This window comes from Muscardinus avellanarius (assembly GCF_963383645.1).
Source record: "Muscardinus avellanarius genome assembly, chromosome: 2".
NCBI classification, from domain to species: Eukaryota; Metazoa; Chordata; class Mammalia; order Rodentia; family Gliridae; genus Muscardinus; species Muscardinus avellanarius.
Window position 1 is genome coordinate 142,921,984 of NC_137787.1, and position 288,358 is coordinate 143,210,341.

The window sequence follows — 288,358 nt, forward strand, 5'->3', positions numbered from 1 at the left end:
CAGTGGTGCACACTTGTAATCCTATTTGGGAGGCTAAGATAAGAGGATCACAGGTTCAAGGCCAGCCTCAGCAGTAGTGAGATCCTATTTCAAAATAAAAAGTAAAAAGTGTTGGGGATGTGGATTCTCCTGTCTCAGCCTCCCAAGTATTGAGTTTACAGGTGTGCATCAACCACACATGTCGTATAGTTATTCTTTATATCAACTTTATTGATCAACTTTATTGATCAATTGACTTGATCAATAAAGTTGACTGATCAATAAAATTGCTGTCCTTTGGTTTGATACTGACTAATAGACTATGACAGTCTTACCTTCATATGGGAAAGAATAAGTTTGATAAACTCTTTCTTAGAGAACATGGCATCCCAAGATAATTTATACAAGTTATATACTTAGAATGAAAGCCTAAGCAATACTTAAAAAAGATTAGTCAGTCACAAAAAATAAGAAATCAGATGCTTTCCCTAATATGTGAGAGTTAGGGAGAAATGGGTCATAGGAGGAACTCTTGAAAGAGGGAATCCTATAGAGGAGCAAACAAGACAACCTAAAGGAGGAGAAAGGAGGGGGGAAGAGGAAAATCTCTAAAACACATAAAGTACTTAAACATATCAAAGTCAATCACTAAGCCAAGCAAGGGAGGGAGGGACGGGGAGGGAGAGAAACAAGATTTCCATCCAAAAGACAACTAAGATTAGTTATCTCTGGAGATTCATTATTTATGTTAGTCTTTTACCTATCTAAATTGTATTGTTTGCTTTTATTGTTGTTAATTTTTAGGATTTCTAGTTGGAATATTAATATACCTTCAGATATAGCATTTGGAAATATTTTATCCCATTCTATCAGTAACTTTTAACTCTGTTTACATTGTCTTTGGATATACAATATTTTATTTTTTAGGGAGTTTGTATATTCTTCTGTTGCCTGTGCCATTGAAATTATATCCAAGAAATCACTGCCAGTTTCAATGATGTGAGGTTTATGACCCAGATTTTCTTCTAAAAGTTTATAGTCTTAAGCTTTATATTTAGGTCTTTTATGTATTTTGAGTTAATATTTGTATATGGGATTAGGTAAGGGTCCAATTTTATTCTTTTTCATGTAATTTTAATTTGTCAACAATATTTAGTTAAAAGATTATTATTTCCTCCACCAAATGTTCGTAGAAACCTTGTCAAATATAACTTGACAATATATGGAAGAATTTAGCTTGAGGCTTTTATTTAGCTCCAATAGTTTATATATCTGCCTTTAGAACAGTACTACACTGTTTCAATTATTGTAGCTTTATATGGCTTGAAATCAGAAAATATACATCTTCTAACTTTGTTCTTTTTCGAGATCGTTTTGGGTATCTAGAGTCCATATTCCATATTAGGATAGATTTTTTTTTCTGAAAAATAAATATATAAATATATGATAGTTTCACCTAAAAAAAGATTATATATATATATATATATGTATATATATATATATATATATATATATATATATATTCTCTGTAAGAAAGAAAGCAAAAAGAAATATTGAAATGCTATCTTTAAGTTATCAAAAGCTTGGTATCAGACAAATGAAACTGTTATGTGAGATTATCATTTTTAATTTTGGATAAATTGCTATAATACTACATGTCAACCACTAAGCCAAGCGTGGGAAGGAGGGATGGGAAGGGAATAGGGTGGGGATCGGGTGGGGGTTGACTGGCGATGTGTGCATGTATGTCTACAAAAGTTTTTTTTGTATCCCACTATGATGTATGAATACAGTGCACCAATAAAAAATAAAAAAAACAAAAAAACCCCAAACAAAAAAAAATAAAAATCACACACACACACACACACACACACAAAAAAAAAAAAAAAAAAAAACTGACAATAGTTTGTGACCATAATCTAACTCTAATAGTACTATTAGAGAGTAAAATCCATTGCTCATTGTTCCAAATAAAAAATTAAGAGCTATAATTGAATGATAATTTTTAAATTATTTAGGTATGAAAGAGGAAAGAGGTCATCTCTCCCTCAAGGGAAAGTACAAAGAGGTTGCTAGCAGAGGAGACCCCTTTTCCTTATTTCATCAAAGGCAGGGGAGTTCTCACTCACTAAAGACATTTTGAAATTTGTTTTTTCTTTTTGAAACTGAGTATTGAACTCAGGGATATTCTATCTTCGAGCTATAGTCCAGACATTTTTATTTTTTATTTTGAAACAGTGTCTTGTTAAGTTGCTGAGGACCTCACTAAGTTGCTGAGGCTGGCCTTTAACCTGTGATCTTCCTGTCTCAGCCTCCCAAATACTGGAATTACAAGCATGTATCATCATGCCTGGATAGCTGAAGACTTCTGAAATCTTTTAAGAATGGAAACTCAACTCATTGAACATAAAAGGCTTAGTGTAAAATATTTTCTGTTTGATGTCCACCTCCTGGTGTTCAGAATTTTTCCTTCACAATATTAAAATTTTTTTTTTCTTTAAACCAGGACTTAAAGCTGGGCATGGCGGTGCACACTTGTAACCTCAGTACTGGGAGGCTGAGACAGGGGGATCGCAGTTCGCGGACAGCCTCAGCTACTTAGTGAGGGCCTCTGCAACTTAGTGAGACCCTGTTTCAAAATGAAGAATAAAAAATAGGGCTGGGAGCATAGCTTGGAGGTACAGAGGTACAATGCTTCTGGGTTCAAGCCCCAATACTGCAAAACACAAAACAACAACAACAACAACAACAACAACAACAACAACAAAAACAGGACTTGGCCAGGAAAAGAGAACATCTCTCATTCTTGTCTGAGAACTCCCCTCATATAGAATTTTCATTACCTACTTCCTTCTGTTAGTGCTTCAATGATTACAATTTAAAGCTGGCAATTGTTGGGCCAGTTCCTCAGCTCAGCCTTTTTCATTTACATCATCTTTAACCTTTACAAAAACTTCACTGGACTAGTGGATAAATTAAAGCTAAGAGAAGTTGGGTAACCTCCCCAAGGCCACACAGCTGGGGCAGAGCTGCATTCTGAACCCAAGTTACTAAATGCCACCCACCCTGCCACTAGTGTAGCTGTGCATTGAAAAAATTGTTTTTAATTTTGCTATTTCTTTTGGATACAAAAAGTACTGACTGAAGTCAAGGAACAGAGAAAGCCTTTGGGAACTGATACTAAAGATAGATGGAAGAGTTTGGGGTGGAGGCAGTATGTTAAGGAAGGAGCTTTGGAAAGACATGGAGGACTAAGGGATTGCTATGGTTTAGATAATTGTTTCCCAGAGGCCCAAGTGTTAAAACTCTGCCCCTGGTCCATAAAATTATTGGGAGGTAGTGGAGCCTTTAAGAGGTGGAGCCTCATGAGGGGTCTTCTAGTCCTTGGGGAGGTGCCCTTAAAGGAGTATTAGGACCCCAGCCCCTTCTTTCTCTCTCTTGTTTCTGGGCCATGAGTTGAGTAGTTTCCTCAGCTTCTCATCATGTTATGCTAGGCTCCAAAGCAGTGTGGCCAACTGCCAATGTGCTGAGACCTGAAACTGTGTGAAAAATTAACCTTTTCACTTCATAAGTTGACCTCAGGCATTTTGTTACAATATCAGAAAGCTGACTAACACAGGAATAAACAAATTGGAACTTCCCAAGGGCTGAAGGGTTATGCGTGTTCACAAGACCAGTAGAACTCCCACTTGGAGGAGGGTACTGACCTGGGAGTGGGGAGGGTGCAGGGAAGCATACACATGAGAGTTGGGAGCAGAAAGGCACTTATGGGTCTCCTCAGAGGTGATGACAACTCAGGGGTAACAGGCATTATTCTTAAATCTATAACTGACTTTATGCCAATTTGTAGTAAACCAGAACTGTATACTTAGGATAGTAAATGGTTTAGTTTCAAAGTATAGCATCAGAGCAAATTATCATGGGGACTCACTGGCTCACATTTTCCACATGTCGGATTAGGAGTGTAAAAACTTAAAAAAAGGAGCAGAAATTATCGCAATCAATTTCCTGGGGAGCCTCCTATGTTACTGGATACCAGGAACAGCTGGGAATGGAGTAAAGAGAAATCCTATTCTGGATGGCTCCAGGGCTGTACTTTCCAAAGGACTAGTGTTCTTGACTGGCAGATGATTGTTCATATTTCAGTAAGCAGAATCATCCCTCTAGAGAACTCATAAAAGCTGGAAGAGTTACCTAGGTCTGTGTTGCTGTTTTTTTCTCAGTGGTCTTTTATCTACTTGTGGAAACCTTCTCCTGCTAGAGTGAGGAGAACTTATTCATTTTATAAGCCTTGATTCTTTAACTGCCCTGACCCCTTCCCCCAAATTTATAAATTAGGCCAGGAAGTATTGTGGCTAAAGGGACCTGTAATAAAAAAAATAATAACAAAGGGGCTGGGAGTATGTTTCTGGATTCAACCATCAGAACTGCTACCACAAAAAAGGGGGAAACTTGGTTAAAATAGAAGGTAGGAAAAAGTAGAAATAGGAGAAGGAATCTGGGTTTTGTGCCTCCAACTTGCTACTTAATTCCTTCCTATAGGGTGATTATATTAAACTGTTATCCTCTCTAAAAGCAATATTGTAAATTAGGATTAAAAGCAATATTGTAAATTAGGATTTTATTCCTAGAAACTCAGTTAATAATTAAAAACACTCAGAATATTGATTACTAAAATAAAGAAAAATATTGCAATAGGGATAATATTTTGTAAATAGTAATGGGATGTATTTGAATATTTCTTTTCAACAAAATTCTCCCTGCATGATTCCATTGTTGAGGTACGAGCAAGAGGTTTTGTAAATAGGCCCAGGTAAGAGAGTTTCCCAGATTCATGTAGTGGGTCAAGAACTGAAGTTGGAGGATGTAGGTGCAGGGCCACTCTTCTGTCTAGAGATCTAGAGTTCTGCTTTCTCATGGAAGAGAAAGAACATGAGACAGAAAAAATAAAAGGCAGACCTCACTCTTGTGGTTGCAGAGAGCAACATGTGGAAGGACCATTTGTCTCCTGCTGTTTGTGTGAACAAGAAACAGGCAGAGTATTTGTTTTTATCAAACGCTAGTGCAAATGCTTTTTAATAACTATCGAGTGAAAGCAACATGAGCAGAATTTCTGATGAGCAGAAAGTTAGTGAGTGCCATAGTGATTTTCAAGTTATTATGGAAAGATTAGAATTATTCTTTCCACATTTCATTTTTAATATATTTTTACATTATGAGAACATACACTTTTTCTAAAAGGAACTTTAATCTCATCATCTGGAGAATCATTATACTCTAGCGCATTTCTTCCTGCAATTTCTTTAGCGGAAATCCTGAAGAGTCTCTGAAGTTTCTGGGAAATATGAATCAGAATTTTAGAAAAAAATCTAAGAAAATAAAATAGGAGGCAAGAGAGTAGCAAATGCACATAACACCCAGCTAAATCACACACAGAATATCAAAACCAGTTTGGAATAAATCTAAAGAGTGTTTTAGTATGTTCTGTCATCTTAATTTTATAATAGGGAACGGGGTGTGTGTGACTTCAGAGTCCTCACTGTCTCCTGCTCTTTTAAGACTGCTATAAAAATTATGTATTAGAGGGAGAATTAATGAATGAGAACTAATGCAATAGAAATAGGGCTAAGTAAATAGGACTTTAAATATATAAATACCTTTTGGATATGACTGTTTTATGAATCATATTAAAGAAGCACTCAGTAAATTACTTTTTACTTAAGGTATCTAATGGTCTCTGTCTAAAATTAATTTAATTGTTACTGTTTCATTACATGTCTTCCATATCCCAATGACCTAGAAACTCCTCAGAGAGTTGCAGGTTTGAATAAATTAAATTTTGGCTTAACAAATGTCAACTTGAGTAAGCTTTTGAGTTTTGTTTTGCATAAAATTGTTAATAGCAGAATGAGGAAATAAAGCATAGTCCCAAGGTTCCCAACCTTTCACAAGAAAGGGGTCTCTACATAAAGAGATAACATAAAATAATGTTATAGATTCTCCCATTCAATGAAGCTCTTATTTACTTAATCTATAGTAATCAAGCCTGCATATTAGTGGATTCTCTGAAATAATTACTCCACCCCAGTCTACATCTTGGGTTTCAGCCACTTAATTACCAGAGAAGGAGCCACTTGTAAAGAAGAGTCCTCCTGTTGTGTATGGTGGAGCAATCCATAATCCTGATACTTGGGAGGCTGAGACAGGAGGATCGAAGGTTCTAAGATAGTCCCAGCAATGTAGCAAGACTCTCAGCAACCTAGCAAGACCCTGTTTCAAATAAAAAATATAAAAAAGAGCTTGGGCTGTAGTTCAGGGTAGACTGCCTCTCGGTTCAATTCCCACTACCACAAAACAGCAAAGAAAAATCTCAAAAAACAAAAACAAAGGTTCTTCCTATGGGAAATAGAAATACACAGGGATTGTCTTCCTTCTGAAAATGTCTTCACATATGGCTATTTCAGGAACTGTTCTGGTCTTCCTGTGAAACCATCTTACATGTCATTCATGTTAGCCCACATGGGAAATCATCCTCACAGTGTGCTTTTTCCTTTGCTCTGTCCTAAATACTCATTTTGTTCCAGAAGGATGAAGCCAAATGAATGATATGGACAAGAGCCCTGTGGCCAGCTATTGTGTGGTGTGCATTTCATTATTACATGTGATCCAAGTACCTCAGAGATGTCCTCAGTCCAGTCAGCAACTCACCTGGGTTGGCACTGGAGTGCAGTAATTCTACTTCACCAGGATCCTGCTGATATTCCTCCAGAGTGGGAGGAGAAACAGAGTCTCCTTTTGAGAGAATAGTACATTGCTGACATGCCTTTGGATTTCTTTCAGGGCACATAACCTAAGTTTTCTGCTCTGTTTTAGCTTTGGTTATTACTAATTCAGAAAAGGGAGAGACGTTTTGTTGATTCATCCCATTCAGGGAAGGCCATGGAACAATCACAATGCACCTGGAGAAACAGTCTGTTGCTTTTATTGAAAGGATGATCATCTTCTGGCAAGAACAAAGCCCCATAGTCTCAGCTCTAGATAAGCTGGAAAGTACTTATGTAGTCAAGAAGACAGTCACTTTTAGCTTTTAAAAAATATACCCATGGAGACCTGTTTTTGTCATGCAAATTTGGTGACTAAGCTACTTTGAAGAGCAGCAGTGGAAGGCTGCTTGGCAGAAGCCTCAAGCCCTCCAGTATATTCTGAAGAGATGCTGAAGTTCTTACCTTCCTTGATTTTTAAGGTTGCTTCTCTCACATAGACTGTAATATCTTTATCAAGAAAGTTTAGAAATATAGTACTTTAAAATTTAACTCCTTCTGAAAGTAAGCAACTAAGAGGGAGGTCAGTATCCTGTCTAGGTTTGAAGCTGGTCCCACCATTTATTATCTGTGAGAAGGTGAGCAAGTTACTTCATTAAGTCTTGGTTTTCCCATTTGTAAAGTGGGGGAAGATGATAGAATGTACCTTATAATGTTATGGAGATTCAGTGAGGTCTGGCACAGTGCTTGGCATGGTGGAGATTCTAGCAATTATTATTACTTTTATCAATAAAAACCCTAACCATAGCTGATATTCTATAACCATTCTAAGTTTTAACATTTTTCTGTCTCAGGTGCACATGTGTATAATACTCCATGTCTTTGTTAGCATTCTCACCACTATAATCCAAAATGACTGACCACAAAACTTGAAGAAAAGTCTATTCTCTCAATGTTTTGGAGATTCTGGATTCAGAGGGAGGGAAGGAGAGAGAGAGAGAGAGAGAGAGAGAGAGAGAGAGAGAGAGAGAGAGAGAGAGAGAGAGAGAGAGAGGAAGAAGAAGAAGAAGAAGAAGAAGAAGAAGAAGAAGAAGGAAGAAGAAGAAGGAGGAGGAGGAGGAGGAGGAGGAGGAGGAGGAGAAGGAGAAGGATGAGGAGAATGAGGAGGAGAGAGGAGATGAAGGAGAGGAGAGGAAGGAGAGGAGATGAAGGAGAGGAGTGGAGAGGAGAAGAGAGGAGAGGAGAGAGACCTCTGCTCTTGCATCTTGGAGGCTGGAGACAAGAGAGAACAATCAAGCAAGAGTATTCAAAGATACAAGCACAGTCACTAAGCCATATACCAGAGATCCACATTCTCCATCCATATTCACTGGCCTAGGTTACCACCCAGATAAATCTATTAAATTGATTTATCAACTAATGAGATTACAACCCTAATGATTTAACTATATCAACTCTAAGCTCTTCAGGGAACATTCTATATTCGACCCTAACACCCAATTAATGCTGTCCAACCAAATACCCCTAGAAATACTCCTGTAGTTGAACAAATTTGGTGTGTTTCTCATTGTGGTGAGAGAGTTCACATACCATGGGGATCATGGGAAAGAAACTTTATAGGATTTGAGCTTTGGTTGGGTGGTTTGAGAAAGGGTCTGAGAAAACTGCAATTCATCTAGATTGGATGCTGTTAGACAGCAGGATAATTTATGATTGGGATCTCAATGACTCATTTATAGTGAGGGGACATTAGCATGAGGATACAGCTGTAATTGGTGAGGAGGTAGCAGTCTCCATTTTGGCCAAGAGAGTATTTTGTGGGTGGCTCAGTGGCCTTGTTTTCATCTGTGCTTAGACACAATTATGAATTGAACTTGCTTGGTCTTATTTTATCATGGCCTCAGAGTTCCCTTGTCAGAGGTGAATATTCTGAGATGATCTGTGTTTAATGAGAAAAACACTGTGTCTACCCATGAGGGTGAGAGCTAGGCAAGCTTTTGATGTCAGGGGTAACTCTTTCCTTCACTGTTTGCAGGTAGATCCTGAGAAAGTATTCCAATGATTTAAATGAAGCTCCTTCTTTCCTCAAGGGAGCTTCAGGGGATACTAGCTGTGTTTTAGGAAAATGTCACTATTCAGGTATTCATTTCACACATATTTACCATTATTGGACATTATTCTATATGCTGTTACTGGGCATTGGTCTATATGCTGGGGCTCTGACCATGAACAAGAGTGACAATATGTGTATGTGTATGCTCATAATGGTTTGGCTATAGAATGTCCCTCAGAGGCCCGTGTTTAAAGGCTGGATTCTTAGATTGGTGGTATTGGAAAGTGGCAGAACATTTAAGAGGTGGGCTGTAAAGGGAAGTATCAGGTAATTGTAATGTATTATTAAAGGAAATTGTAGGTCATGTCCTCTTTCACTTCTAGGCTCCATGCAGTGAGCATCTTGTCCCACCATGTGCTTCCTGCTCTCTGATGCTGTGCTTTGTAACAGGCCCCAAAGAAATAGAACCTACTGATCATGGACTAAAATTTCTGAAATCATAAGCCCAAATGAGCCTTTCCTCTTTTAAGTTGACTTATCTCAGATATTTGTTATAGTAACAGATAGTGGACTAGCACAACACTTAATGATCTTACATTCTAATTGGGGAAGATAGATAAAAATAGAAAATAGAAAACTAAAGAAGAAACTTAGTATTTCCAGTTTTGTACAAGTGCTCTGAAGAAAATAAACAGTACTATGACAAAGAATAAGGAAGGAGGAGTGGTTAATAAGAGTTAGGACAAATATTATAGAAAGATTTTTGTTAACTGACTGAACTAAAATTCAGATTTCCTCAGTCCTACTCTTGAATTATCTAAGTTGAGTTTCTTATTTTATACACACACACACACACACACACACACACACACACACACACATATGTGTATATATATATATATATATATATATACATACACAATTGTATTTTTCTACAGGTGATACTAAGTTTACTTATATATGTGAAATAGAAGATTTTGTTGTCATTTAATAATATTTAATGAACCCATATCTGCTAAGGGAAAGAAAAGAGTTAGGATGAGTCATTTGAAAAGTAACATTTGTAGATTGTGGGGTTTGCAGTATGCTCATATATCTCAGAATGGTGGCATAAGGAATAAGTCAAATATGGAAGATATTTTGGAAAGGAAACTAACTTTTAAAGTTTCTATAATTATTTGCATTGCAATGTACTAGCAAATCTGTTTTTTACTGCCTTCTTGCAAATTAAATAACTTGAACCAAACTTTTCAGTTTCTGCTTCTATATTTTTCTTTAAATATTTATCATTTAAAATTAGAGGATTTAGAGCCAGGTATGGTGGTGCGTGCTTGTAATACCAGTATTCGGGAGGTTGAGACAGGAGGATTGCAAGTTCAAAGCCAGCTTCAAGAATTTAGAGAGGCTCTCAGCAACCTAGTAAGACCCTGTTTTCAAATAAAAAATAAAATTGAACTGGGGATGTAGCTTGGAAGAAGAATGCCTCTGTAGTCAATCTCCAGTTACACACACACACACACACACACACACCAAAAAAAACAAAACAAAAACAAATGAATGAGAAGAGAAAGAACGAGAGTGAGAGAGATAAAGAATGAATTTAGTCAGGCATGGTAAATGCTTATAATTCCAGTCTTGGGAGGCTGAGACAGGAGAATCTTTCATGAGCAGCTAAGAATGTGTATTCAGCTGTTGTTGGATAGAATATAGAATTTTTTTTTTTTTTGTGGTACTGGGGATGGAACCTAGGGGCATTCTACCTACAAGCTACAGCCCCTACTTTTTTATTCTTTATTTTGAAAACAGGTCTGAGTTGCAAAGGGCCTCACTAAGTAGCTGAGGCTGTCCTTGAACCACGATCCTCCAGTTTCAGCTTCCCAAATGCTGGGATTACAAGCGTGCACCAACATGCCTGGATTGATGGAATATTCTGAGTATATCAGTTAGGCCCAATTGTTTATAGTGTTCTTTAGATCTGAGATATGTTTACTTATCTTTTGACTAGATAGCCAGTATAATAGTGATATTAGACTTCAACATGTGTTGAAGACTCCCAGGATTATTGTATTGGAATCTGAGTTTTCATGTCAAGAATAGTTTGCTTTATATAGTTTGGTATACTAATATTAGGGGCATACATATTTAATAGGTTTATGTCTTTCTTTTTTTCTTTTCTTTTCTTTTTTAAAAAATTTTTATTGGTGTATTGTAGTTATACATCTTAATGGGCTACAAGATGTTAGAGACATACATGCACATATCACCCAATTAGCCCTTACCCAATTCCTGCCCCATTCTCTTCCCCTCCATTCTTCACATTCTTGGCTTAGCGATTGACTTTGATATGTTTGTTAAAGTACATCATGTGCTTTAGAGAATTTACCTCTTCCCCTATCCCATCACCTCAGGTTGTCTTATTTGCTTTTTTATAGAATCTCTTTCTTTATCTAGAGTTCCTCCTATGACTTTTTTCTCTCTAGCTTTCGCATATTATGGAGAGTATCTGATTTCTTATTTTTTGTGACTGACTTATCTCATGTAGCATAGTGTCCTCCAATTCCATCCATTTCCCTGAAAATGATGTAATTGTGTTGTTCATTATAACTGAGTAAAATTTAATTGTGTTCATATACCACAGTTTTGTAATCCATTCATCTGCTGATGGACATCTTGGCTGGTTCCATAGTTTGGCAATGTTAAATTGTGCAGCTATGAACATAGATATGCATGCATTAGTTTGGTAGTTTGGTTTCCATTTTTTTTTTGTGGATACCCAGAAGTGGTATTGCTGGATCATATGGTAGGTTCATTCCCACTTTTCTGAGGATCCTCTGTACTGTTTTCCAAAGTGGTTACACTAATTTGCAATCCCACCAACAATGTCTTAGAGGTTCCACTTCTCCACATCCTCGCCAGCATTTGTTGTTGTTTGTGTTTTGAATGATTGCCATTCTAGTTGGAGTTAGGTGAAATCTTAGGGTAGTTTTGATATGTATCTTTCAGATTGCTAATGATGTTGAACATTTTTTCATGCATTTATTGGCCATTTGAATTTCTTCCTTCGTGAAGTATCTATTTAGTTTTCTTGCCCATTTTTTGATTGGGTGATTTGTTTTCTTAGTGGTGAGTTTCTTGAGTTCTCTGTATGTTCTATATATTTGTTCTCTATCAGAGGAGTAGGTGGCAAAAAACTTCTCTCATTCTTTTGGCTCTTGGTTGAGGTTTTTAATAGTTTCCTTTTCTGTACAGAAGGTCTTCAGTTTCATGAAATCCCACATATTGATTTGTCTTTTAGTTTCTTGTGCCTTTGGGGTCTTGTTGAGAAAGTTTTATCTGTGCCTATGTGTTGCAGTGATGGACCTATGCCCTCTTAAAGGAGCCTTAAGGTCTCTGGTCTAATTTCCAAGTCTTCGATCCATCCTAAATTGACTCTTGTGCAGTGTGAGAAAGTGAAATTTATTTTAATTTTTCTGCATATGGTTAACCAGTTTTGCCAACACCATTTGTTGAACAGGCTACCTTTTCTCCAGTGTATGTTTTTGGCCCCTTTGTCAAAAATCAGTTGGCTGTAAGTGTGCAGATTTTTTTCTGAGTCTTCTATTCTGCTCCACTTTTCGATGTATCTGTATTTGTGCCAGTAACATGCTGTTTTTATTATTATGGCTTTGTAGTATAGTTTAAAGCAGGTATTGTGATGCCTCCTGTATGGTGTTTGTTGCTGAGAATTACTTTGGCTATTGGTTTTTTTCCCCTTTGGAATATAGTTTAAAGCCAGGTATTGTGATGCCTCCTGCATGTTTTTTGTTGCTGAGAATTACTTTGGCTATTCTTTTTTTGGACTTAAATACATTTGAGACAAAATGTACATTGTCTTAAATGTCTTAAATACTTTTATAAATGTAGAGCTGATTTTTCTATGTTGTGAAGAATGACTTGGTAACTTAATGGGTATTGTGTTGAATCTGATGCTATTTATTCTGCTTATCCATGAACATGGAAGATCTTTCCATCTTCTAAGATTTTCTTCAATTTCTTTTTTCAGTGTTTTATAATTTTCTCTATAGAGGTATTTTACCTCCTTGGTTAAGTTTACTACTAAGTATTTTATTTTTTTGGAGAAATCCTATGTGGACATGTTTTCTGGACTTATTTTTCAGTGGATTTATGGTTGGTGTACAGATATGCTTCTGATTTTTTAAGATTGATTTTGTATCCAGATACTTTGTTGAATTTGTTGGTCAATTCTAGAAGCCTTTTAGTTGAGTATGTTGGGTCTTCTAAGTATAATATAATGCTATCTGCAAATAGTGTAAGTTTGGGTTCTTCTTTTCCTATTTGTCCTCCTTTGATTTCCTTTTCTTGACTTATTGCTTTGGTTAGATTCTCAAGTACTATATTGAAGAGAAGTGGTGATAATGAACATCCTTATCTAGTTCCTGTTTTTAGGGGAGATTCTTAAAGTTTTTCCCCATTTAATATGATATTGGCTGTGTGCCTCTTGTAGATTGCTTTTATGATGTTGAGGTATGTTTCTTCTGTTTCTCTGCAGTGCTTTTAGCATAAATGGATGTTGGATTTAATCAAATGTTTTTCAGCATCTATTGAAATGATCATATGATAAGTCTTTGGTTCTGTTTATATGATTCAGCAGTGTGGTGTTCAGTCTTCACATATTTATGTGCTTTTTCTGGTTCCTCTTATAGTAGATTTCTAGTTTCATTCCATTATGGTCTGAAAAGACACAGGGAAGAATCTCACATTTTTTGAATTTGCTAATTCTCACTTTGTGGCACAAGATGTGATCTATTTTAGAGAAGGGCCCATGAGTAGCTGAGAAAAATGGGAACTCTGCTATAGTTGGGTGGAATATTTTACATGTCTCTAACAGGTCATTTTGATTAATGGTGTTCTTTAGATCTGAGGCATCTTTATTGACCTTTTATCTAGATCAGTCTAATGGTGTGAAAGGGGTGTTGAAGTCTCCCAGTATTATTGTATTGGGATTTATGGTTGACTTAATGTCACAAAGAGTTTGTTTTATGAAAGTAGCTGTACCTATGTTTGGGGGCATAAATGTTGATTATCATTATTTCCTATTTTTGGATTGTTCCTTTTACCAGTAAAAAATGACCTGCTTTGTCTCTTACAAGCTTTCGCTTGAATTCTAACTTGTCTGATATCATAGTTGTTACTCCTGCTTGTCTTTGAGTTCCATTGGCATGCATTACCTTGCTCCAGCCTTTTAGCTTAAGTTTGTTACTATCTTTACTTGTAATGTGTCTTTTTTGCAGGGAGCAGATAGATGTATTCTGGTTTTTAATTTATTTCACCACTTTATGTCTTTTTACTGGAGAGTTGAGGCCATTTACATTTAGTGTGATTATTGAGAGATGATTTTTAATTCCTAACGTGTTGAGATTTAACTTCTGTTTGAAGTAGTGTTTGTTATTCTTTGCTTAGTTGTTTGCTGGATGGAAATTTTTGTTTCTCTGGTTCTGGTGTATTCTTTGCAGTTAATCTGTTTGAGTATTTTCTATAGTGCTGGTTTTGAAGACATAACTTCTGTCAGCTTCTGTTTGTTGTGGAAGACTTTTATTTCCCTGTCTAATTTGGGTGATAGTTTTGCTGGGTATGAAATTTTTGGCTGCAAGTTGTTTTCTTTCGGAGATTGGAATATGCTACTCCAGGCCCTTCTTGCTTTCATGACTTGGTTTGGGAAGTCTGGAGGGATTTTAATTTGTTTGCTTCTGAATGTCACTTGGCCTTTTGTTTTTCTTGCCTTTAAGATTCCCTCCTTGGTTTCTACATTGGTTAGTTTGACTATTATGTGGCTTGGGGAACATTTTCTCTGATCCTGTCTAAAGGGGGTTCTATAAGTTTCCTTACCTGTGTATTGACTTCTTGTTGTATGTTTGAAAATTTTTCTATTACTTCTTTGAAAAGATTCCTGATCCCTTTGGTTTCACCCTCTTTTTCCCTCCTATGCCAATCATTCTTAGGTTAGCGCTTTTAAAATGGACCCATATTTCTTTTTTATTTGGTTAAATAAATTTTTATTGGTGTATTATAGACATACATCTTAATGGGATAAAAAACTTGTGGAGATATACATGCACACATCACCCCATCGACCCCTACTCAATCACTAACCCTTCCCTCCCCCTTTCTCCTTCCCATGCTTGGTTTCCTGATTAACTTTGATATGTTTTTTTCTTCTTCCATATATGGTCAAGTTATTTTTGACAAGGTTTCCAAGAACATTTGGTGAAAGAAACAATAATCTTTTCACTAAATATTGTTGAAAAATAATACTTACATGAAAAAGAATAAAATTGGACCCTTACCTAACACCATATACAAATATTAACTCAAAATAGGTAAAAGATCTAAATATAAATCTTAAGACTATAAACTTTTAGAAGAAAACCTGGGTCATAAAACTTCACAGCACTGAAATTGGCAGTGATTTCTTGTATATGATTCCAAAGGCACAGGCAACAAAAGAATAAACAACCAAAATTACTACAAAATAAAAAATATTGTATATCCAAAGATAATGTAAACAGAATTAAAAGTTACTGATAGAATGGGATAAAATATTTCCAAATGCTATATCTGAAGGTATATTAATATTCCAAATAGAAATCCTAAAAGTTAGCAACAATAAAAGCAAACAATACAATTTAGAAATAGGTAAAAGAGCTGGGCATGGTGGCGCATGCTTGTAATCCCTGAGCTTGGGAGGCAGAGACAGGAGGATCATGCAGGTTCGAAGCCAGCCGCGAGCGCTGGTTTAGGAGACCCTGTTTCCAAATAAAAATGTAAAAATAGGTCTGGGATTGTAGCCTGGAGGTGAAGGGCTTCCAGGAACCCCAGTACCACCAAAAGAAAAAAAAAAAAGAAATAGTAAACCACTAAAATAGATAATGAATCTCCAAAGATTTTTATATGACTAATTAACACATGAATATCACTCATCATTATCATAATATAACTAATCATTAAGAAACTACAAATAAAAACTATAGTGATATACTACTTCACATTGCTACTTAACATGAATTACCTTGCTCCAGCTCTTCACCTTGAGTTTGTTACTATCTTTACTTGTAAAGTGTGTTTCTTGTAAGCAGCAGATGGATGGATTCTGGTTTTTAATCCATTTTGCCACTTTATGTCTTTTTATTGGGGAATTGAGGCCATTTACATTCAGCGTGATTATTGAGAGATAACTTTTAATTCCTAACATGTTAAGATTTTACTTTTGTGTTAAGTACTGTTTATTATTCTTTGCTTAGCTGTCTGCTGGATGGAAAATCTTGTTTCTCTGATTCTGGTGTGTATTATCTATTTTTTCTTTGTAGTTAATCTCTTCGAGTATTTTCTCTAGCGCTGGGTTTGAGGACATAAATTCCTTCAGTTTCTGTTTGTCATGGAAGCTTCTTATTTCCCCGTCTAATTTGATAGAAAGTTTTGATGGGTAGAAAATTTTTGGTTGGAATTTGTTTTCTTTCAGAGTTTGGAATATGTTACTCCAAGCCCTTCTGGCTCTCATGACTTGGTTTGGGAAGTCTGGAGTGATTCTAATTGGTTTGCTTCTGAATGTCACTTGGCCTTTTGTTTTTGTTACCTTTAAGATTCTCTGCTTGGCTTCTACATTGGTCATTTTGACAATTATGTGGCATGGGGATCCTCTTCTCTGATCCTGTCTAAAGGGAGTTCTATAAGTTTCCTGGACCTGTGTATTAACTTCTTGCTCTATGTTTGGAAAAATTTCTGCTATTACTTTGAAGAGATTATTGATCCCTTTGGTTTCACCTTCTTTTCCCTCCTTTATTCTGATTATTCTTAGGTTAGCTCTCTTAAAATCGGCCCATATTTCTTCAATGCCAAATTCCTGCTGTCTGAACTTTTTTTCTAAGTTATAAACTATGCATTCGTTTTTGGAGTGATTATCTTCTAGGAGTGAGATTCTATTCTCCATGTGGTCTAATAGAGTGTTCATAGTTTGAATTGATGTCTTTACTTCAATGATTGCATTCTTTATTTTTTTAGACTCTCTCTAAATTATTTTCAAAAGTCCTGTATTATTTCTACAGTTATATTCTTGATCATCTGGAGATCTCTGAATTTCTGTGTTACCAGGTTCTGATATTATGGGGTTGTGTGTGTTCATTGCTCTATTGTTGTTCCTCTCTCCCATGATTTCAGAAGTTTGTATCTTCTCTGGGTTCTTCCCTGGGTCACCACAACTTCACTTTGGGTGCTCTGGATCTCAAGTTTGTGGTAATCTCAGCCGCCACTACTCCTTTACTGGGTTGTACTGCAAAGTCTCAGACCCAAGGAGTTAATCGAGGCTGCGTGAGACTGTGGGGGTGCCGAGCTGGGTGTTTTCCCATGGGGAGCTGTGACTAGGGTGTGGTATCTTTGCCACCACTACTCCTTCACTGGGTTGGACTGCAGAATCTCAGACCTAGGGAGATTATCAAAGCTGTGCAGGTCCCTGGTGGTGCAGTGCTGGGATTTCTCCTATAGGGGCTGCAATTTCACTTATGGTTATTTTACATGCTGATCTGGAGCTGTTGTGGGCATGATGAACTCACCACTGCTGCTGGCAATATGGTGCCACTGCCACGCCCTCAGCTGTGAGGCTGGCATATTTCTTTTCTGGTTTTGAGCTCTGTTCTGAGTCCCTGAAAAGCATGATGAGCTTGGCCACTGGGAGTTTTGGATGTTCTTTGTGCTGAAAGAATTGCTGAATTACACCCAAAGAATCAGCAGCTGCTCACTTCAGCTCCTTGTTTCCCTTTCCTCTCTGGAGCCTGGTGCTATGAGGCATGATGGCGCTGGTGCAGCTCCACAGTGCGGGCTTGTTTCTTTTCCAGTCTCTGGTTGTTCTTCTAGTCTTCTTTTTCTCTGTCCCTTGTGTTTACATTTTTCCTTTCTCCACTGATAGTGTTTTCTGGCTATGAAAAGCTCTGATTTTGTGGCAATAGAGGTTGAATTTAGCAGGACTTGTAAAAGCTGCTTTTCTCAGTTGCCATCTTCCTGGAAGTCCCCCATATTTCTTCAATGTCAAATTCATTTTGTCAAATTGTTTTTTTTCTAAGTAGTATACTATGTATTCATTTTTGAATGATCATCTTCTAGAAGCAAGACCATTCTTCATATGGTCTAATTGATTGTTGATAATTTGATTTGATGCCTTTACTTCAATGATTACATCCTTATTTCTTTCAGACTCTCTCTAAAAATTTTCCAGTAGTTCTATTTTATTTCTACAGTTACATTCTTGAATAGACCTTCTGGAGTTCTCTGCAGTTCTGTGTTGTCAGGTTCTGTTATTATGATGTTGTGGGAGCTCATTGCTTCCTTGTTATTCCTCATTCTCATGACTTCAGAAGTTTGTATCTGTTGCTTTTGATAGATTTCTCTCAGCCTCTAGGTGTCAGGTGGTATATCCAAGGGCAATTTGTATTGTATTCAGCAGTGAAGGTTGAGTGAGGAGGGAAGTAAAGTAATAAATGGAAGAATAAAGCCTCAGATAGGGTCAAATACAATGAGATTATGAGTTTGGTAAGGTAGTGAAAATGTAGAAACAAATGTAGAGTTTCTAGTATAGTGATATGAAGTGGATTTAATAGAAGACAAGGGAGAGAGAAAAAGAAAAATTATAGAAAATGGATAGAGAGAAGACAGTAAGTATGTGCAAGGGAAGAAGCTTGGGAGAGGGCTTGTGAAGAGTGTAAAAAAGAACAGGAATATGCATTCACACACAAAAACAACAAAACAAAACAACCCCCAAAACAAATTAATAGAGCTCTACAAATAAATGAGTATTCAGCAGACAGGACCTCTGGAGTCTCTCTGTGTGTGGATACTGTGTGCCGCTGCCATCTTTCCTGCTTATAAGCCTGGTTCTCTGAGTCTTTCTCTGTCTATGCAGATGGTCAGTATCAATGGCACTGGATCTAGTGTTAAGCACAGGTCACTTTCCAAGCTTTCCACAGATTTGAATTCTCAGTCTGTCACTGCCTCTGTAGGTGGTGTATGCCTCTGAGACCAAACTCAATGTAAGAGTGTCTGTATTCCACAGCTAGGCCTGGGATGGTAAGGTCAGCTGCCACTGTTGCAAGTTGTAGACACTATCTTTTCCTTTGCTGTGTTGAACTGTAAAGTCTTAGACCTAGGGTGTTTATTGTGGCTTTGTAAATTCCTGGTTCTCTGTGCTGGGCATTGGGGGACTGAGGGCTCACTTACAGTTTTGGTGCTTGCCAGTCTGGATCTCTGGAGAGCATGGTGGGCTTGGCTGCCTCTGCTGTAATTGTAGCTGGTATATGCACAGGAGGAATTGATGACTTACCATTTCAATGAGCTGGAGCTGCTTACTTCAGATCCCTGGATGTTTTCCTGATCATTCCTGGATTTGGGTACAGTTAGGGACGATGGCGCTGCCATGGTGCCCTCAGCTGCCAGGTGGATGGGTTTCTTTTCTGGTGTTAAGCTCTGCTCTGGATCTCTGGAGAGCATGGTGAGCTTGGCCTCCACTGTTGGAAGTTGTAGCTGGTGTTTGCAAAGGAAAAATTGATGGATTACAACCCTGATGGTCTGTAGCTGATCACTGCAGGTCCTTGTTTGTTTTCTTTTTCATCTCTGGAGTAAGGGGCTGTGAGGCAAGATGGTGCTGCCTCAGTTCCTACCGCTGCAAGGTGGGCGGGTTTTCTTTTTTGCTCTCTGACCGGTCTTCTAAACTTCTTTTAATCTGTCCCTTGTATCTGTCATTTTTATTCCTCTACTGATACTATATATATATTTTTTTTTTGGTGGTACTGGGGTTCCTGGAAGCCCTCCTTCCTCCGGGCTACACTCCCAGACCTATTTTATATTTTTGAAACAGGGTCTCTTACACCAGCACGGCTGGCTTCGAACCTGCGCGATCCTCCTGTCTCCGCCTCCCAAGCGCGGGGATTACAAGCGTGCGCCACCACGCCCGGCTCTACTGATACTATTTTTTGGCTTTGTAGAATACTATTATTGAGGCAATGGAGATTGGGCGTCAGCAGGACTGGTATGTGTTGCTTTCTTCAGTTGCCATCCTGGAAGTCAGATTATATCTTTCTTTTGGATAGTTCTTTTTATCAGTAAGAAATGATCATCTTTGTTTCTTCAGATAAGTTTTGGCTTAAAGTCTGCTGTGTCAGATATAAGAGTATCCATTCCTGGTTGTCTTCTGTCTCATTAAAAAAATTTTTTTTATTGGTGCATTGTAGATCTTAATGGGATAAAAGATGGTGTCTCATTTTGCATGGAAATTTTTTTCATTCTTTCACCCTCAGTTTATGAATCTCTTTCCCTTAAAGGCATTTCTTGCATGAAGCATATAGTGGGATTATTAGTTTTAATCTAATTTATTAGTTAATGTATTTTAACCATGGAGTTGAGGCCATTGATGATCCGTGTTATTATGGAGAGATGATTTTTGTTTCTGGTCATTTTTTTCGGTGGGGCTGGGATGGAACCCAGGGGCATTTGACATCTGAGCGACACCCCAAGCCCTACTTTAAAAAAAAAAAATTCTTCTTCTTCTTCTTCTTCTTCTTCTTCTTCTTCTTCTTCTTCTTCTTCTTCTTCTTCTTCTTCTTCTTCTTCTTCTTCTTCTTTTTCTTCTTCTTCTTCTTCTTTTTGGTGGTACTGGGGTTCCTGGAAACCCTTCTACCTCCGGGCTACACTTCCAGACCTATTTTATACTTTTTTATTTGGAAACAGGGTCTCTTAAGTCAGCACAGCTGGCTTCAAACCTGTGCGATCTTCCTGTCTCTGCCTCCCAAATGTGGGGATTACAAGTGTGCGCTACCACACCCGGCTAATTCTTTATTTTGAAACATGGCCATTTAAATTTCTTTTTTCGTGAGATGTCTATTTAGTTTGCTTGCCCATTTTTTGATTGGATGATTTGTTTTTTTTGTGTGTGTGCATGTGTTGGGTTTCTTGAGTTCTCTGTATATGCAGAAAATTGGAAATTAATCCCATCTTCTCACCCTGCACAAGAGTCAATTCAAGATGGATCAAAGACTTGGAAATTAAACCAGAGACCTTAAACCTCCTTGAAGAAGGCATAGGTCCAACACTGCAACACATAGGCACAGATAAACACTTTCTCAACAAGACCCCAAAGGCACAACAAATTAAAAGGCGAATCAATACGCGGGATTTCATGAAACTGAAGAGCTTCTGTTTAGCAAAGGAAACTGTCAAGAACCTCAATCGGGAGCCAACAGAATGGGAGAAGATTTTTGGTTTAGTTTAAGGTTTGTGAAGTCTTAGTTTGTAAAGCTCCAGGCAGCTTTAATGTTATCTTGTGTGGGGGGAAGAGCTTCGCCTTGCCAATAGACCCAGTGACCCTGTTTGTTTGACCTAAGAGCAGCTTGGGGTCTGTGTTTTATGACGGGTTCCTCTTCTTTTTTGTTGTGTTTAGGAGGAGTGTGTTAGAAATAGCCTGGAGACACTACACAGACTGCACGGACTGTGCGTCACAGCGTCTGTGGTGGGGCGGGCCTTTCAGTGCAATGATTCTCAGTTTCTTGACAACCTGGGATGTCCTTTTTGTAGGTTGGGCTCCTGCTGCCGCCCCTGAGTCATATCAGAAGCTGTACTGTTTTGCAAGGACCGCCTGCTGGCAGTTCTTGGTAGAAGATGCCCCTGGCTCTGGGGTACTGCTGGTGCTTCTCCCCGGGTTACCTCTTGAGGGCACTTTCTGGCCTAAGACAGACCTTTGACTCTGACTTGGTGGTTTTGGTTTGGCAGTGCCAGTGGTGATGTTTGTTAGCATCAGCTTCATGCTGCAATTTGGGATCTAGACTGGATGGACTGTTCTCCAGTACTGTGTAGTTTGGGTGAGTAGGCTTTTCTCAGCACCACTCAAGGCAGATAAACACTGGTGCTGGGGTGGGGGAGGAAGGAGTCTCTGGTTTGGCCTCAGGAACATACCTGGAGGCCGGGGAGCTCCTCAATGCTCCTCTCAGCCCTGCTTATGCTGGGACCTGGTGGGCAGGAGAAATCGGGCGCCTAGTTTTGGGAGGGAGAATGAACCAGGGAGTTCCACTGCTTCTGTGGAACCAAAGGAGAAGGCTAGGGTGCGGGTAGCCCTAATCAGGACACAGGCCTGTGCTACATTTGCCGCCAGAATGATTTGGAGCCATACTGTCCCCTGACTCCAGCGCGGGCTGAAGCTCCTTCTTGGGGTGGGTCTTCTCTGTGCCGGCAGCATAGATTCCAGGGAGCGCTGGCGTCAGGCTCAGGCGCTTCTGGGGAAGCCGCTTTTGTGGAGGTGTTGGGGGGATCCCCACACTGGGAATGTGAGTCCCTCTGGTGTTGTTTAGGAGCTGGCTGGGTTGTGTGTGGCCTTTGTCTGCCTGCCATCTCCACAGCGCACTAGTTTAGGTTGTGATTGCAGCGCTCAATAATCCAGAAAATAGTTTGGGGAAAAGTTCTGTAAGAGCCTGGCCAGGCTGCTCCATCTATCCAATATCCTTTTTCTTTTTCTTTTTCAGTCTTTTCCTTTTCCTTTTTTCCCTTTTCATGTTTTTGGGGGAGTACTGAGGATTGAATCCAGAGGCTTCCTACCTCTGAGCTACACCTCCCCAGCCCTATTTTTTAATTCTTTATTTTGAAACAAGGTCTCACTTAAGTTGTGGAAGGCCTCACTAAATAGCTGAGGCTGGCTGCGAACATGTGATCCTCCTGTCTCAGCCTCCCAAGTACTGGTATTACTATGCCTGGTCCAAATACCCTTTTCTATGCCTCAGAGACTGTTAGCTCTGTTATAGAGGATAGAAGTTGTTCCAGCTTTTCTCGCTGATCTCAGAAAGGCTAAGGGAGGATTCCTTCCCTCGATTTTCTTTTTTTCTGTGGTACCACAGATTGAACCCAGGGGCATTCTACCTCTGAGCTATACCTCCCAGCCCTTTTTTTTTTATTGTTTATTTTGAAACAGGATCTCACCAAGTTGTGGAGAGCCTCAGTAAGTTGCCCTGAACCTGCCATCCTCCTATCTCAACCGCCCAAGTACTGGGATTACCAGCGTGCACCACCACGCAGACTCTTCCCTCAATTTTCTTCGGAGCCCCAGGCTTTGTGTCCACCCTCCCTGCCATCTTCAGCCCTCCCTGATGAGAATTCTGCCTTCTGATTATGGTAACAACAGGAAAACAAAAATAAAGCTCTGTCTTAATACTGTATTATCTGTTGTGTATATGTGTTCTGGGTATTGAGCTCAGGGAAGTTCTACCCCTTAGCTATGCCCCCAGCTATTTTTATTTTGAAACAGGGTCTCACTGAGGTGCTGAGGCCTGCTGTGAATCTGTGATCCTGCTGTTTCAGCCTCCCAAACATTAGGATCACAGGTATATACTACCACTCCTGGCACCATATTAATACTTTTAAAATTATAGATTTAAATAAAAAATTAACAATATTTTACGTTTTAAACACATTAATTCCACATTCTGAAGGACAGACACTTTAACAGTATTGGTTAAAATGGGTATAATATAAAAAATTTAGTAATATGATTATCTGTCACTTTTGTCCCTAGCAGGCCAAATCCTTATCCTTCAGCAAGTTTTATTGGTTTTACCAACTTGAACATTTTGTTTCATTATTTATATTTCCTCTGTTAATTCTCTATTATTGCTCACTTGATGGCCCTTCGTGTCTGATCATTTTAGTTGGTCACACTTAAACAGAATCGTACAGTACCCTTGGGTAGCAAGAAGGGCAACAGAAAGACAAAGGCTTAAAAATTCAGTCATTCTTTATCCATGAAAGTTTGCTCTGAAGGCTGCTGGGATATGTAGTTATTCATCTGAGGATAAATGTTTCATTAGCATATTAAGAGATTGCCTTTTGTCTTTCTGATTCTAGCTTTAAATGACAATTTATGTACCATTGTATGGAAGTCTTAGGGCATAAAGTGGTATTTATTAAGCAAAGCATGCACTGACCACTTAAGTAATAGAGGGGTTGGAGTATGGTTAGTACTGAAAGAAGAGTCAGGCTTCAGCAGTCAGTAAAGACAGGAAAAGATGATACCACAGAAGCATTAAATTTATAAGCTGGAAGAGTATTGGATTTGAAGTTTAATATATATTTTCCTCTTGGAGAAAAGTCTACCTAAGGAGAAATGTCTGTACTGGTTTATTTTTTCCTCTTTTCTCTCTAAAACAGTGTTCTATTTTGGATCATGAATGTAAACTTAGTTTCTTTTCGGTCATTTCTATACCTTATTATTTTTATATATGGATATTACTGTTTGTGTTTTTTCCCCACCATATAGATTTTTAAAAAAAATCTAGGGACAATAAATTTCACTGCTTATTACAGAGTTATTCTTTCATACTACCAACAATTACATTAAATTGACAGGACAATGGATCTATTAAGAAAAGGGACCATTACATCTTCTGAATCCTTTATAACTTCTAAACAAACAATATAGGAAGCTCTCTGTACTGTAAATCTTTATTATGAGAGATGGCCCTCTTTTGTTCCTTCATTTGATGCCCCTTGAATAGGAAGTGGCAATATTATGAGGTATAAGCATCAATACCATACACAACTATGGATTTTCCCCCTGGTGTTCTTGGACAGAACATGAAATAACAAAGGTTTAGAGAGATGAGGATGGTATTGGAAAAGACTGCCAGTCCAAAACATAGACAACAAGTGAAAGATGATGATTTCCATTTTGATTTGTTAATAGAAAAAATTCTTTAATTATTTCCCTAGATTCCTGTACTATTCTAGTGAGTAGGTTGCTCTTTGAGATAAGGGAATTTGCAAAAAAAATCAGGTTTTATTTTATATTTTTGTTGTCCATGCCAAGTGGTACTTTGTGAGCAACTTTTGCTTTGGTCAAGATTCTCTTTCTTATCTTTCTATGTTGGATATTTGTCCTTCATTTCTCCTCCTTGGTTAGCAAGCCCTCTGCTAAGCATGTGTCAGGTGTTGGGTGCCTATCTATAAGCTGGTTTGGGACTTCCCACCTGTAATCAACTGTCAACTGTGTGCCTATTCTCTGGCTCCCCAAGCAACAACTACCTTCTTTATGTTCATCCTATGGCCACCTGGATGCAGGTCTAGCACTTTCTTATCATCTGCTAGATAATCTTTTTACTCAGAAATCCAGTTGACTGAACCAGTTTCACTGAGGGTTTTACAGTGGACACAAAGGAGATGTTCTCACACCAAACAACTGTAACATTTCCACTCCATAAGTCTGTTTCTTAAAAATCATGTTTTATTTTTATATATTTTTATTGGTGCAGCATAATGTAGTTCAGAGTGTTAAGGACGTACATGCATACAACATTTGATGAACTTCCTCTCACCCCTTGTTCCCTCCTTGCTCCTCTTCCCCTTACATGATACTGAGATTGGCATTTATACTCTCACACATGTACATAAGATCAATGGAGGTGCTTCATTTATTAATTCTCCTTCTCCTTTCCCTAAACCACCTTCAATGGTCCACTGGGATATCTCCTCCATTATCTGAAGTCCCTCTGGTAACCTGATTACTACTTAGTTTCTGGATATGAGAGAACATATAACCTTTAGCTTTCTGTGAATGACTAATCTCACTAAACAATGTTCTTCAGGTCCATCCATTTTCCTGCAAATGACCTTTTTTTATTCTTCTTTATTGCTGAGTAGAATTCCATTGTGTGGATATGCCATAATTTTGTAATCCATTCATCTGCTAATGGATACCTAGGTTGCTTCCATAATTTGGCTATTGTGAAATGTGCTGCTATGAACATGGGTATGCATGTGTCACAATGATATTCACAAGTTTATTTTATCTTCATCTGGATAGCAACCAAGGCTCTTGGCCTCCTTCCTTTCCTTCTCTCTATTTCCTGGATTTTCTTTGGGGCAATTAAACAATTTTACCTTCTATCCCAGAAAGCAATGAAAATTACCATACAAGAATTCTTTTTACTAGCTGTGATGGTTAATCTTATGTATTAATTGAGCTAAAGGATGCCCAGATAGCAGGCAAACACTGTTTCTAGCTGCATTTCTGAGGTGCTTCTGGAAGAAATGAGCATTTGAATCAGTGGGATTAGTAAAGAAAATTGTCCTCACCAATCTTTGTTGGTGTATGGGTATCATCCAGTTGATTGAAGGCTTGAAGAAAAGGTGAAGGGAAAGGGAGTTTGCTTTCTTTTTGAGCGGGACATTTATCTTTTCCTGCCCTTGGACATTTGGGTTTCTTGTTTTCAAGTGTTTGGACTTCAACTAAGTTTTACCACCAGTTTTCTAGTTTGTAGAGAGCATATCATATCATGGTTTTTTTTTGCTTTTGTAATCCGGTGGGCCATAATAAATCTGTATTACATTGCACCCTACTGGTTTTGTTTCTCTGGCGAATACTGAGATACCAGCTATTACCAAGATAGTAACTGTCTATCAGCTTCATCCTAATGCCATTCTCTTGACAGATTGTGCCCTTTGCTCTCCAGCTGTCTACTTCCCTTATTTGAGAAAAAATGTGGGAAGTAAAATGGGAAAAGTACATAAGTAAATATGGTTTCTGTTTCCACAAATGATTGCACAGTTCTAGGACATCAGAATATTTCAGTACATTCTAAATATTAATTTTAGAAGAGAGACAAAAAAATTCAAAGAACAAATTTTCTTTTAGTTTTTGGACTTGGATCTTCTCTCCTACTGTGTTCTTTGGGCTTATATAATTTCTTGGCCACCTTTGTCATTTTTACAGATCTTGTCAATATTCTAACTTTTTGACTATTCTTTGCTGAAGCTGGGAGTTGCAAGAAAAACTGCAATTCCTAGAAAAATTACATTTAAATAAGTTTATTTTTTAAGTCTTTTCAAAGAAGCTGAAATAAAAACCTCAAAAAGTTTTGATTCAGTTGCTTTGAATGAAATTACTCAGTTGCTTCTCCTTTTTGTGTTGGGCCATTTGGAGTTGATCTATTTATTCTGGAAATTGAGTTCTCTGCTCAAAATTGTGTGTGTGTGTGTGTGTGTGTGTGTGTGTGTGTGTGTGTGCACGCGCTCGCGTGCGCGCGCGTGTGCACGCTCATTTGTAAGTTGAGGAATATAGGGATGTTAGTTCTTTTTTTTTATCTCTACTGTTATGGTTTCAGAATTATTTTGAGTTTCTTGGTCACTTAAAACATCACCAAAACCTGGTGAGATAGAACCTGCCACCACCTTTAGTAGTCCTCATGATTTGCTGTGAGGCTTGCCCACATCTGCATTTTCCTAAGGACTCAGGCTGGAATTCTGATGCCCAGGTACCTAAAATTTTTCTCCATCCTCAGTGTGAACTTTTGAAGTCCATTCATCCCCAAATTTTAAGAAATACTTTTCCTGGATTTGAATTGAATTCTTTGAAATGACTAATAAAAAATTGGGCTGGAGGTATAGCTGAGAGGTAGAATGCCCCTGTGTTCAATCCACAGCAACACACACACACACACACACACACACACACACACACACACACAAGCATACACCTTGGGCCATACTCTGGAGACCAATGGAAACCCTTGGAAGAACAGAAAAATCTTATAATCAACAACCTGAGACCTACTTCACATACCTTGACATCACCAGCCAAAGAATCACACAGCCTCATGACCAGAAGAACAAGCACATCCACATCCTCATACCTCCCAACACCCACTCCCCTGGGTGCATAGTGGTAGAGGAGAGTGAATGAAACTCAGCAAGGTGACTGGTGAGTCCTCACAGGTTAACTGAAAAAAAATAAAAAAAATGGGTGGGTGGAGGGCACACAGACTGTGACTACACACTGCTCAGGAAACTCTGAAAAATATACCAAGTCTGAAAGCTATAGACCAACCTAGTCGGCTCTGTAGAGAGCTTGGAGTCCACGTTTGCTTTGGTATAGGCCCTAGTGGCACTCGGTGCCCACGCAGGCAGAGAGAGAGAGAGATACTGGGCCAGGGTCCCAATCACTGCAGGAGACCAAATAATTGGGGCTGCAAACTAACATCATTGTTATGGGTTATCGAGCAAGCGAGAATGCTTGGATCATGTTCAAAAGCCTACTGTAATAAGTGGATCTTAAAACAGCTGAAAGTATCCACACAGAACCAAGAGGGAAGCACAGTCTTTTTTTTCTTATTGTTTTTTAAATATACATATTTTTCTCTTCACTTTTTTGTTCTGTCATTTCTTCGTTTTTTATTTTTGCAACTGCTTTGTACTTGTGTATTTGTAGTTTTTTTCAATTCCTTTTGGAAAAATTTCTTTTCTGTTTTCTATTTCCTTCTTTCTCTCTTTCCTCTTTTTTTTTTGTGATATTGGGGATTGAATGTAGGGGCATTCTACCTCTGAGCTTCACTCCTGGCACTATTTTATCTTTTATTTTGAAACAGGGTCTTACTAGGTTTCAGAAGGCCTCACTAAGTAGCTGAGGCTGGCTGCAAACCTGCAATCTTCTTGTCTCAGCCTCCCAAGTCCAAGGATTATTAGCATTTTCCACCACACCCAGCTCTTCTACCTTTCCCCCCCTCTCTTTTGCAGTGCAGAGGATTGAGACTAGAACCCTGTTGAAGGCTGGGTAAGTGCCTTGGCCCAAACTCTCAACCCCCAGTGTAGAAATGCCTTCTCCCAACAACCAGCAGGGGCCAGCCTCGCCCTGCACCTCTTCCCTGGTGCAGCCACTTTGGAAAACAGTATGGAGGAACCTCAGAAGAATAAGAATAAGCCTATTATATGATCCAGCTATACCACTTCTGGGTATCTACCAAAAGAATGGAAATAAAACTACCAGAGTAGTGCGTGTATATCTATGTTTATATCTGCACAATCACAGTAGACAAACTATGGAACCAACTGAGATGTCCATCAACAGATGAATGGATTATAAAACGATGGGATATGTACACAATGGAATTTTACTCAGTCATAAAGCAGAACAAAATTATATCATTTGCAAGGAAATGGATGGAACTGGAGAACATTATGTTGAGTGAGAAGAGCCAGTCACAAAAAGTGAAAAGTTGGATATTTTCCCTAATACGTAGAAGCTGGGGAGAAATTGGAACACACGAGGGACTGCAAGCCAACAAGTATCCATTGTAAGCTTTGTAAGGAGCATGATTGTTAGATTATATGGTAAGAATATATTTATTTTATAAGAAACTACCAATTTCTTCCAAAGCTGTTATAAAAATTTTTCATTTTACTAGTAGTGAATAAGAGTTCCTGTTGCTCCACATCCTTGCCAACATTTGGTGTTATTAGTATTTTTTTGCTACTCTAGTAAGTTCATAGTTGTGTCTCGTTGCTTTCTTTGCCCTTCCTTCTTGATATATTATGTTGAAAATCTCTTCACATGAGTATTTGCCTAAAAGACATACATTTATTATTCTGTTTGGTTTTTAAAAAATATTTCATTATACTGGAAATCTAAACCTTAAAAATAGCCCATGGCCATCTTGAACTCAGACTCTTCTCTAAGTTCAAGAAAGATAGAAAAAGTAGAGGGAATATGAGATGTTTGTAAAGAAATTAGATTGTCAGATATAAAATATAGTAAAGTTAGAGAGGATTGCTGCTGAAAATGAAATGTTAGATAATAGACAATAGTTTTTCCTTTCATAAAATTTCTTATTTATGCTTGGTTGAAGAGTGAACTAGTGCCTTCTGAATGTGTTCTTCTGGTTGTGATGAAATGGAGTTTTATGTGTCATAGCTCCCTGGTGACTTCAGGCCTTAGGTTTTGAGGGGAGTGGTCTTCCTCAATATACAGAAAAGAGCCTTTGTATGCTTTCTCTTTGACTCACTCTACAGAGGGAGTTTGAAAAGCTTCTTGGTCTGTTATCAAATCCCACTTCCACTCTGGTTTCTGAACAATGAGCATCTCTTTATCATAGAGATGTTATTAAGATAAAATGTGATAATTATGTGAAGGTGTTTTAAAAATAAAAAGTGTATTACAAATGAACCAGTTTGCAGGATTGATTTTCTACTTTGGCTTTTCCTTGATTCATATTCACCTAGTTTTGGGGACCTGTAGGGTACAATAGTCATCTAAAGATAACCGGAAGATTTATTTTGTTTCCCAAACTAATCTTATCTTTAAACACCTCATCACTTTATTTTGAGGTCAAATGTACCTCTGGCTACTCAATAGTTTCTTAACAATGAAGAAATCAAGAAATGAAGATATCACTTAACCACAGCTTATTACTTTCTTTGAGAACTTTCAGTTGGTAATGACTTTTAATTTTATTTTTTGAATTTCCTTTCAAATTAAAGGTGTTCTTTGATACTCATCTTTAAATACTTCATTTGAGTTTTTTTTAAAAAGTGTGTTTTCACTTCCACTGACATTATGTACATGTGTGAGGATACCAATGTCCATCTCAATACCCTGTATGGGTAAGGGTGGAGTGGGGAGGGGGCCAGGGAAAGCCCACCAAGTGCTGTGTGCATGGATGTCACTGTCAACATGATTTACATTATGCTATGATACTATAATGCACCTATAAAAGCATATTAAAAATAAAAAAAAACCAAGTCAGAAAGGAACAGGGGTGTAGCTCAGAGGTAGAAAGCCCCTGGGCTCAATCCTCAATAAATAAATAAATATCAAAATAAAAAAGCATTAAAAAGTATGTTTCTGTTTTAATAAGGAAAGAAAAGACATCACAACAACAACAACAACAAGAAGCCCTCAGGTATTATCTTTAAATATTTGTTTTCTATTTATTATCCTTTTAATTTTGGCAAGAAGGTTTCTTCTAAGTTCCTTAGAGTAGGTCTAAAGAATGATTATAATTTAGGATAAAATGCCTTAGAAAGTGACTAGAATAGAAATTCTGTGCTATACATTTTTATTAAACATTTATGATGGCTACTATTTAAGAGAGGAGGCAGCAGCAACAATCTTGTTTTTACTGAATCAATAAAGCTCAATGATTGAAAACATTTCAAGATTGTGTAAAGAAAGTTAGGCCAAATTAATCAGACTTCTGATTACTGTTTAAATAAGCCAATGGGTATTGGCATTTCATGTTGGGCGATTGATCGCTGCAAAACAGCTCCCAATTTGAACTTCCATAACTTTAAAAAATCCTCACTCATCATCAGTTGACTGTTATGAAGGTTTTAGAAGTCTACAATGTCTCTAGATTTTTTTTTTACTTTTGAACAATATTGTGTCTTCGGTAGTTGTGGTTTCAGTTCCAGGGTAGAACTTTTCCTTCCTGGATTGAAAATTTAAGCAGATTATTTACCTAAGATTAGTGACTCATTCTGAGGGCTTCTGGAAACTCTGGATTTTCTCTATCTCAGTGGGAGGTTCCAGCAAGTGGAATTGAGGAAATAAAATTGAACTTGCTTTGAAGTTTCAAGAATACTTTAAAAATTCAATTTTTATGGCTCTTGGAAACCTAATACTTGCCGGGTGTGGTGGCACACACTTGTAATCCCCGCACTTGGGAGGCTGAGACAGGAGGATCATGCAGGTTCGAAGCCAGCTGTGCTGGCTTAAGAAACCCTGTTTCCAAAAATAAAATAGGTCTGGGAGTGCAGAGGTAGAAGAGCTTCCAGGAACCCCAGTACTACCAAAAAAAAAAAAAAAAAAAAAAAAAAAAGAAAGAAGGAAAGGAAGAAAGAAAAAAAGAAAAAAAAGAAACCTAATACTTTAATAATTATTAAATAAACACATTATAATTTTTAATACTTCAATTGTACTGTAGCTACCAGACATGTAGTGATATGAAGGGTCATAAAATGGGCTGTTCCACTAGTAAAAAAATCTTAAGGGGAGGAAGTTAGAAGAAGATGTGGAATTTACATTATTCTGTGCTAGGCCACTGAATGCTATGAAACGTATGGAATGTAGACGGGAATAGAATAATAAATGAATTTGGAAAATATTGGCAATTCCAATCTATATTAAACGGAGTTAGCAAGCCAATGACATATTGGTGCAAACTAAACTAAAATATCTGTAAAAATGTGCACACTCAGGCATATCCAAGAACCAAGCTCAACATCTTCTTTATCTTGCACCATCCTTCGACCAGCTTCTTTTCTTGATTCTTTTTTTTCCAGTTGTAAAATAAGCCAGGCATATAACCTGAGTCCATGAAGTCATCTATATTCCTTCTTTGTTAACTTCACATCTGGCACATATGAGGAAAGGTATCTGCCCCTTCACTTTTTGTGACTGACCACTCTCACAGCATAATATTATCTAGTTCTATCCACTTTCCTGCAAATGACATAGTTTTGTTCTGCTTTATAGCTGAGTAAAATTCTATTGTGTACATATCCCATAGTTTTATAATCCATTCATCTGTTGATGGACATCTCAGTTGGTTCCATAGTTTGGCTGTTGTGCATTATTCTGCTATAAACATAGATATACATGCATACTATAGTAGTCTTTCAGTCCCTTTGGGAAGATACCCAGGAGTGGCCGCACTAATTTGCAGTCTCAGCAATAATGTATCAGAGTTCCTATTTCCTCACATCTCCACTAGCATTTGTTATTGTTTGTATTTTGATGGTTTTTTTAAATTGAAAATTAAAGATACACTTGGCAACTTTTAAAACTTTTCAATATTGACATTAGAGGATAAATTTATGTGTTCTATGGATTTAAATTTTCTTAAGCAAGGTTTTCTATATCAGGAAGTTCTTGTGCATCAAAGACCTTGGTTGTAACAAGCAGAAATATCAGTGGTCCTGAGTGTTTGAAATTTCTATTTGTGGCTGCCTTTTCTAGCATCCTTGTTGCTTTGGGTATTTGACTTTAAACCCATGTTTTCCTCCTTGTTTTAAAGTTTAAAGTTATTCTTCTACTCCATGAGGAATGAAGTATAAGATTGATTATACTGGCTGTACTACTGAGAAATGATGACCTTGTCCCATATACTAAAGGACCTGTGACTGAGAGAACCACTCAACACATCTATTTCCAGGCTGAACAGCAGTGACAGCGATAGGCAGAGGAGATAGGTCAACCAAGAATTCTCTTCCATAGTGGTGGGTGGGAAAAGTGGCTGCTTGCATGGGACCACTGCATGGAAGTCCAGCTGAGAGGGGGCATGGGGTGAACTGCATCCATCATGGTCGTGTGATGAAAATTGTTATTCCTACTCTGTCTTCAGAGTAACTTTGTCTCTGGTCCAGTACATCAAGAGACAAGAAATATGAGGACAGTTTTCCCTAGGTAGAACATTTCTTGCCATTTGTCAATGCTTGTTCAGGGCTTTCTAGAACTAAATATTACAGAATCCTCAAATAAGATCAGATTGCAAACATCTAGTTCTGGCCTTCATAATCTTCAGGAAGTTCAAGTGGTGGAAGTGTTCAGGACTGGAAAAGAATGAGTTCATGATTAGGCACATTATTTACTTGTTTTCTAACTCCTTCAATTTAGCGACCTAGTGATTATTTGAGCCAAGGATTTTTGTCCTTGCAGGTTGGCCTTCCTTGAATGTCCAGGGCCTTGGGGTTGTGCCACTAACAAATGGAAGAGAAAGCTGGAGTGTAGTAGTACATGCCTGTAATTCCAGTACGTGGAAAGCTGAAACAGCAGTATTGCAAGATTGAGGCCAGCCTCAGCAACTTAGTGAGACCCTGTTGCATAACAAAAATGAAAAGAGTTTTGGGGGTAGAATGCCCCTAGAATCAGTTAAATTCAACATACCTATTAGGCACCAATCATAACCTAAACAATGGAGCTGGAGAAGAAAGACACATTAAAAAAAATAGAGGCTCATAGCCCTTTAGTCACATTTCTGAAATCCAAAAAAACACATAACACTGAATTATTTTTTCCATAACTCATCTGGCAGCAAAATTTGAGCTGATGTGAGTCTATTTATATGTATCCTTTATTTATCCCTTTTAGTGTGAATCTTCATATATTTTGCCTAAGGGAGATGAATGGGGTGTTGCCCTAGATCCCACTGGGGATGTTATATAATGTCATTGGTTATGCAGTACATTTCTTTTCTAAGATCCTTAAAAAAAAAAATCACATCTGATCCTAAAGCAAGTTGGGCTTCAGCTTTTTAGAACTGTATTTGTTCAAAACCTGTTTTTCTTGGGAACACCCTGCTTTGAGGGCCGCATTACCCTCCAGGACTAGGACTTCAGCTTCCCTGCCTCTGGTGATTACAAAGAACTTTACAAGTAGTAGCATCCACCTGGATGTCCCTAGAGCAGAGCTCAGGTCTTCCTCTTTCCAGTTATGACCCCATAATTTCCTTAGGCTCTATGAATAACTTTCTTCCTGCACTGAAAATGTTGCTTGACCAAGGACTTACCCCTTTCTCTGTCAGAGAAATGCATCCCTCCCAAGTTTCTCTTTATAGGCATTGTTTAATTTTGGTGTGCTTTGGTTGTTTCTTTCAGTGCTGTAATTAGTCTGTATCCTCCTTAAGTTGCAGGGGACCCATTGAAAATCTTAGGAAAGGAGGCACCCAGGAGTTTTCCACCAGCTCTGGGAGCTTCTCATCTTCAGATAGAGGAGCCTCCTGCAGCCTTAATATAAACATTTCTCAATTTCATTCCCATGGCTCCCTCCTTTCCATATATTCCATGTGGACTAATATTGGCTTGTTTAAAGTTTTGCTTTAACAGACACCACATTCCTTTGCTTCTTTTCTCCCTCCCTTTCCCTTCTCTCCTTCCTTCTGATTGAACCCAGGGCCATTCAACCTCCAAGTTACCTCTCCAGATCTTTTTTATTTTTTGTTTGAAACACATTGCTAAGAGACTTGTGACATTGCTGAGGCTGTCCTTGAACCTGCATTTCTCCTGTTTCATCCACCCAAGTACAGGGATCAGGTTTGTGCCAACCACACCTGGCTTACCTTTCTTTGGTAAAACAAAGCAAGTTCACATCAGAAAAATCTGTGTATAGCCACAGGAGCCAGCCGACAATAGTATGGGTTCCTAAGAGAGGAGTGAGGATGAAAAGAATTCAATTCTGAGAATTTTGTTAGAATATTTAATTCTATCATGGAAGGATTGCCAGTACACTCCTGGGTCAATATCTCTACTGACTGATCCCGGGTTTATCACTCTCGTCCTATTTATACAGCTCCAGGTCAATCAACACTCCTGCCTGTTACCACTTGTGCGTGTAACGGTCAAATCAATCAACCCTCGTGCCATCACCACCTGTGCGCTTAACGGTCAAGTCAGTCAATTACACCTGAGCTTCTCTTAGACCTTGAATTGTCCATGACCCCAAACCTTATTGGCTCTGGGCAAAGGACAATCAGAAGTATTCTTAAAGGGGAAAACCTTAATGGCTCCCCACATATAGTCAGTTCTCTCATGTGAGTGGGATAGATGACTTAGATACCATCATTGCCCTGAAATTTGAGGAGCTATAGCAGAGGCAGTCCCCTTCAGTGTTCTGGCATTTGAAATGAAGTTATTCACTGGAGGGGGGGGGGCTCTCTGAGAGGCTCAAGAAGACTTTTTTTTTTCAGTCCTGGGGATGGAACTCAGAGGCATTCTACCTCTGAGCTACACCCCCAGCCCTATTTTTTATTCATTATTATTATTATTATTTTTGGTGGTACTGGGGTTCCTGGAAGCCCTCCTCCCTCCTGGCTACACTCCCAGACCTATTTTATATTTTTTGAAACAGAGTCTCTTACGTCAGCACGGCTGGCTTCGAACCTGCGCGATCCTCCTGTCTCTGCCTCCCAAGCGCGGGGATTACAAGCGTGCGCCACCACGCCCGGCTTATTCATTATTTTGAAACAGAGTCTCAGTGAGTTGCAAAGGGCCTCACTAAGTAGCTGAGGCTGTCCACAAACCTGCAATCCTCCCGTCTCAGACTCCCAAATGCTGGGATTACAAGCGTGCGCCACCATGCCTGGCAAGACATTTTATATATAGCATGGAGTCGCATGGAGTCCTGTCATGGAAAGTACAATAGCTTTTGTAGGGTTCTTGGCTTCCTTTTGAGAAAAGAACTTCAACATGTACCAGTTAGAGATAAAGGCAGGCCTTTATCTTAGAAAAACTTAGGGAGGGCAAGTCAAGCCATCTTAAAGGGTGGAGAGTGTCCAAACAAGAGCAAGAGGCAAAAAAAAAAAAAAAAAAAAAAAAAAAAAAAAAAAAAAAAGGTCTTTGTGGCTTTTTCAGTTCTTTTATATATAACTTCCATGAGCTGGTGGGTGGGGCCATACAGTGGAGGTGTGGAGTTCCTCTTAATTCTCAGTTTCCCAAATGGGGAGGGATAGTGGGTGGCTGGTGTCCTGACCTTTGTCCTCCTTCTCCTGGACCCTTTGTTTACTAAGTATCTCAGGAATCCCAGGTGGGGAAAGGGGCCCTTGTTACTGAAAGTGTGGGCAACCTACCGGAGTAAAGGGGCCGTTATGATTAAGAGGCCCATTGAGGCTTCTGCCTAAGACACACCCTATAGAAGTTAGAGAGTATGATCTTTTCATATTTTAGAACTATTTTCTCCTGTCCTTCCCAATTTATCTCCTTTTAACCTAAAGTTTTATTTCTTCTATTCTACCTTATCAGTCCCAGATACACTTCTTTTTTTTTTTTTTTTTTTGGTCTGGATGTACATTTTATTTATCCATCAACATTTGAGTTCATGCATTTTCATTTATTTATTTTTATTAGTGCATTGTAATGGGGTAAAAAACTTGTGTAGGCATAAATGTGCACATTACCCAGCCAGCCCCCACCCAGTCCCCACCCCACTCCCTCCCCATCCCTCCCTCCCATGCTTGGTTCAGTGGTTGACTTAGGTATGAATAAGTGCATCATGCCCTTTAAAGCGTTTCCCTCTCCCCACCTCCCATCCCCACAGTTAGGTTGTCTTATTTGCTCCTCTATAGGATCTACTTTTTCACCTGAAGTTCCTCCTATGACCCCATTCACCCTAGCTTTCATATATTAGGGAAAGCAAATATGTTTGTTAGATTTCTGTTATTCTGACAAAAACTTGATATAAACATCTTAAAAGGAGAAAATTTATTTTAGCTCATGGCTTCAAGGGCTCTGGGTCCACAGTCAGTTGGCCTTGTTGCTTTGAGCCAGTGGTGGCACCATTCCTTGAGGACAAAGTGTTGAGCAGGGGGTCTTGCCCCCCTATGGCAGCCAAGAAGCAAAGGCAGAGGAAGGAGCCAGGGCCACAGTGTCCCCCTCACAGGCCCACCCCTGCAATGACCTAAATTCCTTCCCCCAGGCTCTGCCTCCTCATGGTCCTCCCCCCTCAGTAGTGCCACGGGCTTAGGACCAAGTTTTCAACACATAGGTATTAGGGGGATGTTCAAAATCTAAACTAGAATAGCAAATGAGATTTCCTTTTATTATTTAAATTCTCTCTCTCCTTTCCACTTACAAATTTAAACCCACAATCTAATTTCTAATAGAACATTTGGCAAATACTGCTCAGTCATAGAAGAAAAGAAAAGTCCTCTGGTATCTTGTGGCATAGAGATAACCACTTTTTTCCCCTTTTTATTTTGGCCTAGATGCTTACAGTTTTTAATGCTTATTTTTAAAGTGCTCTGGTGTTTAGAGGCCTAGAAACTGTTCATTTCTTTTTCTTTTTTCTTTCCTTCCCAAATTTGCTCAGAAAAGAACCTCTCTCTGATCTGAGCTTGTCCTAAAAAATGTTTCAGTCAATTGATATCAAAGTTGTAGAAGAAAGAATCTCGAATAGTTAACAATCTGATACCCTTTGCTGCTTGGGATCTCTTAGCAGAAACAGCAAGGGCAGCCTGGGGATGTGTGTGCAGCAGGAAGTCATTGTGGGAAGTGGTGACCACCTTGTAGTCAGTGTAGGAAGGAAGGTGGTGGGCACAGAGGGAACTGAGCTCTCTCTTCAAAGACCCTCAAGGTAGGATGTTGGCCAAACTTGCTAATGAACAACTCTGGCATCCCCACCTGTCCCTTGAGCACTTCCAGAGGAGGCAGACACCAATTATTGCCTACTTGAGAGTCTAGTCAAATTTTCTGTGTATTGTATGAGTGTGAGCACCTCGGTTTTGTTGTCTCAGAGAGGAGCTCATTAAAAATGTTATATAACCGAGTGGTATGTGTCTTTTGAGCATTTGTGGCAGGTATGAGAGCAACTTCCACTTAGAAATAAAATACTCTAACCTGGGTGTGGTGGAGCACACTTGTAATTCCAGTACTTGGGAGGCTGAAACAGGAGGTTCAAACCCAGACTCCACAACTTAGTGGGGCTCTTTGCAACTTAGTGAGACCTTGTTTTAAACTAAAAAATAAAATAGTGCTGGGGGTATAGTTCAGAGGTTAAATACCTAGTACAAATAAAATAATGAAAAGTAATAATTCCCTATTAAGATTCTCAAACTTCTTTCTTTTAGCAAAATCACTGCTTAGGCAAAATTGCCAATATGAAATTATAAAGAGATGACTCTGTGACTGGTTTGACTTTTTCCCTTTCTTTATCATTTACTTTGCATCCCAGATAACTAATGAGCATGTGGTGATAAAAATGCTGCTGTGTCTTTTCTTTCCTGTCTACCATGGAGGGTGTTAAGTGAGGAACTGACATGAGGGTGTCCGAGAAGTTTTCAAAGGAGTAGGATGTGCTAACTTGTAGGGTGGAAAGCTTTTATGTTATGGATTTTTCCTCACTGAAGATTTACTTAGGGTGTGCTAATGTATTTTTGTATATATCTATAAGTATGTATCAAGCACCTGTAATATATATGATAAATATAATAAATGTGTCAAAATGCTCATGTCATAGAATGACTTATGACTAATTGTTGTACTGTAAATTTTTCTCCATAATGTTATTGGTGGTAGCTGGCAGATATATGTGTATAAATATTTATATAAATTATAAACAAATTAAAATGTATGAATAAAATATATGTGAAAATTTTATAAGTATATAAAACATATATGACCGGCGGCAGCAGCAGCGAATTCACCGAGTCCAGTACAGCTACATCTGCGAACTCAAGAACAGTGAGTCAAATTGCGGGCCACAGAGGAGAAATCCCAGCACTGTACTCCCTGGGACTTGACCCAGTGGGGGAGGGGCGGTGGCAGAGATATCATACCATAGGAGAACGCCCAACCTGGTACCCCCCATAGTTTAAAGCAGCCTCTATCGACTCCCTGGGTCGGAGACTCTGTGATACAACCCAGTAAAGGAGTAGTGGGGTCTGAGATACTACAGATTCGAGATCCAGAGCACCTTAAGTGAAGTCATAGTGACCCAAGGGAAGAACCCAGAGAAGGCACAAACTTCCAAAATCATGGGAAAGAGGAATAACACTGGAGCAATGAATGCCCACAACCCCACAACATCAGAACCCGATAAAACAGAAATTCAGAGCTTTCTAGAAGATCAGATTAGGAAAATAACTGTAGAAATAATAGAGGTGCTTCGAAAAGAACTTACAGAGAGCCAAAAAGAGATAAAGGATGCAATTAATGAAGTAAAGGCCTCAATTCAAAGTACAAACAACCGATTAGACCACATGGAGAATAGAATCTCGCTCTTAGAAGATGATCATTCCAAAAATGAACGCATAGTTTCTAATCTAGAAAAAAATATCCGACAGCAGGAATCTGACATTGAAGAAATATGGGCCCATTTTAAGAGAGCTAACCTAAGAATAATTGGAATAGAGGAGGGAAAAGAAGGTGAAACCAAAGGGATCAACAATCTCTTCAAGGAAGTAATAGCAGAAAATTTTCCAAACAGAGCAAGAGGTCAATACACAGATCCAGGAAACTTACAGATTTCCCTTTAGACAGGATCGGAGAAGAGGATCCCCATGCCACATAATTGTCAAAATGACCAATGTGGAAGCCAAGCAGAAAATCTTAAAGGCAACAAAAACAAAGTGCCAAGTGACATTCAGAGGCAAACCAATTAGAATCACTCCAGACTTCCCAAACCAAGTCATGAGAGCCAGAAGGGCTTGAAGTATATTCCAAACTCTGAAAGAAAACAACTTCCAGCCCCAAATTTTCTACCCAGCAAAACTTTCTATCAAATTAGATGGAAAAATAAGAAGCTTCCATGACAAACAGAAACTGTAGGAATTTATGTCTTCAAAACCAGCGCTAGAGAAAATACTCAAAGAGATTAACTACAAAGAAGAAATAGGTAACACACACCAGAACCAGAGAAACAAGATTTTCCATCCAACAGACAACTAAAATTGGTTATCTGTGGAGATTCATTATTTATGTTAGTCTTTTACCTATCTCTAAATTGTATTGTTTGCCTTTATTGTTAATTTTTAGGATTTCTAGTTGGAATATTAATATACTTTCAGATATAGCATTTGGAAATATTTTATCCAATTCTATTAGTAACTTTTAACTCTGTTTACATTGTCTTTGGATATACAATATTTTTTTTATTTTTTAGGGAGTTTGTATACTCCTCTGTTGCCTGTGCCATTGAAATCATATCCAAGAAATCACTGCCAATTTCAATCTTGTGAGGTTTTATGACCCAGATTTTCTTCTAAAAGTTTATAGTCTTAAGATTTATATTTAGGTCTTTTATCTATTTTGAGTTAATATTTGTTATGGGATTAGGTAAGGGTCCAATTTTATTCTTTTCCATGTAATTATTATTTTTTAACAATATTTAGTTAAAAGATTAATATTTCCACCACCAAATGTTCGTGGAAACCTTGTCAAAAATAACTTGACAATATAGGGAAGAATTTAGCTCTAGGCTTGTATTTAACTCCAATGGTTTATATATCTGCCTTTAGAACAGTACTACACTGTTTCAATTATTGTAGCTTTATATGGTTTGAAATCAGAAAATATATATCTTCTAGCTTTGTTCTTTTTCAAGATTGTTTTGGGTATCTAGAATCCATATTCCATATTAGGATAGATTTTTTCTGAAAAATAAATATATAAATATATGATAGTTTCACCTAAAAAAAGAAAGAAAAAATATTCTCTGGTAAGAAAGAAAGCAAAAAGAAATATTGAAATGTTATCTTTAAGTCATCAAAAGCTTGGTATCAGACAAATGAAACTGTTATTCATTTTTAATTTTAGATAAATTGCTATAATACTACATGTCAACCACTAAGCCAAGCATGGGAAGGAGGAATGGGGAGAGAATGGGGTGGGGATCGGGTGGGGGCTGACTGGGTGATGTGTGCATGTATGTCTACAAAAGTTTGTATCCCACTATGATGTATGAATACAGTGCACCAATAAAAAAACATATAAATTATGTTATATAAAATATATATTTTTTTGTGAACATAGACCTATATATATATATATGTGTGTGTGTGTGTGTGTGTGTGTGTGTGTGTGTGTGTGTGTGTGTGTATAGATAAAATTGAAGCCTTTGGCAATTATCCCCCAAAGATCCAGAAGGGTGCTAATTTGTAGATGGTTACTGATTCATTCAGGGTAATTCTCCAAACCTGCTTACAATTTGGCATGTACATTCCCCTTCTTGATTTCCAGCAGGTGTTTGTTAAGGAAGAAATGCTTCTACCTGACAACTTGCCTTGCACAAATTTGAGTCTCATGGCCTGATCTTGAATTGCTCTAGCGAGTTAAATAACATGTTGTCACCCAGTGGAATGGTCAGTATCTCTGGGAGATGGTCCAGGTGTTCTTTGAATAGATATGGATGGAATGTTTTCATCTTATTACAAGAATGAGAAGCAGTGTCACAGTCTCATCTTACAAGGTGATCTGTCTCAACTAAGGATTCTTTTTCCCCCTGAGATAATAGACAAAAGCTAAAATTTTAGGAGCTTCTTAAAATGGATTATTTTTAGCCTTTCTGAAACAAAGAATGTGCAATGATTTAAAAAAATTATTTGTTCATCTGAACAGGGAGCCATTTTATTCTGTTTGGAAACATTCTCTGGCAAGCCATTTGTGTTTTGTATTCTCTCAGGATTGCTGTAGATTATGATCATAGGCTTATGCTGATGAACCTTTACAAAACACAGCCAAGGGCTTAGCAATTAAGATTTTAATTTTAGCCAACTTGATTGTTCTCCTTCACTTAAAACTTTGAAGAAGTGCCTCTAGTGAAGAGAAAATGTTATTAACTTTTCCTCCTTTTTTATTCACCAATAGCATGCATCAAACTACTCATGTCACAGAATGACTTTTTATTGTTATAGTATGAATGTCTCCATAATTTTATTGCTGGTGGTTTGTATACAGCAGGTGTTCATTGTTTCTTATCAACTGATTACACTATCTAACAATATTTGTTTCCTTTTTCTCTTATTACAATATCACTCTGATCTTCTATTTAAAAATTTAAATATATCTACTGAGATGTAATTTACATATAAAACAATCTACTCATTTAAACTGTGCAGTTTAGTTATTTTTAGTATATTCACAGTTGTGCAAACATTACTACTATCTATTTGGGGAACATTTGCATCATCCTTGTGCACATTAGCAATCACCTCTTATTTCCACCCCCCCACCCCCCCAAGCCCTAGGAAATCTCTGATGTACTTTCTGTTTCTGTAGATTTGCCTATTATGAATATTTCATAATGAATAGGCTCATATAACATGTGATTATTTGTGACTGACTTCTTTCACTTAGCATAGTAATGTCTATAAGGTTCATTCATATTGGGGTGAATGACAAGATCTCCTTTCAAAGCCAAGTAGTATTTTATATGGTATTTTCTTTACTTATACATCTGCTGATGAACATTTAGATGGATTCTTACCTTTGCTATGTGGACTGCTGCAATGAACTGATTTCATTCTTTGGACATGCTCACAGAAGTGTAGCCGCAGAATCGTCTGCTAGTTCTATTTTTAGTCTTTCAAGGACTCTCCATACTGTTTTCCATATTGGCTGCACTAACTTACATTCCCATCACAGTGTGTAAGTGCTTTCTCTTCTCTACACACTCTCTTTACTAATAGCTAACCTAACATGTCTGAAGCAATATTTCATTGTGATGTTAATTTATATTTATGTTATGAACAGTGATTTTGAAAGTTTTTATATACCTGTTGGCTATTTATATGGTTTTTAAAATCTGTTTAAGTCCTTTGTCTGTTATTAAAATTGGGTTGTTTTCTTACCATTGAGTTTCTTAAGTTCCAAATGTCTTATCAGGTGTATATTTTGCAAATTCTTTCTCCCATTCTGTAGGTTGCTTTTTACTTTGTTTACTACTTTCTTTGTTATCAAGAAGGTATGTGTGTGTAACTGGGGAGTGAACCCAGGAGCATTCTACCTTCAAGCTATGCCCTGAGCTTTTAAAAATTTTTTTGTTTTGAAACAGGGTCTTACTAGGTTGCTGAGAGTTTCATTTTGCTGCTGAGGCTGGCCTCAAATCTGCTACTTTCCGGTCTCAGCCTCCCAATTACTGGGATTACAGGTCTGTTACTACCAAGCCCAGGCAGCTTTTTTTTTGTTTTGGTGTATTCCCACTTGTCTGTGTTTGCATTTGTTGCCTGTTTTAGGAGGATAATATTTTAAAAAAATGTTGCCTAGACAAATTTGTAGCACTTTCCCTTTGTGTTTTCTTACAGGAGTATTATAGTTTCAGGTCTTAACTTTTAAGTATTTCATCCATTCCGAGTTGATTTTTATATTTGGCATGAGGGAGGATCCTGTACTTTTCTTTTGCATGTAGGTGCTGAGTTTTACTAACACTGTTTGTTGAAGAGACAGCATTTTTTCCATTGTGTTTTCTTGGCTCCTTTGTTGACCAATTGACAAGAAGTTTGTAGATTTATTTTTGGGTTCTTTGTTCCATTCCATTGGTTTGTATTTCTATTTTTGTGCAAGTTACATGCTGCTTTGATTATGATAGTCTTATAATATATTTTGAAATCAGTGTGATACTTCCAGCTTTGTTTTATTTGCTGACAATTGCTTTGTTATTTATATTTTGTGCATCCTTACAAATTTCAGATTTGTCTTCCCATTTCTGTGAAAAATGTTCTTGGTATTTTGATAGGAATCACATTGAATCTGTAGACAACTGTGGGTAGTATAAATATTTCACTTTAAAACATGAATTCTTATGGTTCATGAATATAAGGCATCTTTCCATTTATTTGTGCCTTCAATTTCTTTTATCAGTACTTGATAGTTTTCAGTATAAAGGGATTCTGTCTTTGTGGTTAAATTTATTTATTTTTTGAAGCTATTATAAGTGAGATTCTTTCATTGAGTTATCTTTTGGATGGCTTGTTATTAGTATATAGAAACACTATTCACTTTTTGTATGCTGATTTTCTTATCCTACCATTTTACTAAATTCATTTATTAGTTCTAAAAGGTTCTCTGAGTATATATGTATGTGTTTATATGGAGGTTTTTTAATATAAGATATGCCATCTGCAAACATAGACATTTTTACCTATTCCTTTCTGATTTAGATACTATATATTTAGCTTATTTATTGCCTCGTTTCTCCAGATAAGACTTCCAGTACTATGTTGAACAGCAGTGGCAAGAGTAAGCGTCCTTGTTCCTTAAGTCGCTAGACATTTGATTTATTTTCATTTTCTGGCTGTTATCATTAACATTGCTGTGAGCTTCAATTGTAGCTCAGTTTTTTGTTTGTTTCTTTGTTTTTTGCAGTACTGGGGATGGAACCCAGGGGAATTCTACCTCCAAGCTATTCCCCCAGCCCTATTTATTATTCTTTATTTTGAAACAGGGTCTCACTAAGTCACAAAGGGCCTCACTAAGTAGCTGAGGCTGTTTGTGAATTGCGATCCTCTTATCTCAGCCTCCCAAGTACTGGGATTACAAGTGTGCACCACCATACCTGGCTCAATTATAGCTCAGTTTTAATGAGAATCTACACTTTCCTTTCTCTTAGGTGGATACCTAGGAGTGGAGTATCTGGTCATATGGCAGCTCTGGCAGCTCTGTGTTTAACTATTTGAAGAAATACCACAATGTTTTCCATAGTGACTTGCACCATCTTACAGTCTCCCCAGCAATGCACACAGGTTCTGGTTTTTTCACATGCTCACAATGCTTGTAATTATCTGCCTTTTTGATTATATCCTTCCAAATGGTTGTGAAATATGATCTCATTTTGGTTTTGATTTGCATTTCCTTGATGGCTAATGATGCTGAGCATTTTCTAATGCATTGCATTGTCTATTTTTACAGCTTCTTTGGAAAAGTGTATATTTAGATTCTTTGCTCAGTTATTAATTGGACCATTTGCCTTTTTTTAATTGCAAGGGTTCTTTAATGCATTTTATATTTAAACCTCTGACCAGATATATGATTTTCAAATATGTTCTTTCATTCAGTGAGTTGTATTTTCACTTTCTTGATCACCTCCTTTAGAACACAAAAGATTGATATTTGATAAAGCCTACTTTATCTTTTGTTGCTTTTGTTTCTGGTATTTTATTTTGACATAATTATAGAGCTCATGCTGTGGCTGAGCCATATCAAAAGAAAGACTTCTCAATTGTTTAATCATTAAAACCTATTTGAGTGGGATTGAGAATAGATTTAACTGTAAGTAACATTCTGATTCAGATGAGGCTTTTTTTTCCAGAAATCCTCCCTCTTTCTGTACCTGCTTTTGAGTGCTCTGGTTGCATCTCCTTGTTCACTTCTGATTCTAGCTGTGATAGTTCCATGTGAAGTTTTGGGGCCCCTAGAATAGGCAGCATCCCAATCAAAGAGAGGGGCCCCAGAAAACCCACAAATACAGGTGGAAGAGCAGAGGATTCTCACTCTAGGAAAGCCATCAGCCAGCAGGGAATGGGAGCCTGTGGAGATATCTTCAACCTCTCTGCCTTTATGCAAACCCAGTTCTGGAGGTGAACAGTTACCTGTGTATCCTGTCTCATGGCTCCCTTGCTTCCTTATTTCTGTCCCCTGGAGAGCTTTTGAATACATCACTTGTTCTTCTTTCCTTATGCCAGAAAATGACACCTACATGATGGCTTCCTTTTGGATACATATGTGAATTGATTCTTTGTTGAATTCTTTTGAGCTTCCCCAGTTTCCTGATTCTTCTATATACAGTTTCCACCCCAAAGAGAGTCTACTCCACAGGCTTAGGGTTAGGACCTTCTCCTTGTTAGGGGGATATTGAAGGGACACTACAAAATGTCTCCAGTCCAGCTTCCTTCAGCCATGTCCACTCTTCCTCCAGCACAGTCTTCCTATTAATTGCTGTTCCTTCCATTTAAGACTGCCAGATTTTGTACACAGAGACAGGACATTCAGATAAATCTGAATTTTAGATAAACAATGAGTTCTTTTTTGATATAAGTAAATCCCATGTATTTTATATGGAAATCCCATCCTTATGTTTTTGTGTTTCTCTCCAATAGCACACCAAGGACAGATCAGCAAGGAGCCCACCCAGTGAGAGAATCAAATGCAATTACCCTTTGCAGTGGGCAAGCAGAATGCTTCTCTTGGCTGGCTCCTTGCTTAACTTGGGATGAGAAACATGGGGAGGGTTGTAATTATAAGAAAGGATGGGCAGTTTATTACCCAGCTTTTTGTCACTGTAACCAAAATATCTGAAAAGAACAACTTAGATGAGGAGGGGTTCACTTTGTCTTACTCTTTCAAAAATTTTAATTTATAGTCGGCCGGCTCCATCGCTGTGGTTCTGAGGTGAGGTAGAACATCGTGGTAGAAATGCATGGTGGAGGAAAGCTGGTCAGCTCATGGCAACAGGGAAGGAAAAGATGGGGCCTTCAGGAATAGACCCTTCCAAGGAACATCACCATCTACTTTCTCCATATAGGTCCCATGGCCCAAGGGTGCATTCATCTATAAGTGGATTAATCCACTGATAAGGCAGAGCCCTAATGACCCAAACACTTCCCCAAAGCCCACCTCTGAACACATGAGGCTTTGGGGGACATTTTAGACCAAAACCATAGCATGTAGTGAATTTTGTGGGCAGTCCTATGAATGTGTTCTGCCCCTATTGTGCATTCTGAGATGTGTTCTTGGCCTCAGGTTGGGATGGCAGCCTCAAATCTGGGGAAAGGAGGAAAATTCCCTTCTACATCTGATACAAGTTTTTTGTCCACTGGAGCAAATAGATTACTTAAGTCTTGCAGTTTTTATTTGTTGTTAAAAATATGTTTCATACTAAAAAATTTTCATAACTAACTTGGAAAACATATCAGAATTAAATTCCAAGTGTTCCTATTTTAAATGTTTTTTTTTTTCTGGATTTTTTCTCTTCAAAACTGACTTGAAAACATGACATTCATTATAGTATGCTTAAATTTCCTGTTTATTTAAAAGTACAGTTTTCCTACCAAATTTATAAATGAAAGTTGCTTAGAAACTTTGTTTAATCTTTATCCCAGCACATATTTTCTGTTAATAATCTTTTATTAGATTTTCCTTAAGAATTATCTAGAAAACAAAGTTTTTCATAACATGTAAGTCCCTGACTTTTTGATATAATTTGAATGAAAAAAATTATATATTTTTTGGTGGTACTGGGGTTCCTGGTAGCCCTTCTACCTCCGGGCTACACTCCCAGACCTATTTTATACTTTTTATTTGTAAACAGGGTCTCTTAAGCCAGCGAGGCTGACGTCTAAAGTGCGCGATCCTCCTGTCTCCGCCTCCAAAGCGCGGGGATTACAAGCATGCACCATCATGCCAGCTTCAACCCAGCTTTTAAAAATTATTTTTATTCACCAGGCATGGTGGCGCACGCTTGTAATCCCCGCGCTTGGGAGGCAGAGACAGGAGGATTGCACTGGTTCAAAGTCAGCCTTGCTGTCTTAAGAGACCCTGTTTAAAATAAAAAGTATAAAATAGGTCTGAGAGTGTAGCCCGGAGGTAGAAGGGCTTCCAGGAACCCCGTACCACAAAAAAAAAAAAAAAAAAAAAAAAAAAAAAAGCTGGATTGGAGGGGAAAATCTGTTAGAAAACAATCTTTTTAACAGGAAAAAAAAAACCCATTTAATTAAAGGATGTGTCTTCCGGAAAGATGGCGACTGAGAAAAGCGTGGCTTAAGAGCCCTGCTAACAACCAATCTCCATTACCACAAAATCAGTGCCTTTCATAGCCAGAAAACACCATCACCAGAGAAACAAAAAAATCACCAGGCTACAGAGAGGAGGGGGATGCAGAACGGAGCTCAGAGCCACAGAGGAGATACATCGGCCTCACGTCCGAGGACGCGGCAGGAGCACCTTACTGCTGGCGGCAGCAGCGAGCTCACTGGATGGTTACGGCTCCAGACCAATACACTCAACAGCCCACCTGGCTTCAGAGAGAAGCGGTGGGCAGCGAGCCGAGGTGAGCCGCTGCGGAACAGCTGGCATTCGGCAGATTTTTTCACCGTTGGGAGCATCTAAAGTTCCCAGTGGCTGAGCTCAGCACACGCTTCAGGGACTCAGAGCGGAGCTCAAAACCAGAGAAGAAATACGCCAGCCCCATGGCCGAGGGCGTGGCAGCGGTGCCATATTGCCACCGGCAGCAGCAGCAGGGAATTCACCAAGTCCACGACAGCTCCATCTGCGTGCTCAACAAGAGTGAGTCAAATTGTGGGCCAAGAGGAGAAATCCCAGTACTGCACTCCCAGGGACTTGACCCAGTGGGGGAGTGACGGTGGCAGAGATATCATACCATAGGAGAACGCCCAACCTGGCACCCCCCCATAGTCTAAAGCAGCCTCTATCGACTCCCTGGGTCTGAAACTCTGTGATACAACCCAGTAAAGGAGTAGTGGGGTCTGAGATACCACAGACTCGAGATCCAGAGCACCTTAAGTGAAGTCATAGTGACCAAGGGAAGAACCCAGAGAAGGCACAAACTTCCGAAATCATGGGAAAGAGGAATAACACTGGAGCAATGAATGCCCACAACCCCTCAACATCAGAACCCGAAAAAACAGAAATTCAGAGATTTCTAGAATATCAAATCAGGAAAATAACTGTAGAAATATTAGAGGTGTTTCGAAAAGAATTCAGAGAGAGCCAAAAAGAGATACAGGATGCAATTAATGAAATAAAGCCCTCAATTCAGAGTACAAACAACCGATTAGACCACATGGAGAATAGAATCTCGCTCTTAGAAGATGATCACTCCAAAAATGAACGCATAGTTTTTAATCTAGAAAAAAGTATCCAACAGCAGGAATCTGATATTGAAGAAATATGGGTCCACTTTAAGAGAGCTAACCTAAGAATAATTGGAATAGAGGAGGGAAAAGAAGGTGAAACCAAAGGGATCAACAATATCTTCAAAGAAGTAATAGCAGAAAATTTTCCAAACATAGAGCAAGAGGTTGATACACAGGTCCAGGAAACTTATAGATCTCCCTTTAGACAGGATCAGAGAAGAGGATCCCCATGCCACATAATTGTCAAAATTACCAATGTGGAAGCCAAGCAGAGAATCTTAAAGGCAACAAAAACAAAGGGCCAAGTGACATTCAGAGGCAAACCAATTAGAATCACTCCAGACTTCCCAAACTAAGTCATGAGAGCCAGAAGGGCTTGGAGTAACATATTCCAAACTCTGAAAGAAAACAAATTCCAACCAAAAATTTCCTACCCAGCAAAACTTTCTATCAAATTAGATGGGGAAATAAGAAGCTTCCATGACAAACAGAAACTGAAGGAATTTATGTCTTCAAAACCAGCGCTAGAGAAAATACTCAAAGAGATTAACTACAAAGAAGAAATAGGTAACACACACCAGAACCAGAGAAACAAGATTTTCCATCCAACAGACAACTAAGATTAGTTATCTGTGGAGATTTATTACTTATGTTATTCTTTTACCTATCTCTAAATTGTATTGTTTGCCTTTATTGTTGTTATTTTTTAGGATTTCTAGTTGGAATATTAATATACCTTCAGATATAGCATTTAGAAATATTTTATCCCATTCAATCAGTAACTTTTAACTCTGTTTACATTGTCTTTGGATATACAATATTTTTTTATTTTTTAGGGAGTTTGTATACTCTTCTGTTGCCTGTGCCATTGAAATCATATTCAAGAAATCACTGCCAATTTCAATGTTGTGAGGTTTTATGACCCAGATTTTCTTCTAAAAGTTTATAGTCTTAAGATTTTATATTTAGGTCTTTTATCTACTTTGAGGTCCAATTTTATTCTTTTTCATGTAATTATTATTTTTCAACAATATTTAGTTATAAGATTATTATTTCCCCCACCAAATGTTCGTGGAAACCTTGTCAAAAATAACTTGACAATATAGGGAAGAATTTAGCTCTAGGCTTTTATTTAACTCCAATGGTTTATATATCTGCCTTTAGAACAGTACCACACTGTTTCAATTATTGTAGCTTTATATGGTTTGAAATCAGAAAATATATATCTTTTAGCTTTGTTCTTTTCCGAGATCGTTTTGGGTATCTAGAGTCCATATTTCATATTAGGATAGATTTTTTTCTAAAAAATAAATATATAAATATATGATAGTTTCACCTAAAAAATAGAAAAAAATATTCTCTGGTAAGAAAGAAAGCAAAAAGAAATATTGAAATGTCATCTTTAAGTTATCAAAAGCTTGGTATCATACAAATGAAACTGTTATGTGAGATTATCATTTTTAATTTTGGATAAATTGCTATAATACTAGATGTCAACCACTAAGCCAAGCATGGGAAGGAGGGATGGGGAGGGAATGGGGTGGGGATTGGGTGGGGGCTGACTGGGCGATGTGTGCATGTATGTCTACAAAAGTTTATATCCCACTATGATGTATGAATACAGTGCACCAATAAAAAATTTAAAAAAATTAATTAAAGGATGTTATGCTGATAAACGTATTTCCCAGGTAGCCAGAGATTCATCCTTTCTTACTATAGTTGAGAGGTTGTTTATCTTCCCAAGGTAGGGTTTTGATAAGGATTTACAAATAGATTTTATTTTTTTAATTTTTTTTTTTTTTTGCAGTACTGGGGATAGAACCCAGGGGAATTCTACCTCCCAGCTACACCCCAGCCCTATTTTTTATTCTTTTTTTTGAAATAGTTTCTCACTGAGTTGCAAAGGGTCTCCCTAAGTAGGAGCTGAGGCTGTCTTCGAAATGTGATCCACCTGTCTCAGCCTCCCAAATGCTGGGATTACAAGCGTACGCCACTACACCTGGCCTACAAATAGATTTTAAATGTAAAAATAGATTCAGTTCAGCCTGTTTTGTGTTGCTGTCTAGCTTTACCCATCATTATGTCTGTCAAGGTTTATCTGTCCTTCGGTGAGGCTCTCAGAGAGCAGCTGTCTTGTTCCCAGTCCTGCAATATCCTCCACAAACCCTTAAAAATGTCGTCTGCCTTCCCCCCATGATCTGATGGTGTCATCCTCTCAGTTAAATTTTTCATGGAATTTTCATAATCAAGAAATCGGGTTTTAAAGTATGTTCTTCAGGGTTCTTGGGTTCTGTGGAGGCTACTGTTGAGGACTGGGATAGTGTATGAGTCTGAGTCAGAGGGCCTCTGGGCTCCTCAACTTCCACATCAGTCAAAACAGCTAGGGTAGCTTCTGGTTTATCCAGTGTCAGACTTTTCTTATACATTTTCCTTTATAAAAATATTCCAGAGATTTTATTTTTTTAAGCCAGAAATATTTTTTTCCCAGTTAGAATTGTTACATATGCCAAGGGACATTTTTGGCCACACCCTTTTTATTTTTTCATTAAAAACATATTAAATTGAACCTGATTAGGTGGAAGTTTAGCCTCTTCCTTTTAGGCTGCCCTGATGCTTTATGAACTCTAGGTGCTTATGTTTGTAGTTGAGGTTAGTTATGGGAACACAGAGATGAGTCATGTGTGTCATGCCTTCTCACAGCCACATGGGGTCACTGTGGCTAGCTGGACATTTGGAGTGATGCTGCCCTGGGCAGCTGGCTGTGGTCTGTGGGGGCCACCTGGGATCTTTGCAGAACAGTTGCTAGTAGTGGGTAGCACACTGTCTTGTTATGCTTACTCAAGATGTCCCACACCAGATTCCAAGCTCTTAATACACAGCTTTTTCTGGCACATATGGAGCTATCTCCTAAGGTAGCAAAAGCCCCATGAATACTGCTAATGGACTGCTTTGGAGTTTGCTCCTTGCAAAATAACTTCTCCTTCTCAGATAATTTAGGTTGCTAAAGATTGGGCATTTTTCACCTTTCTAACTCTTGAACTACAAAGGGTCTCTTTGCACTGAATTTCTTGGAGGTTGGGACAATATGTACCTTGTACTTAATGGTGGCTCCCTTGAGACCTCCAGGGACCACAATAACTTCTATAAAAGTCTCAGCTTCCATAATAACTTCCCTCTCATGGGTAATCAAGAGGAGTTTCTAGAAGCTATTCTAGGGAAGAAAATGTCTTCTCTTCCCTCCCTCTAGTTTCACTCTTTATCAGAATATTCCCCACATGATCACTGTCACTTCTTTTGAGAAGTTAACAACTGGTGAGAGAGTAAAGATATAAGCCTATAATTATTTTTACATGTTGATACATACAATAAAAGAGGGAAGGTGTATGTAAGAGTAAATGCTGGAGATGTTGGGACCAATTGTAAAAAGTTTGATATGTCTAGAATGCTTCTGGATTTTATTCTGCAAGCAATGGAAAATCAAAAGGAGGCTTTAACACAATTCATAATAGCCAAGTTATGGAATTGGCCTCGATGCCCATCAACAGATGAATGGATAAAGACAATGTAGAATATATACACAATGGAGTACTAGTTACTCATAAAGAAGGGTGTAAAATTTCTGATCAAATTAAAGATATTGGTACTGGTGATCTTTCCCTTCATCACCATGCACCTGCTCTAGTGCTTTGTGCCTTTCTCCATCTTTTACATATTTCTGTGGAGTGAAAAGTCTGGCATTGGAAACAAGGTATTTCAGGCAATGCTCTGAACTCAAGTATGTTGTGAAGTATGGTAGCAAGAGTGAAGAAATTTATCTTATTTTTTCTCCTTGTTGTTCATGAATCCAGTGCTTCCCAGGGCTGATCCATGACCGGAAAGCAGAAAATATTCCTCCTGCTGTCTCCATGTCAGAATCTGGTCACAGCTGAGCCTATGAGCATATGACTGGACTCTAGGCAAGAGGAGAAGAGGGACTCAGTTCAATGTTGCTATTCTTGCTGATTAAGCATGGAAGTATCTAAGGTAGCCAAGCCTTATTTTGTCTGGTTAACAGCCTTGTGGGAAAGTTCTGTTCCAGAACTTGGGTCTATGTTGTGATTCATAAATGAGATGCTTGTAATTGAGTTTTTTTTTTGATGGCTGAGTAAAATTCCATTGTGTACATATCCCACAGTTTTGTAATCCATTCATCTGTTGATGGACATCTTGGCTGGTTCCATAGTTTGGCTATGGTGAATTGTGCAGCTATGAACATAGATACACATGCATTAGTGTGGTAGTTTGGTTTCTTTTCTTTTGGATACATACCCAACAGTGGTATTGCTGGTCATAGGGACACATGCTAACACTGTCATTTGAATTTAAAAATGAAACCAGACTTTTTCTGACAGAAAAATCTTATCTAGTTTACCTGTTTGGTAATGACAGCTGGCTTTGGCAACCAGGTTTCATGGAAGGAAACCTCCACAAATTGATGGAGATAAGTATAAGGTTATGAGGTTTAGGTGAATATATTTATTAGAGAAAAGTTGTTTTATTTCACCTAAAAATTGTGTTGGCAAAGAAGTACTGTAATTAACAATATTTTGATTTTCTAAATCTCTCCTGTATTGGGTTATACAAAATCCTTCCATGTGAATGAGTAACATATAATTAACAGATAAAATTAACATATTCCTAGTAAGCCTTGGTAAAGACTTAAAATATTTCTTAGAAATTGAGAGAACCCAGTGATTGGATAATGAATAACCATACAAATAGGTGAGTTCCTTTTTCTTTTTGTGGTACTGGGAATTGAACCTAGGGGCATTGTACCTCTGAGCTACACCCCCAGCCCTCTTTAAAAATTTTTTTTAAAGTTTTTGAAAAAAAAGTTTTTGAAACAGATCTTGCTAGGTGTATGAGAGTCTTGCTAAGTTGCTGAAGCTGGCCTTGAACTATTCATCGTCCTGTCTTAGCGTCACAAGTATTGGAATTACAGACATGTGCTACCACATATGACTACTCAGTTCTTTGTTTCTGAAAAAATTAAAGAAGAACTTGAGTTGTTAGCTAATAGAACATTAAATAATTTTATTGGTCTATTATAATTTTATTTGGAGCTTTTAATTCAGAAACAAAGATCATCCCACTGTAATTTATAAAAATACATGAATAATTTTTATTGATTATATCTATAAAAATGCAAAAAAGTAATGAATTTAATTATGAAGCCTATCTATTTCTGAAAATACATGATATCCATTCAAAGTTACATAAACTAATTGAAAAATAACTATTCATATAATTTGCCATCACAGGCTACACTTTCTATTTAATTTTATTACACATGTATTTATTAAAATATGTATTTGAAAATTATTATATATTTTATTCCATGTTCTAGCTACTAATAATTGTAATTATAATTTAATCCAAGAGAGAATTTCACTTTTGAGGCCTTTTGATAAAGGGAACCAAAAAGTAAAATGAAAGAATATGCAATTATATAATTTTTTCCTCCAAAGTATGAAAAGATGACTAATAAAATCAGTATTCAACTTTGTGAGTAAACTAAAATGAAAATATAAGTGAAGGAAAAATAGGAATTTTTAAATTTCCAACTGTAGAGAAAACATTGTGTATAGTTTTAAAAATAGATGATGGCGTATCTTATAATAGTGTATTTTGTCCAATTATGTAATTTGAAAGAGTGGTGAAATTGTTTTGTTTAAATAAATAATATCCTGTAAATCACACCTTTTGATTATTTTTAGACATGAGATGGAAAATTTTAGTTATCAGCTTAAACAATTTAGAGTAGATCTATAGTTTGCCTGGTTGCTTCAGTCAACTACAGGCTAAGGAATGCTGGGTTAAGACTTGGCAAATCTCAGAGGGTGGTTGAGGACACAAAGGAAGTTTTCTGCTTGTATTGCCAGTATACCTGCTCCATGTTCTCCCCTCTCCAGGACCCAGGAAGGCTGCTCCCACCTGGACACCTTTGCTCTTGGCAGAGGGAGAAGAGAGACATAGTGGTCACATGTAGTTACTTTTAAACTCGAATCTTGGAAATGGTGTCATGACTTTCAGCACATTTTATGGATTAAAACAAGGAATATGGCCAGACCTTACAGTCTAGGGACAGAACACAAGGATTCTAGAAGAACTGGAAAATATTTGGAAACAGTATTAAAATTCACCAGAATAGTTTACAGAATGACAGACACTTATGAATAATGGGGGAAAATGCAAAAGGAAGTTCCCAGTGAAGAAGGCCCTGGGAAATGTAGAAAAACACAGGTGTGCTTCCATGTGAAAAGAGAGTTGCCTGGGCATGATTTAGAGTTTATTTATTTATTTATTTATTTTATTTTATTTTTTTGGTGGTACTGGGGTTCCTGGAAGCCCTTCTACCTCTGAGCTACACTCCCAGACCTATTTTATTTTTGGAAACAGGGTCTCATAAGCCAGCACGGCTGACTTTGAACCTGTGCGATCCTCCTTTCTCTGCCTCCCAAGTGCGGGGATTACAAGCGTGCGCCACCATGCCCAGCTAGTTTATTTATTTATTAAGAAAACAGAGCCTTGCTTATTTGAAGCAACCAACTTTCTGACTCCTTTTAAATTATTTCAGGTGAAGTCATTTATTTTTATTTTTATTTATTTAATTATTTTCTGTGATACTGGGGATTGTACCCAGGGACATTCTACTTCCAAGCTACACCCTCAGCTCTATTTTATTATTTTATTTTGGAAGTAGGTCTCACTAAGTTGAAGAGGGCCTTACTAAGTAGCTGAGGTTGGCCCCGAACCTGTGATCCCCCTGTCTCAGCCTCCTAAAAACTGGGATTACAGGTTCTCAGTTGGAGTCATTTATTAAATGCTTCATGGACTAGAGCTCTTAGGCTGTGACACATATGTGAATCAAATCCAATCAATAGCAAATTCCTTATCAAACTCTTGGAAAATTTGATGTTTAAATTTACAGGTCTGTTTCATTTTTATCTTTCCAATAAGTGCAAGTTCACCATTTGCCATTTGTGAAATGATTTATTCATCCCTCTGGAAATAGCCTGTTAAAAGATGGTTAGGGGCATGGAAGAGACAACAAAACCTGTTTTAAAATCTTAAAAAACTTCCCAGTGTAAGAAACTTTGCAGAAGCCTTCTGGAGCTCTCAGATGAGAGTTTTGAGAATCGCTCAGTCATTTACATTTTTGTGCCAGTCTGAAGCATAAGTGCTTCCAATATTCAAAGCTGTTCTGTCACTCGGTGTATTTTAATGTGTAATCTCACCTCCTACAACTGTATCGGGAGTTGTTGCCACATGAAAATTTCACGTGAAGTTCCCAGAATTATTATGTATTTAACATATTTAAACTTTTTTCCCCTTTAATTTCAATCTAAAGTCACAGAAAGATTGATAAATTATCGTTTATAGAGAGAACAGGGAAAATTTTATCACTAACCTTTATCTCATTGTTCTTAATTCTCAATAAACATCCATAGTCACAGTATATCATAAGGTTCTGCATTCTACATTGAATATGAATGGCACTTCCTCCTTTGAAACACGGCATGCAAAATACTAAGCATTTTGTCAGGTATAGAGGAAGCACTCGGCTAGTAACAATTCTAACAGTTTGAGGGAATGGAGGAGAATGGTTAGCCAACTGAGAGCCAGAGGGAAAAATATTAAGTCTTTTTCTTTCTTTTTTTATAAAGGAATTTGGATAATCTTTATTTTTAAAAAATGACAAATGAAGTTGTATATATTAATCATATATGTCATGATTTGCATACACCCTTACACATAGTAGAATGGCTAAATCAAGCTAGTTAATATCTGTATCACCTTACATAGTTATTGTTTTTTATTGTGAGTTATTGTTTTTAAAGTTTTTTTCTTAGCATTTTCCAAGAAATAATATATTGCTATTGATTACAGTCACCCTGTTGTACAATAAATTTCTTATAAACCTTATTTTTAAAAGTTAAGTTCTAAGTTAGCAGTTCGGGTTGTTTTAGTCAGTGATTCTAACCAGAAAGAAGATGTTAGCAGCAGGATTCTGAGGGCCAATTGTGTGTATGAGTCCTCTTTTTTTCTTTTCTTTCTTTCTTTTTCTTTTCTTTTTTTTTTTTTTGGTGCTGAGGCAGTCTACCTCCGAGCTATACCTCCAGCCCTATTTTGTTTATTTCTTATTTTGAAACAGGGTCTCACTGAGTTTCAGAGGGCCTCACGAAGTTGCTGAGGATGGCTGCAAACCTGTGATCATCCTGTCTCAGTCTCCCAAGTACTGGGATTACAAACAGGCACAACCACACTCAGCTAGTATGTGATTCTTTTTTTCTTTTTTTAATTTTTAAAAACTTTTTATTGAGGCCGGGCGGGCGTAGTGGCGCACACTTGTAATCCCCGCGCTTGGGAGGCAGAGACAGGAGGATCACGCTGGTTTGGAGCCAGCCTCGCTGGCTTAAGAGACACTGTTTCCAAATAAAAAATATAAAATAGGTCTGGAAGTGTAGCCCAGAGATAGAAGGGCTTCCAGGAACCCCAGTACCGCCAAAAACAAACAAACAAACAAACAAACAAACAAACAAACAAACAAAAAAACAAAAACAAAAAACCTTTTTATTGGTGCATTGTAGTCGTACATCTTAATGAAGTACAAGATGATGGAGGCATACATGCACACATCACCCAATTAGCCCTTACCCAATTCCTGCCCCATTTCCTCCCCTTCCCTCCTTCTCAGGTTTGGCATAGTGATTGACTTTGATAGTTTTGTTAATATACATCATGAACATTAGAGAATTTCCCTCTTCCCTGCTCACATCCTCTCAATTAGGTCGCCTTATTTGCTCATCTATAGTATCCACTTCTTCGTCTAGAGTTCCTCCTATGATTCATTTTATCCCTAGCTTTCACATACTAGGGAGAGCATCCAATTTCTTATTTTTTTTGTGACTGACTAATCATACTTAGCATAATATTCTCCAGTTTCATTAATTTTCCTGTAAATGATGTAATTGTGTTCTTCTTTATGGCTGAGTAAAATTCCACTGTGAACATATCCCATAGTTTTGTAATCCATTCATCTGTTGATGGACATCTTGGCTGGTTCCATAGTTTGGCAATTGTGAATTGTGCAGCTATGAACATAGATATGCATACATTAGTTTGGTAGTTTTGTTTCCATTCTTTTGGGTAGATAGCCAGAAGTGGTATTGCTGGATCATATGGTAAGTTCATTCCCATTTTTCTGAGGATCCTCCATACATTTTTCCAAAGTGGTTGCACTAATTTGCAATCCCATCAACAATGTATTAGAGTTCCAACTTCTCTACATCCTTGCCAGCATTTGTTGTTGTTTATGTTTTGAATGATTGCCGTTCTAGTTGGAATTAGGTGAAATCTCAGGGTAGTTTTGATTTGCATCTCTCTAATTGCTAATGATGTTGAGCATTTTTTCATGCATTTATTGACCATTTGAATTTCTTCTTTCATGAAGTGTCTATTTAGTTCCCTTGCCCATTTTCATTGGGTTATTTGTTTTCTTAGCATTGAGTTTTTTGAGTTCTCTATATAGTCATATATTAGTCCTCTTTCGGAGGAATAGTTGGCAAAAAACTTCTTCCATTCTGTTGGCTCTTGGTTGAGGTTCTTGATAGTTCCCTTTGCTTATAGAAGCTCTTCAATTTAATGCAAGCCCATGTATTGATCAGCCTTTTAATTTCTTGTGCCTTTGGGGTCTTGTTGAGAAAGTTTATACTTGTGCGTATGTATTGCAGTATTGGACCTATGCCCTCTTCAAGGAGCCTCAAGGTCGCTGGTCTAATTTCCAAGTATTTAATCCATCCTGAATTGACTCTTGTGCAGGGTGAAAATATGGGGTTTATTTCCATTTTTCTGTATACAGTTAACCAGTTTTGCCAACACCATTTGTTGAATAGTGTATGTTTTTGGCCCCTTTGTAAAAAATCAGTTGGCTCTAAGTGTCTGGATTTGTTTCTGAGTCTTCTATCTGCTCCATTGGTCTATGTATCTGTTTTTGTGCTGACACATTATTAAGGCTTTGTAGTATAGTTTATAGTCAGGTATTGTGAAGTATCCTGAATAGTTTTTGTTGCTGAGAACTACTTTGGCTATTCTGTTCTTTTTTTTTGTTGTTCCAAATGAATTTAAGGATTGATTTTTCATGGTTTTTTTTGCTGAGAACTAATTTGGCTATTCTGTTTATTTTTGTTGATGCTCCAAATGAATTTAAGGACTAATTTTTCTATGTCTGTAAGGAATGACCCTGGTAATTCCATGGGTATTGTGCTGAATCTGTAGATCATTTGGAAATATGGCCATTTTGATATTTATTCTGCTTATCCATGAACATGGAAGATCTTTCCATCTTCTAAGGTCTTCTTCAATTTCCTTTTTTCAATGTTTTTTACTTTTCTTTGTAGAGGTCTTTTACCTTCCTGGTTAAGGTTTTTCTAAGTATTTTATTTTTTGGTGGGATATCCCGAGTGCAAGTGTTTTCTGGATTTCCTTTTCAGTGGACTTATGGTTGGTAAAAGAGAAATGCTTCTGATTTTTTTAAGATTGATTTTGTATCCAGGCACCATGCTGAATTTTTTGATTAGTTCTATAAGCCTTTTGGTTGAGTTTATTGGAACTTCTAAGTATAGTGTCATGTCATCTGCAAATAGTGAAAGTTTGAGTTCTTCTTTTTCTGCTTGTACTCCTTTGATTTCCTTTTCTTGCCTTATTGCTCTGGCTAGAGTCTCAAGTACTATATTGAAAAGAAGGGGTAATAATGGACATCCTTGTCTTGTTCCTGTTTTAGGGGAAATTCTCACAGTTTTCCCCCATTTAATATGTTGGTTGTGGCCCTAATGTAGATTGCCCTTATGATGTTGAGGTATGTTCCTTATCTTCCAATTCTCTGCAGTGCTTTTAGCATAAATGGGTATTGGATTTTGTCAAATGCTCTTTCAGCATCTATTGAAATTATCATGTGATTTTTCTTTGGTTCTGTTTATGTGATGAATTATATGAATTGATTTTTATATGTTGAACCAGCCTTGCATCCCTGGGGTGAATCCTACCTGGTCATGGTAAATGATTTTCTTGATGTGGTTTGAATTATTGCTAGTATTTTGTTTAGCAATTTTGCATCCAAGTTAATCAAAATATAGCCCTGTAGTTTTCCTTCCTTGAGCTGCCTTTATTTGGTTTTTGTATTAACATAATGTTGGCTTCATAGAAGGTATTTGGGAGTGTACCATTTATTTATGTTTTATGAAATAGATTGAGGAGTATCAGGATTAGCTCTTCTACAAAGGTTTTATAAAATTCACTTGGAAAACCATCTGGTACTGGGCTTTTATTTGATGGTAGGCTTTTTATTGCTGTTTCAATCTCTTTGGCTGCTATTGGTTGGTTTAAATTTTCTATATCTTCTTCACTCAGTTTAAGAATGTTGTATTTATTTAGAAAATTGTCAGTTTCCTCCACATTTTCCATTTTGTTAGAGTATAGTTTTTCAAAGTAGTTTCTAATAATGCTCTGGATTTCTACACTGTCAGCATAATTTGAGTTGGTTCTCTCTTTTTTATGTTGATAGTGATTTATCTATCTTGTTAATTTTTTTTTAGAAACCAGCTTTTGGTCTTGTTGTTTTTTGTATTTTTCTCCACTTTCTTAATTTCTGCTCTGTTTTTCATAATTTTTTTTCTTCTTCTGGCTTTGGGGTTAGACTATCCATTTGGTTGATGGTGCTCTTTAGGTCTGAGGGATCTTTACTGACCTTTTGTCTAGAAGATCAGTCTAACAGTGTAAGAGAGGTGTTGAAGTCTCCCAGTATTATTGTATTGGGACTTATGTGTGACTTAATGTCACAAAGAGTTTGTTTTATGAAAGTAGCTGCACCTCTGTTTGGGACATAAATGTTGACTATCATTATTTCCTCTTGCTGTATTGTTCCTTTTACCAGTAAAAAAAAAAGACCTTTTTTGTTTCTTCTAATAAGCATGCACTTGAATTATAACTTGTCTGATATCATAGTTGCTACTTTTGCTTGTCTTTGAGTTCTGTTGGTCTGGATTACCATGCTCCAGTCCTTTATCTTAAGTTTGTGACTATCTTTATTTGTAAGGTGTATTTCTTGTAGGCAGCAGATAGATGAATTCGGGTTTTAAATCCATTTTACCACCTTATGTCTTTTATTTAGGAGCTGAGGCCATTTATGTTCATTGTGATTATTGAGACATGGCTTTTAGTTCCTAACATATTGAGATTTAAACTTCTGTTTGAGGTAGTGTTCTTCTTTGCCTCGTTGTTTGCTGCATAGAAATTTTTGTTTCCCTGGTTCTGGCCTGTATTATTGTCTTCTTTTTTGCAGTTAATCTCTTTGAGTATTTTCTCTAGTGCTGATTTGGAAGACATAAATTCCTTCAGCTTCTGTTTGTTGTGGAAAATTTTTATTTCTCCATTTAATTTGAGAGATAGTTTTCCAGGATAGGAAATTTTTGGCTACACGTATTCTTAGGTTAGCTCTTTGAAAATGGGCCCAGATTTCTTCAATGTCCAATTCATGCTTTTGAATTATTTTTTTAAGTTATATATTATGCATTCAATTTTAGGGTGATCATCTTCTAGGAACGTGATTCTATTCTTCATGTGTTATAGTTGATTGTTTATTGTTTGAATTGATGCCTTCACTTCAATGATTGCATCCTTTATTTCTTTTCAGACTCTCCCTGTATTATTTCTACAGTTACATTCTTCATTTGACCTTCTGGAGATCTCTGCAATTCTGTGTTGTAAGGTTCTGTTATTGTGGGGTTGTGGGAACTCATTGCTTCCTTGTTTTTCCTCCTTTTCATAATTTCAGAAACATACCTGTTGCTTTTGGTAGATTTCTCTCAGTCTTTAGGTGTCAGCTGGTATATCCAAGGACAAGTTGTTTTGTACTCAACAGAGGAGGTTGAGTGGGGAGGGAAGTGAATTCATAAGTTCAGAAATAGAGTAAAGCCATAGGTAGGATCAAATAGAATGAGAATATGGCCATCACTGCTGCATGTTGTAGCTGGTTAGCACAGGAGGAACTAATGACTTACAATTCCAGCAATCTACAACTGCTTACTACAAGTCCTTGGTTATTTCCTGTTTGTCTTTGGAGTCAGGTGCAGTGATGTAAGATGACACTGCCACAATTCCCATGGCTGCAAGGCAGGCAAATTTATTTTCTGGTGTTTCTGAGTATGGCTCTGGATCTCTGGAGGGCATGGTGAGCTTGGCTGCCACTGCTGGAAGCTGTAGCCAGTGGTTGCACAGGAGGAGCTGATGTCTTATAATTCTGATGATCTGTAGCCACTTACTTTAGGTCCTTGGTTGTTTTTCTGACCATCCCTAGAGTTGGGTACAGTGAGGCAAAAACTAATATGTGATTCTTCTCAGAAGTTTTTTTTTTTTACCTTTTTTCTCATGACTTTAGTGTGATCTCAATATTTTTGCATGTTAACTTAGAAATTTTTCACATGGAACTAAGGTCAGGAACATTTTGCTTATTTTGATTTATAGTACTAGTCAAATAATTGTGCCCATTAAGTATTTTCTAAAAATTCCCCCTTTGAACTTTAGAGAAATACAGTGATTATTTCAAAACCATTCAACAGAAAGTGATAGAACTGAATCAAGAAGCCAGGTCTGATTACCTATCTGACCTTTATTGGTTCATTATAGTCTCACATCATAATGTAGTTCACAGTAATAGTGGGACACAGCACTTGGGTTTCTCTGCCTCCTGCTCCTCCCTTCTCCATACATGGTATTGACATTGGCATTGGTATTCTCATTTATGTATGTAATGACAATGTAAGTGATTCCTTCTTGATTCTCCCACCCCTTACCCTAGACCATCTTCCTGGTTCTACTGGAGTTTCTCCTTCATATTTGGAGTCCTTCTGGTGTTCCAATGACTCCCTAGCTTTCATCCATGAAAGGAAACATATGACCCTTCACTTTCTGTGACTGGGTAATGTCACTTAATATAATATTCTCCAGGTACATTAATTTTCCTACAAATGTCATTATTTTGATCTTTAATGCAGAGTATAATTCCATTGTGTGTATATTCCATAATTTTGTAATCCATTCCTCTGTTGATGGACATATGGGTTGGTTCCATAATTTGGCTTTGTAAATTTTGCTGCTATAAATATGGAAATGTATTACTACAACATTCTAATTTCAGTCCCTTTGGAAAAATACTCAGAAGTGGTATAGCTGGATCATATGATTTACCCATTTTATTTTCTGAGGAATTTTCACACTGATCTTCATAGCAGCTGCACTAATTTGCAATCCCACCACATTGTAGAAGAATTTCTCTTTTCCACATCTTTGACAGCATTTATTGTTGTTTGACTTCTTGGTGATTGCCATTCTGATTGGGACTAGGTAGATTTTCAGTGTAGGTTTGATTTGCATCTGCCTGCTTCCTAATGATGTTGAACATTTTTCATGTATTTATTGGCCATTTATATTTCTTCTTTTATAAAGTATTTAGTTCATATTCGCATTTCTTGATTGAATTATTATTTTTTATGTGAAGTCTTAAAGTACTTTGTATATTCTAGATATTAGTACTCCATCAGAGATATAGCTGATAAATTTTTCTCCTATTCTATAGGCTCTTTCTTTTGACTCTTGATGGTTTCCTTTGGTGAGAAGAAACTTCTTAGCCTAATACCATCCAGTTTATTAATCCTTCTTTTAATATCTTGAGCTTTGGGGTCTTATTGTGGAAGTTTCTACCTGTGCTTATATGTTAGAGCATTAGACCTATACCGTCTTCTAGTAATATCAAAGTCTGTGGTCTAACTTTCAGGTCTTTGATCCATCTTGAGTTGATTCATGAGAGGTAAGGATTTAATTATATTTTCCTACAAATGGATAACTAGTTTTCCCAACACTATTTGTTGAAAAGGATGTCTTTTCTCCAACATAAGTATTTGTCTAAAACCAATTAGCTTTAAGTGTGTGGTTTTGTTTTCTGTATCTTCTACTCTGTTCCATTAGTCTATATGTTTGTCTTTGTGCTGATACCATGCTGTTTTTTTATTACTATGGCTCTGTATTATAATTTGAAATTAAGAATTATGATGCCTCCTACATGTTTTTTATTGCTGAGAATTGCTTTGACTATTCTGGATCTTTTGTTTCTTCATATAAAACTTATTATTGACTTTTTTTTAAGTCTGTGAAGAATAACATTGGTAGTTGATAGGGATTGCATTGACCTTGTAGATCACTTTTGGCTGTCTGGGTCCAAACTCAACAGGGCCTGAGATTATGATGTTCTGTTCAGAGCCTATGGCCTGCTGGCTAGGATTTAATGACCACTTCTGCTCTGCTGGTTGCAAATCCATGAGACCATGCAGGACACTGACTTCTGGCTTCTGTGGCCACTGGGCCTAAGCTCAGCAGGGACAGAGGTTACTATATTCTGAACTTGTGGCCCAGTTGGTTGAGCTTTGATGGCCAAGGGACACCACTGATGATCTGTTGGCTACAATCACATGGAGCAGATGGTCATGGGCATATGTGATCACCAGCCACAAGCCCTGCTAGTGAAGGGAGTGCTACACTCCTAACCTGTAACTGCAATTATGTGAACCCTTTCAGGCCCTGAACTATCTGGTTTCAAGGCACAAACTCTGGCAAGAAGAAATGGTACCATTCTGAGCCTGTGGCTTGGGTGGCTTAATTATTTAGCTCCAGGACACCACTGCTGCTCTAGGCAGCTGCAATCATGTTGTTGGCCTCCAGCCTCATTGTAGCACCCAAACACCTTCAAGCATGACTTTATAGCCTTCCAACCTGTGGCATTGTTGACTAAGTTATTTTACCTTACAAACTTCACTGCTTGGTGGTCCTGTGGTGATTGCCAGAGATCCTGTAGGGACATGCTGAACTGCTAATCCTAAATTCTGTTCACCTGAGTATCCCTAGGGACTGTCAGCTAATTCATGTGTCTGCCATGTTGACTGTTGCCCCCACCCCAACCTCTGCAGGAATGATTTGCAACTCACAGTCCCTGTGGTTCTCTTTGTTGCCATGCAGTTTTGTGCAGCCACACAGGCTCCTGCTGGGATGGTTTGTAAACTCATGTTCTTGATGAGCACTGCTTAGGTCCCTTCATAAAGGGACAAATTCAGCTGCAGCCACAGGAGTTTGCTGAGTAGTCTGGCAAGTTGTTATGTAGTTTTACAGTGGTCTTGATGAGGTTGGTTGTAGCCACTGGGGGTCTTGTAGGAAGGTCCTGACATTTCTCAGTCTGAGTTCATCTGCAGCCATAGGAGTTTCCTGGGTGATTTGGATAGGTGGTTTGGGGGTTTGGCTGGGTGGTCAGGGAGGTAATTAAGCATAGAAAGGAGAATGTGATTGCTTTTGGTGTTGGTTCTATGCTATTATTGGCTTGAAAGATTTAGCTTCTTCTTTGCTAGAGTTGGTATTTGAGAACCACTGGGTTATGAAAAGCCACCAGTCCCAGCACAGGCTCACCAAGATAGCATTGCTTCTCTTCTCTGCTCACCAGATGAGACATGTAGAGCTCTTTTCAGCCCTCTGTTCTGTGTTGTGTTCAGTTCTCCCACATTTTGACTTTCTTTTGTTGAGTTTTGGCTGTTTGTCCTCTCTTTTTAAGTAGCAGTCACCCTGTTGGTTGAGTTCAGAGTCTCAGAGCAACCGAAATGCTCCATCTTTCTCTATTCTGTCATCTTTAGTCTCCCCTATATAATTTTAAAGTGAAAATGAAACTATGATGTTGTCTTAACAAAAGATCAATCCCTACTTCTTAAATGTTGTTACAGTATTTAAAATATAACTGCTATAATTTGGGGTTATATCTTAAGATGTTCCCAACAGATTTTAATTTTTTATTTAGTATTCCTTTTTTATTTTATTTATTTTATTTTTATTTAAGTTATTTTTATGTTGATCATATTGAAAATGGCATACATTCACACAATGCTTGGTGCCCCCCTTTCCCATTCTCCCAACAATGAGTGTCCAGGTTGACCATGCTATATTCACAGTTATACACATATTCAAACGTAGCTCTTCCAGTTAATCAACTTCAGCCTTCTTTCTCTCCTACCCTTCCTTTCTAGCTTTGCTGAGGCTTCTCCTCCATTATCTGGAGTCCCTCTGGTATCCCTAATACTCCCTAGTTGGGCATATTAGAGATAACGTATGTTCCTTCTCATTCTGTGCTTGGCTGATTTAACTTAACAGTGAGATAAGTTCTCCAGGTCTTTCCACCTTCTTGTGAAGGACATGATTTTGTTCTTTTTTGCTGAGTAGAATTCCATTGTGTGTATTTTCCATAATATTGTAATCCATTCGTCTGTTCTTGAAGACTTAGGTTGGTTCCATAGTTTGACTATTACAAATTATGCTGCTATGAACATGGGTATGCATATGTTTCTGTAGTTCTCTGATTTCAAACCCTTTGGAAAGATATCCAGTAGTGGTATAGCTGGATCATATGGTGGATCCATTCCCAGTTTTCTAAGGAATTGCTGCATGATCTCTATAGAGGCTGAACTAGTTTACACTCCTACCAAAAGTGTAAAAGAGTTCCTCTTTCCCCACATCCTTGCCAGCATTTGTTGTTATTTGACTTCTTTATGCTTGCCACTCTGATTTGGGTTAGATGGAATCTCAGCGTAGTTTTGATTTACATCCCCCAATGTCTAATGATGTTGAACATTTTCTCATATATCTATTGACCATTCGTATCTCTTCCTTTGTGAAGTCTCTATTCAATTCAGTTGCCCATTTCTTGATTGGATTATTTGTCTTACTAGTGTAGAGTATCTTGAGCTATTTGTATATTCCGGATATTAGCACTAGCACTCTATAAGAGTGGTGGCTGGTAAAGATCTTTCCCCATTCTATAGGCTTTCTCTTTAGTTTCTGATGGTTTCCTTTGATGAGCAGAAACTTTTTAGTTTGATGTCATCCCACTTGTTAATTCTTGCTTTAATTTCTTGTGCTTTGGAGGTCTTGTTGAGAAAGTTGCTGCCTGTGCCTATATGTCGGAGTGTTGTGTCTCTGCCCTCCTCTAATAGCTTCACAGTCCCTGGTCTAACTTCCAAGTCTTTGATCCATCTTGAGTTGATTCCTGTCCATGGTAAGAGGTAAGGATTTAGTTTCATCTTTCTACAAATGGATAGCCAGTTCTCCCAGCACCATTTGTGGAAAAGGCTTCCTTTGCTCCAGCATATGAGTTTGGCTCCTTTGTCAAAGATCAATTGACTATAAGTATGTGGGTTTGTTTCTGTATCTTATATTCTGTTCCACTGGTCTGTATGCCTGTTGTTGTGCCAGTACCATGCTGTTTTTTTTTTTTTTACTACTATTGCTCTGTATATATAATTTGTAATCAGGAATTGTGATAGCTCAGGCATGGTTCTTATTGCTGAGAATTGCTTTGGCTATTCTGGGTCTTTTCTTTCTTCATATAAAATTCACGACTGTTTTTTCTAGGTCTATGAAGAATGTAGTTGGTATTTTGATGGGAATTGCATTGAATCTGTAGATCACTTTTGGCAGAATGGCCATTTTGATAATATCTATCATGCCTATCCATGAGCACAGGAGATCTTTCCATCTTCCAATGTCTTCTTTAATTTCTTTCTTTAATGTTTTATAGTTTTCATCCTAGAGGCCTTTTACCAAGTTTATTCCTAGGTATTTTATTGGTTTTGAGGTTATTGTGTATGGAATTGTTTTCTTCATTTTTTTCATTGTGGATTCATTGTTAGCATAAAGAAAAGCAACTGATTTCTTTAGGTTCATTTTGTATCCTGCAACTTTGCAAATTGGTTAATCAGCTCCAGTAGCTTTTTGTTGACCTCTTTGGGTCTTCTAGATAAAAAAAATTATGTCATATAAAAACAAGAATACTTTTAATTTCTCTTTTCCTATTTGATTTCCTTTGATATCCTTTTCTTGTCTTAATTCTGTGGAAAGAGTCCTGAGGACCATATTGAAAAGAAGTGGTGATAGTGGGCATCTCTGTCTTGTTCTTGAATTTAGAAGAAATTCTTTCCCATTAAATATGATGTTGGCTTTGGGTTTGTTGAATATTGCCTTAATGACATTGAAATACATTTTTTCTATTTCAATTTTCTGTAGTAATTTTAACATAAATGGTTGTTGGATTTTGTCAAATGTTTTTTAAACATCTATTGATATGATCACGTGGTTTTTGTTCTCAGTTCTATTTATGTGGTGAATAATGTGTGTTGATTTGTGTATGTTGAACCAGCCTTGGTTTTCTGGGATGAAACCAACTTGGTCATGGTTTACAATTCTCTTGATATGGTTTTGAATATGTATAGCTAGTATTTTGTTTAGAATTTTTGCATCTATGTTCATCAAGGATATTGGTCTTAATTTTATTTTCTTGAGGTATCTTTATTTAGTTTTGGTATTAATGTGATACTGTCCTTATAGAAGGAGTTTGGGAGAATTCTATCTCTCTCAATTTCTTGGAACAAATTGTGAAGTATTGGGATTAGTTCTTCACTGAAGGTTTTTTAGAATTCATCTGGAAACCCATCAGGACCTGGGCTTTTCTTTGATGACAGAATTTTTATTGCTGTTTCTTTGCTTGCTATTGGATGGTTTATGCTTGCTATGTCCTCTTGGTTCAATTGAGGTAGGTTATCTGTGCTTAGAAATCCATCAATTTCTTCCATGTTTTCCAGTCTGTTGCAATATAAATTTTCAAAATAGTTTCTGATAATCCTTTGAATTTCCCCTCTGTCTGTGGTGATGTCTCCTTTTTCATTTCTTATTTTAATGACTTGAATTCTCTCTCTTTTTTTTTTTTTTGGTGTGTGGATCTGGGGATGGAACCCAGAGGCATTTGACCTCTGAGCTACACTCCCTGCCCTATTTTTAATTCTTTATTTTGAAACAGGGTCTCACTAAGTTGCAGAGGGCCTCACTAAGTAGCTTCTGCAAACCACAATCCTCAGGCCTCAGCCTCCAGAATGCTGGAATTACAAGTGTGCACCACCACGGCTGGCTTTGATTCTATCTTTTGGTTAGGTTGTTCAGGGGTCTGTTAATCTTATTAATTTTTTCAAAGAACCAGCTTTTTGTTTTGTTGATTCTTTGAATTATTTTTGTTCTCTATTTCCTTTATTTCTGCTCTGATTTTAATTATTTCCTTCTTATTATATCTTTTATAAAGAAACAAAGGTCTAAATTTGTAGGTGTGCCTCACAACCATGAAGAAACTCCTCTTTTTTGTAGCCATCTTCTGATGCAAGTCATATTTGTTTCTATCTATATACCTATATAATTTTCTCCCCTTAAATGTTTATATCCCAAGTACAAAAATGGAACTGCAAAGGTTTTATAAAGATAAATTATCTTCTTAACCTTGTAGTACAAACTTTTGAGATGACTAAAGAAACACAAGTAACAAGGGAAAAAAATCACCTAATGAAGAAATGGAGTATCTGTTAATCTATAACAAGTAGCGGTCATCATTTGTTGTACTGGCACCTCCAAGACAGACTCTGTCTAGAATACAGGCACATGAATCAGTGTGACACACCAGGGCTGGGTGATTGCTTTTACTTGCTTCCACTAGGTTCATGTGTTCTGCACCCTTTCTTAGTAACTAAAGACAAACCACTTGAGAATCCAATACTTCGATTTTGCCCTTTCTGAGGTATTAATGTATAAGGAAAAAGATTAGTTATATCCAAGTAGCATGCAATAAAAATGTTTTTAAACAAACATGGTTAAATGTTAAGATTTTTGTAGAAATAAATATATTTATTCACATGATTTTTTAACAATAAGCACTTTTATTTTTGTTGTTGTTAAATATGCACACATAGAATGGTACACAGTAATCTCACATTACAATGTAATTCAGAGCGACCAGGACACACATGCATGTAGCACCAAGAACTTCTTGAGTGCTTACGTTGTGTCAGGCACTGCTATTAGCATTTTTACATCCACTGTCTGACCGAATACTTGCAACAACCTAAGGTGGGGTCTACCTTTATCACCATTTTATATCTGGGAAAACTGAGGCTGAGGATTTTCAAAATCATACAGAGTTAGAATTGGAACCCAGAAAATCAGTCACCCGGATCTATACTCATTACTAGGCAGTACTAACTTCATCTCATCTCTTTCCTAATCTCTTACTTGTCTCTTTCTCTCTCTCTCTCTCTCTCTCTCTCTCTCTCTCTCTCTCTCTCTCTCTTTCTCTCTCTCTTTTTGTTTTTTGTTTTTGTTTTTTCACATGGTTTTAAACTGAAATAGAAAAAAATCATCTCCTGTGGAAATTATTTAAATGCAAGTTATGCTGGCTTTCACATTTTACCTCCTTTACCCGAAGGAAAGGCAGATCAGTTGCTCTTGAACAAGTCAATGTAGCTCTGCAAGAGGGAGACATTATTTCTGGTATGCTTTATTTCCAGTTTAGACATCTCAATTAGAGTCTTCCCAAAAGCCGCCCTCTCTTTCTTTAAAACTTACAAGTTCTTCTTTTGCGATTCAGAAAGCTACTCAAATCTCTGGCAGCATTCCTGCTGGTGTGCCTCTTCTACCTTGCCATCCTTTATATCTTTGCTTTTCAACTGGGCCTTATCCAGAGCTTTGTTTGAATTTTCATAGTAAATGAGGGATTTGATGCATCCGTATAAGTGGTCCTTTGCAGCCTCTATGTTGAGCACTGAAGGAGCTCTCTCTGTCAGCTTTAAATCTTTATCTGATGAGATTTGATCCTCTACTTTCCTAAGTTTCTCAAATAGTTCAGCAGCCTTTGATAGGTACTGAAAATATATACAAGGTTGTGCTTATGGTCTTCTAAGACATGAATAGGTAAACTCAGGTGTCTTAGCCTTTGGCACTTTATGATTAATTTACTAAAGTGTTTTCATTATAACTGTCCCCCAAAATTCCTGTTTTATTCATTTTAGCCAACTTGCTTTCTGTCCAGAATGGTCTTTATCAATGTGAAGTCAATGAATGTTGGGTTTTTTCTTTTTCTTTCCCTTTTTTTGTGGTACTGGTACTGGGGATTGAACCCAGGGGCATTATATCTCCAAATTACACCCCTAGACCTATTTTTTATTCTTTATTTTGAAACAGGATCTTGCTTAAGTTGTGGAGGGCCTCACTACGTAGCTGAGGCTGGTTGCACACCTGCAATTCTCCTGTTTCAGCCTCCCCAATACTGGGATTACAGGTGTGCATCTAGCTGATGGTCATGTTCTAAAGGGCTACCAACATTGCTTTGTGCTACCATAAAGCAATAAGTTATGTTGATTTTTCAACTTCAAGGAAGAAGCAGTATCCCCCGTTATTGCCAGAGGTGGATTAGAAAAAATGCTATTTTGCACAAGAAATGTGCAAGATGGAGAAGCCATAGAAAACATATATAAAAGTATAATATTAGACTTGTGTCATTGTATTATTCTCAAACCAAATCTTTTCAAGAATGTCCAGGGCATCACTAGGTAAGAACAAACTTCCAGAATTTGTCTAAGAGCCCTCTGAGCCTATAGGCATCGTAGAAGTGCTTAGTATAGCATAGGGTTCTGGAAAATATACTCTGTGATCTTGTGCTTCAGAAGAGAACAGAAGCTCCAATCATTACTCAGTGATTTTTTTAATTACATCACTCAGTGGTCTTCAATTGCGAGGCCAGGAAAATGCTTTTTCAACATTAGTTTACCACCAGAAGGTGTTTAGAGATGGCCAATTCTATTATTTTACCCATTGGTATGCACAATTGAATTGTACATAATTTTTTAATCTAAATGAAACCTCAAAACATTTTAACTACTTATGTAATTTAGGATTAGTGGATTGAAGTTAGTTATTCTGAAAGCAAATTGGACTCTTTCTCTTTTTCTGAAAGGTGATAAATCTAATTAATACAAGGTTAATTCCTTCATGAAATAGTAACCTCGAATGCAATGTTAGTTTCCAAGCATTTGTCTTAAAGTGCCGACATAGCACCATTAAAAGGGAATAGTATACACTTAAAATGTTGGAAGAAAATACCTAATTTTTTTTGTAATCTTTTTGACAACTACCATCATAATTTTACTGGTTGAACTTACTATTGTGTTCTCTTCCAGCATTCCCAGTTTTGGAGAGAAGGGAAGACTCAATGTTCAATGAAGGCAGAATTCTTTGGAACCTCAGTCTTTTCCCTAAGGGCTTTCAAATAATTGAATGAGGCCCACTAGATTATGGAGGTCATTTGTTTACTCAATGTCAACTGACTTATATGATGATCTCACCTCAAAAAATATCTTCACAGCAGCATCTAGGCTGGTCTTGGCCAGACAGCTTAACATCACAGCCTAGCCAGGTGAAAACCTGGAATTAGCCATCACAGAACCTCTCTCTTCCAGGGGCCAGGAGGAGGATGATGGTGGGTGTGGATGAAGCTGGGAGATAAAGAAAAGTGGTCAGACTCAAAATTTGATTTGAGAAAAGAATGTGCAGAAGCTGATTCTGATTGGCTGTAATGTATGTGGACAGAGATTTGAAGCAGAAGCAATTGAGGAAGCACCCCTTTGGTAGTGAAGGTAAGGAAAGGGCAGCCCTATGCTCTCCAACTAGTCATGTGCAGTGGCTGAAAAGAATAAAATGAAAAAGGAAGAGAGAGAATGTAAGGGTATCCTTTTGGAGCAGAACCTGCTGGGGCAGGAGAGAGCCCACTGGGCACCAGCGTTGAGAAGCTTGTGTCTTACTGGGAGCTGGTATGCTCAAGGAATGACCTTGTACAACAGGGTCCTCACCTCCTATTAAACACAGCCCAAAGGATGTCAGGAACTTTTGAGCAGGACTTTCTCTTTCTGTGAATTAGAACAAGAATGTAAGGAGAGAGAAGGCTACCTTTCTACAAAGGTTGGGGAAAATTGTTCTGAAAAGGAGATGGCATTTTTAGCTGTGTCAAGAGAAGCTGAGAGGCCTTAGGACTGAAAAGTGCCCATTGGGTTTGATAATGTGGTACCCAGACAAAGGGCTGTTTTGTGGGTGTTTCCATTTTGCACATGAACATGACCTTCATGTTAATGTCTGCACATGTTTCTTTCCTCTGAGAAGTACCTAGAATAGGGGCCTTGCTGCTTCAGTCCTGACTTGGAGCCTCCCCTCACTTTTGTGAGTAGTGGAGAGCTGATACTGTGATCCTGAGGTTTAGCCAGATATAAAACTAGGTCTTCTGAGAACATCTCAAACCTGTATTATGTAGGACTCTTTTGCCAAACTTACAGCACATTGAGAATCAACTTATAGCACCAAGGCTTTAAAATCCTTCTTGGTGAGGAGATCCAGGCAATTAAAGCAAATTTATTGTAACATTTTTTTTTATGGTACTGGGGTTCCTGGAAGTCCTTCTATCTCTGGGCTGCACTCCCAGACCTATTTTATATTTTTATTTGGAAACAGGGTCTCTTAAGACAGTGTGGCTAGCTTTGAACCTGTGCGATCCTCCTGTCTCCGCCTCCCAAGCTCGGGGATTACAAGTGTGCGCCACCACACCTGGCTATTGAAGCAGATTTTATACTTACTCTTATAACAAAATTTCACCCCAAACTAAGAGCAAACACTTAACTGTATTGAAGAGCTAATTTAGTTTTAGCCCAGAGGTTTTGAAATAAGTACTTAAATAATAAATTTTAAATTATAGTAGTTCTTCTCTAGAAGTTACTGTATATATAAAACTTCATAATACTCTGTGTGTGTGTGTGTGTGTGTGTGTGTGTATCTTCATAATAAATGCTATTATCTTGATTTAATATTCTGTTTTTATCATCTCACATTAAACTTCTTCTGTTCATTTGACTTCTGGATTAGTGCCATTGACTTTGTGCTCTTGTTTCATGGATTTTCCTTTATATATTGGGGGCAGGAGGTGACCTTCATTTTGGCTAATTTGTAGCTTTAGGAATGGCGTCTTTTCAACTTCCTAGAATATATTTAGATTAACACTCATGTAAATCACCATCATATCTAAGGAATAAATATAATGAAAATAACAATGCAGTTGGTAGTTAAAACACAAAGGAAAGCTTAACTTTTCCTACTACCCCTATGAAGCAGATGTCTAGACATGGCCATACTTAGGCAGATCCATGGTGAGCCAGCTAGTCATAGAGAACCAGAACGTTCCTTATTAGTATTTACTATGGTTTGGATCTATAGGGCATGTGTTAAAGGTTGGGTCCCTAGTTTATGACATTGTTGTAAGGGGGTGGAAACCTTAGAAGGTAGGATGAGCTGGGAGGTTTTAATTCATTGGTGGAGTGCCCTTGAAGGGGACTATGAGAGCTGTAATCTCTTCCTGTTTCTCTTTTACCTCCCAGCCATGAAGTGAATGGATTTGTTCTGCTATTTCTTGGGCCATGATGGGTTGCCTTACTGAAGGTCCAAAAGCATTGGAGCTAACTGGCCACATGGACTAAAACCTCCAAAACTGTGAACCAAAATGAAACTTCCCCCCCTAAAAAAGTTAATTATCTCAGGTTTTTTTTGTTACAATAATGGAAAACTGACTGGCACAGAATTTTCTGTAGGAATTAGTCAGATGATTTAAATCATCTTTAGTTTCACTTTGAAACCAGTCTGTTTTATATGTTACCCTCTAGACCTTACCTTTGCATTTTTTCTCCTTTGAATGACTTTTTTTCAGGATTGGGGATTTATCCCAGGGACTCAGGCATACTAGGAAGATACTTTACAACTGAGCTATATCCCCAGTCCCTGGCGTTCATTTATTATTATTTTTTAAATTTCAGATAACAGCTTTTTTATATGTTAGACTTCTGAGTTTATTTTTTTCTTTAATTTATACCTCCCAGTTTGGGGCAATATTATTGTTTTAGCATATGAAAATCTTTGCTGTTAGATGAGGAGGCAGTGAATATTTGTGCTATATGTACAAGGAGACACAGGGTCACTTTTCACCCATATGTCATACTTTGGGTAGCTGAGTGAAACCTTGGGTTTCACTTCTGACTACAGAATAGGCAATCCTTATTTTTATGTCAAAGTAAAGCCACAGAAGAGTTTGTATCTGACATAGAGGTTTTCATACCAGAAGAGCCTGTTGTCTGGTTCTCCCCATATTCTTTTCATTAAGTGGGCCCTCCTCTCCCTTTACCCTTTTCTGGGGCATTCTGGATATACTAAGTGTTTCCCTGTGCATTTGATTTGATCCCTAAAGACCCCTAATTTTATCAGAGATAGATTGATCTTTTCCTGTTTTACAGCATTGGACTTACAATATTTCCTCATTTCATGGTTGATAACTTTGCTCTTTGGCCTTCAGTGAGCCCAACCACCAATGAGGCATTTTAATATTTTCTTGCAACTCTGCCAAATTTTCACATTCCAATCAACACTGTCTATTACTCATCTCTTCTTCTTTTTTAAGGAGGGCAATTTTATAATGAACATACCATCAGGGTACAGTTAGGAGACAGAAATCACACCACTTATTGTAGTTTAGCAGAACTTAATGCAAAGAATGGTTAAGTAAACCAAAGACAAAACTAAGTTGTCATGGAGATAGAAACTATAGGAAGCAGCTGTTAGTGTTGGGTTGGGGAACCAGGGGAAAGAAAGAATTACCCAAACTTAGAAACACAGAGGAGACGGTCCATGAAACTGACACTCAGAATTCTGGGTATTGACATTTTGAGTGTAGAGGAAGTATCCTGATGTCTGTAGCATCCACACTGGTCACAGGGACCTCTGAGTGTATGCAGTGGGGCTGGATTCACAAGTGCTGGGAAAAATGCCTTCTTTGCTGAACTGTTTCTCTGTGAAGAAACAGCAGGTGCTGGGTGAAAAAAAATCAGTATAGGTGAGGTGGGAAATGAGCAGGAAGGAGACCCCTTTGCTAGCCTTGCACGCTCCCCCTGGCCTCATATTTGTAGAACCTAACAAGGAAAACCTGACCCTAGAAAAATGTGATTGCAGAATCTCAGCTCCAGCATCACACAGCCAAGTATGTAAGGGCAGATTTGGTGCTGTGAAGCAAATGCCTGATATGTGGCACATTGAGCTATCTTTGTATAGATGCTTATATTTGTAGAGGACTTTTATTCAAGTTTTGTGGTTTAAAAGAAATTAGTACGCCACCCATAAAGGAGTGTGACCGAAGTATTTGATCATTTTCAAGGCATGCTGGAAACAAGTTTAATAAGTGTGTATTTATTTATTTATTTATTTATTTATTTATTTATTTATTTATTTATTTGTGGTGGTACTGGGGTTCCTGGAAGCCCTTCTACTTCTGGGCTACACTCCCAGACCTATTTTATATTTTTATTTGGAAACAGGGTCTCTTAAGCCAGTGCGCTGGCTTCAAACCTGCGCGATCCTCCTGTCTCTGCCTTCCAAGCATGGAGATTACAAGCATGCACCACCACGCCCGGCATAAGTGTGTGTGCATTTAAATATGAGTATATCTTACTGAACATAAGAGGTTCTCTTTGGGGGCTATTTATATCAGGATGCTCTTACCTTATGTGGTAGTTTTAGAACATGTCTATGAGTTCTTTAATATTTCTCCCTGCCAAAGGTGGTGCCTTATTCCTCTCCTGTTCCTAACTCCTTCCCTCACCTTGCCTGAAGGTACATTTAGTTACTTGCTTATAACAAATGGAAGGTACCAGAGGTAATGGGTGACTTCTGGAGCTGGGTCATAGCAGGTGTTGCCTTTTCTTCCTGCTCTATGGATTGCTCTCTCAAGGGGGTGAACTTTCACCATGCCGAGAAGACATTCAAACAGTGCAAGGAAAGGCTCAGTGAGGGCAGCCAAGACATCCTGCTCACCAGCAGCATTAGCTTGTACAGATGTGAGCAAGCCAACAGGAAGCAGGTCCTCAAGCCCAGGGAAGTCCCTTGCTAATATCAGCCTTGACTGTCATTTTATTTATTTTTATTTTATTTTTTTTTAATTTAAACTTTTTTTCTTTTTTTCTTTTTTTTTTTTTATTGGTGCACTGTATTCATACATCATAGTAGGATACATACTTTTGTAGACATACATGCACACTTTTCCCAGTCAGCCCCCACCCAATCCCCACCCCATTCTCTCCCTATCCCTCCCTCCCATGCTTGGCTTAGTAGTTGACATCTAGTATTATGGCAATTTATCTAAAATTAAAAATGATAATCTCACATAACAGTTTCATTTGTCTGATACCAAGCTTTTGATGACTTAAAGATAACATTTCAATATTTCTTTTTGCTTTCTTTCTTACCAGAGAATATTTTTTTTTCTATTTTTTAGGTGAAACTATCATAGCTGGGAGGTAGAATTCCCCTGGGTTCTATCCCCAGTACTGCAAAAAAAAAAATTAAAAAAATAAAATCTATTTGTAAATCCTTATCAAAACCCTACCTTGGGAAGATAAACAACCTCTCAACTATAGTAAGGAAGGATGAATCTCTGGCTACCTGGGAAATACGTTTATCAGCATAACATCCTTTAATTAATTTTTTTAAATTTTTTATTGGTGCACTGTATTCATACATCATAGTGGGATATAAACTTTTGTAGACATACATGCACACATCGCCCAGTCAGTCCCCACCCGATCCCCACCCCATTCCCTCCACATCCCTCCTTCCCATGCTTGGCTTAGTGGTTGACATCTAGTATTATAGCAATTTATCCAAAATTAAAAATGATAATCTCACATAACAGTTTCATTTGTATGATACCAAGCTTTTGATAACTTAAAGATGACATTTCAATATTTCTTTTTGCTTTCTTTCTTACCAGAGAATATTTTTTTCTATTTTTTAGGTGAAACTATCATATATTTATATATTTATTTTTCAGAAAAAAATCTATCCTAATATGGAATAAAAGTCTAGGTACCCAAAACGATCTTGAAAAAGAACAAAGCTAGAAGATATATATTTTCTGATTTCAAACCATATAAAGCTACAATAATTGAAACAGTGTAGTACTATTCTAAAGGCAGATATATAAACCATTGGAGTTAAATAAAAGCCTAGAGCTAAATTCTTCCCTATATTGTCAAGTTATTTTTGACAAGGTTTCCATGAACATTTGGTGGTGGAAATGATAATCTTTTAACTAAATATTGTTGAAAAATAATAATTACATGGAAAAGAATAAAATTGGACCCTTACCTAATCCCATATACAAATATTAACTCAAAATAGATAATAGACCTAAATACAAATCTTAAGACTATAAACTTTTAGGAGAAAATCTGGGTCATAAAACCTCACAACATTGAAATTGGCAGTGTTTTCTTGGATATGATTTCAATGACACAGGCAACAGAGGAGTATACAGACTCCCTAAAAAATAAAAAAATAAAAAACTGTATATCCAAAGACAATGTAAACAGAGTTAACAGTTACTAATAGAATGGGATAAAATATTTCCAATTGCTATATCTGAAGGTATATTAATATTCCAACTAGAAATCCTAAAAATTAACAACAATAAAGGCAAACAATACCATTTAGAGATAGGTAAAAGACTAACATAAATAATGAATCTCCACAGATAACAAATCTTAATTGTCTGTTGGATGGAAGCTCTTGTTTCTCTGGTTCTGGTGTGTGTTACCTATTTCTTCTTTGTAGTTAATCTCTTTGAGTATTTTCTCTAGTGCTGGTTTTGAAGACATAAATTCCTTCAGTTTCTGTTTGTCATGGAAGCTTCTTATTTCCCCATCTAATTTGGTAGAAAGTTTTGCTGGGTAGGAAATTTTTGGCTGGAAGTTGTTTTCTTTCAGAGTTTGGAATATGTTACTCCAAGCCCTTCTGGCTCTCATGACTTGGTTTGGGAAGTCTGGAGTGATTCTAATTGGTTTGCCTCTGAATGTCACTTGGCCCTTTGTTTTTGTTGCCTTTAAGATTCTCTGCTTGGCTTCCACATTGGTCATTTTGACAATTATGTGGCGTGGGGATCCTCTTCTCCGATCCTGTCTAAAGGGAGTTCTATAAGTTTCCTGGACCTTTGTATCAACCTCTTGCTCTATGTTTGGAAAATTTTCTGCTATTACTTCTTTGAAGAGATTGTTGATCCCTTTGGTTTCACTTTCTTTTCCCTCCTCTATTCCAATTATTCTTAGGTTAGCTCTCTTAAAATGGGCCCATATTTCTTCAATATCAGATTCCTGCTGTCGGATATTTTTTTCTAGATTAGAAACTATGAGTTCATTTTTGGATTGCTCATCTTCTAAGAGCGAGATTCTGTTCTCCATGTGTTCTAATCGGTTGTTTGTGCTTTGAATTGAGGCCTTTACTTCATTAATTGCATCCTTTATCTCTTTTTGGCTCTCTCTGAGTTCTTTTCGAAGCACCTCTATTATTTCTACAGTTATTTTCCTGATTTGATCTTCTAGAAATCTCTGATTTTCTGTTTTATCGGGTTCTGATGTTGTGGGGTTGTGGGCATTAATTGCTCCAGTATTATTCCTCTTTTCCATGATTTCCGATGTTTGTGCCTTCTCTGGGTTCTTTCCTTGGGTCACTATGACTTCCCTTAAGGTGTTCTGGATCTCGAGTCAGTAGTATCTCGGACCCCACTACTCCTTTACTGGGTTTTATCACAGAGTCTCCGACCCAGAGAGTCGATAGAGGCTGCTTTAGACTGTGGGGGGTGCCAGGTTGCACGTTCTCCTATGGTGTGATATCTCTGCCACCGCCCCTCCCCCACCGGGTCAAGTCCCAGGGAGTACAGTACTGGGATTTCTCCTCTGTGGCCCGCAATTTGACTCACTGTTCTTGAATACGCAGATGTAGCTATACTGGCCTCGCTGAATTCGCTGCTGCTGCTGCCGGTGGCAATATGGCGCCGCTGCTACGCCCTCGGCTATGGGGCTGGCGTTTTTCTTCTTGATTTTGATTTCTCCTCTGAATCCCTGCAGCGTGTGCTGAGCTCGGCCACTGGGAGCTTTAGATGCTCTCTGCGTGGAGAAATCCCGCTTAGCTGTACCGCAGTGGCTCACCTCGGCTTGCTGTAGCCGTCCAGTGAATTCGCCGGTGCCTCCGGCAGTATGGCGCTGCTGCCGTGCCTGCCGCGTCCTTGGGTGCAAGGCCGGTGTATCTCCTCTGTGGCTCTGTTCTCAGTCCGCTTTCTCCTGGAGCCTGGTGATTTTTTGTTTCACTGGTGATGGTGTTTTCTGGCTATGAAAGGCGCTGATTTTGTGGTAATGGAGATTTGTTGTTAGCGGGGCTCTTAAGCCCCGCTTTTCTCGGTCGCCATTTTCCCGGAAGTTCTAAACTTTTTTTCTTGGTGCACTGTATTCATACATCATAGTGGGATACAAACTTTTGTAGACATACATGTACACATCGCCCAGTCAGCCCCCACCCGATCCGTGATCCCTACCCCATTCCCTCCCCATCCCTCCTTCCCATGCTTGGCTTAGTGGTTGACATCTAGTATTATAGCAATTTATCCAAAATTAAAAATGATAATCTCACATAACAGTTTCATTTGTCTGATACCAAGCTTTTGGTGACTTAAAGATAACATTTCAATATTTCTTTTTGTTTTCTTTCTTACCAGAGAATATTTTTTTCTATTTTTTTTTAGGTGAAACTATCATATATTTATATATTTATTTTTCGGAAAAATATCTATCCTAATATGGAATATGGATTCTAGATACCCAAAACGATCTTGAAAAAGAACAAAGCTAGAAGATATATATTTTCTGATTTCAAACCATATAAAGGTACAATAATTGAATCAGTGTAGTACTGTTCTAAAGGCAGATATATAAACCATTGGAGTTAAATAAAAGCCTAGAGCTAAATTCTTCCCTATATTATCAAGTTATTTTTGACAAGGTTTCCACGAACATTTGGTGGTGGAAATGATAATCTTTTAACTAAATATTGTTGAAAAATAATAATTACATGGAAAAGAATAAAATTGGACCCTTACCTAATCCCATATACAAGTATTAACTCAAAATAGATAAAAGACCTAAATATAAATCTTAAGACTATAAACTTTTAGGAGAAAATCTGGGTCATAAAACCTCACAACATTGAAATTGGCAGTGTGTTCTTGGATATGATTTCAATGGCACAGGCAACAGAAGAGTATACAAACTCCCTAAAAAAAAATATTGTATATCCAAAGACAATGTAAACAGAGTTAAAAGTTACTAATAGAATTGGATAAAATATTTCCAAATGCTATATCTGAAGGTATATTAATATTCCAACTATAAATCCTAAAAATTAACAACAATAAAGGCAAACAATACAATTTAGAGATAGGTAAAAGACTAACATAAATAATGAATCTCCACAGATAACCAATCTTAGTTGTCTGTTGGATGGAAAGTCATGTTTCTCTAGTTCTGATGTGTGTTACCTATTTCTTCTTTGTAGTTAATCTCTTTGAGTATTTTCTCTAGTGCTGGTTTTGAAGACATAAATTCCTTCAGTTTCTGTTTGTCATGGAAGCTTCTTATTTCCCCATCTAATTTGGTAGAAAGTTTTGCTGGGTAGGAAATTTTTGGCTGGAAGTTGTTTTCTTTCAGAGTTTGGAATATGTAACTCCAAGCCCTTCTGGCTCTCATGACTTGGTTTGGGAAGTCTGGAGTGATTCTAATTGGTTTGCCTCTGAATGTCACTTGGCCCTTTGTTTTTGTTGCCTTTAAGATTCTCTGCTTGGCTTCCACATTGGTCATTTTGACAATTATGTGGCGTGGGGATCCTCTTCTCCGATCCTGTCTAAAGGGAGTTCTATAAGTTTCCTGGATCTGTGTATCAACCTCTTGCTCTATGTTTGGAAAATTTTCTGCTATTACTTCCTTGAAGAGATTGTTGATCCCTTTGGTATCACTTTCTTTTCCCTCCTCTATTCCAATTATTCTTAGGTTAGCTCTCTTAAAATGGGCCCATATTTCTTCAATGTCAGATTCCTGCTGTCGGATATTTTTTTCTAGATTAGAAACTATGCGTTCATTTTTGGAATGATCATCTTCTAAGAGCGAGATTCTATTCTCCATGTGGTCTAATCGGTTGTTCATACTTTGAATTGAGGCCTTTACTTCATTAATTGCATCCTGTATCCCTTTTTGGCTCTCTCTGAGTTCTTTTCGAAGCACCTCTATTATTTCTACAGTTATTTTCCTGATTTGATATTCTAGAAATCTCTGAATTTCTGTTTTATCGGGTTCTGATGTTGTGGGGTTGTGGGCATTAATTGCTCCAGTGTTATTCCTCTTTCCCAGATTTCGGAAGTTTGTGCCTTCTCTGGGTTCTTCCCTTGGGTCACTATGACTTCGCTTAAGGTACTCTGGATCTCGAGTCTGTAGTATCTCTGACCCCACTACTCCTTTACTGGGTTGTATCACAGAGTCTCCGACCCAGGGAGTCGATAGAGGCTGCTTTAGACTATGGGGGTTGCCAGGTTGCACGTTCTCCTATGGTGTGATATCTCTCTACCACCGCCCCTCCCCCACTGGGTCAAGTCCCAGGGAGTACAGTACTGGTATTTCTCCTCTGTGGCCTGCAATTTGACTCACTGTTCTTAAGTATGCAGATGTAGCTGTACTGGACTCGGTGAATTCACTGCTGCTGCCGCCGGTGGCAATATGGCACTGCTGCCATGCCCTCGGCCGTGAGGCTGGCGTATTTTTTCTTCTTTGGTTCTGAGTTCCACTCTGAGTCCCTGCAGCGTGTGCTGAGCTCAGCCACTGGCAGCTTTAGATGTTCCCTGTGTCGAAAGATCCCGCCTGTCTGTTCCTCAGCGGCTCACCTCGTCTTGCTGTAGTCGTCCGGTGAATTCGCCGCTACCGCCGGAAGTATGGTGCTACTGCCGCGTCCTTGGGCAAGAGGCTGGTGTATCTCTTCTGTGGCCCTGAGCTCTGTTCTCAGTCCGCTTTCTCTCTGGAGCCTGGTGATTTTTTTGTTTCTCTGGTGATGGTGTTTTCTGGCTATGAAAGGTGCTGATTTTGTGGTAATGGAGATTGGTTGTTAGCAGGGCTCTTAAGCCTCTCTTTTCTCGGTCGCCATCTTCCCGGAAGTTGACTGTCATATTAACTGTGGTTTTTGAGAGAGAAATTCTGGGGCAGATTCCATTCAGCTAAGCTGCTTTGAAGTTCCTGAAGTACAAGCAGTACACTTTATTGCTAAAATTGCTAAGTTTTAAGGTAGTATGTTACTCAGCAATAGTTAACTAGTAATACATCTTGGCTTTTGAAAATGGTAGGGAATGATTGATGGTTTTTTTTTTTTTGGTGGTACTGGGGTTCCTGGAAGTCCTTCTACCTCTGGGCTACACTCCCAGACCTATTTTTATATTTTTTTATTTAGAAACAGGGTCTCCTAAGCCAGCACGGCTGGCTTCGAACCTGCGCGATCCTCCTGTCTCCGCCTCCCAAGCGCGGGGATTACAAGCGTGCGCCACCACGCCCGGCTGGAATGATTGATGTTTTGAAAAGATTCACTTTCCTCATCTGGTTAATCATCACCATTTTTATTTTTTTAAAAAATGTCATTGGTGTATAGTGGCTATGCATAATAGTGAGATTCATTGGGACATATTCATACATGAACATGACATAATTTGTTGAATTTTATTCTCCAGGGTGTCTCCTCTCCCTTCTTTCCTCCTGGTCTTCTTCCTCTACTCTACTGGTCTTCCTTCTATTTTCATGAAATTCTGTCCCTTTTCCTTTTTTATCTCCATCTTCCACATAGGAGAGAAAACATACAACCCTTGGTTCCCTGAGTCCTGCTTATTTCTCTTAACATGATGCTCTATAGTTTTATCCATTTTTATGCAAATGACACAATTTCATTCTTTATGAGTAAATAAAGCTCCATTGTGTACATATACTATGTTTTCTTTATTCACTCATCTGTTGATGGATGGTTTCATAACTTAGTTATTGTGAATTTCACTGTTGTAAACATGCCTATGCATGTATCACTATAAAATAATGACTTAAATTTTTCTGAATACCAAGGAGTGATATAATTGGGTCATGTGATAGTTCCATTCCTAGTCTTTTGAGGAAACTCCATATTGATTTCCTTGGTGGTTGTACTAATTTAGTCGCACCAATAAATATGCAGATTATCTGTTTCTTTTTTCCTGTATGCTCACCAGTACATAGTATTATTATTCTTGATGACTGCCATTCTAACTGGAGTGAAATGAAATCTCAGTGTAGTTTTCATTTGCATTTCTCTGATTGCTAAATATATTGAACATTTTTTCATATATTTGTTGGCCATTTTTACTTCTTCTTTTGAGAAGTGTCTGTTTAGTTCATTTGTTACTTTATTGACCAAAATGTTTTTTGATGTTATAATTTTTGAGTTCTTCATATATTCTGGATATTAATCCTTTGTGAGAAGAGCAGCTGGTAAAGATTTCCCTCCATTTCTGTAGCCTCTCTTCTTGCTCTTGCTTGTCTTCTTTGCTGTGGAAAAGCTTTTAACTTGATACCATCCCATTTATTAATTCTTGGCATTATTCCTGAGCTTTAGGAGTAGGCAATTACTTCCTCAACAGAACTCATAAAACTATCATCATTTTTTGAGAAAGTCTGTTTCCCAGGACCATAGCTTTTCCACAGAAATGCCTATAAACATAATATTATTGTGGGCATTTAAAAGTTAGTGTGATCCAGGCATGGTGGTGCATGCCTGTAATCCCAGCATTTGGGAGGCTGAGACTGTAGGATCGCAGTTCACGGATAGCCTCAGCTACTTAGTGAGGCCCTTTGCAACTCAGTGAGACCCTGTTTCAAAATAAAGAATAAAAAATAGGGATGGGGGTGTAGCTTGGAGGTAGAATACCCCTGGGTTCTATCCCCAGTATTGAAAAAAAAATGTAAGTGTGTAGATTCTACACCAATTTTTCAGTAGAATATCTGATAGGTAGCAGTTATCATAAAAAAATTAAATATGTCTCAAGAAAAGCTATTAGGTTGTTGCTATAATCATCACCATCACAAACATTCAACTGTAGGTAAAATCACAATACATTCAGCAGTAAGTGTGAGAAATCAACCAAAGGCCCCAAAAGGCAATGGCTTAGGTATTTATCTTTTCTAGATAAATATGTAAGAGGATATTTTATTTCATTTTATTTAAAAAATATATTAGTACATTGTAGTCATAAATCTTAATGGGTACAAGATGATGGGGATATACATGCACACATCACCCAATTAACCCTTACCCAATTCCTGCCCCATTCCCTCCCCCTCTCTCTTTCTCATGCTTGGCTTAGTGATTGACATTGATAAGATTGTTAAAGTACATCATGGGCATTAGAGAACTTCCCTCTTTTATAGAATTTCCTTCATCTAGAGTTCCTCCTATGACCAATTTCTCCCTAGCTTTCTCATATTAGGGAGAGCATCTAATTTCTTATTATTTGGGACTGACTAAATTCATGTGACATAATGTCCTCCAGTTCCATCTATTTTCCCAAAAATGATGCAATTGTGTTCTTCTTTATGGCTGAAGAAAATTCCATTGTGTACATATCCCATAATTTTGTAATCCATTCATATGTTGATGGACATCTTGACTGGTTCGATAGTTTGGCAATGGTGAATTGTGCAGCTATGAACATAGAAACACACGCATTAGTTTGGTAGTTTGGTTTCCTTTCTTATGGGTAGATACTCAGAAGTGGTATTGCTTGATCAGATGGTATGTTCGTTCCCATTCTTCTGAGGATCCTCCATACTGCTTTCCAAAGGGATTGCACTAATTTGTAATCCCACCAACAATGTCTTAAAGTTCCCACTTCTCCACATCCTCACCAGCATTTGTTGTGTTTTGAATAATTGGCATTTTAGTTTGAGTTAGGTGAAATCTCAGGGTAGTTTTGATTTGGCTCTCTGATTGCTAATGATGTTGAGCATTTTTCTATGCATTTATTGGCCATTTGAATTTCTTCTTTTGTGAAGTGTCTAATTCACTTGCCCATTTTTTGATTGAGTTATTTGTTTCTTAGTGCTGAGTTTTTTGAGTTCTCTGTATAGTCTAGTTATTAGTCCTCTATCAGAGGAGTAGTTGGTAAAATCTTCTCCCATTCTGTTGGTTCTCGATTGAGGTTCTTGATAGTTTCCTTTGTGGTACAGAAGCTCTTCAGTTTCATGCAATCTCACATATTATTTTGCCTTTTAGTTTTTTGTGTCTTTGGAGTCTTGTTGAGAAAGTTTTTATCTGTGCCTATGTGTCTCAGTGTTGGACCTATGCCCTCTTTTAGGAAACTCAAGGTCTCTGGTCTAATTTACAAGTCTTTGATCCATCTTGAACTGACTCTTGTGAAGGGTGAGAAAGTGGGATTTATTTCCATCTTTCTGCATATGGTTAAACAGTTTTGCCAAAACCATTTGTTGAACAGGCTACCTTTTTTCTAGTGTATGTTTCTGGCCCTCTTTGTCAAAAGTCAATTGGCTATAGGTGTGTGGACTTGTTTCTGAGTTTTCTATTCAGCTCCATTGTTCTATGTATCTATTTTTGTGTCAGTATAATGCTGTTTTTATTACTATGACTTTGTAGTATAGTTTAAAGTCAGGTATTGTGGTTCCTCCTGCATGGTTTTTGTTTCTGAGAACTACTTTGGCTATTCTGGAAATTTTTGTTGTTCCAAATAAATTTAAGAACTGATTTTTTTTATGTTTGTGAGGAATGATGGAATGAGCTTGGTAATTTAATGGGTATTGTGATGAATCTGTGGATCACTTTTGGAAGTATGGCCATTTTGATATTTATTCTATCTATAAATATGGAAAATCTCTCTATCTTCTAAGGTCTTCTTAAATTTTTTATTTCAATGTTGTTTTTTTTTGAAAATTTTTTTGCAGTACTGGGGATGCTGTCCAGAGGTATTCTATCTCTGAGCTATACCCCCTGCCCTATTTTTTTATTCTTTATTTTGGAACAGGGTCTCACTGAGTTTCAAAGGGTTTCACTAAGTAGCTGAGGCTGGCTGTGAACCGTAATCCTCCTGTCTTAGTCTTCTGAATGCTGGAATTACAAGCATGTGCCACCACACCAGGCTTTCAATGTTTTATAATTTTTTTTAAAGAGGTCTTTTACCTCCTTTGTTAAGTTTTTTCGTAAGTATTTTATTTTTGTGGGGAGAAATCCTGAGTGGATGTAATTTCTGGATTTCTTTTTCAGTGGACTTATGGTTGGTGTGCAGAAAAGCTTCTGATTTTTTAAGATTCCTTTTGTATTCAGAGACCTTGCTGAATTTGTTGATCAGTTCTGTAAGCCTTTTGGTTGAGTATGTTGGGTCTAGTATCATATCACCTGCAAATAGTGAAAGCTTAAGTTCTTCTTTTCCTATAGGTATTCCTTTGATTTCTGTTTCTTGCCTTATTTCTCTTGCTAGATTTTCAAGTACTATATTGAAGAGAAGTGGTGATAATAGACATCCTTTTCTTGTTCCTGTTTTTAAAGGGAATTCTCAGTTTTTTCCCCCATTTAATATGACATTGGCTGTGGGCCTATTGTAGATTGTCTTTAAGATGTTGATGTATGTTTCTTCTATTTGAATTCTCTGCAGTGCTTTTAGCATAAATTGATGTTGGATTTTGTCAAATGCTTTTCAGCATCTATTGAAATGATCATGTGATTTTTGTCTTTGGTTCTCTCTATGTGATGAATTACATGGATTGATTTTCATATGTTGAACCAGCCTTGCATCCCTGGGATGAACCCTACCTGGTCATGGTGTATGATTTTCTTGATGTGGTTTTGAATGCGTGTTGCTAGTATTTTGTTTAGCAGCTTTGCATCCAAGTTAATCAGAGATATAGGTGTGTAGTTTTCCTTCCTTGAGCTGTCTTTATTTAGTTTTGTTATTAATGTGCTTTTAGCTTCATATAATGTATTTGGGAGAGTCCTTTTTATTTCATGAAATAGATTGAGGAGTATTGGAATTAGCTCTTCTATAAAGCTTTTATAAAATTCACTTGGGAAACCATCTGGTACTGGGCTTTTCTTTGATGGTAAGTTCTTTATTGCTATTTCATTCTCTTTGATTACTAATGATTTAAATTTTCTATATCTTTTTGACTCAGTTAGGTAGATTGTATTTATTTAGTAAGCTGTCAATTTCCTCCAGATTTTCCATTTTGTTGGAGTATAGTTATTCAAAGTAGTTTCTCATGATAATCTGGATTTCTACACTGTCATTAGTGATATTTTCTTTTTCATTTCTTATCTTTATAATTTGGATTGATTCTCTCTTTTTTTGGTTATGTTGGCTAGTGATTTATCTATCTTTTTTATTTTGTTGAGCAATCAGCTTTTGGGTTCGTTGATATTCTGTATTTTTATTCTCTATTTTGTTGATTTCTCCTCTGATTTTAGTAATTTTCTGTCTTCTACTGGCTTTGGGATTTGACTGTTTCTGTTTTTCAAGGACTTCGAGGTATTTCATTAGGTTATTTGATGATTTTATGTTTTTTTTTTAATGTGAGCACTTAGTGCTATGAATTTTCCTCTTAATACTGCCTTAAAAGTACACCAGATGTATATTTGTAAGTTTGTGGCTATCTTTACCTGCAAAATGCGTTTCTTGCAGGCAGTAGATAGATGGATTCTGTTTTTTAATCCATTTTGCCACTTTCTGTCTTTTTATTGGTGAGTAGGGGCCATTTATGTTCATTGTGGTTATTGAGAGATGATTATTAATTTCTATCATGTTGAGATTTAACTTGTGTTTAAAATAGATATGTTGTATCTATATTTTTGTTTGCTTCTAGAAATTTCTTGATTTCACCCTTACTTCTTCTATGACCCATTTTTTATTCAGCAGTGTGGTGTTCAGTCTCCACATATTTATGTGGTTTGTCTGGGTCTTCTTAGAGTTGATTTCTAGTTTCATTCCATTATGGTCTGAAATGACACTGGGAAGAATGTCACATTTTTTAATTTGCTAGTGCTCACTTTGTGGCCTAGGATATGATCTATTTAGCAGAAGGTTGCATGAGTAGCTGAGAAAAATGCCAACCCTGCTGTAGTTGGGTGGAATATTTTATATGTGTCAAACAGGTCCATTTGCTTAATGGTTTTCTTTAGGTTTGAGGTATTTTTACTGACCTTTTGTCTAGAAGATCAGTCTAATGGTTTGAGAAGGGTGTTGAAGTCTCCTAGTATTATTGTCTTGGTATTTATGTGTGACTTAATGTCACAAAAAATGTTTTATGAAAGTAGCTGCACCTATGTTTGGGGCATAAATGTTGATTATTGTTATTTCCTCTTGTTCGATTCTTCCTTTTAACATTAAAAAAACCTGTTTTGTCTCTTTTAATAAACTTGGGCTTGAAGTCTAACTTGTCTGATATAATACTTGCTACTCTCCTGCTTGTCTGTGAGTTCCATTAGCATAGATTACCTTGCTCTAGCTCTTTACTTTAAGTTTGTGACTATCTTTACTTGTAAGATGTATTTCTTGCAGGCAGTAGATATATGGATTCTGTTTTAATTCATTTTGCCACTTTATGTCTTTTTTATTGGTGAGTAGGGGCCATTTATGTTCATTGTGGTTATTGAGAGATGATTTTTAATTCCTATCATGTTGATATTTAACTTGTGTTTAAAATAGTATTTATTGTTCTTTGCTTAGTTTGCTTAATTCAAATCCTTGTTTTTCTGGTTCTGGCATGTATTACTTTTTCTTCTTTGCAGTTAATCTGTTTGAGTATTTTCTCTAGTGCTGGTTTGGAAGACATAAATTCTTTCAGCTTCTGTTTGTCATGGAAAATTTTTATCTTTTTGTCTAATTTGAGCAATAGTTTTGCTGGTTGGGTAATTTTTGGCTGGAAATTGTTTTCTTATAGAGATTGGAACATGCTACTCCAGGCCCTTCTGGATTTCATGACTTGTTTTGGGAAGTCTGGAGTGATTCTAATTGGTTTGCCTCTGAATGTCACTTGATCTTTTGTTTTGTTGTCTTTAAGATTTTTTTCCTTGGCTTCTACATTGGTCAGTTTGACTATCATGAGGCATGGGGAACCTTTTCTCTGATCCTTTCTAGAGGGGGTTCTATAAGTTTTCCATTCCTGTGTATCGACCTCTTGTTCTATTTTTTTTAAAATTTTTTATTGGTGCACTGTATTAATGGATCATAGTGGGATACAAAAAAAATTTTGTAGACATACATGCACATATCACCCAGTCAGCCCCCACCTGATCCCCACTCCAGTCCCTCCCCATCTCTCCTTCCCATGCTTGGTTTAGTGCTTGACATCTAGCATTATAGCAATTTATCCAAAATTAAAAATGATAATCTCACATAACAGTTTCATTTGTCTGATACCAAGCTTTTGATACTTAAAGATAACATTTCGATATTTCTTTTTGCTTTCTTTCTTACCAGAGAATTTTTTTTCTTTTTTTTTAGGTGAAACTATCATATATAATATGGAATATGGACTCTAGATACCCAAAACTATCTCAAAAAAGAACAAAGCTAGAAGATATATATATTTTCTGATTTCAAACCATATAAAGCTACAATAATTTAAACAGTGTAGTACTGTTCTAAAGGCAGATATATAAACCACTGGAGTTAAATAAAAACCTAGAGATAAATTCTTCCATATATTGTCAAGTTATTTTTGACAAGGTTTCCACGAACATTTGGTGGAGGAAATAATAATCTTTTAACTAAATATTGTTGAAAAATAACAATTACATGAAAAAGAATAAAATTGGACCCTTACCTAATCCCATATACAAATATTAACTCAAAATAGGTAAAAGATCTAAATGTAAATCTTAAGACTATAAACTTTTAGAAAAAAAATCTGGGTCATAAAACCTCACAACATTGAATTTGGCAGGATTTCTAAGATATGATTTCAATGGCACAGGCAACAGAAGGGTATACAAACTCCCTAAAAAATAAAAAAAAATATTGTATATCCAAAGACAATGTAAACAGAGTTAAAAGTTACTGATAGAATGGAATATTTCCAAATGCTACATCTGAAGGTATATTAATATTCCAACTAGAAATCCTAAAAATTAGCAACAATTTAGAGATAGGTAAAAGACTAATATAAATAATGCTTCTCCACAGATAACCAATCTTAGTTGTCTGTTGGATGGAAAATCTTGTTTCTCTGGTTCTGGTGTGTGCTACCTATTTCTTCTTTGTAGTTAATCTCTTTGTGTATTTTCTCTAGTGCTGGTTTTGAAGACATAAATTCCTTCAGTTTCTGTTTGTCATGAAAACTTCGTATTTCCCCATCTAATTTGATAGAAAGTTTTGCTGGGTAGGAAATATTTGGCTGAAAGTTGTTTTCTTTCAGAGTTTGGAATATGTTACTCCAAGCCCTTCTGGCTCTCATGACTTGGTTTGGGAAGTCTGGAGTGATTCTAATTGGTTTGCCTCTGAATGTAACTTGGCCCTTTGTTTTTGTTGCCTTTAAGATTCTTTGCTTGGCTTCCACATTGGTCATTTTGACAATTATGTGGCATGGGGATCCTCTTCTCCGATCCTGTCTAAAGGGAGTTCTATAAGTTTCCTGGACCTATGTATCAACCTCTTGCTCTATGTTTGGAAAATTTTCTGCTATTACTTCCTTAAAGAGCTTGTTGATCCCTTTGGTTTCACCTTATTTTCCCTCCTCTATTCCAATTATTCTTAGGTTAGCTTTCTTAAAATGGGCCCATATTTCTTCAATGTCAGATTCCTGCTGTCGGATATTTTTTTCTAGATTAGAAAGTATGCATTCATTTTTGAATTGCTCATCTTTTAAGTACGAGATTCTATTCTCCATGTGGTCTAATCGGTTGTTTGTACTCTGAATTGAGGCCTTTATTTCATTAATTGCATCCTGTATCTCTTTTTGGCTCTCTCTGAATTCTTTTCGAAACACCTCTATTATTTCTACAGTTATTTTCCTGATTTGATCTTCTAGAAATCTCTGAATTTCTGTTTTATCGGGTTCTGATGTTGTGGGGTTGTGGGCATTCATTGCTCCAGTGTTATTCCTCTTTCCCATGATTTCAGAAGTTTGTGCCTTCTCTGGGTTCTTCCCTTGGGTCACTACGATTTCACTTACGGTGCTCTGGATCTCCAGTCTGTGGTATCTCAGACCCCACTACTCCTTTACTGGGTTGTATCACAGAGTCTCAGACCCAGGGAGTCCATAGAGGCTGCTTTAGACTATGGGGGGTGCCAGGTTGCACGTTCTCCTATGGTGTGATATCTCTGCCACTGCCACTACCCCACTGGGTCTAGTCCCTGGGAGTCAGTACTGGGATTTCTCCTCTGGGGCCCGCAATTTGACTCACTGTTGTTGAGTGCGCTGATGGAGCTGTAGTGGACTCAGTGAATTCGCTGCTGCTGCCGCTGGTGGCAATATGGCGCCGCTGCCACGCCCTCGGTCATGAGGCTTGCGTATTTCTTTTCTGGGTTTGTGCTCTGCTCTGTGTCCCTGCAGCGTGTGCTGAGCCCAGCCACTGGGAGTTTTAGATGTTCCCTGCGCTGGAAAATCTGCCGAATCCTGCCCGGCTGTCCTGCAGCAGCTCACCTTGGCTCGCGGTCTGCCGCTCCTGTCTGGAGCCTGGTGGGCTGTTGAGAGCATTGGTGTGGTGCTGTCCGGTGAGTTCACTGCTGCCGCCGGCAGTAAGGCGCTGCTGCCATATCCTCGGGCATGAGGCCGGCATATCTCCTCTGTGGCTCTGAGCTCAGTTCTGTGTTCCCCTCCTCTCTGGAGCCTGGTGCTGCAAAAAAGATGGCGCCCACCACTCCGCACCACGGCTCCGGCTGCAGCACTGTGGTCTGGTTTCTGGTGTCTCGTTTTTCCAGCCCTCTTTTGCTCTGTCCCTTGTAGTTACATTTTTTTGTTTCTCTGGTGATTGTGTTTTCTGGCTATGAAAGGCACTGATTTTGTGGTAATAGAGATTGGTTGTTAGCGGGGCTCTTAAGCCCCGCTTTTCTCAGTCGCCATCTTCCCAGAAGTCCCTCTTGTTCTATGTTTGGAAAATTTTCTGTTATTACTTCTTTGAAAAGATTGTTGATCCCTTTGCTTTCACGTTCCTTTTCTTTCTCTATACCAATTATTCCTAGATTAGCTCTTTTAAAATGGGCTCATATTTCTTCAATTTACAATTCATGCTCTTGAATTGTCTTTTCTATGTTATACAGTATGCATTTGTTTTTGGAGTGGTTAATTTCTAGGATGAGATTCTATTCTCCATGTGGTCTAATATATTGTTTATAATTTAAATTGATGCCTTCACTTCAGTGATTGCATTCTTTATTTCTTTCGGACTCTCTCCAAATTCTTTCCAGAAATTCTGTATTATTCTATAGTTACATTCCTGATTTGACCTTTTGGAGATCACTGCAATTCTGTGTTGTCAGGTTCTGTTATTGTGGTGTTGTGGGAGTTCATTGCTTCCTTGTTATTCTTTCTCATAATTTCAGAAGTTTGTTATCTGTTGCTTTTGGAAGATTTCTCTCAGTTTCTAGGTGTCAGCTGGTATATCCAAGGGCAAGTTGTGTTGTATTCAACAGTGAAGGTTGAGTGAGAAGGAAAGTGAAGTCATAAATGGGAGAATATAGTAAAGCTTCAGATAGTATTGAATAGAATGAGAGTATGAATTTTGTAAGGTAGTATATACTAGAGATTAGAGAGTAAAAATATAGTAATATTATAATAACCAATGTAGAGTTTCTGGTATAGTGATATGAAGTAGATTTAATACAAATCAAGGATGAGAGAAAAGGGTAAAAGTGGTAATAAATGCATAGAAGAGAGTAGGTAGGTACAAGGGAAAAAGCTTGGGAGAGGGCCTAGGAAGAGGGTAAAAAATTCAGGCATGCATACTCACACACACAAAAAAGAACAAAACCCCCAAACAGCTCCAACAACAAATTAATGCCATTTTACCAATAAATAACTATTCAGAAGACAGGTCCTCTGTAGTTTCTCTGTGTGCAGATCCTGAGTGCCACTGGCACCTTTTCTGCTGTAAGCCTGGTTCTCTGAGTCTTTCTCAGTCTCTGTTCTCCACAGGTAGGGCTGGGGTTGGTCCTAACTTCTTTCCATTCACCATGGTTGGTTGGTCTTTGGTGATCCCAGAGATCTTACTAGTTGGGTCTAGTGTTGCATAGTTCTTCCCCCACACTTTCCAGTGATCAGAGCCCAAGTCTATATGAGCCTCTGCTATGTCCAACAGCAGACTCTAACCCCAATTTCTCCATATTGAACTGCAAAGTCTCCAGTCCAGGGAGTTTATCAAAGCTGCATGAGTCCCTGTGCGTGCTGCACTGGGCATTATCCTGCAGAAGCTGTGACTTCACTTATGGTGTTATTGGGTGTCATTCTTGATATCTGGAGGGTGTGGTAAGCTCAGCCACCACTGCTGCAGTTTGTAGACTACACTCCCTCCTTTGCTGGGTTGAACTGCAAAGTTTCAGACCCAGGGAGCTTATCATGGCTCTGTGAGTCACTGCAGGCACTGCACTGTGCGTTCTTCTGCAGCAACCATGGCTTAATTTACAGTTTTGGTGCTTGCCGTTCTGTATCTCTGGAGGCATGATGGGCTTGCCACCACTGCTGCAAGTTGTAACTAGTGTTTGCACAAGAGGAACTGGTGACTTACAATTCCAATGATCTGCAGCTGCCTACTTCAGTTTCTTGGATATTTTCCTGATAATCCCTGAAGTCAGGTGCAGTTGGGCAAAATGGCACCACCATGGTGCTCTCAGCCACGAGGTGGGCAGGTTTCTTTCTGGTGTTTAGTTCTACTCTGGATCCCTGGAGGGCATAGTTAGTTTGGCTGCCACTGCTGGATGTTGTAGCTGGTGTTTGTGCAGGAAAGACTGATGTCTTACAACCCTGATGGTCTGCAGCTGCTTACTTCAGGTCCTTGATTTTCCCTTTTTGTCTCTGGAGTTGGGTGCTGTGAGGCAAGATGGTGCTGTCACAGTGCCCACCACAGCAAGGTGAGCGGGTTTCTTTTCTGCTCTCTGATTGGTCTTCTAATCTTCTTTTTATGTGATCCAAGTAGCTATCAGTTTTATTCCTCTACTGATAGTATTTTCTGTCTTTGTAGAATGTGTTTTTTGATGCAATGGAGATCGGGTTTCAGTAGGACTGGTATGTGCTGCTTCCCTCATTCACCATCTTCCTGAAAGTTCAGATCTTTTATTTTAAATGTAGATGATGTTATAATTTATCATAATAAGTGATAATAGTTCACCATCTATGAAATATTGTTTTATAAGTGATATCTAAACTCAAATGGTATGTGGATGCAGACAGTTTTAAAAATATTTTATTTATTTATTTATTTATTTATTTATTTATTTATTGGTGCTGACATTGAATTCAGAGACATTCTACCTCTGAGCTACACCCCTGGCTCTATTTTATGTTTTTATTTGGAAACAGGGTCTCACTAAGTTGCTGAGGCTGACCATAAATCTGTGATTCTCCTGTCTCAGCCTTCCGAGTGCTGGGATTACAAGCATATGCCACCATGCCTGGCTTGATAATTAAAAAAAAACTATTTAGGAGATAGTAAAAAAATGATAATGAAAATAAAAATTAACTATGTCCTTTGAAGTTCTTTTTTTTTTTGCAGTACTGGTAATTGAACCCAGGGGCTAAACCCTACAGCCTTATTTTTTATTTTTTATTTTTAAACAGGGTTTCATTAAGTTGTTGATGGCCCCACTAAGTTTCTGAGGCTGGCTGCAAACCTGTGATCCTCCTGTCTCAGCCTCCCAAGTACTAGGAGCATAAGCATACCATATTGTAACCACACCGGCTTTCTTTTGAAGACCATTTTATCATTAAAAGGGATTTCAAAGAAGAATAAGTAAATTTTAATAGAAACATTTGTTTTCTGGGCTTTGCATTTCTTTACAAACTTAATCCCTTGGAGATAAAATTAAATTCTGGTTTTCCCTTTATAACCATGAAACTCCTTAACAGCATCTCAGAAGTGACCTCAATGTTTTGGTGGATCATACTTCTTCATCAATGGATAGTCCCTTAGTGCTCTCGTCTATAAGATTTGTGGTGTCACCTCCACTGACCTTCTCATTGTCTATCTCTATGGACCAGGGAGGTGCTCTTCCTCTTTGAGATGGTTCTATCTCACCAGAGAATCAGCTCAAGCCTTTCCTTGTATCAGCTTCCCTTGTTTTTAGGTACTATATTTTATGGAGGAGGCAAAGCCTGAAGAATCACCATTCCAGTCATAGCATGCACTTTAACCTTCCAAATATTATTGTTGTAAGAAAGGTATCACAGGTTGCCATAACAACAGTGCCTTTCTGACCTGGGTATCCACCATTTTCAGGCACTGTCCAAGTGACATATGGCATAGTGGATTCTCCTTTCTCTACATCATAATTTTCCTAATTCTCTAATATCTGTAAATGAGATGATGCTTATGGTTGTATGATACAGCCAGCAACCCATAGAGGCAGCATTGCAATCATGGCCACCACACTTTCCATGTCAGCATTACACTGAAAACACTACTGTCAACTCTACAATTAGCTTCATTTTGCAAATTGAATCTTTTTTATTGTTACCCATATCAGATGACAGAGGAAAGAGAAAGAATAGAAAGAAGAAGTATGCCTGCTGAGATAATTGTACTCTTCCCTCTCTGCAGGAAATGAAAAATCTCCTTTATCCTCTCATTCTTCCAAGCATTGCACTTTACAGCACAGTTCAGCAAAGGACTTAAATTTTAAAAAGCCCAGATGACATTTCTAGAGCAATACATTATCTGAATTTTAAGTTAGGGACAGACAAGGTGACTAAATGTCCAGTGAACTGATTGCATGGCTCAGAGAAGTGTAAGAGTGGTGACTTAAGGTGATTTCTCTTGAGGAAATGGCATCAGGATTTTGAAATCTGTGATTTGTTCACTATAGAGAAAGTCAACCACAGTGCACTTGTATTCCATGCAGCTAGTGGTGAAGGGGATGTGTTTTCTTCTTTCCATCCTTCAGGTTAAGTGGTGCTCAGTTTCTACTTGAGTGAGGAATATTAGCCTTCCTTAACATATGTGGGTGTCAGGAGATAAATTGTACTTCCCCCAACTCTGTGTTACAAAATAAATGACACTATGTGATGTTGTACCTCCTTCTGATTATAGGGCTTTAGGAGCAGGGTCACATGGACAGTTATTTTCAGTTTAATACAACATAAGGATAGACAAGAAGGGAGGAGAGTGCTCACAGGAGAGGAAAAAGAGACAAGAATGAGAATCTGGGAATTGCAAATCTGGGGTTAAAAGAACACTTTTGGGGCAGGGGCCAATTTCTGTGTGTTTTCAAGGCCCAAGAAGTGCACAGTATCTTTGGCCTCACTCACCACTGGGTGCACCAACATTTTTTAATCTTCTCAGTCTGTTCTGTCCCACATCCCAGCTTTTCTCCTTGCCCTCCATATTAGAATGTTAGAAATACAGAGATAAAGAATTTGATGGTAGTTCCAGATTGGAAAGAAAACAGTCATGTTCTCTTGAATAAAATACAAGGAAGGAGATTCAAAATGGTGACTGAGGGACACAACACTTCTCAGTAGCTGAAACAAATAAAGTTCAACTACTTAGAAAGCAGTGTCTTAATCAACAAAATAAATACATCCCAGGAACCAAAACAGATTCAGGTACCTTGGCAGAAACCCTGAACTTGAAGAGAAGAAGAACAAAGATCGGGCACCAGACCTGCTGCAGATACAATCAGGATGCCCGCCGGTGGGCTGCCTGCACGGGCTGCCTGCCTGCTTAATCTGCACTCCTGAGCTCTGACTGAAATCACTGTGGCAAGATAATATGAGACTGGAAATGGACATAGAGCCTCATCTTAAGCAGTGAGCAGCACCCACATCAGAATTCTGTGTGCTCACCAGTGACTGGATCACAACAGCACAGGGACTCCCACGGACGCCTGGACCAAGGAAGCCAGTGCTTTTCTTTTGTTATGGTTATTGCTGTTTTATTTTTCTTCCCCATCCTTCTTTTACTTTAACTTGTTTTTTATATATATTTGATAGTTTGCCTTATTTTCTGATTTCATACAGCTGTTAGTCCCTTTTATTTTATTCTCGTCCTTTTTTCCTCTTTCTTCCTCTTTCCTTCCTTTTTTTGCTCTCCTCTTTTGATTGGTTTTTCCTTTCTTTTTCTTGGATTACATAATAGTCTTGGTACCTTGTGTGGATTTTTTTTTATGTTTGTCTGCTCCTTCCATCACCCCTCTTACAAACTTCCCCACACTAACCTATATACTCTTTTCCCCCAAAACTTTTCCCCATAATATACCTCCTTGTTTAATACTCAAAGTATTTCATATCTCCATACTTACTCTACTAACTACAAGAGTCCTACTAGTTAGCTCTCTCTCATTCTCAGCAAGATATTACCTTATCATACTTAAAGTCTTTCTCAACCTAAACATATCCTCCACCTAATCTGACTCCTTTACCCATCACCCCTACTCCTCCATATTACCCACCCTCAACATTGGAAAAGCTCTGCTGACTTGCTGATACCTTTAAATTCCTAATATTAAGATTGGACTAGGCATAATACTCACAAACTTTGTGTAGAAATAAAAAAAAAAAAACAGGACAGAGAATGTTATAAATATGAGAACCAGGAATAACGAAGAGACAGCAGAAATCACGAATACTGACCTACTAGAAATGCAAGAAGGGGAGTTCAAAATCTTGATGTACAATATGATGAAAGGATTTAAAACAAGTCTAGAGGAGGTGAAAGGTGAGTTAGAAACACTAAGAAAGAATCATAAAGAGGTCTGGAATGAAATGAAAGAGGCAATAAGTGAAATGAAGACAGCAATAGAAAGAAATTCTGGAAGATTAGATGAAATGGAAAACAGAATATCAATATTAGAAGACAGTACATCCCAAACCGAAAACACAGTAAGCGATATACAGAAATCTTTACAGCAACAAAACCTAAACATCCAGCAAATATGGGATAATATGAAGCATCCTAACTTATGGATAATAGGCATTGAAGAAGGGATAGAGGTACAGACCAAGGGCATCTGTAATCTTTTCAAGGAAATAATCTCAGGGAAATTTCCAAATATGGAAAGAGACTTGACCTTCATGTCCAGGAGGCATACAGAACTCCACTGAGACAGGACCAAGGAAAGACCACTCCATGCCACATAATAACCAAAATGACCAACATAGAGGCCAAGGAAGGAATCTTAAAAGCAGTGAGAACAAAAGGATGGGTGACATATAGAGGCAAAACAATAAAAATCACCCCAGGCTATACAACCCAGGTCATGAATGCTAGGAGAGACTGGTATGATGTGATTCAGACACTGGAAGAAAATAAATTCCAACCAAAGCTTATTTATCCAGCAAAACTACTATTCAAGATCAATGGTGAAACCAAAGTCTTTCAGGATAAACAGAATCTTAAAAAATTCATGAATTCAAAGCCAACACTAGAGAAAATTCTTAAAGAAATAAACCATAAGGAAGAAAAAAGAAGCAGACTTCAGAACCAGAGAAGAGAGGAAGTTAATAAGTGGGCCATTTAAGTAAAGAAGAAAGATCAAACCACCCAAGAGTAGACAGAACACAAAATGGCAGAAAAAAAATCATATTTAAATAATATCTCTTAACGTCAAAGGACTTAACTCACCAATCAAAAGACATAGACTGGCAATGTGGATTAGGAAACATAATCCAAATATAAGATGTCTGCAACTAACTCACCTTACAGCCAGAGACATCAACAGACTGAAAGTGAAAGGATGGAAAAGGATATACCATGGCAACTGTGACCAAAAAAGAGCAGGGGGTAGCAACCCTGATATTCAACAAAACAGATTTTAAACTAAGACACATCAGAAGAGACAAGTCAAGGCACTTCCTTTTATTAAAAGGAACAATATACTAAGAAGATATAATGATAGTAAATATTTATGCCCCAAATGTGGGTGCAACCACATTTGTAAAACAAACCCTTCTGGACATAAGATCCCAAGTAGACCCAAATACAATAATTCTGGGAGACTTTATAATACACCTCTCACACGACTGGATCGATCTTCAAGGCAAAAGATGAGTAAAGATGCTTTAGAACTAAAGGAAACCATAAACCAAATGGACCTAATAGACATTTTCAGATTTTTTCAACCAGGAACTACAGAATACACATTCTTCTCAGCAGCCCATGGAACATTCTTCAAAATAGACCACATCCTGGAACACAAAGAAAATACCACCAAATTCACAAGATATAATTCCTTGCATCTTTTCAGACCAAAACGGAATAAAAGTAGAAATCAACAACAGGAAACTCAAAAGAAAGTATTCAAATTTATGGAGATTGAATGATACACTATTGAATGATGAATGGGTAAGAGCAGAAATTAGGGAAGAAATAAAGAAATTTATGAAAACAAATGAAAACAGATGCACAACCTACTAAAATCTATGGGACACCATGAAGGCAGTATTAAGAGGAAAGTTTATTGCATTGAGTGCCCACATAAGAAGGACAGAGAACCACCAAGTAAAGAACCTAATGACACAACTCAAGGACCTAGAAATTCTGCAACAGTCTATTCCCAAAGCCAGTAGAAGGCAAGATTCATTAAAACTAGAGCAGAAATAAATGAAATAGAGAACAAAAAAAAACAATTAAAAGAATCAATAAAACAAAAAGTTGTTTCTTTGAAAAGATTAATAGAATTGATAAAACCCTGGCCAACCTAACCAAAAGAAAAGAGAATCAACTCAAATTATCAAAATTAGAAATGAAAAAGGAGATATCACTACATATAGTGAAGAAATTAAAAAGATTATCAGAAACTACTTAAAAAATTTATACTCCAATAGACTTGAAAACCTGGAAGAAATTGATAGATTTCTAAATACAGTTAACCTTCTTACACTCAGCCAAGAGGATATAGCAAGCCTAAACCGACCAATAACAACCAAAGAAATATAAATGGCAATAAAAATTCTTCCACCAAAGAAAAGCTCAGGCCCAGATGGGTTTCCAACTGAATTCTACAAAACCTTCAATAAATAACTAATACCAATACTTCATAACTTGTTCCAGGAAATTGAAAGAGATGGAACTCTCCCAAATTCCTTCTATGAGGCCAGTATCACATTAATCCCCATACCAAATAAAGATACCTCAAGAAAGGAAAACTACAGACCAATATCCTTCATAAACATAGAAGCAAAAATTCTAAACAAAATACTAGCTATACGCATTCAAAACTATATCAAGAGAATAATACAGCATGACCAAGTCGATTTCATCCCAGAAAACAAGGCTGGTTCAACATACGCAAATCAATACATGTTATTCACCACATAAATAGAATCAAGAATAAAAACCACATCATCATAGTAATAGATGCTGAAAAAGCATTGACAAAATCCAACACCCATTTATGTTAAAAACACTGCAAAAAATTGGGATAGAAGGAAAATACTTCAACATCATTAAGGCAATATACTGTAAACCCAAAGCCAACATTATATTGAATGGGGAAAAACTGCAAGAATTTCTGCTAAAGTCAGGAACAAGACAAGGATGCCCACTATCACCACTCCTTTTCAATATAGTCCTTGAGACTCTTGCTGTAGCAATAAGACAATAGAAGGAAATCAAAGGAATCACATAGGAAGAGAGAAATTAAAATTATCCTTATTCACAGCTAACATGATTCTTTATCTGGAAGACCCAAGGAACTCAACCAAAAGACTTCTGGAGCTGATTGACAAATTCAGCAAAGTCGCAGGATGCAAAATCAACCTAAAGAAATCAGTGGCTTTTCTTTATGCCAACAATGAATCCATAATGAAAGAAACAAAGAAAACAATTCCATTCACTATAACTTCAAAACCAATAAAATACCTAGGAATAAATCTAACCCAAGATGTAAAAGACCTCTACAACAAAAACTATAAAACATTAAAGAAAGAAATTGAAGAAGACCTTGGAAGACGGAAAGATCTCCCGTGCTCATGGATAGGCAGAATAAATATCATCAAAATGGCCTATCTACCAAAACTGATCTATAGGTTCAATGCAATTCCCATTAAAATACCAGCGACATTCTTCAGAGACCTAGAAAAATCAATCATGAACTTTATATGGAGAAAGAAAAGACCCAGAATAGCCAAAGCAATTCTCAACAATAAGAAACATGCAGGAGGCATTACAATCCCAGACTTCAAACTATACTATAGAGCAATAGTAGTAAAAACTGCATGGTACTGGCACAATAACAGATATACTGACCAGTGGATTAGAATAGAAGATACAGAAACAAACCCACACATCTTTAGTCAATTAATCTTTGACAAAGGGGCCAAACACATATGCTGGAGAAAGGACAGCCTTTTCAATAAGTGGTGTTGGGAGAACTGGCTAACCATTTTTAAAAAGATGAATCTAAACCCCTATATCTCACCAAACACAGGAATCAACTCGAGATGGATCAAAGACTTAGAAATTAGACCTGAGACTGTGAAGTTAGTAGAGGAGAGCATAGGTTCAACACTACAACATATTGGCACAGGCAGTAACTTTCTCAACAAAACCTCCAAAGCTCAGGAAATTAAATCAGGAATAAACAAGTGGGATAGCATCAAAATAAAAAGTATCTTCTCATCAAAGGAAACTATCAGTAACCTAAAGAGAAAGCCTACAGAATGGGAAAAGATCTTTACCAACCACCATTCTGATAGGGGGCTAATATCCAGAATATACAAAGAGCTCAAAAGACTCTACACTAGCAAAACAAACAACCCAGTCAAGAAATGGGCAAATGAACTAAACAGACACTTCACAAAAGAAGAGATACAAAGGGCCAATAGATACCTGAAAAGATGTTCTTCATCACTGGCCATCAGGAAGATGCAAATCAAAACTACACTGAGATTCCATCTAACCCCAGTCAGAGTGGCAAGCATAAAGAAATCAAATAACAACAAATGCTGGCGAGGATGCGGGGAAAGAGGAACTCTTTTACACTGTTGGTGGGAGTGCAAACTAGTTCAGCCACTATGGAGATCTGTGTGGAGATTCCTAAGAAAGGTGGGGATAGATCCACCATATTATCCAGCTATACCACTCCTGGGTATCTTTCCAAAGGGGTTGAATTCAGAGAACTACAGCAACATATGCATACCTATGTTCATAGCATCACAATTTGTAATAGCCAAAATATGGAACCAACACAGATCACCATCAACAGATGAATGGATAGCAAAACTATCCATTGTGTGTGGGAAATACACACAATGGAATTCTATTCAGCCATAAAGAAAAACAAAATTATATCATTTGCAAGAAGATGGAAAGCCCTGGAGAATATTATGTTAAGTGAGATCAGCCAAGCACAGAAGGAGAATGTATATATGTTTCCTCTAATATGCCCAAACTAGGAAACACAGAGGATACCAGTGGGACTCCAGATAATGGAGGGGAAATATCAGCAAAGTTTGAATGGAAAGATAGGAGAGGAGGAAGGCTGATCTTGATTAATGAGGGTCTACATATGAATATGTGTAAAATTATGAATAAGACATGGTTAACCTGGACAACCATTGGTGAGAGGGGGAAGGGAAAATGGGGGTTGGGCAGAGGGCACAAAATATATTTTAAATGTATAGTATTTTTGTTCAATAAAAAATTTTTAAAAAATTAAAATAAAATACAAGAAAAAAAAAAAGAAAAGAAACAGAACAACCTGTATTGTTGGTCAAGAGTTCCCCTTCAAGACAGGGTCAAAGTAATTTCTTTCCTTCCTTCCTTCCTTCTTCCCTCTCTCCCTTCTCCCTTCTCTGTTTTTCTTCCTTTTTTTTCCTTGAAGGAATGTTTTAACATCCCCAGCTTTTTATTTTCTTATTATGAGACAAGTTCTCACTGTGTTGTCAAGGATTGCCTGAAACCTGCAATCCTCCTTTCTCAGCCTCCTGGGATTACAGGAATGTGCCTGGCTAGTCCTTCTGTTTTGATGATTCCTCAGTAGCTTCTATTCCAAGAGACTTCACTAACATAACCTCACTGGAAAGGGATTGGGGACTCAGGATATAATTAGAAAAATGGGAAGTTACAAATAGTCTAAATCTCTATTTAATATACGGAAATATATGTTATGTCTAAAAATTTTTGCTCCAAAAGAGACATTAGACTTATTTTTTTGTGGTACTACGGCTTGAACATTCTGATGTATACCACAAGATATATCTTATTTTTTATTTCAAAATATAGTCTTGCTGAGTTACTATGCACTGTCTTAGAACCTGTGATCATCCTGTTTTAGTCTCCCAATGGCATTAGACTTTCAGGAGTATAATTTCTAAGTATCTTGGATCAGTTAGAAGAGATATGCAAGACAGGTTTCTGGGGGATGCAAGGGAAGGACTTTATTTTGTGATAACAGTAATATGTTTCATTTTCAAAAGGTTGAAGGCTAAGTTATAAGCAAGAGAGCTTGCCATTCCTGATTACCATTGGATGTAAGAAATGGAGTGTTTCCTATACCTGGTTGTATTTGTTTAATTAAAAAAAATTTAAATCTACTTAGGAAATTAAGAGTTTATATTTCAAAGAATTTGTTTTGTATCCAGGCAAATAAGATTTAGTCTTTAATGATGGTGCTTATAAATTCTGGGAATATTTTTGAATTATGGGCTGTTGCTAATTTGCAAGGAATTGCTAGGCAATTTTTCTAAGTGGCATCCTGCATCCCTCAGGCATTTCCATCTTTAAGGTCACTCTTTCTCCTTGTCACCGCCAGGTGCGTTTATTATTGCAGGGTGTCACAGTTACTGAGGCACTAGCTATTTGGGTGGCTGGTAACCTATAGAAGTCCTTAAACCTATTCTATTTTTATTGGAGTTAAGACATTATAATGCACTTTTAGAATATCCTCTCAGGCATGGTAATTAATCATTTTAGAGGTATTTTTATCATTTCTTATTAAAATGTAACACATATTATTGTCATTGATGAAATTAGAATAGGGCTTGGTTAACAGATGCATATGTTCCTGAATTTATTACCTGAAGCTCCTAATATATTGCAGAAAACATTTACTTTCTCATAGAGAATTCTAATTTCTCCCAAATTTGGGTTCTCTTCTATTTCCAGGCACATAGAAGGATCATACTTTCCTGCTACCTTGCAGTTAGGCAACTAGTTGATGTGTGAAAGTAAGAGATGTGTCACTTCTGGGCTATAATACTTCCTGGATGGTGTGTTATTCTTTGGCTCTTTCCTTGCAGTGATGAACCCTAAAGCATCATGGTGGCAGAGGCCACATAGATACAGGGACCACATAGAGCAAAACCAGCTTGTCATCTGGGCTGGGAGTATAGTATGAGTGAGAAATCAACTTTACAAGCCACTTAGTTGTAAGCTACTAAGATTTCTGAGATTGTTATTGTAGCATAACGTAACATATTTTAACTATTACATGTTTTCTCTTCACAAATGTGTATGAAGTCAGAGCTAAGTAAACTACAACCCATGGACAAATCTAGCCTGATCTCAGTTTAAAAACCTTTTAGCTGGGTGTGGTGGCACATGCTTGTAATCCCCATGCTTGGGAGGCAGAGACAGGAGGATCGAAGCCAGCCGTGTTGGCTTAAGAGACCCTGTTTCCAAAAAATAAAAATAAAAAATAGGTCTGGGAATGTAGCCCATAGGCAGAAGGGCTTCCAGAAACCCCAGTACCACCAAAAAACCCACAAACAAACAAACAAAAAAAAACCTTTTAAGAGCCGGGTGTGGTGGCACACGCTTGTAAGCCCAATGCTTGGGAGGCTGAGACAGGAGGATTGCACAGGTTTGAAGCCAGCCTCAGCTACTTAGTGAGGCTCTCAGAAACTTAGTGAGACCCTGTTTCCAAATAAAGTATAAAAATAGGTCTGAAAGTATATACCCAAGGTAGAAAAGCCCCTGGATTCCACCCCCAGTACCACAATCAAAATAAAATAAAATAAAATACCTTTAAACATTTTAATTTTTTAAAAATTTTATATATTTTTATTGAAAGTAAATGTTATACATTTAATCTGTATTTGGTGCCCTTCCCCCCATTTTCCCTTCCCTGACAATTAATACCCAGCCTAACCTTGCTATATTTGTACTTTTACACCTATTTGGAAGTAGCCCCTCATCAGTCAAGTTCAGCCTCCTTCCTCTCTTAGCTTTCCATTCAAACTTTGCTGAGATTTCCCTTCCATTTTCTGAATTCCCTCTGGTATCCCCAATGCTCACTCATTTGGGCATATTAGAGGAAACATATGTCCCTTCTCTTTCTGTGTTTGACTGATCTCACTTAACACAATGATTTCCAGCACTTTCCATCTTCTTACAAATGATGTGATTTTGTTCTTCTTTATAGCTGAATAGAATTCCATTGTGTGTATTTCCCATAACTTTGCAAACCATTCATCTGTTGATGGGGGCCTAGGTTGTTTCCAAATTTTGTCTATTACAAATTGTGCTGCTATGAACATGGGTATGCATATGTTACTGTAGTTCTCTGATATCAACCTCTTTGGCCAAATACCCAGGAGTGGTATAGCCAGATCATATGGTATATCTATTCCCAGTTTTCTAAGGAATCTCCACACTGATTTCCATAGCAGCTGAACTAGTTTGCACTCCTACCAACAGTGCAAAAGAGTTCCTCTTTCCCCACATCCTTTGCCAGCATTTGTTGTTGTTTGATTTCTTTATGCTTGCCAATCTGACTGGGGTTAGATGGAATCTCAGTGTAGTTTTGATTTGCATCTCCCTGATGGCTAATGATGAAGAACATCTTTTCATGAATCTATTGGCCATTTGTATCTCTTTTTTTGTAAAGTGTCTATTCAATTCAATTGCCTATTTCTTGATTGGGTTGTTTGTTTTGCTAGTGCAGATTCTTTTGAGCTCTTTGTATATTCTGGATATTAGCCCCCTATCAGAATGGTGGTTGGTAAAGATCTCTTCCCATTCTGTAGGCTTCCTATTTAGGTTCTTGATGGTTTCCTTTGATGAGAAGAAACTTTTTAGTTTGATGCTATTCCACTTGTTGACTCTTGCTTTAATTTCCTGAGCTTTGGAGGTTTTGTTGAGAAAGTTACTGCCTGTGCCTATATGTTGTAGTGATGAGCCTATGTTCTCTTCTAATAACTTCACGGTCTCTGGTCTAATTTCTAAGTCTTTGATCCATCTCGAGTTGATTCCTGTGCATGGTGAGATATAGGGGTTTACATCCATCTTTCTACAAATGGATAGTCAGTTCTCCCAGCACCATTTATTGAAGAGGCTGTCTTTTCTCCAGCATATGAGTTTGGCCCCTTTGTCAAAGATTAATTGACTGTAGGTGTGTGGATTTGTTTCTGTATATTCTGTTCTGTTCCACTGGTCAGTGTACCTGTTATTGTGCCAGTACCATGCAGTTTTTACTATTATTGCTCTATAGTATAGTTTGAAGTCTGGGATTGTAATGCCTCCTGCATGATTCTTATTGCTGAGAATTGCTTTGGCTATTCTGGGTCTTTTCTTTCTCCATATAAAGTTCATGATTGCTTTTTCTATGTCTGTGAAGAATGTCATTGGTATTTTAATGGAAATTGCATTGAATCTATAAATCATTTTAGGCAGAATGGCCATTTTGATGATATTTATTCTGCCTATCCATGAGCACAGGAGGTCTTTCCATCTTTCAAGGTCTTCTTCAATTTCTTTCTTTAATGTTTTATAGTTTTTGTTGTAGAGGTCTTTTACTTCTTGGGTTAGGTTTATTCCTAGGTATTTTATTGGTTTTGAGGTTATAGTGAATGGAATTGATTGTTTTATTTCTTTCATTGTGGATTCATTGTTGGTGTAAAGAAAAGCCACTGATTACTTTGGGTTGATTTTGTATCCTGCAACTTTGGTGAATTTGTTAATTAACTCCAGAAGTCTTTTGGTTGAGTTCTTAGGGTCTTCTAGGTAAAGGATCATGTCATCTGCAAATAAGGATAATTTTAATTCCCCTCTTCCTATTTGAATTCCTTCTATTTCTTTCTCTTGTCTTATTGCTGTGGCAAGAGTCTCAAGGACTATATTGAAGAGGAGTGGTGATAGTGGACTTCCTTGTCTTGTTCCCGATTTTAGGGGAAACTCTTGCTGTTTTTCCCCATTCAGTGTAATGTTGGCTTTGGGTTTACAGTATATTGCCTTAATGATGTTGAGGTATGCTCCTTTTACTCCAATTTTCTGTAGTGTTTTTAACATGAATGGGTGTTGGATTTTGTCGAAAGCTTTTAAAGCATCTATTGCTATGATGATGTGGTTTTTATTCTTGATTCTATTTATGTGGTGAATGACATGTATTGATTTGTGTATGTTGAACCAGCCTTGTTCTTCCAGGATGAAACCAACTTGGTCGTGGTGTATTATTATTCTCTTGATATGGTTTTGAATGTGTATGGCTAGTATTTTGTTCAGAATTTTTGCATCTATGTTCATTAAAGATATTGTTCTGTAGTTTTCCTTTCTTGAGGTATCTTTATTTGGTTTGGGGATTAATGTGATACTGGCCTCATAGAAGGAATTTGGGAGAATTCCATCTCTTTCAATTTCCTCGAATAAGTTATGCAGTATTGGTATTAGTTCTTTACTGAAGGTTTTGTAGAATTCAGCTGGAAACCCATCTGGGCCTGGGCTTTTCTTTGGTGGAAGAATTTTTATTGCCATTTATATTTCATTGTTTGCTCTTGGTTGGTTTAGGCTTGCTATGTTCTCTTGGTTCAGTTTAGGTAGGTTAACTGTGTTTAGGAATCTATCGATTTCGTCCATGTTTTCAAGTCTATTGGAGTATAAATTTTTAAAGTAGTTTCTGATAATCCTTTGAATTTCTTCACTATATGTAGTGATGTCTCCTTTTTCATTTCTGATTTTAGTAATTTGCATTGATTCTCTTTTTCTTTTGGTTAGGTTGGCCAGGGGTTTATCAATTCTATTAACCATTTCAAAGAACCAGCTTTTTGTTTTGTTGATTCTTTGAATTATTTTTTTTGTTCTCTATTTCATTTATTTCTGCTCGAATTTTAATAATTTCCTGTCTTCTGGTGGCTTTGGGATTGGACTGTTGCAGTCTTTCTAGGTCCTTGAGTTGTGCCAATAGGATCTGAACTTGGTGATTCTGAGTTCTTCTTATGTGGGCACAGAATGCTATAAACTTTCCTCTTAATACCGCCTTCATAGTGTCCCATAGATTTTGATAAGTTGTGTCTCTGTTTTCATTTATTTCCAAAATTTCTTTATTTCTTTCCTAATTTCTATTCTTACCCATTCATCATTCAATAGTGTATCATTCAGTCTCCATGTATTTGCATAGTTTCTTTTGAGTTTCCTCTTGTTGATTTCTACTTTAATTCCATTATGGTCTGAAAAGATATAAGGAATTATATTACATCTTTTAAATTTGCTGGTGCTTTCTTTGTGTACCAGGATGTGATATATTTTGGAGAAGGTTCCATGAGCTGCTGAGAAGAATGTTTCTGGATGAAATATTCTGTATATGTCTATTAGGTCCATTTGGTTTATAGTTTTCTTTAGTTCTAAAGCACCTTTACTCATCTTTTGCCTTGAAGATTGATCCAGTGGTGTGAGAGGTGTATTAAAGTCTCCCAGAGTTATTGTATTTGGGTCTATTTGAGATCTAATGTCCCAAAGGGTTTGTTTTACAAATGTGGTTGCATTCACATTTGGAGCATAAACATTTACTATCAGTATATCATCTTGGTGTATTGTTCCTTTCAATAAAAGGAAGTGCCCTGATTTGTCTCTTCTGATGTGTCTTAGTTTAAAGTCTGTTTTGTTGGATATCAGGATTGCTACCCCTGCCCTTTTTTGTTCTCCAGTAGCATGGTATATCTTTTCCCATCCTTCCACTTTCAGTCTGTGAATGTCTTTGGCTGTTAGGTGAGTTTCTTGCAAACAGCATATATTTGGGTTATGTTTATTGATCCACATTGCCAGTCTATGTCTTTCGATTGGTGAGTTAAGTCCTCTGATGTTAAGAGTTATTATTGAAATATGATTTTTGTTTTCTGTCATTTTGTGTTCTGTCATCTGTTTGGTAGCTTTTTCTTTCTTCCTTACTTAGAAGCCCCTCTGATCACTTTCCTCTCTTCTCTAGTTCTGAAGTCTGCTTCTTTTTTCTTCTTTGTGGTTTATTTCTTTAAGTATTTTCTCTAGCGTTGGCTTTGAATTCATACATTTTTTGAGATTTTGTTTATCGTAAAACACTTTTATTTCTCCGTCAACTTTGAATAGTAGTTTTGCTGGATAGAGCAACTTCGGTTGGAAGTTATTTTCTTCCAAGGTCTGAATCCCATCATACCAGTCTCTCCTGGCATTCATGACCTGGGTTGTATATTCTGGGGTGATTCTTATTGTTTTGCTTCTGTATGTCACCCGACCTTTTGTTCTCACTGCTTTTAAGATCTTTTCCTTGTCCTCTATGTTAGTCATTTTATCTATTATGTTGCGTGGGGAGGTCTTTCTTTGATCTTGTTTTAATGGTGTTCTGTATGTCTCCTGATCATGAAGATCTATCTCTCGTTCCATGTTTGGGAAATTCTCTGAAATTATTTCTGTGAAGAGATTACGGATGCCCCTGGTCTGTACCTCTATCTCTTCTTCAATGCCTTTTATCCTTAATGTTACCAATTGGGAAACTGTCCCCAGGGATCTTTGTTAGACCCCTGGGAATAATTTCCCCCAAACTCCCAAAGAAACAACCCCCCCCCCCCAGAAAAACAGAAAAAGAGGAAAAGACAGAAATACAGAGAATAGAAATACAGCTCCATACCAGACTGGCATGAAGGGGTGACTCGAAATGAATACACCAAAGAGCTTACACGTGGACCGGACTTTTTATACCCATAACCTCCATTTTGTTTACATAATTCTGATGTAGTGAACGTCCCTGTAAGGTACCTCCCCTTACCCTGTAAGGTACCTCCCCCAACAAGGTGTGGCTGGGTTTCTCCTTTCATGAAGGTCAACCCCTACCATCTTAGCTAGCTTATCCAATCATGTAGATCTGTCTTTAGATAAATGCCTAGTTCTCCTCAACTAAGATCTGTCTTTAGATAGAGACAGGGCTAGTTCTCCTCTCCTATTGACTGGTTAATTGCTTTTATCCAGGTTAATTTACATTGGAATAGTTGCCTGCTTTTAGGCAGAAACCAAGTCCTTGCACAGATTTGCCTTCACCCAATTTTGAAATATATTAATAATCATAGCTTTCTCAAATCTTCCTAGGCTATTCCCAATATTGGTACACGTAAGTTAGAGCATTTCATATTGTCCAAAATTTGCTATATGTTTAGGTTTTGTTGCTGTAATGACTTCTGTATAATATTGACTGTGTTTTCGGTCTTGGATGAACTGTCTTCTAACAGTGATATTCTACTTTCCGTTTCATCTAATATTCTAGAATTTCTATTGCTGACTTCATTTCATTTATTGACTCTTTCATTTCATTCCAGACCTCTTTCTGATTCTTAGTATTTCTAACTCATCTTTCATCTCCTCTAAACTTTGAAAAATCCTTTCATCATATTGTAGATCAAGATTTGGAACTCCCCTTCTTGCATTTCTTATAGGTCAGTATTCGTGACTTCTGTCATCTCTCTATTATTCCTTGTTCTCATATTTTCAAAGTTCTCAGGCCTGCTTTTCTGCTGTTTTCCCATCGTTAGTGGGTATTATTTTTAGCCCAGTCTTTGTATTAGGACTTTAGAAAAGTCAGCTGGTAAGCAAAACTTTTTTGAGTGGTGAGGGTTGGGTGATGGTGGAGTAGCTAGGGTGATGGGTACAGGAGTCAGTTAAGGTAGAAAGTATGATTAGGTTGTGGAAGAATTTACATATAATAAGGTTGTATATGGTTGAGAATGGGAGAAGTTTAGATAGTAAAGTTGTAATTATTGGAATCTATAAGTATGGAGATATGAGAAATTTTGTGTATTAAGCACAGAGATACATTTAGGGACAGAGAGAAAATTTTGAGGGAAGATAGTATGTAGCCTAAATTGAAGATTTTGTAGATGGGGTGGGAGAAAGGAGCAAAGACAAACAGATAAAGAAACAAAATAAGGTACAAAGGCTAACTTTTATACATCATGTATAGACAGCAACTTCAACAAAGAAAGAAAAGATACCACCCAGCGAGAACAGAAAAGATTAAGAGAATAAACAGGATGAGAATAAACTAAAATAAAACAAAACTAACCGCCATATATATAAGTAAAAAAAAAAAAAAAAAAGAAGGAATCAAAAACTTATCCCCACAGAAAACCAAAAACCAAATCAAACCCAAAGACCCAAAAAGTAAAACAAACAATACCAAACCGCAATAATAAAAAATAAAATACAAAAGGATAGAAAAATAATAAAAAAATAAGAGATAGTCCTACTATATTACTGATATATGGTGAATGCACCACTGTCTTGTATTTGCTTGGAGTGTCCCTTGTGGCCCCGTGCAAGTATCACACCTTAAGTACCCTTCTGTGATACCAGATTTTGAGGTGGCCCACTCTGTGCACACTGGTGCTCACAGTTATCTCACTCACTGTGTGCTCGCTGAGTCCATGGCTCCTCTGAATTCATGCTGGCAGTCCAATCTGTGGCTCTGAAGCTCTGGCAGCTCTTATGTATCCCGCTGACTTTCCATTCCCATGGTGAGCAGGTCCACTTCCCAGTTCCTGCAGATCTCTGGGTGTGTCTGCGGGGTCGCCTTTGGTGGGTGAACAGTGCCTCTCAGGAGGTCCAGTTAGCTCGCATCTTCAGGTATTGGAACTCACTGGACACTTTCAGACTTTAGAGCCTCTCTGGGAATGTTAAGGACCCAAAAGTCCCGACTGGGCCAGCAGCCCTGTGGCCACGTGCGCCTGCGCCTGCGCCTGCACTCTGCTGGCCACCACGTCTTCAGCTCATTTTCTGCTTCCTTTGTGTGTTGTGGTGAATCTTGCAGTTTAGTTGTTGGATTTCTTCTGCTATACTCCCTAAGTCTGTTTTGGATCGTATGTTTAATATTTTCTTTATTAAGACGCTTCTGTCTCAGTAGTGGAACTTAATTTGCTTCAGCTAGTGAGGAATGCTATGTCTCTCCATCGCCATCTTGGAGCTCTCCCCCTTTAAACATTTTTATTTTGGTAAAATATACATAACAAATTTATCATTTTAACCATTTTAATTATACTGAGATTCTGTGGCATTAAATAAATTTTATATTGTTTAACCATCACCATTATCCATCTCCAGACCTCTTTCATTTTCCTTAACTGAAACTCTCTACTAATGAAACAGTTAACTTCCAGCCCCTATCAACTACCATTCTTCTTTAAGTCTCTATGAATTTGATTGCTCTGGGTACCACATATATGTGTAGTAGTAAAATACTTGCCCTTTTCTGACTGTTTCATACCACATAAAGCCTTCAAGATTCTTCTATATTGTAGCATATAGATAGCATGTTAGATTTTTACTTTCAAGGTTAAATAATATACCATTGTTTCTGTATTTTTTCAATATGGACGAATTGTTGGCATATAGGAAAACTGCTAATTTATTTGAGTTAATTTTTATCCTGCAACTTTGCTGGGTTGGTTAATCAGCTCCAGTAGTCTTTTGGTTGAGGTTTTTTTTGGGGGGGGATATTATAGGTATAGGATCATGTCATCTGCAAACACAGATAATTTTAATTATTTTCCTATTTTAATTCCTTTGATATCCTTCTCTTGTCTTATTGCTCTGGCAAGAGTCTCAAGGACTGTATTGAAAAGTAGTGGTAATAGTAGGCATCCTTCTCTTGTCCCTGATTTTAGAATGAATTTCTGCAGTTTTCCCCCATTCAGTATGATGTTGGCTTTGGGTTTATTGTGTATTGCCTTAATGATGTTGAGATATATTAATTTATATTGTAGAATATATTAGAATTTTACTTTCAAGGTTAAATAATATACTATTGTATGTATATGCCATATTTTGTTTATGACTTATTTCATTGGGGCCATTTTAATTGCTTTCACTTCTGGCTGTTGTGAATAATGCTGTTAAGAATATGGGTGTACTCAGAAAGAGAAGGGACATATGTTTTCTTTAATATGCCCAAGCTAGGGAGTAGTGCTAATACCAGAGGGACTCCAGATAATGGATGGAAAATCTCAGCAAAGCTAGAATGGAAGGATAGGAGAGGAAGAAATCTGAGGTTGTTCAGTTGAGGAGCTACATTCAAATATGTGTAATAGTATAAATATAGCATGGTTAACCTGGACACTCTTTATTGGGAGGGGAAAGGGGAATGGGGGGCGGAAGGCATGAAGCACAATCTAAATGTACACCATTTTCAATATGTTCCACCTGTCTAAAGGGGGTCCTATAAGTTTCCTGGACCTGTGTATCAACCTCTTGCTCTATGTTTGGAAAATTTTCTGCTATTACTTCCTTGAAGAGATTGTTGATACCTTTGGTTTCACCTTCTTTACCCTCCTCTATTCCAATTATTCTTAGGTTAGCTCTTTTAAAATGGGCCCATATTTCTTCAATGTCAGATTCCTGCTGTCAGATTTTTTTTTCTAATTTAGAAACTATGCGTTCATTTTTGGAGTGATCATCTTCTAAGCACGAGATTCTATTCTCCATGTGGTCTAATCAGTTGTTTGTACTTTGAATTGAGGCCTTTACTTCATTAATTGCATCCTGTATCTCTTTTTGGCTCTCTCTGAATTCTTTTTGAAACACCTCTATTATTTCTACAGTTATTTTCCTGATTTGATCTTCTAGAAATCTCTGAATTTCTGTTTTATCGGGTTCTGATGTTGTGGGGTTGTGGGCATTCATTGCTCCATTGTTATTCCTCTTTCCCATGATTTCAGAAGTTTGTGCCTTCTCTGGGTTCTTCCCTTGGGTCACTATGACTTCACTTAAGGTGCTCTGGATCTCAAGTCTGTGGTATCTCAGTCCCCACTACTCTTTTACTAGGTTGTATGGCAGAGTCTCAGACCCAGGGAGTCAATCGCGGCTGCTTTAGACCATGGGGGCGTGCCAGGTTGCACGTTCTCCTATGGTGTGATATCTCTGCCACTGCCACTTCCCCACTGGGTCAAGTCCCTGGGGGTGCTGTACTGGGATTTCTTCTTTAGGGGCTGCAATTTGACTCACTGTTGTTGAGTGCGCTGGTGGAGCTGTAGTGGACTTGGTGAATTTGCTGCTGCTGCCTCTGGTGGCAATATGGCACTGCTGCCATGCCCTCGGCCGTAAGGCTGGCGTATTTCTTCTCTGGTTTTGTGCTCAGCTCTGAGTCCCTGCAGGATGTGTTGAGCCCAGCTACTGGGAGTTTTAGATGCTCCCTGCGCCAAAAAATCTGCCGAATCCCGCCTGGCTCTTCTGCAGTGGCTCACCTCGGCTCGCTGTCCGCCACTCCTCTCTGGAGCCTGGTGGGCTGTTGAGTGCATTGGTCTGGTGCCATCTGGTGAATTCGCCACTGCCGCCGGCAGTAAAGCACTGCTGCCACGTCCTCAGGCGTGAGGCCGGCGTGTCTCCTCTGTGGCTCTGAACTCCATTCTGAGTTCCCCTCCTCTCTTGGGTCTGGTGCAGCAAGGGAAAATGGCACTCGCCGCTCCACACCACGGCTCCAGCCGCAGCACTGCGATCTGGTTTCTTTCTGAGTCTTGTTTTTCCAGCCCTCTTTTTCTCTGTCCCTTGTAATTACATTTTTGTTTCTCTGCTGATGGTGTTTTCTGACTATGAAAGGTGCTAATTTTGTAGTAATAGAGATTGGTTGTGAGCCCCGCTTTTCTCCATTGCCATCTTCCCGGAAATCATCTATTTTCTGTATTTTTATAATAGTAGCCATCCTAATAGTGTGAAGTGGTATCTCATTGTAGCTTTGATTTGCATTTCTATCATGATTAGTGATATTGAGTAGCTTTTTATGTGCTCTTTGTAATTTGCATATCTTATTTGGAGAAGTGTCTAGTCATATAATATGCTCACTTTTTAATTAGGCTGGGTGCTGTTGTTGTTGTTGTAGTTGTTGCAGCATATTTTAATAGATAAAATGTTGTTGGAACGTAACCATGCCTATTCATTTTCATATTTTATACAGTTGCTTTCAGGATCAACAGAAGAGTTGAGTAGTTGTCACAGAAGCTGAATGGCTTGCAAAGCCTAAGACATTTGCTCTCTGGCCATATAGAGAAAAAACAAAGCCAACTCATGCTCTAGAACATCCTCTATTTTAACTTTTTATTTTCACTTTCCCTAGAAAGTTGCTCTCTCCCTGTAACTTGTTCTTTTTCTTCCTTCTTAACCTTATCCCCAAGATGTATGTGAAACTTAGTCCATTGGTCAAGACCAGGAAGATAGGTAGAATTGGAGGGCTGAGGGGAGAAGAATGTATATTATAGGGAAGATAATATTTCAAGGTTGTGAGGTGAAAGCATGAGACTAGGGCTTCACAATGTTCATTTTTAAGCTAATATTAACTCAGTTCCTTTTCTTTATGCTAACTTAGGTAAAAACAAGTTTGATTTGTTTGATGTTTGATTCATGCCTGTTGAAAAGCTGCTTGTGTACTTACTGGGTGCCTTCATACACTGGACAAGATTTTGGACAAGATCTTGAAACAGGACACAGTGAAACCTGTTTATTGGTTTTCTGTTTTCTTCATTGTGCTTGGTTTTGTTTGTTTTGTATGGTGGATGCCTTGATATATCTATGTTACATCTTATTTACTTATCTCATTTAAAAATATACTTTTATTAGCCAGGCATGGTGGCACATGCTTGTAATCCCTGTGGTTGGAAGGCTGAGACAGGAGGATTGCATAGGTTTGAAGCCAGTCTTGGCTACTTAGTGAGACCCTGTTTCCAAATAAAATATAAAATAGGTCTGGGAGTATAGCCTGAGGTAGAAAGCCTCTGGGGTCCACCCCTAGTACCACCAAAAAAAAAAAAATATATATATATATATACTTTTATTGGTGTATTGTAAGTTTACATCATAGTGAGGTTAAAAGTGATAAAAACATGCATGTACATATTGTATGTGCACGGCACTTGGTGTTTTCCTCTGGGTCCTACCATGTTCTCCTCCCTGTACATGTGAGATTGGTAGTGATACCTTCATATATGGATGTAGTATTATTTGACCTGTTTCCTTCATTAAGCCTCCTCCCCCCACCTCCCTCCCACAATCCCCTCCTACTATTCCACTGGTATCTCTCCCTCTTTATCTTAAGTCCCTTTTATTTCTTATTTTCTCTCTAGCTTCCACATATGAGAGAAAACATACAACCCTTGACTTTCTGAAACTGGCTGATCTCACTTACATAATAGTCTCTAGTTCCATCCATTTTCCTGCAAATGACATAATCTCATTCTTCTTCATGGTTTAGTAAAACTCTATTGTGTGTATATATCTCTCTTTTCCTCATTTCTTGCTGGGGCTGGTGGTTCAGGAACTCTTACTTCTTAGAGGCCATGTAGGCCATAAAGTCCACCATCCTGTTGCTGTAGCCAAGTTCAGTGTCATACCAGGAAATGAGACTGACAAAGTGGTCATTGAAGGCAATGTGAGCCTCAATATCAAAAGTGGAAAAGTAGGTGTTACTGTTAAAGTCACAGGAGATGGCCTGGTCCTTGCTGTAGCCCTGGATGCCCTTGAGGGGTTATGAGACATCTGCTATACCACCTTCTTCATGTGATCATATTTGGCAGCTTTCTCTAGGCAGCAGGTCAGATCTGTGACTGACACATTTTGTTTTGCACATAGAAGGCCATACTAGTGAGCTTCTTCTTCAGTTCATGAATGACCTTGCTCACAGACTTGGCAGCAACAGTCAACACATGGATATTGTGCTCGGCAGCCCTACAGCTGCCACACCACTGTTTTCCAGTGAGGCTGTCCATGGTCCTCTGAGTGGCAGTGATTGCATGGATGGTGGTCACGAATCCCTCCATGATGCCACAGTTGTCATGTATGACCTTGGCCGGGGGTTAAGCAGTGATGGTGCAGAAGGCAGTGCTGAGGATCTTGAAGGAGTTGTTATACTTCTCATGGTTCACACCCATTATGAATGTGGGGGCATCAGCAGAGGGGGTAGAGATGACAACCCTTTTTTGTGCTGTCCTTCAAATGATCCCAAGCCTTCCTCCAGGCAGTGATGACTCAAGTGGACTCCACAGCATATTCAGCACCAGCCTTGCCCCATATGACATTGGGAGGATCTCCCTCCTGGAAGATGGAAATGGGCTTTCCATTAATGATAAGCTTCACATTCTCAGCCTGACTGCACCATTGAACTTGCCATGGTGAAATCATACTGAAACATGTAGAATATGTAGTTGAGGTCAATAAAGGGGTTATTGATGGTGACAATATCCACTTTGCTATAGTTGAAAGCATCCCCGGTGACCAGGCATGCAATACAGCTAAATCCATTCACTCCGACCTTCACCGTGGTGTCTCAGGGACACACAGCTATCATAACAAGATGTGTCTGTTGAATGAGGAGAAGTAGAGATCCAGTCAATCACATTTAAAAATGGGTAGGCCGGCCAGGCGTGGTGGCGCACGCTTGTAATCCCTGCGCTTGGGAGGCAGAGACAGGAGGATAATGCTGGTTCAGAGCCAGCCTTGCTGGCTTAAGAGACCCTGTTTCCAAATAAAAAAATATAAAATACATCTGGGAGTGTAGCCCAGAGGTAGAAGGGCTTCCAGGAACTCCAGTACCACCAAGAAAAAAAAAAGGAAAGGCCAACTAGTTGGAAGAAGGACAGCATGTTAGAAATTAGAGGTAGGTAAGATAAATTTCAGATGGTCTTGAATGCCAGGCTGTGAAATTTGGTCTTTGTACTTGATTTGTTTTTCTGAAATGAAATACCTGAATGAAATACCTGAATCTGGATAATTTTATAAAGAGGTTTATTTACCTCATTGTTTTAGATGTTCAAGGATATGGTGCTGAAATCAGCTGTGCTTTGGCAAGGACTTCGAGGACAGCATCATGGTGGTGGGAATGACAAGCAAGAAGCAAGGAGCCAAAGGGGAAGAGAGTGGCCAAGCTCCTTCCTTTATAAAAGCCCCTTATAAGAATTAACTCAATGGTACCACAAGAAATAACCTTATTCCTTCTGAGGGTAGTGCTTCCAGTGACCTAAGGACCTCCCACTAGCCCCATTAAAGGCCTCAGCATTTCAACACTGCTACACTAAGGACCCAGTTTTCAGTACATGAAACTTTGAGGGATAAATCAGTTTCAAACCACAGCAGAGAACAGTGAGGATTATCCTGAGAACAGTGGGGATCTGAGATGATAAAAATCAATCTGGAGTTTTAAAGAATTGGAGGGCATGAGAAGAGGCAAGTCAAAGAGAATATCTGGCAGGACACTGTTGTAATCTAGTACAATGATAAAGGTTTGAAATGAGAGGCTATAAATTTTAAGATGGATAATTTAAACAACCTATTAATCTGTTTTCTTATAGTAATGACCTCTAAATATATTTCTAGGTTAATTTTAGTGGAGAATTGAGGTTGCCTCTTTCCTTTCTCTTTGCATCCCTGGATGAATTTTTCATCTATCATGGAAGATACTGGGCAATGTGCCATAATAAAAATAGGAAGTAGGATACATCATTCCCTGAAGTTCCTTTGACTATGGCAGCAGTTATTTGTACTTTTCTTAAATATTGCTGGGGCTTTCTTAATGTACTTAAAGGCTGAGAAATTTTGCTTGATCTCTTTCCAGTTACTAATATATTATAATCTCACTTCAGATTCCAGAGAGAATTTTCTTTATAACACTCCTCATAGTTTTTCCAAATAAGCAGAAAAGAAAGGGTATTATTTATTTAGAAGGTATCTAGAGCTGAGAGAAAGCCAAACTTTTGTAACCATACTGTTCAGATGCCCTACATGTTTGAGAGTTAGAGGCCTCTCTGTGACTAGAGAGGCTTCCATTATCAGGAAAGGTCCAGGAATGAGGCATGCATTTCAGTGCTTTTAAGGAGGAACATATAGCAATTGTACCTAGTTATTTGTATTTATACAAATTCAATTTAAATTATAACATATTCATAATGCTTTTGAGGCATATTATTTGCAGTAGTCATGCTTTCTAAAGTCTCTATAAATACTGAATTAGTAAATAGAGGGAAAAGCATGATTATGTTCCTGGGAGCCTTTGTTCTCAACATTTTTATCAACTGATCAGCTTCTATCTTGGGGTGATTTAAACACCTAAAAAGAACAACTTAGAGGAGGATTTATTTTGGCTCATGGTTTCTGAGAGTAAGTCCATTGTCAGCAGGCTCAAAGGCAGAAACACACGGCAGAAGGTCATGGTGGAGGAAAGTGGCTCAGCTTAGGGCAGTCAGGAACAGAAAGAGGAAGAAGGGCTGGGAAGAGGATACGTCAGGGCATGCTCCAGTGACCTAGGGATTAACCCAGTGGTGGAGTCAGAGCCTTCATGATCTAGTTATTACTTAAAAGCACTACCTCTGACCTTGCTGCTTTGGGACTATGTTTTTGGGGGATATTACAAATACAAATTATAAAAAGTACATACCCATGTTTTATATATATTTTTGTGTAAAGACATCTTATTTAACATATATTATTGACTCACTAATATTGAACGCATGGTTCACAGAATGATAACTCTTGTTTGGATGAAGCTTATTCAACACATGTATTTTCCCCATAATATGGATCTCAGTCTTTTGTGGGATTAGGAACACTAGACAGACTTCAGGACCATGTGATTGTGATTACATCTATGGTAGGTACTTTACAGCCATGAAGGAACATATTACCCGTGTACCACAAGTGGTAGAGGGGAGAGATGGAGCTCTGAGCACTGGACAGCACAGCTGAACCCCTTAGCCCACCTCATTACTGTCATTATTCATATTTGTTATGTGAGGGAATGAAAACTCTTAAAGGGTTGTTTTTGATACTGTTATTTCTTCCTCTAAACTTCCCAAATGGTGGGGAAAGGGGGAAACTTCTTTTTAAGGACAGTGTGCTAGGCTCCTATCTTTGTAAGCATCTTTTAAAAAGCAAAGCAAGAATCAAGCAAGTTGTAGAGGAAATTGTATATGTAGACTATTTGGAGAAAGCAAGCTACTAATAAGGTCAGGAGATGAATTTCTAGATAATTTGGCTATTGTTTTTGTTTCCTAGATACCACTTTATCTCTTAATACTAACAGTATCAATCACACAAAATGATAATAGCTAATATTTTACTGGGTGCTTATAATGTAGTTGATCCTATGAAGACCTTTACATGTATTAATTTAATAATTCTCCCATTAACCATATCAGGTAGTGTGGTAGCCAGTCTCCAAGGTGGCTTTGGAAATTTCCATTTGCTTATGTGCACATATCATTGTGCAGCCACCTCTGGCATCGTATCAGGGTTGATTTGTGTGACCAATAGCAGATGGCAGAAAGGACAGTAAGTCTCTCCTGATATTAGGCTATGGAAGACTGCAGCTACCTTCTTGGCAAGAAACCGAGGTCTCCATCCCATACTAGCAGGGAACTGAAGCTTTTCCATGTCACCTGAGAGAGTTTGGAAGCATATCTGCCCACCCCAGATGACTGCCTCCTGAGGGACCCTGAGGCAGGACCACCCAGCAAAGGTTCTGCCAATTTCTAACTCAGAAACTGTCGGCTTATGTTGCTAAGTTTTGGGAATAAATAGTTACATGGCAACAGTTAACTAATACAAACAGGTACTATAATTTCTTAATTTTAGATAAGAATGGAGTCACAGACATATCTCACTTTTCCAAGCTCTTAGGTGGTAAATTGGGGTGTCTACCACTTACACCCATAACCTCTACAGTCCAGTGCCTTTTGGTATTTTGGTAGATATATATCATGCAATCACTTGTGGGTTCTCCTCAGCATGAAAGAAGTGATATAAGATATAAGCCCATTACCACCATAGGAAGAATAAACTTCCTGCTCATGAGGGTCAGCAATGTCAACTTTCATGTCAAGGACACTCATCATAGGACTCTCATCCTACTCAGGAGCACTCTCTTTGTAAATTGGTGGCCACAAGGGTTCAAGTGGACCTAGAATCTCAGCTCAACAGGCATCTCACACTATTATTTGATGATTTTTTTTGCAGGTCTGGGGATGGAACCTAGGGGCATTTGACCTCCAAGTTACACCCCATTCCCTATTTTTTATTCTTTATTTTGAAACAGGGTCTCACTAAGTTGTGGAGGGCCTCACTAAGTAGCTGAGGCTTTCCATGAACTGCAATCTTCTGGTATCAGCCTCCTGAATGCTGGGATTACAAGCATGTGCCAACATGCCCAGTTTATTTGATGATTTTTAAGGAATTAGAATTATGTAAAGGACAAAAAGAATTTGTTGAAAATATAGGCAATGTGTTTGTTAGGGACTTGCTTTGTCATAGATTCTTTCCTTTTCCAAGCAGCGGGTTAGCTTCAAGTTCATATTTGTTTTGAATTTGTATTAAGTAATTCCTTGTCCCAGTAACCTCTATGCATGTCAGAACAGGCTGTGATTCTGTAGAAAACATTGGAAATTTATTCATTCCTAAGATCATGTACACTGAAGTTCCCACCCTTTAGTTCATCAAGCTGAAGTATGTTACAAAATAAAAATCCTCTGTGTAATAAAAACATTGCATCATTCCCCAGGTGATTAGGTCTTTTCATCAGAACACACCACACATACATTGCTTCTTTTCACTATTAGCATATGCATTGTAATGTCCCAGATAAGGAAATCTGCCCCTCTCCTACCAGAGGCCAATTGATTTAGTTAAGTTGTGTAATAATTTTCTTTTTTGATGTTTACTGTGACTATTTATTATTTTAAGCTCTTTACACATATGAACTCACATGATCCTAACTACAACCCTATAAGCTAGATTCTACTATCAGCTTCAATTTCTGAAGATAAGGTAACTAAGACTCAGAATGGTTAGCTATGAAACAATTGAGTTAGGATTTGAACTCCTACAGTCTGAATCATAAGGGCTGCTGGCCTTCAAATCCTTTCACATCACTAGGCAATGCCAGGTTTTACTAGCCATTATGTTTTTCTTTAATTAATTAACAATAAAGGCTGAGGTCTGAACTCAATTTCACATTTTCAACTTTAATGTTGATTCCTATGCTCATGTGGGTAGATATTTTGCTGCTTTACCAAATATCATAAAATGTCACCAGATGTCCATTCATTTGGAGGTAGAAACTTTGCTTTTAGAAAACTGTAAACCATTTGTTTTTTAAACACAGGTTGTCTTTTCTTCTGAGCTGCCTACCATGTGTAATAGTGAGACCTTTCCATGATAATGCTGGAAACTATCCCATAAACCTTGAAAAATTCAGTCACCAGACAGTACTCCTGATGCCTGAGGGTTCTGGGAAGACCACAGAGCCACCCTGAAGGTGCCAATGCATGTGTTATTACTACCTAGGGTGTTGACATAGATTGCATGTAGGTTCCTGTATAGGGAAGGTAGAAGTTGAGAGGGCTCTCTTTTCCTCTCTAGCCTGGGACCTAAATGGGGATCAAGTTCAAATCTTGTATTACCTTTCCTGGGCCCCAACTTGTACTTGATTCTCAAAGTCTTAACCCTCAGGAATAAGGACAGAGGTCTGGGCCATCTGCTCAGGGCTTCCAGCATCTGCTGCCTTCAGCATGACTGATCACTCCAGTATTCCATGAGGCAGCAGAGTGTAGCAGGTAAGATGGTCACCTGGCCAGGGTGCTAATCTTTGTTCTACAATTTCCTCTCCTAATACTCTGTTCTCTCCTATGACCTATGTAGAGGCTGGTTTGAACATGGCCTGGACCTATTTTTTTCCACCAGATGCCCAAGGTCTTGCCTACTTCCCTTTGTATCTTGGAACATAAGTGGCTGCCTGCAGTTCTCAGCCATGGTAGGAGGAGGCTGCTGAGGGAGACTGGCTGGACAATATGGCTATTTATGCAGAAGTTACTTCACTTCCATGCACACAACACTCTGGTGTTGTGTAGAGAACTTTCTCATATACTGTTACACTGGATTCTCACAGCAATTCCATCTTCTAAGAATAACAGTTATTATTTGAAAAGATCTTACAGAGATTTCAAGATGAGCCCCAGATGTAACAACAGGACTCAAATTCAGATCTTGTCCTCTTCTGGTTATGCCATTCTGTTTTCCCCATTACCACTCATTTTGAGAACTTCCCAAGACTTATCAGTGAGATTCTACAGGATATCCAGCTTCTAACTTTGAGCCACTTGATAATATAGAGTTGACTATTAACTATCACAAGATCCCCTAGTAATTATTGAGTATTTAATATGTGCTTCTTTTTTGGTACTGGGGACTGAATCCAGGGGCATCTGAGCTATACCCTCAGCCCTTTTTATTGAGACAGGGTCTCACTAAGTTGTTGAGAGTCTCACTAAGTTGCTGAGGGTCTTGCTAAGTTGTTGAGGCTAGCCTTGAACCTGCTGTTATGTCAGGTATAGAATGTTCCCTGAAGATCTCAGGATCAATATAGTTAAGTCATGAGGCTTGTAAATGTCTTCAGTAGAGAAAACCATTGTAATGTATTTAATTACATTGAATTTAATTACATTGTAATATATTTGATTACAATGCATTTAATTACATTGTAATGTAATTTAATGTGATTAATGTAATTTAATTACATTGTAATGTAATGGATTTATCTGGGTGGAAACCTATGCTGGTGGATGTGGTTGGAGAAGATGGGCCCTGGGGATGTGGCCTCGGGGACTGTGCTTTTGTCTTTGAATCTTGTTTGCTTGTTCTCTCTGCTTCTGACCTTCATGAAGTGAGAGTGGAGCTGTGCACTCTCTCTCTCTCTCTGCTTCCTGCTTATACCCTAAGCTTCAGAACCTGGCCTTACATGGACTGAACCCAGGATCTCCAAGAAACTGAGCAAATAAGTTTTCCTTTCTCTAAGTTGTGTAATCAGTCGTTTTGGATTATTGCAATGAGAATATTGACTGACACCTGCAATCCTCCTGTCTCAGCTCATTTAAGTCTTAAAACCCTAGAGGATCTCTGTTCTTTACAATGTAATCTACAGACCAGCAGCATGAACATCACCCGAGGGTTTATTAGAAATGCAGAATTAGCCAGGTGTGCTGGCACACGCTTGTAACCCCAGCATTTGGGAGGCTGAGACCAGAGGACTGCAGTTCAAGGACAGCCTCAGCTACTTAGTGAGGCCCTTTGCAACTCATTGAGACCCTGTTTCAAAATAAAGAATAAAACATAGGGCTTAGGGTATAGTTCAGATGTAGAATGCCCCCTGGGTTCAATGTTTAGTACTGCAAGAAAAGAAAAAAAAAAAAAAAAGAAAATGCAAAGTCTAGGGCTCCTCCCAGACTTCTTGAGTCAGATTCTGCATTAGAACAAGATCTTGTATGATGTGTGTCTGTACTAAAGTTTGGGAAGTTCTGCCGTTGAGGGATTGGGGTCCTAGGCCACTTTATAGTGAAGGACAGTGAGGCTCAGAGTGATGTATGTGATATACGTAAATTATATGTCCATTCAGCTAGTGGAGTCAAGCCAGCTGTCTCCTTCCAAAGAAGAAGCTGGTTGCCTTCCTTCTTTGGGCCTCTCTGTGCTTTCCTGATTCACAGAAATAATTATTACTCAGGGTTTTGGTGTCATTGCATGAAAGGCAAGATAATCATACAAACTGGCAGGCTCAGCATCTGGTCCTCCATGAAAGGACAGCCCAGTTTATTTTCTAAAAAACGGTATTAATATTACTCACCTAGCAGCATTCTGAGAATTTTCCACTATAATGTCTAAAGGATTTAGCCAAGATTCAGAAAATGGTGCTTAAACCCGTGGTTCAGGTGTTTTTCTAGAGTTTTCAGAAAGAGCGTGATTTCTGATTATTTACAAGAGTAAAAACCAAGAACCCTTTCTTCTCCCTCCCTCTCATCTCTCTCTCTTTGTGTCACATACACACACACATGCATACACACACATGCACACACACATACACACACACATGCATATACTTTCCATATTCCTGCCAGAAGCAACCTAAAAGTGAGTTAAGTAGAACCAGAAATGTCTTCTTTACCCAGAGGCCTCAGGCTTATCCTGAAATTATTTACTTAATAAGGAACAAGCTGGACCATGAGAAAATGTTGATTTCTGTACTACTGTCTCCTTACTAAGAATGTGACTCCAGGAGGGTTTTATCTTCAGTAAGGGGACACTATTTTTTCAGTTAGAAGTAAAATATAACCAGCTTGGAATATATATTATATATGTATTCTTAATTACCCTTGTTTTCTTTCAGAGCGTTCCTGTGTCCCTTTTTCTTTCTCATGGGGATGTCCACCCTGGGATGCCACATGGGCCATTCAGAGCCATGCTATGTCACAGTGAGTATGATCTCTGCATATGGTCACTGGTTTCTCACTTACCGTGTGACCGTGTGTGCCCTCTTTGCACCCTTCCCTTGAGTGGAAGCAGGGGGTCCTTTTCTTTCTTTCTTTCTTTTTTTTTTTTTTGGTGGTACTGGGGTTCCTGGAAGCCCTTCTACCTCCGGGCTACTCCCAGACCTATTTTATATTTTTGAAACAGGGTCTCTTACGCCAGCACGGCCGGCTTCGAACCTGCGCGATCCTCCTGTCTCCGCCTCCCAAGCGCAGGGATTACAAGCGTGCGCCACCACGCCCGGCAAGGGGGGGTCCTTTTCTGAGGTGACCTGTATCACTCCCATTTCCTTGAATGTTTTGCCACTGTGCAGCTTCTAGACCTAGGGCTTTCATGGTCACCACTTCTCATTTGCACCATGACCATGGCACAGCAATGGAAGTCCCCCATTTCCTGGTAATTCACGGCATGAGTTCAAAGTTTACTGAACCTTGACATTGTGGTGCCTCTGCCTCGGACATTTCTTTCCCAGGCCTTCCCCAGGCTGGCTCCTTCTCATCCTCTAAATCTTACATCTATTGTCAGATCCTCAGGGGGTGATTTGCCCACCCCACTGCCTAAACCAGCCCTCTTCCTTCCCACCATCCTCTATCCCACTATCCTGCTTTTCTTCTCTTTATTTGGATCACTTCATGATCTGATCTCTTTGTATATGTTGTTGTCTCTCCCCTCACTAAAATGCAGTCTTCTCCTGGCAGGGGCTTCCTTAGTCTTGATCTTTGCTGTGTTCCCAGACTTTAGAACAGTGCTTGACACATACACTAATGGACAAATAAATGAATTAATAAATGGACTTTTGTAAAGGAAACCCAAATGGGAAGGTGTTATATCTGCCTTACATAATGGCATATTCTCCTGCCCAGGAATATTTTGAGCCACTTAGAAACACTGCTGCTTTCTGGGAGGTCAGAAAGGCCCCTGCAGCCTAAACCATTTAGTCTTGAGAAAAAGTATGTGAGGCAAAACACAGCATCCTATGGCATGGTTTCTTCTAATTGGAGGTGAAAGGGTAAGGCAGGATTTGTAAAGGGAACAGGGTTGAAGGTGGTGGGATTATGAGATTCAACTACCTTTATAAAATACTATTACATTTTTAGTAAAATAATCTCAAGCAAAGATAGCAAAGTGTTGAGGGAGAGGGCATTGGTATGTAGTATATGAATTGTCATAGTTTTCTCATTGTTTGAAATATTTTATAATAAAACATGCTAAACAAAAACACAGATATTAGCTAAATTCCAAGAGAGGAGACTTCTCCCTGGGGGGTAAGGTGGTATTACTGAGAGGCAGATGGAATGCTTGGTTGAAAACTTGGAAAAACATTTATAAAGAGGTGATTGGGGGTGAGAAAGAAGCAGGAACCTTGAGGCAGGGCAGCCAGGCCATAATCTTGGCTATAATCTATATTCATGGATGATTTCCTTGAGAAGGATTGATTTCCTTGGAGACTTTTTCTCTGGCCTCTATAGATAATTAAAATGTAACCTTTCCTTGTCCTTGTTGTTATTCATTTTTGAAAATTTTCCCAACTCTTTAGTGAAGAAAGTCACATAAGCCCAGCCTCTTTTGACAGCCTGGAGAAGTAGAAGATTCCTTTGCATCCATCCTGTTGAGTAGACAGTTGGAATGTCCATGTGTAAGCCATTAGTGCTATAAAAAGTTGCTCATGGGTAGCCAGGCAGGGTGGTGGAGGATGAATCACTAATACTGAGAACTGGTTCTTAGGAGCTACTTAGAGCTTTCCAGAGTCACATGCTTGTCTTCTACATGTTAGGAAGCTGGACTTTGAACAAGACAGGAAGGAAATACCTGACTTTTACATGTGTGATAGATAATCATAGAATGTCAATGGAATGTCAGTTATCCTTATCGACAAAACTAAGTTTGAAAGAGTTATATTGGAAAGAACCTATATGAATAGAGAACTGACTTTTGTTTTTTACAAGGTGTTCCTAAGGTCTTTCTCACCCCAGCAATTTCCCTAGAGATTGGCATCTATGGAAGGGACTGGGCATTGGGTCTCTTAGTTCTGGCCATTGGGATGGAGCAGAGAGGAGGGTGTTAGGAATCTTCTGCATTCCCAGGAGTGGGCTTTGAGATGGCCTTGTACCTTTCCTGGAGAGTTCTGAAGGTGGGGGAGTATCTGCAACAGGTGGAGAAAGCCTGCAGAGGACCACAGCCACCTAACAGAGCTCTGCCATCTTGAGGAGATCCTACTGCAAAGGCCTCCTGAAAGGAGGGTGGATGTCAGAAATTAGAGGCCAGGGGGGAGAGAGGCCAGGGAGGAGTGGTGAGTTGGCCTGGGCCACCTTCCCCCCTCATGCCATTTTGGCATGGGGCTGTAACTATTTTCTGTATTTCTATTTTCTGTATTTCTATCTTTTTAATAAACTTCTTTAAATCTTCAAAAAAAAAAAAAAAGAAATTAGAGGCCAGAGGTTGAACTTCTAAGGACAGGACCTAGAGAGACATTGAAAGAAGTTGGCCAGGGAATGGCCATGTAACTCTACTGGACTTTTTTATGCTGGTACTGGGGATTGAACCCAGGGGCATTCAACCTCTGGGTTAAACCACAGCCTTATTTTTTTTTCTTATTTTGAAGCAGGGTCTTGCTAGTTGAAGTGGGCCTCATTAAGTTGCTGATTTGGCCACAAACCTGCAATCCTCCTATCTCAACCTCCCAAGTACTGAGATATACCATAATGCCTGGCATGTACTGGGCATTTTAATCCCTGAGAGTGAGTCTTAGAGTGCATGAAAGTGGTGAAAGCTACCTGAGGTGTCCTCTGGGACAGGGGTGGGAGTGGAGAAACAGGAGGCTTTGACGTAGTGGGCCAGTAATGAGAATAAAGAACCACTTCCTGCTTGTACTTTATCATGACCAACATATATTATTAATAAGCCGCAAAGAATGTGGCATTGTGCCTCATAAATGGTAATTTCTAGGTAAATGTTAAGTAAAAGTCAGCTCTGATGATCATTATTTTATCCTGTCTGCCTGTTGAGTGAGTCAGGTCCAAATCACTGATCCAGAGCCTCAGAGGGCCTGTAGTAACAAGAGTGAAGCAATGCCTGGCAACCAGCATAGATACCCAGAAAAATAACAGTAATCAGATGATAATTTAAAGTTCATCTTCAGACCCAATTGCCTGAATAATGCCAAAGAAGGAAATAGGAAATATGAAATCTGTTAAGTTTGCATCAGAAGGATGTGCAATCCTACCCAGAGGAGTAGGGTGGTGCTGAGCCACCTTGAGTGGTATTTCTCAGGGTTTCCCAGGTGCCTGGGAAAGTCACTTGATAAAACTTTTGGGGGCACTTCTGTAGATAAGGGAAGGAGGTATATTTTGGCTATGGTTTCCATACTATCTGTAGGTCATAGGAATTACAATGTATGTATCCAAATCTACCCCTCTTGGTTTTGGTGTGAGACTAGCATAATTCTGTCTTTTCATAAACCTAAGTCATGCACTATTACTTCAGCTGTACCTTAAATAGAGAAGAATGTGTGTACAAATACTTACTCATGGATGATCTGGAATTGGGTGTGGTGCAATCTCAGAATTTGTGAGGCTGACACATGAAAATCAAAGTTTCAAGGTTAGCCTCAGCAATTTAGTCAGATTCTCAGAAACTTAGCGAGACATTGTTTCAAAATAGGGCTGAGAATGTAGCTTAGAGGTAGAATGTCCATAGATTCAAAGTATGATTATGCAAATAGCATAAATTATTATAATATAATCATATTACCTGGCCTGGGGGAAATATAGATAGTTGAAACCCACACAATTCAAAACTGTCATCTCAGTCAATTACTTCAATACTTACCAGATGTCTTCTCTGAGAAACTATTATTTTTTATTATACTGAGGATTGAACCAGGGATATTCTTGACTGGGCTATCTCCCCAGGCTTATAAAGAGTATTTTTTTAGTGGTACTGGGGGTAGAATTCAGAGGCTTTTTACCTCTGGGCTATACCCCCGGACCTATTTTATAGTTAATTTGGAAACAGGGTCTCACTAAGTTTCTGAGAGCCTCACTAAGTAGCTGAGGCTGGCTTTGAATCTGTGTGACCCTCCTGTCTCAGCCTCCAAAGTGCGGGGATTACAATCGTGTGCCACCATGTCTGGCTAAAAAGTATTTTTTGAGACAGGATCTTGCTAAATTGCCCAGGCCAGTCTTGAATTTGTGCTCATCCTGTATCAGTCTTCTGAGTAGCTTGAATCACAGGTGTGCATTGCTGTGCTGGGATGATTCTAAATTTTTAATTCACTAGTTTGGCTCTATTTTATTTCCAATTCTTGCCAGTCTAATATTTTGAAAATGATTACAAACACTTAAATGAAAAGAAGTATTGAAAAAGGATAATTTATTCCACAAACTGGATTGTCAGCCTTTGAATGCTGTGTGAAAATCCCATTTTGTAATTATGTGTAGGCATCTGTGCGACTTGTATCAATGTCTGTGAAGTGTGACAGGAGAGACATATCCTACACCTGTTTTGCTTCCTCTTTGAATTTAGCTCTGTTAATAATAAAGCTTATCCAATTCGAGAAAATTACCAGTGACATAGACTCACAGGAGGCACAGTGCATTGGGTAGGTATAAATTTCAGACAATTGAGTCTGCATTTGAAACAAATCTTTATTAGATCAGAGTATTTCCTGGAATGGTCCACTATTAAGATTTGTTGTGATCGATTCTGAGAATCTTGGGGTCAGTTTTTCTACTGTTGTTAGAAATCCATCCCCTCATGTAAAATCAATATGGTCAAACAGAATGTCTGTAGAACACTTTAACATATCCATCTTTCCTTAGGAAATAGCTGATCTTTAAATTACGAGGATACTTTGCTCTTTTGAGGGCTGACCCTACCTTTATTTAAGATGACCTAAGAAAATCATCTGACAAAATAATTTCTTCAAATACATGATGAAGGTTGACAAACATTTAAGGAAACAGAATTCCTCTAAATTAAGCTCTTCTGTTATTCTGCTGTAGTCCATGTACCAGCCTGAGCCTGTAAACATCTCTCTGGCCTCACTGAGACCTCCAAATACTTTCCCCTTCATATTCATTTCATTTGTTATATGTCTTGGTTTGCCTCAGTCATTTGTTATTTATCTCTATGTTCATTTTATTTACTTATATGTCACCTTGTTCATTTCATTCATTTTTTTTCCCATTCTGGATTTCTTCTATTTTTTTAAATTTTTTATTGGTGCACTGTATTCATACATCATAGTGGGATACAAACTTTTGTAGACATACATGCACACATCGCCCAGTCAGCCCCCACCCGATCCCCACCCCATTCTCTCCCCATCCCTCCCTCCCATGCTTGGCTTAGTGGTTGACATCTAGTATTATAGCAATTTATCTAAAATTAAAAATGATAATCTCACATAACAGTTTCATTAGTCTGATACCAAGCTTTTGATGACTTAAAGATAACATTACAATATTTCTTTTTACTTTCTTTCTTACCAGAGAATATTTTTTTTCTATTTTTTTTTGGTGAAACTATCATATATTTATACATTTATTTTTCAGAAAAAAATCTATCCTAATATGGAATATGGACTCTAGATACCCAAAATGATCTTGAAAAAGAACAAAGCTAGAAGATATATATTTTCTGATTTCAAACCATATAAAGCTACAATAATTCAAACAGTATAGTACTGTTCTAAAGGCAGATATATAAACCATTGGAGTTAAATACAAGCCTAGAGCTAAATTCTTCCCTATATTGTCAAGTTATTTTTGACAAGGTTTCCACGAACATTTGGTGGTGGAAATAATAATCTTTTAACTAAATATTGTTGAAAAATAATAATTACATGGAAAAGAATAAAATTGGACCCTTATCTAATCCCATATACAAATATTAACTCAAAAGAGATAAAAGACCTAAATATAAATCTTAAGACTATAAACTTTTAGAAGAAAATCTGGGTCATAAAACCTCACAACATTGAAATTGGCAGTGTTTTCTTGGATATGATTTCAATGGCACAGGCAACAGAAGAGTATACAAACTCCCTAAAAAATAAAAAAAATTGTATATCCAAAGACAATGTAAACAGAGTTAACAGTTACTAATAGAATGGGATAAAATATTTCCAAATGCTTTATCTGAAGGTATATTAATATTCCAACTATTAATATTCCAACTAGAATCCTAAAAATTAACAATAAAGGCAAACAATACAATTTAGAGATAGGTAAAAGACTAACATAAATAATGAATCTCCACAGATAACCAATCTTAGTTGTCTGTTGGTTGGAAAATCTTATTTCTCTGGTTCTGTGTGTGTTACCTATTTCTTCTTTGTAGTTAATCTCTTTGAGTATTTTCTCTAGTGTTTGTTTTGAAGACATAAATTCCTTCAGTTTCTGTTTGTCGTGGAAGCTTCTTGTTTCTCCATCTAATTTGATAGAAAGATTTGCTGGGTAGGAAATTTTTGGCTGGAAGTTGTTTTCTTTCAGAGTTTGTAATATGTTACTCCAAGCCCTTCTGGCTCTCATGACTTGGTTTGGGAAGTCTGGGGTGATTCTAATTGGTTTGCCTCTGAATGTCACTTGGCCCTTTGTTTTTGTTGCCTTTAAGATTCTCTGCTTGGTTTCCACATTGGTCATTTTGACAATTATGTGGCGTGGGGATCCTCTTCTCTGATCCTGTCTAAAGGGAGTTCTATAAGTTTCCTGGACCTGTGTATCAACCTCTTGCTCTATGTTTTGAAAATTTTCTGCTATTACTTCCTTGAAGAGATTGTTGATCCCTTTGGTTTCACTTTCTTTTCCCTCCTCTATTCCAATTATTCTTAGGTTAGCTCTCTTAAAATGGGCCCATATTTCTTCAATATCAGATTCCTGCTGTTGGATATTTTTTCTTAGATTAGAAACTATGCGTTCATTTTTGGAATGATCATCTTCTAAGAGCGAGATTCTGTTCTCCATGTGGTCTAATCGGTTGTTTGTGCTTTGAATTGAGACCTTTACTTCATTAATTGCATCCTTTATCTCTTTTTGGCTCTCTTTGAGTTCTTTTCGAAGCACCTCTATTATTTCTACAGTTATTTTCCTGATTTGATCTTCTAGAAATCTCTGATTTTCTGTTTTATTGGGTTCTGATGTTGTGGAGTTGTGGGCATTCATTGCTCCAGTATTATTCCTCTTTCCCATGATTTCGGATGTTTGTGCCTTCTCTGGGTTCTTCCCTTGGGTCACTATGACTTCACATAGGTGCTCTGGATCTCGAGTCAGTAGTATCTCAGACCCCACTACACCTTTACTGGGTTGTATCACAGAGTCTCCGACCCAGAGAGTTGATAAGTCTGCTTTAGACTGTGGGGGGTGCAAGGTTGCACGTTCTCTTATGGTGTGATATCTCTGCCACCGCCACTCCCCAACTAGGTCAAGTCCCAGGGAGTACAGTACTGGGATTTCTCCTCTGTGGCCCGCAATTTGACTCACTGTTCTTGAGTACACAGATGTAGCCATACTGAACTTGGTGAATTCGCTGCTGCTGCTGCCGGTGGCAATATGGCGCCGCTGCCACGCCCTCGGCTGTGAGGCTGGCGTATTTCTTCTTGCTTTTGATTTCCACCATGAATCCCTGCAGCGTATGCTGAGCTCAGCCACTGGGAGCTTTAGATGTTCCTTCGCTGAGAAATCCCGCCTGGCTGTTCCTCAGAGGCTCACCTAGGCTTGCTGTAGCTGTCCGGTGAAATTGCCGCTGCCACCGGCAGTATGGCGCTGCTGCCGCGTCCTCGGGGTGAGGCCAGTGTATCTCCTCTGTGGCTCTGATCTCTGTTCTCAGTCCACTTTCTCTCTGGAGCCTGGTGATTTTTTTGTTTCTCTGGTGATGGTGTTTTCTGGCTATGAAAGGTGCTGATTTTGTGGTAATGGAGATTGGTTGTTAGCGGGGCTCTGAAGCCCCGCTTTTCTCGGTCGCCATATTCCCGGAAGTCCATTTCATTCATTTTTATATTCTTCCCTGTTCCTTTCATGTGTTATTTCCTTGTTCATTTAATTCATGGTTCTACCTCTCATTGATCTTTCCATCCATTTACACATTTCCCTGTTTAGGCATTCACTGTTATGAACCTCTGCCCAGTCCCACTGGTCAGCATGCTGGGGGAGGGCTGGATCAGAGGATATAGAGAAAGATTCAGGAGAGAAGAAATGGCAGATACTGTGCTCTTTTAGTGCAAAGTCTGAACAAATGTAGGAAAACCTCAATTAAATCCAGATTAGTATCACTATCCAAGGAACCAACTTGAATTCTAAAAGGGTCAGATGACTTCATTCTTGATTAAGACATGAGTCTGACCTCCAAATGAGAAAAATCAGTAGCTGATTACCACTACCCAAGAGATTAAGAAAAACTAGATAAATTGTATGCAGTTTCCTGGTCCACTGATTGGAATTGAGGACACATACTTGAGTCTCCTCTGTCTAGACTGGAGGAAGTGGCCAATATATGTATGAAAAAATGTTTAACATCTTTAGCAATCAGAGAGATCCAAATCAAAACTACCTTGAGATATCACCTAAGTCCAATTAGAATGGCAATAATTAAAAACACAACAACAAATGTTGCTGAAGGGTGTGAAGAAGTGGGAACTCTAAAACATTGTTGGTGGTATTGCAAATTAGTGCATCCACTTTGGAAAACAGTATGGAAGATCCTCAGAAGAATGGGAATGAACCTACCATATGATTCAGCAATGTCATTTCTGGGTATCTACCCCAAAGAATGGAAACCAAACAACCAAACTAATGCATGTGTATCTATGTTCATAGCTGAACAATTCAGCATTGCCAAATTATAGAACCAGCCAAGATGTTCTTCAACAGATGAATGGGTTACAAAAGTATGGGATATGTACACAATGGAATTTTATTCAGCCATAAAGAAAAACACAATTGCATCATTTTTGGGGAAACAGATGGAACTGGAGAAATTATGCTAAGTGACATTAGTCAGCCACAAACATAAAAAAATCAGATGCTGTCCCTTATAGGGTGAAGCTAAGGAGATAAAGGGTCATAGGAAGAACTTTAGATGAAGAAAGAGAAAACCATAGATGAGCAAATAATGTGACCTAACTGAGGGGGATGGGAGGGGAAAGAAGGAAATTCCCTAATGTACATAATGTACATTCATAAACATATCAAAGTCAGGCACTAAGCCAAACATGAGAAGGAGGGAGGGAGAAGAAAATGGGGTGGGAATTGAGCTAAATGAGTGATGTATGACAATGTACCAAATAAAACAAAAAGAATAGCAGCCACAGAAAAGAGGAGGGGGCAATGTATGTACTCAGGGAATAAGATGCTGGAGTGATGTAGCCACAAGCCAAGGAATTCTGAAAGCTACAAAAATCTGGAAGAGATGGGGAAGGATTCTCCTGTAGAGTCCTCTACAAAGGACAATCCTGTGGATACTGTGGTTTCAGACTTTCAGCTTCTAGAATTGTGGAAGAATAAGTTTCTATTGTTTTAAGCCACAGAGTTTGAGGTAATTTGTTATTGCAATCTTGGGAAATGAATACAGAATTTATTTGCATATATTAAATATAATAATTTAAATTTCAAGAGGACTTATGATTTCATCTCAGTTATTGCTCCAAACTTTGAAACAATGCCATTGAAAGAGTTTCCTATATTAACTATCAGGGGTAAGGCTTTCTTAGTTGGTAGCGTAGCTAAAGGCTTCACTAACTAGCCTTGAATAGAAGATGGTCAGATGACAGTGACTAGAGTTTGGAGAGTTTAGGAAACTGGTCTTGAAGATTTAAGGTCAGCTTTTTTTGCTCTTCGATAAGTTGCTTAAAAGAAGACAGAAGGTGAGGTCAGAATTTCCATTAGATGTGGAAAATATTAATTAGGGAAATGGGCAAAGAAGATTGTCTCATTCCCTAGCAAATTGATTTGAATTCACCACAACTTGGCTCCACTGCATCTAAAAGCACACCAGTTGGTAGTCTAATACATCCCTTGTATGTTATGACAATGTGCCACTGTGAAGAGTGTGCATCATTTTAAATTTAAATTCCTGTAGGATAATATTGAGGTAATACACAAGTGATCTCTTGGCATCTATAAATGAAAAAAGTGACCAAGGGTTACTTGCAGATGATTTTTAGGGAATAATTGGAGACTTATGATGGAAAATAAAATAAATCTTAAAGACCTGAGATAAAAACTCTTGTTTTAGAGCTAATGTGGTATAAGATCTGTATTTTAATAAATAGAGGAGAAAGAATAGCTGCTGAGAAAAGAAACCTGTCCATAGTGTTGACTTCTCCAAGGGTCTATTTTCATTATTAGAAAGTCAAAGAGGAAAATTATGTTTAAAGGATGCAGAATTAATCTTTCTCTGAACAATAAGAATAACAACAAAACACAATTAGAAGACCCCAACTTATACCTGGAAATAAATCTGTTGAAAAAATTGTGGTTCCTGTTTGAATATTAGGCAATGGAGCATGTATGTGTAAAAAACAACAAAATAGTACTGATGAGAAGAGCTGTGGAACTGAGTTTTTTTCCCATCAGAATCAGTTGTGGTTGAGTTCTATTCAACAGGAAGGGCAAATCAATCTGGGTGAGCAAAAAATAGAAGTGGAGATATCTGTGTTTATTGCCATTTTGTCATCATTTTATAAATCCTCAATTTTAACTCTAATATCAATCATATATATATTCTTTCATGGTATTACTGGGTCAGAGATATCGAGCTGTCCAGATGTCTCTAAGCAGTAATCTCTGTGGCTCTCTTTTTTTTTTTTTACTTTTTAAGGTTTCTATCATTTTAGCACATGGGTGAAACATAAAAAGGACAGAATATGAAGGGCAATTATCCCTTTCCCCGAAATGCTAATGTACACATGTAACTTTCTGGGGAAATAGATTAAAACAGAATGTGTGATTTTTGGAAATCAGCTTCAGAACTATAAACATAAAACATGATTCTACTTGTCATTTAGGTATAAGAATAAAAAAAAAGTACCAGTATAGAAAACTTCCCATCACTATCCCTTTTAGGTTATTCTCCCAACCAGGAGTATATATAGATATATAAAATTTATATATATAACATTTATATATTATATTTTATACAATATTTATACATTTATTATAACATATAAATATATTTAATAATATAATCATGGCATATTATATATTAGTATATATTAATATATAATAAATATGTATATATATTTATTTTTGTAATTGGACCTCCAATACAAAAATATCTCCAAGCCACACCCCAACCCCCATTTTATTTGAAACAAGATCTTACTAAATTGCTGAGACTGGCCTCTAGCCTGCAATCCTCCTGTCTCAGCTTCCTAAGTACTTGGAATACAGGCATGCATCCATGCTTGGCTCTCAACCAGGTTTTATGCATACCAGGTGTAATTCATTGTGGCGTAGCAAATTAGTTTGAGATTTCATCTTCAAGCAACAAACATTTACTACATCAGGGTTTCTGTGAGGCAAAATTTAAGAAGTGTCTCAGCTATGTGGCTACAGCCCAGGATTTGGCCTGAGGTTGCAGAGAAATTGTTGACTGAGGCTGTAGTCATCTCAAAACTTAAGAGTAGGGAGTATCTGCTTCCAAGCTCATCTCCATTGTTGGCTACTGTGTGGCCCAGCTCAGGCATGGCTATAGCCAGGTCAGTTATGGTGAATGGGAGTCCACATTGCTGAGACCACATATAACCTCCATACACTGTCATGACCACTTTCCTCATGAACCCACTGTGTTCAGACAGGGCTGAATGGAAGAGGATGACCAATACCCAAAGACTAGCCTTCCAGCCTACTTGATTAATAAAATTTCAGAGGCCACACATACACTCTGTGTGTGTGTGTGTGTGTGTGTGTGTGTGTGTGTTTCTGAGGCTTGAACCTAGGGGTGCTCAACCACTGAGCTACATCCCCAGCTCTTTTTATTTAATTTTTGTTTTTTTTTGGTGGTACTAGGGTTCCTGGAAGCCCTTCTACCTCTGGGCTACACTCCCAGACCAATTTTTACATTTTTATTTGGAAACAGGGTCTCCTAAGCCAGCGCGCATGGCTGGCTTCGAACCTGCGTGATCCTCCTGTCTCTGCCTCCCAAGCGCGGGGATTACAAGCGTGCGCCACCATGCCCGGCCTCTTTATTTAATTTTGAGACAAGGTCTTGATAACTTTCCCAGGCTGGCCTTGAACTTGCAATTCTCCTGCCTCTTTCTCATGAGCTATTAGAATTATAAGCATGTACCACCATGCTCATCCTGAGGCCACTGTTTAATGAGCATTCTCATGGGTCAGAGGTATCTCTATATGATGTGCCCACTTGAAAAATATCTTTCTATATACCTCTTTCTCAAATGTCCTAGTCACCAATTTTCTGATTTTGTTAGTTCCAAGTCCCTGACCATCTCATCAAACCATTGGCCACTGCCCATTTACACACACACACACACACACACACACACACACCCCTATATCTATATCTATATATCCCTATACATACCTACCTCTAGGCATCTTTCTTTCCTAAAACAAAAAGAGCAAGAGCAATCTGGTGATCACTTTTAGTTCTACCCACTGGATGGATCTCTCTTGGCCTTCAGAGGTCTTCTGGAGTGAGGCTATAGTACTGCAGCTCTTCACATTGTGTAGTGCCTGCATATTGTGAAGAAGTAATCTATAATCCAAGACTGATTTTGTTTCTTGGTCAAATGGTCATGGAGGAACTTCTTGAGATTCCATAGACGAGAGAGAGAGAGAGAGAGAGAGAGAGAGAGAGAGAGAGAGAGAGAGAGAGAGAGAGAGAGAGAGAAAGAAAGAGAAGAGAAATATAAGGTTAAGGCCTGTGAGCATTTGAACTGTTTTTTTTTTTTTTTGTATAACTCATTTCTATCTTAAAAACCTGATTAAGCCTGATCTTATGTATACCATTTCCATTTGGTGTTGGGATGCTGTCATGCACACCCAAATTTGTAGTTTGATAGATCAGAAAATTCATGATGAATAGTTAAGTTTGCATAAAAAATGTGTGTAATTATCCTTAGGGGATGGTATAGCTTTACTCTGGAATCCTAAGGGTCTTTACTGCAATTAACTCATGAGGGCCTGCCAAAAGCTCAAAATGGCACCTTTATCTGCTACCATCACAAGTACTCTCAGATCTGATGGGTCAGATGGTTCAAGTATTGGAGCATCTTTTGTGGAAACAGCAGAAGCCTTTTGCAGAGCCTTCTCTTTTCTGAGAGCTACCCAAAATTGCCAGTCTCCTTGTGGTTCTTGTAAGTGGGTTGATAATTGTATTGCCTCCCCAATACAAATAGGACTATTAGGTTTTCCTTTCTCTTATTGGTAGGGAGGAACAGATGCAGCAATTATCTTTTTCCTGGAAAGAAATATTTCTTTTAAAAAATTTTTATTGGTAAATTATATTCATACATTATATTGGGGTAAAAAGCTTGTGTGTACATACATGTACACATCACTGATTTAACCCCTACCCAATTCCCACCCCATTCCTCTCTGTCTGTCTTTCCCTTGCTTGGCTTAGTGGTTGACTTCGATATGTTTAAGTACATTGTGTGTTTTAGAGATTTTTCTCCCCCCCCCTTTCTCCTCCTTTAGGTTGCCTTGTTTGCTCCTCGATAGGATTTCCTTTTTCATCTAGAGTTCCTCCTAAGACCCATTTCTCCCTAACTATCACATATTAGGGAAAGCATCTGATTTCTTATTTTTTGTGACTAATCTCACTTAGCATAATGTACTCCAGTTCCATCCATTTCCCTGAAAATGATGTAATTGAGTTTTTTGAATGGCTGAGTAAAATTCCATTGTGTACATATCCCACAGTTTTGTAATCCATTCATCTGTTGATGGACATCTTGGCTGGTTCCATAGTTTGGCTATGGTGAATTGTGCAGCTATGAACATAGGTACACATGCATTAGTTTGGTAGTTTGGTTTCCTATCTTTTGGGTAGATACACAGAAGTGATATTGCTGGATCAAATGGTAGATTTGTTCCCATTGTTCTGAGAATTCTCCATACTGTTTTCCAAAGTAGTTGCACTAATTTTCAATCCCACCAACAATATCTTAGAGTTCCCACTTCTCTACATCCTTGCCAGCATCTGTTGTTTGTGTTTTGAAGGATTGCCATTGTAGTTGGAGTTAGGTTAAATCTCAGGGTAGTTTTGATTTGCATCTCTCTGATTGACAGTGATATTGAGCATTTTTTCATGCATTTATTGGCCATTTGAATTTCTTCTTTTGTACAGTGTCTATTTCGTTCATTTGCCCATTTTGTTTTTGGATGCTTTGTTTTCTTAGTGTTGAGTTTCTTGAGTTCTCTGTATATTCTAGATATTAGTCCTCTATTGGTGGTGTAGGTGGCAAAAACTTTTCCCATTCTGTTGGCTCTCCATTGAGGTTCTTGATAATTTCCTTTCCTGAACAGTTTCATGAAATCTCATGTATTGATTCACCTTTTAATTTGTTGTGCCTTTGAGTTCTTGTTCAGAAAGTGTTTATCTGAGCCTATGTGTTGCAGTGTTGGACCTGTGCCCTCTTCAAGGAGCCTCAAGGTCTCTGGTTTAATTTCCAAGTCTTAGATCCTCTTGAATTGACTTTTGTACAGGGTGAGATAATGGGATTAATTGCCAATTTTCTGCATATGGTTAACCAGTTTTGCCAACACCATTTGTTAAACAGGCTATCTTTTCTCCAGTGTATGTTTTTGGCCTTTGTAAAAAATCAATTGGCTAAAAGTGTGTGGACTTGTTTCTGGGTCTTCTATACTGCTCCATTGGTCTATGTATCTGTTTTTGTACCAGTACTATGCTGTTTTTATTACAATGGCTTTGTAGTATAGTTTAAAGTCAGGTATTGTTATTCCTCCTGCATGGTTTTTGTTGCTGAGAACTACCTTGGCTATTCTGGGCTTTTTGTTATTCCAGATAAATTTAAGGACTGATTTTTCTATGTCTGTGAGGAATGATCTTGGTAGTTTAATGGGCATTGCATTAAATCTGTAGATCACTTTTGGAAGGATGGCCATTTTAATGATATTTATTCTGCCAATCCTTCCATCTTCTAAGATCTTCTTTGATTTCTTTTTTCAGTGTTTTATAATTTTCTTTGTAGAAATCTTTTACCTCCTTGATCATGTTTATTCCTAAGTATTTTATTTTTTTGTGGGAGATTCTGAGTGGAAGTGTTTTCTGAATTTCTTTTTCAGTGGATTTATGGTTGGTGTACAGGAAAGCTTCTGATTTTTTAAGATTGATCTTGTATCCAGATACTTTGCTGAATTTGTCGATCAGTTCTATAAGCCTTTTGGTTGAGTTTGTTGGGTTTTCTAAATAGAGTATCATGTCATCTGCAAATAGTGAAAGTTTGAGTTCTTCTTTTCCTATCTGTACTCTTCTGATTTCCTTTTATTGCCTTATTGTTATAGCTAGAGTCTCTAGTACTATATTGAAGAGAAGTGGTGATAATGTACATCCTTGTCTCATTCCTGTTTTTAGGGGGAATTCTTGAAGATTTTCCCCATTTAATATGATGTTGGCGGTGGGCTTATTGTAGATTGCCTTAATAATGTTGAGATATATTCCTTCTATTTCAATTCTCTGTAGTGTTTTATTTTATCATAAATGAATGTTGAATTTTATCAAATGCTCTTTCAGCATCTATTGAAATGATCATGTGATTTTTGTCCTTGATTCTGTTTATATGGTGAATTACATGGACTGATTTTTGTATGATGAACCAGCCTTGCATCCCTGGGATGAACCCTGTCTGGTCATGGTGTATGACTTTCTTGATGTGGTTTTGAATGTGTGTTGCTAGTATTTTGTTTAATAGTTTTGCATCCAAGTTCATCAGAGATAAAGGCCTGTAGTTTTCCTTCCTTGAACTGTCTTTATTTGGTTTGGGTATTAGTGTGATGTTGGCTTCATAGAATGAATTTGGGAGAGTCCCAGTTTTTTCTATTTTGTGAAATAGTTTGAGGAGTTTGGGGTTAGCTCTTCTATAAAAGTTTTTTAGAATTCACTTGGAAAACCATCTGGTCCTGGGCTTTTCTTTGATAATAAGATATTTATTGCTGTTTCAATCTCTTTGATTGTCATTGGTTTGTTTAAGTATTCTATATCTTCTTGACTCAGTTTAGTAAGGTTGTATTTTTCTAGAAAGTTGTCAGTTTTCTCCAGATTTTCCATTTTGTTGGAGTATAGTTTTCAAAGTAGTTTCTGATAATCCTCTGGATTTCTATTCTGTCAGTAGTAATTTCTCCTTTTTCATCCCTCATCTTCATAATTTGGGTTGATTCTCTCTTTTTTTAGTTAGGTTGGCTAGTGGTTTATCTATCTTGTTAATTTTTTCAAGAAACCAGCATTTGGTTTTGTTGATTTTCTGTATTGTTTTCTTTAATTCTCTATTTCATTAATTTCTGCTCTAATTTTAATAATTTCCTGTCTTCTGCTGGCTTTGGGGTTCAATTGTTCCTGCTTTTCAAGGGCTTTGAGGTGTGTCATTAGGTTATTTGAAGATTTTCTGTTTTTCTTATGTGAGCACTCAGTGCTATAAATTTTCCTCTTTTTTATGATTACAGTTTTTATTACAGAGTTGTGCTTCCAAAATTCAGTTCAAATGGTTGTATGATTGGCTGCTGGGCATTAAATGATTAGAGCGTATCATGGTAACTTGAATTTATATAACTGTGATAGGACTTACATTTTTAAAAATTAAAAAAAATTTTTTTTTATTGGTGCACTGTATTCATACATCATAGTGGGATACAAACTTTGTAGACATACATGCACACATCGCCCAGTCAGCCCCCACTCGATCCCCACCCCATTCTCTCCCCATCCCTCCCTCCTATGCTTGGCTTAGTGGTTGCCATCTAGTATTATAGCAGTTTATCCAAAATTAAAAATGATAATCTCACATAACAGTTTCATTTGTCTGATACCAAGCTTTTGATGACTTAAAGATAACATTTTAATATTTCTTTTTACTTTCTTTCTTACCAGAGAATATTTTTTTTCTATTTTTTTTAGGTGAGACTATCATATATTTATATATTTATTTTTCAGAAAAAAAATTTATCCTAATATGGAATATGGACTCTAGATACCCAGAACGATCTTGAAAAAGAACAAAGCTAGAAGATATATATTTTCTGATTTAAAACCATATAAATCTACAATAATTGAAACAGTGTAGTACTATTCTAAAGGCAGATATATAAACCATTGGAGTTAAATACAAGCCTAGAGCTAAATTCTTCCCTATATTGTCAAGTTATTTTTGACAAGGTTTCCATGAACATTTGGTGGTAGAAATAATAATATTTCAACTAAATATTGTTGAAACATAATAATTACATGGAAAATAATAAAGTTGGACCCTTACCTAATCCCATATACAAATATTAACTCAAAATAGATAAAAGACCTAAATATAAATCTTAAGACTATAAACTTTTAGGAGAAAATCTGGGTCATAAAACCTCACATAACTGAAATTGGGGTGATTTCTTGGATATGATTTCAATGGCACAGGCAACAGAAGAGTATACAAACTCCCTAAAAAATAAAAAAAATATTGTATATCCAAAGACAATGTAAACAGAGTTAACAGTTACTAATAGAATGGGATAAAATATTTCCAAATGCTATATCTGAAGGTAGAGTAATATTCCAACTAGAAATCCTAAAAATTACCAACAATAAAGGCAAACAATACAATTTAGAGATAGGTAAAAGACTAACATAAATAATGAATCTCCACAGATAACCAATCTTAGTTGTCTGTTGGATGGAAACTCTTGTTTCTCTGGTTCTGGTGTGTGTTACCTATTTCTTCTTTGTAGTTAATCTCTTTGAGTATTTTCTCTAGTGCTGGTTTTGAAGACAAAAATTCCTTCAGTTTATGTTTGTTGTGGAAGCTTCTCATTTCTCCATCTAATTTGATAGAAAGTTTTGCTGGGTAGGAAATTTTTGGCTGGAAGTTGTTTTCTTTCAGAGTTTGGAATATGTTACTCCAAGCCCTTCTGGCTCTCATGACTTGGTTTGGGAAGTCTGGGGTGATTCTAATTGGTTTGCCTCTGAATGTCACTTGGCCCTTTGTTTTTGTTGCCTTTAAGATTCTCTGCTTGGCTTCCACATTGGTCATTTTGACAATTATGTGGCGTGGGGATCCTCTTCTCTGATCCTGTCTAAAGGGAGTTCTATAAGTTTCCTGGACCTGTGTATCAACCTCTTGCTCTATGTCTGGAAAATTTTCTGCTATTACTTCCTTGAAGAGATTGTCGATCCCTTTGGTTTCACTTTCTTTTCCCTCCTCTATTCCAATTATTCTTAGGTTAGCTCTCTTAAAATGGGCCCGTATTTCTTCAATGTCAGATTCCTGCTGTTGGATATTTTTTTCTAGATTAGAAACTATGCGTTCATTTTTGGAATGATCATCTTCTAAGAGCGAGATTCTGTTCTCCATGTGGTCTAATCGGTTGTTTGTGCTTTGAATTGAGGCCTTTACTTCATTAATTGCATCCTTTATCTCTTTTTGGCTCTCTCTGAGTTCTTTTTGAAGCACCTCTATTATTTCTACAGTTATTTTCCTGATTTGATCTTCTAGAAATCTCTGATTTTCTGTTTTATCAGGTTCTGATGTTGTGGGGTTGTGGGCATTCATTGCTCCAGTATTATTCCTCTTTCCCATGATTTTGGAAGTTTGTGCCTTCTCTGGGTTCTTCCCTTGGGTCACTATGACTTCACTTAAGGTGTTCTGGATCTCGAGTCAGTAGTATCTCAGACCCCACTACTCCTTTACTGGGTTGTATCACAGAGTCTTCGACCCAGAGAGTCGATAGAGGCTGCTTTAGACTGTGGGGGGTGCCAGGTTGCACGTTCTCCTATGGTGTGATATCTCTGCCACCGCCCCTCCCCCACTGGGTCAAGTCCCAGGGAGTACAGTATTGGGATTTCTCCTCTGTGGCCTGAAATTTGACTCACTGTTCTTGAGTATGCAGATGAAGCTGTACTGGATTCGGTGAATTCACTGCTGCTGCCGCTGGTGGCAATATGGCGCTGCTGACACGCCCTCGGCCATGAGGCTGGCGTATTTCTTCTTGGTTTTGATTTTCACTCTGAATCCCTGTGGTGTGTGCTGAGCTCAGCCACTGGGAGCTTTAGATTTTACCTGCGGTGAGAAATCCCACCTGGCTGTTCCTCAGTGGCTCACCACGGCTTGCTGTAGCTGTCCGGTGAATTTGCCACTCTCACCAGCAGTATGGCGCTGCTGCCGCGTCCTTGGGCGTGAGGCCGGTTATCTCCTCTGTGGCTCTGTGGTCTGTTCTCAGTCCACTTTCTTTCTGGAGCCTGGTGATTTTTTTTGTTTCTCTGGTGATGGTGTTTTCTGGCTATGAAAGGCGCTGATTTTGTGGTAATGGAGATTAGTTGTTAGCGGGGCTCTTAAGCCCCGCTTTTCTCGGTCGCCATCTTCCTGGAAGTCCATAAATTTTCCTCTTAATACTGCCTTCAAAGTGTTCCAGAGGTTTTGATATGTTGTGTCTTTATTTTCATTTGTTTCTAGAAATTTCTTGATTTAACCTCTTACATCTTCAATGATCCATTCTTCATTTAGTAGTGTGGTGTTCAGTCTCCACATGTTTATGTTTTTTCTCTGGGCCTTCTTATAGTTGATTTCTAGTTTCATTCCATTTGGTCTGAAATGACACAGGGAAGTATGTAACATTTTTTAAATTTGCTAGTGCTCATTTTGTGGTCCAGGATGTGATCTATTTTGGAGAAGGTTTCGTGAGCAACTGAGAAAAATGTAAACTCCCCTGTAGTTGGGTGAAATATTCTATATGTGTCCAACAGGTCCATTTGGTTAATGGTGTTCTTTATTTCTAAGGCATCTTTACTGACCCTTTGTCTGGAAGATCGGTCTAGTGTTGTGAGAGGTGTGTTGAAGACTCCCAGTATTATTTTGTTGGGATTTATGTGTGACTTCATGTCACAAAGAGTTTGAGTTATGAAAATAGCTGCCCCTATGTTTGGGGCATAGATGTTGATTATTGTTATTTTCTCTTGCTGGATTATTCCTTTTACCAGTAAAATATGACCTTCTTTGTCTCTTCTAAAAATTTTAGGTTTGAAGTCTAATTTGTCTGATATCATAGTTGTTACTCCTCCTTGTTTTCGAGTTCCTTTAGCATGGATTACCTTGCTCCAGTGTTTTACCTTGAGTTTGTTCCTATCTTTACTTGTAAGGTGTGTTTTTTGTAAGCAGCAGATGGATGGATTCTGGTTTTTACTCCATTTTGCCACTTTATGTCTTTTTATTTGGGGAGTTGAGGCTGTTTAATTCAGTGTGGTTATAGAGAGATAATTTTTAATTACTAACATGTTAAGATTTTATTTCTGTTTGAGATACTATTTATTCTTCTTAGCTTAGTTTTCTGCTGGATCGGAATTCTTGTTTTTTTTGGTTCTGGCGTGTATTACCCATTTCCTCTTTGCAGTTAATCTCCTTGAGTATTTTCTCTAGCGTTGGTTATGAAGACATAAATTCCTTCAGTTTCTGTTTGTCATGGAGGCTTCTTATTTCCTCATCTATTTTTTTTTTGTGGTACTGGGGTTCCTGGAAGCCCTTCTACCTCCGGGCTACACTCCCAGACCTATTTTTACATTTTTTGGAAACAGGGTCTCCTAAGCCAGCATGCGCAGCTGGCTTCGAACCTGCGCGATCCTCCAGTTTCTGCCTCCCAAGTGCGGGGATTACAAGCATGAGCCACCACGCCCGGCTCCCCATCTAATTTGATAAATAGTTTTGCTGGGTAGGGAATTTTTGGCTGGAAGTTGTTTTCTTTCAGAGTTTGGAATATGTTATTCCATGCCCTTCTGGCTTTCATGACTTGGTTTGGGAAGTCTGGAGTGATTCTAATTCATTTGCCTCTGAATGTCACTTGGCCTTTTGTTCTTGTTGTCTTTAAGATTCTCTCCTTGGCTTCCACATTGGTCATTTTGACAATTATGTGGAGTGGGGATATTCTTTTCTGATCCTACCTAAATGGAGTTCTATAAGTTTCCTGGACCTGTGTATCAACCTCTTGCTCTATGTTTGGAAAATTTTCTGCTATCACTTCCTTGAAGAGATTATTGATCCCTTTGGTTTCACTTTCTTTTCCCTCCTCTATTCCAATTATTCTTAGGTTAGCTCTCTTAAAATGGGCCCATATTTCTTCAATGTCAAATTCCTGTTGCCGGATTTTTTTTCTAAATTAGAGATTATGCATTTATTTTTGGAGTGATCATCTTCTAGGAGCGAGATTGTATTCTCCATGTGGTCTAATCTCTCGTTTATACTTTGAATTGAGGCCTTTACTTCAATGATTGCATCCTTTATGTCTTTTTTACTCTCTCTGAATTCTTTTAGAAAGTCCTCTATTATTTCTACAGTTAATTCCTGATTTGATCTATAGATCTCTGAATTTTTGTGTTATCAGGTTCTGATGTTGTGAGGTTGTGGGCATTCATTGCTCCATTGTTATTTCTCTTTCCCATGATTTTGGAAGTTTGTTTCTTCTCTGGGTTCTTCCCTGGTTACTACGACTTCACTTACAGTGCTCTAGATCTCAAGACTGTGGTATCTCTGTCACCACAACTCCTTTACTGGGTTGTATCACAAAGTCTCAGACCCAGGGAGTCAATCCAAGCTGATTTAGACCTTGAGGGTGCCAGCCTGGGCATTCTCCCACGGGGAGCTGCAAGTATGGTGTGATATCTCTGCCGCCACCACTCCCCTACTGGGTTGGACTGCACAAATGTCTGACATAGGGAGACTATCTGCGCAATGCCCTGGGAGTGCAGTACTGGAATTTCTCCTTTAGGTGCTGCAATTTGACTCATATTTGTTGAGTGCACTTATGGAGCTGTAGTGGACTTATGGAGTTGTAGTGAACTCGCTGCTGCCAGTGCTGGCAATATGGCGCCATTGTCACGCCCTCGGCTGTGAGGCTGGCATATTTCTTCTCTGGTTTTGCGCTCTGCTCTGAGTCCCTGCAGGGTGTGCTGAGCCCAGCCGCTGGGAGCTTTAGACGCGCCTTGCGCTGAAACAACTGCTGAATTTTGCCCGACTGTTCCGCAGCTGCTCACCTCAGCTCGCTGTCTACCCCTCCTCTCTGGAGCCTGGTGGCTTGTTGAGTATGCTGGTCTGGAGCCATCTGGTGAATTCGCCGCTGCCGCCAGCAGTATGGCACTGCTGCCGCATCCTCGGCCGTAAGGCCAGCGTATCTCCTCTCTGGTTTTAAGCTCAGTTCTGAGTCCCCCTCCTCTCTGGAGCCTGGTGCCATGAGGGAAGATGGCGCCGGCACCGTGCCATACCACTGAAGGCTGGTTTCTTTTCTGGTGTCTGGTTGTTCTTCTAGCCCTCTTTTGCTCTGTCCCTTGTATTTACAGTTTTTTTTCCTCTGCTGATGGTGTTTTCTGGCTATGAAAGGCACTGATTTTGTGGTAACAGAGATAGATTGTTAGCAGGACTCGCAAATGCCGCTTTTCTCAGTCGCCATCTTCCCAGATGTCCACTAGTTTTTTCGAGAAATATTTAAATATTCCATAGACACTGAAACTCTGTATCTCTAGGGATTTTGCTGAGGCGGCAGACCTGGGAATTTAATTTTTGTGGGATTTATTTTCCTTTCTTTGGCATATTAGTACCCTGTCAATATGTCTAGAGTTACCATTACCTACTCATCAGATTGGTCAATATCATATCATCATTTTTTTTCTTTCTTTATTTTTTTTTATTGGTGCACTGTATTCATACATCATAGTGGGATACAAACTTTGTAGACATACATGCACACATCGCCCAGTCAGCCCCCACCCGATCCCCACCCCATTCCCTCCCATCCCCCCTTCCCATGCTTGGCTTAGTGGTTGACATCTAGTATTATAGCAATTTATCCAAAATTAAAAATGATAATCTCACATAACAGTTTCATTTGTCTGATACCAAGCTTTTGATGACTTAAAGATAACATTGCAATATTTCTTTTTGCTTTCTACTTACCAGAGAATATTTTTTTTCTATTTTTTAGGTGAAAATATCATATATTTATATATTTATTTTTCAGAAAAAAATCTATCCTAATATGGAATATGGATTCTAGATACCCAAAACGATCTTGAAAAAGAACAAAGCTAGAAGATATATATTTTCTGATTTCAAACCATATAAATCTACAATAATTGAAACAGTGTAGTACTAATCTAAAGGCAGATATATAAACCATTGGAGTTAAATACAAGTCTAGAGCTAAATTCTTCCCTATATTGTCAAGTTATTTTTGACAAGGTTTCCACGAACATTTGGTGGTGGAAATAATAATCTTTTAAGTAAATATTGTTGAAAAATAATAATTACATGGAAAAGAATAAAATTGGACCCTTACCTAATCCCATATACAAATATTAACTCAAAATAGATAAAAGACCTAAATATAAATCTTAAGACTATAAACTTTTAGAAGAAAATCTGGGTCATAAAACCTCACAACACTGAAATTGGCAGTGATTTCTTGGATATGATTTCAATGGCACAGGCAACAGAAGAGTATACAAATTCCCTAAAAAAAATATTGTATATCCAAAGACAATGTAAACAGAGTTAACAGTTACTAATAGAATGGGATAAAATATTTCCAAATGCTATATCTGAAGGTAGAGTAATATTCCAACTAGAAATCCTAAAAATTACCAACAATAAAGGCAAACAATACAATTTAGAGATAGGTAAAAGACTAACATAAATAATGAATCTCCACAGATAACCAATATTAGTTGACTGTTGGATGGAAAATCTTGTTTCTCTGGTTCTGGTGTGTGTTACCTATTTCTTCTTTGTAGTTACTCTCTTTGAGTATTTTCTCTAGTGCTGGTTTTGAAGACAAAAATTCCTTCAGTTTATGTTTGTCATGGAAGCTTCTCATTTCTCCATCTAATTTGATAGAAAGTTTTGCTGGGTAGGAAATTTTTGGCTGGAAGTTGTTTTCTTTCAGAGTTTGGAATATGTTACTCCAAGCCCTTCTGGCTCTCATGACTTGGTTTGGGAAGTCTGGGGTGATTCTAATTGGTTTGCCTCTGAATGTCACTTGGCCCTTTGTTTTTGTTGCCTTTAAGATTCTCTGCTTGGTTTCCACATTGGTCATTTTGACAATTATGTGGCGTGGGGATCCTCTTCTCTGATCCTGTCTAAAGGGAGTTCTATAAGTTTCCTGGACCTGTGTATCAACCTCTTGTTCTATGTCTGGAAAATTTTCTGCTATTACTTCCTTGAAGAGATTGTCGATCCCTTTGGTATCACTTTCTTTTCCCTCCTCTATTCCAATTATTCTTAGGTTAGCTCTCTTAAAATGGGCCCATATTTCTTCAATGTCAGATTCCTGCTGTTGGATATTTTTTCCTAGATTAGAAACTATGCATTCATTTTTGGAATGATCATCTTCTAAGAGCGAGATTCTGTTTTCCATGTGGTCTAATCGGTTGTTTGTGCTTTGAATTGAGGCCTTTACTTCATTAATTGCATCCTTTATCTCTTTTTGGCTATCTCGGAGTTCTTTTCGAAGCACCTCTATTATTTCTACAGTTATTTTCCTGATTTGACCTTCTAGAAATCTCTGAATTTCTGTTTTATCGGGTTCTGATGATGTGGGGTTGTCGGCTTTCATTGCTCCAGTGTTATTCCTCTTTCCTATGATTTCGGAAGTTTGTGCCTTCTCTGGGTTCTTCCCTTGGGTCACTATGACTTCACTTAAGGTGCTCTGGATCTCGAGTCTGTAGTATCTCAGACCCCACTACTCCTTTACTGGGTTGTATCACAGAGTCTTCGACCCAGAGAGTCGATAGAGGCTGCTTTAAACTATGGGGGTTGCCAGGTTGCACGTTCTCCTATGGTGTGATATCTCTGCTACCGCCCCTCCCCCACTGGGTCAAGTCCCAGGAAGTACAGTACTGGGATTTCTCCTCTGTGGCCCGCAATTTGACTCACTGTTCTTGTGTTTGCAGATGTAGCTGTACTGGACTCGTTGAATTCGCTGCTGCTGCCGCCGGTGGCAATATGGCGCCGTTGCTACGCCCTTGGCTGTGAGGCTGGCTTATTTCTTCTCTGGTTCTGAGTTCCACTCTGAGTCCCTGCAGCGTTTGCTGAGTTCAGCCACTGCGAGCTTTAGATGTTCCCTGTGCTGAAAAATCCCACCTGGCTTTTCCGCAGTGGCTCACCTCGGCTTGCTGTAGCTGTCCGGTGAATTTGCCGCTGCCGCCGGCAGTATGGCGCTGCTGCTGTGTCCTCGGGCGTGAGGCCAGTGTATCTCCTCTGTGGCTCTGAGCTCTGTTCTCAGTTCACTTTCTCTCTGGAGCCAGGTGATTTTTTTGTTTCTCTGGTGATGGTGTTTTCTGGCTATGAAAGGTGCTGATTTTGTGGTAATGGAGATTGGTTGTTAGTGGGGCTCTTAAGCCCTGCTTTTGTCGGTCGCCATCTTCCCGGAAGTCCTCTCATATCATCATTTTAATGCATATCTTGTGGAAGGAAAGGCAGTGAAGCTTCTTACAATGTTGATTATGACATAGGTCTGGAGAATTGATATACCTTTGCAATAGGGTAGCAAAGATATTTTGCTGGCCTTCCTAAAAAAACTGTGCCTGATGTTTATTTATAAGTATATAGAAATATAATTTTGTGGACCAATACCTGCATAACAAATACCAGAAGCTATGTTGACTTTTCTAGCAATAAAAATACATTTTGAAAAGCAGCTGCAATTGGAGGTGCCACTTGATTAGACCTATGATAATTTACTGTCATTTTCAAGATCTGTCTCCTTCAGAGGCTGAATGGGTGAGTTCAACAGGGATGTGTTAGGAATTGTGAATCAGCACTCTGCCTCTTTCAGGTTTTTGATCATGCTACTAAACAATGCTATTTCTACAGAGATGTAGTATTGCTTTTAGTTAACTATTTTCTAGGTAGAGGCAGTTCTGGTGGCTTTCACTTAGAAATTTTATGGTAATAGACATCACTTCATGGGTCAAGGAACCTATGGAGATTCTTCCAATTTGTGAACATGTCTATTCCAATTATGCATCCTTAAAATGATGGAATAACCACAGATTGTGTTCCTATACATCAGGCCCACTGCAGCACATATCTGAGACAAAACATCACTGATCACCAGACCCCCACAAAACTCCTACTTTGATGGATGTAGAACAGCAGACTCAGGTCTCTAAGAATCAGAGTCAGTTCAGAGTCTAAGTTCAACAAATTCTCCCAAAGTCTGATGATTTCTCCTTCTTCAGTCCATAATTATTCAAGAAAGTGGCTTCTGATGCATTTTTCAAAAGGCTGGAAAGATTAACAGTAGACTCATTTGGAAGCATAGGATGATCTTTTCTTAAATGTATCTAGCCTCTCTTTTAGTTAAGGAGATCTGGGCCTTTAAACTTACTCAATCCTGTCATTGTTTAGGGAATGTGGCTCTTTGTCTTGGTGATTCAAGTTAAACTTTTGTATACTATCCCTAGAGCATTTCTTCTTACACGGATTAATAACGATTGCAATAGGCTGCCCTTCTATCTCAGTTCAAGGCTTACCATGACCAACAAGCCCAAACTGAGAGCTCACACTGTGACTGCTTTGGCTTTGCGGTGCATCCTGGCAACCCTGAACACTGGGCTTGTGAATTGCAGTCAGTTCTTGCTTGAGTGTGTTCAGCCTGCTCTTCTTGATGGCTTGCCCTACACATTCTGCATGTTCCTGGCCAGCCCACATACCCTCTAAGCTAATTCCTTGCAATAAATATCTTCATATGCATCTCCTGTGGTTCTGTTTCTGTGATGTAACCCTGACTGAGACAAAAGCCATCCTTCCTCCCCATCTCTTTCAAGCTTTTATTCTCCCCTAATTTCCTTATATTTCATTATTTGTCTTATTGATGGAAAGTCTCACATTGTTAAGTGACAGCCATGATATATCAGATTAGATTATGTTCAGTATCAAAAAATGGACTTGTCTTACCAAAGAGACTCTTACTGTTCTAATGTAATGAGTAGTGCAAAGGTGGTGGTCCAGGCTGCATCCTCAAGGGAAACTTCAAGTTCAGGGCTCCTTCTAGTCTTTCTCCACTATGTCTAGGGCATAGATTTCCTACTCTTGAATATAAGAAAATAGCAAAGTTCTATTAACCTTTTAGAAATACACAGACTAATTCATGTTTTCTAGCAGGAAGGAAGAAGAAAGGATGAGGGAAAGGCTTGTGCAAACTAATTTCTTTTTTTTTAATGAGGAAAATAAGAGCTTCCTATTTGGCTCCTATAATTGAGAACTGACATTGTATCAGAGGCTGGAGAGGCAGATGTGTATGTGTATATGTATGTGTATGTGTATATGTATATGTATATGTATAAATATATATATGTATATGTATATGATGTATATGTTCTGGAGTTTGAACCCAGAGGCAGTCCACCTCTTAGCTACACCCCTAGCCCTATTTTTTTAAATTTTGAAACTGGGTCTCACTAAGTTGCTGAAGGCCTTGCTAAGTTGTTGGGGCTGGCCTTAAACCTGCAATTCTCTTGTCTCAGCCTTCCAAGTACTGGGAGACATGTGGCGCCAGGCTTGTTGGAGGCAAATTTTTTTGTTTGTTTGTTTTTGTGGTACTAGGGATGGAACCCAGGGGGATTCTACCTCTGAGCTACATCCCCAACCCTATTTTATTATTCTTTACTTTGAAACTGAGTCATTAAGTTGCAGAGGGCCTCACTAAGTAGCTGAGGCTGGTTGTGAACCTGTGATCCTCCTGACTCAGTCTCTCAAGTACTGGGATTACAAGTGTGTGTCACCATGCCCAGCTGGAGGTAAATATTTTTAATGGGGCATGTTGTCTCCTCAAAACAAATTGAGTTTCTATATGGAAGGAAGAAAAAAATAAGGAATGGATACTGGTAAATTCAATTGTTCATGATGTTTTTCTTTTACAGTTAGTTTGTGTTGAAATTGTTAGGAATAAGAAATAGTCTGAGGATCTGGGGCAAGAGAGAGGAAGAGGAGGACTGGCTGTTGGCAAGAAGATCTAGGTGCTAGAGTAATAGCTTCCCTTTGTGCTTAGTCAACCTAGTTAATTTCCTGTGCATGTAAACTTGTATTCTCTAAGAGAGGGGGCTAGGAAATAAAGATTCTTTAATCCTCATGCCACTTCTCCTGCCTTTCCTCTCTGAAGAGAGAACTTCTTATTCCCTGTTATTTATGAGTCTTATGAAGATTTGCTTTAGTGATTCTGTGTCCTCTCTATTAGTTCCCAAAATGTCTCCTTTAGGTTTATACTTCCACTTCCCGATTCCTTTGGAGACATCAACTCTTCATTTGCAGTCTAAAGCAAAGGAATGACTCCCCAGTGATGAGTCTAGGCTCAGTAGTTAAAAAAGGGCAAATCTGTTAAGATTAGTGAGTGACTTTTAGGTAGATAGGATTTGGAAGATATCATGTTACACCCTATGGGAAGTTTCCTCTGCCAGAGCAAAGGCATTTTGGCTGTAGAAATCCCCCTTAAACTGATCCTCATGGCGTTGTCTACCCAGGACCCGTGCTGACACATTTTCAATTCCTGGGGTACAGGGTTTGAACTGAGTGTCCTCTCCTGCAAAAGTTTCTATCAGATGGTAATGACCATGTCTACTTTGTAAGATACCATTTATAAATGACAGATTTTCCTGCCAACACATAAGTCTTATGCCATTTTCTGACACTGTACCAGAATCAAACATGGATTATTTTGGGGGGGTAGTTAACATATGTGAAAGTATAATATATATTATAAATCATATATTGATACATTGACAGAATGAAGCTACAGAAGTTACTATACAATATTCTGGATTTAAACTAATAGCTGAAATAGTGAGATAAATTTGGCATCACAGCTCATAAACCATGTAGGAAAAGATATTAATTCCTTTTGCCCCAAGATAAGTATCTTGTTACAACATGGAGATCACCAATATCAATGAAAAATTATTCAAACAATCAATGTTTTTCTTTCTTGGATTAGTTAGGTTTTGAGAATTTAAATGTCTTTGGTTTCTAGGCTGTCTCCATGGTAACCAGGTTGGACATCTCTGTGGCAGCTAAGTGAGTGAGAACATGTATCACAGCCACTCTGACTTATAAGACACAGCCAGGAGCCATTTATTTTTCATTACTAAAAGTCACAGAACATCTCATTAGAGCTGAATTATCTCCTAAGTCTGCATCCTGAGGAAGATGTAGATCCTTACAGCTCAGGGTTGGGTACTCTGTTTCATACCTGATATAACACTGCCTTCTCCCTTTATCCCATGTTTGCTGATTCTGTTTGAAAGCCAAACTTCAGAGGAAGAACTTGTGGCTGCCATTCTGGTTGTGTTTGAGAGCTTATGTGCCCTCTATGATCTGTACTTTTTCATGACCTTGTGATTTGCTGTCTTCTCTTTGTCAGCTGATCTGTCACTAAATTTGCGTTGAATAAAGTTTCCTTCATGACCCATTTCTGCATAAAAGAACATGAAGTAAATAGAAAAAAGGGAGATTTAGAGGGCTCATTTATTCATTGCCTGCCATCCTGTTCGTTAGTAGTTCATTATACAAGACCACCAAATCCCAAGATGAGATGTCAGGGTACCTTGAAAACTCTACTTAATAAACACTTAATTTGTAACAGACACCCAAGGGTATCCAAGAAAATGACAGGAAATGACTAGCCAACAATATCTTTTTCTGGATCTACTTCATTTTTTGTATATTTCAGGACATATTTATGGGTACATTCATTTTCAAATACTGGTAGGGGCTAGTAGAAACACATTTTTCAATTTATCTCTCATGATGATCCCCTGGAGAGATGGTTCTTTTTCATTTCCTTGAGAGGCACAGCCCACAGGAGTCCAAATGGCCAGGGATTTCAGGTAAACTTACCAGTGAAGATCCAGTGAAAGTTTGAAATAAGAAATTCCCTCGTATAAATATATCAGGTTATGTTAGAACCTTCTCTATTTTCTATTCTCATATAACTCTTATTTTTCCCATGAAAAAGATTTTTCTTTTCTTTTTTTTTTTAAGGGGAGTAAAAGGTTTATTGGAAGCAGAAGGGAATGGGGCAAGGGTGGATGAACACCCCCAAAGGGGCTGGAACTCGGGGTCCAGCAGCTGCCTTCAGGACAATATTTGAGAGTAGCCCAAGCCAATTGCCTTCGGGTGCAGGCTGCTTTCTTCCGGAGTCCGCACGATCTGCCAGAAGGGAATAGAGAAAAGTGGCCAAACACCCCATAGGGGCGGTCGGAACTCCGGGGTCCAGTAGCTGCCTTCAGGGTCACTACCCGAGTGTCGCCCGAGCCAAGTGCCCATCAGTTGCAAACTACTTTCTCCCAGAGTCCACGCAATCTGCCATAAAAGAGGTACAGGTCACCCCTAGGGGCTTGGCCAGCCTTGATGTCCAGCAGAGGCCTTCAGGTCACTGCTCGAGAGTCGCCCGAGCCAGATATTTTTCTTTTTAAAAAATTATAATTACTCCACAGATATTACTTCTGCTCAGATCAGCTAAACTTCTAAGTTCCTTAGTTTAGCTTGCCGTGACAAAGATAAATAGTTACCCATCACAAATTTGTACTCTCCTTTATACAGCAAACAACTGCACAGCTAAGATCATTTCCTAGATCTTTTTGCATCAAAGCAGACTTGTATGACTAGCCTTTACCAATAGAATAGCCGTAGAAGATATCCTTTACTTCTGGACTGGGGTTTTAAGAAACAGTTGTATATTCTCTACTGTTTCTTCTCTAGGCCACTGGATGGATATGAAATACCTTGAAACCCAAGGGAATGACACAGCCATGAAATGAAAAATGCTCAAGTCCTGAATTAACAGTGTGAAGATAGTTGACAAGTACCATTATACATTTGGAGAGTGCCATTATCATGAAATAAACTCTTCTCTTTCTTTGTTTCTTCTTACCTTCCTCTGATTTTTTCTGGACCAGGGGCCAATTAGATGGATAAGACTGAAAGTAGAGGGCAGAGATGATGAATTTTGTTTTGCAGATATTAATCTGGATTTTCTGGGAAATATCCAAGTAAAGACACCAAGTAGAAATCTAGATATTTGCCTACATATTTCAGAGAAATGTGGGCTAGATATATGTTTCAGAGCCCACAGTTTAACATTTGTATTTAATTCAAAGTAATTGTTGGTTGTCTAGAGAAAGAGGAAACAAAGTGGACAAGTATTTCTGAGATCAAGCCTAAGGTTTCTCAACATTGAGAGGATGGAACAATAGGGAGTTTGAGAAAGAGTGGAAGAGAAGAAGGAAATCAGTGGAGCATGAGGTTAAAATAACGAAAAGAGAAGACTTGGTCAAGAAGGAAGCAATAGTCATCACTTTGAATGGTACTGAATGGTAGAGGAATTATGAGAGTCATTGGTGTCCTTGACAAGAGAAGTGTCAAGGGTTGATGGAATAAAGCCAGATTGGAGTGGGCTGAGGAGAGAATCAGAGGTGTGGAAGTAGAGATTGTTTTGTCTAAATGATCCATTCAAGAAATTACATAGGAAGAGAAGCAGAGAAATTAGGACAGAGTAGGATGGGATATGGCATAAGAGGATGATATTTTTAAAGATAAATAGTAACTGAGCCTGTTATATACTATTGAAAATAGTAAAGTAGGAATGGGAGGTAAATGATACAGGTAAAAGAAGAGGGAAGGAAGGGAGAGAGGGAGAAATAAAGAAGGGAAACAGAATTTTTAAAAAGAAATAGAGGTGGAATGAAATGAGGATTCCAAATGGAGAACTAGGCTTTGAGGGAAGATGGAATATGTCTTTCACTACAATAGAAGAATCCAAAGAAATCAAGAAAAGGATTAGTCTCTATAGCTTCCAGAAAGAGTGTGACCTTTCTATACCTTAATTTCTGCTCATTGATACTGTTTCTGGCTCCAGAACTGTGAGAAAATAGATTTCTTTTTTTCTTTCTTTTTTTTTTGTGGTACTGGGGTTCCTGGAAGCCCTTCTACCTCCAGGCTACACTCCCAGACCTATTTTTACATTTTTATTTGGAAACAGGGTCTCCTAAGCCAGCGCGGGTGGCTGGCTTCGAACCTGCGCGATCCTCCTGTCTCTGCCTCCCAAGCGCTGGGATTACAAGCGTGCACTACCACGCCCGGCTGATTTCTTTTGTTTTAAGCTACTAAATTTGGGGTGATTTGTTGCAGCAGCCATAGGAAGCTAAGATTCTTGCATTTCAGTCAATAGATTTTTGTAGGATACTGTGGGAGTAGAATAATCTTTCCTAGGACAGCCAGTCACCTAGTATTTACTAGTACCTTGATTAGTACTGGTACTAAAAATGTAGTTATCTTTTTAAGCTGCTGATTATTGTATAATTTCATATACATATGCCTATACTATTATTATATTGTTGTATATGATTTCATATACATATATCTTGTGGCGATAAGTACAATTTTTTGGGCGTGCAGGTATTTGGTCTAAGGGTTTTTAAAAGAATGTTTCTTGATTGTGCTTAGAATAGTTCTGTGTATATCACAGGTACTCAAGAACTAGTTAATGAATTTAAATAAATTAGTTTTAGTGTGCATTTAATTTAGTGTGAGTTCATATAGAAATCCATGACCAGCTGGCCTGTCTTTGAATTTGGCACAAAGTGATGTCCCTTCTCATCCTGCTGACAGATGAGAAAGTGGATTCAGAAGCTGCTCCTCACAGGAAGACTCCATTATACAGGACTCCAAACTCCACTTCTAGAATAGTTCTCAAAGACAGAGCTGTATTTTATGAAAATTTTATGAACTGTTTGTATGACACAGTCATGGCAGCACTGAGCATCTTTCTTCCTTCTTTCTTTATTCTTTCTTTCTTTCTTTCTTTCTTTCTTTCTTTCTTTCTTTCTTTCTTTCTTTCTTTCTTTCTTTCTTTCTTTCTTTCGTGGTACTGGGGGTATAACCCAGAGGCTTTCTACCTCCAGGCTATACTCCCAGACCTATTTTATATTTTATTTGGAAACAGGGTCTCACTAAGTTGCTGAGAGCCTCACTAAGTAGCTGAAGCCATCTTCAAACATGCATGATCCTCTCGTCTCAGCCTCCCAAGCACGGGGACTACAAGTGTGTGCCACCACGCCCAACTGCATTTTACTTTCTAAATCAGATTCTTTCCAATATATTTTATGCTGAGTTTTCCTTATATTGGTTTTTGGAATATATTATGCTTTCCTAATTCTTGATACATTTTGCTTTAACCATCCATCTCCTCTTAATCTAGGCCTTCTTTCCTTCTAGTCTGTTTTATTTAACAAATTAGAAAATAAATGATTACATGAGAATGTAAAGTAGAAATACAAAACGTGAAAAACTTTAAAAATTATAAATTTATCCAGTCATCAATCCATTCATTAATTCCAACAGACTCTTCAAATCTATTTGGGCATAAAATGATACCAATGAAAGAATTGGCCATCCTTTCCATTGAGAAGTATAGTCTTGGGGGAAGGGTTAAGAAAGCGTGACAGAAGCATGTGCACACTGTTAAAACAGTGCAGGGGAGGAATGTCTAGTCAGTGGAGGTAGAAGGGTGAAGAGATTACAGGACTCTTCCCAAGGGAGATTAATTTTGATTTTGATGGGTCATAGAGTTAGCAGGAGAGAGTTATTTTAATCATAAAAGACCATGGCACTGTCCAGCCTGGATTATTTTTCCGGATAAAATGCCATCTTTTCAAACTCCTTCCTTGACTCATCTAAATTAAAGTTTTCTCTTCCCTTCATTCTCCAGAATGTATACAAGATATGACTTTTTGCATACCTGTCCTGCATAGAATGAGGCAATAGAAATACTGGTGTTTGGTTTTAGAAGACTAAGGTTGAGTGTTCCTCCATCTTTTCCCCAACATTTCTCTAGGCATATCTCTTATTCCCTTTAACCTTCCCACTTTCTATGTTCATTCATTTTCACCTAACTTCATGTGTATTGCCCCACAGATTCTCAACCTTTTTTTAGGTGCTATTCTACTTGTCAGGTAAGCCCATATCTTCCTCTCCTCTGCAGGCATGGCTAACTCCTATGCATCAAACTCACATATCTTCTATATATCCTTTCTTGACCTCTGTAATTATATGGTCCTCCAACATGCTCCCGAAGACTGGTAATTATCCCTTTACCATGCACTTACCATGCTAAAGGACAATTTTTCTTTCTAGTCTTAATCTCTAGTAGATCTTCAGCACCTTTACAGTAGAGATCAGGCCCATTAGCCTTTGGATCCCAAGTGACTTGAAAGTTGCTTCAAAGGTAATTAAAAATGGTTTAATAAATGAATGAATGAATGAACTAGGTATAAAATTGGCTATTGTTTCATGGATTCAGTTGTTATTGATAATCTCTACTTACCCAGTGCCTAAACAATATTTTTTCCTTATATAGTCTCAGATACACTCTGAATTTGATCAGACATTGTGAAATTGTACTGAAAGATAAAGAAATGTTGACTTCACTGCTAGAAATTTAGTTATATATAACAATATTCAAATATACTTTATATATAAAATGTAACAGATGATACAATTTAAGAAACCTTGTGAAAGAGAAAATAAAGAGTTGAAATTGGGTAGAACAAATAAAATCTGCTGATTAAGTTGCTTGGATTAAAAAGCCTTAGATATTGTGGTAAATTAATGGCATTATACAGTGTATTTTTATTTTATTTTATTTTTTTTTAAATTTAGTTTATTACAAACATATAATCTCCTGTATAGCAGAGTACACACAGTAAATATCAAAATAAAGAAGCTTTTTATGGCTAGAGATTGCTCTTTGTGGTTTCCAATGATATTTCTTATAGTCTCTGAATAAATATGGGTTCTAGTTATTTACAACTTCCTGAAAAGTGTACTCTTTAGCACTGGGGTTATTTTTTTTTTATAACAATTTTTTTATTGAACATAAATAGTATATATTTACACTATATTTGGTGCCATCTCCCCCCCGCCCCCATCTTCCCTTCCCCCCTCCCACCAATGGTTGTCCAGGTTAACCATGTCTTATTCATAATTTTACACATGTTCAGGTGTAGACCCTCATTAATCAAGACTGGCCTTCCTCCTCTCCTATCTTACCATCCAAACTTAGCTAATATTTCCCCTTCAATATCTGGAGTCCCACTGGTATTCTTTGTGTTTCCTAGTTTGGGCATATTAGAGGAAACATATGTATCTTCTTCTTCTGTGCTTGGCTGATCTCACTTAACATAATGTTCTCCAGGGCTTTCCATCTTCTTGCAAATGATATAATTTTGTTCTTCTTTATGACTGAATAGAATTCCATTGTGTGTATTTCCCACAGTTTTGCTATCCATTCATCTGTTGATGGTGATCTGGGTTGGTTCCATATTTTGGCTATTACAAATTGTGCTGCTATGAACATAGGTATGCATATATTGCTGTAGTTCTCTGAATTCAACCCCTTTGGAAAGATACCCAGGAGTGGTATAGCTGGATCATATGGTGGATCTATTCCCACCTTTCTTAGGAATCTCCACACAGATCTCCATAGTGGCTGAACTAGTTTGCATTCCCACCAACAGTGTAAAAGAGTTCCTTTTCCCCCGCATCCTCGCCAGCATTTGTTATTTGATTTCTTTATGCTTGCTACTCTGACTGGGGTTAGATGGAATCTCAGTGTAGTTTTGATTTGCATCTCCCTGATGGCCAGTGATGAAGAACATCTTTTCATGTATCTATTAGCTCTTTGTATCTCTTCTTTTGTGAAGTGTCTATTTAGTTCATTTGCCCATTTCTTGATTGGGTTGTTTGTTTTGCTAGTGTAGAGTCTTTTGAGCTCTTTGTATACTCTGGATATTAGCCCCCTATCAGAGTGGTGGCTGGTAAAGATCCTTTCCCATTCTGTAGGCTTCCTCTTTAGGTTATTGATAGTTTCCTTTGATGAGAAGAAACTTTTTAGTTTGATGTTATCCCACTTGTTTATTCTTGCTTTAATTTCCTGAGCTTTGGAGGTTTTGTTGAGAAAGTTACTGCCTGTGCCAATATGTTGTAGTGTTGAACCTATGTTCTCCTCTACTAACTTCACAGTCTCAGGTCTAATTTCTAAGTCTTTGATCCATCTTGAGTTGATTCCTGTATTTGGTGAGATATAGGGGTTTAGATTCATCTTTTTACAAATGGTTAGCCAGTTCTCCCAGCACCACTTGTTGAAAAGGCTGTCCTTTCTCCAGCATATGTGTTTGGCCCCTTTGTCAAAGATTAATTGACTAAAGATGTGTGGGTTTGTTTCTGTATCTTCTATTCTAATCCACTGGTCAGTATATCTGTTTTTGTGCCAGTACCATGCTGTTTTTACTACTATTGCTCTATAGTATAGTTTGAAGTCTGGGATTGTAATGCCTCCTGCGTGTTTCTTGTTATTGAGAATTGCTTTGGCTATTCTAGGTCTTTTCTTTCTCCATATGAAATTCATGATTGATTTTTCTAGGTCTCTGAAGAATGTCACTGGTATTTTAATGGGAATTGCATTGAACCTATATATCAGTTTTGGCAGAATGGCCATTTTGATGATATTTATTCTGCCTATCCATGAGCACGGGAGATCTTTCCATCTTCCAAGGTCTTCTTCAATTTCTTTCTTTAATGTTTTATAGTTTTTGTTGTAGAGGTCTTTTACATCTTGGGTTAGGTTTATTCCTAGGTATTTTATTGGTTTTGAGGTTATAGTGAATGGAATTGTTGTTTTTATTTCTTTCATTGTGGATTCGTTGTTGGCATAAAGAAAAGCCACTGATTTCTTTAGGTTGATTTTGTAACCTGCGACTTTGCTGAATTTGTCAATCAGGTCCAGAAGTCTTTTGGTTGAGTTCTTTGGGTCTTCCAGATAAAGGATCATTTCATCTGCGAATAAGGATAATTTTAATTCCTCTCTTCCTATGTGAATTCCTTTGATTTCCTTCTCTTGTCTGATTGCTGCAGCAAGAGTCTCAAGGACTATATTGAAAAGGAGTGGTGATAGTGGGCATCCTTGTTTTGTTCCTGACTGTAGCGGAAATTCTTGCAGTTTTTCCCCATTCAATATAATGTTGGCTTTGGGTTTGTAGTATATTGCCTTGATGATATTGAAGTACTTTCCTTCTATCCCAATTTTTTGCAGTGTTTTTTAACATAAATGGGTGTTGGATTTTGTCGAATGCTTTTTCAGCATCTATTGCTATGATGATGTGGTTTTTGTTCTTGGTTCTATTTATGTGGTGAATAACATGTATTGATTTGCGTATGTTGAACCAGCCTTGTTTTTCTGGGAGGAAACTATACAGTGTATTTTTGCTGACAAAAAAGTTAATTTTCATAGGGTAAAGAAGATGAATGTATGATGTGATGTCAGGAATCATTATACTAAACTGATGATGACAAACGCTCTTTCTGGTTTAGCTTTTATTGAAAGGAAACTATTATTTTAATCCTTCCCCTTGAGGTGGGGTAGGAATGAGGAGGGTATTATGTCTCATTTTCAGGGTAATTTACCATAAAAAATATGTCACTTCCAGTGAGCCTGTTTGTGAGTTACCTCTAGGAGACTTGAAAGAACAGATTTATCAATTATAGTCATAACTAGTTGATTTTCTTTATGAAATAAGTCCCCTTGCAGGCTCTGCAGTTGAGCCCTCAGAGAGCTGTTGGGATCTCCTATCAGCTTTGTGATAGGCACTGAAAACATTCTTTCAATTTGGAAGATGAAAGTGACAGCAACATATTGAATGGAAGATGGGGAACTTATGTGTATGTTTTCTCTGGAGCAATAGGAAGACATGAAGTGATTATGGCAAATTACTGCACCATTAATGTAGCTAAAAACTTAAAACTATAAAACAAGTGTTCTGGTCAGCATTCTTATGGGGATAATCTAAAAGACTGACCATGTTGTACCTTAGACAAAATATTTTTTTATGGCTTTGGGTTCAGTCTATGTGAGGCTGGGGACCACAGATCTGAGGGCATAGGGCCAGAGGCAAGGAGAGGGAGAGCACATGGGCTGTACTCCATACATCACGGAGGCGATAAGCAAGAGAGCAAGCAGGGAGAGAGGGACAAAGCATAATTTCCAAGGCCGCACCCACAGGGATCCACCTGCAGTCACACCCTAGGGGTTTGGTGGGTTCCACCCAGGTAAACCCATTATGATAGATTTATCCACTTGTAACAATTTGAAGGTTGTAATGTTGGCATTACAACCTTCAAAACTTGATTATATCAACTTCAAACACCAATTTATAAGCTCCTTGAGAGGACATTCTACAGCTTACAATAACAAGGAGTAATAACCATAGTCTTTTGTTTCTCTCCCTCCACATTAAATAACAAACAAACAACAAATGAACCAAAGAACAAAAGCCTTCACTGACATGAGCAAGAATCTCTTAAGGAAGATGATGGCAAAAAAAGCTAACTTTGGGTAGCAAAATACTTACTAGGGCTACCAGAAAATATCTTTTTTGTGGTACTGGGGATTGAACCCAGGAGCATTTTACCTCCAAGCTATACCCCCAGTTCAATTTTATTTTTATTTCAAAACAGGGTCTCTCTAAGTGCTGAGGCTGGCCTCAAACCTGCCATCCTCCCATCTCAGGCTCCCAAGTACTGCAATCACAGGCATATGCACCATGACTGGCTAAGAATATATCTTTACAAAGCTCATTTAATTGTTGAAGCAAGCAAGGTTGAATGGAAACTTTGGGTTATTTTTATCTGTGATTAGCTGGTATAAAGTGCACATACCAGTGGGGCTAAGTGTTCCATACATGCACACAGCATGCACTGATCAAGTTCAAGACTCCTTCACCTCCTCCCCCTTCCCAACCTCTATTGACCACTCATTTCATTTCAGGTCCATTGAAAACTTTAAATTCTTAACACCAGAATATAAATGGTAGATTGATAGCTCCAGAATAATTTCCAGTGACCTCCTGTTTATAAATCACATTTTTTCACCGAGTTGAAAAACAGAACTTCACATGAGAAGGACTGAAACACAGAACTTTACAAGAGAAACACACAACTTCCATTCAAGAGACTGAGATGCAGGTACAAGGAGAGGTGACCAATGGAGTCGCCAAGTTGTTGGGGCTAGGGCAGCATCCCCCGGGAGCTTGTTAGAAACACAGAACCTGAAATACCAGCTAATTCATATGTTCATGAGGGTTTCAAAAACACTGCTCCAGGCTATCCATTGCAAAATTCTAGCCCAGTAATTCTGCTACCCCAGGCCTCAGTTTTTCTATCTATAGGCTGTGTGGAGTGATGTGAGTCACAAGACTCTTATTCCTGACCTTGAAGAGGCCCTAAAGTGGAGGTGACCCCCGGAGGGAGAAGGTTATGTCTGCGCCAGATATCTGACAAGTGCTTTGAAGAATACTACCAAATTCACATTATATAAAACTCAACATTCATACAAAACCATTCTATTGGTTGATGGAAGGCCATATCTGGAAAGAAGACATTTTTCCTGTGGTGTGCCATGCTGTGATCACAGAGGTCATGTGCCATCAGTTCTGGATAACAGGGAGCTAAATTCAAGAGAGAGGGAAAGAGGGTAATTGTGTACAAGCTCAAGCAGAGCAGCTGCAATAACCCAGTAAGGTGAGACCTGGTTAGGAGCAAGGTTAAAGGGACCAGAGCCCCCCAGTGATTATCTAAGCAATGATTTAATAAAGGTCATGTCAGGACTGCTTGGCATTTGAGGGGTATAAAAGTCCAAGAAGGAGAGAGTGTGTTTGGAATAATTTAAAGGAAATTTAAGCATGAGATGAAAATGGTACCCTCAATGCAGGATTTTCCAGAAGAGCTGACAGGAGGAAGACAGACCAACGGGATGTCTGACAGCTTGACTCATGAGGTGGACAAAGCTCTGGAGGCTACATGACCTCAGTCCTCTCTGCTCTGGGTGGAGTGGTGGGGGAGGAAATTGAGTGTTTTAGTTAATCATATCCTTACTCTCCCACCTCTTTGGGGATTATATGGCACATTCATCTTGTTTCTTCCTCCCCAGTGTCTTCATTGGATGTATCCCCACTTGCCCTGGCCTCCACATGTTAACTACCACTAAATATTTGCCTAGTCTTGGTGACTCGCAAGCAAACCTTTTTCCATTTACTTCTAGCCAAGTAGCTCCCAATTCTTGTCTATCTCACTTCACTCTCTAACTCTACCTCTTCAAAAATGTCTCAGTACAGATCACAGGTGCTGCCTGGAGCTGAATAACAGCTGTTCAGTTAAGCTGTTCCTTTGCAGTCCTATCTCCTGCCAAATTTTTACAAGAGCTACAGAAGTACAGAGAAACCAGAGATGACTGAAAACCTGGCACTCCACATGGTGAAAAACAGAAAAATGTCTGGATGAGTCAATGACAGTGCAATTAACTCTTGCACGATTTGGAAGCACTGGGACACTGTTGCTTCTGTTGGGACCTCTGAGAAAAACCATCCCTCAGGGACTCTTGGTGCCCACTTAGGATGGACACATTTCCCCTGTTGCTCCGTATTTTCTTAATCTAGAAAGAATTATTTTTAATCCCTTTAAATTTAGTTGTTGAGTTGCTTTGTGGACATGCTATTTAAGGGGTCTCTGACATTTTCATTGACAGGATGCTCTGGTATAGGAAAATCACCTCTCAGACAAGTTGGAAGGCTGGGTTCTGACTCATTCACTCAACATATTTGAGTGTCTGCTCTTCTTAAAAATCTGTTCCTTTCTCCTAAGCACCTAGAGATTACATGTCTCAGCTCCCTTCACAGATATCTATGATATCACAACTAAATTATCACCAATGGAATATGAGGAGAGATGATGTGTGACGAAATTTTACTCTGGACTCCTTCCTTCTTCTCCTTCTCCTTCCCCTCCTCCTGGGCCTGATCCTGGACCTGGGGCCACAGCTTCTATAGTACAAATGAACTAAACCTTGCTAACTCTGAACAGAAGTTGAATAATTTTCAGCAACATAGGATTCAATTAAGAAAAATATATGAATTAAATCAAGTGGGAGATGTTGATGAAACCTCAGTAGTTTTTGGCATGTCTATAAATTTATGCAAATGAGACTAAAGAGTTAAAGATGTTGACCATGGGGCAAGAAAGCACAGTATTAGTGTAATAATATACATCTTTGCACTGGTCCAAGTTGTCAGCAGCTCTCATTTTGTCCACAAAATAATACACAGGTATTTTTCAAAGAAGATTTTAAAAAACCCCACAAAGGATTGGTGAGTAATAGCTGAATTGATAGAGAACTAACTTAAACTTATCTGAAAAAAACACTTTGGAATTGTACATGAACCATCAAGAATGCTTATTCTTCATGTATTTACTGTACATGCATTTTGAACAGTCAAAAATCAAGCTCATGAAAAGCTTAGGGACTTGATTATTATTTCTGAGAGCTGAGACCAGACATGGGTAACCTTTCAACATTTCTAACCACAATCTATTTAAAGACAATCTGAAGAAGGAGTACTAATCCTGACTGTTGCCTGGAAGCTTTCTAATGTTACTTTCCAGTAAGATCAAGTGCTAGAATCAAAATTGGAAGAGCACTAAGAGACAGAAGAATGCCCTAGGGACAGCTGAGATGTCTTGGCTTAAGAAACATGGCATCTCCAAAACCCCGAGTGGCACAGAGAATAACCCTGTGTAGGAGAAGATGGACAGCCATGACTCTGAGTCTAAAGGTGAAGCTGGGCTCAATGTAAAAAACATTGGGGAACACATATCTTTTTTTGTTGAAAGAATATAGTAGAAGTCTGATTCTAAAGCCACTCCTCCCAAGTATTGCTATTTTTTTATTATTGCTATTAATTTAGGGTTTTATCTTACTGTTTGAACCTCTCTCTTGAAGGAATCCTCTTAAAACATGCTGAAATACCCATCTCCTAAATAATACACCCCAACTTCTGACTCCAGCTCCACTTGGCTCTTATCCACTGTCATTCTCTTCGTCATCAGACTCCGTGAAAGAGAAGCATGTGCTCCTAGCCCCCGCATCCTTACCTCCTCACCATTCTGCAGGCTTCTCACCCTCATCTCTTCATCAAAGCCTCTTGGGCTCAGGTTACCAAGGACTGTGAGCTGCAGACCCACTGGGCTTTCCAGGGCTCACTTCACTCAATCTTCTTGCAGCATCTCTGCACCCTGTCACCTTCGTTCCTTCTCCTATAATCAGAGCTGTTGGCTCAGCCCAGCCCCCTATTGTCTTTTGTGTACCTTTGGCAATTCTCTCCTTGCCCCCTCCACTGGTGTGTTCAATCCTTTGTAGAGTATTTATGGTTCTACTAATACTTAATCTGACTTAATAATGTAAGTCAGATTGTTATTGTTTCACTTAAAACCATCCTCTAGGGCTCACAAAGAAACTGTAATCTTCCTTGTTGGTCCACAGGGGTCTTGCTGATTGTGTACATGCTGTTTCTCTCTCACTTCATTTTCTTGTCCATCCCTTCCTGGGTACTGTGTTTCCACCAGTATAAATGACTCTTAGCTCCCTCTCTCCGGCCATTTTCCATGTCTGTGCCTTAGCATGGACATTTCCATCTGCCAGAAATGTCCTTCTCCCTTGGATTTACATGTCAAACACTCATCTTTTGAAATCCAGTCCAAATGCTCTTTTTGCTGTGCTGTCCTTCCTTGCCTGCATAGACAGAGGGGGTCTCCTGCACTGCTGTAGGTTGTATTTCAATGCTTGTACTTGCTGCACAGCATAGCGACTGCTGCTTACCTTTCTCCATTTTCAGCCTGAGAGCTAGTCATGGCAAGACTTACTCTTAGCTGTCTTCGTATCCCTGGTACAAAAACACTTACTGATACAGTAGACACTTACTGAGTGCTTATCACAAGAAAAAAAAAGGGAGACCAGGTCAAAGTTCTAGCAGAAGTGTTTATGTTGCTAACCCTTTGTTGGCAATTGTTTCTGCTTCTGGTCTGAGCAGATCTCTCTGGAATCATAGAAAATTCTCTTTACCCTAGTGTTTTAGCCAGCTTTTCAGCATGGTAACCAATATACCCAACAAGAACAATTTAGAGCCAGGTGTGGTGACTCAAGTTTGTAATCCCAGCATTTGGGAGGCTGAGACAGGAGGTTCCCGGTTCGTGGACAGCCTCAGCTGCTGTGAGGCCCTTTGCAACTCAGTGAGACTCTGTTTCAAAATACAGAATAAAAAATAGGGCTGGGGTGTAGCTCGGAGGTAGAATGCCCCTGGGTTCCATCCTCAGTACTGAAAAAAAAAAAAAAAAACAACTTAGAGGAAGAATGATTCATTTTGATCTGCAGAGTTTGAGCTCTCAGTTTATGGTTGGCTGGCAGCACTGCTTTTGGCCAGGCAAAGCAGAGTATTGTGGTGAAAGGGTGTGGCAGAGGAAAGCTGCTCAGCTCATTACAGCCAGGAAGTATGGGGGAAACAGACTCTTCCAGTGTACGCCCCAGTGACCTGCTTCCTTTAGTGAGGTCCCACCTCCTAGTCATCCATTCAGCCATCAGTGGATTAATCCTCTGATGATCCAACCACTCATGATCCAACCACTTCCCTCAAGTTCCACCACTTGACACAGGAGACAAGGAACACTCTAGATCTACCATAATACTTGGGAAGTATTTCCTGAGATATTCCAGCTGGTTAGTACCTTTCATCCTCATGTGCCCAAATGTCCTTTCCTATCGACCCCTCTCTTAGCCACTTCCCTCTTGCCCTGTATTGGTGCCTTTCTCACTCAACCCTGGTCATGTGTAAATACCCTGAAGAAAGAGATTGTGCCATATATATTTTTTTCAATCCTTCTCTTCCATGCCAAGCAAAGATCTTTGACAGGGAAGGCACTTTACTCCTGTCTAATGAAATGACTCAATTTTTTTTTAATTCAAGCAACCAAAGGAGCGATGAATTCCCAAGCTGGCTAGAGTGTTCTGCGGGTAGAGCACAGGCTGAAAGAGCATTGCCATCAGACAGACAGCTCATTCCAGAAATCAGCAACAGATTTATGCCTCTGCTTTGAAAAATCCCCTTCTACAATGAAGCTGCCTTAAAGAAATGTTCAATACTCACAGGAGAGTGCTGGGTGTATCCCTAACACTCCTTGCCTGGGGCTGGAAGAAGAGTTGCCTCCTCATTGAGCCTGTCTGAACTCTGACTGGACTTTGGGGCTAAACTCAGTGAAGCTTCCGAAAGACTGTTTTTAGGAGATGTCAAAGGAGAGAATGCAATTAAGTCTCGAGTATGGGAGACCCTGGGGGAAGATGTGATCTTGTTGACTCAGTTCCCTTGGCAGGAATATCATGGTTGAAGAGAGCTGCTCACCCAATCCTGGAAGCTTTCCTGTTTGAGCCTCTACTTAAATTAAGCAATACTGGAGAAGGAAAAGAGCCTGACTTGCTGAAAAAGATAAGTCTAATAGAACAAACTGTGCCTGTGGCACTGTGAATACCCTCAGCAGTCCCATCAGCCCAGACCATTTCCTGATTCTCATCCTCAGTCCTGGTCAAAGAAGGGGATCATTAAATATCAAATGCACCAGAAGCCAACATTTCCTTTTATTTTTATCACGAGGCCTCAGAGAATTCAACATTTCATTGTAATATGTGCACATCATGTACATTTGAAAAATTGTCTTCAGTCTTTGAAAACAGGTTTGCAGTTCCCAGCTCCTTTCTTGAGTGCTTACAGGAAGCAGCCAGCACCTAGCCACATGGGCTGATTTTGGGATCTAATCACGCTAGAGAGGCAGTGTAAGCACTGAGTTTCTCACAGTTTTCCTGGCACCATTACAGAAGGCCCAGTTAGATGACCTTTGGACTCGTAGGACTGGAAAATACTTATCAAAACATTTTGTCTGAGTGCATGGTCCCTCTGTGGGCCAGAGGGGTCATTCCTAATTTAAGGAAGTCCCTGACTGTATTAAATCTCATCAATGCACAGATGCTTTTCCTGCAAAGGCTAAAAGAGAGCAGCCTTTCAGTGTTTTGTTTCTTCATGGTAGAAAGAAAAGAAAGAATTTAAGATTGGTAAAAAAAAAAAAAAGTCCCTCTATCTTCATCTTATTCACGTGGTCCAGGAACTTAACAGAGCCCCACTGAGCTCCAGCATCAAAGAGGCCTGGGCTCCCCTCTCTCCTATGGGAGGCAGAGGCTAGCTGAGGGCCTTGATTCTGTATACGTGTGATGTTTGGCCCCGTGATGGGTGCTTTCTGTGCTCTCTCAGGTGCCAGTCTTTTTTCTTTTATATCCTGCTCTGGATCCCAGGAGATGATCATTAGAGGCCAGATTGGAGTGCTTTCTTGCCCTCTCACTGTAGGTTGGGTCCTGATCAAAGAAAAACCACCAACAAGAGATGGAAGAGAGGGAGGCCAGCAGGCCAAGTGTTTCCCGGGATCTCCTGTGTCGGTCACGGTGGGTCAAATGGACTTCTTGGCTGTCACATGGACCTCCCCTACCCCTACACTTTCACTGGCTTTCTCAAGGTTTTGGTGACTTCTTCCCTCTTCTGCTTCAGACCTTGGAGCGGTAACAGCTTCCTACCATTTGTAGCCTCAGGGTGGATCATTGTCCCTTGTTGGTGTCTCTGGCCACCCTTGGTAAAGAGATTTTTTTTATGGTCTGTGGATGGAACCCAGGGGCATTTGACCTCAGAGCTACACCCCCTGCCCTATTTTTTATTCTCTATTTTGAAACCAGGTCTCACTGAGTTGCAGAGGGCCTCACTAAGTAGCTGAGGCTGTCCGCGAACCACAATCCTCCGGTCTCAGCCTCCCAAATGCTGGGATTACAAGCGTGCACCACCATGCCAGCTAAAAGTCTCTTTTTTAAGCACTTCCCAAGTGTCCTCCTGAGTGTGCCATTTGTGTTTGGCCCAGACCCTGCCTGATATAGAAGGCATCTTGGACATATAGGGAAGGCCACTAAGTGTAGCCCATGGAAATTGGAAGATATAGGTACAAGAAAAGGCATTAAACAAATAGGGATTAGCCAGGTGAGACGGGATTTCAGGCAGCTGAACGTTGGAAATCTAACACTCCTGAGGCCAGGACATTATCTACCTATCTACCTTGCTTGTTGTTATAGGCACAGCTTCCACTGGGGCACCAGGAACATTGTAAACAATCATGTTTGCCCAATGAATGGAAGAATGAACAAAGGCAGAGAACTGAAGCGGCTGGAGTGTTCTGCAGAGTCCAGACCCCTGAGATGCTAGTAAGCCATGATAAAAGTTGAGGTGAAGAGGGAGGAAAACACTCCAAGTGCTGTGTGCAGGTGTGTTGTGTGTGTTGTGTGTGTGTGTGTGTGTGTGTGTGTGTGTGTGATTGTTTCTTGGGATAAAACCTAGGGGCATTTGGCCTCTGAGCTACATATCCAGTCCTATTTTATTTTTTATTTTGAAACCAGGTTTCACTGAGTTGCTGAGAGCCTCACTGCTTTGCTGAGGCTGCCAGTGAACTTGCAATCCTCCTATCTCAGCCTCTCCAGTATTAGGATTACAGGTGTGTACCACCATACCTGGCTCTGAACTTCACTATAATGTATAATTACAATGCACCAGTAAAAGTATATTTATAAAAGAGGGAGGGACACATTTAAAAGTATGTAGAAAAATATAAAGAACTCAAATGACTGGATGAGTCAAGGAAGACAACCAATATGTGACTGTCAACCTGTAAAGAAACTCGGGAGAGACAGCCTCTCGAGAATAAGGGAATATACTTAGTAACAGCAGCGAATTGCTTTTCAGGATATGCAAACTCTGAGTATCATAGGTATAACCAGAGGGTGGGCAATGGGAATCTTATAAAGATAAAGAGAAGTTCACCTACACTATTTTTTTTTTTTTTTTGTGGTACTGGGGGTGGAACCCAGAGGCTTTCTACCTCTGGGCTATTCTCCCAGACCTTTTTTATATTTTATTTGGAAACAGGGTCTCACTAAGTTGCTGAAAGCCTCACTAAGTAGCTGAGGCTGGCTTCAAACCCGTGTGATCCTCCTGTCTCAGCCTCCCAAGTGCGGGGATTACAAGCGTGCGCCACTATGCCCGGGTCACCTACACTATTTTCTGACTATGTTTTATTAGAGGTTGATATAAATGACTTCATTCACCTGGATGATCATTCTTAACAAGCAACTTTATTTTCCGATATTCTCTTTTGATCCGTTTGTAACCTTCAATCCTTCATTCATATTGACCATTGGGAATTCCTGTTGAGATTTTTAACTTGAATGAATTTTACCTCACATGTTAGATGTCTACTCAATCAAGTGCCCTGGGGCCACCTCAGTTAAAAAAGCAGACAGATGTCTTTGCTCTCAATCTCTCCTAAGCTCTGGAATAGCATGAGCTCACATCAGGGAGGCCACACCTGCCCCACCAGCACAGCTTTGCTTTCTGGGGGTACTAGCACATTTCTTTGGAAAGATGGGGTTTTGTCTAAAATCTGAGCACTTTATTTTATTTTTTGTGGTACCTGGGGATTGCACCCAGGAACATTCTACTTCTGAACTCTACCCCTAGCTCACTAAGTTTCAGAGGTCCTTGCTAAGTTGCTGAGGCTGGCTGCAAACCTGTGAGCACTTTAAACAATTTTTTCAGATTCTTTTCAGCATGAGCTTTCATCCTTTTTATCAGTGTTCATTGAGAGACTACTGTGTGCCAGGTAAGAATAGATTTGGCCATTAACCTTAGAGGGCTAATAGACAATTTCAGTATTCCTTCCAGTACAGAGTATTCCTGAAAGTATTGGTGGGGGAGTGTTTAAAATTAGGAGCCCAAAGCTTAACTTTATCAGAAGTGAGCTGTGTGGACTGAGACCCACGTGGTTGCAGAGAAGTGATCTGGCCTCAATTAAGCTGGGGAGGAGGGCAAGTTTTTCCACTTCCTGAGGTCAGCACAACAGCCAACATGAGGTTGCACCTCAGCAGAGCCTTAAAAGGATGATTAAAGTTTTCTGCCCTGCAGGGGGTGAGAGTGGATAGTGTGTGAAAGATGCAGGTGGGGAGACAGATGAGTGGCAGGAGAGGAGCCAGGTAGGAGTCAAATCACAACACATAGTTGATTGTTCTTTTCTATTAAGTAGGTGGCATTCTATTGCAAGAATAACACTTGATTTTAGTAAAAAAATGAAATGAGACATAAGAGCACATAAGGTGAAAAGTAAAAGTTCTTTCTTCATATCTTAGACCAAAACGATAAAGATATTTTCATATTTACTGTGCATATTCATACTTATATATTCTTTATTTTATAAGCAAAGGTATATTTTGCATACTTGTAAGCTGATTTTAAACAAAACATTGAAATCTGTCTAATTCCATTACATTTCCATCTGACCTCTTCTAATAATTATATATATATATATATATATATATATATATATATATATAGTACTAGGAATTGAACCTAGGGGTGTTCTATCTCCAAGCTACACACTCAGCCCTTTTTATTTTTTGTTTTGAAATAGTCTCACCAAGTTGCTGAGGCTGGCCTGAAACCTGTGGTCCTCCTGTCTCAGCCTCCTAAGTACTAGGATTACAGGCGTGTGCTGCCACACCTGGCACATTGTATTCTACATTAGGAAACATACTGCTCAATAAGCAAACCAGATGAGGGCTGGCTTATGTTTGTGGCTACAACAGTATAAACATTTTTGAATCGTAAGCAATGCTGAAATAAATCTCACATTCTTATGCAAGTGACTGCATGAGTCTGAGATAAGTTCTTAGAAGTGGAATTGACAGGTTCAAGGTGCGGAAGTAGTTTGATTTTGATGTTCATCACCAGTTTTCCTCCAAGAATTGCAACATTTTGTATTTATTCTAATAAATGTATGAGAGTGCCAGATACTAGGTTTTATTCAACTTGACAGCCTGGCTATTATACATAGTCCATAAGATTGGATATTGTTAGACTTTTAATAGTTGTCTGAAAGGTGGACTCTTACTGATTTACTTATTTTCTCTCTCAATTAATTTATTTTGGGATGAGTAAGTTCCATTTCCTAGATAGAAATTGCAAATTCCAGTTAAAATAAATGATGCACGCTTGTAATCCCTGCGCTTGGGAGGCGGAGACAGGAGGATCACACAGGTTCGAAGCCAGCCGTGCTGGCTTAGGAGACCCTGTTTCCAAATAAAAATATAAAAAATAGGTCTGGGAGTGTATCCCAGAGGTAGAAGGGTTTCCACGAACCCTGTACCACCCAAAAAAAAAGGGGGGGGGGGAGGAGAAGAAAATAATTACTACCCATACTATCTTCTAGGTAGTAATCAATTTTATTCCCTTTAAAAACTTCCTCCAGGACATTTCTATACTTTCTGAAATGTTTTTCAACTTAAGTATGTGGCTCTTTTAAGTTAATTTATCTATTAATCTCCCTCCTCGCCCATCCTGCTGCTTCTATTGGTTATTATTTCCTAACTGGAGAAAAATCTGATTTCTGCTTATGCTATAGTTAGGGAGGCAAAAAATAAGCAAGTAAAAAAGAAACCAATGTAATTCAGGTTGAAAGCAATGTTATGGAAATAAAATAAAGACAGGATTAGAGAGTGTGTATATTGTAGGTGGTGTGTGTATTTAGGTGATGTGAGGCCTTCTCTTCAAGGTGAGGTTTGAGCAGCCCCTGAATGAGAAGGCTCAAGACCCATGAAGAAGGGGGATGGGCCAGAGGGGTGAGCCAGGCAGAGGAGTGTACACAGGCCCCAGGGTGGGAAGGAGCTTGGCAAGAGGACAGCCAGGCAGGGGCCTGGTGAGCAAGGGAGCAGAAGGAGAGGGCAGGGTTGTGCAGGCCTGTCATCATCACAAGTGTTTGAATTGGCTGGTACAAGGGAAGGTCATTGGAAAAGTGTTACTCTAGAGTGTGATATGATCTGACTCTCATTTTTTAAAGATTCTTCTGGGGTACAAGTATTATGCTGGCTGCTTCCTGCTTTCTCCAGTCCACTCAGGCTCAGGATCCTTATCCTTGTGTGAAAAATAGTTTTATATTTTACCACTTGGAATCCTAAAGCTACCAACCAAAACAAGTAAGGATAAAAACACAGAGGTGGTGTTCATCTCTCCTTAGAGTCCAGTTGCATCAAGGAGAGTTTAATTATATGAAGTCACTGAGTATTAGAGGAAGTATTATGAATAGATCTGCAAAAAGCTTAGATGTCGCCAGGCGTGGTGGCACACACTTATAATCCCCGCACTTGGGAGGCTGAGACAGGAGGATCGCAAAGGTTCGAAGCCAGCCTCAGCTACTTAGTGAGGCTCTCAGCAACTTAGTGAGACCCTGTTTCCAAATAAAATATAAAATAGGTCTGGGAGTGGAGCCCAGAGTTAGAAAGCCTCTGGGTTCCACCCCCAGTACCACCAAAAAAAAAAAAAAAAAAAAAAGAAAAAAAAAAGAAAAAAAAAAGAGAAAAACTTAGATGTCACTAGAAATAGCCATGGTTGTTTAGAACATGTCCACAGATGGTTCTGGGCTACTTACCCCTGAGCTGCTCCATCAACTGTCCAGAGATGTCTGCAATGCGCCATTCCTCTGAAGGTTTAAAAGAAAAGCAATTTCAAACAAATCCTTCTTTTTCTCCTCTCTTTGCAATTTTTGCTAAAGTTCTCCTTGTTTAAAAACATTGCCAATAAAAGTCATGTTGAGTGTGAATAATAAGTAGAGATACAGTCTCTCTGAGGCTGCCAAATTATGTTCTTCACAGACCCGTGAACATTTCCCCGGTTCTTTGTTGGCAGATGCAGATTTATTTCCAGGAGGACTTTCGGCTACTTCTCCATGTATTCTCTGCACATTTGGCTGATGGGTATCAAGTTAATTGCTGGCTAATTCTGTAATAGATGCATCCCAGGTGTTCCCTCAGTCTCCTGAAGCTTGCACTCTGTTATCTTTTGCAGTTGGACCTCTTCTTATATCTTTGCCGACTTGCATAATGCATCAGTGTCTAATCTCTCAGAGAGCACTGCCCTTCTCCCTGCTGTAAACTCTGGGTTAAAAAAAAATCTTTGCTGACTACACTGAGTTCAGTTTAGGAATTTTGATTAACAGCAAGTCTTTTAATCAAGTCTTTTATAACTTAAGTCTGAGACTACACAAATGAATAGCCCAATCACACAGCACAAACACAGAGTTTGTGACCAAGAGGAAAGGGAAGAGGAGCGGGAAGTAGATGCACAGGGCTAAGCTCTGACTCTGCTCTCTTGTCGGGTTTCATGCACTGTGCCCTCCACAACAGCAGGAGGTGGACCTGCAGGGCTAAGGTGAGGACACATGCCTTCCATGTTGTGTTCACTCCAGAAGTCCAGAAGCTTGGAATTCAACATTCAATATTCCTCAGATAATGCACTTTTTTGCATCATGGATGGAATGTTTCTTTCCTCTCCTCTCCTCTCCTCTCCTCCTCCCAACAAAAACAATAACTTCTCCTCCTCCTTTTGCCACCTTTTGAAGCCATGGCATTTACCAATAATCTCTTGGTAACCTCTTTTCAAATATTTTCCTGCAAAGAACACCCACCCTCAAGCATCCTATTTAAAACTGCATCAGTCCTAGCTGTGGTGGCACACAACTGTAATCCACTAGGTGAGAGGCTCAGGCAGGAGGAGTGCAGGTTTGAGGCCAGCCTCAGCAACTTAGTGAGACCCTCAGGAACTTAGCAAGGCCCTGTTTCAAAATAGAAAATAAAAGGGATGGAGGTTTAGATCAGTGCCCTTGGGTTCAATCCCCAATTAAAAAATACCTCACTCTTCTTTCCATTTTCTTAGCATTGTGACCCTGTAAGATACGGTGCCACTTATGTTCACAGTACCTTCCCTCTGTTGGAATGTCAGCCTCTAGCCTCCAAGGATGTTTGTTTTGTTCACTCACAACTTATCTCTGTGTGCTTACTTAGAACAGTGCCTAGCACATAACAGATACTTAATAAGTATGTGTTGAATGATGTTTCACAAAAAGAATGAGCCATAACTATTTGCTGTCAAGATTATTTCTTATTTTGAACATTATTTAATTCAGCACTTCAGCCAGTCTTCACTTGTAAACAGGTTTAGGAATATATATATATATATATATATATATATATATATATTATATTTTATATATTTCTATATATATTCAGTTTAAATGTTTTCCTTAACAGCCATATACATATTAGTCTTATTCCTAGACTACTAAAAGCCATAAACTAGCTATTACCTGCTTGATAGACAGATTGGTCTAAGGTAGCTCGTTCTCCCTAATACTGTGGTCTCTTGACACCTTTTCATTATATGCCACTTTCTACTTCATTTTCACGTGACCACCTCTTCTCTCTTTGGATTTTGCTTAGAACTAGGACACTTAGGAGATAGCAATTAAGTACTTGGTGACTGACTGTAAAATGTCATAGGAAGTTTCATCTTAAAAAGACTTTTTTTAATGTTGCACAGGTGCCTGCTACAAACGTTGCTTCTGTCCTCTATCCTCTCTATACAAGCCTGTCAGTTGTCCTTCCTATGACTCGAATCTGACTGTCTCATGTGCATATCAAAAATGTTCCCTAGTCCTCAGTGTCTCTATAACACATCATATATCGTGGGCATCATATTCAAAGCATTCTTCAATTGCCTCGAGTTGCCAAGTTACCTTCATAGCCTTGTGTCTTATTTCAGGTTCTTGGAAAACCAGGAGAATCCTTGATATTCTCCCTGTACTTTGGACATTTCTAGTTCTATAACTTGGCTTGTGCTGATTCTTCAGACTAGGAATGCTCTGTAGCCTGAAACCTATCATAATGCACACTATGGTGGGCTGTAGGAACATGAAAGAAAGAAAAGTACTTCTAGTATTGAAAGGTTCAAGGAAGACTTTCCAGAGAGGATTTTAAGATGAGTCTTGAGGGCTACATAGAAGATGGACAGGTGAATAAAGACATGGTTGATTTTCCAGGTGGAGAGAATAAATCCCAGAGGATGGAGCTGCATGACGTCCATGGGAGGGCGCAAGCTATTTGGTCATATTGGAATATTCAGGTAAGATAGAGAAAGTTAAGAAGAAACACTAAGGAGATAGGTTAGAGAAAAGCCAAGGGCTTGAATTGTATCCTGTGGGCAAGAGGAAAGTAATGCCCTGGTTTGTCTTTGCTTCCTATGGGAGAAGCCAGAAAACATCTGAAGGAGGACACATTGAGGGTAGATGGGTGACGGTAGGCTAGTTTTACTGCTGAGGCAGGGACAGTAACAGCAGAGATAAGGAAGAGGTAGGTAGTTTTGAGAAATAATTGGGTTATTAAATTGGCAGTGCCTGGGGACCAGGAAGTCTGGGGTGGAGGTGAAGGAGAGAGAGGAAGACAGTGAGAGGCTCGGGTTTGTGCCTAGAGAGCTAGAAGAGGGGGTATAGCCATTGGTAGAGCTGGATGGATTCACACGAGAGGTTTGAAGTAAGAAATATAAAAGTGACACCTTCAGAGGTGCCTACATTGAGCTTGAAGAAGTTACCTGAGTGTCACCTGAGAGATATCTGAGTATTAGGTATATTTAGAAAGCGAAACAAACCAAAAAACAACAATAACAACAACAAATGTGGGTTGATATAGGATGTGTGTTAGCAGCACCATTTGCAGGGTGGGAGAAGTGAGAATAAGCAAGGGAGAAAGAACATGGGTGATGATACAGTGACTGATGAGTCTCCATGTGGAGTGAGATGTCCTTCCAGAAATAAAGGAAAGGTCTGCCTGCTCACATAGGAGATCCAACTCATGCCCAAGTTGTGGCATCATACATTTAAGTCAGTAAAAGATAAGGAATAATAGCAAATAATAAACTATGTGCTAATCAATGTGCTAAGCATTTTATAATACTTTTACAGTAATTTATTTAATACCCGTCTCTATGAGAAAGATGTATTTTCCACCTTACACAGGTGACAGAGGTTAAATGATGTATGAACGTTCATGCAGATGATGAATAGCAAGACCAGAACTACCAACTAGCTCTTTCTGGCCCCACATTTGGAGCATTTAATAACCACACCAGAATGTCCAGTGGAACTGAGCTTTGGGGTTTCAGGCATCATTTAGCTCAAATGCAAAATTACTCAGCCAGAGGACAAGTACATCTCTTTTTGGACTTTGGATTGCTTGCATGTAAAAAAAGTGGGTGGCTACACTGGGGGATGGGTGGGCAGGGTGTTTATCTATGACGTTCTCACAGCTCTGGCATTAGATGATTCTAATCTACAGCAAATATGCCCAAAGAGAACTTGCACTTGAAATTATAAAACATTAACACTGCAAGATCCTGGGCAGTGTTTATGTTTCTTTGGATTGTATGTGACAAACTTATTTGCTATTGTTTTTAATTTAGTCTGAGAGTCTAGGATTGTCAACTAATATTTTGTTCTCAGCTACGTTTTATCTTTCACAGTGCTTGGGAGGAGATATGCTATTACATTTCTTATTTTCAACAAACTTCCTATTTTTTTGTCCCAGTTTTTGTCGTTTTCATGATCACAGGAACTGGAGGACACCCTTTCTTGACCCCTGGCAGACCACAATTGCCTCTCAATCAGCATTGCCAAATGGATTGCTGAAAGCTATTTAGTCTGATTGGAACATGGGGCTCTACCTGCCTGCAGAGGCCTCCTTGCCAGATTCTTCCTAGTTCTAGCACACTTCCTGCTTGGATATGGGCTTTGAAACCCAAAGTCTCTTCACTGTGATCTCAGCACCTCTCACTTCTGTGAAGTTGGAATCTATTCTCAGAAAGAAACACTCTCCAGTGAGCTTAGGAATTTCCAACTACTGCAGTTGTTTTCTCTTGGAACAGAAATACACTTTTCAATGTGAGGGACTATGTGATTTTTTTCTTCTCTGAATGAATGTATAGTTAGTTTTGTTTAAAGTTTTACTCTTGGGAAACAGTTGTGTACCAATATTTATGTAAAAGTGAAATGCGATGTGTCAGAAAATCTAGAGGGTCACTTAAGAATGTATTTTTGAGTAAGTTACATTAAAATCTTCCAGGAGCTTAATATCTGTCTTATTAAGTAGGGTGCACAAACATTTTATATCTTCTTTGATATATAAACTATGACTTTCACCAGCAATATTTATAGTTGTGTGGAGCTAACACATCAAAGATTAATCTTAAAGGGTGCTGCCAGAAATTAAAGCTCAACTGAGCACAAATCCGGTGCTCTGAGAAAGGTTGTTATCTAAAGTGTAAGATTTCCAGGTATGCAGCATTTTGTCTTCTACTACCAAAATAATCTGAGAATTTTCTGTTTTGCTTAAAATGAGACACTACTTATTTACCTTCTACTTAGCACTTAAGTTACCTACCTCTAATTATTTCTCATCGATAGGCAAGAGAAAACTTTTAGCAACAATCATGAACATTGAATTCACATACATTTCCTCAATTTGCAATTTCTGTGGTTCCTGTGAACCATGGGGATTTTAAATGACTGGACCATGGCCCCTGCTGTATAGTGGACATCACAGGTGAGTGACAGGGTCCAAGGCATCCTAATAAGTATTGTAAATGGGATGTTGTGAAAATACTGGAGTGTAAGAGATTAATGCTTCTAGAACACAAAAGACTTCTCTGCACCAAGTGTTTTCTTCCAGAAACTTCCTTAGATAACATTCTTGGTCTCTCTCTCTGCATCATGTGAGGAGGGATCTAGTAGACTGGTGAATTTGGAAGATGGAACTCATTTTATTGATCAGTTACTTAGAATGTTCTACACAGGTCTACTCTCTGTAGTGTGCTAAGTCTAGTGGTAGAGGTACTTACCCTCACCAGCAAAAGTCTATGTCTCTGTCTGCCTGGGCATGCATGGGAAGCTTAACTCTGTGCTTCCTATCAGCAGGCCTCTTTGACTTTCATGTTTAAGCCTTGCTCTTAAAGACAATAAAGCCTTAGTCAAGTCTTGATCTGCTTCTCTGTCTACCTCTTGCCATCTCCTAAACTCAGGTGAGCTGGGGAGGAGAGGAGACGTTTACATGACCTTCTAAAACCCAGGTGGAGGTCATTCCAGAGAGAGGAAACTGTGTTTTCAGAGATCAGGGTGAAGGTTATAAAAATGCATAAAAACTTTTGTCTTGAAACAAGTATATTTTAGCTTTAGGGAGCTTGCTAAGTCACTTCTCATTTTATTGATCAGTTACTTAGAATGTTCTACACAGTATTCATCAGCTTTTTAACTGATGCAACACTGTTTAACCGACAACTCCAAAATTCCATTTACTCCTGGCAGTAAATATTTATTTATCATTTGTAAGTCTGAGGGTTGCCGTGGCTCTGCTGGGCTTTGCAAAGCTTTCGTGCCTTCTGCCTCTGAAGCGAGTTATTCTTGCAGATGGCAGGAAGACAAAAGGGGTAAAGGGAAAGTCATAATACTCCTTACAGTCTTTGCTCAGAATTGGTATACAGCCATCATAATCTACTTGTGGTTGAAATGACTCACAGGTCCAAGCTTCAAATCAGTGGTCAGAGAAGCAGTGGATCATGATCTTCACTGGATCATGACACGGGTGGGGACAGAAGGAGGGATGGTGATACAATCTTGCATGTATCCTTTGGCTCCCCATTTTTTTTTTTTCGATACTGCGGATGGAACCCAGGGGCATTCTACCTCTGAGCTACACCCCCAACCCTATTTTTTAGTTTTTATTTTTAATTTTTGAAACAGGGTCTCACTGAGTTGCGAAGTGCCTTGCTAAGTAGCTGAGGCTGTCTGGGAACCTCTATCCTCTAGTCTCCACCTCCCGAATGCTGGGATTACAAGCGTGCGCCAGCGTGCCCTGCTTCTTTGGCTCTCTTTTTGCTGCGTGTACATCGAATCTTTAACTACTGTTCTTGGTATTTACATTCTTCATCTTATTTATCCCATCTATGGTAGGGCTCTGAAGAAATTTTTTTACTTCTTTGATTTACTCGCATGCCATAAAACATCATTAAAAACCCTGCTAGGTGACTATTACCATCTAAACTACTCATGTAAGTTATTTTAATATCCTATTCATAGCACCCTGGGGGAGCCAGTGAAGTTGAGCACATTCTTTACTATCAGAAGTATTTTATTTATTAATCCTTTTGGGGGTGGTGGGGAATTAACTCAGGGGTACTTGACAACCTCGACAACTGAACTACACCCCCAGCCCCCCTTTTTTTTTTTCGGCACTGGGCATTCTAACTCTGAGCTACACTTCAGCCCTATTTTTTGTTATTTATTTTGAAACTGGGTCTCACTGAGTTGCAAAGGGTCTCACTAAGTAGCTGAGGCTGTCCTTGAACTGCAGTCTTCCTGTCACAGCCTCCCAAATGCTGGGATTACAAGCATGCACCACCATGCCCATCTCCCCAGCCCTTTTTATATACTTATTTTTAAATTTTTTATTTTGAGATAGGGTCTCTTTAAGTTGCTGAGGCTGGCCTCATACTTGTGATCCCCCGCTTCAGCCTCCCAAGTACTGGAACTATAGGCATGTACCACTGTACCTCGATATTTATTAATCTTAAACAGTCTAGGCTCTGAATTACTGTTAGTTGTTTTTGTGTAATGGACAGACTATGGCTGTCTTCTTGATTCCTGCCTCCTGGTATTTCTGCCCTTGTGTATTAGTCAGCTTTTCATCACTGTGATAAGATACCCAAGAAAACTTATAGTAAGGAAAGGTTTATTAAAGCTCACAGTGTTGGAGATTTCAGTCCATGACTGGTTGGCCCTGTGCCTTTGGGCCTGTGGTGAGGCAGTGTATCATGGCAGGAGTGGGTAGTAGAAGAAATTGTTCACCTCCTGACAGTCAAGAAACAAAAAAGAGAGACCAGAAAAATCTGGGGTTCCAATATTTCCTTCAAGGTCATAGACCAATGTCCTAACTTCCTCCCACTAGGCCTTGAATTTTAAGTTCTACCACCTCCCAATAGTGCCATAGGCTGGTGACCAAGTCTTCAGCATTGAGCCTCTGGGGACACTTATCCAAACCATAGCACCTTGTGATCCCCTCCTCTTGAGTGTGGACAGAGCTGGTGGCTTGCTTCTAATCTGTATAATGTTATAAGGGAGAGATTACATGTGATTAGGCTAGACTATAAACCTTGTATTGCAAGGAGACTCTCCTCTGCTGACTTTGAAGAAGGAAGCAGTCATGTTGGGAGGGTTCTGCATGGCAAGGACATGAATCAGCAAGACACACCGAGGTCCTCAATCTAGCAGCACATAAGGAACTGGATACGGCTAGCCAATCCAGTGGCTTGGCAATGGGTCCTTCCCTTGTCAGTCCTCAGGTGAGGCTGTAACCCTGACTGACACTTTTGTTGAAACCTTATGATGTTATCAAGCAGAGGGACAAGTCGACCCTTTCCATACTCTTAACCCAAAGAAACTATAATAATATTAATGGGCTTTGCTGTACACTGCTTTACTAATTTCTTTACTAATTTCTCTCACCTGACTGTTATGGTTAGATGTAGAATGTTCCCTGAAGAGCTCTTGTATTGAGGTTCAGAGTTGATGGAACTGAGTCATAGGTGTGATCTCAGTGTATAAATCCATTGTGATGGGTTTACTGGGTGGTAACCCAGGCAGGTGGGGTGTGGCTGGAGAAGCTGGGTCCCAGGGGGTGTGGCCTTAGGGACTGTGCTTTTGTCTTTGGGTCCCCTTGCTTGTTTCCAGCCTCCACAATGTGAGAGCAGAATCTTTGTTCTCTCTCTCTTTTTCCTGCTGCCATGACATGAGCCCCATAGGTCTAACCCAGGCTTGACATGGACTGAAAATCTGAGATCTCCAGAAAACTGAGCACATAAATCTTCCCTCCTCTAAGTTGTGTGGTCAGCCATTCTGGATCAGAGCAGTGAGAATGGTGAGAATGTTGACCAAGACACTGCCATTTCTAGTACATAGTTTCTTTTTGATCAGTTGGTTACTTTATCACAACTGGCTTAGTTTATGTGCTAACACCAAAGATTTTGGGTGGTAAGCAAATTTGCTTAAGTTATTTTATTTCCTATTTATGTTTGTGTATTTCTATAGAACTAAAATGCATGTTTATTTATTAAGTAATTATTAAACTTCTATAATGTGTTTGTATGATGGAATACACAGAAAGAAATGGTCCCTGCCTTCAGGAAGCATATGTTTTGTTGGAAAAGCCAGTGAACTACAATGTAATAGTTTTAAAATTACACATGTGAGTAACTATATGGAGAAAGTTAACAGACCACAGTGGTCTAGAATAACCACAGGATGCTTGCTAGCAAATACGTTTGGTGAGTTAAGCTTATAGTTAAAGGTGAGAAGGGGGCAAATAAACTGATAATTTCCACAAGTTTATAACTAGTATTTTTGGTGCAAAATTGTGTTTGTATGTGTGCATGTGGAGATAATATATATAAAATTTATAATATGAATTGGGTTAATAATTGAATTCAAAGAAAATATCCTTGGAGTTCAGAAGATTGATAGAAAATATGAGAAACAAAAGTGTATGTATTTTAAATATAATATCATGGCAAATTGCATAAGAATGGCATAGTGGAATACTATGTTAGCAATTTCTTAGGATAAAGAAAAAAATTATAGAGTTAGATATTATGTTTCATCTGGCAAATACTGACCAAGTACATCAGATTTACAAGAACAGAGTCAGGAGGTTTCTGGTACCATTGTATATATTCATATTCTTCTGGCATCTCTACTATTTTTTCTGCAGTTTTTCTGCAGGCTGTTATTAAGCTATAGATGCCTCATTCCACTGTGAATCTAAATCTTTTGCTTTTGTCACTTCTGCAACATACTGCAATTAGAACAGGGGCCCCTATGCCAAGTGTGTGCCAAAAAGGAAATAGTTTGCTCTTATTTTGGCTTGAGCTCTTTTCTTCTTAATTACTTTCCAGTGTATTTGTCTCTTAGGCATTTCTCTTAATGGCAACAATCTTTCTCTCCAAAGTATGTTTGGATCTGCAAGTACATCTGACTTAAGAGACTGCTGCCACCTTAAATGTAAATATATACTTTGAGAACATTAATAATTGCTTGGAAAAATAATGGAGATTTTTGGGTATGAATTTGTGTGTGTGGTGTGTGTGTGTGTGTGTGTGTGTGTGTGTGTGTGTGTGTGTGTTGAGAGAGAAGGAGAGAGGACCCAAACAGACAGAACAATTAGAAGGGAGTTAGAAGGACAAAGCATAAGAGAAGAAAAGAAAGTAAAATATCTTCTTTTCTGGGTGCTGAGAGACCAATTCCAGGTCCTGGTGACAAGAGAATTAGAATCAGAAACAAACAAATCTGTTCTGGACTAGACTCTAGGCAAGCAGCTAGACACTTGGAGTAGAGTTTTAATGTGCAACAGAAGAGAAGGATTACTTGCGTACTGGTCCCCAGAAAGACTCATTTTTCCAGTGTTGGGCTTGCAAATGCAAATCAATGATAGAAACAAAACACTTGAGAGTTACTTAGCAAGGCAAACCCTTTTTACTTCTGCAGAAGGGTGTGCAATTGACAGAAAATCTGCCAAACAAGCACACTGAGTGGAAAGTACACTCTGGTTTTTATCCCTGGCAGGATCCTGCCCCGTGCCTTGATTGGTGAGAGCTTGAGCTCATAACTTGGCACAATTATTTTCTAAGATGGATGGAATTATGAAACAAAGTTTGATAATGAAACAAAGTTTAAAGTACAGCTCTGCAGTGATTGGCTTATTTCTAGGACAGTGGGAGTTCTGAAACAAAGTTTAAGATTCCGGAAGATTCCAGTCAATCAAAGGTCATGTGAACTAAAATGGTTGTGGTCAGACCACCTGCTTGACAGAAAAGATTTATATATATTGTACTAGTACTGGAAATGTTTGAGTTAGATTGGGGTTTAAGTGAGTGGTAAAGAGGGGCATTGGGAATGGAGAAGAATAAAAGCCTTCATATACTAAAGGATGTTAATGCAGTTAAGAAGTGATTGTATCTGTAAATCCCCTGTGACTGTAGAAGAAATGAAAACTCATTCTGATATCCTACTTGGGTTTTGGCAAAAAAAAAAAAAAAAAAAAAAAAAAAAAAAAAAAAAGCTGACCATCTCCAGCTTTGGGAGGAATCTATTAATCATGCTGTTCTTTCTTTCTCCTCCCTATTCCTTACTACAGATGTGTTGCTCGCAGCCCTCTTTATGGAACGTTTTCAATAATCTTTAAAAATCTCTCATTTGCTTTTTGACACACTTCTAAACTTTGGAACATTTTCCCCCTTTAACTCATTGTGTCACTGGAGATTTAAAAGTAGGCATATGCTAGATATCATCATTAAATTAAACTTAGTTCAACCACAATAAATTAAATGCTCTTATACTATTTTTGTGCTAAGTGTATGGCCAAAGTGATAAGAGAGCTGCCCTGTAGCTTCAGAGCTTGCTGTCCAGCAGTTATACACAAGTGGGTACTGCTTAGTAATGTGCGTGCTCAGCACCAGGCATTGCTCTTGTTACTCTTAACTGTAGAGATGACTAGGAGCTCATTGAGTGGCAGGAGATGAAAACAGAGAAGTGCCTGGGATCAGCTTGCCAGGGTAAAGGAATGCCTTGTGTTGAAGGTACCATAGGAGCAAAGAGCATGATCCATTGAAATAAACAATGGAAGGTTATGACTGCAAAACAAAGGGAAAATTTAGGGGAGTAGTGAGGTCAAAATATAGAAAGGAGAGAGGAGCCAGCCCTTAGAAACTTGGTATAGGTGGCTGGGGCTGTTAAAGGGTTGAGACCAGAACTTTTATGATCTAGTTTTTGTTCTAAAGATAAAATTTTATTAGTTGTGCTGTGGAAATATTTGAAATCAGGTTAGGTAGAGGAAGGAGACAAGTTAGTAAACTACTGCAATTGTTTGTGGGTGTTCTGGGGATTGACTAGTGTGGTCAGATACTTAAGGATCAAGAAGAAGAGGGTCTAGTCAGTAGTTAATAGGAGTGAGAAAGAAAGGAGGCTCTATGATAATGGAGAAGGAAAAGATTTTTGGGGTAGTTGAAGAGTTCAGTTTTGGACTGGTGTTTGAGGGCTCTAGGGTACTTAGAGTCAACCTGAAGTCAGCCTCATCTACCATAAATGAGATAAAAATAAATAAGATCACTTATCACTTGGGGCATAATAAAGAATGAGAAGAAGAATTTTGTGGAACACTAACAATTGAAAAATAGGTTAGCTGGGCATGGTGATGCACACTTGTAATCTCAGTACTTGGGAGGCTGGGATAGGAGGATCATAGGTTTGCAAATAGCCTCAGCAACTTAACAAGGCCCTCCACAACTTAGACCTTATTTCAGAATAATAATAAAATAGGGCTGGGGTGTAGCTCAGAGGTACACTGCCCTTGCATTCAATCCCTAGTACCACAAAACAAAACAAAATAAAAACAAAACTGATAAACAAAAACAAAAGAAAAATAAATAAGGCAGGCCAACAAACAAAGAAATTTTCCAGAAAGGTAGGAGAATTTCTTAGTTCAAAGCACTTCCTATCCAATGAGTTACATTAATAGAATTAATTATTTTGGCAACTAACTAGAATCATTGTTCAAATGAATTCACAACTTTAGAGTCTCTTTCTATTGTTGCTATTCAAAGTGATACTACTGGATGAACATTTGCCCTAAAACCAAATTTTCTCAAAGATTCCTCATTAGATATGGAGAGTGACTGGGAACTTGAATGTGGGGAGCCAATCTGATCCAGAATATGAAGGCACAAATGCAAAAGCCCCTCAACAGGGACTTATTTCTTTCACTTTGATTGCCTTAAATTTCCTTTTCCCTAAAAGTTCAATTCAAGAAGACATTGGTGTTGAAAATTTAGACTTTGTGGAAGACATGTTTTAGAAAATTGTACCTGAAACACTTAAAAATGTATATTGGAAAACTTATGTCTACTATATTTCTTTATGTTTTATTTAAAAATGTGTCTTAGACATCTTTACAATCAATAAAAAGCATTTCCCTATTCTTTAAGAAAAGACGTGTAGTATTCCCCTGAATAGATGTATAGTAGCCAACCAGATATTATGGAATTTGGATAATTTCTAATTTCTCCATCCAAGTGATACTGTGATGAATAAGTATGTGTGACTCTTTTAGAGTCTGCTAAGGAGCTCTAATTGTAGGATAAATTTGTAAAAGTAGAATTGTCACATTAAATAACATGCATTTGTAATTTCAATAGATATTGCCAAATTGCTTCTGTAAAGGCTGTTTCAATTTACATTCTTACTAGTAACATACAAGAGTTCATGTTTTCTCTGTTGCTTTGCCAAAAATTCTGTCTCTTAATTTTCAAAATGCTGCCAATCTGATACATGAAAAATAATGCAGTGTAGTTTAAAATTAGCATTTCCCTCATTAGGAATGTGATCAAAGATATTTACTCTGTTTCAGAACCATTTTCAAAGTCTTTTCTGTGACTCATTTGTCTATATACTTTGAGTTTTTGATTAATTTTTGCATTTTTGATTGGCTTTAGTAATTAATAATATATTAGTGAAAGTAAAATACACATTTTTCCTACTTTTTGTTTTATTTTTTGTCTTTTGACTTTGTTTATGGAGTCCCTGCACAGGGATTTAGTTTAGACCTAAAAATGTTGTTTTAAACTAAGACATTGATTAAAAGAGGGTGGGAAACTTGAAGATATTTTTGTAACATGAAAGGGTTATTAAGAAAACACTTTAAGTGTGAAAGATAGATGCCATAATTTCAACACAAAGCAACACTGGAAGTAATTTAATATCTCTTTTTGTTTATTTTAGCAACATATTAGGTATAATTTATCCAGATAAAGAAAAGTATTTCCTAGATTATCTCAAAGTCAGACATGAAGAATTCTAATTATGCCAATCAATACCACAATGAGATTACTTCAAACCTGTTGGGATAGCTATAAAAAAGATGAAAAGATAAAAAGTGTTGACTGTGAGGCAGAAAGAAGAGAACCCTTGTACACTATAGGCAGGAATGTAAATAGGGTAGCCATTATGGAAAATAGTGTGGAGGTATCTCAAAAAACTAAAAATATATCAAGCTGGGTGTGGTGGGACATGCTTGTAATCCCAGTACTTGGGAGGCTGAGACAGGAAGATTGTAGGTTCATGGCCAGCCTCAGCAACTTGTGAGGTCCTCTGCAACTTAGTAAGATCCTGTTTCAAAGTAAAGATTAAAAAATCAGGCTGGAGGTGCATTTCTGAAAGAGAATGCCCCTGGGTTCAATCCCCAGTACTGCCCCCCCCCCAAAATAGAACTATCATGACCCAAATGTCCAAATTCTGGGTATATCTGAGGTAAATGAAATGAGTATGTAAAAGATATTCTTTGAAGCAGTATTCACAACAACTAAGAAATGGGAAGAACTTAAGTGTACATTGCAACAGACTGGCTCAATCAGGATGGCCGCTGAGTCTGTTCAGGACCGAATTATCTCAGAAAGGTGGACAAAGGTTTAGGTGGTAGTTCTACAGCCACTTATCTGCAGTAATTCTTTCCCTTTTATGAAATAAATTCCTTTAAGTTCCTATTCACGGCACTAAAGGTGAAAGAATCTGATATGGACAAAAGCCTCTTGTGCAATTGACACTTTATTACAAGAACCCAGAAAATTTATATCCTTCACCAGTGAGATTAGTAGTAAAAAATAAAAAAGGAGTGTAATCACCATAAATCAATAGTTAAGGACATGTAAACAAAGTAAAAAAAAACTAGTCTGGGAATCCAGCCCCCTGCCCTTGAGTCTCCTGCCCTTGCAGACAGGCGGCTCCAAAGGGAAAATTCCAGAAGACACAGGCACATCCAGGACTTGGAGAATATGACCTCTCATGGAATCTTCTTTAACTTTTCAGAACTTTCCATTCCTAGGGCTTAGTCCATATGGCAGGCATGGGGAGATATGGCGATCCAGGGGGATGCGATGGAGGTCTCCCAGGTTTCATCTGCATTACCTTCTAAAGTCTGAAAGCTTAAGCAAGCTCACAACACAGATTAGCAGGTAAACACCAAAAAATAACATGAAGTTTTTAGATTTAGTTGTCAGATGTACTTCTCTAGCTGCTGAACACTTTTCCTCAAACGATAGGCTTATTAGAAGCCTATTCCTCTTTTAATAATCCATATTCCTATCACTGACCCTCTGCAACTTCCTTTTCTTTTATGATTACCCTGATTCTCTTTTTCCCATTTGGGACAATCTTAGGATAAGCTCTTCTTCATACAAAAATGCTTTCTTTTTTTTTTTTAATTTTTGGTGGTACTGGGGTTCCTGGAAGCCCTTGTACCTCCAGGCTACACTCCCAGACCTATTTCTTATTTTTGGAAACAGGGTCTCTTATGCCAGCGTGGCTGGCTTCGAACCTGCGCGATCCTCCTGTCTCCGCCTCCCAAGCGCGGGGATTACAAGCGTGCGCCACCACGCCCGGCCCAAAAATGCTTTCTTATTCTCACCATATTTCCTTTCTTTCACACTTACACATTTATTATATCTGTCCTTTGTTCTGACATATTCATTTCTTAGCCACGTGGCATCTCCCTGTCTCGGGAAGCGCACATACTGGGCGTAAAAGTCAAGAATCTTCCTAGTCTTCAGCTCTATTGTATTGGGCAGTATTAGCTGCTCATCAACTAGGCTGCTTTGATGTCACACACAAAGTTTATCTTCTCTGTATCTAGGCAGGATCACAAGGAGAGGGGGTAAACAGAGGCACGGTTGCCTCCCTTTTAGGGCTAATGGTTTCAGCTGACTCTTAAGGCTTTTACTGTAAGTTAATGATTAGAATGAAGGTCAGAGATAGAGGGGAAATCTGCATTTGTAATTACTGTGACTGGAATGCTTCCACTGCATCTGAATTCTAACTAGATTTTATTACCATTTGAGCAAAGCCGAGGATGTTTAGAGGCTTAGACAAATTACTAGAAAATTTATTTTCCACGGACTCAGTTTCTCTCACAGTCCTGATCTTACATAACCGGAACAATTTGTGTAGAAAGTTAAAGGATTTATTACCAAAAGAATAATAGTTATGAAAGAATATCTAAGAGTGGGGGAGTACTTTGGCCAGAGACAACACTTCCCTTCAGGGCTTCGCTTACTTTAAACCAGCCAATTTTCTGCGTGGGAAATTATCTTCACGCAGATGCTGAGGAGAAGGAAGTAATCCCGGCAGTCCATCAGTTGATGAATAGATAAATAAAATGTGAATGTATACACAATAGAATGTCATTCAACTTTAAAAAGAAGGAAATATTGCCATTTTTGACAACATGGTTTATCCATGTTGCAAAATGAAGCAAGGCAGGCTCAGAAAGACACAGACTGAATGATCTCATGGGTATTTAGACTCTAAAATAGTAAAACTCATAGAAACAAAAGAAGAGTAGCAGAACCTGTAGGGGGATGGACATAGAAAGATGTTAGTCAAGGGGTCCAAAGCTTTAGCTATGCTATATGAATAAGTTTTGGAGATTAATGGCGACTATAGTTAATAATGCTGTGTTGTAAATTTGGAATTTGACAAAAGGGTGAATCTTAAGTGTTTCCTTCACAACAAATGAAGAGATAACAGATATGTTAGATAGCTTGATAATGGTGATCCTTTCACAACATATATCAGTACAGCACATTGGAAGAGTTAGCTCAGTGGTAGAATATACCACTTATATACTTAGCATGCACAAGGCCTTGGGTTCAATACCCAGCACTAGAAAATCAAAACCAATCACATTTTACATATTAAGTATGAACAATCTTATTTGTCAATTATTCCTCAATAAAGCTGGTAAAAAAACATAAAGAGTTATTTTGTACTGCTGCCTTTCATTCTTAAAAGAATCACCAATATTTTGACAAGGAATAAGAAAATTCTGGTTATAGAACAGAAAATTAAGAAGCCTTAGAGTGTCCGTCACGGTGGCACATGCCTATAATCCTAGTACTTGGGAGACTGAGACTGGATGATGGCAGATTCGAGGCTAGCATCAGCAAGTTAATTGAGGCTCTCTACAACCTAGTGAGACCCTGTTTCTAAATAAAGAAAGTGAAAATGGCTGGCGGTGTAGCTCAGAGGTAGAATGCTACTGTAGTTCAATCTCTAGCACAAGCAACAACAACAAAAACAGTTTTGGAGTTTATGAGCATATAGAACCAGAAATAATTTGAGGACAAATCACAAAATAGTTCTTTTTAAAAAAGCATAACCAGATTTTAGAGTGAAGCTGAAGAAGAATTACTGAAAATAGTGTTGAAATAGAGCCATGAAAGTGTGATAAAGACTTTATATAGCCCTTAGGTCAGGTTTTGTGTTCAATTTGGTTCAGGTCAGGACAACTGTTAATAATAAATGAATTTCTTTTTTTTTTTTTTTTAATTAATTTATTTTTTAAATTGGTGCATTGTAGTCATATATCAATCACATTGGAGTACAAGACTTGAGAGGATATACAAGCACACATCATCCAATTAGCCCTCCTCCAGCCCCCGTCCCATTCCCTCCCCCTCCCTCCATCCCACACTTCTTTGGTGATTTACCTAGATACATTTGTTTATGTACCTCCTGCATTTTAAAGAGGCTCCGTCCTCCAGTATTACATACCCTCTGATTGATCACATTAGTTGCTTCACTATAGGGCCCTTTCTATAGCTCAACCTCTTCCTGTTGCCCTTTTCCTCCTAGTTATTGCTGATTAAGAGAAGCGTCTGATTTATATTTTCTGCGATATTTCTCTGTGCATGCAGCGTTGCAAGTACCAATCCCACTCTTGATGGTCCCAGTAGTGGCCTGGCTACTCAGTGGACTGATCCAGACCTCGCTGGCTCACGCAGCGGCCTTGCCTCATGGGAGGACCCAGTTCTGGTCTCGCTGGCCCCTGAACCGGTCAAACCCCTAAGCTGGCTTTGGTCCCGACCTTGGAGGCCGCAGGAGTGAACTTGCCTCACGCCAGGCTCCGATGCTGGCCATTGGCCCCTGCACCGGTCTAACCCCTTGGCAGGATTCCAATCCCGGCCTCGGAGGCCCCAACACTGGTAATGCCTCACGGCAGGCTCCGATGCCGGCCTCACTGGCCCCAGCACCGGCCTAACCCCTTGACAGGCTCTTATCCTGGCCTCAGAGGCCCCAGTACCGGCCTTGCCTCAAGGCAGGCTCCGATGCCGGCCTCACTGGCCCCAGCACCGGCCTAACCCCTCGGCATGCTCCGATCCCGGCCTCGGAGGCCCCAGGACTGGTCATGCCTCACGGCAGGCTCCGCTGCCAGCCTCGTTGGCCCCAGCACCGGCCTAACCCCTCGGCAAGCTCTTATCCTGGCCTCGGAGGCCCCAGTACCGGCCTTGCCTCACGGCAGGCTCCGATGCCGGCCTCGCTGGCCCCAGCACCGGCCTAACCCCTCGGCAGGCTCTTATCCTGGCCTCGAGGCCCCAGTACCGGCCTTGCCTCAAGGCAGGCTCCGATGCCGGCCTCGCTGGCCCCAGCACCGGCCTAACCCCTCAGCAGGCTCTTATCCTGGCCTCGGAGGCCCCAGTACTGGCCTTGCCTCACGGCAGGCTCCGATGCCGGCCTCACTGGCCCCAGCAGCGGCCTAACCCCTCGGCAGGCTCCGATCCCGGCCTCGGAGGCCCCAGGACTGGTCATGCCTCACGGCAGGCTCCGCTGCCAGCCTCGTTGGCCCCAGCACCGGCCTAACCCCTCGGCAAGCTCTTATCCTGGCCTCGGAGGCCCCAGTACCGGCCTTGCCTCAAGGCAGGCTCCGATGCCGGCCTCGCTGGCCCCAGCACCGGCCTAACCCCTCAGCAGGCTCTTATCCTGGCCTCGGAGGCCCCAGTACTGGCCTTGCCTCACGGCAGGCTCCGATGCCGGCCTCACTGGCCCCAGCACCGGCCTAACCCCTCGGCAGGCTCTTATCCTGGCCTCGGAGGCCCCAGTACCGGCCTTGCCTCACGGCAGGCTCCGATGCCGGCCTCGCTGGCCCCAGCAGCGGCCTAACCCCTCGGCAGGCTCCGATCCCGGCCTCGGAGGCCCCAGGACTGGTCATGCCTCACGGCAGGCTCCGCTGCCAGCCTCGTTGGCCCCAGCACCGGCCTAACCCCTCGGCAAGCTCTTATCCTGGCCTCGGAGGCCCCAGTACCGGCCTTGCCTCACGGCAGGCTCCGATGCCGGCCTCGCTGGCCCCAGCACCGGCCTAACCCCTCGGCAGGCTCTTATCCTGGCCTCGAGGCCCCAGTACCGGCCTTGCCTCAAGGCAGGCTCCGATGCCGGCCTCGCTGGCCCCAGCACCGGCCTAACCCCTCAGCAGGCTCTTATCCTGGCCTCGGAGGCCCCAGTACTGGCCTTGCCTCACGGCAGGCTCCGATGCCGGCCTCACTGGCCCCAGCACCGGCCTAACCCCTCGGCAGGCTCTTATCCTGGCCTCGGAGGCCCCAGTACCGGCCTTGCCTCACGGCAGGCTCCGATGCCGGCCTCGCTGGCCCCAGCAGCGGCCTAACCCCTCGGCAGGCTCCGATCCCAGCCTCGGAGGCCCCAGCACTGGTCATGCCTCAAGGCAGGCTCCGATGCCGGCCTTGCTGGCCCCAGCACCGGCCTAACCCCTCGGCAAGCTCTTATCCTGGCCTCGGAGGCCCCAGTACCGGCCTTGCCTCACGGCAGGCTCCGATGCCGGCCTCGCTGGCCCCAGCACCGGCTTAACCCCTCGGCATGCTCCAATCCCGGCCTCGGAGGCCCCAGGACTGGTCATGCCTCACGGCAGGCTCCGCTGCCGGCCTCGTTGGCCCCAGCACCGGCCTAACCCCTCGGCAAGCTCTTATCCTGGCCTCGGAGGCCCCAGTACTGGCCTTGCCTCACGGCAGGCTCCGATGCCAGCCTCGCTGGCCCCAGCACCGGCCTAACCCCTCGGCAGGCTCCGATCCTGGCCTCGGAGGCTCCAGCACTGGTCATGCCTCAAGGCAGGCTCCGATGCCGGCCTCGCTGGCCCCAGCACCGGCCTAACCCCTCGGCAGGCTCTTATCCTGGCCTCGGAGGCCCCAGTACTGGCCTTGCCTCAAGGCAGGCTCTGATGCCGGCCTCGCTGGCCCCAGCACCGGCCTAACCCCTCGGCATGCTCCGATCCCGGCCTCGGAGGCCCCAGCACTGGTCATGCCTCACGGCAGGCTCCGCTGCCGGCCTCGTTGGCCCCAGCACCGGCCTAACCCCTCGGCAAGCTCTTATCCTGGCCTCGGAGGCCCCAGTACCGGCCTTGCCTCACGGCAGGCTCTGATGCCGGCCTCGCTGGCCCCAGCACCGGCCTAACCCCTCGGCAGGCTCTTATCCTGGCCTAGAGGCCCCAGTACCAGCCTTGCCTCAAGGCAGGCTCCGATGCCGGCCTCACTGGCCCCAGCACTGGCCTAACCCCTCGGCAGGCTCTTATCCTGGCCTCGGAGGCCCCAGTACCGGCCTTGCCTCACGGCAGGCTCCGATGCCGGCCTCGCTGGCCCCAGCAGCGGCCTAACCCCTCGGCAGGCTCCGATCCCAGCCTCGGAGGCCCCAGCACTGGTCATGCCTCAAGGCAGGCTCCGATGCCGGCCTCGCTGGCCCCAGCACCGGCCTAGCCCCTTGGCAGGCTCTTATCCAGGCCTCGGAGGCCCCAGTACCGGCCTTGCCTCACAGCAGGCTCCGATGCCGGCCTCGCTGGCCCCAGCACTGGCCTAACCCCTCGGCATGCTCCGATCCCGGCCTCGGAGGCCCCAGCACTGGTCATGCCTCACGGCAGGCTCCGCTGCCGGCCTCGTTGGCCCCAGCACCGGCCTAACCCCTCGGCAAGCTCTTATCCTGGCCTCGGAGGCCCCAGTACCGGCCTTGCCTCACAGCAGGCTCCGATGCCGGCCTCGCTGGCCCCAGCACCGGCCTAACCCCTCGGCAGGCTCTTATCCTGGCCTCGAGGCCCCAGTACCGGCCTTGCCTCAAGGCAGGCTCCGATGCCGGCCTCGCTGGCCCCAGCACCGGCCTAACCCCTCAGCAGGCTCTTATCCTGGCCTCGGAGGCCCCAGTACCGGCCTTGCCTCATGGCAGGCTCCGATGCCGGCCTCACTGGCCCCAGCACTGGCCTAACCCCTCTGCAGGCTTCGATCCCGGCCTCAGAGGCTCCAGTACCGGCCTTGCCTCAAGGCAGGCTCCGATGCCGGCCTCGCTGGCCCCAGCAGCGGCCTAACCCCTCGGCAGGCTCCGATCCCAGCCTCGGAGGCCCCAGCACTGGTCATGCCTCAAGGCAGGCTCCGATGCCGGCCTCGCTGGCCCCAGCACCGGCCTAGCCCCTTGGCAGGCTCTTATCCTGGCCTTGGAGGCCCCAGTACCGGCCTTGCCTCACGGCAGGCTCCGATGCCGGCCTCGCTGGCCCCAGCACCGGCCTAACCCCTCGGCATGCTCCGATCCCGGCCTCGGAGGCCCCAGGACTGGTCATGCCTCACGGCAGGCTCCGCTGCCGGCCTCACTGGCCCCAGCACCGGCCTAACCCCTCGGCATGCTCCGATCCCGGCCTCGGAGGCCCCAGGACTGGTCATACCTCACGGCAGGCTCCGCTGCCGGCCTCGTTGGCCCCAGCACCGGCCTAACCCCTCGGCAGGCTCTTATCCTGGCCTAGAGGCCCCAGTACCGGCCTTGCCTCAAGGCAGGCTCCGATGCCGGCCTCACTGGCCCCAGCACTGGCCTAACCCCTCGGCAGGCTCGTATCCTGGCCTCGGAGGCCCCAGTACCGGCCTTGCCTCACGGCAGGCTCCGATGCCGGCCTCGCTGGCCCCAGCAGCGGCCTAACCCCTCGGCAGGCTCCGATCCCAGCCTCGGAGGCCCCAGCACTGGTCATGCCTCAAGGCAGGCTCCGATGCCGGCCTTGCTGGCCCCAGCACCGGCCTAACCCCTCGGCAAGCTCTTATCCTGGCCTCGGAGGCCCCAGTACCGGCCTTGCCTCACGGCAGGCTCCGATGCCGGCCTCGCTGGCCCCAGCACCGGCTTAACCCCTCGGCATGCTCCAATCCCGGCCTCGGAGGCCCCAGGACTGGTCATGCCTCACGGCAGGCTCCGCTGCCGGCCTCGTTGGCCCCAGCACCGGCCTAACCCCTCGGCAAGCTCTTATCCTGGCCTCGGAGGCCCCAGTACTGGCCTTGCCTCACGGCAGGCTCCGATGCCGGCCTCGCTGGCCCCAGCACCGGCCTAACCCCTCGGCAGGCTCCGATCCTGGCCTCGGAGGCTCCAGCACTGGTCATGCCTCAAGGCAGGCTCCGATGCCGGCCTCGCTGGCCCCAGCACCGGCCTAACCCCTCGGCAGGCTCTTATCCTGGCCTCGGAGGCCCCAGTACTGGCCTTGCCTCAAGGCAGGCTCTGATGCCGGCCTCGCTGGCCCCAGCACCGGCCTAACCCCTCGGCATGCTCCGATCCCGGCCTCGGAGGCCCCAGCACTGGTCATGCCTCACGGCAGGCTCCGCTGCCGGCCTCGTTGGCCCCAGCACCGGCCTAACCCCTCGGCAAGCTCTTATCCTGGCCTCGGAGGCCCCAGTACCGGCCTTGCCTCACGGCAGGCTCTGATGCCGGCCTCGCTGGCCCCAGCACCGGCCTAACCCCTCGGCAGGCTCTTATCCTGGCCTAGAGGCCCCAGTACCAGCCTTGCCTCAAGGCAGGCTCCGATGCCGGCCTCACTGGCCCCAGCACTGGCCTAACCCCTCGGCAGGCTCTTATCCTGGCCTCGGAGGCCCCAGTACCGGCCTTGCCTCACGGCAGGCTCCGATGCCGGCCTCGCTGGCCCCAGCAGCGGCCTAACCCCTCGGCAGGCTCCGATCCCAGCCTCGGAGGCCCCAGCACTGGTCATGCCTCAAGGCAGGCTCCGATGCCGGCCTCGCTGGCCCCAGCACCGGCCTAGCCCCTTGGCAGGCTCTTATCCTGGCCTCGGAGGCCCCAGTACCGGCCTTGCCTCACGGCAGGCTCCGATGCCGGCCTCGCTGGCCCCAGCACCGGCCTAACCCCTCGGCATGCTCCGATCCCGGCCTCGGAGGCCCCAGCACTGGTCATGCCTCACGGCAGGCTCCGCTGCCGGCCTCGTTGGCCCCAGCACCGGCCTAACCCCTCGGCAAGCTCTTATCCTGGCCTCGGAGGCCCCAGTACCGGCCTTGCCTCACAGCAGGCTCCGATGCCGGCCTCGCTGGCCCCAGCACCGGCCTAACCCCTCGGCAGGCTCTTATCCTGGCCTCGAGGCCCCAGTACCGGCCTTGCCTCAAGGCAGGCTCCGATGCCGGCCTCGCTGGCCCCAGCACCGGCCTAACCCCTCAGCAGGCTCTTATCCTGGCCTCGGAGGCTCCAGTACCGGCCTTGCCTCATGGCAGGCTCCGATGCCGGCCTCACTGGCCCCAGCACTGGCCTAACCCCTCTGCAGGCTTCGATCCCGGCCTCAGAGGCTCCAGTACCGGCCTTGCCTCATGGCAGGCTCCGATGCCGGCCTCACTGGCCCCAGCACTGGCCTAACCCCTCTGCAGGCTTCGATCCCGGCCTCAGAGGCTCCAGTACCGGCCTTGCCTCAAGGCAGGCTCCGATGCCGGCCTCGCTGGCCCCAGCACCGGCCTAACCCCTCGGCATGCTCCGATCCCGGCCTCGGAGGCCCCAGGACTGGTCATGCCTCACGGCAGGCTCCGCTGCCGGCCTCGTTGGCCCCAGCACCGGCCTAACCCCTCGGCATGCTCCGATCCCGGCCTCGGAGGCCCCAGGACTGGTCATGCCTCACGGCAGGCTCCGCTGCCGGCCTCGTTGGCCCCAGCACCGGCCTAACCCCTCGGCAGGCTCTTATCCTGGCCTCGGAGGCCCCAGTACCGGCCTTGCCTCACGGCAGGCTCCGATGCCGGCCTCGCTGGCCCCAGCAGCGGCCTAACCCCTCGGCAGGCTCCGATCCCAGCCTCGGAGGCCCCAGCACTGGTCATGCCTCAAGGCAGGCTCCGATGCCGGCCTCGCTGGCCCCAGCACCGGCCTAGCCCTTTGGCAGGCTCTTATCCTGGCCTCGGAGGCCCCAGTACCGGCCTTGCCTCACGGCAGGCTCCGATGCCGGCCTCGCTGGCCCCAGCACCGGCCTAACCCCTTGGCATGCTCCGATCCCGGCCTCGGAGGCCCCAGCACTGGTCATGCCTCACGGCAGGCTCCGCTGCCGGCCTCGTTGGCCCCAGCACCGGCCTAACCCCTCGGCAAGCTCTTATCCTGGCCTCGGAGGCCCCAGTACCGGCCTTGCCTCACAGCAGGCTCCGATGCCGGCCTCGCTGGCCCCAGCACCGGCCTAACCCCTCGGCAGGCTCTTATCCTGGCCTCGGAGGCCCCAGTACCGGCCTTGCCTCACGGCAGGCTCCGATGCCGGCCTCGCTGGCCCCAGCAGCGGCCTAACCCCTCGTCAGGCTCCGATCCCAGCCTCGGAGGCCCCAGCACTGGTCATGCCTCAAGGCAGGCTCCGATGCCGGCCTCGCTGGCCCCAGCACCGGCCTAGCCCCTTGGCAGGCTCTTATCCTGGCCTCGGAGGCTCCAGTACCGGCCTTGCCTCACGGCAGGCTCCGATGCCGGCCTCGCTGGCCCCAGCACCAGCCTAACCCCTCGGCAGGCTCCGATCCCAGCCTCGGAGGCCCCAGCACTGGTCATGCCTCAAGGCAGGCTCCGATGCCGGCCTCGCTGGCCCCAGCACCGGCCTAGCCCCTTGGCAGGCTCTTATCCTGGCCTCGGAGGCCCCAGTACCGGCCTTGCCTCACGGCAGGCTCCGATGCCGGCCTCGCTGGCCCCAGCACCGGCCTAACCCCTCGGCATGCTCCGATCCCGGCCTCGGAGGCCCCAGGACTGGTCATGCCTCACGGCAGGCTCCGCTGCCGGCCTCGTTGGCCCCAGCACCGGCCTAACCCCTCGGCAAGCTCTTATCCTGGCCTCGGAGGCCCCAGTACCGGCCTTGCCTCACAGCAGGCTCCGATGCCGGCCTCGCTGGCCCCAGCACCGGCCTAACCCCTCGGCAGGCTCTTATCCTGGCCTCGAGGCCCCAGTACCAGCCTTGCCTCAAGGCAGGCTCCGATGCCGGCCTCGCTGGCCCCAGCAGCGGCCTAACCCCTCAGCAGGCTCTTATCCTGGCCTCGGAGGCCCCAGTACCGGCCTTGCCTCATGGCAGGCTCCGATGCCAGCCTCACTGGCCCCAGCAGCGGCCTAACCCCTCTGCAGGCTTCGATCCCGGCCTCAGAGGCCCCAGTACCGGCCTTGCCTCAAGGCCGGCTCCGATGCCGGCCTTGCTGGCCTCAGCAGCGGCCTAACCCCTCGGCAGGCTCCGATCCCGGCCTCGGAGGCCCCAGTACCGGCCTTGCCTCAAGGCAGGCTCCGATGCCGGCCTCGCTGGCCCCAGACTCGGCCTACCCCCTCAGCAGGCTCTTATCCTGGCCTCGGAGGCCCCAGCACCGGCCTAACCCCTCGGCAGGCTCTTATCCTGGCCTCGGAGGCCCAAGTACCGGCCTTGCCTCATGGCAGGCTCTGATGCCAGCCTCGCTGGCCCCAGCACCGGCCTAACCCCTCAGCAGGCTCCGGTCCCGTCCTCGGGGGCCCCAACACTGGCCTTGCCTCACGGCAGGCTCCGATGCCGGCCTCGCTGACCCCAGCACCGGCCTAACCCCTCAGCAAGTTCCGGACCCGACCTCGGAGGCCCTAGCACAAGCCTTGCATCATGGCAGGCTCCAATGCCGGCCTCGCTGGCCCCAGCATCGGTCTAACCCCTCTGCAGGTTCCAATCCCGGCCACGGAGGCCTCAGTAGTGGCCCTGCCTCACAGCAAGCTCCGATGTCGGCCACTGGCCCCGGCGCCCGACTAACCCCTCAGCAGGTTCCGATCACTGTCTCTGTGGTTAGTATTTCAAAGGTTCCAGTTGTAATGTATCAGATCTCTGCCTCCCCCGAATATTGGCCACTGGCATTGCCACTGCCTCCACCGTTTCAAATCCTTCCCAGGCTCTTTTTCCACTCTGAATGTTGTCTAGTGTTCCTAAGCATGCGTGATGGTAGCATTCGACATTTGGTGTAATTTCTCCAAAAAAATAAAGTTGGTAAGATCCGGTTTCTGCTTCTCCTGAATACAAGTCTCTACCACCATCGCGAAGAACTCTTTCAATACCGCATTTCTCCTTGGTCTCCGCTAAACTCTCTCCTTATATGTGATGTCTGAGATTCTTAACAATATAGAGAAATAGCAGTCCTCTTTCACGGCGAATTTTTCCATAAGTTCCAGTGCATTTAGATAAGTTTTGTCTGCATCTCCAGTGTCCTGGCATCCATAACGGCTTTCTTACCACCTCTCCGATATTTTTCTTTATCTTTTTCTGTTCTGGGCCCGGTTTCTCCAGGGGTCTGGCGTGCTACTCGCAGTTCGGCCTGGACCCAGAGTCCCGCGATCCGGGCCCCAGCTGGCGTGCCCTGTGCTCGACCCCCGCCCAGAACCCAGCATCTTACTGGGCCTTGTTTCTCCAGGGGTCTGGCGTGCTACTCGCAGTTCGGCCTGGGGCCCAGAGTCCCGCGACCCGGGCCCCATCTGGCGTGCCCAGCCCGCGACCCCTGCCCAGAACCCAGCGTCTTACTGGGTCTGGTTTCTCCAGGGGTCTGGCGTGCTACGCGCAGTTCGGCAGGGGCCCAGAGTCCCGCGACCCGGGCCCCATCTGGCGTGCCCAGCCCGCGACCCCCGCCCAGAACCCAGCGTCTTACTGGGTCCGGTTTCTCCAGGGGTCTGGCGTGCTACGCGCAGTTCGGCAGGGGCCCAGAGTCCCGCCACCCGGGCCCCATTAGGCGTGCCCCGCCCGCGACCCCTGCCCAGAACCCAGCGTCTTACTGGGCCTGGTTTCTCCAGGGGTCTGGCGTGCTACGCGCAGTTCGGCCCGGGGCCCAGGGTCCCGCGACCCAGGCCCTGGCTTTTGTGCGCTGCGCGCGACCCCTGCCCAGAACCCAGCGTCTTACTGGGCCTGGTTTCTCCAGGAATCTGGCGTGCTACTCGCAGTTCTGCCTGGGGCCCAGAGTCCCGCGACCCGGGCCCCATCTGGCGTGCCCAGCCCGCGACCCCAGCCCAGAACCCAGCGTCTTACTTGGCCTGGTTTCTCCAGGGGTCTGGCGTGCTATGCGCAGTTCGGTTGGGGCCCAGAGTCCCGCGACCCGGGCCCCATCTGGCGTGCCCCGCCCGCGACCCCCGCCCAGAACCCAGCGTCTTACTGGGTCTGGTTTCTCCAGGGGTCTGGCGTGCTACGCGCAGTTCAGCAGGGGCCCAGAGTCCCGCGACCCGGGGCCCCATTAGGCGTGCCCCGCCCGCGACCCCTGCCCAGAACTCAGAGTCTTACTGGGCCTGGTTTCTCCAGGGGTCTGGCGTGCTACGCGCAGTTCGGCCATAATAAATGAATTTCTGAACAACTTGTTTCTAGAGCTTCTTGGCTTTTAAACTGTCTGTTAAGAGATCACGAACTTGCACTTTGCAAATCATCTGAGTTCTGTTTTTCTGAAGTGGTCTTCCCTGCACTCATGAGTGTCAGAAGAGAATACTTGCTCTCTGTGGTGGGGATGGAGGTATATTTTACTCTTTGGAAAATGGTTACAAGAGTAAAAATAAAGATTCATATTTTGAGCATGCATTTACCTATAGTTTCTCCTGATTTGTTCACTTTTGGTTTATTAACTTTTTCCTATCTAGTATATATGCATGTGGAATATGCTCAGATAAAACCAAACTTCACTCTTTTATCATTCATTTTATAGTTTCCTGATCACTTACCTTGTGGCTTAAAGTTACTATCTGATTGTTTTGCATTTATACTTACACATTTGTGTAAACATATGTGCCGGACACTAGAGAAGCAAAGAGAAAGAGATGCTCATTATTTTAAAATGTTTATGGTTGATTTAGTGAGACAAACAAGAAGACCTATTAAGCATAGCTTAGCTTGGTGATTGTTAGGTGTAAATAGACACAGGATGCTTTGGGGGCACATAAGAGGCATAAATAACTCAAATAAATATAAAAGGCCTGAATTGAGTTCTAAAGGATGAAAAGGAAGAAAGTGAAAAAACAGGAAAAATAAATGAAGGAAAAGTGAACTGCAAGATGTGTGTGTAGGAAGTTCAGTTGGTTTGCTTGTGATGGGGTGGAAAGAACTTGCAGGAGTGGGGGAGGCAAACCCCCCAGGGTAGGAAGCAGTCACATCAATGAAGGCGCTTATGTCCTGAACTAAGGCTTAGGACCACTGTTTTGACATCTTGCAGGTGTGTGTTTGGGGGGGGGGTACTACTGAACAATTTTAAGCATAAAACAGACAGGGTTTGCCTTTTATAAAAACCACTGTGATATCTTCAAGGAACTGGAGTTTGGCTGGGGCAGATGGGAAGCCAGGAGAACCAGGCAAGAAGTTTTGAAGGCTTGACTTAATATGTGGGTATCAGGAGGAAAGACTCAAAAAGGATTAAGGTAGCCAGGAATTGTGATACATGCCTGTACTCACAGTACTTGGGAGGCTGAGACAGGAGGCTCACAGGTTCAAATCCAGTCTCAGCAATTTAGTGAGGCTCTCAGCAACCTAGTGAGACCCCTATTTCCAAAATAAGAGATAAAACCAGTCTAGGGGTGTATTTTGGAGGTAGAATGCTTCTGAATAAAAAAAAATTCAGGTAGTAGAAACTTCCTGGAGACTGAAAATTGACTGACAGTGGATTAGAAAAAAGTCAAAGTCGAGTCCCAGCTTTCTTGTTTGAGGAGTTTAGTGAATGGTAACGGCTTTAATGGGGGGAGAAGTTGAATTGTGAGAAAAATGATCAGATCAAGTTTGAATATTTATCTCCAGTTGTAAAGGCCAGTGTGGGACAGGCTATTAGAGCTGCCCAGGAGGTGGTTACATATAGTTTTGGGGTATGGGGAAAAGGTCATATTCAGAAAATAGATTTGACAATTATCAGAATACATCTGTATTTTTATGCCCAAAGTTTGGTTGAGACAGCTCAGGGTAGGACTACAGAGTAAGGAAGAGAAATTCAGGGTCCAGGCCTCAAACCTGACAAATGTGTCTCTTCTACAAATTATGCAGTCATTATTTTTTTTAACAATTTCATGATGGAAAATTTCATAAGCAGTAGACTAAGAACATTTCCAACTGGATGGAACCACTATTCATGTGGTTAATGTGTAGCAAAACTGGCTAGAACAGAAAAGTCAGAGGAGTGCTGATCCTGTTGCTTTTGACCTGAGACTAAGGAGCTGTGGTGTGCAGTGGTGCATATGTCCTTCCAAGTCATCTCGGTGGCCACCCTTTCACATGGGGATGGATCTATTTGGGATGTTTGCACAAGTAAAGTGGGTATCAAGTAAAAGCCCCAATAGTCATAGAATACCCATAGTTTTTAAATTTTCCTGTACTTTGTTAGTGAAAGAATGTTGGAATGATGTAGAATTAATATATAAGGTTTGAATTTTGTTGAGACTTGTCACATTGAATTTTAGAATTTGTCTCTGGACATGTATTTGTTTTTTTCTTCCTTTTTGAGTACTGAGGATTAAACACAGAGATACTTTACCTCTGAGCTGTGCCCCTAGAACTCTTTTAAATTTTGAAATAGGTTCTTGCTAAGTTACTGAGGCTGGCTTTGAATCAGATCTTCCTGTCTCAGCCTTTCAAGTACTGGGATTATAGACATGTGCCACCAGTATTACAAACATAGCTGGACATGTATTTGTTATCATTCAATATGAGCTTTTATGCTATTGCTCTCTATCTCTGTCTAAGCTGTTGCATAAAATTTTATATCCCAGAAGAGATGATTCCAGAATATCTTTTTATTTACATTTCATGCTACCCTTCCTCTCATTTCTTATGTTCCAAATTTACTGGTCTCACTTCATTTTCTTCAGTTCATTTAGTTATTTTTTCTACCATGGGACTTTTGCACATTTGGCTTAGCTTTTTTCTCTTCATGTCTGCTCATGGCTGGCACTTACTCACCCTTCAGGTTTTAGTCTATATTCCACTTCCTTCTGGTCACAGGTTCATCCTTCTCAGCAGTCTATCAGTTTGTTTATTTATTTTAACTATTTCCCTTACTAAATTTTAACTTCCACAAGGTAACAACCCATTTCTGTTATCTAGTGTTCTTTCCACACAACAATAATAATGAAAAGATATTTCAAGTTCATTCTCATTTGAACCATTCAACATGCCCAAGGTGTGCTATTAATAATATCAACCTCCTTGATAAATGAGATATTTTGAGGCCCAGAAAGTTCAAGAGTCTTCCCTGTGTGGTAGTACATGGAGGGCTGCACTTGAACCCAAAATTTATAACTGAGGAGATATTGCTGCTTTGGTAATATCATGGTCTTGAGTGCAGGTCATGACACCATCTTTCTAAGGAGCAGCAATCCCTTCAAATATGTGGTCTGTGGTGCACTTCTGACTGTTTTTCCATGTGAATGAGTTCTTTTCCACTCTTAAGTGGACCTCTTAGAACTCTGTGGAGGAATGATTTTGTTTTTCCCTGCAGAAAGGAAATATCCTCTCCCTTCAGAACTGATTAGAAGTGATGTCTTTCCCTGGGGACATAATCAGCTGTGGACAGTTGATTCTGATGAGTTCTGAGTTTCTTTCTCTGGCTCTGCCCTAGGGGAGGTAAAGAGCTTTCACCCATTACTTTTAACGACTACATAAGGGAAAAAGAACAAGTTGATGCCAGAGGAGAGGTTGGTCATAGTGGAAATGGTACTGTAGGCCTCTAAAGCTAAAAGCCATGTGTCACTGGCTGGGGGCTGATTTCAGAGTCCTTCTCTATCCACGATAATTATTTCAAGGAGCTCAATCAAACCCAGTGGTGGTTCTGTGTAAATTAAGGGAGAGTTAACTAATTGGCAATTTCTCACTTTAAATTACAAGACTTCCTATCATTAAGTAACTCCAACACCGAGGTACATCAGTGAAAGTGTCAACTCTATATTTATTTGCACAACCTCTTTCTTCCATATTTCCAAGCTAACAAGAGGGCAACCCTAACAAATCGAATGAGAATTTTAAAGAGTACTGACAGCCATCTAATGAGAACAAGATGAGGCACAAGTTGCTCTGGGAAAAGTGTACCTTCCTTCTTGCTCCCTGAAACTATCATAGAATTAAAAAAAATTAAAAGAACTCTATTGATGTTTATATTTTGTTTTTAGGCTACAAAAATGCACCCTTCCCTTCCCATTCTGATCCATCCCTCCTTCGATTTAGTTGATGGTGTAGAGGAGGATACTTGTGTTTCTGCCGTCTCAATCTATTCTCTCTGCAAAAGTCAAAGTAATGGAAAATCCCCACAAGGGGATGTCTGTTCTCCCCACTCCATGCAAAAGCCTGCAAAACAGCTTAGCACTCACTGTGGTGCAAATGTGGCATCATAATTTACAAAGTCATGTTGCAGCAGAGATTTGATTCCCACTCTTACCAGAACCTTTTCTACCTACAACCTAGGTGATCAAGCAAACCCTTTCAGTAATATAGAAACTGTGGGCTCTAGCCTCCCCTACTGACCCAATCCCCCTGCTCCTATGAGCCACTATTTGAGTTGAATGTTTCATATAGGTCCAGTTGGGTTTTCCCTAGCCTAAGAAAGTTCTCAAGTCTTGATTCTCCCTGCAGATGTTGGTCTCTTCATCTTTTTGAGGGTATTTTGATTCCATACCACCTCAGCTCTCTGAAAGTTTCAAGAAAATTTATGAACTTGTAATTCTCTTTCTTCCTTCTTAGCAATATTCTACCTATCTCTAAAAACCTGATCAAAAATTTTATTCTTTTTTTTAATTTTTAATTGGTGAATTGTAGTCATACATCTTAATGGAGTACAAGATGGTAGAGGCACACATGCACACTTCATTCATTTAGCCCTTCCCCAATTCCCACCTCATAGCTTCACACTTCTCTTCTCATGTGTGGCTTAGTGATTGACTTTGATATCTTTGTGAATGTACTTCATGTACATTAGGGTATTTCCCTCTTCCCCCCTTCTGTTCCCCTCAGTTAGGTCGTATTTACTCATCTATGGTTTCTCCTCCTTCATCAATAGTTCCTCCTATGATCCATTTTCTCCCTAGCTTCCACATATTAGGGAGAACATCCAATTTTTTTGTGTGACTGATCTCAAGTTCCATCCATTTTTATTTATTTTTTATTTTATTTTTAAAAAATTTTTATTGGTGCATTATATTTATACATCATATTGGGGTAAAACACTTGTGTGTGGACATACATGTACACATTACCCATTTAGCCTCTACCCAGTTCCCACCCCATTCCCTTCCATCCCTCCTTCCCTTGCTTGGCTTAGTGCTTGACTTTGATATGTTTAAGTACATTGTGTGTTTTAGAGAATTTCCTTCTTCCCCTCTTCATCCCTTCATTTAGGTTGTCTTGTTTGCTCCTCTATAGGATTTCCTTTTTCATCTAGTGTTCCTCCTATGACCCATTTCTCCTTAGCTTTCACATATTAGGGAAAGCATCTGATTTCTTATTTTTTGTGACTGACTAATCTTGTTTAGCATAATGTCCTCCAGTCCCATCCATTTCCCTGAAAATGATGTAATTGAGTTTTGTTTTAATGGCTGGGTAAAATTCCATTGTATACATTTCCCACAGTTTTGTAATCCATTCATCTGTTGCTGGACATCTTGGCTGGTTCCTTAGTTTGACAATGGTGAATTGTGCAGCTATGAATATAGATAAACGTGCATTAGTTTGGTAGTTTGGTTTCCTATCTTTTGGGTAGATACCCAGAAGTGCTATTAATGGATCAAATGGTAGATTTGTTCCCATTCTTCTGGGAATTCTCTTATGGTTTTCCAAAGTGGTTGCACTAATTTGCAATCCCACCAACAATGTTTTAGAGTTCCCACTTTTCCACATCCTCGACAGCATCTCTTGTTGTTTCTGTTTTGAATGATTGCCATTCTAGTTGGAGTTAGGTGACATCTTAGGGTAGTTCTGATTGCATCTCTCTGATTGCCAGTGATGTTGAGCATTTTTTTCATGCATTTATTGGCCATTTGAATTTCTTTATTCATGAAGTGTCTGTTTAGTTTGCTTGCCCATATTTTGATTGGATTATTTATTTTTTTAGTGTTGAGTTTCTTGAGTTCCCTGCATATTCCAGATATTAGTACTCCATCGGAGGTGTAGGTGGAAAACATTTTCTCCCATTCTGTGGGCTCTTGGTTGAGGTTCTTGACAGTTTCCTTTGCTGAAGAGAAGCTCTTCAGTTTCATGCAATCCCACATATTGATTTGCCTTTTAATTTGTTGTGCCTTTGGGATCCTGTTGAGAAAGTGTTTATCTGTGCCTATGTGTTGCAGTGTTGGACCTATGCCCTCTTCAAGGCACTTCAAGGTCTCTGGTTTAATTTCCAAGTCTTTGATCCATCTTGAATTGACTCTTGTGCAGGGTGAGAAAGTGGGATTAATTTCTAATTTTCTGCATATGGTTAACCAGTTTTGCAAACACTATTTGTTGAAGAGGCTATCTTTTTCTAGTGTATGTTTTTGGCCCCTTTGTCAAAAATCAATTGTCTGAAAGTGTGTGAGTTTGTTTCTGGGTCTTTTATTCTGCTCCATTGGTCTATGTATCTGTTTTGGGCCAGTATCATGCTGTTTTTATTACAATGGCTTTGTAGTATAAAGTCAGATATTGTGATTCCACCTGCATGGTTTTTGTTGCTGAGATTTAATTTGGCTATTCTGGGATTTTTGTTATTCCAAATAAATTTAAGGACTGATTTTTCTGTCTTTGAGGAATGATCTTAGTGGTTTAATGGGCATTGCACTGAATCTGTATATCACTTTTGAAAGGATGGCGATTTGAATATTTTTTCTACAAATCCATGAACATGGAAGATCTTTCCATCTTCTATGATCTTCTTCAATTTTTTTTTCAATGTTTTATAATTTTCTTTGTAGAGATCCTTTACCTCCTTGGTTAATTTTTTCCTAAATATCTTTTTTTTTTTGTGGGAGATTCTGAGTGGAAGTGTTTTCTGAATTTATTTCTTGATGGATTTATAGTTGGTGTACAGAAAAGCTTCTGATTTTTAAAGATTTATTTTGTATTCAGACACTTTGTTGAGTTTGTTGATAATTTCTATAAGCCTTTTGGTTGAGTTTGTTGGGTTTTATAAATATAATATCATGTCATCTGCAAATAGTGAAAGTTTGAGTTCTTCTTTTCCTATTTGTACTCCTTTGATTTCCTTTTCTTGCCTTATTGCTCTGGCTAGAGTCTCTAGCACTATATTGAAGAGAAGTGGTGATAATGGACATCCTTGTCTCATTCCTGTTTTTAGGGGGATTCTTGAAATTTTTCTCCATTTAATATGATGCTGGCGGTGGGCTTATTATAAATTGTCTTTATGATGTTGAGATATGTTCCTTCTATTCCAATTCTCTGTAGTGTTTTCTATCGTAAATGGATGTTGGATTTTATTAAATGCTTTTTCAGCATCTATTGAAATGATCATGTGATTTTTGTCTTTGACTGTTTATATGATGAGTTACATGGATTGATTTTCGTATGTTGAACCAGCCTTGCAACCCTGGGATGAACCCTACCTGGTCATGGTGTATGATTTTCTTGATGTGGTTTTAAATGCATGTTGCTAGTATTTTGTTTAACAGTTTTGCATGTAAGTTCATCAGAGATATATGCCTGTAGTTTTCCTTCCTTGAACTGTCTTTATTTGGTTTGGGTATTAGTGTGATGTTGGCTTCATAGAATGTATTTGAGAGAGTCCCACATATATCTATTTTACGAAAGAGTTTGAGGAGTATTGGGTGTGTTCTTTTAAAAAGGTTTTATAGAATTCACTTGGAAAACCATCTGGTCCTGGGCTTTTCTTTGATAATAAGCTATTTATTGCTGTTTCAATCTCTTTGATTGTCATTGGTTTGTTTCTATATCTTCTTGACTCAGTTTAGTAAGGTTGTATTTTTTTCTAGAAAGTTGTCAGTTTCCTCCAGATTTTCCATTTTATTGGAGTATAGTTTTTCAAAGTAATTTCTGATAATCCTCTGGATTTCTACACTGTCATCAGTAATGTCTCCTTTTTCATCTCTGATATTCATAATTTGGGTTGATTCTTTTTTTTAGTTAGGTTGGCTAGTGGTTTTTCTATCTTGTTAATCTTTTCAAGAAACCAGCTTTTGGTTTTGTTGATTTTCTATATTGTTTTTTTTTTGTCTATTTCATTAATTTCTGCTCTAATTTCCTATCTTCTTCTGGCTTCGGGGTTCAATTGTTCCTGCTTTTCAAGGGCTTTGAGGTGTGTGGTTAGGTTATTTATTTGAAGATTTTCTGCTTTTCTTATGTGAGCACTCAGTGCTATAAATTTTCCTCTTAATACTAGCTTCATAGTGTCCCAGAGGTTTTGATATCTTGTATCTTTATTTTCATTTGTTTCTAGAAATTTCTTGATTTCACCTCTTACATCTTCTATGAACCGTTCTTCATTTAGAAATGTGGTGTTCAGTCTCCACATGTTTATGTTGTTTCTCTGGGTCTTCTTATATTTGATTTCTAGTTTCACTACATTATGGTCTGAAATGACACAGGAAAGTATGTAACATTTTTTTTAATTTGCTAGTGCTCCTTTTGTGTCCCAGGATGTGATCTCTTTTAGAGAAAGTTCCGGGAGCAGCTAAGAAAAATGTAAACTCCGCTGTAGTTGGGTGAAATATTCTATATGTGTCCAACAGGTCCATTTGGGTAATGGTGCTCTTTATTTCTGAGGCATCTTTACTGACCCTTTGTTTGGAAGATCGGTCTAGTGTTGTGAGAGGTGAGTTGAAGACTCCCAGTATTATTGTGTTGGGATTTATGTGTGACTTCATGTCACAGAGTTTGATTTTTTTTTGAGAGTTTGATATTTATTTATTTTTTTATAAATTTATTTTTTAAATTGGTGCATTGTAGTCATATATCAATCACATTGGAGTACAAGACTTGAGAGGATATACAAGCACACATCATCCAATTAGCCCTCCTCCAGCCCCCATCCCATTCCCTCCCCCTCCCTCCATCCCACGCTTCTTTGGTGATTTACTTTGATACATTTGTTTATGTACCTCCTGCATTTTAAAGAGGCTCCATCCTCCAGCATTACATACCCTCTGATTGGTCACATTAGTTGCTTCACTATAAGGCCCTTTCTATAGCTCAACCTCTTCCTGTTGCCCTTTTCCTCCTAGTTACTGCTAATTAAGAGAAGCGTCTGATTTATATTTTCTGTGATATTTCTCTGTACATGCTGCGTTGCAAGTACCGATCCCACTCTTGATGGTCCCAGTAGTGGCCTGGCACTCAGTGGACTGATCCAGACCTCGCTGGCTCAAGCAACGGCCTTGCCTCATGGGAGGCCCCAGTTCTGGTCTCGCTGGCCCCTGCACCGGTCTAACCCCTAAGCTGGCTTTGGTCCCGGCCTTGGAGGCCGCAGGAGTAAACTTGCCTCACGCCAGGCTCCGATGCTGGCCATTGGCCCCTGCACTGGTCTAACCCCTTGGCAGGATTCCAATCCCGGCCTCGCTGGCCCCAGCACCGGCCTAACCCCTCGGCAGGCTATTATCCTTGCCTTGGAGGCCCCAGTACCGGCCTTGCCTCATGGTAGGCTTCGATGCTGGCCTCGCTGGCCCCAGCACCGGCCTAACCCCTCAGTAGGTTCTGGACCTGACCTCGGAGGCCCCAGCACAATCCTTGCCTCATGGCAGGCTCCAATGCCGGCCTTGCTGGCCCCAGCATTGGTCTAACCCCTCGGCAGGTTCCAATCCCGGCCACGGAGGCCTCAGTAGTGGCCTTGCCTCACAGCAAGCTCCGATGTCGGCCACTGGCCCTGGCGCCCGCCTAACCCCTCAGCAGGTTCTGATCACTGTCTCTGTGGTTATTATTTCAAAGGTTCCAGGTGTAATGTATCAGATCTCTGCCTCCCCTGAGTATTGGCCACTGGCATTGCCACTGCCTCCACCATTTCAAATCCTTCCCAGGCTCTTTTTCCACTCTGAATGTTGTCCAGTGTTCCTAAGCATGCGTGATGGTAGCATTCGACATTTGGTGTAATTTCTCCAAAAAAATAAAGTTGGTAAGATCCGGTTTCTGCTTCTCCTGAATACAAGTCTCCACCACCATCGCGGAGAACTCTTTCAACACCGCATTTCTCCTTGGTCTCTGCTAAACTCTCTCCTTACAGGTGATGTCTGAGATTCTTAACAATATAGAGAAATAGCAGTCCTCTTTCACGGCGAATTTTTCCATAAGTTCCAGTGCATTTAGATAAGTTTTGTCTGCATCTCCAGTGTCCTGGCATCCATAACGGCTTTCTTACCTCCTCTCCGATATTTTTCTTTATCTTTTTCTGTTCTGGAACCGGTTTCTCCAGGGGTCTGGCGTACTACTCGCAGTTCGGCCCAGGGCCCAGAGTCCCGTGACCCGGGCCCCAGCTGGCGTGCCCCGTGCGCGACCCCCACCCAGAACCCAGCATCTTACTGGGCCTGGTTTCTCCAGGGGTTTGGCGTGCTACGTGCAGTTCGGCTGGGACCCAGAGTCCTGCGACCCGGGCCCTAGCTGGTGTGCCCTGCATGCGACCCCCACACAGAACCCAGCGTCTTACTGGGCCTGGTTTCTCCAGGGGTCTGGCGTGCTACTCGCAGTTCGGCCTGGGGCCCAGAGTCCCGCGACCCGGGCCCCAGCTGGCGTGTCCCGCGCGCGACCCCTGCCCAGAACCCAGCATCTTACTGGGCCTGGTTTCTCCAGGGGTCTGGTGTGCTACGCGCCCAGAGTTTGATTTATGAAAGTAGCTGCACCTATGTTTGGGGCATAGATGTTGATTATTGTTATTTTCTCTTGCTGGATTATTCCTTTTACCAGTAAAATATGACCTTCTTTGTCTCTTCTAATAAGTTTGGGTTTGAAGTCTAACTTCTCTGATATTATAGTTGCTACTCCTGCTTGCCTTCGAGTTCCATTAGCATGAATTACCTTGCCCCAGCCTTTTATCTTGCGTTTTTTACTATCTTTACTTATAACGAGTGTTTCATGTAAGCAGCAGATGGATGGATTCTGGTTTTTACTCCATTTTGCCACTTTATGTCTTTTTATTGGGGAGTTGAGGCTGTTTACATTCACTGTGATTATAGAGAGATAATTTTTAATTCCTAACATGTTAAAATATTATTTCTGTTTGAAATACTGTTTATTCTTCTTTGCTTATTTGTCTGCTGGATGCAAAATCTTGTTTCTCTGTTAAGCACTGGTTTTACTTTTGTTTTGTTTTGTTTTTTTTTTTCATGGTACTGGGGTTCCTGGAAGCCCTTCTACCTCTGGGCTACACTCCCAGACCTATTTTTACATTTTTATTTGGAAACAGGGTCTTCTAAGCCAGCGCATGGCTGGCTTCAAACCTGCGCAATCCTCCTGTCTCTGCCTCCCAGGCGCGGGGATTACAAGCGTGTGCCACCACGCCTGGCTTAAGCACTGGTTTTAAATACATAAATTCTTTCAGTTTCTGTTTGTCACAGCAGCTTCTTATTTCCTCATCTAATTTGACAGATAGTTTTGTGGGTAGTAAATTTTTGGCTGTAAGTTGTTTTCTTTCAGAGTTTGGAATATGTTACTCTAAGCCCTTCTGACTTTCATGACTTGATTTGGGAAGTCTGGAATGATTCTAATTCATTTCCCTCTGAATGTCGCTTGGCCTTTTGTTTTTGTTGCCTTTAAGATTCTCTCCTTGGCTTCCACATTGGTCATTTTGACAATTCTGTGGCATGAGGATCCTCTTCTCTGATCCTGTATAAAGGGAGTTCTATATGTTTTCTGTACCTGTGTATTGATCTCTTGCTTTATGTTTGGAAAATTTTCTGCTATTACTTTCTTGAAGAGATTATTGATCCCCTTGTTTTCACCTTCTTTTCCTTTCTCTACTCCAATTATTCTTAAGTTAGCTCTCTTAAAATAGGCCCATATTTCTTCAATGTCAAATTCCTGCTGTCGGATTTTTTTTTCTAAATTATAAACTATGCGACTTCTGGGAAGATGGTGACCGAGAAAAGCGGGGCTTAAGAGCCCCGCTAACAACCAATCTCCATTACCACAAAATCAGCGCCTTTCATAGCCAGAAAACACCATCACTAGAGAAACAAAAAAATCACCAGGCTCCAGAGAGAAAGCGGACTGAGAACAGAGCTCAGAGCCACAGAGGAGACACACCGGCCACATGCTTGAGGACGCGGCAGCAGCGCCATACTGCCGGCGGCAGCGGCGAGTTCACCGGACGGCTAGAGCAAGCCAAGGTGAGTCGCCGTGGAACAGCCAGGTGGGATTTTTCAGCGCAGTGAGCATCTAAAGCTCCCAGTGACTGAGCTCAGCACATGCTGCAGGAACTCAGAGTGGAACTCAAAACCAAGAAGAAATAAGCCAGCCTCACGGCCGAGGGCGTAGCAGCGGCGCCATATTGCCACCAGCGGCAGCAGCAGCGAATTCACCGAGTCCACTACAGCTACATCTGTGAACTCAAGAACAGTGAGTCAAATTGCGGGCCACAGAGGAGAAATCCCAGTACTGTACTCCCTGGGACATGACCCAGTGGGGGAGGGGCGGTTGCAGAGATATCACACCATAGGAGAACGTGCAACCTGGCACCCCCCCATAGTTTAAAGCAGCCTCCATCGACTCCCTGGGTCGGAGACTCTGTGATACAACCCAGTAAAGGAGTAGTGGGGTCTGAGATACTACAGACTCGAGATCCAGAGCACCTTAAGTGAAGTCATAGTGACCCAAGGGAAGAACCCAGAGAAGGCACAAACTTCCGAAATCATGGAAAAAGGAATAACACTGGAGCAATGAATGCCCACAACCCCACAACATCAGAACCTGATAAAACAGAAAATCAGAGATTTCTAGAAGATCAAATCAGGAAAATAACTGTAGAAATAATAGAGGTGCTTCGAAAAGAACTCCGAGATAGCCAAAAAGAGATAAAAGATGCAATTAATGAAGTAAAGGCCTCAATTCAAAACACAAACAACCGATTAGACCACATGGAAAACAGAATCTCGCTCTTAGAAGATGATCATTCCAAAAATGAACACATAATTTCTAATCTAGAAAAAAATATCCAACAGCAGGAATCTGACATTGAAGAAATATGGGCCCATTTTAAGAGAGCTAACCTAAGAATAATTGAAATAGAGGAGGGAAAAGAAAGTGAAACCAAAGGGATCAACAATCTCTTCAAGGAAGTAATAGCAGAAAATTTTCAAAACATAGAGCAAGAGGTCGGTACACAGATCCAGGAAACTTATAGAACTCCCTTTAGACAGGATCGGATAAGAGGATCCCCACGCCACATAATTGTCAAAATGACCAATGTGGAAGCCAAGCAGAGAATCTTAAAGGCAACAAAAACAAAGGGCCAAGTGACATTCAGAGGTAAACCAATTAGAATCACTCCAGACTTCCCAAACCAAGTCATGAGAGCCAGAAGGGCTTGGAGTAACATATTCCAAACTCTGAAAGAAAACAACTTCCAGCCAAAAATTTCCTACCCAGCAAAACTTTCTATCAAATTAGATGGAGAAATAAGAAGCTTCCACGACAAACAGAAACTGAAGGAATTTATGTCTTCAAAACCAGCGCTAGAGAAAATACTCAAAGAGATTAATTACAAAGAAGAAATAGTTAACACACACCAGAACCAGAGAAACAAGAGTTTCCATCCAACAGACAACTAAGATTGGTTATCTGTGGAGATTCATTATTTATGTTAGTCTTTTACCTAACTCTAAATTGTATTGTTTGCCTTTATTGTTGTTAATTTTTAGGATTTCTAGTTGGAATATTAATATACCTTCAGATATAGCATTTGGAAATATTTTATTCCATTCTATTAGTAACTGTTAACTCTGTTTACATTGTTTTTGGATATACAATATTTTATTTTTTATTTTTTAGGGAGTTTGTATACTCTTCTGTTGCCTGTGCCATTGAAATCATATCCAAGAAATCACTGCCAATTTCAATGTTGTGAGGTTTTATGACCCAGATTTTCTTCTAAAAGTTTATAGTCTTAAGATTTATATTTAGGTCTTTTATCTATTTTGAGTTAATACTTGTATATGGGATTAGGTAAGGGTCCAACTTTATTCTTTTCCATGTAATTATTATGTTTCAACAATATTTAGTTAAAATATTATTATTTCTACCACCAAATAATCGTGGAAACCTTGTCAAAAATAACTTGACAATATAGGGAAGAATTTAGCTCTAGGCTTTTATTTAACTCCAATGGTTTATATATCTGACTTTAGAACAGTACTACACTGTTTTAATTATTGTAGCTTTATATGGTTTGAAATCATTAAATATATATCTTCTAGCTTTGTTCTTTTTCAAGATCTTTTTGGGTATCTAGAATCCATATTCCATATTAGGATAGATTTTTTTCTGAAAAATAAATTTATAAATATATGATAGTTTCACCTAAAAAATAGAAAAAAATATTCTCTGGTAAGTAGAAAGCAAAAAGAAATATTGTAATGTTATCTTTAAGTCATCAAAAGCTTGGTATCAGACAAATGAAACTTATGTGAGATTATCATTTTTAATATTGGATAAATTGCTATAATACTAGATATCAACCACTAAGCCAAGCATGGGAAGGAGGGATGGGGAGAGAATGGGGTGGGGGCTGACTGGGTGATGTGTGCATGTATGTCTACAAAAGTTTGTATCCCACTATGATGTATGAATACAGTGCACCAATAAAAAAAAATTATAAACTATGAGTTTGTTTTTGGAGTGATCTTCTAGGAGCAAGAGTCTATTCTCCATGTGGTCTAATCAATTGTTTATGCTTTGAATTGAGGCCTTTACTTCAATGATTGCATCCTTTTTTTGAATATATTTATTGGTGCATTGTATTTATACATCATAATGGGGTAAAAAGACTTGTGTAGGTGTAAATGCACACACCACCCAGCCAGCCCCCACCCATTCCCCACCTCACTCTCCCCATCCCTCCCTCCCATGCTGGGTTAGTGGTTGAATTTGATCTGAATAATACATCATGCACTTTGAAGAGTTTCCTTCTTCCCACCTTCCATCCCCACAGTTAGGTTGCCTTATTTGCTCCTCTATAGGATCTCCTTTTCACCTGGAGTTTCTCCTATGACCCCTTTCACCCTAGCTTTCACATATTAGGGAAAGTATCCAATTCCTTACTTTTTGCAACTGACTAATCTCGCTTACCATAATGTCCTCAAGATACTTTTTGCAACTGACTAATCTTGCTTACCATAATGTCCTCAAGATCCATCCATTTCTCTAGAAATACTACAATTTAATTTTTTTATGGCTGAGTAAAATTCCATTGTGTATATATCCCACAGTTTTGTAATCCATTCATCTGTTGATGGACATCTTAGTTGGTTCCATAGTTTGGCTATGGTGAATTGTGCAGCTTGAACATAGATACCCATGCATTAGTTTGGTAGTTTGGTTTCTTTTGTTTTGGGTAGATACCCAGAAGTTGTATTGCTGGAACAAATGGTAGATTTGTTCCCATTCTTCTGAGGATTCTCCATACTGTTTTCCAAAATGGTTGCACTAATATGCAATCCCACCAACAATGTTTTAGAGTTCCCACTTCTCCACATCCTCACCAGCATTTGTTGTTAGTGTTTTGAATGATTGCCATTCTAGTTGGAGTTAGGTGAAATCTCTGGGTAGTTTTGATTTGCATCTCTCTGATTGCCAATGATGTTGAGCATTTTTTCATGAATTTATTGGCCATTTGAATTTCTTCTTTTGTGAAGTGTCTATTTAGTTCTCTTGCCCATATTTCGATTGGATTATTATTTTTTTAGTGTTGAGTTTCTTGAGTTCTCTGTATATTCTAGATATTAGTCTTCTATTGGAGTTGTGGGTGGCAAAAATCTTTTCCCAAAGGCTCTCGATTGAGGTTCCTGACAGTTTCTTTTGCTGAAGAGAAGCTTTTCAGTTTCATGCAATCCCATGTATTTATTCACCTTTTGGTTTGTTGGGCCTTTAGGGTCTTGTTGAAAAAGTGTTTATCTGTGCTTATGTGTTGTAGTGTTTGACTTATGCCTGCTTCAAGGAGCTTCAAGGTTTCTGGTCTAATTTCCAAGTCTTTGATCCATCTTTTTTTAAAAACATATTTTTATTAGTGCATTGTAGTCAAACATCATAATGGAATACAAGACTTGTTAGGATATCCAAGTACACATCGTCCAATCAACCTTTATCCAATCCCCAGCCCACTCCTTCCCCCTTTTTCAATCCCATGCTTGATTTAGTGTTTACCATTGATATATTTATTTATGTACATTATGTTCTTTAAAGAGATTCCATCTTCCCCCATCCCATCCCCTCTGATTGGTCACCTTAATTGCTCCTCCATAGGGCCCCTTCTTCCATTACATTCCTTCCTATTACCCATTTCTTCCTAGTTTTGCATATTAGGGAGAGTATTCGATTTTTTTTTTCTGTGATGTTTTGTTGTGTATGCCGCCTTGCAAGTTCCAATCTCACTATTGAAGGCCCCAGCACTGGCCTGGCCACCTGGTAGACTCTGCTCCTGGCCTCACTGGCTCCAGTACCAGCCTTGTCTTGTGGCAGGCTCTGATCCCAGCATCATGGGCCCCAGCACAAGCCTTGTCTGTAGGCTAGCTCCTATCTCAGCCTTGCTAACTCCAGCTACAGCCTCACCAAATGGCAGGTTTGCCTCTGAATGTCACTTGGCCTTTTATTTTTGTTGCCTTTAAGATTATCTCTTTAGCTTCTACATTGGTCATTTTGTCTATTATGTGGCATGGGGAACCTTTCTCAGATCTTGTCTAAAGGGAATTCTATATGTTTCCTGAACCTGTGTATCGACCTCTTGCTCTATGTTTGGAAATTTTTCTGCTATTACTCCTTTGAAGAGATTGTTGATCCCTTTGGTTTCACCTTTTTTCCCCCTCCTTTGTGCCAATAATTCTTAGGTTAGCTCTCTTAAGGTAGGACCATATTTTTTCAATGTCCAATTCCTGTTGACAAATTGTTTTTTCTATGTTATGAGTTTTACATTCATTTTTGGAGTGATCATCTTCTAGGAGCAAGATTCTATTCTCCATGTGGTCTGATCAGTTGTTTATAGTTTGATGCCTTTACTTCAATTATTGCATCTTTTATTTCTTTCAGACTCTCTCTAAATTCTTTTTTAAAATCCTGAATTATTTCTACAGTTACATTTATGATTTGATATTCTGGAAATCTTTGCATTTCTGTGTTATCAGGGAGTTGTGAGGGCTCATTGCTCTGTTGGTTTTCCTCTTTCCCATGATTTCAGAAGTTTGTACCTGTTGCTTTTGGTAAATTTCTCTCAGTCTCTAGTTGTCAGCTGGTATATTCAAGGGTAAGTTGTGTTCAACAGTGAAAGTTGAGTAAGGAGGGATAAGAAGTAAATGGAAGAATAGAGTATGGTTGGATAGGGTCGAATAGTATGAGTATATGAGTTTGTTAAGGTAGTATATACTAGAGATTAGTCATATTACCAATTTAGTAGAATTCTAGTAACCAATGTATAGTTTCTGGTATAGTGATATGAATTGGCTTCAATACAGGAGTAGGGAGTGATAAAAAGAAGAGAAAAGAAAGAGGAAGGATAGAGAGGAGAGAGTAGATTTGTACAAGGGAAGAAAGTTGGGAGAGGATTTGGTATGGGGGTTAGAAACAATAAAAACAAACAAAGCAAAATGAAAATCATAAAAACATAACAAATCAATAAAAAACCCCACAAACCCCACAAACCCTTTCCATATAAAGAGGGGGAAAAAGCAAAAGATCAGTAAGATACACACACACACACACACACACACACACACACACACACACACACACAGAATGAAAAAACCCAAGCAATCCCAACAATGAATTGATTTGACTCTACAAATAAATTCAGCAGTCTCTTTCTGTGTAGATACTAATTGCTACGGGAACCTTTCTCTATGTGAATCTGGTTCTCTGAGTCTTCTCAGTCTATGCAGATGGTCAGTATCAATGGGGTTGGATTTAATATTGAGTGAAGGTCATCCTCTACACTTTCTAAAGATTTGGAGTCTAGGTCTCTCCCTGAGTCTTTTGGCAGCATATGCCTCTGAGACCAAACTCATTGTAGGAGTCTCTGTTCTACACAGCTAGGACTGGGCTAGTCTGACTACTCCCTATTCCCCCAAATTGAGATGTCTGTGGTGTTCCCAGCAAATCTACTCAGTTGGATTAGAGTTAAGTATAAAATTTCCCCCACACTTTCCATTGATCTGATCCTGAGCCTATCTAAGCTTCTGACATGATCAACAGCTGATCCCACTCCCACCTTCTCTGGGTTCTTCTCTAGTTAAGCATGACTTCACTTATTGTTCTCTGGATCTTTGGGATATGTGGTGTTCTCTGCTGCCACCGCTCCTTCCCTGAGTTGTATCTCAAAATCTCAGACCCAGGGAGTTTGTCTCAGCTGCATCAGACTCTGAGGCCACCAGGCTGAGGGCTTTCCTTTCAAGAACTGCGACTACTAGAGTGTAGTAATTCCTGCCACCCCTACTCCTGCATTGCATTAAACCACTAGATCTTGGATCCAGAGAGTTTATCAATGCTGGTTGTGTCCCTGAGTGTGCAATGCTGGGATTTCTTCTGTAGGGACTGCAATTACACTTATGATTGTAGTGGCGCTGGGGTGGAGCTTCTGCTGGAGCTTTCCTGGGTGTGTTGAACTCACCTCTGCTGATGGCAATATGGCATCTCTGCCACACCCTCGGCTGTGAGTTTGGCGTGTCTCCCCTCTGGTTTGAGCTTCGCTTTAAATTCCTGGAGACTGTGATGGGCTTGGCAGCTGAAAATGGTGGCTCATCTTTGCACTGAAAGAACTGCTGAATTACATCCAACTGGGCAGCAACTGGTTGCTTCAGCTCCTTCGCTTCTCCTCACTGGAGTTCAGGTCTGTGAGGCAAAGTGATGTAGGTGCAGCGGCCGTTGCAGTGGTGGGCAGGATTATTTCCTGCTTCTCTGGTTATTCTAGTCTTTTTTTCTGTCTCTGTATTTATAGTTTTTATTTCTCTAATGCTAGTATTTTCTGAACCTATAAGGCGTTATTTTTGCCGCTATGGAGATCGAGTGTCAGCTGTACTCATAGAAGCTACTTTACTCAGTCACCATCTTCCAAAAAATGCTCCATCCTTTATTTCTTTTATTTTTTATTTTTTATTTTTTGGTGGTATTGGGTTCCTGTAAGGCTTTCTGCCTCTGGGCTATACTCCCAGACTTATTTTATATTTTTGAAACAGGGTCTCTTAAGCCAGTGCGGCTGGCTTCAAACCTGCACCATCTTCCTATCTCCGCCTCCCAAGCTCAGGGATTACAAGCATGTGCCACCATGCCTGGCCCCCTTTATTTCTTTAAACTATCTCTAAATTCTTTTCAAAGGTCCTGTATTATTTCTACAGTTATATTCCTGATTTGATCTTCTGGATCTCTGAATTTCTGTTATATCAGGTTCTGATGTTGTGGGGTTGTGGGCATTCATTGCTCCATTGTTATTCCTCTTTCCCATGATTTCAGAAGTTTGTGCCTTCTCTGGGTTCTTCCCTGGGCCACCAGGACTTTACATAGGGTGCTCTGGATCTTGAGTGTGTGGTAATCTCAGTCTACTACTCCTTTACTGGGTTGTATCGTGTCTCAGACCTAGGGAGTTAATCAAGGCTGCGTGAGACTGTGGGTGTGCCAGGCTGGGTGTTTTCCCACAGGGAGCTGTGACTAGGGTGTGGTATCTCTGCCACCACTACTCCTTCACTGAGTTGGACTGCAAAATCTCAGACTCAGGGAGATTATCAAAGCTGCACAATTCCTTGGGGGTGCAGTGCTGGGATTTCTCCTTTAGGGGCCGCAATTTCACTTACGGTTATTGTGTGTGCTGATCTGGGGGCATGGTGAACTCGCTGCCACCACTGGAAATATGGTGCTGCTGTCATACCCTTGGTCGTGAGGCTGGCATATTTCTTTTCTGGATTTGAGCTCCATTCTGAGTCCCTGGAGGCCGTGATGAGCTTGGCCACTGGAGTTTTACACATTCTTTGCGCTGAAAGAACCTCTGATTATACCCAGGTAATCTTCAGCTGCTCACTTCAGCTCCTTGTTTACCTTTCTTCTCTGGATCCTGGTGCTGTGAGGGAAGATGGTGCAGGCGCAGCATCTGCTGCCTCAATGTAGGATGGTTTCTTTTCTGGTCTCTGGTTGTTCTTCTAGTCTTTTTTCTCTGTCCCTTGTATTTACAGTTTTTATTTCTTTGCTGAAAGTATTTTATGGCTATGAAAAGTGCTGATTTTGTGGCAATGGAGATTGAGTATTAGCAGGACTCATATATGCTGCTTTTCTTGGTCACTATCTTCCCAGAAGTCCCATTTTTCTTTAAATGACATAGTTTTGTTCATCTTTATGGCTCAGTAAAATTCTATTGCATATATATTCCATAGTTTTGTAATCCATTTGTTTGTTGATGAACATCTTGGCTGGTTACATAGTTTGGCAATTGTGAATTGTGTGGTTATGAACGCAGATATGCATACATTAGTTTTGTAGTTTGGTTTCCATTCTTTTGGATTGATACCCAGAAGTGGTATTCTTGGATCATATGTAAGTTCATTCCAATTCTTCTGAGGATTCTCCATATTGTTTTCCAAGGTGGTTGCACTAATCTGTAATCCCACCAACAATGTATTAGACTTCCCACTTCTCCACACCCTTGCCAGCATTTGTTGTTCCTTGTGTGTTTTATGATTGCCATTTTTTTATTTTTTATTTTTCTTTTTTATTTATTTCTTTTCTATTTTTAAAATTTTTTATGTGGACCATATTAAAAGTGGCATACATTCACACAGTACTTGCTGCCCTTCCCCCTTGCTTCTCCTTCCCCACAACAATGAGTGTCCAGGTGGAACATGCTGCATTCATACTTATGCACATATTTGAATATAGCTCCTTCAGTTAATCAACCTCAGCCTTCTTCCTCTCCTAGCCTTCCTTTCTAGCTTTGCTGAGGTTTCACCTCCATTAACTGGAGTCCCTCTGGTATCCCCAGTACTCCCTAGTTTGGGCATATAGAGAAAACATATGTTCCTTCTCATTCTGTGCTTGACTGATCTCACTTAATATAATGTTTTCCAGGGCTCTCCATCTTCTTATGAATGACATGATTTTGTTCTTTATTGCTGAGTAGAATTCCATTGTGTGTATTTGCCATAATTTTGTAATCCATTCATCTGTTCATGGACACTTAGGTTGGTTCCATATTTTGGCTATTACAAATTGTGCTGCTATGAACATGGGTCATATGTTACTGTAGTTCTCTGATTTCAACCCCTTTGGAAAGATACCCAGGAGTGGTAGAGCTGGATCATATGGTGAATCTATTCCCAGTTTTCTAAGGAATCTCCACACTGATCTCCATAGTGGCTAAACTAGTTTGCACTCTCACCAACAGTGTAAAAGAGTTCCTCTTTCCCCATATCCTCACCAGCATTAGTTGTTATTTGACTTCTTTATGCTTGCCACTCTGATTGGGGTTAGATGGAATCTCAGCATAGTTTTGATTTGCATCTCCCTGATGGCTAAGGATGTTGAACATTTTTTCATATATCTATTGGCCATTTGTATCTCTTCTTTTGTGAAGTGTCTATTTAATTCAGTTGCCCATTTCTTGATTGGATTATTTGTTTTGCTATTGTAAAGACTTTTGAGCTCTTTGTATATTCTGGGTATTAGCCTTCGATCAGAGTCATGTCTGGTAAAGATCTTCCATTCTAGCTGGGCATGGTGGCACATGCTTGTAATCCCTGTGCTTGGGAGGCAGAGACAGGAGGATCATGTAGGTTCGAAGCCAGTCTTGATGGCTTTAAGAGACCCTGTTTCCAAATAAAAATATAAAAATTAGATCTGGGAGTGTAGCCCAGAGGTTGAAGGGTTTCCAGGAACCCCAGTACCACACACAAAGAAAGATCTCCCATTCTGTAGGCCTTCTCTTTAGGTTCTTGATGGTTTCCTTTGATGAGCAGAGACTTTTTAGTTTGATGCCATCCCACTTGTTAATTTTTTTTTTTATTTTCTGAGCTTTGGAGGTCTTGTTGAGAAAGTTCCTGCCTGTGCCTATATGCTGTAGTGTTGAGATATGCTCTCCTCTAATAGCTTCAGTCTCTAGTTTCCAAGTCACTGATCCATCTTGAGTTGAATCCTGTGCATGTAGGTAAGGATTTAGCTCCATCTTTCTACAAATGGATAACCAGTTATCCCAGCACCATTTGATGAGAAGGCTGTTTTTTTTCTCCAGCATATGAGTTTGGCCCCTTTGTCAAAGACCAATTGGCTATAGGTGTGTGGTTTTGTTTCTGTATCTTCTATTCTGTTACATTGGTCTGTATGCCTGTTGTGCCAATACCATGCTATTTTTACTACTATTGCTCTATTGAATAATTTGAAATCAGGGATTGTTATGCCTCCTGCATGGTTTTTATTGCTGAGAATTGCTTTGGCTATTCTGGGTCTTTTCTTTCTCCATATAAAATTCATGACTGATTTTTCTAGGTCTATGAGTAATATAGTTTGTATTTTGATAGGAATTGCATTGAATCTGTAGATCACTTTTGTTAGTATGGCCATTTGATGATATTTATTCTGCCTATTCATGAGCAAGAGATCTTTTCACCTTTGAAGGTCTTCCAATTTTTCTTTAATGTTTTATTGTTTTCATTTTAGAGGCTTTTTTTCATCTTTGCTTAGGTTTATTCTTAGGTATTTTGTTTTGAGGTTATTGTGAATGGAATTTTTTCTTTATTTTTTTATTGTAGATTAATTGTTGGCATAAAGAAAAACAACAGATTTCTTTAGTTTTTTTGCAGGCTACACTCCAGACACCTATTTTTTTATATTTTTATTTGGGAACAGGGTCTTTTAAACCAGCAAGACTGGGCTTCAAACCTGTATTTGGTCATGTGGTTTTGTTCTCAGTTCTATTTATGTGGTGAATAACATGTATTGATTTGGATATATTGAACCAGCTTTGCTTTTTTGGGATGAAAATAACTTGGTCGTGGTGTACAATTCTCCTAATATGTTTTTGAATGAGTATAGCTAATATTTTGTTTAGAATATTTGCATCTATGTTCATCAAGGGTATTGGTCTATAATTTTCTTGAGGTATCTTTATTTGGTTTTGGTATTAATGTGATACTGGCCTCATAGAAGGAGTTTGAAAGAATTCCATCTCCTTTGATTTCCTAGAACAAATTGTGAAGTATAGGGATTAGTTCTTCACTGAAAATTTTGTAGAATTCACTCATCAGGGCCTGGGCTTTTCTTTGATGGAAGAATTTTTATTGCTGTTTCTATTTTGTTGCTTGCTATTGGTTGGTTTATGCTTGTTATGTCCTCTTGGTTCAACTTAGGTAGGTTATATATGCTTAGAAATCTACTGATTTCTTCCATGTTTTCCAGTCTATTGGAGTATAAATTTTCAGAATAGTTTCTGATAATTCTTTGAATTTCCCCACAATTTGTGGTAATGTCTACTTTTTCATTTCTGATTTAAATGATTTGCATTGATTCTCTCTTCTTTTAATTAGGCTAGCCAGGGTATGACAGTCTTATTAATCTTTTCAAAGAACCAGTTTGTTTTGTTGATTCTTTGAATTGTTATTTATTGTCGATTTCATTTATTTCTGCTCTGATTTAATAATTTCCTGCCTTCTACTGGCTTTTGGATTAGACTGTTGCAGTTTTTTTAGGTCCTTGAGCTGTGTCATTAGATTGTTTACTTGGTTACTCTCTGTTCTTCTTATGTGCACACTAACTGCTATAAACTTTCCTCCTAACTATGACTTCAAAGTGTCCCATAGATTTTGGTATGTGGTGTTTCTATTTTCATTTAATTAAAATAATTTTAAAATAATTTTTTGTTTTCTCTCTTTCCCTATTTCTTTTTTCTTTTTTGGTGGTACTGGGGTTCCTGGAAACCCTTCTATCTCCAGGTTACACTCCCAGACACTATATATATATATATATATATATATATATATATATATATATATATATATATATATATATATAGTGTGTGTGCCTTCCTGTCCTGGTCCTGTACCTCCCTAACCTCACTGGCAGAAGGTGTCCAGTGTAGTCTTAGAGAGATACGCTGTGATCCTGTGGAGGCACCATGACTTGAGTACTATGGACCTTTCTTATGCCTCTGGAGGTTCTAACTGGACTACCTCTGGAATGGGCTGCCATTCTTAGACAGCTGGGGTCCTGTGGCTGCTTTGGGTGGTCCTCCACCAAGTAATGAGTAACACAAATTGTTACCCTGGTGTCCTGCAGGCAGGATTTCTGGAGGGCACAGTGCACCACTGAGGCAAAGGGCATCCAGAATAGTCTTGAAGCAACCTCCTATGACCCTGTGCAGGCACCCTGCTTTAAGCACTATGTCTTTCCTGTGTCACTGGAGTTCTAACTGGACTACCTCCGGGATGTGCTGCCAGGTCTTAGTCTGCTGATGTTCTGCAGCTGCTATGGGTGGCCTTCTGCTGGGGAACAAGTAATGCAAACAGTTACCTGGCTGTCCTGTGGGCTGGTCTCTCAAGGGCACTGTGCATCACTGCAGGTGCTGCCTCTGGTGAGCACAGGGGTTTTTGGATCTTTTTCTGCATCCCTGAAGAGTGGTACTGGTTGCTTAAGATGTTGGAGCCCTGTAGCCAGTTTCTATACTTCAAGCTCTTGGATTATTTGTCAGGATTTCTTGGGGATGCAGCACCAGAAGCCATAATTATGGTTTGGGTGGCAGCCTGAGATGACTCCAGTCACCACACCAGGTCAGTCGCGCAATCGGGCTTTTTGCAGTGGATCTTGCATTCAGAGTACTGGATTTCCTTCTGCTGTGGTTCGCATTTGTGTTTTGTTTCATGGGCATTTTCCTCTGCTTTATTTATTTATTTTTATCAAGATGCTTTCTTCTCAGTAGTTGAACTTTATTTGTTCTAGCGACTGAGAAGTGTTGTATCCCACAGTTGACATTTTGAATCTCTGTCATTTTTTTAAGTAAATAAAAGCTTCAAATTGAGATTTTATGTAAAGTCTCTCAGAGGGTTATTTTTAGTATTTTAAAAAGCACAGATTTTGTTGGCCTTACCTATTCTGTGAACAGATATTTTGTGATTTCTGATCAACCCAACCAATCTGATTTTTAAATCACAAAATTGAGTTTCAGATAAATTTTGTGGTCTGTTCAAGTAAGAAAAAGGCAGGGATGGGATTAAACCTACTTCTGTTTTCTTTTCTGTGGCAAAAATACATAATATAAAATTTATAATTTCATCTACTTTTAAGTGTGTAACTCAGGGGCATCAAGTACAATGTCCCTATTATGCCTATCTAGAACTTTTTTATTCTTCCAATAAGAAACTCTGTATCCCTTAAATAATAAGTTCTTCCTCACACTTCCCAGAGCACCTGAGGAATCATCATTCTACTTCTATTTTTATGAATGCCTATTCTTAGATACTTCATGTGAATAATAGAGTGTACTATTTGTCCTTTAGTGTGAACTTATTTCCTTTAGCATAATATATTCATGATTCATTCATACTGTAGTAAGTATTGGAATTTTCTTCCTTTTAAGGCTGAATATTTCACTGCCCACATTTTATCTGTTCATTCACCCATTGATAGGCACTTGGGTTGTTTCCACGTTTTGAATTTTGTGAACAATGTTTCTGTGATTACTGGTGTCCACATGTCTGCTTGAGCCCCTGCCTTCTCTTCTTTAGACTGTATACTCATAAATTAAATAGCTGGATCATAACAATTATGTTTACCTTTTTGAATAACTTACACAGTTTTCCAGCAGAAGTACCCATTTCACATTCCTACTAGCATTGCACAGTGATTCCAGTTTCTATACATTCTTGCTCACATTTGTTATTTTCTTCTAGTAATAGCTATTAATGAGGATGGAGATGTTAAGCCCACTTTTTTGGATTCTCAGAATAAATAAGCTTTCATAGAGTCACACCACATGGTTTGAAAATGACAAATTATAGGAAAGATCTTCATGACAATAAATGTGATTTGGGAATCTTCCTCTTCTTGGAACTTATCCTGGGGTGAAGTGTCGTGGGTGGGAGGGTTCTATGTTATTCCCAGGAAATCTTGAAATCAAAACACATTCAGTTGGTTCCCAGTTGGAGGCCATTTCTTAGCAGTTAAAATGAAGGGAAAAGCAATGTTCATCTTTCAAACATTCTAGTTTTGAATTGTCCAATGATGTTTCTGCCACCATTCTTCATTATAAATCTAATATATATGTGGCTTTGGTGACCCACTGAACCTCTCTGAACTTTTGTTTCTTCACCTGAAAATAGGAGTGATATGTTTTCATCATGATATTGACATGAGGATTATATGATTCAATTTATATAATTTCCTAGAACACTACCTGGCACAGGGTAAATACTCCATAAGTGGTATACGTGTTTCTATATTATTCTATTCAGGAAAAGCATACTAATAATAGCAATAATTATAATAATGAGGCCTTGAAATTAAGCCTGACTGGGATGTTGAAGACAGTAATATATAAGCTTGGGTCAGAATTGCTCAAATTCAGAAGCAAGGCTTATTTTACTAGTCAGTAGAACTTGGTGGATTCAAGAAGAATGGAACTATTCAGCTGTATATTTGAATCAGTTATTTCCTCTTTCTTTCTCTCTCTTTTTTTTTCTTTCTTTCTTCTTTCTTTCTTTCTTTCTTTCTTTCTTTCTTTCTTTCTTTCTTTCTTTCTTTCTTTCTTTCTTTCTCTTTCTTTCTCTTTCTTTTTCCCTAAATAACTTGGAGGGAAAAAAGTCAGTAAAATATTATAGTTCACAGGCTACCATAATGTGTATGACAGAGTTGATAAGTTTGCCATTTGTGGGTAATTAAAAAGGAATGAGATGATGCACCTGTTTTATTTCTTGTAATCTCTCATGAACTCTCTGAACTTAAGAGGAAAAAAGACAATTCTGTAATTTAATGAAAGAGGCATTTTTTTCCTCTGGAGGCATATGTATTATATCTATGTAAAAAGGTTTTAGGATTGTTTTATATGATATTGATTGCAATATGTAAAATATCAATAACAGTAGTCTAAATACTTTTTATTTTACTCCTTGATTTAATTTTAATATTGATTTAGTGATTTATTGTTCTGTTTTAACCAGAATGGCATCAGCTGTTGAATTTGTTGTCTTCTTCATACTCTCTTACCTTTTCCATCTGCTTATTCTCAGCATCCCGACCCATAGTTACAGGGACCTGGCAAAAAACAAATGTCACACTGAGATTAGGATGATTTTCAGATGGTTTATAAACAATCTAAAAATCTCATTTATTAATATTCAGAGTTGATATGATTGAGTCATGAGGGTTGTAATCCCAGAAGTGGATAGATTCATTGTAATGGATTTACCTGAGTGGTACCTGGTAGGCCAGTAGGGCATGGCTAAAGGAGGTGGTCCCTGGGGGCATGGCCTTGAAGACAATATATATGGTTCCTTCCTACCCTGGCTTGCTTTCTTGCTTATGGCCACATAAAGTGAGCACAGTTCATGTGTTCTTCCCTTCTGCACTTCCTATTGCAATGCCCTGGTCCCTGGCCCTAGATCTGTGGTCCCTGGCCCCAGGTTCCCTGGTTCCTGGCCTCACATACACTGAACCCAAAACCAAAAGAAAATAAATGTTCTGTCCTCTAAGTTATATAGTCAATCTTTTATATTATAACTGCAAGATATAGCTTATGGATATAAGTAATGGAACCAAGAGTGGGGTTGCTGATCTATATAGGTCTGACCATGTGGTTGTGACTCTTTGAAACTCTTTTATGAGAAGAAAGTGGGAGGGCCAGAATATGGCTAGAAAGGTGGACAGCAGAGATTGTGCTCAGGATATTATAAAGGACAAAGATTACTCCATAGGGAAATGGAATAGAGGCTACTTGTATTACACGTTGGCAAAGAACTCATCTGCATTTTGTCCATGTCCTGAAACTTTGCATGAGGCTAAATTTGGAGATTATGGCCTGATCAGATTGGTGGACAAAATCTCAAACTGCAAAATATCCAATCTATTATGAATATTGATGTCTGTGTTAAGTGAACTATATACCAAATTTTGGGAGTGGACAGTAAAGCAGAGAGACTTTATAGATTTGTTTGCAGTTTTGTCAGAAAGGCATGTGTAAAGCTATATATATCCCAAAGAAATGATATCATAGAAGTAAGCAAGATAGATGAAATGAAGGAGGAAGCAGTGGTCATGATGGAGACAGGGCCAATAATGGCCATGATGAAGGTAACAGATGGAGTTGGGGCCAGGTGCTGCCCAGATGATCTTGGGGCCAGTAGCAGCCTGAATGGAGCAGGCTCAACAGCTGTGTCCCACAGCAGTGAGTACAGAGGGTTTGTCTGCCTTTTCTGTTAGTGATCCAGTTTGGAGTCCATATAGTGCTAGCTTTGCTAGAAAAAGGGAGCCATAGAGGCATCCTCCAAGATTTCAAAGGAAGGCCTGGGAAGCCAGGAAACTTGTGGCAGGGTCAGAATCCCTGCAAGCAGGCCCATGTAAGTCAATTTATGAAGCTGTGAGGGTGAAGCCAAGGTCACAAAACCCCCAAAGATATAGAAATGCTAGAAATGTGAAACAACCTTGAGGAAGGGCTTCTAGCTGTGAGGCATGGAGCCAGGCTGGAAGAGCAGTAAGATTTTGCAATCAGCCAGACCACAGGGGTGGGGCTGCCAAGGTCCCTTGGAGATCTCTTCTCACCGCCATGTGCCCTGGATGCCAGAAGTGGATCTGCAAGGGTAGATGCTGGTCCTGCAGGATTTTATTACTGTTTTGGTTCCAGCCCTTCTTTCCATGTCCCTATTCCTCCCTTTTGGAATGCAAGTGTTTGCACCTTGCCATTATATATTGGATGCATGTGCCTTGATTTTTATTTTGGTTTTTGTTATCTTTTACAGGGGCACACAAGAGTTCACCTTAAGTCTCACAGGAAATTTTGCACTTTGGGACTTTTTAATCAATGCTGGGACTGGAAAAGGCTAAATGCATTTTTCATTCTGAACTGGGCATAATCTCATAAAGGGCCGTGGATAGAATGTTATAGTTAGATATAAATGCTCATTTATTAATATTCAAGGTTGATATAATTGAATCATGAGGGTTGTAATCCAAAAAGTAGATAAATTCATTGTAATGAATTTACTGGGTGGCACCCAGCCAGCTAGTAGGGTGTGGCTGGAGGAAGTAATCCTTGGGGGTGCAGCCTTGGAGATATATATGATTCTTTCTCCCCTGGGCTTGCTGTCTTGCTTCTGGCCTCATGATGTGAGCAGAGTTCATGTGCCCTACCTTTTTCTGCTTCCTGTTGTCATACCCTGAGATCCATGGAACCCTGGCCTCACATGGACTGAACATGAAACCATAACAAAATAAATATTCTGTCCTCTAAGTTATGTAGTCAGTCTTTTAGAATATAACTGCAAGGATGCTGACAGATAAAGGGGATGTAGGGAGCCCCAGGGGATAGTGAATCACCTGACATTAGGAATAGAGAGGACTATAAAGGGGATGAAGGAGAGTAGTTCCTGGAATCCCACAGGAGACACTTTGAGAGGAACATTTGCCTTTGCAAGGTAAGGGAAGCAGCCAATCAAAGCAGTCCTATGGGAAGGGAGAGAAATAGTCTTACATCTCTCTATCTTTCCTGCTTCCAATCCCTTACCAGGATTTTTTACTGGCTGATCCTGAGGGAGAAAAGAGGCTGGAAGCATACTGATACAGTCCCTATAGGCATCCCTAGGTGTTGGAGTAGGTTATAAATGAATACAGGAGGTATCTGCATACTATGTATACTTTCTTCCTTCTTTACAAAATCTGAGAAAGGAAATATAATGCCTGCAACTCACCACTACTCATTAATCACTCTCCTGCATCATGGATTGCTCACTTTTTATTGATTCCTTCTCATCATTGTATAGTTTTGCCCAAGGTTCTTCTATCTTAATAAAAAACAAACCAACTATCCAAGTATTCCCTCTATGCCATGTATTATTTTAGTTTTCTTGAAGAAATGGTATTTAGACTTGAGGACTGAGATGGCATTAGTCAGGTGAGGAGTACATTCCAGATAGAACAAATGATAGCCTCAAAAAATTCTTAATGAGAAATCAGCAAATTTCAGTGTGGTTGAGGCGTTGTGAGCAAGGCATGAGAAGAGCTTGGAATAACAGAAAGAACCTAGATTATGCAAGGCTATGTTGGTTCCAGTAGCAATTTTGTATTTATCCTGAGGAACCAAGGGAGGCTGATCTAGTCAGTAATGCTGTATAAAAATTACTCCAAAATATAGTGCTACAAGAGCAATCATTTTAGTTTCACTCAAAATTTTGTGGGCCAATAATTTAAAAAGAGGGTGGCTGGGCATTTGGCTTTTGAAGTCCCTTCTGTGGTCATGGGTAGATGTTGGCTGGAGCTGCAGTCAGTTGAGGTCATGAATGGGCTGGGTGGTCAAGATGTATCACTCATGACTGACCATCAATACTAGGAGCTCATCTGAGGCTGCTGACATGACTGCCTATGTGTAGCTTTCCAGAATAGTAGATTCAGGACAGTTAAATTTTAAAATACCTGCTGGCCTCCCTTAAAACAAGTGCCTCAAATAAATAAAATAGATGCAAGCTTGTTGGCTTTTTTAAACTAGCCTTAGAAATTGACAGATATCACTTTTGCTGCATTCTATTAATTAGAAATTAACCATAAGGCTAGCTCAGACCCAAGGAGAAGGGTGCTATATTCCACCCTTTTTTTTTTTTTTTGGTGGTACTGGGGGTGGAATCTAGAGGCTTTCTACCTCTGGGCTATACTCCCAGACCTATTTTATATTTTATTTGGAAACAGGGTCTCACTAAGTTGCTGAGAGCCTCACTAAGTAGCTGAGGCTGGCTTCAAACCTGTGTGATCCTCCTGTCTCAGCCTCCCAAGTGTGGGGATTATAAGCGTGCACCACCACACCTGGCTTATATTCCACCTCTTGATGTAGAAGAATTATAGTCGCATGTTATCTCAGTCTGTTAGTGATGCTGTAACAAAATATCTAAGACTGAGTAATTCCTAAAGAAGAGAATGCGCTCAATTCAGTTATGGAGGCTGGGAAGATCATGATGTAGGTGAAGGTTTTCTGGCTGTATCTTTACTAAGTTAAGGCAGAAAGACAAGAGAGAATTAACTTCCTCTACAAGCCCCTCCTCTTTTCTGCGGTACTGGGGATGGAACCTAGGGTCATTCTACCTTTGAGCTACACCCCCAAGCCCTATTTTTTATTCTTTATTTTGAAACAGGGTTTTACTAAGTTGCAAAAGGCCTCACTAAGTAGTAGCTGAGGCTGTTTTCGAACCACAATACTCCTGGCTCAGCCTCCCAAATGCTGGGATTACAAGAGCGTGTCACCATGCCCAACTACAAGCCCCTTTTATAACAGCATTAATTAATTCTCAAGAACAGAGAGTACTCATGACCTAAATACCTCATAAAAAGCCTACTGACCAACACCATTGCACTAAAGATTAATTTTCTAACTCATTGATTTTGGGGAACACATTCAGACCACAGCACATGACATCCTGTAAACCCATGGGTGGGAGTTACAGTGATAATGTATGGAAAATGTGATCTCTCAATTTACTGAAAGATCTGAGCAAACATAACACAAAATAATTTATGTTTAACAAAGACCACTATGATTGCTGCTCAGACAAGTTTAGAGAGTAAAGGAGCTGTACATTTGGAGTCTGAAGATAATTTAAGCATAAGGTGATGGTGGCTTGGTGTAAGGGAATGCAGTGGATGTGGGAACTGATGAGCAGGTATTAGTTAAATCATGCTGTGTTGATAAGGCTGGGTAGAGAACTGCATGTGGATAGTTACAGAGAGGGAACACTAAATGTGACTCCCAGAGTTTTAAGTTTGAAGCTACTATATAATTGCTGCTGCCATTGACTGAGACTGGACAATGAGGAAGAGGATCAGTTCTGAGGTGGGAGAATCAAGTTTCAGTTTAAGATGGGTCTAAGTTGCTTCGGGGATATCCAAGTGGACTTGTCAAGAGGTTGGCTGCACATTTGTGTCTGGTGCTCAGGAAAGAAATCTGAGCTGGAGATTTACTTATGATGGTCATTAGTATACTGATGATTTATAAAGCCATGAGAATGGATGGAATATACTTTGGGAAGTCTTACAGGGAAAGGAGAGAGGAAATTTTATATAAGAGCACTGAGAACTTGTATCTGAGCTCCCAAAGGAAATAGAAGTATCTAGAAATTGAGTGTATTTTCAGTGGAAAGAGACATATTTATGTATATGCATGTGTGTATGCATGAAAATTACTCCAAAATGTATTGCTATGAGAACAACCATTTTAGTTTCACTAAAAATTTTGTAGGCCAGCAATTAAAAAAGAAGGTGGCTAGGCAGTTGGCATCAAAAGTCCCTTCTGTACAGGATCATGGTTAGGTGTTGGCTGTAGCTAAAGTCATTTGAGGTTATGACTAGGCTAGGTGGTCAAGTTGTATCACTCATGACTGGCCATTGATGCTAGGAGCTCAGCTGAGGCTGTTGACTGGACTGCCTATGTGTGTCTTTCCAGAACAGTAGTTTTCAGGACAATTGAATTTAACATGCCTGCTGGCATTCCCCCAAAACAACACACATCCATATCTCCCAGAGCATATTAATTTATGCAAAAATCTTAATGTAAAAGCATAAATGTTAAATATGCTTCTTCAGTTGCTACTCAGGAAAAGTTTCTTCTTGATCAGGGAGCTTTCATGCTTCACAGCCTAATAGGCAGTGTCTGATCTGTGATTTTCATGCATGAGGTATTTGTTTAAAATAATTAAGCGTTAGGAATGTTATGTTAGAATGCTGATCTCTGTTCCCTTATTTAGCATACTGTGTTCTTTTTGTTTAGAAGTTACCTGGGTGGAAAAAGAATAAAATAATAACCTATAATTAGCTTTAAGAAGTGTCACATGCTTCACTTTATTCAAGATAGTTGTTCAGCTTCCAATCTGTCACAGAAAAAACTATTCTGAGTTAAATGGTTTGAAAACTCAGAATGGGGTATTTGCATATAACCTATGCATAGCCTCACTTATATTTTAAATTATCTCTAGGTTACACATAATACATGGTAATGTAAATGCCATGTAAATAGTTATTATACTGTATTTGTGGGGTTGGGGAATACAGTTGGCCTTCCTTACCTGCGGGTTCTGAACTCATGAATTCAACCAACTGTGGACTCAAATATATTTAAAAAATTTTGGCTGAGTGCTGTGGTGCATACCTCTAACCTCAGTACTTGGGAGGCAGAGACCGAGGATTACAGGTTTCAAGCCAGCCTCAGAAACAGTGAGCCCCCCACCTTTTATGGTACTGGGGGTGGAACCCAGGGGCATTCTACCTTTGAGCTATACCCTCAGCCCTATTTTTTATTCTTTATTTTGAAACAGGGTCTCACTGAGTTGCAAAGGCCCTCGCTAAGTAGCTGAGGAGCTGAGGCTGTCCACGAATTGGGATCCTCCGGTCTCCATCTCCTGAATGCTGGGATTACAAGCGCAACAAGTGCCACAACGCCTGGCAGTGAGTCCTTTTTTAAAAATAAAAAATAAAAGGGCTGATAATGATCTTGGAAGGGAAACTGCACGGGTTTAATTCCCAGTATTAAAAAAATATTGAACTAGTACATATTTTTATGGCCATTACTCCTCAAACAATATATTATAACTATTTACATGACAGTCACATTATATTTGCTATTATAAATAATCTGGAAATGATTTAAAGTATATGGGATAATTGCATAGGTTATATGCAAATACTATATCATTTTATATAAGGGAATTGGGCATTTGTGTACGTTCACATACTCACACATACATGCACATAGACATGCACACACATGCATTTATTATAAGAATTATTTAAATTATGTACCAAGAGCCCTAAGAATAAATTAAAAGGAGAGAATTCGCTTTAGGCTACTAATGCTCAAAATATCTCTTCTTTCAGACAACAAACTCTAGTTTAAAAACAACTCTACCTGGGCGTGGTGGCCATGCTTGTAATCCCCGCGCTTGGGAGGCGGAGACAGGAGGATCATGCAGGTTCAAAGCCAGCTTTGCTGGCTTAAGAGACCCTGTTTCCAAATAAAAATATAAAAATGGGCCTGGGAGTATAGCCCAGAGGTAGAAGGGTTTCCAGGAACCCCAGTACCACCAAAATAAAACCAAAAACCAAAAACCAAAACCAAAACAAACAAACAAAAACAAAACAAAACAACAACAAAAAACCATCAACAACTCTAAATTGCCCTAGAATAATTTTCTTGTAGTTAACTTCCTGCTTCCAGAGTAATTTTCTATGGCCACAAATTTTTTGATAGCTTTATCTTTGTAATTGCATCATTTTTCTAAAAGTTTGCTTCCTTAGTATCATCATTGGAAGTCACGCGGTTTAAGTCAGCATATGTATTCTCACATGGTTACTCATTCCAATTTCTTCCAGTGGCACTCATCCCCTAGCATACTTAGTTTTTTCTCAGAACAGGCTCATCTATTATAATTATCTACTCACATTAGCCAATAAAGATAGCTAGGGTTTTTCATAATCCAATAAACAGATTTTTTTTGTGTGTATGGTAACTGATGATTGAATTCAGAGGTAGTCCACACCAACTGATCCTTTAAATTTTTATTTCAAGACAGGGCCTTGTTAAATATCTGAGACTGTCTTTGAACTTAGAGTCCTCCTGTCTCAGCCTCTCATATACTGTAGGTATTTGGATTGGGATTGAATTGGAATCAAATCTCATGAAGTAGGATTAGAAGCACACACCACTGCGTCCCAGCTATACCGTACATGATTTTCTTTCCTCAATTTGGAGTTGATGGTGCTATGGACAGAGGGATATAAGTTTTTCAACATAGTTACATCTTATAAATGAAAAAATTGTGACATAAAAAAGCTGTGAGCCTTGCTTCAATTCACTCTGAAATGAAGGAAGCATCACATCAGTTTTTGCTTCTTTTCATTTTCTTATGATGAATGTGCTCAGTCAAGATCATTTGAAATCTGTTCTGCAAACACCCTGCTGAGGCTTTTAAGGGGTGACTCAAGAATAAAATGACAGTGGTGCTTAAAGGAAATGACTGGGAGTCATCTTTAATCCTAAATCTTATATAATAAACAAGCTCAAATAGAACAAGGGACATGGCAGGCATGGGCAGGTAGGCTTCAGGTTATTGTATTTTATTTTTGTTTTAATTTTATGGTATTGAAGATTTAACCCAAGGATTTTCTACCTCTGAGAGACACTCATAGCCCTTTGCTTTTTTTTTTTTTTTTTTTTTTGAAGCAGGGTCTTGCTAAGTTGTCAAGGTTGACCTTGAAACTGCGGTCCTCCTATCTCAGCCTCCTGAGTACTGGGAGTAAAGGCATGTGCCACCACACCTAGCAGCCTCACATTATTTAGGGGAGAGAAGGTGCTTAAAGCCTAATGCAGTTAAAGGCTTTACAATTTACATTATTTGAGGCTTAAATAACTATCAACAAGAATGGAGAGTATTGTACTGAAGAATTATCTATCTGCTGCTAAAACTAGCATGAATTTTCTGCATTATAGTTCAGAAAAAGACAGCAATGCATTTAATTTTTAACTTTCTTTTTCAGGTTTTCAAAGACTATCAGTTATTTGAAAGTCTCAAATGTAGTCACAGATTTTCATGGACTTTGCAGCAGAGTAGTGCTATTAACCTAAACCGGCTTCAGATCTGGCATGTTGGAACATCAGCTTGTAGTACCTCAGAATTCTGATGTGTCACTTTAGGCCAAACCAATTTAACAAGTATTTATTGAACATCTTCCCCAAAATATAGGTGACCTGGGAGTGAAAGTTGGAAAAATATCCTTTCTCTAATGGTTTCAGACTAAGTGGGAAGTAGTTAAATAAGAAAAAGATAGAACCAAGCAAACCCATCTATTAACAAACTAAAATCTGGTGTTCTGTAATACATGCACTATACGAGTGCTTTTCAACAGATAGAGATTTAGAGTCAATACCTAAATGCCAAAGTTCTCAAAAAAACCCCTAAATTTTGAGGTTAGCCTCAGATTCAAGTAACTGTCAAATACCAATCAACATGGATTTGAGAGTAAAAAGTTACTAAATAATAAGAAACTAGAAAGTCCAAAATAAAAAAAGAAAAAAGGAAAGAAAAAATAGACCAGAGAAGAAAGAAACCATCAATAAAACTCAGAAAAATAGAGAACATGGGTCAAATCAAAAGTTTATTCATGCCAGATGTCATGGTACGTAACCTGTAATCTGTAGTACTTGGGAGGCTGAGGCAGGAGGATCACAGGTTCAAAGCCTCTTTTAACAGCTTAGTGAGACTCTCAAACAACTTAGTGAGATCCTGTTTCTAAATAAAAAAGATAAAATAGGGCTGAGGATTTAACTCAGAAATAGAATACCTATAAGTTCAATACATAGAACCAAAATAACATTCATTCATAAAGCAGTTAATAAAATTGATAAGTCACTAGACAGACTGGTCAAGAAATAGTCAGGAATGAGAAGGTTGACATCATGATAGATTCTACAGATATTATAAAGAAAATAAAAGAATATTGTGAACAAATTTATAACAGTGGATTTGATGAAATGGCAAAATTATTTGAAAGACTATCATAGCTTATTCAAGAAGAAACAGTTACTCTGAAAACTACCTCTTTTAAATAATTTGAATTTTTAATTAATATTACACACACACACACACACACACACACACACACACACACACACGGGTCAGATTGACCATGTAAGGTTTAAGTTTGGCGAAACATTTAAAAGTCAATCAATGTAATTCATCATATTAAAAAAAACTTAAACTATTTGATGATCTTAATAAACACAATAAAGCATTTGAAAAAACTTTTATGCTTTTATTGGTGCATTATAGTTTTACATCATAAAGCAGTTTATAGTAATAGTGAAATACATGCACACAGCACTTGGTGAGTTTTCTCCGGCTCCCTTCCTACTCTTTGCTCCCCATAAAAGATATTGAAATTGGCATTGTTATTCTCATGTATTTACATAATGTCGGTGGAAAAACTTCTCAGCAAGCTAGAAATAGGAGAAACCTATTTAATCAGATAAAGTGCATGTGGGAAAAACCTGCAAACCAAAATTTAATTAGCTGTTAAAGACTGGGTACTTCCCCCAAAGATTAGAGCAAAAATAAGATTTTTTATTCTCACCACATCATGTAAACATTGTAAAATGAACCTAGACATTGAAATAGGGAAGAAAAATAAAGCAAAGACATTTATAAAAGACAGGGAGAGGTAAAACTGATTATTTATGCACAACATAGTCATTTATGTAGAATATTCAATAAATCTTCAGAAAATGTACTAGTAAAAAATGGGCATGTTTATCAAGGGTCGGGATACAAGCTTCTTATATGAAATCAATTGCATTTTTATAAGCTATTAGTCTGAATAAAAACTTAAATGAAAAGAAAGATAACCATTTCCCAAACTATCAAAACTGAAACAATGATAAATCTGACAAACTATACACAAAATGTGCACATAGAAAACTAGGAAATGTTTCTGACAGGAATGAAAAAATATCTAAATAAATGGGGAGCTGTTCCATGTCCATGTCCATCCTGATGAGGTGTCAATCCTACCTACAAATTGATTTATAGACTCAATGAAATTGCACACACAATGTTTTTTCTTGAAGTTAAGATGGTTCTAGAATGCATACAGACAAGCAAGAGCCTATAAAAGCCAAAAGAACTTCAAAAAAGAGGACTAAATCTGGGACAAAGAGTACTTTATTGCAAAGCTAATTAATAAGTCTATAATAATCAAAACAGTACTGTATAATATATAAATAGACATGAAGTTTAGGGAATTAAATACATCAAATTATGAACATGGCATATGTGATATTTACCAAAAGCCATTTAAAACTCAAAGCTGTTAAAGTACAAAAAACAAGTTGATAAAGGTACAATGGGTAGGAGTAAGAGAAAAAAGAATGGTTTAGTGGAATCCTTTTTATGGAAGAATATACAAATAAAAATACATTAAATATGAGGAGAAAAGAAAGATCACAAGGATTAGATGATTTAAGATCTAATTGAAGTCCTTAAATTTCTCAACCATTTAATGAATGTCTTTCAATCATTTCAAATTATTACCAGTCATATCTACCAAATTTTGCTCATTTTCCTGCTTTGAAACATCACTTAGGTTGTGTTACGCACGAGGCGTTTTATATATGACCTGCTTTTTTTCTCCCAGGGGAAAACATTCCTGCAAATGAATGATTACAAAATAGTGAACTAGCTATGCAGTTGGTTGGAAAATGTCCTATTCTTAAAGTTAAGATGGTGAATTAGCAAGGGCTGTGGCTTCATCCCTCAAGTCCAACCTAGCAGTGACTCCATATGCTACCAACATGGGTCAGATGAAATGGTGCTCAGAGGGACCTGAGAGATGCCAGACGCTATTGTTCTTTATGGAGGGAAGATAGAGATATTTTTAAATTTTTTTATTAGTGAATAGTATTCATGCATCTTACTAGGATGCGAGATGGTGGAGGCATACATGCACACATCACCCTATTAGCCCTTACCCAGTTCCCACCCCATTCCCTCCCTCTCCCTCCTTCTCATGTTTGGCTTAGTGATTGATATTGATATGTTTGTTAACGTACATCATGAAAATTAGAGATTTTCCCTCTTTCCCCTCCCATCCCTTCAGTTAGGTCACCTTATTTGCTCATCTATAAAATCTCCTTCTTCATCTATAGTTCCTCCTATGACTCATTTTCTCCTTAGCTTTTGCATATTAGGAAAGCATCCGATTTCTTATTTTTTTGTGGCTGACTAATCTCACTTAGCATAATGTCCTCCAGTTCCATCCATTTCCCTGTAAATGGCACAATTGTGTTTTTCTTTATGGCTGACTAAAATTTCATTGTGTACATATCCCACAGTTCTATAATCCATTCATCTGTTGGTGAACATGTTGGCTGGTTCCATAGTTTGGCAATGGTGAATTGTGTAGCCATGAACATAGATTCACATGCATTAGTTTGGTAATTTGGTTTCCCTTATCTTGGGTAGATACTCAGGAGTGATATTGCTAAATCATATGCTAAATTCATTCCCATTCTTCTGAGGATTCTCCAAACTGTTATCCAAAGTGTTTGCACTAATTTGCAATCCCACCAATAATGTTTTAGAGTTCCCAGTTCTTCACATCCTTGCCAGCATTTGTTGTTTGTGTTTTGAATGATTGACATTCTAGTTGGAGTTAGGTGAAATTTCAGGGTAGTTTGGATTTGCATCTCTCTGATTGCCAATTATATTGAGCATTTTCACATGCATTTATTGGTGATTTGAATTTCTCCCTTCATGAAGTGTCTATTTAATTCACTTGCCCATATTTTGATTGAGTTATTTGTTTTCTTAGAAATGAGTCCCTTGAGTTCTCTGCATCTTCTAGATATTAGTTTACTGTTGGAGGAGTAGGCGGCAAAAATCTTTTTCCATTCTGTTGGCTCTCAGTTGAGGTTCTTGATAGTTCTCTTTGCTGTACAGTTTCATGCAATCCCATGTATTGATTCACTTTTTAGCTTCTTGTGCCTTTAAGGTCTTGTTGAGAAAGTTTTTATCTGTACCTGTGTGTTGCAGTGTTGGACCTATGCCCTCTTCAAGGACCTTCAAGGTCTCTGGTTTTATTTCCATGTCTTTGATCCATCTTGAATTGACTCTTGTGTAGGGTGAGAAGTGGGATTAATTTCCATTTTTCTGCATATGGTTAACCAGTTTTGCCAACACCATTTGTTGAACAGGCTATCCTTTTTTCAGTGTATATTTTTGGCCCTTTTTAAAAAATAAATTCTCTGTAAGTATATGGCTTTGTTTCTTTTTTTTTCTTTTTTTTTTTTTTAAATAAAAGTGTACCTATAAGAATACTGGGGTTTGTCTGTTAGTTTTTTTTTTAAATAACTCCTTAAGCTTTACATATTTGTTAATTTCAAACCATTTCTATATCTTTAGACCTCTTTTCATTTTCTTTGTTTTTTCTTTTTAAAAATATTTTATTGGTATATTATATTCATACATCATATTGGTGTAAAAAAACTTGTGTGGACATACATGTACACATCACCCATTTAGCCCCTACATAATTCCCACACCATTCCCTCCCCATCCCTTCTTCCCATGCTTGGCTTAGTGGTTGACTTCAATATATTTAAGTACATAGTGTGTTTTAGAGAGTTTTCTTCTTCCTCCATCCCATGCCCTCATTTAAGCTGTCTTGTTTGCACCTCTATAGGATTTCCTTTTTCATCTAGAATTCCCCCCATGACCCATTTCTCCTTAGCTTTCACATATTAGGAAAAGCACCTGATTACTTACTTTTTGCGACAGACTAATCTCACTTAGCATAATGTCCTCAAGATCCATCCATTACTCTGGAAATACCGCAAATGTATTTTTCTTAATGGCTGAGTAAAATTCCATTGTGTATATATCCCACAGTTTTGTAATCCCTTCATCTGTTGATGAACATCTTGGCTGTTTCCATAGTTTGGCTATGGTGAATTGTGCAGCTATGAACATAGATACACATGCATTAGTTTGGTAGTTTGGTTTCCTTTCTTTTGGGTAGATACCCAGAAGTGGTATTGCTGGATCAAATGGTAGGCTTGTTTCCATTCTTCTGATGATTCTCCATACTGTTTTCCAAAGTAGTTGCACTAATTTGCAATCCCACCAACAATGTTTAGAGTTTCCAGTTCTCCACATCCTCGCCAGCATTTGTTGTTGTTTATATTTTGAATCATTGCCATTCTAGTTGGAGTTAGGTAAAATCTCAGGGTAGTTTTGATTTGCATCTCTCTGATTGCCAATTATATTGAACATTTTTTCATGCATTTATTGGCCATTTGAATTTCTTCATTCATGAACTGTCTATTTAGTTTACTTGTCCATTTTTTTTATTGGATTTTTTTTTAGTGTTGAGTTTCTTGAGTTCTCTGTATATTCTAGATATTAGTCCTCTATCAGAGGTGTTGGTGGCAAAAATCTTTTCCCAATCTATTGGCTCTCGATTGAGGTTCTTGACAGTTTCCTTTGCTGAACAGAAGCTCTTCAGTTTCATGCAATCCCACATATTAATTTGCTTTTTAATTTGTTGTGCCTTTGAGGTCTTGTTGAGAAAGTGTTTATCTGTGCCTATGTGTTGCAGTGTTGTACCTATGCCCTCTTCAAGGAGCTTCAAGGTCTCTGGTTTAATTTCCAAGTCTTCGATCCATCTTGAATTGACTCTTGTGCAGGGTAAGAAAGTGGGATTAATTTCCAGTTTTCTGCATATGGTTAACCAGTTATGCCAACACCATTTGTTGAACAGTCTATCTTTCTTCCAGTATATGTTTTTGGCCCCTTTGTCAAAAATCAATTGTCTGAAAGTGTGTGAGTTTGTTTCTGGGTCTTCTATTCTGCTCCATTGGTCTATGTATCTGTTTTTGTGCCAGTACCATGTTGTTTTTATTACAATGGCTTTGTAGTACAGTTTAAAGTCAGGTATTCTGATTTCTTCCTGCATGGTTTTTGTTGTTGAGAACTACTTTGGCTATTCTGGTTTTTTTGTTGTTCCAAATAAATTTAAGGACTGATTTTTCATTGGTCTATGTATCTGTTTTTGTGCCAGTACCATATGGTTTTTATTGCAATGGCTTTGTAGTACAGTTTAAAGTCAGGTATTATAATTCCTCCTGCATGGTTTTTGTTGTTGAGAACTACTGTGGCTATTCTGTTGTTTTTTTGTTTGTTTGTTTGTTGTTGTTCCAAATAAATTTAAGGATTGATTTTTCTATGTCTATGAGGAATGATCTTGGTAATTTAATGAATATTGCATTGAATCTGTAGATCACTTTTGGAAGTATGCCCATTTTGATGATATTTATTCTGCCTATCCATGAACATGGAAGATTTTTCCATCTTCTAAGGTCTTCTCTGATTACTTTTTTCAATGTTTTATAATTTTATTTGTATAGGTATTTTACCTCCTTGGTTAAGTTTATTACTAAGTATTTTTTGTGGTAAATTATGAGTGAAATGTTTTCTGCATTTCTTTTTTAGTGGATTAATGTTTGGTATACGAAAAGCCTTCAGTTTTTTCTGATTGATTTTTTATTCAGACTCTTTTCTGAATTTGTTAATAAGTTCTATAAGACTTTTTTTAGTTGGTTGGGTCTTCTAAGTATAGTATCATGTCATCTGCAAAGAGTAAAAGTTTCAGTTCTTCTTTTCTATTTTTACTACTTTGATTCCTTTTTCTTGCCTTATTGCTCTGGCTAGAGTCTCAAGTACTATCTTGAAAAAAAGTGGTTATAATGGAAATCTTTGTCTTGTTCCTGTTTTTAGGGGTAATTCTCACAGTTTTTCTCCATTTAATATGATGTTGGCTGTGGGCCTAGTTTAGTTTGCCTTTATGATACTAAGATATGTTCCTTCCATTCCTATTCTCTGCATCCTTTGGTGTTCTGGATTCCTGGAGGGTGCAGTGAACTTTTTTGCCACTACTGGAAGCTATAATTGATGTTTTTGCAGGAAGAACTGATGGCCCACAACTAAAATGGTCTGCATCTGCTCACTTTCAGGTCCTTGGCTGTTTTTCTGTTTGTCTCTAGAGTCGGGTGTAGTGAGGTAAGACTGTGCTGCTGAGGTGCCTGCTGCCACAAGGCTGGTGGGTTTCTTTCTGTTCTCTGATTGGTCTTCTAGCATTTCTTTTCATCCAGCCTTGTACCCATTGTGTTATTCCTCTACTGGTAGTATTTTCTGGTTTTGTAGACTGCTGCTTCCAAGCAGTGGAGATCAGGTGTCAGCAAAACTGGTATGTGCCGCTTTTTTTACTCACCATCTTACTGGAATAATATTAATTAATAATATTTATACTAATAATTAATATATTAATAAATAATATTTATATTAATAATATAAATATCATTTATATTAATAATTAATATATTAATTAATATAATATAAATTTTCAGATAATATTAATATCTGAACATTTATATAAAACAGTAAATAGGCCTTTTGACATAAATAAGCATTAGAAGAATAAAAATTGAGTGCATAACTTAAAATAAATAGAAAATAAGAGACAATAAGAAATGATGATAGATAAAAACATAAAGTATGTTGGCAAAAATATTTGTATTGCATTCTTAGTAAAATAAATTGAATAAAAACAATAGTCAAAATACAGATATACACAGATTAGCAAAACATTTAGCAAATGAGATTCAGCTACATGTTCTCTAAAAGAGGTATGATGAATAAGTTTGAAAATGAGGGATGGTAATATATTATTTCTATATGTATATAATGAAAAACTTTGAAAATTAATTATAATGAAAAACTTTGAAAATTAATTTTAAAATAAAAAATGTCATGGTAGGCAAAAGTTACAAAGAGGGACATTGATGTACAATTATCTATAAAAGTCAAAGGTAAAGAAGTTATGCAATTACAGATTTATATTTTCCTAGTAATATGGATTTATAGTATATAGAGTATCAATTATAGAGCTAGGTAAAGAAATGGGGGCATCATTAGTATTAGTAAGATTTTTTAATGTGCCCTTTTGGGGAACTGAAAGATTCTGATATTCTTTTCTGGACTACTGATTTCTGAATGTGTATGCAAACCAAAACAAATCAATTTTCTGTGTTTTGAGGTTTTTAAAAAATTTTATTTTTTAGTAAATAATTTTTGAAGCAACAACTATCAACTCTGAAATACAGTTGATATTTATATTCATCTCTCCCTCTTCTAGGAGAAGTCCTTAAACCTAAGGCTCTAATATTTTCTGTAAGTAGATTCTGACAAAATGATATTTCATAAAATCAAATCATTGCTTGATTTTATTATAATAAAACATGTGTTAATAAAAAAAAAGCAACTCAATTCTACCTTAATGGCAAGTTGGAAGGCAGGGTATCTGACCGAGGGTAATAGAGCCTTAATAATGGGAGAAGAGCAAAGTTTGGAGGTACAGAGACACCTGCAGAGCTTCAAGTGTGATCACCGTCTAAAATATTGACCTTCATTTAGGTTTTGTGTTTGAAAACATGAGGTGTTGTGTAAGTGCCAGATCTGTGTATTTGAGTCCCTGAGCTTAAGCTTAAATACACATACAAACAGATGTGCATGTACAATGATCTATCTATATGAATGTATCTCATGTGTATCTCACAATCCCACTATCCTCACTCTAGCTTCTTATAAAAGTTAGCCTGACTAAATGAGTTATGTATGCATGTATACCTCTACCATCTTGTACACCATTAAGATATATATGACTACAATGCACCAATAAAAAATATAAATCTTGTTCCGGGAAGATGGCGACCGAGAAAAGCGGGGCTTAAGAGCCCCGCTAACAACAAATATCCATTACCACAAAATCAGCGCTTTCCAAAGCCAGAAAACAACATCACCAGAGAAACAAAAAAATCACCAGGCTCCAGAGAGAAAGCGGACTGAGAACAGAGCCACAGAGGAGATCCTCACGCCCGAGGACGCGGCAGACGCGGCAGCAGCACCATACTGCCGGCGAATTCACGGGACGGCCACAGCAAGCCGAGGGGAGCCGCTGCGGAACAGCCAGGCGGGATTTCTCGGCGCAGAGGACATCTAAAGCTCCCAGTGTCTGAGCTCAGCACACGCTGCAGGGATTCAGAGTGGAAATCAAAACCAAAAAAAAAAAAAAACCGCCAGCCCAACAGCCGAGGGCGTAGCAGCGGCGCCATATTGTCACCGGCGGCAGCAGCACCAAATTCACTACAGCTACATCTGCGTACTCAAGAAAAGTGAGTCAAATTGCGGGCCACAGCGGAGAAATCCCAGTACTGTACTCACTGGGACTTGACCCAGTGGGAGAGGGGCGGTGGCAGAGATATCACACCAGAGGAGAACGTGCAACCTGGCACCCCCCACGGTCTAAAGCAGCCTCTATCGACTCTCTGGGTCGGAGACTCTGTGATACAACCCAGTAAAGGAGTAGTGGGGTCTGAGATACTACTGACTCGAGATCTAGAGCACCTTAAGTGAAGTCATAGTGACCCAAGGGAAGAACCCAGAGAAGGCACAAACTTCCGAAATCATGGGAAAGAGGAATAATACTGGAGCAATGAATGCTCACAACCCCACAACATCAGAACCCGATAAAACAGAAAATCAGAGATTTCTAGAAGATCAAATCAGGAAAATAACTGTAGAAATAATAGAGGTGCTTCGAAAAGAACTCAGAGAGAGCCAAAAAGAGATAAAGGATGCAATTAATGAAGTAAAGGCCTCAATTCAAAGCACAAAAAACCGATTAGAACACATGGAGAACAGAATCTCGCTCGTAGAAGATGATCATTCAAAAAATGAACGCATAGTTTCTAATCTAGGAAAAAATATCTGACAGCAGGAATCTGATATTGAAGAAATATGGGCCCATTTTAAGAGAGCTAACCTAAGAATAATTGGAATAGAGGAGGGAAAAGAAAGTGAAACCAAAGGTATCAACAATCTCTTCAAGGAAGTAATAGCAGAAAATTTTCCAGACATAGAGCAAGAGGTCGATACGCAGGTCCAGGAAACTTATAGAACTCCCTTTAGACAGGATCGGAGAAGAGGATCCCCACGCCACATAATTGTCAAAATGACCAATGTGGAAGCCAAGCAGAGAATCTTAAAGGCAACAAAAGCAAAGGGCCAAGTGACATTCAGAGGCAAACCAATTAGAATCACTCCAGACTTCCCAAACCAAGTTATGAGAGCCAGAAGGGCTTGGAGTAACATATTCCCAATTTTGAAAGAAAACAACTTCCAGCCAAAAATTTCCTACCCAGCAAAACTTTCTATCAAATTAGATGGAGAAATAAGAAGCTTCCATGACAAACAGAAACTGAAGGAATTTATGTCTTCAAAACCAGCACTAGAGAAAATACTCAAAGAGATTAACTACAAAGAAGAAATAGGTAACACACATCAGAACTAGAGAAACAAGATTTTCCATCCAACAGACAACTAAGATTGGTTATCTGTGGAGATTCATTATTTATGTTAGTCTTTTACCTATCTCTAAAGGGTATTGTTTGCCTTTATTGTTGTTAATTTTTAGGATTTCTAGTTGGAATATTAATATACCTTCAGATATAGCATTTGGAAATATTTTATCCCATTCTATTAGTAACTGTTAACTCTGTTTACATTGTCTTTGGATATACAACTTTTTTTTTATTTTTTAGGGAGTTTGTATACTCTTCTGTTGCCTGTGCCATTGAAATCATAACCAAGAAATCACTGCCAATTTCAATGTTGTGAGGTTTTATGACCCAGATTTTCTCCTAAAAGTTTATAGTCTTAAGATTTATATTTAGGTCTTTTATCTATTTTGAGTTAATATTTGTATATGGGATTAGGTAAGGGTCCAATTTTATTCTTTTCCATGTAATTATTATTTTTCAACAATATTTAGTTAAAAGATTATTATTTCTACCACCAAATGTTCGTGGAAACCTTGTCAAAAATAACGACAATATAGGGAAGAATTTAGGTCTAGGCTTTTATTTAACTCCAATGGTTTATATATCTGCCTTTAGAATAGTACTACACTGTTTCAATTATTGTAGCTTTATATGGTTTGAAATCAGAAAATATATATCTTCTAGCTTTGTTCTTTTTCAAGATCGATGTGGGTACCTAGAGTCCATATTCCATATTAGGATAGATTTTTTTTCTGAAAAATAAATATATAAATATATGATAGTTTCACCTAAAAAATAGAAAAAAATAGATTCTCTGGTAAGAAAGAAAGCAAAAAGAAATATTGAAATGTTATCTTTAAGTCATCAAAAGCTTGGTATCAGACAAATGAAACTGTTATGTGAGATTATCATTTTTAATTTTGGATAAATTGCTATAATACTAGATGTCAACTACTAAGCCAAGCATAGGAGGGGGGGATAAGGGGGGGATAGGGAGAGAACGGGGTGGGGATCGGGTGGGGGCTGACTGGGCAATGTGTGCATGTATGTCTACAAAAGTATGTATCCCACTATGATGTATGAATACAGTGCACCAATTAAAAATAAATATGAAAAAAAATAAATAAATAATATGTACATAAGTAAAAAAAAAAAAAAAATATATATATATATATATAAATCTTACAAGCTGATGTTTCATTAACAGGTACAATTCTAGGATAGCTACAGTGAGGTGAGAAAGTAAGTTAAGAAAGGAGATACAGCAAATACAAGGTGGAGTGTTACTGTGTCACTGGTGATCCTGCAAGAAATTCAGCTGAGTTCTTATCAGAAGCAGCATCTCCGAATTGACCATGGGAATCCACTTTGTGTGGGGATAATTTGAGGGGTGGAGGAGGGAGAGTAAGGAAGGGCAAGGAATTCAGCCTTTACTTACTTAATCTGTGTGTTTGTGTGAGTCCAAGTCTGCAATATTGTTCCTGCTTACTTATTCTCCTTTATAGGAATATATATTTGTGCACATTCTCTGTTGTGCAGCTTTTCTGTTCTGGCTTGGGGTTGGTGAGAGGATTCTTTCCTACTCCTAATGTGCGGGGCTTGGCTGCTCTCTTGCAGTGACATTCACTGAGTGGTGCTGGCTGGCTTTTCCAGGCTGTGGTAACAAAGTACCCTAGACCAGGTGGCTTCTAAACAACGAAATTCATTCCTTGACTCTCTGGAGGCCAGAAGTCTTAGGTCGGACGCCAGCATAGTTGGGTTCTGGGGAGGCCCCTCTTTTGAGTTTGAGACTGTCAACTTCTGACCATGTACTCACATGGAGGAAAAGAGGAGCAATCCTTTCCTCACTCTCTGGGGCCCTTTTAGAAGGGCACTAATCTCATTTGTTACTGCCTTTACCCTGATGACCTAATCAGCCCTTCAGACCTCCACATCCTAATACCACCACATTAGGGTTAGGGATTTTAGTATATAATTTTGGGAGGACACAAACATTTAGTCATGACACTGATCGATGAGAAACGTGACAAGATGCTTTGGCTAGAGTATCCATTAGGTGAAGAGGCGTGGATTTCAGAATTCTAAGCTGTAAATAGGCATGATGATTAGTCTAATGGCTGCTTTGTTAACTTGGCTTCATGAATAAATACTGAGCAGAATATGAATGCTGATCTGCAATAGGCCAGTAGTGAGAACAAGTTACAACCCTTTGCTATCATAAGCCACAGGGAGTTTTGCTTCTGTTAGTTATAGCAACCTAACCTGTCACTTTCTGACAAAACATGCAAGCATTTGGCAAAGCCTCTGGGACACAGCAAGTAGTAAAAAAATCATATTTGTTAAAATGAAGACTCTTGATATGGCTCAATTAGGCATACTCTTTAAATATCTTTTGTTTAAATGTCTTGTCATTGATGAGAAATAAATAGAAGCAAGAAGATACTGATATCTATGGAATTTAGGGTTTGTGTGTGCTTTTATGTGTATGTGGTACTGAAGATTGAACTCAGGGACATTCTACTTCTGAGCTATGCCTCCACCCTTATTATTTTAGTTTTTGTTTTAAAACAGTGTCTCACTAAGTTGTTGAGGGCCTTACTAAATTGCTGAGGCTGTCCTTGAACCTGCAATCCTCCAGTGTCAGCCTCCCAAGTACTGGGAGGCATGCACCACCATGCCTGGCTGGGTTTTTGTTTTTATAATCATTCATTTATGATAATAATGTATAAGCATGAAGAAAGATTATTTTATGCATGCAATTATCTTGGAAAAGTCTAAAAGTGTCGAGACAAGTAATTGAGTTTGGAAAGTTTATGCAGAAGCTTGAATATAAATGCATGCCAATTTCTTTTCCTTAGTTAATACCTATGATCATTTCTTGCTGTTGTTTATCTGGATGATAACTCTGAATAATGCACTGATTATTCATTCATAGACTCTTATCAAAATAGCAGGAAAGAAGATGAGGGAGCATTCCATTAGATTTTTTATGATGACATTCACACTGTTATTTGTGATACCCAAATATCAGTCATCACAGTCACCCAAGAAGTTAAATGAAAAAAGCCTTCTTAGTTTGGATTAAGTTTTAAATCGGCAGAAAAGTTACAATGTAAATACACAGAACTCCTATATACTCTTTATTAAAATTTAATATTTTAAAACATCCTTTCCACATTAATGTACTCTTTTTAAGATAAGGATATTCTACTACTAGAGTAGTTATCAAATTACAAAAATTTAACATTGATACACTATTTTTAACTAGTCTACAATCCATATTTAATCTTATTACTTGTCTTAAAAATGCCTTTTATAAGATTTTGTTTCATGTAGTTCAGGATTATATATCATATTTAATTTCCAGGTCTCTTTAATCTTCTTTAACCTGAAATATTCTCTCAGCTTTTCTTTGTATTTTGTTTCCCCGATACTTTTGAAAAAATATAGGACAATTATTATATAGAATGATTCTCACTGTGGGTTTGTTTAATATTTCCTCACAATTGGATTCAGGTTATATAATCCTTGGGAGAATCAAGAAAGTGATATATATCTTTTACAAGATGTCACATCTGGAGGTGAAAAATACTAACTGACTCTTCTTGGTCATGCTGATTTTAATCACTGAGTAGAGGGTTTGGCCACTTTCTTTACTGTGTAGTGACTGTTTTTGCCCTTGTAAATAATAAGTAGCTTATATGAAAATACTTTAAGATAGGGTACATATCCTACTGCTCATCAAACCTTCTACCTTAACAAGCATTTTTATTTCTTGCCCAACTCAATCTCCTCATTTATTCATTGGTCTTCTGCTATAAGCATAGCCCACTGTCTCATTCTATTTTTGTCTATATTGATGTGCATCTACATAGACATTTATCACATGTGTGACCTATCTTATTCCTTCTACCTATCTATGAATCTATCATCAATTAATATCTAGCTCCGTAGTATGAACTCATGAATTCTTGTTTTCCTCAATATGATATAATCTGGAACCAATATTATTTATTTTGATGTTTAAATTGTCTCAGCTCGCCAGGCATGGTGGTGCATGCTTGTAATCCTAGTATTCGGGAGGCTGAGACAGGAGGATCACGGTTCGTGGACAGCCTCAGTTACTTAGTGAAGCCCTCTGCAACTTAGTGAGACCCTATTTCAAAATAAAGAATACAAAAAAAGTAGGGCAGAGGATGTATCTTGGAGGTCAGATACCTCTGGGTTCCATCCCCAGACCCACAGAAAAAAAATTTTCTCAGCTTTGGCCAGCAGAGCCCATTAGAGTTGGTGCCTCTGTATTTTCTACCTACTCCCAGTGTGTGTGTTTGTGTGTTGTGTGTGTGTGTGTGTGTGTGTGTGTGTGTGTGTGTGTGTATGTGTGTTACTAGGGATGAAACCCAGGGATGACCTATCACTGAGCTACATACCTGCCCTTTTTAATTTTTATTTTGACACAGGGACTTATCAAGTTGTGCAGTTTGGCATTTAATCTGCATTCCTCTTGCAGATTCAGTCACTGATATTATAGGCATGTACCATCATCCTTGTCTAGATATTTGTGTTTCTAAAGAAAAACTCCTGAATGGTTCTTATGCTCAGTTAGCTGTACAAGTCACTGTGTTATTTGATTAAAGAGGTTATAAAATACCTTATAATCATGTTAATGATCATATTTTATGATACTATAATGGGCAATTGATTGTTTCAGAATGTTGTTTTATAATTTTATTTTAGTTGTGGTACTGGGGATTGAACCCAAGAGTGTTCTACCTCTGAGCTATACCCCCAGCCATTTTTATTTTTGTTTGTTTTTGCAACATGGTCTAACTAGGTTTCTGAGAGTCACATTATATTGCTAAGGCTCTTCTCAAACCTGTGATACTCCTGTCTCAGCCTCCCAAGTACTCAGATTATAGGCATGCACCACTTTTCTGAGATGTTTTATAATCTATACCATCAAAATGACACCTGATTATCCTCCAGAAACCTCACCCTGTTCACTGGTCATATTGTGACAACCAATATGCTTTTTGGTTCAGCTTCCCTTCTGGACTGGTTCTAATTCTACATTACCTTGACACCTTTTAATCCTACCTCTAGACACAGTACTTTCTTGCTGTTTTCCTTTTACCCTAATTCATCATTCCATAGTACAAGAAAAGTCCTAACCTAATAAGTATGTGATGGATTATCAGATTGCAGGAAGAGAAGCAAATTGTTAGATATGAGAGTTTGTTCATTCAGTTAGTCAATAAATATTTATTGAGTACCCATTATGGGCAAGGAACTGTAATGTGCATGGGGCTAAAGAAGAAAAATCCAGTTATTCATTCTTCTGTCTCATTACAGATGACTGCTGAGTGGGTTAAATGAATATCAAGAAATGGAGGAAGCAAGTATGTGTAAAGGTACAATTAACATAAGCAGTCTAGACATCTTTTCTGAGCAAGAGATAATGGAGCCAAGAATTGTAGTAAGAAGAGGAATTAGTAGGTATAGTTTTGGGTACTGGAGGAGTGTTCCCAGCAGAGGAGACATCCTGTGCAAAGGCCCCACCCAAAAAGATCACAGTTTATCCTAAAACCAGAGCTATTACCACTGCAGATAGAAAACAAAATTATTATTAATATGTTGAAAAATAATACAGAAGAAGTAAATATAGGCAAGACCATGCAGACTTCTATAAAGTGTGTTAAGGCCTTCTACTTAAAAGCATTGTAAAGCCATTGGGATATTTAAAAGGGAGTTATATGATCAGATTTCCATTTTGGAAAGGTCATTTTTCAAAATTCTCTATAATGGGAGAAACTGATTGAAGGAGGGAAGAAGATAGGAAGGAGGATACTAATTGTAGATAGAGGAGCATAGAGTCAGGAGGTTTGTAGGAAGGAGATTGGCTGAATTGTGTGTGTGTGTGTGGTACTAGGAATTGAACACAGGGGTAATCTACCTCTGAGCTACACCTCTAGCCCTATTTTTTATTCTTTATTTTCAAACAGGGTTTTACTAAGTTGAGAAGGACCTCACAAAGTAGCTGAGGCTGGCCTCAAATCCCTGATCCTCCTGTCTCAGCCTCCCAAGTACTGAGATTATAAGCATGTACTATCATGCCCTGCAGATTGGGTGAATTTGGTGGTGAATAAGTTACTGGTAGTCAAAGAGAGAGGCAGATAAACAGCAAGATGCTGACTCCAGGCATATGCAAGACAATGGTAGGATCATCACTGAAATTTAGAGCAAGTTTGGAGAAGGCCATAAATTCATGTTTAAGCATGTTGAATTTGAGGTGTGTTTTTAACATATAAGTAGAAATGTTAAATAATTTAGAGCTTAGAGGAGAATTATAAGTTAGAGATATTTTGTGAGTTTTGAGTTATCTTTGTAGTTGGCTGTCATGGCTTGGATATAGAATGTCCCCTGAAGAGCTCATGTATTAATATGCACAGTTGATATAGTTAAGCCATGAGGGTTATAATCTCATTAGTGGATAATACCACTGTAATGAATTTACTGGGTGATAAACATAGGCAGATAGTGTGTGGATGGAGGAGGTGAGTCTCAGGTATGGCGTTAGGGACTCTGCTTGTGTCTTGAATCCCTTTGCTTGTTCTCTCCTCTTTACTTCTAGCCTGCATGATGTGAGAGCAGGCCTTTGCTATCTCCCTCTCTCTGCCTTCTGCCTCCATGCTCTGAGTTCCCTAGATGTACCTGGCCTGACATAGACTGAATTCCTGAAATTCCAGAACTGTTATCAAATACATCTTACTCCTGCTCAGTTGTGTGGCCAGGTGTTTTGATCACAGCAGTGAGAATACTCACGGAGACAGTGTCTTGATGAGATCATGTATATGATGAAATTGCCTGTTAAAGACAGTGGAGAAGGAGGAGAGAAAAAGATCTAAAAGTGAGCCCTAGAAAATTCCAAAATGTTCAGGGCAGCAGAGCAGGAAGAGCATGTTATGAGATGGCAAAGCTGTGTTATGAAGTCACAGAGAGGGCTGTGGGAAGGAGGGCCTGGCCAGCAGCATTTTGTGTTGCTAAAGGGTGATAAGAGATGACCAAGAATTGCCAATGAGATTAAATGGCATGGAAGCTGTTGTCATCTTTGCAGAAAGATGCCAGTGGGATGATAGAGATAGAGGTAAAATAGAGGTAAAATTAGAGTAAAGGGTGAGAAAAGTGAAGACAAGAGGACTAAATAACCCTGATGAGCTTTGGTTATGCCATGGAGGAGAGTGTTGGGCTCCAACAGTCTTCATTCCTCAACCCTCATAAGTGAACTTCTAAGCTAAGATGTGGTAGAGGTTTTCTTTGCCATGTATTGACCACTCTGCATTCAACTTAATGTCTATATTTCTTTATAATCATGCCTGGAGTGAATCATCAACCTTCTAAGATTCTTTGTTCTTACATCTTCTAGGTTCACTGATGTCCCAGTTGATAGGGCATTTGTATCAGGACCTTAAGGATAACTTTTCAAAAAGAACATTGGTCTTTGCCTGTGTACTTGATCAATATTTTAGTTCTGCAGAATCTTCACCAATATTAAATTTTCTTTCCTTATGCTCTGCAAAATGTTGTCCACTTGCAATATTAATCACAGAATATGGTATTTTTTTCATCCTTGTTTTCAGTAAACTTTCAGCCCTTTTACACATGTTCTGTCATATAAGGCACAATAGTTAAACTTCTTTTGAACTAAGTAATTACATTTTTGCAGGTACAGTGAAGCACCTTCCTCATTAGCCAGACAGGGATGCTGTTTGTAACTCTCCTTCTTTCTAGCCTTACTCCTTGCCCAGTGTCATAGGTGAAGCTTAAAATGATTAAAACTTCAAGTGAACATGGTCTCTTGAGGGAAAGTTGTCCAAGTACAGCTGTGTAGTTGATCATTTGCCAACACTGCTTCATAAACTCTAGGTTAGTCAGAAACTTGAATTAGCTGTGTGTTATGGTTTGGATATAGAGATGTTCTCTGGAAGAGCTCATCCATTAACATTCATTCAATTAAATTACAATAATCTTATCAGTGAATAAATCCATTATTGGATTAATGGATTTATTGGGTGGCAAGGTAGGCACACAAAGGTGTGGCTAAAGAAGATAGGTAACTGGGGATATATATATATATATATATATATATATATATATATATATATATATATCCCCATGCCCTGAGCTCCACAGTCATGATCTAGCCTAACATGCATGGACTGAAACCTTCAGAACTATGAGCAAATGAATATTTCTTCATCTAAGTTTCAGTCATCTGGTATCTTGAGCCACTACAATGATAATGCTGATTAAAATGTGGATTATTTAAAAGTGTTCATGGTGCCAGCTTCTTCTTTATTTAAATGGCCTAGGTGGTAAAGAGAAACCTGATTTAAAACATATTTTTTCTCTGTCCCTTTCATTGAGTCTGAAAGCCTACAAAATAAATCCTCTTAGATAAATATTAATTGACATTAAAATCTGAGTGCAAGCTAAATAGCTCCTGTGTTTGTTTTCTCCAAGAATATGCAGTTATTGAATTTTTACATATACCTATAGACTAGAGATAAAGGGCAGGTATAGGAAAGAAGTATGCACATAGAGGTGAGTCTGGCATTAAATACTTAAGCCAAACAATCAAATACAAGTAAATCCCTGGGTCCAGAAAGAAGACAAGTGTAATATTAGTTGAAAATGAACCCCTACAGGAATCACAGCTGAGGAAGAAAATTTTATATGAGAAATTAAAAGGCAGAAAGATCCTTCTAAAAGCCTGAGTGATACTATAGATTTATAATGGGGAACCTCAGAAGAGCTAGATATGAAAGACTGTCTGGATATAAAGGCCAGGAAACTATAGCTTTGTATGGTTAGAGGGTCTGAAAGACATTTCCTCTAAATTTCTAGTACAAAACAGATTTCACAGAGAGTCAATATGGTTTTTTTGGGGGTCTACACTGTGGAGTGAAGCAAATCCCCAAGGAAGATGAACTTCTTGATTTGCGCTTTCCCCCAGCAATGACCTCTCACTGCTGGTGTGTGTGTACCCTGAGAGGTCCTCATCACTGGAGAAAATAGCTATTACACTGCTGCCAGAACAGTTACATTTGTCAAAAGGTCACACAGGGGAAATTGCCTGTTGGCCAGGGAGGGTGCAAATCTATTTGATCTGGTTTCTTTCAGAACTCTTTTCAGTTGACAGTAGTAGTTTCTCTAGCTGATGCTGGTACAATGAAATAAAATTCTGTTCACACTGACACTGAAGAGAAGGTCCTTCAACCACCTGCAGATCTATCTTTCCTTCTTCTCCCTAGCATGGAAACACATAGCACTTTTTTTTCAATCCAAATGCCTGCAAACCCCTGTGGCCTTCACGATGCAAATGTTGCCTAGAAGCTTGGTGAAGGTAGCAGAAGCATAAGGATAAAGAACTTGGGAACCCACTTCAGAGCATCTTTGTTGTTGTGATCTGGGTCTAAAGTACAAAGCTGATTGAAGGGGAGGGAAATGCAATAAAAGTAGCTAAACCAAGTTGCATGAGATGCTGATCAAGATCAGCAGAGCTCTGAATAAACTGAGGTCTCTTTACCTGAAAGCAGCTCAGAGAGCAGGTGAATGTTTTGCCAATTTGTTTACTTATCCCATTTGGGAAAAACATGTAGGGCATTGCACATGATGAAGTTGTCATTTAGTATAGGCAGAGTTTTGAGAAGTCCAGTGTGTTCCCATCATGCAGTTATAGCTCTTTTTTGGTTGTAAATTAAGTGATCTCATTGATTATAAAAACACACCAAAATTAATTTGTAGATAATATTTTGATGAATAATACCAATTCTTAGGATGAGTAAAATGCAGACTTGTGTGCTCTATACTAAAAGAGCACAGCAGAATTGGTTGCCAGTTGGTGGGCAGCCCGCAGGATTGATGTGCTCTTAATCAGGGCATGTTAGATCTATCACAATCACAGAGGAAGGTTTCTTTTCTCTTTTTGTGCTGACTTGCACAGTTCTCTGCAAGATAAACAACAGCAACAACAAATCAGTTAATGAAAGCCCCAGCCAGCAGCACTGCCTGAGTCAGACATCACTCTTGCCTCTTGTACTTCTATTTGGCCCAGGAGTGGGGCTGAATCCTCCTTATTCAGCAGCACCCGGGTCCTTGCCATTCGGGCAGTGCCTCTCTGCCCAGCTGTCTCTTACAGAGTCATGACTCTTTGAAAATACAGACAGAGTCTTCTGTCAATAACCTTGACTCAAATAGAGGGACAAGGCTTTCTTCTAAAAGATCTTAGGATACGGGGCATTTGATTTGAGGAATCTGGGAACAAAATACTACAGAGAATTAATAGACAATGAATCAGGTAAGTAGGTTTTATTTTTTTTATTTTTTTTAACAATTTTTTATTGAACATAAGTAGTATACATTTATACTATATTTGGTGCCCTCTTCCTCCCGCCCCCCCCACCAATGGTTGTCCAGGTTAACCATGTCTTATTCATAATTTTATACATGTTCAGGTGTAGACCCTCATTAATCCAGATCGGCCTTTCTCCTCTCCTATCTTTCCATTAAAACTTAGCTAGTATTTCCCCTCTAATATCTGGGGTCCCACTGGTATCCTTTGTGTTTTCTAGTTTGGGCATATTAGAGGAAACATGTGTATCTTCTCCTTCTGTGCTTGGCTGATCTCACTTAACATGATGCTCTCCAGGGCTTTCCATCTTCTTGCAAATGATATAATTTTGTTCTTCTTTATGGCTGAATAGAATTCCATTGTGTGTATTTCCCACAGTTTTGCTATCCATTCATCTGTTGATGGTGATCTGGGTTGGTTCCATATTTTGGCTATTACAAATTGTGCTGCTATGAACATAGGTATGCATATGTTGCTGTATTTCTCTGAATTCAACCCCTTTGGAAAGATACCTAGGAGTGGTATAGCTGGATCATATGGTGGATCTATTCCCAACTTTCTCAGGAATCTCCACACAGATCTCCATAGTGGCTGAACTAGTTTGCACTCCCACCAACAGTGTAAAAGAGTTCCTCTTTCCCCACATCCTCGCCAGCATTTGTTGTTGTTTGATTTCTTTATGCTTGCTACTCTGACTGGGGTTAGATGGAATCTCAGTGTAGTTTTGATTTGCATCTCCCTGATGGCCAGTGATGAAGAACATCTTTTCATGTATCTATTAGCCCTTTGTATCTCTTCTATCAATAACCTAAAGAGGAAGCCTACAGAATGGGAAAGGATCTTTACCAGCCACCATTCTGATAGGGGGCTAATATCCAGAGTATACAAGGAGCTCAAAAGGCTCTACACTAGCAAAACAAACAACCCAATCAAGAAATGGGCAAATGAACTAAATAGACACTTCACAAAAGTAGGTTTTATAATCAGTAATCAGTTTTTATTTAGGGATCGGTATATGTGGTACTGGAGATTAAATCTAGAGGCATTTTACCTCCAATCTACATCCCAAGGTCCCTTTTGGAAACACAGGTTGTTATTGTTGTTGTTGTTGTTGTTAAATAGGGTCTCAGCACATTGTTGAGAGTCTCACTAAGTTTCTGAGGCTAGTCTCAAACATGAAATTCTCCCATCTCAGCCTCCCAATTACTAGGATTACATGTATGTGCCACCATACCTGGTTGACCACCCATATTTAATATTCACACTCAAAACTATTTCCCCTTCCTTTACCTCTAATCATGGATTTGGTTGCTGTTGTTTTTAGCACAGCCCACCCCTTGACAACTGCTTCCTTGCCCCAGGTTGGGCCCAGGATTCCTCTCTCAAGAGAGAAACAGAGATGCCATCTTATGCTTCAACAGTGAGGTCAACAGATGTTAACATCTGTCAGAAATCCTCATACTCAGAAGAACTGGAAAAAATATGAGAAAGGGGCGCCTTAAAGAGATAGAAGTAGCTTTGGAAGCATCTTGGTACTGGGAGTGGCTCCCTTGCCATATATAAATCTATATGATTGGAATTCAACAGTATTCATTGATCTTTCTGCTTGGACCAGTCTCTAGAGCAGCACCATTCTATGAAAGTATAATTTGAGCCCCATATGCAATTTAAAATTTTCTAGTAAGCACATTAAAAAAGTGAAATGAAACAGGTGAAGTCAATATTAATGATGTATTTTATTTTACCCAAGGTAACCTTAATATAGCTTCAATATAAATCCATATAATATCATCACATTATTTTACATATTTTTATAACAAGTATTTAAAATCTGGTGTGTATTTTGCACTTACTTTTAAATTAAACTCTCTACCACAAGTATTTCTTTATACTATGAATTCCTTTCTTCAACAGTTTCTTTTTTTGTTCAAGAGTTTCTAATGATTCCATACTAGTGCATCACAGAAATGTTCTGTAACTCTACCTCCCTATTTTTGGACAAGGGAGGTTTTGTTTTGGGTTATTTTAAGTGATTTAGTGCTTAATATTTTTATTTATTTTATTTTTAAAAACAGTTTTATTGGTGCATTATAATCTCACATCATTATATTTTTCAAAGTGATAGGGACAGCCAGGCGTGGTGGTGCATGCTTGTAATCCCAGAATTCGGGAGGCTGAGACCAGAAGATCACAGTTCGCAGGCAGCCTCGGCTACTTATTGAGGCCCTCCACAACTTAGTGAGACCCTGTTTCAAAAATAAAGACTAAAAATAGGGCTGGGGGTATAGCTCAGAGGTAAAATGCTCCTGGGTTCTATCCCCAGTACCGCAAAAAAAAAAAAAAAAAAGTATTCACAATGTGATAGGGACATACTTGTACACAGTACTTGGTGAGCTTCCCCCCTTTTCCCTCTTCTTCCCCTTCCCTATACATATATTGAGACTGGCATTGGTCATTTCACATATGTACACAACTTCAGTGGCAGTGTTTCCTCTATTGACTCCTTCCCCAAACACTACCCTCTCCTACATCCTCTACACTGCTCTACTGGAGTTTCTTTGCCATTATCTAAAGTCCCTCTTGTATCTTGACTATTTTCTAGCTTCCACATATGAGATAAACCATATGACCCTTCCCTTTTTGCAAGTGGTTAAACTTATTTAACATAATGTTCTCCAGTTACATCCATTTTCCTATAAATGATATAATTTTGTTCTACTTTATTGCTAAGTTGAATTCCATTGTGTATATATCCCATAATTTCATAATCCATTCATCTGTTGATGGACACCTAGGTTGGTTTCATGATTTGGCTCTTGTGAATGGTGCTGCTATATACATGAATATGCATTAGAATTTTTAATAAAAGTACTTTAAGATTTATGATTATTTTCTTAATTTCAATTTAGAGAAACAAAATTTTACTGTTTAAGTCTCATGAAACAATGCCAAAAGTTTGTACCATTTAAGCTTCTATTAGCGATTTGTGAGAGAGCTCATTTAATTCAGTTTACTTTATCAACCATGAATAAGAGAGGAACTGGTCAACAAAGCTGTTAAATTCTTCAAACCAGTAAATTATTAATAAGACAGAAAAATATGGGAGAGATAATGAATGAGTTACTTTTTCTCATAAGATTAGCAAGAGTAGAAAATTATTGAGTTTGGAGGTTAAATGAGTAGGGGTTGGGGATGAGAGATTGGGAAAGAAAGCAAAAGAGTCAGACTATGATGTGGGAAGCCATGTGCCTCAACTTTTACTTTTTGTGGGCAAAGTTCTGTGTAAGAACCCTACTCCTCTTGAAATTTGGAGATATAAGAGTACTTTCAGGGAAGTGTCCTCATGTCAAGGGGGCCATCAGAACAGAGATGTCTTGTCTATACACAGTCTGAGTGAACCTACACCTGAGTTTTGCCACCTTCAATGTGGTGTGAGAAATAATTTTCAAAAAATTTTTATTGGTGCATTGTAGTCATACATCTCAATGGGATAAAAGATTGTTGAGACATACATGCACATATCACCCAATTAGTCCTTTCTCAATCACCACCCCATTCCCTCCCCACCCCTTCTTCCCATTCTTGGCTTAGTGATTGACTTTAATATATTTAAGTACATCATGTGCTTTAAAAAGTTTCCCTCTTTCCCCCTCCCATCCCAACAGTTAGGTCGCCTTATTTGCTCATCTATAGAATCTTCTTCTTCATCTAGAATTTCTCCTGTTACTCGGGAGAAACTTAGCTTTCACATATTAGGGAAGCATCTGATTTCTTACTCTTTTAGACTGACTAATCTCACTTAGCATAATGTTCCCCAGTTCCATCAATTTCTCTGTAAATGGCACAATTGTGTTTTTCTTTATGGCTGAGTAAAATTCCATTGGATACATATGCCACAGTTTTATAATACATTCATCTGTTGATGGGCATCTTGGCTGGTTCCATAGTTTGGCAATGGTGAATTGTGCCTCTATGAGCAAAGATACACATGCATTAGTTTGGTAGTTTGGTTTCCTTTCTTTTGAATAGGTACCCAGGAGTGGTATTGCTGGAACAAATGGTAAGTTTATTCCATTTTTCTGAGGATCCTCTACATTGTTTTCCAAAGTGGTTGGTCTAATTTGCAATCACACCAACAATGTTTTAGAGTTTCACTTCTCCACACGCTAGAATTTGTTATTGTTTTTGTTTTGAATGATTGCCATTCTAGTTGGAGTTAGGTGAAATCTCAGGGTAGTTTTGATTTGCATCTCTCTGATTGCTAATGATGTTGAGTATTTTCACATGCAATTATTGGCCATTTGATTTTCTTCTTTTGTGAAGTGTCCATTTAATTCACTTGCCCATTTTTTGATTGGGTTATTTGTTTTCTTAGTGCTGAGTTTCTTGAGTTCTCTGTATATTCTAGATATGAATCCTCTATCAGAGGATTAGGTGGCAGAAATCTTTTTCCATTCTGTTGGCTCTCAATTGAGGTTCTTGACAGTTTCATTTGCTGTGTAGAAGCTCTTCAGTTTCATGTAATCCCATGTATTGATTCACCTTTTAGTTTGTTGTGCATTTGGGGTCTTGTTGAGAATGTTTTTATCTGTGCCTCTGTGTTGCAATGTTGGACCTATGCCCTCTCCAAGGAGCTTCAAGATCTTTGGTCTAATTTTTAAGTCTTTGATCCATCTTGAATTGACTCTTGTGCAGGGTGAGAAAGTGGGATTATTTTCCATTTTTCCACATACATTTAACCAGTTTTGCTAACATTTGTTGAACAGGATATCTTCTTTCCAGTGTATGTTTTTGGCCCTTTTGTAAAAAAAATCAATTGGCTGTGAGTGTGTGGATTTGTTTCTGAGTCTTCTATTTTCTCCATTTTTCTATGTATATGTTTTTGTGCCAGTACCATGCTGTTTTTATTACTATAGCTTTGTAGTATACTTTAAATTTAGGAATTGTGTTTCATCCTGCATGGTTGCTGTTGCTGAGAACTGCTTTGGCTATTCTGGACATTTTTGTTGTTCCAAATGAATTTAAGGACTGATTTTTCTATGTCTATGAGAAATGATCTTGGTAATTTAATGGGTATTGCATTGAATCTCCAGATCACTTTTGGAAGTATGGGCATTTTGATAATATTTATTCTGCCTATTCATAAACATGGAAGAATTTTCAGTCTTGTAAGATCTTCAATTTCTTTTTTCAGTGTTTTTAAATTTTCTTTGTAGAGTTTTTACCTCCTTGATTAAGTTTACTCCTAATTTTTTTTTGTGGGAAATTCTGAGTTGAAGTGTTTTCTGGATTTTTTATCAGTGCATTTATTGTTGGTGTACAGAAAAGCTTCTGATTTTTTAAGATTGATTTTGTATCCAGAGACTGCTGAATGTGTTGGTCAGTTCTATAAGCCTTTGGAATTAGTTCATTGAGTCTTCTAAGTATAGTATTGTGTCATCTGCAAATAGTGAAAATTTGAATTCTTCTTTTTCTATTTGTACTCATTTGATTTTTTTTTCTTGCCTTATTGCTCTGGCTAGAGTCTCAAGTACTATACTAAAGAGAAGTGGTGATAATGGGCAGCCTTGTCTTGTTCCTGTTTTTAGGAGGAATTCTCAAAGTTTTTCCCCATTTAATATGATGTTGGCTCTGAGCTTATTGTAGATTACCTTTATGATGTTGAGGTTTGTTCCTTCTATTCTGATTCTCTGCAGTACTTTTATCATAAATGGATGTTTGATTTTATCAAATCTTTTTACAGTGTCTATTGAAATGATCATGTGATAAGTCTTTGGTTCTGTTTATATGATGTATAACATGGATTGAACCATGTTGAACATTTTCATATGTTCAACCAGCCTTGAATCCCTGGGATAAATCCAACCTGGTCATTGTTTATGATTTTCTTGAGGTGGTTTTGAATGTGTGTTGCTAGTATTTTGTTTAGTAGTTTTGCATCCATGTTCATCAAAGATATAGATCTGTAGTTTTTCTTTCTTGAACTTTCTTTTTTTGGTTTTGGTATTAATGTGATGTTGACTTCATAGAATGTATTTGGGAGAGCCCTTTTATTCCTATTTTAGAAAATAGATTGAGGAGTATCAGGATTAGCTCAACTATAAAGGTTTTGTAAAATTCACTTGGGAAACCATCTGGTCTTGGCCTTTCTATGATGATAAGTTCTATATTGTGTTTTAACATCTCTCTCTCTCTCTCTCTCTCTCTCTCTCTCTCTCTCTCTCATATCCCTCTCTCATATCCCTCTCTCATATCTCTCTCTCTCTCTCTCTCTCTCTCTCTCTCTCTCTCTCTCTCTCTCTCTCGTACTTGGGTTCCTGGAAACCCTTCTACCTCTGGGGTACACTTCCAGACATATTTTTATACATTTTAATTTGGAAACAGGGTCTCTTGAGCCAGCATGGCTGGCTTTGAATCTGCGTGATCCTCCTGTCTCTGCCTCCCAAACACGGGGATTACAAGCGTGCACCACCACACCTGGCAAATCTCTTTAATTGCTATTGGTTGGTTTAAATTTTCTATATCTTCCTGACTCAGTTTAGGCAGTTGTGTTTGCTAGAAAATTGACAATTTCCTCCAGATATTTATTTTGAGTATATTTTTTTTCAAAGTAGTTTCTGAAAATCCTTTGGATTTCTACACTGTCAAAAGTGTTATCTTCTCTTTCATCTATTATCTTCATAATTTTGGTTGATTCTTTCTTTTGGTTAGGTTGGCTAGTGTTTTATCTATCATGTTAAATTTTTTTTTGAGAAACTAGCTTTTGGATTCATTGATTTTTCTGTATTGTTTTTTATTCTCTACTTTGTTGATTTCTGCTCTAATTTTAATAATTTCCTGTCTTCTACTGACTCTAGGATTAGATTGTTCCTGTTTTTCAAGGATTTTGAGGTGTGTCCTTAGGTTATTTATTTGATGGTTTTATGTTTTTCTTTTCTTTTCTTTCTTTTTTTTTTTTTGGTGGTACTGGGGGTGGAACCCAGAGGCTTTCTACCTCTGGGCTATACTCCCAGACCCATTTATATTTTATTTTGGAAACAGGGTCTCACCGAGTTGCTGAGAGCCTCACTAAGTAACTGAGGCTGGCTTTGAACCTGTGCAATCCTCCTGTCTCAGCCTCCCAAGTGCGGGGATTACAAGCGTGCGCCACCACGCCCGGCAGATTTTCTGTTTTTCTTATGTGAGCACTCAGTGCTATCAATTTTCCTCTTAATACTGACTTCAAAGTGTTCCAGAGGTTTTGATATGTTGTATCTCAATTTTCATTTGTTTGTAGAAATTTCTTGGTTTTCACCCCTTACTTCTTCTATGACCCATTCTTCATTCAGCAGTGTAGTGTTCAGTCTCCACATGTTTATGTGATTTCTCTGGGTCTTCTTAGAGTTGATTTCTAGCTTCATTTTATTATAGTCTGAAAAGACACAGGAATTATGTCACATTTTTTGAAATTTCTAGTGCTCAGTTTGTGGCCCAGGATTTGATCTATTTTAGAGAAATTTCTGTGAATAGCTGAAAAAAATGTGAACACTTCTGTATTTGGTTGGACTATTCTATATATGTCTAAAAGGTCCATTTGGTTGATGGTGTCCTTTAGGTCTCAGGCATCTTTACTTACCTTTTGTCTAGAAGATTAGGCTAAAGTATGAGAGGAGTATTGAAGACTCCCAGTATTGGGATTTATGTGTGACTTAATGTCACAAAAAGTTTGTTTTATGAAAGTAGCTGCACCTATGTTTGGGGCATAAATGTTGACTATCATTATTTCCTCTTGCTGTATTGTTTCTTTTACCAGTTTAAAAAAAAGACCTTCTTTGTCTCTTCTAATAAGTATGGGCTTGAAGTATAATTTGTCTGATATCATAGTCACTACCACTGCTTGTCTTTGAGTTTCATTGGCATAAATTACATTGCTCCAGCCCTTTACCTTAAGTTTGTTAATATCTTTACTTATAGATTTTTTTTCAGACAGCAGATAGATGAATTCTGGTTTTTAATCCATTTTTCCACTTAATGTCTTTTTATTGGGAATATGAGGCCATTTATGTTCAGCATGAATATTGAGAGATGAATTTTAATTCCTAATATGTTGAGATTTTACTTTTGCTTGAAATACTGTTTGTTTTCTTTGCTTAGTTGTCTGATAGATGGAAATTCTTGTTTCTCTGGTTCTGGTGTGTATTACTTATTTCTTCTTTGCAGTTAATCTCTTTGACTGTTTTCTCTAGTGCTGATTTTGAAGAGATAAATTCATTTAGCTTCTGTTTTTCATGGAAGGTTTTTATTTCCCCATCTAATTTGAGAGGTAGTTTTGCTGGGTAGGAAATTTTGGGCTACACGTTATTTTCTTTCAGGGGTTGAAATATGCTATTCTAGGCCCTTCTGGCTTTTATGACTTGGTTTGTGAAGTATGGAAAGATTCTTATTGGTTTGCCTCTGAATATCGCTTTGTCTTTTGTTCTTCTTGCCTTTTAAGATTTTCTTCTGCTGGGCATAGTGGCGCACACTTGTAATTCCCATGCTTGGGAGGCTGAAAAAGGAAGATTGCACAGATTTGAAGCCAGCCTCAGCTACTTAATGAGGCTCTCAGCAACTTAGTGAGACCCTGTTTCCAAATAAAGTATAAATAGGTCTGAGTATAGCCCAGACTCTGGGTTCCACCCCTGGTACCATCAAAAAAAAAAAAAAAAAAAGATTTTCTTCTTGGCTTCTACATTGGTCAGTTTGACTTTTATTTGGTGTGGGAAACCTTTTCTCTGATCTCATCTAAAGGGAGTTTTATAAGTTTCCTTATCTGTGTATCAACATCTTACTCTATGTTTGTAATATTTTCTGATATTACTTCTTTGAAAAGATTGTTGAGTCCTTTGGTTTCACCTTCATTTTTCTTCTCTATGCCAATTTCTTAGGCTAGGTCTTTTAAAGTGGGCCCATATTTCTTCAATGTCCATTTCATGCTGTTAAATTGTTTTTTCTAAGTTGTATACTATGCATTCTTTTTTTTTTATAGTGATCATCTTTTATGAGCAAAATTCTATTCTCCATGTGGTCTAATTGATTGTTTATAATTTCAGCTGGTGCCTTAACTTCAATGATTGCATGCTTTATTTCTTTCAGACTCTTTCTAAATTCTTTTTTTGAATTCTTGTATTAGTTCTACAGTTACATTTCTGATTTGACCTTCTGGAGATCTCTGTAATTCTGTGTTATCAGGATCTGTTATTGTGGGGTTGTGGGAGTTCATTGCTCCATTGTTGTTCTTCCTTCTCGTGATTTCAGAAGTTTGTATCTGTTGCTTTTGATAGATTTCTCTCAGTCTCTCTAGGTGTCCAAGGCCAAGTTGTATTATATTCAACAGTAAGGTTTAGTGAGGAGGGAAGTGAAGTCATAAATGTAAAAATAGGGTAAAGCCTCTGATAGGGTAGAATAAAATTAGAGTATGAGTTTTAAAAGGAAGTATATATATAGTATTTATACTAGAGATTAGAGATAGTGAAAATGTAGTATTTTTCTAGTAACCAGTGTAGAGTTTCTGGCATGGTGATATGAAGTAGATTTAGTACAAGACAAGGGGTAGAGAGAAAGAAGAAAAAAGATAGAAAAGGGATAGAGAGAAGAGAGTAGGTATGTACAAGGGAAGAAGCTTGGGAGAGGATTTGGATAGAGGGTAAGAAAAACAGACATACATACTCACACACACAAAAAAGAACAAAAAAGCCAAAACAACCCCAACAACAAATTGATGCAACTCTACAAATAAATGACTATTCAGCAGACAGATCCTCTGCAGTGTCCCTCTGTACAGATACTAAGTGCCACCAGCACCTTTCCTGCTGAAAGCCTGGTTCTCTGAGTCTTTCTCAGTCTATCCTGATGGTCGGCATCAATGGGGCTGTATCTAGGATTAAGAGCAGGTCATCCTACATGCTTTTCATAGATTTGGAGTCTCAGTCCCTCCCTGTCTTCATTGGTTGCGTATGCCTCTGAGATCAAACTCAATGTAAGAGTCTGTTTTCCATAGCTAGGGCTGGGCTGGTCTGACCTCCCCATTCACCACAATTGATTGGTCTGTGCTGATCCTGGAGATTCTACTAGTTGGGTATAGTGTTAAGTGTAGGTCTCCCCCAACACTTTCCACTGATGCAGAGCCTGAGTCTGTCTGAGACTCTGCTATGTCCAACAGCAGACTCCACTCCCACCTTCTCTGGGATGAACCGCAAAGTGTCAGACCCAGGGAGTTTATCACAGCTGTATAAATCTCTGAGGGCTCTGGGTTGGGCGGTTTCCCATGGGAACCTCGATTTATGGTGTTATTGAGCACCGCTCTGGGTATGGTAGTCTCATCTGCCACTACTCCTTCACTGGGTTGAAACGCAAAGTCTCAGACCCAGGAATTTTATCATGGCTACACAAGTCCCTGGGGGTACCTCTCTGGGCATTATCCTGAGGGGACCACAGCTTCACTTACTATTTTGGTGTATGCTAGTCTGGATTTCTGGAGTGCATGGTGTGCTTGGCCACTGCTGCTACAAGTTGTAGCTGATGTTTCCATAGGGGGAACTGATGACTTATAATTCTGATGATCTGCAGTGGCTTACTTCAGGTCCTTGGATGTTTTCCTGATCGTCCCTGGAGTCAGGCAGTGAGGCAAGATGGTGCTGCTGTGGTGCCCTTAGCCATGAGGTAGGCGGGTTTCTTTTCTAGTGTTGAGCTCTACTCTGTATCCCTGGAGGGTGTGGTGACCTGAGTGCCACTGTTGGAAGTTGTAGCTTATTTTTCTGCAGGAAGGACTGATGTTTTATAATCCAAATGGTCTGCAGCTGCTCACTTCCAGTCCTTGTTTTTCTTCTCATCTCTGGAGTCCATGTTGTAAGGCGAGATAGTGCTGCCATGGTGCCCACTGCCACAATGCAGGCGGGTTTCTTTTCTCTTCTCTGGTCTGTCTTCTAATCTTCTTTTTCTATGTCCCTTTTACTTATCATTTTTATTTCTCTACTGATAGTATTTTCTGGCTTTGTAACAAGCTGTTTTTGAGGCAATGGAGATCAGGTGTCAGCAGGACTGGTATGTGCTCTTTACCTTGTTCTCCATCTCCCCAGAAGTCCTGTGAGAAACAATTATTTTTCTTGTTGGTAAAAGTGGTTTAAATGAAAAGCTTAAAGAAGAAGGATCCAGGGTCCTGGCTGGACAGTGCATCTTTGGATCCCAATAGGGACCATGCAGTTCTAATGGGGCTTCCTAGCAGAGATCTGCATTAGCAGGTGCCAGTGGCTTCAGCCCATGCAAGAGAGTACATCCAGTAAGAGAAATGGATAGAACTCCATCCAATGCTGAATCCTACAGGATAGGGGTGAAGCCAATCTTAAGAGTAACTAAAGTGTTTTGCTTGTTTGTTTGTCTGTTTGTTTGTTTGTTTGTTTGGTACTGGGTATTGAATCCTGGGATACTCTACCACCAAGCTACACCTCCAGCCCTTTAAAAAGTATCTTTGTTTTGAAATAGGGTCTCTGTACATTGCTGACAGTCTAGCTAAATTTTCAAGGCTTGTCTGAAACCTGTGATCCTCCTGTCTTAGCCTCCCCAGTACTAGGATTACAGGTGTGCACCACCATGCCTGGCAGTAGCTATCTTTTAAATCCAAAATGATTAAATTTTACTGAATTATATGAAATTCACTTGGATGAGTCCATTAAGTGTTTCATCATCATTTGGAAGTTGAGGTGGGTAACAATAGAATTCAATCTGGTTATAAAATAAAGATGCTTAATTACATTTTGCCCAAAAAATGGGGGTAGGGAGTGAAAAATTCATCCTTTAAAATATGCATTGTGAGCCGGGTGTGGTGGCACACGATTGTAATCCCCATGCTTGGGAGGCGGAGACAGGAGGATCACACAGGTTCAAAGGTAGCTACGCTGGTTTAAGAGACCCTGTTTCCAAATAAAAAAATATAAAAATAGGTCTGGGAGTGTACCTGGAGGTAGAAGGGCTGCCAGGAACCCCAGAACCACCAAAAAATATAAATAAAAAAGTAAAATATGCATTGCTTCTGTACCTTTTGCTATGGTTATTTTTCCAGAGGCAAAAACAAAAGAATATCTTACACTGCTAGAGTATCACAGAATGACATGCAACTCCCAGGTTGTGATTATTTTCTTTGAGAAATATAGATGGTAACAAAACACAAGTTATTTCATCCATCTGTATTTGACATGCCATTTCATCTCTATCAAAAGTTTCTGCTTCTTGAAAAATAGTTCTACTTATATCTTTTGATGGCAAAACAAATGAAGAAGGATCTTTCAACAGGAGCAGGATGTACAGCTCACTGAGGCAAAGAAAGCTAGACATGAGGTTCAGAGACAACTATTAGTTTGAAAATAATATTCTTAGATCAGTAGAAATCAGAATAATTTAGATGCTTCACAAGGGTCCTTCTTAAAAGTGAAAAGAAAGACTGATAGGAATATGGTCCAAGTGAGTTTCCATTCTCTGTTATAATTTGTTGATGTTATTCTAGTAGTGGACAGCTGTTTGTGGAGGGACAGGTCACCACCCATGTCACCATGTTTTATTGAAAGTGCTGTCAAGTGTTCCCCCAAGGATAAATAGAATGCTGCAACAAGAATTCTACTATCTTCCTGGAGTTTGTTATCATCAAAAGACAATGTGGGTAGATGGTAAGTTGAGGGATTTTAGAGAGAGAGAGGAAAAACATCAGAGTATTCAATCTAGCAGTTTTCAAACTTTCAGATCCAAGAGCATTTTGGGGGGAAATTTAAAAATGATGTTTATTATTTTATTTTTTTCCAAAAGTAAGTCAGCCATTTAAAACGGGGTGGGGAGGAACACTGTAAATATCATTAAAACAGTGTCAATGAAAACCAAACAGTTTGACATTTTAGTTTCTGTTATGTTATTCTCTCTGTGGTTATCTGTAGATATGTGTGTTCAGGTCTAGTCCTGAGTGTTGCCAAGACTCTTTATAACAAATATTTTGTACCATTCTTGTGTTGTCAGCTTTCCATTACTATAACAAAACAATTTATAAAGTGAAGTAAACTAGATTATTATGTAAAATAGCAATTTATTAAGACCTAATCAATTTATTAAAGTAAAAAGTTCATTTTGGCTGAGTTTTGGAAGCCCCGATCTATGATTGGCTCTGTTGCTTAGGGTCTGGGGTGAGGCAGAACAACATGGCAGTATAATGTGGCAGAACAGAGTAGCTCACCTCAGGGCCAGGAGAAAGAGAATGGACCTGAACCCATAGTCACATTCAGGGGCACATTCCCAATGACCTCAGGACCTCCTGTTAGGCCCCATCACCTGAAAGTTCCACCACCTTCCAATAGCACTAATCTGGAGACCAAGACTTTAACATGTTGAGTGGGGGAGCTGTGCTTTCATTTCCTTCACCATGCTATTTTTCTGAATCAGATTTAACAACCATTCTTCCTTTTCTTTTATTTCCTTTTCTATTTCTTTCTTCTTCTTTTTATTTCTCAAAGAGAGTCTACACACTATCTCTTCAGGTTAAAGTTTCTTGCAATATGTCAATACACACTCATACCTTGGGAGTGCATTCTTGGGAATACCTCCAGCAAATTTCATACTTTCAAAATCTCTGAGTAGTATCTTCTTGACTTTGAAGGTTCTGAAGCTCTTGACACAAGGTGGGCATCTCTCCTTAAATCTATCATTCCTTCAATCCCTACACCATTTTTTTTTCTGTTTTCTTCTGTCTTCCATATGTACATGTTGCTCATCCCACCATATACAAAGAATCATTCCCTGCAGCTACAGATGCCCTTCTGTCATTCTAGATTTCCATATTTATTGAATTAAGTTCATTCATCAACTCACCTAAGACTGTATTTCTTAAAATATTAAGTAAGGCCTATTTCCTGAGCCATGGTTTTGAATTTTCAAATATTTCGAGTAAACTCCCACCTATTTCTTATATTGACATTTTGAGCTATATATGATCAAAATGGGATTAATTTTTCTTCAATAAGTAGAATTTTTTTTCTTCTTCAGAAATGGCATCATTATTTTTCCAGCCTCCTATTAATTACTCGCACTTTCTTGGCTTCTAATGTTCACTGAATCATTGGATGAGTCCCATTTGTTTTCCATATTTGGAGTCTTTTATATTTGTCTTCCATTATCCTTACTGCAATAGTCCTCATTGTGAAGTTATAATAATCTTGTCTCTCTATTTTACTTCCTCCCTTCTCTAAGCCATTTTGTGCTTTGCTTCCCCAATGATTATTATAACACTTTCTCAACCAAACTCCCACATTCTCTATGGTGTATATACTTAGTTAAATGATACTTTGATATATTTAATAAGTGTTTTCTTTCCCTTGATTTTCTCCTCCTCCCCATTCCATCAGTTATCCCCCACACTGCTCATTGTCTTGGGGCCAGGATGAAATAGAACTCAAAACAGAAGTCAACAGGGCGCCCTCTTAAATTTAGTTCTCCAAAGCTGGAGACCTGGAGCATGGAGTGAAAGAGAGATCATGTCATTAAACACATTTATTTCTTGGTGAAAAACTTGTAAGACTAATAATAAATTCTACCCTGGGCTGGAGGGAAGAGAAGAGTTATTGTGAGGTTGCTGATGATATAGGTGAGGGTGATAGTGGCTGAGGTGGGTGTGGTGTAGTAGTGATGGTATGAGAGGAAGAGACACACAGTATTTTCCAAGCTGTGCTACTACTAAGTGGGAAGACCTTAGAGGAGTTTGTGATGCTGTTTTAAGAGAGATCTTATATTTTCCAATATCCTCGAGGGGGGAAGTGAAGTGGTGGGTGTAGCCACATGTCATATTAGAGCTGTAATTAGCTTTTTAAAAAGAACTTTACAAACTGGCAAACTGGAAAGAAACATCTTTCTGTTAAAAGTGGACAGAAGGCTCAGGATCCAGTGTTTTGAAGCCTTTCTAATACCTTAGCATAATACAAAACCTTGATTTGAATCTTGAGGTGAGAAAAGGGGAAAAACACAGAAAAAGTTAGATTAAAATCTCTTGTGACTTGTAATCCCAGAGCTTGGGAGGCTGAGACAGGGGGATCACAAAGATTCAAAGCCAGCCTCAGCTACTTAGTGAGGCTCTCAGCAACTTAGTGAGACCCTGTTTCCAAATAAAGTATAAAATAGGTCTGGGAGTATAGCCCAGAGGTAGAAAAGGCCCTGGGTTCCACTCCCAGTACCACCAAAAACAAAACAACAACAACAAAAACCCCACCACCACCACCAACAACAACAACAACAACAAAACCTCTTGTTAGTACTGCAAAGTAGAGCTCAACATATAGGTTAATTGAGTAGCAGAAAGGAAAATGAGATAAATGCTTTGCACACAAGATTTGAGATTTCTCAGTTTCACACAAAATTTAGTGTAAAGCTTTGTGAAGGAGAGTTGAGTCAACATTTCTAGTTTTTCGGTTTTCGTGTTATCCTTCCCATTCGGTGTTTTCTCTACTTTATCTAGACTTACCCTACTTGCCATTCCTGAGCAGCATTTCCCTGATCCTGACCCTTCTCTTCCTGCCTAGAGACTTCACTTGCCAAAACCCTACCAGCTTTCCAACACTGTCCCAAATGTCATCTGCTTCACAAGACCTTTTTTTCCTCCCTCTTCTAAACTCTGGAGGTATTTTGCATGTAATTATACTCTGTTCATGTTGGATAAAAAAGGTCAGACATCATCATTGTATTCAGCTCTGGTGAGGAAGCAGAAAAACTCATCAACTCTCACTTGTGTGTGCTCACCTTTACAAACTACAAAGGTCTACATGCCTGATTTTTTTAACCTGTCCTCCACTGATAATTAATAGTCAGAGGGTAAGGAATGATGAGCTTTATCGTAGCCATTTTAGATAACAAGTTGGGGTAGTAATCTCTGACCAGATTATATGGAGGGTGGAAAAGGAAGTATTTCATAAAATGAGTATAAGCAGTGACATGAAACCCTGCTCTAGGGACTCAGCATAAGTGCAATGGTAGTCAAGTGTCATACGGATTTACCATCTGAGTGGTCTCTGCAAGTCTTTAATAAGCCTAAGACTTTTTAGCCCAGAACTATTATGACTTGTGGTCTGTTTGGATGTTGAGGACTGTAAAAACAGCAGTAAGCCGGGCATGGTGGCGCACGCTTGTAATCCAGAGACAGGAGGATCACGCAGGTTCAAAGCCAGCCTCTCTGGCTTAAGAGACCTTGTTTCCAAATAAAAATATAAAATAGGTCTGGGAGTGTAGCCGCGAGGTAAAAGGGTTCCATCCCCAGTACAACCAACAAAACAAAACAAAACAAAACAAAACATCAGCAGTAAGCATGGTTCCTCAATTTACCAGGAAAGATAGTTTCCCAATTTGGTAAGATCTCTGTAATCTGCACCATAAATCTGCCTGTGTTATGATTACATGAGTATGTATTTCTCTTGCACAGTTACAAACTACTTGAGACTGGGGTCTATTTACCTGTTTGATATCATTCATAGTAAATGGCTTGTAGTTAGTGGTTAAAAAATGTTTATTCATTTGGATTCTCTCCTAACATTAGTCTTGTTAAATCTTTTAATGAATCATTAATTAAAAATATAATCTCAAAATGAGTTGAGATTTTAAATGTCTAGAAATAGAACAAGAGGATGAAGAAAGGGAGTATTTAATTAATATATATATATATATATATATATATATATATATATATATATATTTATTTATTTTCAGTAACAGCACTTCATTAAACATGAGGCCACATTTAGTACCACTTTTCTTCATCTGTAAAATTTTCATACAAACAAACTCATAATTCTAACCATGTATCAGGTTACATGTCTTAATCTTTATGCTTGAAAATATGGTTACCACTAACACCACAGGTGTTCGGTAATGCTAGTTCATTCATATTCAACTCTACTTATCAAATTTTATATTTGCCTATAAAAGAAAAATTTTATATTTGCCTATAAAAGTGTGAGCTAGGAGTCTAAATCAAAGATGAAGATGCAAACACATCTTCATGCAAAGGAACACATTTTTGTTATATGCACTATGCTTCTGATTAGTGCTTATTGCATTGCAAAGTTTATATTAAAACAATTTTGTTTCTTCCTTGCTTACCAGGGTAATAACACAATTCATTTTATACACAGTTGGCTGTCGCTTGGCTTGAGGAAGAAAAAATAGTCTCGAGGAATAAATGCTAATTAGAAATACTTGTGATCTTTCTGAACCACTCTGGTTCTCAATAACCTATAGACCTTTAAAATTCTTGGTTTTAAAAACAGGCTCAATTAGAAAATTTTTAGTTGTACCAAGAAACAATGAGGACCAGGATGTGACCTTTCAGTCTGGAGCAGGTACATAGAAATAAAACTTTCCACCTCCAAGAATGAACCAAGTTACTTATTTTCTGATATTTCATGTAGCATTTTAGATATCATGTGTATTATAGAATATTCAAGGCATCTTACAGGAAGCACCAGCCTTCTGCAATGTATATATGTAAGTATACGTGGAGCCTATTTTGGGGTTCACAAATGTTTAAGAATTTTACTTTCCATGTATTAATAAATTATGTGAAGTCAGGGGCTATGTTCATTTTATTTTCTTTTCTTTATCCTGTGTTCTGAAAAGTGTAAGGGATTGAGAAAGATTATTGAATGAATGAAATTATTGTCTATTTAAGGATTAGATTCTGTGTGGATCAATAAACTCATTAAAAGTATAAGTGATACAAGAAAGGTTTTGAAAGCTTTGATACTTGGCAACTGTGATGGTTAATTTTATGTGTCAAATTGATCAGGCCACAGGGTGACAAGATATTTGATCAAAGGGTAGTCTGGGTGTTTTTAAAGGGGTTTTGCATGCAATGAACATTCTAATTGGAACAATTTGCTATCCATAATGTGAGTTGACCAGATCCAATCAGCTGAAACTCTGAGTAGAAAAAAAGGTCCATCCTCCCCCAATTATGATGAAATTTACCTAGTAGCTTTCAGATTGGGCCTGTACCATTGGCTCATCTGGGTGTTGATTCACAGTGCAAATTTGGATTTGGTGATATCCACAAATGTGTGAGCCAATTCCTTATAATAAATATTTTTCTGTACATAACACATCTTTTGGGGTTTGGTTTTTCTGGAAAGCCCTGGCCAATATAGCAGCTGAGCAATTATATGGAAGTCACTTAATTCCTCTGAGGCTCTCTGCCCTTATCTCTAAAACTGGAGATGATATTTGCCTCTCACAGTGAGAATTATATGTGATTGCACACATGAATCAGATGTCTAAAATTAATTGCAATTCTAAATGACTAAAGACAGCAACAGTCCAGTGAGGAAATATCCCCACTAGAGATAAGGTCATTGAAACACCAACATGTTTAGTAACCTACCTGAGGCTGCATGGCTGGCAAGTTCTGCCACAGAGACGGTTTCACTACACCAACGGCCAAGCTCCTGGGCACACTGGAAGGCTATCTTTCCTAGCTTACCTGTGGTTAGGTAGGGGCTACATGATTGATTTCAATCTAATGAAATGTAGGCAGAAATGATGTATGTCATTTCCATGTCTAGCTGTAAAAGATGCAGTTGCCACATTGTCTCTTTTTGTGGAAACCTCAAGGTCATTGGTTGCTGACTGGCTGGGCTGTCAGATGGAAGCAACTTGGGTCATTAATTCATCATTTGGAGACTTGCTAGCACAATCAGAAACATCTATGTTGGCCTTTGCATACATGAGCATACATTTTTTACTGAGTCAAGTCACTGAAATCTGGTGGCTTATTTGTCACCACAAAAGAGTTTAACCTGGGTTATCTCATAGTGTGTTAGAATTGGGGGTTGAACCAAGGCCTTCTAGAGGTAGAGATTATGCCCTTAATTAGCATGGTATAATGCATATCAGCTCTTAGCATGCAGGAAACACCTAGAAAATATTATTTATTACTGCCAGATTTATGATCTTTTGAGATATATTACTAGCTTAAAATTAAATGCATTTGAATATTTGGTTTTAAAAAAGCTAAAGGTTTCTTTAGAGTTGTACTTTTTTAACTAGCAAGCATTATGACTCTCCTAAAGAGAGAAGAGAGTATGAAATGTTTCTTAAAATTACTTGTCTCATTTTACTTTCTCTGTGAAAAACACTTTTGGAAAACATATTTAGAGGGAGCACATATCCCAAGCACTGTGGCACCAACTGGGTTTAAGTCCCAACCTCACTGAGAGCACGATGACCTTGCACAAACTATGTCACCTCTTTGAACTATAGTTGCTACCTAAATCAAGTGGAGAAAATAACTAGATTACAGGATTAGGAGCCTTACAAGACTGGTTAGTATCCTAACTGGCATGTGCTAAATGCTATGTGTGTGCACACACGTGTGTGTGCACATGAGTGCATGTATGAAAGCATATATTTAGTTCATAAATACATAACTTCTATTGCCTTGTCTACTAGTTTCCTGCACTGTGTACTCCTTGAAGTACAGAAGTGCCTTTTCCATATTTGATCTTTACTCTCTTAGTACCTAAGAATGCTTTCTAAGCATGTTTAATACTTAAGAAATAGTAGTACAATATTTGAATTCAAAGTAGATTCATTTCATGGTGGGAAGGCAAAATCTGAAACTAAGTTTTTTTTGTTATCTTTAAGAACACACAAGTTAAAAGATGCTTGCCTTTTAGGATTGTTCTCAGTATATGTCTGGACAACCTGAATCCAACAAATGACTAGAGAGTCTAGACAAGGTTTTGGTTCTCAGTGCACAGGTTTAGGATAAATGGCAATCTTTGTTTTACTTTTTGACTATTACATTATATCTCATGTCGACTCTCTAGCTAAATGACTTTGGCTATTTAGGCAGAAGATGTAAATTAAGGACCCTTAGCTAAGTTTTCCAACATTTCCTCAAAGCTGCCATTATTACTGTTTTATTTTTGAAAGCACTATTTTTGTTCTCATGCACCAGAGGATGCTAATCACAAGTTCACCTTTGTGCATATGGGTTCCATGATTTCTACACCTTGTAAACCAAATTTCGAATTGTCAAGAAGGGAGAGTTGGTCTACGCAAATGCAAATTGATGGACAAAAAGCCAAAATGGATTTAAAAAGAAAACAACAACCTAAGAACAGTACCAGAAAAAAGTAGAAGGCTGAAATTAGTAAGAATTTGCATCACCTGGGGAGATGAGTCAATGCTTTTAAGGCAGAAGTCAGGAGAGGAGGTAAATAGTTACCGGGTAGATTTGAGAGACCCAAGGGTGGTCCTTCCCAGAAGTAAGATATATCATAAGATTAACTGGCTTTTGCTGATGACACAATATCATCTGAAAACTAAAAGGTAACCAATCCACAAGGATTTGTTGGCTTTGTACTTATTTCTTGTCATGAAAAAGAATTAAAAAGAAAAGAAGATTATTATAATGCAATGTTTTAAAACTGGGGTCTCCAGCCCCCGAGACCACAGGATATATTCCTGGGCAGTTCAGAGTCCTCTACAAGAATTTTCAAATATGTTTTTATTAGGAGGACAAGCAATCACCCCTACCTTTCAACAGATGTATATTTTAGAATATTATTGTATGGAAATATGATAGAATATTTCTGCATGCTTTAAGTGCCTAGGTTTTCAGTAGGTTGATGATAAAAGTAGGGAGATTAAATGTGAAAATGAATGTACACCCATCTAAGAAAAATGATACCATGTTGTGTTGAGGTAACAGTTTGAGTTGATAAATGTGAAAGAAGAATCAAATTATCACACAGTAAGTAGCTATGACTCAATATTTTTAAAATGTTAATTCTTTTTGTCCATACTGATATTAGTAGGGGTGGTGGAGGAATTCTATTTCACTTTGACTTTCCCCAAAATCCTGATTTCTAGATAGAATATGCAAAAGATGGAGAGTATTTACATATATTTGAGGGACAAGAGTAGTGGGTGTCTGGACTTTGCTTTCATGATTAAAGGCCTAGGGAGGCAACAAAGCCCACATAGATTTTAACTGTTGAGGATGTATTGGAAGATGGAGTTATTGACAGAATGATAAAAATTCCTGTGCTTCAGGCAGGCATGGGCATGCAATCAATTCTTGGGATACTGAAGGGATTCCATGCATAAAAATAAGGGCACTCTTCAAAGAGACTGGCACGTGTTGACCATGGGTTTCTCCATGAACATTGGCATGGGCAGAGGATGGGAAGATCATATAGTTACTTGCTCTGTCTCAGTGCTTATCCTTTTACTACATGCCCTTCTTTTTATCACATATACTTTAGTTCCATCTAAGAACTACAGAACATGAGTGTACCCCTCTCTTTTTAACAAATGGATATTCCAAATAACTTTTCTGGCCACATTATTGTTCAGAAATATGACAGAATACTTCCATTTACTTTCAGTGCCTGACAAATCCTGAACTGCCTGAGATTAAGTTTTTTTTTAATCTTAGCAGATGACAGGTTAAAAAAAGAGCCATTTAAATAATCAAGAAAAGAATTTTCAGGTATACTAGAGATTATGGACAAAAGTGCCTACCCCTACAACATTTATCATAGACATACCAATTCAAAAGAAAATGGGCAATAACAAATAAGTTCCTATTCTTGTTGTAAACATTGATTTATTTTCAGCAAAGAAAAATTATGTGTCACATTAAATTAATGTTAATTGGAATTTTATTGTTTTTATAATTTTGATTTTTATTTAATTTGGGTTTAATAGCTTAAGAGCTACATGAATTACACTCAACTTTGTGTTTGTACATACGAAGAGCATAATATTAATAATGCACATTGACACAGTGATCCATTAGAATACTCTTTGTTTCAAGGAGTACAGAATTTTTAAAATCTGAGACACTGTTGTGAAGATAAAGGTGGTAAGCTTCAGGGGATAGAGGAATGTGGAATTAAGAGGTAAGAACAGTTGAGCCCCCTTACCTGTGGGTTCTGTATCTGTGAATTCAAACAATCTTGGATCAAAAATATTTGAAAAAAATGTTATGTTGTTGCTGATGCAGTCAGATCTATGATGGCTGCATCTATACTGAACATGATTGATATTTTTCACATTATTATCCCCTAAACAGTATGATACAGCAACTATTTATATAGTATTTACATTATTCTAGATATTATAAGTGATTTAGAGATTTTTTAAAGTACATGGGAGGATGTACATAGGTTATATGCAAATAGTATATAATTTTTTAAAAATAAAAGACTTTAGCATTAGTAGATTTCTAACCTGAGAGGAGTCCAGAGTGATCACTATATTTACCATTGCTTTTCCATATTTGGTAAGAATTGACCAACACAAACTCTGTAAACAATTCCAATTAATTATAAAAGCTGTCTTTGAATGGGAAAGGTCGTTCATTCATTTTGAATTGCATTTACTAAGTACTCATGGAACATTTATTAGGTATCAGAACTTGTACCTTGTGTTAGGAACTGTAAGTGTATAAAGATACATAAAACATGGCTCTTCCATGTAAACAGGAGCCCAAAATATAAGGAATATAGATGGTAGAGAAAAAATTATCTGACTAAAATAATGCTACCCTTGGGATTTGAACAATTCTACAATGGGAACACAGAGATTGACTCTTCTTCCCCATAAGAGAATGTGGTTGGTTGCAAAAATTAGTTACAAATGTAACTATCCTGCTCCCCCTTGTATCTTCCCACTCAGACCTGGAGTCTGTTTTCCCACCTCTTGAATTTGGACTGGACTTGTGTCTTACCTGGGGCAACAGAATGCTTCAAAGTGAGAGTGTTTTATCTGTGTCAAAAGCCTTAAGAGCCCTTATAGACTTCCTCTCTTGTGTTGAGAACTCTGCTTCCACCACAGAAACAAACCCAGGATAGCCTAACAGAGCTAGAGAGACCATGTGGTACAGAAGCAAGCTCTCATGCCTAAGTATCACCTAGACTAGCCTGTCAAAAGCCAAGCACAGACACACGAAGAGTCCCAGTGTGAACACAGGGAGTCAAAGTGCTGCCCAGTGGAGCCCACCCTATAATCATGGGCTAAAGAAATGGTTGCTTATTAAGCCACTGCATTTTGAAATTGTTTTATAAAAAATGCTGAGACAGCAAGTCAGGGAACACTTCATCCAGGAGGTAACACTTGACGGGACATTGAAGGGAGTGGATTCTACAGACAGGAGTAGGGAGGAAAGGATGTATCAGGTGAAATAGGAAACATAAATGAAGGTATGGGACCTCATGTTTGTGGTGTCAGGGAACAGCAAACACTGTAGTTTGGGGCATGAAGAGTTTAATTGAGGAGGTATATATATGGCAGAGGACAGGCCCCAGAATTCTCAGTTGTGAGATATGGGAAGAGAGTCTTTGTAAGAGGTGATGAGAACCAAGCCAAACAACCTGTCAAAATGTTGGATAGCAGGAAAGTGAGGCTCATCAAAGGACAACTTTGTAAGGAGTGTGATCACCAGCACTAAGTGAGGTCATAGAAACAGATGGCGAGCTGGACCCGGTGGCGCATGCCTATAATTCCCCTATTTGGGAGGATCACAGATTCAAGGCCAGCCTGGACAACTTATTGAGAATGCTCTTGGCTTCAATCCCCACTACCAAAACCTATCGCGTCCCTAAGGCTCGGACCAGCAGAGCCTAGGGAAGAAACAAATGAACGTCGACTCTGTTGATGATGCTTCCTCTTTAATGCTTTCCTTTCAATGCTTCCCACTCAATGCACACAGCAGGCAAATATATATCAGTCTCATAACCCCTCCCTCATCACTCCACCAACCCCAAGCTTCCCGCAGCTAGGGCATGCGCATTTCTAACCCTCTCATAGGCGGGCTGGTGGTAGCACGAGGCGCTGCATTACTGATCATCCGTAGGGCACCTGATAGGGCTCACTGCGCAGGCTCAGGGCACTGCCAGCCTCGTGAGCCTTGTGACTTGGCTGCAAGCCTAGGTGCCATCTTGAGTCCACGCTGGCAACAAGCCTGGGTGCCATCTTGGTCCAGCCGAGTGGGCCCCGACAAAAAACAAAACAAAAGAACACAAAAATGTGTTGGATTTGGCAGAGGTGAGGAAGACAACAGTGACTACAAAAGCATGGTTTTTAATGGTGCAGGCTTTCTCCAACCAGGGGGAAACTTTTCTCAGAGATAGAAATAAAATAAAAATTCTCCCCAAAAATATACAAAAAGAAGCTCTGGTTTATCACATTACCAGGCTTTTGTTGAGCACCTGCCAGATATATGAGTTTTCTGGTTTAAATGTAGGTAATCTCATCCTCTGTCCCAGCTAAGTGTGTTTATGAGTTCTTTCCTACTAATCATGCAGGTGTTGATTTTTTCTTTATAATGAGAATGTATTATTGCCCATGAGCTACAGGAGATGGAGTTTATTTCTTACTTATTTCTTGATTTAGCCATTAAGTATCTCTCAGCAATTTCAAATGCTGAAATCATTGCAGTGTTTTTCTTTATTCTTAGGGCATATATAACAACATTGGGAATAACTTTGAGCATGTCTGCTTTGGTTTGGGTGATGATGTCCACTTTCAAATTCATGCTCGAACCTAATCCCCAGTGTCACAGTACAAGGTGTGGCCTTTAGAAGGTGTTGAAGTTAAATAAAAGCCTAGAGCTAAATTCTTCCCTATATTGTCAAGTTATTTTTGACAAGGTTTCCATGAACATTTGGTGATGGAAAAATAATCTTTTAACTAAATATTGTTGAAAAATAATAATTACATGGAAAAGAATAAAATTGGACCCTTACCTAATCCCATATACAAATATTAACTCAAAATAGATAAGAGATCTAAATATAAATCTTAAGACTATAAACTTTTAGGAGAAAATCTGGGTCATAAAACCTCACAACATTGAAATTGGCAGTGATTTCTTGGATATGATTTCAATGGCACAGGCAACAGAAGAGTATACAAACTCCCTAAAAAAAAAAATATTGTATATCCAAAGACAATGTAAACAGAGTTAACAGTTACTAATAGAATGGGATAAAATATTTCCAAATGCTATATCTGTTATGTGAGATTATCATTTTTAATTTTGGATAAACTGCTATAATACTAGATGTCAACCACTAAGCCAAGTATGGGAGGGAGGGATGGGGAGAGAATGGGGTGGGGATCGGTTGGGGGCTGACTGGGCGATGTGTGCATGTATGTCTACAAAAGTTTGTATCCCACTATGATGTATGAATACAGTGCACCAAAAAAAATTTTTGGCAAAAAAAAAAGAAGGTGTTGAAGTTTTGAGGTTCAGTACTCACCAGTGAGATTAATACCCTTATAAAAAGGCTGAAGGTGAAAGGGAATTCTCTTGCCTTTCTGCCCTCTGCCATATAAGGACACAGAAAGGAGGCACCATCTTGGAAGCAGAAAGCCCCTCTCAAAGACACCAATCCAGTGTTTTTATCTTGGACTTCTCTGCCTCTAGAATGCTAAGAAATAAATTCCCGCTCATTACAAATTATCCAGTATAAGATGGTTTGTTACAGCAGCACAAATATAGTAAGACAAAATGGAATTAGAAACAGTACTAATTTTCTGGGGAACCAGTTAAACTAGGAGAATTATTAGAGGAAAGCTCCTGAAAAACTGTTAGAGTAAAACAATATAGATATAAAATAATCTCAGCTATATTGTGGCCTGCCTGCCTGCCTGCCTGCCTTCCTTCCTTCCTTCCTTCCTTCCTTCCTTCCTTCCTTCCTTCCTTCCTTCCTTCCTTCCTTTTTCTTTTTTCTTTCTTTTTCTTCTTTCTTTCTCTCCTTTCTTTCTTTCTTTCTTTCTTTCTTTCTTTCTTTCTTTCTTTCTTCTTTTTCTTTCCTTTCTTTCTTCTTTTTCTTTCCTTTCTTTCTTCTTTTGCAGTACTGGGGATTGAACCCAAGGGCATTCTACCTCCAAGGTACACCCAGTACTATTTTTTTAGGGGTACTGGGAATAGAACCCAGGGGCATTTTACCTTTGAGCTACACTCTCAGCCCTATTTTTTATTCTTTATTTTGAAACAGGGTCTCACTAATAGTGGAAGTCCTCACTAAGTAGCTTAGGCTGGCCACAAACCTGGATCCATCTGACTCAGCTTCCCAAAAGTGGGGATTACAAGTGTACACCACCATGACTGGCTACTACTTTTCATTCTTTATTTTGAAATAGGGTCTCACTAAGTTGCAGAGGGCCTCCATGAGTAGCTGAGGCTCGGCACAAACCTGTGATCCTCCTGTCTCAGCCTCCCAAGTACTGGGATTACAAGCATGTTGCACCATGCCCAGCATATTGTGTCCTTTCTAAAACACAAAACAAAAAGCATAAAAATATGGATTGTGTTATTTCCCTTACTACTGACTCCCTACAGCTACAAGATGAAGTACAAAGTCTCCTTTCTATATTCTTGATGCATCCGATTCAATCCACAACATTTAAAACCATCTATTTTTTTCTGGGCCCTCTAGTATCAGGGGAAGGTAACTCTCTGCTATGTAATACAGCTAATTATTGCTTTTGTTCCTACTACCTGCACCTCTGCTGAAACCAGCCTCAGATCCCATATCTTACTGGCTCTGGAGTTTTGACCAAAGGATATTTTAAGTTTTTTGGTGGCTGGATGGATCTCAAAGACCACTGGAACCTTGGCATTGTTGGACTTTTGCTGTTCAACTCCCCCATCACTTTTCCTGTCATTGAAATCACACTAATAGCACTGGTATATATGGGTGCATGTGTTTGTGTTGCAGATTGTCACTTGTTACTTGGACTGTTCCCACTTCTTTGGGGCAGCACCAAGAAAATATGAACTCAAAAGAACCATTTATCTCATCCTGGTTGCTGAGTATATAGGAACTCTTCTTCCCGGCCCTGGGTATTTGCTGGACCCTTAGGGTGGTTCTGTGGCGAGAAGGTGTTCAGTTCAACTCTTTCCATGTTTTATCCTTCCCTACCTATTCCTCAATCCACACCTCAGACTTGATAACTCCTCTCTTGATATGGGTCTTTCTACTTCAACCAAACATTTTAAACATATCTTTTGTTACTCTGCTGGAAAGTGTGACTGAATAAGCCAAGGTCCATGCCCTGAGAAAGCTTCCAATATGCTCAGTCTTTGAATCTACTAGAGTAGAGCCCAACAGCCTGGAATCTCAAAGTTAATGTGCCACTTTGACACCCACTCACAGCAGGCACTGCACACATTGCTCATTAGGTACAGTAAACATGAATTCATTTGTCAGTTCTTAAATTTTTTGTGTCTCAGTTTTCTCATCTTTAAAATAGTATTTATGGTCACATCAACCTCATGGGAAAATTACATTAGTACACAGAAAGTTCTTAGAAAAGTGCCCCCAAAGCAGTGAGTGGCTCATGAGTTAAGTCAGTTTAAATATTTTTCTACTCACCATGCCAAGCCTTAGACTTGAAGCCTGAATCAAACAAAACTATAGTCCATTTCTCAAAGAAGTTTGGTATATAACAATTAAAGTATACATAAATGAATAAATGGATTAAGTGTCCCATTGACTTAAATTTCAATGTACTTCCTATGCATTCCCTTTATTCTGGAATAGCTAAATAAATGAAGCCTTTGGGCACATGTGACTACAGAGTGCTGGACACTTGGTTTGCTTGGGACAGGTTTTTATTTGAATTATAAAAAAGGATGTTTTTCCTACAAGTTTATTGGGAGGCATACTGTATATTATTTATTCATTCATTTTGGTAATGTGATCTATAACTTCTTGACATCCTTCCAGAACAATCCAGTTGGTTCTATTTAGCAAATGCCTCTCCTTTCTCCTGAAGGAGCTCATTGGTTTGTTAGGGGCTCAGTTGGCAAGTTTCACGCTGCAGTTTTCACTTCCAGTGTGTTCCTGAGATCAGTAATTTAGTTAAATTATATGAGATTTTCTTAATTCACCAATGACAGGTTCAGCTAATTGAGAGAGAAAGTCATAGCATTGAT

At 39.3% G+C, this 288,358-nt stretch overlaps 1 pseudogene across 1 annotated transcript; it reads right to left on the bottom strand.

Annotated features, from left to right (window-relative positions):
- Positions 1–21,938: 21,938 nt before the first annotated feature.
- Positions 21,939–168,750, bottom strand: LOC308279860 (glyceraldehyde-3-phosphate dehydrogenase-like; annotated as a pseudogene). The gene is made up of 6 exons: positions 168,593–168,750; positions 160,845–160,955; positions 128,638–128,690; positions 117,515–118,511; positions 112,710–112,826; positions 21,939–22,140 (listed from the first exon to the last, which is right to left on the bottom strand). The product of its transcript is annotated as a glyceraldehyde-3-phosphate dehydrogenase-like (transcript).
- Positions 168,751–288,358: the final 119,608 nt, after the last annotated feature.